At 36.8% G+C, this 255,652-nt stretch overlaps 13 protein-coding genes across 19 annotated transcripts; 12 read left to right on the top strand and 1 right to left on the bottom strand.

The window, feature by feature from the left end:
* Positions 1 to 27,028: 27,028 nt before the first annotated feature.
* fxn (frataxin) lies at positions 27,029 to 33,703 on the bottom strand. The gene is made up of 6 exons (XM_081348479.1): positions 33,525 to 33,703; positions 33,127 to 33,210; positions 32,930 to 33,006; positions 31,948 to 32,068; positions 28,190 to 28,287; positions 27,029 to 27,942 (listed from the first exon to the last, which is right to left on the bottom strand). Exons 1-6 carry the CDS (start codon positions 33,633 to 33,635, stop codon positions 27,804 to 27,806), a joined length of 630 nt encoding a protein of 209 aa, XP_081204605.1. The 5' UTR covers positions 33,636 to 33,703; the 3' UTR covers positions 27,029 to 27,803.
* Positions 33,704 to 34,499: 796 nt separating this feature from the next.
* On the top strand, positions 34,500 to 77,283 carry pip5k1bb (phosphatidylinositol-4-phosphate 5-kinase, type I, beta b). Of its 2 annotated transcripts, XM_081348420.1 has the most exons (15): positions 34,510 to 34,639; positions 48,469 to 48,578; positions 48,801 to 48,869; positions 50,428 to 50,558; positions 52,976 to 53,093; positions 58,363 to 58,515; positions 59,931 to 60,227; positions 67,642 to 67,835; positions 69,325 to 69,408; positions 69,552 to 69,600; positions 69,710 to 69,794; positions 70,686 to 70,841; positions 71,962 to 72,097; positions 74,289 to 74,397; positions 75,722 to 77,283. In XM_081348420.1, the coding sequence occupies exons 3-15, from the start codon at positions 48,801 to 48,803 to the stop codon at positions 75,722 to 75,724; spliced, it is 1,584 nt and encodes a 527-aa protein (XP_081204546.1). In that variant the 5' UTR covers positions 34,510 to 34,639; positions 48,469 to 48,578; the 3' UTR covers positions 75,725 to 77,283. The 2 variants fall into 2 exon arrangements, 1 of the variants encoding a protein (XP_081204546.1); XR_014028907.1 differs by lacking the exon at positions 71,962 to 72,097 and having other exon boundaries at positions 34,500 to 34,639; positions 75,722 to 77,150.
* Positions 77,284 to 78,136: 853 nt separating this feature from the next.
* On the top strand, positions 78,137 to 90,237 carry unc45b (unc-45 myosin chaperone B). The gene is made up of 20 exons (XM_081348251.1): positions 78,137 to 78,495; positions 79,275 to 79,445; positions 81,231 to 81,267; positions 81,423 to 81,598; positions 81,683 to 81,772; positions 81,900 to 82,067; positions 83,288 to 83,453; positions 83,575 to 83,745; positions 84,731 to 84,902; positions 85,002 to 85,302; positions 85,412 to 85,506; positions 86,345 to 86,486; positions 86,558 to 86,698; positions 86,856 to 86,983; positions 87,122 to 87,188; positions 87,272 to 87,385; positions 87,568 to 87,683; positions 89,212 to 89,329; positions 89,423 to 89,578; positions 89,713 to 90,237. The coding sequence occupies exons 1-20, from the start codon at positions 78,490 to 78,492 to the stop codon at positions 89,974 to 89,976; spliced, it is 2,799 nt and encodes a 932-aa protein (XP_081204377.1). The 5' UTR covers positions 78,137 to 78,489; the 3' UTR covers positions 89,977 to 90,237.
* Positions 90,238 to 93,777: 3,540 nt separating this feature from the next.
* Positions 93,778 to 120,014, top strand: tasor2 (transcription activation suppressor family member 2; the record flags this gene model as incomplete). The annotated part of the gene is made up of 23 exons (XM_081348580.1): positions 93,778 to 93,808; positions 95,526 to 95,674; positions 95,763 to 95,858; positions 95,961 to 96,033; positions 99,029 to 99,120; positions 99,229 to 99,366; positions 99,449 to 99,576; positions 99,716 to 99,729; positions 99,943 to 100,042; positions 100,203 to 100,297; positions 100,410 to 100,510; positions 100,604 to 100,676; positions 101,157 to 101,228; positions 101,348 to 102,253; positions 102,356 to 103,597; positions 105,177 to 105,954; positions 109,954 to 110,389; positions 110,697 to 114,830; positions 114,915 to 115,037; positions 116,127 to 116,280; positions 116,384 to 116,489; positions 116,906 to 117,087; positions 119,624 to 120,014. 23 exons carry the CDS (start codon positions 93,778 to 93,780, stop codon positions 119,719 to 119,721), a joined length of 9,321 nt encoding a protein of 3,106 aa, XP_081204706.1. The 3' UTR covers positions 119,722 to 120,014.
* Positions 120,015 to 124,616: 4,602 nt separating this feature from the next.
* plekha2 (pleckstrin homology domain containing A2) lies at positions 124,617 to 138,849 on the top strand. Of its 2 annotated transcripts, none has more exons than XM_081348701.1 (12): positions 124,617 to 124,810; positions 125,469 to 125,618; positions 125,779 to 125,835; positions 125,929 to 125,977; positions 126,059 to 126,156; positions 126,620 to 126,751; positions 126,825 to 126,950; positions 127,150 to 127,218; positions 127,308 to 127,378; positions 129,018 to 129,081; positions 130,938 to 131,015; positions 136,621 to 138,849. In XM_081348701.1, the coding sequence occupies exons 2-12, from the start codon at positions 125,478 to 125,480 to the stop codon at positions 136,906 to 136,908; spliced, it is 1,173 nt and encodes a 390-aa protein (XP_081204827.1). In that variant the 5' UTR covers positions 124,617 to 124,810; positions 125,469 to 125,477; the 3' UTR covers positions 136,909 to 138,849. The 2 variants fall into 2 exon arrangements, with proteins under 2 accessions (XP_081204827.1, XP_081204828.1); XM_081348702.1 differs by having other exon boundaries at positions 124,676 to 124,810; positions 126,834 to 126,950.
* Positions 138,850 to 138,887: 38 nt separating this feature from the next.
* asb13b (ankyrin repeat and SOCS box containing 13b) lies at positions 138,888 to 145,535 on the top strand. The gene is made up of 6 exons (XM_081348703.1): positions 138,888 to 139,609; positions 140,932 to 141,131; positions 141,209 to 141,359; positions 143,141 to 143,275; positions 144,041 to 144,232; positions 144,536 to 145,535. Exons 1-6 carry the CDS (start codon positions 139,558 to 139,560, stop codon positions 144,718 to 144,720), a joined length of 915 nt encoding a protein of 304 aa, XP_081204829.1. The 5' UTR covers positions 138,888 to 139,557; the 3' UTR covers positions 144,721 to 145,535.
* Positions 145,536 to 146,287: 752 nt separating this feature from the next.
* On the top strand, positions 146,288 to 155,074 carry nras (NRAS proto-oncogene, GTPase). The gene is made up of 5 exons (XM_081349932.1): positions 146,288 to 146,561; positions 150,853 to 150,984; positions 151,640 to 151,818; positions 152,005 to 152,161; positions 152,315 to 155,074. Exons 2-5 carry the CDS (start codon positions 150,874 to 150,876, stop codon positions 152,432 to 152,434), a joined length of 567 nt encoding a protein of 188 aa, XP_081206058.1. The 5' UTR covers positions 146,288 to 146,561; positions 150,853 to 150,873; the 3' UTR covers positions 152,435 to 155,074.
* A 1,466-nt stretch (positions 155,075 to 156,540) lies between these two features.
* ampd1 (adenosine monophosphate deaminase 1 (isoform M)) lies at positions 156,541 to 170,885 on the top strand (the record flags this gene model as incomplete). Its single annotated transcript, XM_081348579.1, has 15 exons — positions 156,541 to 156,562; positions 160,825 to 160,990; positions 162,539 to 162,644; positions 163,117 to 163,282; positions 164,118 to 164,337; positions 165,002 to 165,131; positions 165,208 to 165,402; positions 165,724 to 165,855; positions 165,940 to 166,103; positions 166,186 to 166,312; positions 167,070 to 167,233; positions 168,466 to 168,586; positions 168,709 to 168,882; positions 168,989 to 169,099; positions 170,129 to 170,885. 15 exons carry the CDS (start codon positions 156,541 to 156,543, stop codon positions 170,282 to 170,284), a joined length of 2,154 nt encoding a protein of 717 aa, XP_081204705.1. The 3' UTR covers positions 170,285 to 170,885.
* A 1,881-nt stretch (positions 170,886 to 172,766) lies between these two features.
* dennd2c (DENN/MADD domain containing 2C) lies at positions 172,767 to 195,988 on the top strand. 2 transcript variants are annotated; one of them, XM_081349931.1, is made up of 19 exons: positions 172,767 to 173,147; positions 175,170 to 176,219; positions 181,325 to 181,449; positions 182,533 to 182,645; positions 183,100 to 183,267; positions 187,205 to 187,277; positions 187,362 to 187,406; positions 187,525 to 187,712; positions 188,119 to 188,228; positions 188,312 to 188,381; positions 189,419 to 189,496; positions 189,600 to 189,740; positions 190,332 to 190,480; positions 190,568 to 190,745; positions 192,080 to 192,121; positions 193,384 to 193,492; positions 194,765 to 195,007; positions 195,101 to 195,187; positions 195,275 to 195,988. In XM_081349931.1, the coding sequence occupies exons 2-19, from the start codon at positions 175,345 to 175,347 to the stop codon at positions 195,304 to 195,306; spliced, it is 2,826 nt and encodes a 941-aa protein (XP_081206057.1). In that variant the 5' UTR covers positions 172,767 to 173,147; positions 175,170 to 175,344; the 3' UTR covers positions 195,307 to 195,988. The 2 variants fall into 2 exon arrangements, with proteins under 2 accessions (XP_081206057.1, XP_081206056.1); XM_081349930.1 differs by having other exon boundaries at positions 172,771 to 173,143.
* Positions 195,989 to 197,401: 1,413 nt separating this feature from the next.
* Positions 197,402 to 203,292, top strand: bcas2 (BCAS2 pre-mRNA processing factor). The gene is made up of 7 exons (XM_081349929.1): positions 197,402 to 197,672; positions 197,907 to 197,999; positions 198,086 to 198,156; positions 200,459 to 200,620; positions 201,096 to 201,146; positions 201,935 to 202,015; positions 202,116 to 203,292. The coding sequence occupies exons 1-7, from the start codon at positions 197,580 to 197,582 to the stop codon at positions 202,240 to 202,242; spliced, it is 678 nt and encodes a 225-aa protein (XP_081206055.1). The 5' UTR covers positions 197,402 to 197,579; the 3' UTR covers positions 202,243 to 203,292.
* A 987-nt stretch (positions 203,293 to 204,279) lies between these two features.
* Positions 204,280 to 228,297, top strand: trim33 (tripartite motif containing 33). Of its 3 annotated transcripts, XM_081349081.1 has the most exons (21): positions 204,280 to 204,939; positions 209,406 to 209,524; positions 209,836 to 209,983; positions 210,372 to 210,504; positions 210,690 to 210,806; positions 210,998 to 211,112; positions 215,998 to 216,144; positions 216,388 to 216,505; positions 216,959 to 217,251; positions 217,561 to 217,734; positions 218,668 to 218,877; positions 219,304 to 219,430; positions 220,471 to 220,534; positions 220,725 to 220,875; positions 221,409 to 221,499; positions 221,590 to 221,776; positions 223,106 to 223,229; positions 223,561 to 223,635; positions 225,471 to 225,623; positions 227,260 to 227,310; positions 227,495 to 228,285. In XM_081349081.1, exons 1-21 carry the CDS (start codon positions 204,363 to 204,365, stop codon positions 227,711 to 227,713), a joined length of 3,393 nt encoding a protein of 1,130 aa, XP_081205207.1. In that variant the 5' UTR covers positions 204,280 to 204,362; the 3' UTR covers positions 227,714 to 228,285. The 3 variants fall into 3 exon arrangements, with proteins under 3 accessions (XP_081205207.1, XP_081205205.1, XP_081205206.1); XM_081349079.1 differs by having other exon boundaries at positions 221,409 to 221,776; positions 227,495 to 228,297; XM_081349080.1 differs by lacking the exon at positions 227,260 to 227,310 and having other exon boundaries at positions 204,334 to 204,939; positions 221,409 to 221,776; positions 227,495 to 228,212.
* A 697-nt stretch (positions 228,298 to 228,994) lies between these two features.
* slc66a1 (solute carrier family 66 member 1) lies at positions 228,995 to 235,681 on the top strand. Of its 2 annotated transcripts, XM_081348490.1 has the most exons (9): positions 228,995 to 229,149; positions 230,382 to 230,448; positions 230,660 to 230,831; positions 231,454 to 231,583; positions 231,728 to 231,815; positions 232,124 to 232,284; positions 232,387 to 232,479; positions 233,906 to 234,091; positions 235,109 to 235,663. In XM_081348490.1, exons 3-9 carry the CDS (start codon positions 230,662 to 230,664, stop codon positions 235,193 to 235,195), a joined length of 915 nt encoding a protein of 304 aa, XP_081204616.1. In that variant the 5' UTR covers positions 228,995 to 229,149; positions 230,382 to 230,448; positions 230,660 to 230,661; the 3' UTR covers positions 235,196 to 235,663. The 2 variants fall into 2 exon arrangements, with proteins under 2 accessions (XP_081204616.1, XP_081204615.1); XM_081348489.1 differs by lacking the exon at positions 228,995 to 229,149 and having other exon boundaries at positions 229,379 to 230,448; positions 235,109 to 235,681.
* A 2,724-nt stretch (positions 235,682 to 238,405) lies between these two features.
* Positions 238,406 to 253,421, top strand: nr1h5 (nuclear receptor subfamily 1, group H, member 5). Its single transcript, XM_081349761.1, is given in 12 exon segments — positions 238,406 to 239,006; positions 244,635 to 244,773; positions 248,029 to 248,382; positions 249,444 to 249,590; positions 249,593 to 249,595; positions 249,732 to 249,874; positions 249,993 to 250,088; positions 250,178 to 250,262; positions 250,340 to 250,456; positions 251,514 to 251,609; positions 251,765 to 251,878; positions 252,297 to 253,421. Coding segments are annotated over 11 exon segments (1,464 nt in total). The 5' UTR covers positions 238,406 to 239,006; positions 244,635 to 244,676; the 3' UTR covers positions 252,509 to 253,421.
* Positions 253,422 to 255,652: the final 2,231 nt, after the last annotated feature.

Raw genomic sequence — 255,652 nt, 5'->3', positions numbered from 1 at the left:
GAAATGCGTACCGGCCCACTTCTAGCACTAGGTATACCTGAACAGATCTCATTGGGCCACAAATTAACATTTATAGGGCACAAAGATGAGGTGAGAGGTGAGTACATACTCAAACACAGAGATCGTGCAATCATAAATCATCAGATAATCTCAGCGCTGAGCAGATACACAGATACACTCGTACATTTTCATAAGAGGATTTACCAAGGACAAAACTTAACCCTTATTTGACCTCTTGTCAGATATGGAAGACAGTAAAAGACAGTTATAGTGTGGGTGTGTGTGTGTGTGTGACATAAATAGAAACACAGACGGTGGCAGATCCTTCAACCTCAGTGTGTACAAAAATCCATCCCAGAACTCTTGAATTCAGAGTGATGTGTGTATTTTTGTATTCCCGGATGCCAGTAGAGCTGTGTGTGAGAGGGGATTTTGAGTTGGCAATGTCACGGCCAGACATCAATCTCGAACTGACAGCGGAGATCAGACTCTGATGTGACACCCCCCTATTCAACTGACCCGCAGGGCTCACCCGAGCCTCATCTGCTCTGACTCATGAAAACAGCCGCAAACACACACACACACACACACACACACACACAATCACACACACAAGCAAGACTACATTCTCAAACAGACGGTGGGGCAGACAGCCATAGTATGATAGAAAAACACCTCCAAGGTCCTGATTCAATAATCCTAGCACTGAAGCGCAGTGCTGATGATAGTGTTGTGGCACTGTGCCACTATGATAAAAAACATAATGTCAGTGATGCTTCAAGCTTCATATAACATAACATGACTAAATGCTAATATTCTGTTGAGCGATACACAGGTTTACAAGTGCACATGATAACAGCAAAACCACAGTTTCTACCAACAAGAACTGCTATCGGCAATTTAATACATGACAGGCAGCTTTTTTATTTCTCATAACTGCAACTTAAAATCACAAATGTGACTTTTTTTTTCTTATTTTGAACTTATGTTGATGTTTTATTTGTTACTGAAGCAGAAACAGGCTTTCATGGATTATATAGTTGATTTGATGTATTACACAAAATGGCAAAATAGTCTCAAAAAAGTTTGCAAGGTATATTTAAATAATAGAAAGACACTACACACATTCCTGCTGATTAAGTAAGTATTTTCTTTACAGAAGTCACAGTAATATTGTGAAATATTATTACTATTCAAAATAACTGTTTTATGTTTTAATATATTTTAAAATATAATTTAATCCTGTGATCAAAGCTCGAAACATTACTCATTTGATTGATAATTATGTATAAAGGGTAGGCTTAATAAGCAGAGGCTTCAGCCTACACCTTTCTTCGGTTATTATGTATAACTTTATTTTTTATGAGATTTTTATTACAGGTATTTTATGATTGTCTGTGAGGACCGGGAAAAATTAAATAAATAAATAATTAAATAAAATAAAGCTGAATTTTCAGCATCATTACTCAGTCTTCAGTGTCACATGATCCTTAATAAATCATTCTCATACATATGCTAATCTGGTAATCAAGAAACATATTATTATCAGTGTTGTACTGCTTAATATTTTTGTGGAAACAATTTTTTCAGGATTCTTTCTACTAAAGGTTCAAAAGAACAGCATTTATTTGACATAGAATTTTTTTTTACATAATAAAAGTCTTTACTGTCACTGATCAATTTAATGCATCCTTGCTGAATAAAAGTATGAATGCAATTTTAAAAAAATCATACTGACCCCAAACATTGAATGGCAGTGTATGCTTTCAAAAGACACACAGACTTCTCCTAAACTCTCTATAGACATGAAGATGCTTCAGATAATACACAGTGGGGTGCAGAAATCAATGTAAGAGGACAGATGTCAGCATAACTTTGCTGTCTATTTGAATTTTAAACCCTGTTTGTTAACGCATGAGCAGACCCACAGACTAAAGGGATTTAAATGCCAGGCCTGTCAAAATAATACAAGCTTCCCACTTTTTTCCCCTTGAAGCCCAGCGCAGTAATTGACAAGAAAGCCTCCGCATGCTTTTCAGGGATGGTTAGAGTCGTACTGTCATGCAGATCTTTGCACGAATGTTAAGTTTGGGGTAAGTAAGATAAAAAATAAATAAATAAATAAATAGAAATTCATATTTTATTCAACAGGGATGCATTAAATGTTAGAGTAAAAACATTTATAATGTTATAAAATATTTCAATTTCAAATTAATGTTCTTTTAAAATGTCTATTCATCAAAGAATCCTCAAAAAGCATCACATTTTCCACAAAAATATTAAGCAAATATTATCAACATTGATACTAATAATTAATAATGGAGCACCAATAATAACTGATGATAAATGAACACTAAATCAGCATATTAGAATGACTGGAGTAATGATGCTGAAAACTCAGCTTTGATAAATTAAAAACAGGAATTCAATTGAAAACAATTATTTTAAAATGTAATGATATTTCACAATATTAATGTTTTAACTATATTTTTTAAACAAATAAATTCAGCTTTGTTGAGCAGAAGAGACTTCTTTCAAAAACTTTTGAGCGCCAGTGTACGTGTGACGTTAAGAAAGTGCCAGCCCTTGCAAAACAAGAGGGAAAACGAATTTCTCAGGTGATACCATAAGGGCACGTATTTGTCCTTGAAATATACATCCAATGTGCAAAGTACAGTGACCTGCTGAGAAAGCCAATCGTCTTCCGCCGGCACCGCAGTGCACCTGGGCATTGGTTCACAGCCAAATGCCAGTCATGAATATCGGTGCCAACTCCAGCCAGACTCTCCTGTGTCATTTCTCAATGCAACTTGCCAACATTTCCAGCAATGTTTGCACAGAGAGAGCCATTTGATTGACAGGGGGGAGGACTCAAGTACTGCAAATAGTCTGCACAAATCACTCATTTCATTTGCGAGACAGTGAAAGTGATATATCATTCCTCGTTCGTGCCTTCTGACGTGAGAAAGTGTTGTGTCATCTCCACGTGTTTCCGCCAAGGTCTGACCCATACAGTTATTATGTAATGACGGCCTGCAGTGTTCTCAGTACAGCGGTTCAGAAAAGAGTAATTATGGGCATTGTGTCCATGCTGCCTGCTTGTCCCGTTCCCTCCACCATCTGTCTGTGGTTAATTACCTCTCCTTTTCTCTGTGATCAGGACGAGAGCAGTGGGGGTGTTGAGAGAGCTGGAAAACAAGAGGAAAGATGCCAAGGGAGAATCCGATTTACTAAACTGATGTTGTGCCGGATAAACAAACTATTGAGTATCAGTTGTGGTGCGAATCCAGCTTGTAGCTTGCAGCATCTCTTTACTTACAATGTAGTATAAAGTGTCTAATAAATGCCTGATTCATTAACAAAATGATCTTTTGAGTCAATTTTTTTAATTGTAATTTTTCAATTTGTGAATTTCATGAATTTGCCGAATCATTGAATCAAGAATGTCTGTCTCACTGTGATTTGGGTTAACCGCACATCATCTCATTCAACCGACTCTTTCAGAGTCTGTGGGGCGAGCTGATGGGAAGAGCAGTTGAAGTAAAGTGACTGATGGGGCAAAAAAGAAAAGAAATAATAATAATAATTTATAGGTAGAATTTTCACAAATTTAAGTGATAAAACGTACTGAAAATATGATTGATAATTGATTGCTGTTCTTTTTCACATGTGTTTTATGGTTTGTGGACCATATTTTAATATTGATTATTATTTAATAATAATCACATATTGATACACTGGATTAATCATATTCAGCATGGTAATTTTCATATATATATATATATTTACATATAAATATAAAAAAGAATCATATATATTACATTAAATATTAAGTATTAAATATTAAGTATTAAATTGAAAATTTATTGTGAATTATTATTTAATTTATATATATACAGGTAGAGAGAGAGAGAGAGAGAGAGAGAGAGAGAGAGAGAGAGAGAGAGAGAGAGAGAGAGAGAGAGAGAGAGAGAGAGAGAGAGAGAATGCCGATTATGATTAATATAAAAATAAGTATATCAATGTGGAAAACCCCAAGATTAGAGAACACAAATGTTTTTATTAGATTTATATGTATTTTCTATTTATTTTATTTTATTATTAAAACATGCAAAAATGCTGGATTAATAAAATACTTTGAAAAAAGATGAGTTGACTTAAGAATAAACACAAAGTCCAGACTAACTGATTATCATGTCTACATCAGCAAACCCGTAGACCATTTGATTTTAAAATTACACAAGGATTCCTTCTCCTGACAGACATCTGACTGAATCACAGTTATAACTAAGATCTCCAAAAGGACGGAGGAAATACAGAAGGCTCGGGAAGGATTAAAGGAAAGAAGTTGAAGGAGCAGAGGGAGCAGAGGAGGTCATGGGAAAAGAGATAAAGATCCTCTCATGTTAACCCTTATCTGTGTTTCACGGGTCACATGTTGGCCCTTTTTTACCAGCTAGTCTTTAAAAACAGTAGAACAGTAAAACAGTCGAGGGATTTGCTATATCTCTGAGGACAGGGTTTAGCTGGTTAGCTTCAGCCATTAGCCCCTGCTGGTAGATTTCATTATTACACTCTCAAGAGCATCTTTCTCCTAGAGTAGTGCATTCTGACAAAACACATACAGTAAAATAATAATCATTTTCATAATAATACATTGCAAATTAGTAATTAAAAAATATTTTATTAGATTATTGACTATGTTGTCCTGACAAAATGCCAATCAAAAAGGATTAGATTATAGAAATATTTTCCCTAGTATGCAGGTTACATACTTCCAGACCTGCATATGCTAGCCGAGCAACCACCTTTAAAATGAATGTGAATGATAACAGATCGATTTCTCGGGTTGTTATTATAACAGCTGGAAGGATGAGCCTGCAGTCAGCAGGGTTCATGGGTCAGACGCTGTTCGCTGCTCGGCGGGAAGACACTGACGCACTTAAATCTCTTTAATCTTTCCATTAAATACAGCAGAATGTCACATCCCCACATGAATCTATTAAACATGACCACCCTGCACAAGTAATGTGACATAATTCTGGAAACGGCAAATTACTTCCCAGCAATAAGATTAATCGAATATATCAATATGAAAACCACGTTATTAAATAATAGTCAGCAGAGCACAGGAGAACACATTAATGTGACTCATCATGTGACTCAGTATGTGTTCATTCTTATAAAAGTGTGCAACCTTTACATGTGCCCTTTATATACAAAGGTTAAAGGGCATTGTGTGAATGTCATAGTACAGGCTGTTAACGAGAAAAAACCCTAATTAAATATGTGAGTAGGCCTATATCTAGGTTATAAACACTAAGTTCATTTACAATGATTTTTACATGACAGTAATGAGAATTTTTATTTATTTTTTTGCAATCAGCAATTTATTTCAAGGTGAAAATGGCAAATGATTTCCAAAATCTTGCTTGAAACGAACCGCGACCTCATTGTGCACTTCACTCTATTTAACATTCATTATAATGACATCCATTATTTACGAGTTCATCAAAATTTAAGTAACGAAAACATGCTTAAGCTTGTCTGTTCCAAATGGGTTCGCTTTACTGAACACTGACTGCTCGCGGAACCACAGTGACCTGACACATATTGACGCCTGCGGACAAGCTCTGCATCCTAAAAACGGGACACATGATTGCCGTCCTGCGGGCTTCAAACATTTCAGCCTAGAGAAAAACGTCAGCGAATATCAGCCATCCCGCTCAACACGGACATGCTATTGCTAATTATTGTAAGTTCTTATAGAGATTTAAAGCAGATTAACTAATGTAAAAAAAAAAAAAATCAACATTAATGTCATTTCACAGGGTCATTCGGGATCGATGCAAAGTCTTTTTGGCTCTCGGTTCATTTGCATTTTGCAGACGTTGCAATCTTTTCCAAAGAACAGTCTATTTTGGTGAACCAATACACCTGTGGGACTCTAAATGTCCTTGAACAAACATTTTCAATAAGCTTTAAGGCATTTTGACACATGGAAAATACATCTCAAACAGGACAACATCCCAAAATTGCGCAGTTCTTGTCATCTGATTTTACCCACATTTGACAACAATAAGAAAACAGCAAGAACAGTCTACCACCATTTCATTTGATCACTATATGGCATTTCATAAAGGTCACTTACAAAAACAAAACAAGAATTTTCTTTCAGAATATGCCACTTTCAATCATATATCCTTGAAAATGTTGGGCAGAGATGGGTAGGATTGGGCTTGGTGCTCCATTATGCAGAATAGCAGCTTTCTCAAGACAGAACAATCTATTGGACCTCTGGGAATAAACAGTGTTGGATGAGTTAAGCTGGCCTGCTGCATCACGGTCATAGATCTACACATCCAAATTGGTCAATCAATATGGAAGCATTAATCTGGTGAAGTGATGTCGTAAAACACGTCCAGGACAGACTGATTAGAAAAAGACATACGTCCTCCCACTCACCTTAAGCTGGGAGATTCACAGCGTTTGGGATGGGAGGGAAAATGCCTCCATTTAAACCCACACACAAACATGTATTAGACATAATAGAAGCAAAATTGTTTAAACAGAATTACTGGTGACACAGTTATGCTGTGCTATTAAATTATTGACTCTAATTACAGCCTTTTAAAGCAGAGTGAAAGTGGCAGGAAAGTAGGCTAGCAGTGTGATGTGAAAACATCAATTTTGCTCTGTATTTAATTTTGAATGACAGTTTTGCAGATCTAGGATCTTGTACGTAGGACTCCAAAGCAAATAAAAGTACATGAATGTCTGACACTTGGTGGTCAGCGTGGATTTATCGCTTGTCAACACTTGCTGTTTTCTCCTTCAAGGTCACAAAGACACATTGACTTGTGAAAGAGGCACCAAACATATTATTCCCATGATCCTCAGCACTTCTGAGCCGACACCACACATTAGATATAGCAGCTGTCAATTATGAAGAGACATGCAATGTCCCCAAGGCCATTGAAAATTTAAAAGAACAGAAATGAAAACATTAAAATATACATACATTCAGGTTTGGCGTCAATGATGAAACTTGCAGGATCAATTGATGTATCTAATTTCAAACCTATATTGATGCAAGAAATTTAAATGTGAATATGAATGAGATTTGAACCACATTTTGCCATTCGTTGCTACAAAAAATGTTTTTAGAAGAGAAATATGGTAAATGATAAATGTGCACATCTAAGTTAGTTTTGCCAACTTTCTAGAGTACACTAGCATATAGAAAACCTCAAAGCTAATAGACTTGAACTAAAAGCCATGCAACTGATTTTTATGGGGTCTTTAAATGTCGTGAAAATTCACAATGAAAAAAAAACTTAATGGTCCTAAAAATGGCAAGAAATATCAGAATAACATGTAACATTTTATATTACAAAATATGTATTTTATATTTCTCAAAAAAAATATGAAATGATCTGGTTATCTAGTGTCAGCTATTTATTTCTAGGGCAAAGCACCAAATGATTTGACAAAACTAGACAAACCTATATCCAGAAGACTTGAACTACAGCATTAAGTCACATGGACTTCTTTTATCATACTTGTTTTTACACTTTTTCAGATCTCGGCAGCCCCAGTCCCAATTCGTTTTCGTTATATGGACATGAGCAGCGTCAGCATTTAGCTAAACTTCTCATACAGGTTTGAAACAACGTGAGGATGAGTATATGATGACAGAATTGTCATATTGTGGGCGAACTATGCCTTTATGCACCTTGGTGAGCATAACACAACACATCCTACTGAATAAACTCCATCTAAAGCTGTCAGTCTGGTTTCTGACATGACAGAAGTGTCATCAAGACGTCCGCCTCAGAGTTATTTGTCACAAGTCTAGAGGTTTCTCTCTCTGTCTCTTTATCTTCCCACTCTCGGTGGCCACATGTTGTGACAGCGAGCTGCCGCCGCTCAACACATCAAAACACCCCTGCTTGCCAAGAAAACACTCATACAAAAATGATTCCAAAACAACCAGGTTCCTTCGAGTCAACAGAAAACTAAAGCAGCGCATTACAAAGAGAAAGACAAAGTGTTAAAGAAGTTAAGTTCCTCTCCTGCTCTCCTGTGGAGAGCAGAGGGATCCTTCTACCTTTCCCTCCGTCCAACAGAAGCAGATGTTGCTGGAGGTGCTGAGGATATCCGTAATGAAGCCTGAAATTCCCACGCGCATGGTGACGGCTCAAGAGGGACAGATAGATGGACAGAATTAAAGAGTTAAAGCTGAGAGAAGAAGGGAGTAGAGGTTTGGGTCCCTGGATGTTGTCAGTGCGAAGAGTGAGGCAAGAGTGGGAGAGATGAGGAGAAAGAGAAAGAGAGAGAAAGAGAGAGAGATAGTGTTTCCTCCACTCTCTAGCGCAGGACTTGTGCGCTCCGTACACTCACACACACACACTCACAACAGGTGCAGCCCCGAACCGGCCAGCCAATGGCAATTGTCCTCCTCGTACACACGCACACACACACAAGCAGGGTCCTGAGCCTTGATTCTAGCTGACATGCCCCTCTCACACACATAAACATGCATCCAATAACACAGTCAGTCCTCTGCGCGCTGTAGGGAGTCTCTGTGTAAATCTTCCTCAGCATGTGGATGTGACATAGAGGATTTAAAACACACGCAACATTTCTTTTTACAAACACACTCTTACAAACAAAGTTGTAAAAATTATGCAAGGCAACCGAGTGCCGATAATTCAACAGTTATTTATTTATATGTTTTTTACATTTAAAAAATGTAATAGAAAATAAAGTCAATGGGGTCGTTCAAATGATCTTATTTTATATTCTAAATTAAGAAAGAAAGTCATTCAGGTTTGGAACAACATAACGGTGGATAAATGATTTTCATTTTTACGGTGAACTATTCATTAATAAGTCTCTTATGCTCACCAAGACTCATTTATTTTAGATCAAAGATATATATAAGATAATATATTTTAAAATGTAATTTATTCCAAAGTTGAATTTTCAGCATCATTACTCTACTCTTCAGTGTCACATGATCCTTCAGAAATCATTCTAGTATGCTGATTTGCTGCTCAAGAAACATTTCTTATTATTATTATCAATCAGGAAAAAGATTCCAAAAGATTTCTGTCACTTTTGATTAATTTAATAAATCTTTGCTGACTAAAAGTATCTAAAATCTTACTGACCCCAAACTTTGAATAGTGATCTGCAGTGACAAAGAAACTAAAAGTCATTAATTTCTCATGAGAGGTAGCAAAATCAGTAAACACAAGCGTTAGTGATGAAAATAAAAAAAAGAGTTTAACTTTAAGCAATTGCTGAGTGATGTGATGCGATGACCAATAGAAATGAAGACAGCGGAGGTCACATGATCCATATCCTGTCAATTGATTCCTTGTCAAAATAGAATGATATCTTGTTTTTAGGTTCTCACCCTTTTAAGTTTTACCTTGATTTTAGCATTTTATTTTAAATTAGAGAAATTATTTTAATACATTAATAATAATATATTCATTTAAATACGTTCAAATCATCCTGTCGTCCACTTGAAAGTTTGCTATGGCCCTCAGTGGGCCCCGACCCCTGGTTGAGAACCACTGGTTTCGACTTCAGGAGTGACCGAGTCATATCTAGACTAGATTATTATAGAGACTTGGTGGACTATTGTGACTATTGAGGCAATAAACAACCGCACAGAAGGATACTACAAAAAAATTGCCTTAACAACCACATTGCAACACACTGGCTCCAACTCACAATATTTTAATGTTAATCACTCAGATTTTCTGAACCGCTCTGAGAACGCTTTCCATTTTCACTCCAGCGTGGGTAAACTTTTCAAACATCAAAGCTTTGAAGCAAGAAATTAATATTAATAAAAATAAAATCAGCCCATACACTTTTAAAACTAAAGGTTCTTTATTGGCGCCGATAGTTCAATGAAGAACCTTTGACGCCCACTGAACCTTTCCATTACACAAAATATTCTTTATAGTGGAAAAGGGATTTTAGATCATTAAAATGCCCTTCACACAAAAGACACAAATGGTTTTCTAAGGCATGTACATGGTCTTATACTTCATTACTACATTGTTCATACCAAATGAAATACAGCAGCCCATTAGGTCACAGAATTCCATCTCATATTAAACCAACAGCGCTCTGGTGGGCAAACAGAATTTGTCTTTCTTCCCCATGGAGACTGGTTCATTATCATGATCAATGCTATAAATAGAAACCAAAAATAACAACATCAGCACTTCTGTGAGGCGTGTCTCTCGGCTTCAAGCCATCTTTTATTTTCCTTAGTGCTCACCTGCCCACTAAACACACAAACAGACTAACACAAACATACACACTTACTCGCAAGATTTCCAGAGTCTTCGAGGGGGAGGAAGGAATTCTCGTTTGTTGAGCGGCACGATGCCAACAGCCGCCTGCATGACTGTGAAAAACTTCTTGTACTTCATCTCGGAGATGTGGCTCAGTCACCAATGCCAAAAACACTCAACCTGGATGGATGTTCGTGTGGTCACGGGAAAAAAACCCCCACCATGACACGCTCCTCTACATTTGTGGCTCTGCACCGACCTTGTCCATACATGTCTTTTGTCTTTAAAAAAGGAAAAAGACATTAATTTGGAGATTTGTGTGGCTGTTATCCTTACATAATTCAGAGAAGACCTTTATAACATTAGACAAATGAAAACGGACTAGAGGGATAATTGTGTTACTAAGCCCGGGGAGATAATACAGATTCTCCATTCTCTTTAATCCGTAACTGCGGCTCAAAAAGCCCTTACGTGAGTTTAACAATGACCCCGCAAGACAACACACCGCCTCTCCCAGTTCCCTCTCTTCTCCCATTCAAACGAACAGCTATGGACAGGGCGAATAGGGATGGACATGGTTACAAGCGTGGTTATGAGCTCAACCAGGCCTAGTTAAACCCAAATGAGTGTACGCGCATGTACGCACAGCCTCGGCCACGTGTAACACAAAGTAAAAAAACGTAGGATGAGTAATCACTTGTCAGGGTTGTAGGCACTGAGCCAGCGTGAGCTTTGGAAATGAAATCACTCGATGGCAGTCTGTGTGGACGGATTATGTACGCGTTGGTTACAAGCACAAAGTGGGATTTCGCTGTCAAAGAGCTCGAGGTGAGACGGGGGGAAAATTCCATGAATTAATTCTATGAACAGGTCTGTTTTTGGCCGCACAGATGTATCACAATGAGCCGCTGGCAATGAAAGGATTTGAAAGCATTTTCTCACGCACATAAAAATCCATAAAAGCTTATAAAGTTACGGAAGTAATAGGCTATGATTTAATAACCATAATCCTTAATGCATGGATGACTGCATTAGGTGCTGGAGAATATGCGTGCAGCTCTGACCAGACAACGCATTTGTTCAGAATTATAAGTGATACATGCTAAGGCCACGCATTATTCATGCTTAGGATTAGTAGGTTTTCAAAAACTCTAAACCTAAGAATGAATAATAGAATTATAGGTGCACAACTTGTTCTGGACTTATTTAAAGGGACAGTTAATCCAAAATAAATTCTGTCATATTTACTCACCCTTATGTCATTCCAAACGACTTACTTTTTTAAATGCTATATATAAATGCAGTCCATTTTTTTTTTGCAGTCCATTTTTTTCCCGTGAATAAAAGTAGATATTTTGAGAATTTGATTTCTTTTTTTGTCCATACACTGGAAGCCAACGTTCCAACGTTCTTCAAAATATCTTTTTGTGTTCCACAAAAGAAAGAAACTCACAGAGGTTTGGAACGACATGAGGATGAGTAAGTGATGACAGAAATTTCATTTTTGTGTCCCTTTAAGAACAGATGTGGTATTTTTTTTTAAAGAAATGAATACTTTTATTGAGCAAGGATGCACTAAATTGATCAAGCAGCAAAAACATTAAAATTGTGAACTTTCTTCACATCAAAGAATCATGAAAAACATGTTTCACAGTTTACACAAAAATATGATAATAATAGCAAAATGCTTCTTGAGCAGCAAACCAGCATTTTAGAATTATTTCTGAAGGATCACGTGACACTGAAGACCGGAGTAATAGAAGCTGAAAATTTCAGCGTTTTTGGGTGAACTATGGCTTTAATTTGACAGTTGATTTATGAGCAACAGTAATAGCAAGCACCGCTACTGACACAAAAATGCAATAATACCAATGATTCTACTAAAAAGATGATCGGATGCATCCAATAGCCTGAAAAGTGTTTCCAGCTTCATTCAGATCAATAACATGCATAGCATTGCATGGATATTTACAAGGTCAATCTTATATACAACACAAACAACATTAAGGAGAGAAAGACAAAGATGGAAAAGGGTTAGGAAGGGACAGAAAGAGAGGGACAGAAAGAGAGAGAGAGAGAGAGAGAGAGAGAGAGAGAGAGAGAGAGAGAGAGAGAGAGAGAGAGAGAGAGAGAGAGAGAGAGAGAGAGAGAGAGTGAGTGTGTGTGTATGTGTGGTTGTGTGTGTGTGTGTGTGTGTGTGTGTGTGTGTTGGCGCGGGGATCATCCTCATTTGATTACAAGTCATGATCCTCTTGCTAGGAGTCAGCTGGTCTGGTGTCAGCAGTATTATGAGAGCATGGCTGTGCATTTGGCTCAGGTCTGCTCGCACATGTGCAACTCTGATTTTGCTAAATCAATCAATGCTGAGACACTTGGAAATATTAAGAACTTACATTGGCATGCAAATATGAAGCTTAAGCATTGACCAACGAGCTCCCGCTGTGACATTGCAGACGTCCCGCTGAGGAACATTGGAGACCTTCATGCATCAGAGTCATTTCTCCACATGCACTAACTTTGATTTAAGTAAACTGAAATATACAGCATGGACTCACATTAAGATTGAGAATTTGCAGTGACAGTAGGCAATTGAAGTGTTTCATCAGGGTAATAAAATCTGCCCTTTAAACACCCAACACACAGGCGTTGACATACATTATGCATAACATTTCATCACTAGCTGTAAAAAAAAGCCTTTTTTTCATTCCGGTCAAAAATTGTATACGGCACTACTCTGATTAAGGTTTATACGTAGCTATTAACAAAGTGGTTTGGTGCACTGTTATTATGAGTTAGTGCTGTTTAATGGCAACCAAAATTTGTATTAAATGTTGAAAAAAAAAAAAAATAATTATATAGCCTGATTGTATAGAAGATTGATTCCAAACCACGTCAATCTTAATAACTACTATTCTTAATAACTTACTTAATAAATATACTTAATAACAACTATATTTTGTATATAAACAGTTATAAGTAATATATCATTGTTAACGAGGGCTGGAAGTGAAAAACGCCCATGCCCATGCGAAGATGCAATGTTATAGAAATGTAATAATTGAAACGAAACATTTTTGGGTGAACTAAGAATACAGCTCAATCAAAGAGCAATTAAAGCAATACAGAAACACTGTACAAGTAGATGATGACAGAGCTACTGTGTGTATCATGAAAGCAGTCACAGGACTGAACTCTATCTGTGTTGGTTCAATGCCACTAACAGAGGTGACCCTGTCACAACACTCTGCCTCTTTAATTAGTGTGAGCACCCTGAGGATGTGCTGATTACTCCTTTCATTACAACCGCTAAAAGCTGAAAAGCAAATGGGTGACAATTATCTGCTTGTGTTGATGTCAGGCTGTGAACTAATCACTGCTAAAATCAATTGATACAGCACCGATAGGACAAAAATAAGCAAAATATGCAAATATCTGAGTCTGACTGCAAAATGCATAAAGTGATTCATTCAAGTAGGATGTGTTCTGAATCAACATCCCAGCTGGTCCTGTAATTACATCATTATTTATCAGCTAATCAGATTTTAAGGCTAGGTTTAATGTAAGTATTAAGTCCAGGGGGTCAGTTTTGGCTGGTTAACATGGACTAGTTAGTCTACTGGTAAATGTTGGAAGGTTAACATATCAATGTGTGGCTAAAACAAGCATCTTTCTCCATTTACTGACCCCAATCTTTTGAACAGAGGTGCCAACTGCAAATATTTCATGATATTATATTATAGCAGATGTTTTGCTAGTGACTGATGTTTGAAAGCTCTTGTATCATTGGAGCTTTTGCATTATGAAAACTTGCATCAAACCCAACAAACAACAACAGCCTATACTGCAAAAGATGATATTCCAGGTACATTGGCTACATAGCTAAATCATGCAGTGCGCTTACCGATAATGGAGTTATTGTGCAAACTCTAAACTACAGGAATGAGGCACAAGTGTTCAGGTGGTGTATGTGGCACTAAACAAAAGGCACAACCTTCAGATATGTTCTCCTATAAAGAGCGAATGAGACTAACACATCAGCTGGCTACTCAGCGAGGGGGAGGAGTGTCAAGGACAAAATAAAAATCCATCGCTGCAACCTTGAGCTGCTGTTTTTGGCCAATTAAAGCAGCCCTTTGGCTCTAATCCGACATGGCTTACTGTACACTGCTGCTGTGAGACTGAGGGTGCAAAAAGTGTTACGCCATCATTCTTATGATGAAATATGGAATTCTGGGATTGAAGGGAACAAATGAACTCTTATAAGTGTTCAACTGGCCAAATGAACACCACCTCACTAGGATGGGTACCGATGAGATCAGCGTAATACAAGCTGTTTCACATGCACTTTCAGCAGAACACGTATGTAAGCACTGTCATGACTTTATACAAGGGGTATTTGCTTTCTACCTAGCTATAGGGAAAACCGGGGCTAGTTGTCACAAGGGCAAAAGTCCTTTTGACAATTCATTTCTTCTAGCAGTGGTTTTGTATTTTAGATTCAGACACATCATGAGTTAAAAAACACTTTTAAACCAACACATTTAAATGTATTAGAGCAAGTTGTAAAAAAAATTACTGGAAAGGTATTAACAGCATATTGATGAAGATATTATGTGAAAGTTTATTTTATTTTTACTTGAGACAATATTTTATAGTTATTCTTCCCAAATCAGTGTTTCTATTGTGACAACATGCCCCACAATCATTGGACTTGAAACATGAGTAGAATGAATCCCTGAGTGCATTGTTTGCAAAACTGTTCTTACATAAATTGTCACTTTCAATTACATGCAACAATTTATGCAAGAATGGTTTAATGAATTATTTACACAAATTTGTTCTGCATGTGTTTTATGAATGAGGTCCAATGTGTGTTAAATGAAAAGTAGCTTTTTTTTCCTCATCAAGAATGGTGAAATATTCCATACCAAGACTGTTGTATGTGTGTTTATACTAAAACTGACTTTCACAGTATACTGACTTTTTACAGTATAATATAAAGTCAATACACATTGCACATACATTTTTTTTATATATGAAATGCACAGTAAATCTGTGTTTAAAGTGTCTGAGTAAAACAAATACTTTTACACCTTCACCTTCAACAATTTACTCTACAATTTGTGATAACTCCATGATTAAATCAAGGAAGGCAGAGGTTGAGCTTCATGATAGATGACTTCAACTAGTCAATACTCACCACCACAGAGGATCTTTATCAGCTGTGCTACCAAATTACTTCTCATGTCTAAACATAATTTAATATCCCTATGTCAGAGTCACAAACACGTGATATCCAAATATGTGCATAGTGTGTGTCTCCTCACACTTTCATATTAGCACAATGTTACATTCATCTTGAGCGGAGAGCCAATTCCGCTGGGTAACTTCTAAATGATGTATTAAACCACAGAGCTGCTATAGTCTCATGCGTCTCCATTAAATATCAAAGTGCGCATGGCACCTGTCATACCACCAACAGCGCTCCAAATGACGTAAATGATGCCTACGCCGAGGACTTCCGAATGGAGAACAATCATGGCGGCCACAAGCGCTCGAAAATAACTACTTCAAAAGGGCCTTGGGTAATGAACGTTTTCATAGGGTTCATTTGATGGACACCTCAGTTGGGACTAATCACCATAAATCTGCTCAAGGTTTGCCAGATTTCAAATCATATATTTCCAGGGGGCCCAGAACCAGCTGAGCAGCTGTCGTTAAGATGAATGGGAATGCTATTGCTAACGGATCGTCTTCTCCAGGTATTCTAGACCTCCCCAATCAAGACCTTCACTAGCGACTATATCCTGATTCCAAAGGCAACAGACAGAGGAAAAATATAAATCCATTTCGTGTTTTTAAGAGCCCTAAAAAATATGTACAGTATCTGACAAAAAATAATATAAATAGGAACAAACTAATATTAAAATTGTGGCCAACACAGAAAATTAATGATTTCAATGTCATTAACATTTTCATCAAATTACTGGTTTTATAATTCTACACAATTTTGTCTAAATAAATTTAAAATAAGACTACAAAATAAAATCGATCATTTTAAATGCTACAAGTGAATTTCGGCATTGCAACATTATAATGTACAATAAGAAAAATGGATATTAATTTTGAGACTTGCTAAAGATTAAATGAATATATATTAGAGATGCACTAATATTAAGACAATTATTATTTAATTGATTATTAAGTTAAGTTAATTATTTGTGGCTGATTTTAATGTTAACAACATTTTCAACAAATTGCCGAATTCTAAACCATAATGTCTAAATAAATATAAAACACACAAAAACATTTTAAACGCTACAAGTGAATATATGCATATGCAATATATGCAAGTTTTTTAATGTAGGTATGTAAACTGGATATTCATTTTGATATTTAGCCTACTAAACACTTAATTTTTAATGTTAATAAAATAGTAGCATTTTAAAAGATCACGCTATTTCGTCTTTAAAACAAGACCAATCTTACATCTATATTCCAAAGCAGTCTTGAATTACAACCATTTAAGATCGGAATGTGCATTTTCATTTCTATTCAATAAAAAGGGGGTGACACTTAAGGGATTAAGATGATGGCTAAGGTACCGGTAATCTAAATGTAAAAATTGGGTAAATGAGCATGGACAATTAGCCTACATTTCCCATATTGATTCTTATAAACTGATAGGGTATCAATATTGTGCATCTCTAAATATAATGAAGCTCACATGTTGTTCAAAAGCACGATCACTTCATAAAGGAAAGCACCCTATGGTGTCTTGTCCAGCATATGTATTAAGAAAACTCATCTCTTGTAGTGTTTTGGTCTTGTAAGATGTGACATCTCATTCTCACCTGACTTCAGTGGGGTTTTTGTTCCTTTACTCAACATTGTCTCGCTTCTGACCTGGTGTTGATAATGTCCCTCTTTGACTCGCTCCACACTCATATCTCAGAGAAACACTAAATGGAAGGTCATCTAAGCACACGATAATATAGCCTACTCAAAAGTTTGGAGAACCTAAAAATACAAGGTACAACATGATAAGTAAGGGACAGAGGTGGGTAACGAAGTACATTTACTTCGTTACATTTACTTGAGTACTTTTTTAGAAAAATTGTACTTTTAAGAGTAGATTTGAATGTGGGTACTTATTACTTTTACTCGAGTACATTTCTAATGAAAAAACTGTACTTTTACTTCGTTACATTGGGCCACGTTCCTCTCGTTACTTTATTTTAATGCAATATGTGTTGTTAAATGCGTAGTTTATTCCAAGCGCGCTGTATCTTTTTTCTGGACTTGAGCGATGCTCAATTCACAAATGAATGACTCTTTTGAGTCGATTCTGTTCAAAGACTTCATCAAACAAGTTGGCAGATCTGTCTAAATCGGTTCGCGAATCAGTTTGAATGAACTGTTCAGTTCCTGCACGCACTGAATCGTCTGAAGCCCTTTCAATTCACACTCGACTCGGAGTCGTAACAGGAAGATTTAAGCACATCAAGAGCGTTAGATGAAGTGGCAGAGGACCGACAGTAGCTACAGTCAAGTGAGAGCAAATCTTCAAATGCATCATATTTTTGCCAGCGATGAAGATCTTTATTAGTTGAACATCTTCGTAAGCAGTCTGTGAATGAATGATTCCACAGGAGTCAGGACGATATATTCGATTTCATTTTACTCAGGTAATACATTTTACAACCAAACAGATTATTACGCCACGATACTAGAAAGTATGACATTACCCGTTTTTTGGACATATAAATTAATTTACATTAAATAAAGCTACCACTGTTCACAGTTTATGAACACCCGCCATCCCGCGGTAGTGTGTGTGTATTGTTGCGCAGTGGGTGCGAACTCGACTTGAAAACGAATGCCTTTGCCTGCCGTAGACAGTTAACCAGTTTAAACATGCTTGCAGAAATATACATTTGACATCGATGTACTTTTATTTGTTTTGTTTTTTGTGTGTGTTCAGATGTTCAGTAGCAGTCATGAGCGCGAGCACATGTGAAGAGTTTTTAACTCTTCTCTGTAAATAGCCTACCTTTGAATGCAACACTCAGATTCACTTTATTTCGACATTGTCTAATAATCCAAATGTAGTTGTATAAGTTACTATTTTACAAACCAGAGGACAGGCAATGATTTTCGAGCTATACAGATGGCAGAAATAATGCTTACGTCTCTCTTCTGTTTTTGTTGCAAAGATAGCTGATAATAATAGTCATTTAAATAAACAAAATCTAAATAATATCATTTTATATATATGACGACTTCAGAGGCAAAAGCCTGTAAGTACCATCTGAAATTTTCTTCTAAAAGAGCATTTTTATCAAGGTTGTATGTTTATGTTCACACTTAAATGTCAATGAAAAGTAGCCTACCTATTAATTGTCATTAAAGTGAAATTACTGACCTTAAATATACGAGCTTGATACAAATGATTGTTTTAGAAGAAAATTTCAGATGGCACTCAAGAGGCTTTTGCATCATGAAGTCTTCCTATATATATATTAGGGTGCATCAAATTTGAATGGGAAATTTTAATTTCAAAATATCAATTTGGCTGGCATTGCATTTTGTTCCAATTAACATAAAAATGACTTTTGCAAAGTTTTGAGGAATTTCATTGAGATTTAGGGGTGCCACCTAACACATGAACTTTGGCGAAATTACGAAAAATGTGCAATTTTTTGTCTAATTCCCAAAAGGTTGACCTGGAAATATTGAGTACAGTGACCTTTTATACAGTAACATGTTCTATAGGGTTATCAAAGTAAAAGTTGTTTGTTTGCGCTTTGGGCAACTTGGGCATTTCTCAGAATTCAACTTTCAAGATTGTCCATTCATTTGTCCTATATAGACAAAATGAATGGAGGTCAATGGGACATGTTCACGTGGCCTTACCCTGTTAATTTACTGTAACAACTACAATGCTACTCTCAATACACATGAGACATCTACAGTGGGGAGAACAAGTATTTGATACACTGCAGATTTTTAAGGTTTTCCCTCTTACAAAGCATGTAGAGGCAAAAAGCAAAAATCCAGAAAATCACATTGTATGATTTTTAAGTAATTAATTTGCATTTTATTGCATGACATAAGTATTTGATACATCAGAAAAGCAGAACTTAATTTTTGGTCCAGAAACCTTTGTTTGCAGTTACAGAGATCATACGTTTCCTGCAGTTCTTGACCAGGTTTGCACACACTGCAGTAGGGGTTCTGGCCCACTCCTCCATAAGGACCTTCTCCAGATCCTTCAGGTTTCGGGGTTGTCGCTGGGCAATACGGACTTTCAGCTCCCTCCAAAGATTTTGTATTGGGTTCAGGTCTGGAGACTGGCTAGGCCACTCCAGGACCTTGAGATGCTTCTTATGGAGCCACTCCTTAGTTGCCCTGGCTGTGTCTTTCGGGTCGTTGTCATGCTGGAAGACCTAGCCACGACCCATCTTCAATGCTCTTACTGAGGGAAGGAGGTTGTTGGCCAAGATCTCGCGATACATGGCCCCATCCATCCTCCCCTCAGTACGGTGCAGTCGTCCTGTCCCCTTTGCAGAAAAGCATCCCCAAAGCATGATGCTACCACCCCCATGGTTCACGGTTGGGATGGTGTTCTTGGGGTGGTACTCATCCTTCTTCTTCCTCCAAACATGGCGAGTGGAGTTTAGACCAAAAAGCTCTATTTCTGTCTCATCAGACCACATGACCTTCTCCCATTCCTCCTCTGGATCATCCAGATGGTCATTGGCAAACTTCAGACGGGCCTGGACATGCGCTGGCTTGAGCAGGGGGACCTTGTGTGCGCTGCAGGATTTTAATCCATGACGGCGTAGTGTTTTACTAATGGTTTTATTTGAGACTGTGGTTCCAGCTCTCTTCAGGTCATTGACCAGGTCCTGCCGTGTAGTTCAGGGCTGATCCCTCACCTTCCTCATGATCACTGATGCCCCACAAGGTGAGGTCTTGCATGGTGCCCCAGACCGAGGGAGATTGACCGTCATCTTGAACTTCTTCCATTTTCTAATAATTGCGCCTACAGTTGTTGCCTTCCCACCAAGCTGCTTGCCTATTGTCCTGTAGCCCATCTCAGCCTTGTGCAGGTCTACAGTTTTATCCCCGATGTCCTTACACAGCTCTCTGGTCTTAGCCATTCTGGAGAGGTTGGAGTCTGTTTGATTGAGTGTGTGGACAGGTGTCTTTTATACAGGTAACGAGTTCAAACAGGTGCAGTTAATACAGGTAATGAGTGGAGAACAGGAGGGCTTCTTAAAGAAAAACTAACAGGTCTGTGAGAGCCGGAATTCTTACTGGTTGGTAGGTGATCAAATACTTATGTCATGTAATAAAATGCTAATTAATTTTTTTTAAAATCATACGTGATTTTCTGGATTTTTTGTTTTAGATTCCATCTCTCACAGTTGAAGAGTACCTATGATAAAAAATTACAGACCTCTTAAGTAGGAAAATCTGCAACATCGGCAGTGTATCAAATACTTGTTCTCCCCACTGTATACTCTGAATATGACATTGTCCACTCTAGAATACTGTTGATGTTAAGCTTAATAGCTTAGCTAACATAGATAGCAAACGGTTGCTAGCTAACGTTAGCTAGATGTAATGAGCACCAAATACCTATAAATATGACTTAAATGACTTATGAGTATACAAAGTATACAAAGACACAACTACAGATATGATAGTAATATGTAATAATACATACCCAACACAGAAAGATCACCTCAAACAGAAAGATCACCTCAGTTTTCTTGAGCTGTAGTATTGTTTACCTCAGATCTCCATGATCTCCATTGAGCACTGTTAACCACTTTATCCAACAAAAACAGATGTGCGGTGGCACCCCTAAATCATCATGTACTGGAAAAATATTTTGCATGTGTTGTTTCTACATATATTGGAACACTTTTAGCACCCAGCCATATCAAAATTCAAGAATTGTGTTTTTTGATGCACCCTAATATATATATATATATATATATATATATATATATATATATATATATATATATATATATATATATATAGGCCTATATGATCCGAAGTAACAAGTTACTCACTACTTGAGTAGTTTTTTCATTGGATACTTTTTTACTCTTACTCAAGTAACTATTAAGATTATTACTTTTACTTTTACTTTGAGTAAATATTTCTATAAGTACTTGTACTTTTACTTGAGTACAGTTTTTGGGTACTCTACCCACCTCTGGTAAGGGATAATCCACGGCTAGATGTGTTGTGCGATTTTAATGTTGCCTCCCGCCCGCGGAGTGCATTCAAATCGTTTAAAGCACAGCTAGCCGTGGATTATCCCGCTTATAGCACGGTCATCATCATTTGCCAGCACTGACAAGCTGTTATTGATATTTAAAGGCTGCGCAATATTTGACCGGAAGTGTAAAAATTACGTTTTTTTTCGTCAGTTAGGGCTTGTTAGAGCTAGATTATGACCGCTTTGAATCAGACACAGCGATAAAATAGTGTGTAAGATGATATTTATTTCAATGAACGAATTAAAGCAGGGGAGACCGGGGACAGTTGCAACAGGGGATGGTTGCAACATGTCATTTTTCTCCAATCAGAAACAAGCTAGAGTGATGCACTCATACTGAACATGCACAGTTAGACCCTCCCCCCACCAAAAAGACAGTAGACATTTTCAACATCTGCTGCTGCATTTATTGAACAAAACTTGTTTTGGAGGTATGAAAGTAATTTTTTTCATGAGATGTATTTTTGTCATACTGTCCAGACATTTTGTATGAATTAATCAAAACTTACTTAGTTTGAATTATTGTTTTGTTAACTTGTAAGTGACATGGTCTTAGCATGTGTCAAAGTCAGTGTGTCTAGCAGGAATATGATGTTCTGTCATGGCTGATAGGGTTGGGGACGGTTGCAACAAGTTATAAATTGCATGTTTAATAAAGGTTTGTTGCATTGCAAATTGTTCAATTCTTCATGTCTGACACTGAAATATGGAGAGATTGAATATCATCTGTAATTCCTGCACACTGAATCTATGTAGGCCTATGTTCTACGCATGAACAAACAAAACTCAATAACTGTTATTTGATAAATATGACTAAATAAATAAATTATAGGCTACAATAATATAATTGAAATACATAATACTATAATATTATAGTAGGCCTAAAACAGTTAATATTTTCAGAATTATATGCTCATTGAGACAAAAAGCTAAAATTAATTAGAGAAATTTAAGGTATTTTTAACGTGTTGCAACCGTCCCTGGGTCGGGGTCAGTTGCAACATCTGACTTCTTCCATTCAAATAAATACTGTGAACGATATGTCATATATAATCATCTTTAAATGGTATGGCTAATTAGCAGACAGATGCAAGTTTAATATATACAAATTTGGTTGGTCTACTCCAAATAGTCTCTGAGTAACTGAGAGAAATGCAAAAAGTGTTGCAACTGTCCCCGGTCTCCCCCACTTATTTGAATTCATTATCAATCGAGAGATAGACCGAGAGAGCGAGATTGGAGAAATGTGAATTACCTGTCTGTTGGTCTCTCAGTCTCAACGAAGCTGAGTTTAATAACTTTAAAACCAGCGATGGTATACCCTCGTTGCTGAGAAATATAATGTAGCAATTCAGTAGCGAAACTAATTTATAAACAAAAGTCGTGGGGCAGCGATCCATTTCTGTATGCGCACTGCGTGCCATCAATGGTGGCGTCAATAAAAACAGCGCGAATTACGTTGCGTTTGTGTGCGTCATTGAAAACAGCGCATTGATATACAGTAGAATGGTGATTAAACTGACTGTTGATATGAGAATCAACAAAGTCTAGGAAATCATGCCAGACCACCACATCCTCTTGGTCATGTCTCATGTGTCATATTAACAGCTTCAGGACAGGGGAGCTCATCCTTATTCCACGGTTCCATATTGACTTGCGGCCTTGAGAATAGTGTGAAGCTAATAGAGTGTTTATTGAGAGCTGCTCCTTTAGCTTTTAAAAACCAAGGTTACTGCAATGTCACCTTTGCTAATTTATGTCTAGGGAAAGAGAGGAAGAATCTAGAGAGGCAGTTAACATGACTTGAGCAATCTCTGGGGATCCTTGAAAATTATGCTTATCAGGACCCCAACAGGGAATCAAACGATTTTTAGACATGCAAGTTAAAAAGAGGAAATGTTTTACCTGTAGGCTATATATAACTACTTCCATGCTCACACTTACATGCTGTCTGATCAGGTCCAAAATTAACAATAGCCAAAGGCCAAATGTGAATAATGCTAGTGTTTTGATGAGTAAATAAAAATAGCTATAGTGACAACAAGTGTAAAAGTAGCTCATGCCACAGAACCATTGAAATTAACTAGTGAAATTCAGAAGTTAATTAAAATGGTGAAGAACAGGAAATCATGATCAGTTACAGAACATCATAAACCTTCTTTTCCCAGTGATATTCCTCGCCTTTTCTATTTGTAATGTCTCTCAGCCATCTCTCTTTCTACAGTCATTCTTGCTCTCATGAGTGGACACGCCCCCTACTGCTGATTGGCTACAAGTGTGTTGTGGTGCTCACTTTCAACAGCATTTCTCAGAAATCGCTTACTGCAGCTTTGAAGTCTGTCTGTAAGACTATATATATATATATTATCCTCCAGGTTAAAATTGCAGTTTTAGAAAAAAGTCATAACATAACTGCCCTCGACAAGTCAGACGGTGTTGAGCAATAGTAATAGTGTTGCAGTAATTATGACATAATAGATTGTTAAGCTGAATGCTATAGAAAGCAAAAGTCAAAAACACTTAGTAAGACACTGTGTCAGTGTCTCATGTCAGGGTCTCATTGCACCTTGTTTTCTTATAATATATTGAATGCGCTCTAGAGTAGACAGACAGATAAAGTAGCGAGAGCCGCTTTATATAGAAAGATAAGGTCCTTCTCAGATTATCCTTCAGATGCTATCTCAAGGAGGATTCACAACAGAAGCAAAAACTGTTCGGCCTGCTTTGTAGATACGAGTGCTCCAGAGTCTGTCAAAGATGAGAAATTAATCTCTCCAATTTCCGGTGAATGCAGCAATTTGTCTCAATTTTCTTCAGGTCTGTGACAGCACTAGACTCTGCTGTCTCACACAAGATTCGATTCCTCATGAAACAGTTACCATTTGTCATTTGGGAGACTTTATAAACTAAAAACAGACATTAAACATAAATGTAGGTGTAATGTGACCAAATGAGTTAAGATGATCAATAATCCAATTGTGAAAGTTTAATTTAAAAAAAGCTTTTAAATTGATTTTTTTTAATCAATGGTGGCTGACTAATTAAAATGGACATTTTTACAGATTTTAGGATAATGTACAAACGTCTATATGTATGCTATTTTTTGTTCTTCTTTGTCATTTGTTCGAAATTCATTTTAACGATAACTTATAAACCTTAAAAAAAGACAGCATGCTGTGAACGACTATATTGTTAATCGATGGTAAGCCGCCAGACCAAATTATTTCAACTAAAATTGTTTTACAGCGGAATTGGTGGAGAAAATTCCACCAATTAGAGTCGAAAAAGCAAAACACACCAAAAGAGCTCTTTAGTCCGATTTTCAAATACTTTTTTGGTTCAAATCAAAGTTTGTAGTGTTGTAACTCATCTCGTAGACTCTTAGCTGATTGGCTTGGTTCATGGCTTATACCAGTAACTCTGACTATCTTAAAATGTGATATATCATGATATGAAGTCACAATTGTGAGAAATAACATTTGCAATTGTGATATATATAACAATGCAATAACAAGAATAAAGTTATTATTATTATTTTTTTACTTTGAGAACAGGCTTTTACAAAGCAGACTAAAATTTCCATCTGAATATTATAGAAATCCCTTTGATAATGCAAAACCATGGATTGCAACAACAAAGGAATGACATGTACAGATTCTGTGCTTATTAACATCCAACAAATTCTAATTAACCAGTTTCTTTTGATGTGGAATTAATTCCAAGCATCCCACATGATCTCTACGCAGTGCAGTTGAGTCATCTGAAGTGCATCAGGCCTTTTGTCTGATTCATGGCATTGATGTTGACTGAGTAAAATGGCAAAAAAAGAAAAGAAAAGACTCACCTGAATTGAAGAATAGTTCCTTTTTCTTCTTCTTTAGAAAAACGAATCCTCAATTAGCAAATGCACACACACACACAAAAAAAAAAATTCCATAATTGCATCATCAGATGAGTGTTTAAGGGCATGCATCTAAATGTTGCTTGACATAGGTTAATTTTTCCAGGTCACATTGTATTTTTAGCCCCATGCTTTCATGTTAGTCCAGAATGTTTACATTAGATGATGTCCTTCTGAGAAACGCTCTACCGAGGGCGACGTTTGATGTCCAGCAACGAGGCTGAAATGACAGTAAAACGAGCGCGAGCTCTGGGAATCTTTCAGACTTCCTTCGCTTGTTTGGAGCAAAACCACTCAATTGACATCAGAGTTCAGTGATAAATCCATGTTCCCATGGAAACTTCATGCTATTTTTGGGCCTGTGATTCGAGCTCTATAATAGACATTTGCATATTCATATCTGGACAAAGAGAGAAAAGATGCTCAAAGTGTTTATCATCAGCCGTGAGCTCTGATTCAATGGCTGCTCGTATCATAATTAGGTGCCATTAATACCGGGAATAATCTGGCATCTTAAAGGACACTTTAGCTCAAAGACAGAGAAGTGTTACAGCTTTCACAAAGATTTAAAAGCAGCTGGTGCAATTTACATGAGAGGCTTATCTCAAAGTAATTGGTCTCGAATCTTCATATCAAAGTGTAGCTAACACTGAAATCTGTTGCAGATATCAAGGCAGACTCAGATTCTCAAACACCTGCCCAAATTAAACTTATGACTGAAAACCGGTCTAAAACATTGTCTTGCACAAATAAATATAATAATAATAATAATAATAATAAATAAAAACACCCAATTATTATTATTTTAACATGTATTAATAAATCATAATCACTTAAAATAATAATTACTTCTAATAATAATAATAATAATAATATTTTAATGATATACAGAAATTAAACTTATGACTGAAAACCGGTCTAAAGATATTGATCAAAAACATTGTCTTGCACAAATAAATAATAAAATAAAAAAACACCCAAGTATTATTTTAACATGTATTAATAAATCATAATCACTCAAAATAATACATTATTATTTCTAATAATAATAATAATATTTTAATGATATAATGATGAAATAATATTTTAATAAATAATAATAATAATTATAATAATACAATGTTAAAAATGAAATAACTGAAAACCGAATATATTGGTCTATAATAATAATAATACTTCTAATAATATTATGATAAACTAAAGATATTGGTCTAAAACATTTTCTTGCAAATAAAAATAAATAAATAAAAACCACTAAGAATTATCATTTTAGCATGTATTAATAATAACCATATAATCATTAGAATAGTAATAATAATAAAACAATACTGAAAACCATCTAAAGATAATGGCCTAGATTCCCTAGAACATTGTCTTTGAACATTTCATCAATAATAAAAAGCAACCAAATATTATTATTTTAACATGTATTAATAATAATCATTCAAAATTATGAATAATAATTATAATTAATAATAATAAAAATAAAACTATAACATGTATACAATGAAAATAAAACAAACATTATAATTTATTTAACATTATATTTACATATGCATCAATGGACAGAGACATCAACACTGTGGGAGATGTGCTACTGTTTCATCACATACAACCTGATTAAATACATCTCACATTTCAACATTTGCATGGACAGCGTATCAAGTTAATGTTGCGATATATGGGCTATTATGTTAAGAGGCGTCTGGAGTAATGATCGATGTTGTATCACCAGAGTTAATGACACCGCTTTAACTGACGGGTGGGTTGATGCTAAATTGGACTGGTATTTTTAAATCATCCGAGGGCGGTGGTAAAGCTCTGAGGAATATGATCGGAGAGCGATGCCGTTATTCACAGATAACTCTTAAATAAAGGCTATGTCCGGGGGCTTTTAGAGCAAGAACTTCTCCATCTGTCAGTCGTAATCCTCTTCTTTTCCTGCATCTACCCAGCAGCCTCTAGTTCAACCAGGGCCAGGCGTGCAAAATGCTACAGATAAATACAGCCTCCGAAAAACAATCTGCGACCATTTGTCTTATTCAGAGCCATTAAACGTGATCTCTTTAATCCAACCAGGTAATAAATCCCCCCTGCAGTTTATACTTTTTGAGCTTTTTTGGCCAATTTGTAGGTCTGTGAACAATGGGTATATATAAACCATAAAAAATATCAAGCCAGCCTAATAGGTTTTTTGAGCATTGGCTACAGTAGTAACTTGTTAAGATCACGGCGAGGAAAAGATCAATAACGGTGTCTGCTTTTCAAATTGTTCTCATCATGAATGGATGAGATGCGACAGGTCTATATTTGATTTGAAGATGACAGACAACTCTTTGGAGAGCAGACTGTGCAATGTCACGCCATCGTGAGCGTACACCCATCGCTCCCCCGTCCAATCGTAGCGCTTTGGCCCGCTGAGAAAGGAAACATTCAGAAATGTCTGATGATGCTGAAAACTGAACATATTTGCTCTCATTATATCACACTGTTAATATGTAATTCAATAACAAGCATTTCTAATGCCACAAAATACTGACACTAAGTAATACAAAGTAAAACATGTTATCAAGAAATTTGCTGATTTAATTCTCATTCTTTTACATAAAACAGATTAAACAGAGTTAAGCATTACATACGAATATCAACAAATGACTGTCTAACCTTGTGGGCGACGAAAGCCAAATCTGTCGGTTGGGTGTCTGTTTGTTGATAACGTATGTGCCGTGGTCAGAGCCAACTTTCACCGTCAGCACGCCACCCTGTTAAGACATTTAACACACATGTAAATGTGTGAGAGCTTCAGTCTGTGGCTTTAACATTGAAACAGCAGCATTGACAGGGAGAACAACCTGAAAGAGATTCTTTTTACAAATATTTAACAATTAAACCTATCATAATTGCAAAATATATAAAAATAAAACGTAGGGGTCAACTTCTTTGTTTCTCATTTCTGTAGACATTTTCATAAAAATAAAATGTTTTTAATTAATTATAATCACTTTCACCCATCAGTGCAGTCCAAATTAAGTTTGAGTATCAATATGCCAACATTCAAAATAGATAAATAAAATAGAGATGAATAAATCAATAAATGCAAGGGGTGTACTAATTTTTTCACAGATAATTATCCTAAAAAAAAACTAAAAAATTAAACCACAAACTATTTGTACCATTAAACTGATGCCTAAAACACCACTGGTTCAGAATTCTTAAAGAACAAAATGATGTATATACAATGTATATGAAACAACCTCAAAAAAGATGATCTAAACATGTGTGAATGTATAGTCATATCCGAGGCCAAGCATTGGGAACATGGCTCAATTTGTCAACCAAACCTTGACTTGCAGCTGTCCGAATGTTTAATGTAAAGGGTTGTGGTATCATTATATCATATCAACTGTAACAACAGAGACTGCGTATACCACAGTTGAAAACACCAGCACAGTGTTTGCCGGCTGCATGTGAGGCTATAGTGAGGTGTAAAAACAAGCTGCTTAGAACAAGTAGCTGACAGGAAGCTCACCGCCTGACATTTATCCAGCCAGAGGAGAGCGAGGAGCGTGAATGACCAATCAATCTGTCAGCAGGGTCTGCTGGCCACCCGCCAGATGCTTAAATGGAACGAGTGCAAGGACTTAATCATTCACTGGGTTTGAGACAGATATATATATATACATATTTATGTGTGTGTGTGTTTGTGCATGTGTGTGGAATGATTGGAAGTTACATTAGTCTTACAATAACATACTAAAAGCTCAGTGTTTGTAGCCTTCATAAATCCTGCAGGACATATGCATTTTCTCTACAAGGTGCTCCAACAAAGGCTGCTGCACAAAAAGCAGTTTTTGGCTGTGAACTCTTAACAGGAGTTGTGCGGGAGCACTCAACAACAATAACACTCAAGCAAACCTCTTTTCTATAAAAGAAGAAAAGATACCATCATAAAAGTTTTAGGACCCCTTTTCACTTTACAGAGAAACAACCTAATTGCAATGTTCTACAAAAAGGCTGGGGATATAAAGGTTAGACAAATGGGTTACATGACAGGTAAAGTGTGTTTAAGTAAAGACTGGAAACACCAACTCAATTCATTTTAATTAAATTAATAGTTCTTGAGTTCTTTTTTATCTTGCTAATTTGCCTTTTACAAAAGAAAAAGAAAATGGTCTATATTGTGTCTGTACATGTTTTTTAGTTGCTAATGGTTAATTTAAAATCAATTCATTTTTCTACCCTGTTATTTTCTCAGATACAATTCAATCAAGAATCAAATGCCATCCGTTGCAAACAGCATTTCTTATTTCAAATCATTTTAGTTTTTAGACCAACATTGACCCCTACTGGACATCTAGGCAAAACAGACTTTCATATAGTTGAGATGTAAAAGCACTGCAGGCATTTAGTTTTTCTCAGTCGCTTTGCTGCATTTCTCAGATCAGAAATGAAATTCTCAAAACTACTTGTTTAACCTCCACATCATCTAGTCTCTTGTGCACATCATAAAAGCAGTTTCTCATTCTTTTGAACAAGTTGCAATTGCTTTGGTACATTCATCAAATTGATTATGTAAAATTGTCTGCGGTTTCCTACATTATCAGTTGCTAATGCCATGTTGCTCAAAATGTATTAAATAGTTCTCTGTGAAATAGTCTTACCCCTCAAAACATCTAGTCATTAGTTCATCGTATAAGTCATTAAATGCAAAATGGTTGATCTAGTTGTCATAAACTGTCAAGCATATTTTCTACACATTTCTATTAGACTTTATGTAAATATGCCATGAATTGATGAATAGTGCAGGTGAATCTTGACTTTCACTAATGAAGAGAATGTAGATCAACCAATGAGAAACCAGTTCTCTGAAATAGCTCAAAGTTGCATCTCACGAACCTTCAACTGGCAAGCAGAGACCCTCTAGACTAGAGGACTCTCATCCCTGATGATGAGAGGGGTCCATTTCGAGATGATTTACCAAAGTATGTGGTAATTTGGGATAATGTGAGATTCCATCACTCAAACGCCATCAGGCAATGATTTGTGACCCACTAGAGAATGCTGATGGAATTCCTCCCACCTTATTCTCCATTCCTTAACCAAATTGAGGAGTTCTTCTCAGCATGGAGGTGGAAGGTCTATGATCGCCAGGCACATACTCAGATGACGCTTCTGGCTGTCATGGATGTAGCCTGTGAGGACATCACAATAGACGCCTGCAGAGGTTGGATAAGACATTCCAAAAGATATTTTCCACATTGCATTGCAAGGGAAGATATTCGTTGTGATGTAGATGAGAATCTGTGGCCCGACAGACTGGCACGTCAAGAGGTGTAGACAGACTGCATTGCAATTCCTCATACAGTGCTGTATGCGAAAGCAAAGTTTTGCCTAAGGGGTCTTTCCTGTGTTTGCCTTTCTAATGTTGTATTTTAGCCTTTGTGCTCCTATTTCTTTTTCTTTTCTATATCACAATAATACTGTAATGTTTTTTTGTTAGACCACTAGTAAAAGTGTAACTGTGAATCCTATCCAGTCTCTTTGCATCAATAACTCACGTACAGTAGTGTGTAAATTTGTACTTTTGGAATGGATATATGGCGTACAGAAGAAGCGCAGCTTTATACATTTCAATACAATAACTGTCATCCAAACTGTTGCCATAGTTTACATCAGATAATACCAAGCGGCAACCTCCCTGTCTCTCTCTTGAAACCAACACAGAAGTGAATTAAACGGCAATTCATCAACTGGCCGCTTGAGGCTGGCTGCAAAAGTGAGTCAAATCTGCATCTCCCCCATGCTGAAATGCCCAACTTTACAGCAGAAAAAAACATATTTACAGCCTGGAGCAAAAAGTGGCTTTGGTCTATACAGCTAATTTTGCCCTTCATGACAACTGTGAGGGGGTGAATTTTTTTATAACTCATCTGTTTAAATTATATTAAGCCTTAAATTTCTGCATAGTTAAGGGTGTGTCCACTTTTGAGTGACAGGTGGATTCCCGCTGCTGTGGTCATTAGTCATCATTAGCTGTTTGTCTGCTGTCTGTTAGCCGTCACATTACCTCAGCTCATTGTCTGACTGTAAAAATAAATACATTTGGGAGTGACGCGCTGCCAAGATGGCGACGGTCGGCCACGCCCACTTTAGGCTACAAAAACGGTCTTCAGAAACCTTACGGACACTATGTCCATATGTTTTTACCATAAACCAGAAACCATACGGACACTATGTCCATATTTTTTTACAGTCTATGGGTAATACTAACAGAGTGCAGTGTTTTATTGACAACATGACTAATTGTTTTGAGAATGCACATACTTCTTAGCAAATATTAAGGATGATTTGAGAAATGCACCAAAGCGACTGAGAAAAACTGTATCATGTAAGGATGTGAGAATAAGGGCATGTGTACTTACAGAGAAGACAACATCATAGTCCATTCCAGTGAAGTTCTCATCTGTGAGGTCTTCAAAATATTCTGATAATGCGTCCATTGTCTCATCTGCTATTCTCCCATACTCTGTCTCTGTTAGTTCACTATACAAAACAATTACTTTGTAGAATAAAAAAATAGTAGTACCCCATCATTGCAAAATATTGGCGCATGTGATGCTAATGTAAATAAATTGTGACAACATTTTCATTTTTGGGTGAACTATCCCTTTAATGCATACCTAATATAAACAATGAGCAATACATTAGATATAACTTTTGATTTTAATAATGTAAATGTTGAAATTAACTTTAACCAAGATTAATAAAGACTAGTATTTTTTCACTATTAGTTCATATTAACTAATGTAATCATTTAATGTTAACAAATGAAACCTTATTGTAAAGTGTTAACAATGAAAAACTTTTTTTAATAGTTGCTCATAGTAAAAATAGTTTGTATGGTATAATGTTTTCTGTGTCATAAATACTTTTAGCTATATATTACAGACTGTAAATGATAAGAACTTTGCTGCTTATTTAAAATATTTGGACTCTGTGCATGCTCTTTGAGACAGTGACCATAGACCTGCATTATACGACTGACAGACAAGAACGGTTTGACCAAAAAATATCAAAATTGAAACTACTGCGGAAAAAAAGACACCTACATCTTGGATGCCCTTGAGGTAAGCTAAAACATACCAAAATTTAATTTCAAAGTGAACTATCCCTTTAATGATTTTAAAGCAATTTAATATAAAATAATTTTTGAATAAAAATTAAATTAATATTAACATTTTTAATGGACAACAATCGTACAATAAACACATTTTCAACACAGTGATAAATCATAACCAGCAGTATCTTAATGCATAATCAAAGTACAAGGATTATTGCAAATATTGTGCTCTATGAGTCAGTGATTATTACAATATTACACTTTTCACTCAGAACAATATTTACCTCAACTGAGGAGCATTTTCTTCTCCAAGAACTCCACTTGAATGAAGTTCTCTTCTCTTCAGACTGCCATCAAACCACTTAAAAATATTGAAATATCAGACAATATGGATGGATATGATAGCATGTAATTTAAACCTTTATACATTTTTATACTTGATTTAATGCAAAAATGGTACAAAAGGGTCTGAGTCATTTACCTGTGTATGTCCTTCCCATACACTGGTCCTTGTGACTGTCTTTGCTGAAGAAATACTCCTAAATTTGCCACCACCACATATTGACTAAAATCAAACGGGTCATAAACAAAACAGAGATTTAAAGATAAAACATTTTCTGACAACTAAAACACAAACAGTTACACTTATTTAATTAATTCAAAATTGGACAAAATTTCAGCATGAATGACTAGCATGAAACGTGCTAGTCAGTTACGTCACGTCACGTCCTTACGCAAAAGATTTGTCTCTCTATAATAATAAACAAATAAGAGACATTTATGACAAATAAGGCAATATAATAATATGAGACACCACGGCACATACTGGCAATTCAGTCATGCTAACATGCCGGAAATGTTTGTTTTAAACTCACTCACTTCAACTCCACTGATCATTGTTGATAGTCTGGGGGTTTGTTGGTGGCATTTCCATCTGGAGCTCAAATTTAGAAGATACAGAGAACGACACGTAATACTTAACCTTGACATAGCTTCAAAAAGGATGCAAGTATCTGGCCAGTCACAGTCAGTATGCCCGCTTTGACAGTCCTAGTTACATTTCAAAATACATGTCCCAACAAAATAAAAGTCTGTTTTATTCAGGAAGAGTTTCGTTTTTATTAAATCTCTTTTTAAATTTTTCTTATAAAAGTGGAAATAATTAGAAAGTATTAATAATAATAATATTTTTTAATGCTGCCTTTACGTTCTATCGGAATCATCGTAAATAGCCTAGCCTACTAGTTTCCTAGTTAAAAAATTGGACATGAACTCCCTCTCAAGTCAAAATTTGAATGCGATGAGCTCGTAATTACGACTTCAGAAGCGGGAAGTAGGACATTTCCGATAGCAAATGAAGGCAACATAATTTATATAGCGCCTTTCCATAGCTCAAGGGCGCTTTATAATTGACATACAATAAACAATTAAATAATTCAAACTATAGAATAGAACAACAAGAATAATACACAGACAAAATAAAGGCATTGCATAAACAGGGTAGCAATTTTCAACATAATACAAGAACGGAAAAAAACAGCAGAACAGCACGTATATCGCTCAGTTAATATTTAAACTCCGAAATATGATAGATAGATAGATAGATAGATAGATAGATAGATAGATAGATAGATAGATAGATAGATAGATAGATAGATAGATAGATAGATAGATAGATAGATAGATAGATAGATAGATAGATAGATAGATAGATAGATAGATAGATTCCTCAAGCCAGTAGGTGGCATCAACTGCACACATTGAGAGGGTGGTGGTATTATGGGAATGAGAGATGTTTCTCTGAAGTGCAGGAGGAGGCGGAGACTCGCTGCCGACTCGCTGCCCTTCAATAACGATTCCACAAAGTACAGGGACACTGACTGCACTTACATCTAGTGAGAGAAACATTACAGGCTCTGGGAATATCAGTGTGCACTCAACCTCTCTCTCTCTCCGAAATCAAGATAGTCCCCCACCTTAGAAGACATATAAAGGTAAGATATTTTTAAAATAATGTTTATTGCGACGTAACCTGTCTGAACCTGTCAGATGGACATACACCTGTACCTGCTACCAGTTCACCGGTGTGTTCTTCCGCTCTCGTGTAGGCAAGACGTCATATTTGACATATTAATTATATGAAATATTTTAGCTATGCATGGTAGGAAAAAACTTTAAACAACGTATTAGCCCAATTAAAAGAATTTATGACACATTATAAACTCAACTTTTATCTTGTTATATTTGTTCATTGCAAAATCATGACAGACTATTTTTACATTTCAAGATTTTACCTTTAACTCTCTGAGAGTGTAAAAAAATTACGTAATATTATCGCAGGGAAGAGGTTACTTAGAAATATTACGAGATTTTGACTGGCGTAGATGTCGAGTGCATCTCGAAACCTATGTGCTTTCTGTCAACTATATGGTGAAGGTTATTTCACCAAAAAATAATAATAATAATTGTTCCTGGAACAACATTCTAATCACCCAATCAGATTTGAGGGTCAAGTTTAGGCTTACAACCAGGGTTATGTGCTTCTACATCAATGTTATTCATCAAAATTTTAAGGATAAGTTATGAGTAGGGTTAGGTTTAGGGGTAGGGATATAGGACTACATTTTCAGACTGGAATGTTGTTCCAGGATCAACTAAATATGTTGTCAGCAAAATCACGGTGACCTGCTGTCCATATAGACGACAATTTTGGAAATCATTCAATGCTGTGTTTTAAAACATGTTTGCATGTTTTTATAATCTTTCACGCATAAACACATTCAAGTAGGGGAGACCTGGGCTAGTGGTCACATATTGGCACAAAAGGTTAATCTGTATTCAGTGAACTGTATAATTTATCTCTGAGCAATAACAGTGAATATTGTAAACAGCTTTTTTTGTCAAGTCACCTTTATTTATATAGCGCTTTATATAATACAAAGCAGCTTTTCAGTGCTTACAGGAAAATGATGCATTTCGGCTGTTGTTCAGCTGAAGTCAGTTCAGACATTTTGTAGTCAAGTCTTTAAGGTATATGCATATACAGAAATGTATAGGTCTCATCATATTGATTGATCTTTTATAATGTCAGTGGGATAGAACGCAATTACAACATTTCTGAATATCCAGATTGAATATAATATGGTCCTATAACTGAAACGTACTGTGTGTCATGAGAAAAGTCATAAAGAACATATTGAATTGCTATTGCCTGTAATTTACGGGATCAAATGAGGTTATGAGAAAAGTCTTATAACTTTTAGCCATGTTGAAAATAACCCTGCTGGGCAGTTGTTTGGACAAGCTTTGTACCTGGAGGCACAAAATCACATGACAGCCAAGAACAATGAGAGGAAGAAGAACTATTCCTCTAGTGTTTGTGGTTGCGAAGCTCAGTGTCTCTTGTGCAGATCCTTTTCCAGGTGTTTTTTTGCAAAAGCATTCTACAGTAGTACTGAATTGCATAAATCTGTATCAGCTGTTTGCACTTTTGTGCAAAATAGCCTAGTAGCAACTTTTTCTTCATTAATAACACAGATATGAGATATGTTCAGAATGGAATATTAACGTGACAGTCTCACTATTTCTGCAGTCTATATGTATACTGTCCATAGAATGCATAAGGTTTAGTATTCATAATAATTCATTATAGTTCAGCAGAGCATAACATCTCTTTTTATGACTCACATTTGTCTGACTTAAGTTTTATTTTTTACACAAAATTGAACAAAAAAATGGCCTATTTGATTAGTGCATGCCACTCATGTGCAACATGATGAGGTTGTACTTCATGTTCTTTTTAATGCACAAGTTTTATCTGTGTCCCAGTCCTCTTTCAGATCAATAAGCCACGTCATTTCATTTCATTTTAATCTTTCTGGGGCCTTTCAAAGCGGCAGCTGAATGATGAACAGCAGTCGTGACCGGCGGTCTCACTCCCATGCACATTTTTTTATTGCTCCCACAGTGGCATGCTACATTCCTCCCGAGTGTTCAGACTGCAGACAGCCAATATACTACTGACCCTGACCAGTTTGACCACCTCTTATATAAGAAATAAGATCTGTTTTATTTAACTAAGCTGCTCTTAGATCAGTACAGAAGAGCTGAGATGGTATGTGACATGCTCTTTTGACCTTGATGTGTAAAATACTCCCTGGCTGGATTATGTCACCATCATCATTATTATACCTGTAGTGGGGGATTTGACGGTGAATTTTTGACTAAAAGAAGTTTTGGTCACATAATATCAAGATTAGTATACGTTACTTGGATGGGTTGAATGTAGAGGACAAATTTTGAGTATGGGTTACCATAGTTGGCCTTCATGTCACGTCACTTTTTCTCCTTTTCCATCTCAATACTTAGTCTACTCACAAATCATATTGATGATAATAAATAATATAATAATATTGGGCTTGTTTTTGAAGCTGCGGTTGCTTATTTGTCTTGCGAGAGTTGGCAACACTGCTTGTGAATAATGTTCTATATTTGGTGTTATATTGCTAGTACACGTACAGTAGGACTGCAGTGTTTGAATGTGCTTTACTGAGCAGTAAAAAGAGCACGAATTGCTCTGTTAAGGTGCAGTAAGGGATTTCTGAGAAACACTGTTAATATTTGAAATCAACCCAAACAAACACACCCTCCCTTGATTGCTCCGCCCCCAAAATGCTCTTTATCACATGTCTCTTTAATATAGCTGAAGTGAAGCAAAATAATGCAATAATAAAGAAGATGATTGGCTACAAGTGTGTTGTGGTGCTCGACCCGATCCACTTTCAACAGCATTTCTCAGAAATTGCTTACTGCAGCCTATACTGTGATCAGGCTCTGTGTCGATTCAAAATTCTGTCTAAAAATGCAAAGCAGAATAAAAATCATACTAAGATATGCATCTCTGAGCCACTTCAGCCCCCCTAATTTAATAATTTAATGATTTTTTATACTCATAATTTTATATTTAAAAATACTTTTAAATATTTTTTAAAATTTGTAATATACATTCATTTCAAATAATTTCTGCCATTATAATTTTAAAAGCTAAACATTTCTTTTAAAATGTATTTATTTTAAAATTATTTTTCATTTATAATAGACATTAATTTAATATAATTTCTGTCATTAAAATTTTTAATGAATGCCTCTGTGCAGCATTAAACAGTGTAAATGCAACTTTTTTTGTATGCAACTCCAGATGCAGCATTAGTTGATCAATTTGCAGCAAAGCAAGCAGTGTTACTTTATTCATTAGTGTAGTTTATATTATTAAACCTGAGAAAACTATAAGACCGCGATTTGCATAGGATTTCTTATCCTTTCACGTAGCTCTCACTGCTGAAGTTTACTGAGCCAGTGCTTTTGAATGGGAAATCAGCAGATGCAAATGAGTCTCAGCAAAAAAACACATTCACAGCATCATGGTCATCTTTCCCTCTAAACCTGTGTGTAAGTCTCCCTTGAAGAATTGCATAACAAAATCTGTGATGACACATAGCTGAGCCAAAGGTTGACGAGACGAGAACCTCTTTAGTCTGAACAACCACAATGTCACACTGTTCTTGAATATAAACTTATGACTCAGTTAATTCAATTGTGACTCCAGTACTTGCTGTAAAGGACATTTCTCTCGTTGACCCAATGAAAAAAAAACGTGAGGTTTTCATCTGACTAGTTATATAACCACGTTCCCTGAGGTTGTTACAGCCTGTAGGCTATTTAGCAGGCGGTCATGATCACTTGAGTCTTGTGACATTTGCAAAAGCATAATGAAATGCATTCTTGAACGTTACTGACCTTGAATATGTCTTCTTTTATTTTGTATGTGACAATAATAGCTTGTTTGAAAATTACTTTATGTTTTAATCCATCTGTTAAAACTAAGTGTAGATACTTTACTCACTGGTAAATAGGAGTGCCAAATAGTTCCTGATCCACTATAAGTCTTTCCATAATAAGCCATGTAAAAGATGGTTACAAAGGTGTTCTGAGTAGTTTGGTCACATGACATGCTAATGCTGTTTGGCATCAAATCTTGCATGACTTATCAATAGCAATATTTTTTTTAATTGAACACAGCCATGGATGAAATTCGAGAGCTATGATGGAAAAGAAAAATTGAATCACATTTAAATTTAACAGTGAATTATGTAATTGTTTTCTCTGTTTACATTTTTTACCTATTATATTTTTGCAGTTCTGTTTAGTGACGCTAATTGTGCAGAAATTATACACTCCAGCCTTAATCTATCATTTGTGTGTGTGTGTTTCAGAAAATAATTTTCCAAAAATGAAAATGAGAATGAACAAATAATGACAATTTTTTGTTGTTTTTCTGAAATATTCCATTAAAGTCACCATGAAACAGAAGTTCTGATAGTCTTTCTTCCCTACTGTGATGTATATTAGAGTGAAACTCTATCCATGGACTTGATTTTGTCCATGAGGAATTGATTGGATGGTTGTGGTTTTCTATTGGTCGATCTCAGGTGACTCACAGGTTGTCCCACCAGTAAACACATCATCAGAGAAGAGAAGAGATGTCGCTGCAAGAGGGAGGGGAAGTTATTTTAATGAAAGATTTTGAGGCCACATGAATTAAAATAAAATAAGGATGTGCACGGATAAATCATTTATAATGAATACATACTGCAACATTCAATAAAACAAATAAGAATTTTGATTTCATGGTGACTTGAATTTTTTATAGATGTGAGAATCCCTAATTGCCTTTGCAAGCACCACTATGACTTAGTTAAAAGTGCATAGTGATTACTCAGACTACAGTGGGAGGGCAATCCCACCCTGTCATGGAAAGCCTGTCAATGAGCTTGTTGTATAGTGATTGGCTACTTTATGTGTAGGACTGAACCAACATTCTCACATTTAGTGTTAAATGTCAGACAGCAGTGCATGTTAACTGTTTGGAGGCATTGTGGGGGAGAGACGAACAGAACTGCAGGCGATGTTGTTGATCTCACAGGTTTCATAACAACAATGGAATCTAGACATGTATATCCTGTTCTTTTGATTTTCAAAAAAAGCATCAATTGCCTCCAATGGCAACGTGTCCCCCACCAGGCAACAACAGGCTCCTGGAAAGGCTCTTATTGTCAAATAGTACAGTCTGAGGGAGTTATTAGTCCCCTGCATGGTAGGGGTTGGTCATGGGACCTTTTGTTTTAGTTACCATGTTATGTCTTATGATCAAGTTCAAATATCTCATATACCATACGCCTCTCTATAAGCAAATGCCCCCTAACAACCTGAGAGAACTTAATGTAATATGCAGAGGAAATTAGATTTTCCACACCTAAAGTGTTTGGTCTTAACCTACTTTGGCATCTGGACTCATATGACCAACATTATTTATTTGAAATACCTCCTGCGATTTTACATCATGTTAGACATTCTTGACATTTTTTATCACAAATAAAAACAACAATAAATTGAATCATTTTTATTTATTATTATTTTATTAAGATAAAATTTTCTATTTTAATTGCTAAATGTATTCAATTATATATAAAAAAATAAAGTCATTATTTCTATCACAATCTATCACAGATGCACCTGATTGGGAAACAAAAATTGATTTTAATGTTTTTGAAAGAAGTCTGTTTTGCGCACCAAGGCTGCATTCATTTTGATTAAAATGACAGTAAAATCAGTAATATTGTGCAATATTATTACAATTTAAAATTAATGTTTTTCTATTCAAATATATTTGAAACTGTAATTTATTTCCACTATGGCAAAGCTGAATTTCCACATCATTACTCCAGTCTTCAGTGTCACATGATACTTCAGAAACCATCCTGATATGCTGATTTGATGCTCAAGAAACATTTATCATTATTATCAATGTTGAAAACAGTTGTGCTGCTTAATATCTTTGTGGAAAATATGATACATTTTTTAGGACTCTTTGATAAATAATGTTCAAAAGAACATCATTGAAATAGAAATCTTTTGTAACATTATAAATGTCTACACGGTCACTTCTAATCAATGTGTCCTTGCTGAATGAAATTATTAATTTCTTTCTAAAATATAATCTTTCTGACCCCAAGCTTTTGAATGGTAGTGTATAGACTGTCACTGCAGAAGTCTCATGTAATGGTTATGGCCATATGTGCTGATTCAACTTAACTTAAATGATCACAGAGGTCATTTAATTCCATGACTTCTTCACAACTTCCTGTCTGCAACATGCAATGACTTAACAGGCACAGTAAAGGGAAAGGCATAATGGTTTTCTTATCACAGGTCTGGACCTCAGCCAGAGTGAGGGTGGAACAGCGGGTCCAACTCCATCCTGGGTACACCATTATCAGATAGCAGTGATAAAAGTGTATAAAGAGCCTTATTATGTGCCTGTGCTAGACCTCTACCTTCCATATCTTTCAGTTATGCCTCATTGACTTTCAAAACAGTTTTATCCCTGGAGAGTTAAGTGAATAATTATTCTTTCTTTTTTTCTTTTTTTTATCACTCTTATGTTTGTGTTTCAGGGCAGACTACACATGATGCCCTGTATGTGTCTGATTTTTCTAAAAAGAACTGGCTCATACGAGTCATTAGTTCATTATTCAGACTACTGGTTTCGCTGCATGGTTTTGATTCACTTAAAACGACTGATTCATAAGAGTGATTCATTCTGGAATCGGCATACACAGGATGCACTGTGTGCGTTTGATTCACTAAAAAGAACTGGTTCATATTTTAGACATACACCAGTTTTAGACATACACTTGCAAACTTCCTTAAGCATTTCCCCTTGGGGAGGACCTCCGTTGCAACATAGTTGAGTAGATATTGCAGAAAACTCTATGCTCATCGTATGCGGAAAGTGTTATCACAAATGTACACAAATGCGATTCTTTGTTCCCAAATTTAATTAGGACACAGGGTGAATTCCAAACACGTTTTTGCACCCAAAACGTAGTGGACGCCATTTGTAGGGGCGTTCCATACGAAAGTGAACAACTGAATTCTTTCACGAAGGGCCCTTCACAAGTCCGTAAGCAAAGGGAATATGCAACGGTCACTTCAAGGAAGTAATTTAATCTTTTATGGTCATGTGACCCAGGGTGACAAGTCTTCGCGATTCATTTTAATCTAGATATGGCACGAGAGTTGGAGTTAACGTATAAACAGAATAATTCAAGTTGTTTTGTTTAGCTGTGATATATTACACACATTTTCGTCATGCATTTTATACTAAAATTCTAAAAAGTTTAATTGATAAGAAATGTTGCTTTACATGTTTAATGCTTAACTTATAAAGTTATACACACACACACACACACACACACACACACACACACACACACACACACACACACACACACACATAAAGCATGTTTTAAAAACTTAATTATAAATGGACATTTATTTGCATCATATTAGCACCAATAATAAGATACTCCCATTGTCACTGCCTAGCTTTGTCGCGGTAAAATTCCATGTGAAGCTTATGAAGAAATTTAATAAAGTCCTTCATTGCTCCCATCGCCAAATGCTTTCCAAACGACTTCATTAAGACACACAAGTACCCTTCTCCCTCCAAAGTCCCCACTTCCAAGGCTCTGCCCTTCGGAGTGAGTAGGGTTTAGGGATGCTCACTTCCGATTTGAGTTTGCCCACAGTGTACCACTTCAGGTTGGATGGCACAGACATTAACTTTAGCTTATTTGCCCTCTTGAGTACTGCAACCCTTGTGTAAATGCTTGGGTAAAGTATGTTGATGGCCTCTCTCAAGCTGTTTATTTTCTCTCGTTTGACTTTCATAGCAAATCAAATGTCCTTGCTGCGAGTCGAGTCTTTCAGCAGTTAGTTTGCTTGATCACCTGGCTCAAGCTGAGTTGAACTCGTTCAGAATAGTAAATAGAAATGTCATCCCTTTCGTTTACTCTTTGCTCCTTCTCTTTATCTTGCACTTCCTCCTCCCGACACTCCCCTGCTGCTCCTCAGAGGTCTTAAGATAAGCTCCACAACACAGCTGAATGAAAAAGCTTTTTCTTTTTGCTGAGAGGAGAGAGAGAGGACTGGAAATGAGGGGGAGGTTATCGCCTAATGTCACGAGTTGGATTCAAACCAGTGTTATTTTAGTTACATTGAGATACATTATAGTTTTTTTAAATTCATATTTTAAATTAGTGTTTATTTTTTCGTTTTCCTTTTTTCCTTTTAATTTTTAGCAATTCTTTTGTCATTTGTATTAGTTCTGTCGTGACAACTCTTGGAGAGATTGGTATGGTAATAGAGATTGGCAAATCTGGTAAATAACCCCCGTAGCAGATCTATACAGGTGGAGCTGGGGAAGGTGGAGGGTTTCTGACAACACTACTGGTATTTGTTTGAATGTTGAGCCGCAGCTCATTGGCCGTTGATGCAACAACAACCAATCAACTGTGCGATCTATAGAGATAATGATGTGATCAGCCTGCAACCTTCTAGAGTTTCATGCCAGAACAAGGTATTTTATTGTTTTTTAAAGGTCTACATTGTTTAAATTAATTTTTATCTAAGTTTTAGTTATTTTCGTACATAAAGCTCAAAGAAAATTAGATATGTTTTGTATTTGTTTTTATTCCAAATGTTTTAGTTAACTATAATAACCCTGATTAAAACATCACGTGAAGACCACCAATTTTTGACACATTTAGATTTAGTCTGATTCTTTATGCATCTGTTATCATCTTGTTCATGAACTGCTTGTCAAGTCACATTTATTTCTATAGTGTTTTATACAATAAAAATTGCTTCAAAGCAGCTTCACAGTAATAAACAAGAAAACAACTGTTAATATTTGGCAAAATTCATCAGTTTTGAAATAACTTCAATTTCAGCTTGTATTCACAGCAGCCTTTTTTAGTCTTCTCTCATTCATTTGCCTGGGGAAAAAAAGTCAGCTTTGGATTTTATCTGGATTTTTTGTATCGTTTTTGTTGCTTTTTTAAATGAAAAGGAAAAGGAAAGAAAAATACTTTTTGTAAAATTAGCCAAATCTCTTTTGGATATTTCTCTTTGGTTTAGCATATGCCTCCCTACTGACTTTATCTGTACAGCAATAATTAGTAATTATAGCTTCACTGTACAAAGCTGTGCATATTGTCCTACAAATTCTTCTAAAATGCCTTTAATAGCATCATATCCAATTACAGCTTTTAGCGGTAAACTTCACACAGTACACTAAGCCAGTTATGTAATCACTGTCACTGTATCCAATTAGCAAACTGAAGAAAGAACCTCCAGTCAGAACAAAGAGTGCATACGTGAGGCCTGTTGGATACGGCCCTAATCCTGTTCTCTAAGCCCTCAATTAAAATGATCGGAAATGGAATTTTGACCCCCAATAATTCTTTGGAACTGTTAAAAAGTTTCCACTTCAAAATGCTTCATGGATGCTTTATGGCATTCTCTCTGTCAATTCGCTGATTGCATGGAAACGATTTGGTGTTTCAAAAAGCTTTTGATAGTGTTTAATCAGTATGGTCTGAAAAGTATTTTACCCAAATTTGGGGTCGATCGGGTGAGAGCTGTACGAAGAAAGTTTCCACTATCAGCATAGTTAATCGTTATCATCATAGTTCAACGAGTCAGTGTTTCCCCATAGTTCCTCATTGTTCCAACGAACATTAGCAAACAGCATTGCAAAGTTGTGTGGTTGGAGCGGAAGCTTTCCACCTGTGGTTAAAAGCATAATTTCTTGTTTGCATGAGATGTGGACCTAATAAATCCTTATCTTCTTGAGCAAAACAAACAAGTTGACATTCAGTTCACTCAAAATGAGGTTTTATTTAACAAAGTTCGGGAGGAGCAGGTTCAGATAATTAACCAAATTATGCACAGCTGGAGATTAATCAGTAATCAACTCAATGACCGAGTATAAATTCACAGCAGACCTATCTCTGTTCATTGAAAGTTTGTCAGCATCCCTCCTCCACCCCATCTCCTCACTTACAGTTCCATCTACACTTCCAGTTCCATCTACACTTACCAACTGGGGGGAGTACTTTGGGTTCGGGCCTAACTCCGAGCTCGGAGCCCTCCCCCCGGATAGCACGCCAAATACGCATAAACTTATTGTATTAATTATATGTAGATGTGAACTCGTGAAAAGAAGAATGTGCATGTGCGTGCTCTAGTATGAAGGAGCCTATGATTAAATATGAAAATAAAGCAAAATAACTGAGAAAAATTAGAATTAGTCCTCAGATAATTTATAGCATAAATTCTGGAAAAGTAAGATCTCAAAACGGATTATAGTAATAAGAAGTTATTACTGTATTCCCTCACCTGGTGACATCATTAACCAACTTACTTTCTTGTGAAATAGTCGTGACTAGCAAGTTGAATTCTTCAACGATGCATCGTACTATGGTAGTTAAGCAGCGAGTTACGTCGTTGTATGGGAAACGCACCCAAGAGCGTTACTGATAGACTGGGAAAAGAGGTGCTGCAGCAATGTAAAAATATGTGAAAAAAATGTGTTTTTTGAACATTCAAGCATGAAACCTATTCCGAAAACAAAAACAAGACTCTATAAAAGAGCATAATATTGGCTCTTAATTGAATCTGAGGTAAAAAGAATTTGTATTATGTTCTTTAAAACTCATGTTTGCCATTCAGTTAAAAATCTAAAAGCTAAAATGTACTTTAATGGTTGATGGCTCTAGAGGTTTTGAGAGAATGACCCCATAATGTTGAGAATCTCTTCAATCCGTTTCCTAAATTGATTGTGTTTATTACCAGACAAATCAGTCTGAATATTCAGGGTGTCGTGTGCCCCTCGGTGCCTGCGGGTGGATACAGTACAGCCACTGTTTACAAGCACAGACCCTGGACTCATAGCAACCACAAAGAGAAGAACGACGAGAAGAAGAGATAGATAAAGGGAGAGAGCGAAAGTGAGGATAGGTTTTTAAAGTGTTGTGGTGATAGAAACTTAAGTGTTTTCTGTTCTCTGTCCTCTTAATATCTGGCACATGGTCACATAGCTTAATACCTTTAAAGGGCACTTGCCTCTTCTGAAAGCCCTTCATAATCCGTGTCTTTTCCACTGTCAGTGCCACATAATTTGTTTGTGCTTCTTACAATGAGACTATTGTTCTTAACTAAATAATAGAATAATGTCATATGCTGTATGTTAAACATTAAGTTTTATGTTTCAAGGGAGTATGACGATCGTGGGGCTTGCAGTTCGGACAGACTCTGCCCTGGGCTTGTTAACGGGTTAAAGGTGGAATGTAATAAACCAGATGTTGAGATTGACCATAACTTGCATTAGATGCTTTGCTAAATACAAATTATATTTGTTTAGCCATTTCTCAGACAGTTAAATATTGACTCGTGTACCAATAATCATCTTATATTGACACTGCTTATATAATAATTTGGCTTTATTATAAAAGCAGTTATTCAAGTATATTGAGACGATTTTTTTTAAATAGTAATTTTATTTAGCAAGGATTCATGAAATTGATCAATGAAAAAAAGACAGGTAAGACATTTATAATGTTACAAAACATTTATGTTTCAAGTAAATGAGCACCAAATCAGCGTATCAGAATGATTTCTGAAGGATCATATGACACTGAAGACTGGCGTAATGATGCTGAAAATTAAGCTTTGCCGTCACAGGAAGAAATTCTATTGTTATATTTTAATTTGTAGTCGAATACATTTTTTAGCGAAAAAATGCAGCCTAGGAGAGAATAAAATGTACTGACCCTAAACTTTTTAACAATGGGTAAAATGAGTTGACATAAAATGTTTTAAAAATGTATTCTTTTATTTATACTAATCCACAAGAGGCAACAACACACCCCTTAACTATGGTTAAATCGCTCTACGGCATGACCCCTTGTGTCTTAGTGCTTTATTTGATCTTAATGTTCCATGATGCATCTGACTAGCAATCAGTCGTATATTTAAACACTGCATCATGAGTAAGCTTTGTGATGTATGATGTGCCCTTTTCTAAGTGTAACATTTTTTATAGCCTCTATTTTGATTGTTGGTCAGTGCTTACGCATTATTGACAATAAGGTTAATGACACAAGGAGGAGGTTGTGTTTTTGCATGAACTCAACTGGGATGGATTGTTTCACTCGAAGTGGATTGTGTAATAGATCTGGATTGCAGTCTTAGGTCGAACTGACATGCAGGTGTTAGACGCTTCTCAGACAGCAGCTGGTTATCAGGAGCAAACATCCACACTTTCGCTGGGTTTTACCCGTTTTCCCTCTCTGCAGACCCACTGATATAAACGTGCTGGCACAGAGCGAATGGCACTTTAGACTCACATGCTGCTCTTGACTCTGAATAAGGGCTCGGTCTCACAGTTTGTTTATGCAGACGCTCTGAAAGACCATTATTCCTCATTTACACAGACTGTGAGGCCCTGCACTCTGTCTGCTGACTTTACGACGCACCGTTTATTCAGTGCTGTGGCTGCAAACACACACTTAGGTGGTCACAAGATCAACTTAAAAACATTCTGCATTGTCTCGATGAGAATGCCTGAAATCAATCTTTCACTGAGGGTGAAGTGTGTAGTTTCTGCACCTCTAGCTTTACAAACAGAATTGCAAAGATTAACCAAAGTTAAAGTCAGTTCAACCTAGATGATCAATAATGCACAATTTCCGTTTTAAAATATTTTTGATATTTTCAGAACAAATATTGTGTAAAAACGATGTTTCATGCATTCAAACGTTTGGGGTCGGTAAGATTTTTTTAAGTTTTTGAAAGAAGTCTTTAATTTCACCTAAAAATGAAAATTCTTTCATCATTTACTCACCCTCATGTCGTTCCAAATCCGTAAGACTTTACGTTCATTTACAAAACACAAATGAAGATATTTTTGATGAAATCTGAGCTTTCTGTCCCTCCATTGACAGCTCAACTGACACTTTGACGCTTCAAAAAGTTCATAAAGAGATCGTAAAACTAATCCATATGAATTGAGCAGCTTAGTCAAAATTTTTTGAAGAGACTCGATCTCTTTATATGATGAACAGATTTAATTTAGACTTTAATTCACATAAAAACATTCATCATCTCACACATCAGTTGTGGTAAACAGAAGCTCAAGCATGTTCACTTGTCTGAGAACCAATGAGGTTCATTCTCGCGTTACGTAGCACGTTTGAGCTTCAACAAGAACCAATGAGTTTTGTTCTCGCATGTCAAGCAGGTTCGGTTGAGCTTCTATATGTTCTCTGATCAATGTTTATATTAAATGTTTAGGTATTATCAACTGGCCAGAATTTTGAGATCGCAGTAGACGTGAAGGACTATAATGCATTAAGAGCTCGCTCAAGTACTCCGGAGCTAAACCATTTAGTGCTTTGTAAAAATGTATACGTTGTTTAATAGGGAGCCAATGCAGTGTTGATACAGTGGGGCTAATACGGTCATACTTTCTGGTTCTAGTGAGAACTCGAGCTGCTGCGTTTTGGACCAGCTGTAGTTTGTTTATTAAGCGTGCAGGGCAACCACCCATAATAGCATTACTATAATCTAGCCTTGGGGTCATGAACGCATGAACTAACTGTTCTGCATTTTTCATTGAAAGCATATGTCATAATTTAGATATATTTGATGGGTATAAGATGGAAGAATGTGGTTTTACAGATGCTAGAAACATGGCTTTCAAATGAGAGATTGGTATCAAAGAGCACACTCAGGTTCCTAACCGACGACGAAGACTTGACAGAGCAGCCATCAATTGTTAGACATTATTCTTGTTTAATACGTGCACTGTCATACTAACTAGAAAATTCTCCTTCCCTTCCCATCCTCTGGTTGACAGGACGAACATCAATTCTGAGCCAGACCTCTGCTTTCCACACGGTCCACATGACTGAGCTATGCAGCAGCGCTGAACAGCAGACCAACACCTGTGTTCTTGGTTAAAACAAGGTAAACCCTAATTGCGTCATACTTTATTAGCAGAGCCACACATGTACTGCATTTACAAGCCACTCAATTACTCTGGCAGGATATCCTGTGGTCTGTGTCAGGCTCCTTTGCAAATCTGATGGTTTACGGCTGGACACGGCCTGAGGACATTATTTACATAAACTCAGCTAATGGCTGTAAACTAGTCTTGTGTAACTTTTAACTCTTTATTGCTTCATGTAGATGTCATCAGCCAATGAGAATGGAGTCAGCGGGTCTAGCAATAACAGTAGAGAGAAAACATACAAAAAGGTAAATTGTTTTTCATTATTGTTTTCTTTATATCTACAATATTTTGTTTTCATGGAGAACCCATTATTATAAAATATTACTTTTTTTGGATTTAAAAAGCACAGTTTTTTAATTGTCTGTTATTTTTCATTTGTATAGGATGTATGCATTTTTTACATTTGATTGATTTATAAGTATTAACCACAATAGCTCCTTGTCAATGATGTTGTTTACACCTAATATATAGATCAGTAGATCTACAGTAGACTAAAGCCTTCGCAAAAGTAAAAGTAAATTAAAATGAGCAAGAAATTAGAAAATAAAAAAATGTAAGAATGTGACAAGAGACAAGGCTGTTTTTTTATGGATATCAATGGAGGAGAGCTGAATAAACCGCTTTTGTTAGGAAATAGCTAATCATTTAATGAATCGACAGCCCTTCGGCTAATCTTCAACATGTTTGCTCTTAAACATTAATTTAGGATTGATCTATTTTTAGAGTTTTAAGGCTGTATGTGATTGGTTATCAAGGCATATGTGATCCAAGTTAGCTGTTACGTTTTATAGAGCCACGGACCCTCATATCTCCCAAAAATAAGACCATCTCTGCTCAGAGTCATGCAGTCAGTGTGAAATGTGTTTTGACTGGAAATGATATCTCCGACGACATACAGCCAATGAGAGATACAGGGCTAGGTAAAGTTCAGGGGGATGAGTCATGGACCTGCAACAGAATATCAGCAAGCATGGCTTCTGCAAGCAACCATTCTCTCCTTCATATTCTTCTTTTTTTCTTTTTCACTGCAAATCAACGCACAGACACCTTGGATCACAAGCTTTTGCGTGCATCATATTAACAAGAAGAAATTCAGTCGCGAGAACTCCTGTCTCACACTTGATCTTGCATTATTTACTTTATCAGTTCTCGCGCGTTCGGTTGTGAAAAGTAGTTCTCGTGATTCTTCCTATTGAAACGTGTAATGTGCACAAAGCAGCAACTAAATGGTACCCTAGACAGTCAAGTAGTGTGAGAAGAACAGCGATCCGACGACATTGTACCCGGCATAACCCATTTGTATATGAAACAAAAACTAAAACTCACTTGTGATTGAATTTTCCAAGGCAGGGCCTCTGAATTCATGACTACTGTATGTACATCTGTGTTTCGCTGCATGTTGATAAAACAGAAAAAGATCAACAAATTGTCCGCCAACACCTCTGTTCAGTGAAGAATGAGCTACTTTTTTCCATTCACGTTATTGTCAGTTTGTCCAATGACGAATTTACCATGTTGATAATGTCCACCCTTCTAAATGTTGGTATCAACAGAGGCCTATCAATGAACTTTCCAAAATTCCAAGATTTGATGGTTTTGTTAGACCTTTTCATGTTATGGCTGATCTAATACTTCCAGTGAACCTTGCTCAAGAGTTCTGACCTGCACAAATGTCATTTGTTTAACCGAAGGAGATTTATTTAGTCTGCATCTAAAAATGACCCCAATAAAGCCACATAAGAGCAGGTTTCACAATTACTCTATACTAATTTGTTTTGCTTTTTATTACCGATATTGTCTCAGACTACTTCATCTGCCCTGAAAGGAGCCATCCAGCTTGGCATTGGTTACACCGTGGGGAATCTGACCTCAAAACCTGACCGAGATGTGCTCATGCAGGACTTCTATGTGGTGGAGAGTGTGTTTTTACCCAGGTATGGACAAGAGGATGCATACATGTGCAGGACGCTGCCTGTGCATATTGCTATTTTGTCTATGTTGATGTCAAAGTGGTCTGGTCTTCTCAAATTCTCAAATATTGTATTTCATTTGGGTCATCTGCTCTCCGTTTTTTTCCCTAAATAGGGAAATCTTAACATCAGTACATCTTGCAGTGATGAATCACACACTAAAGAGAGTGTATCATGAGAACTAGGAACTTGAGCTCATGCTAAATCCTGCACAGTTGATTCTTGCACAAATGATTCCCAAAAGACCAATTTTAGTGAGCAGAGTATATACAAGATTCAAAGGGATGCCACTGATCCACTAGCCTGACTTCCTTATTTATAGAGTCTGATTCTCTCACTGGGGATTGCACTCCAGTTGCATGCGCTTGCCCTCAGTTTGAACCAATTCGACAGTCTGTGGTTGTGTACTACTTACAATATTTTGCATGTACTTTGTGATGAAGCAAAATTCTTTATGCAACGTTTGAATTCAAGTTTGCATACTGTGAATAATATACTGTATGTATAGAAGGGGTGTGCAGCAAATATTATTATCTGTATCTACAATATTTGTATTCAGTTAAAAGCAGACATGTTGGTTAAAACTAAAAGAATTTAAACTTTAAAGCACGTTTATTATTCATACACTACCATTACCCAAACGTTTACAGTCAGTAAGATTTTTGTAAAAAGTATCTTATACTCACCAAGGCTGCATTTATTTGATCAAAAATACAGTAAAACAGTAATATTTTGAAATATTATTACAATTTAAAATAACTATTTTTTATTTTAATATATTTTAAAATGTAATTTATTCCTGTGACGGCAAGTTACTCCAGTCTTCAGTGTCACATGATCCTTCAGAAATCATTCTAACATGCTGATTTGCTGCTCATTTATTTCAGGATTCCTTGATGAATTGAAAATTAAAAAGAAATTAATGCATGCTGAATAAACGTATTCATTTATTTAAAAAAAAATCGTACTGACCCCAAACCTTTAAACGGTAATGTATATTTAGTATAGTAAAAGGTAGTAAAGATTATGCATAACAAATGTACGCTAGTACTGTATGTATACTCACATGCTTTAGATGCATTTGGAATGACAATTGAATCAAATTAAAGGACAAGCTCATGATTCACATTACAGCAGTAATATTCTAAAAACACATAACTATTTCATTTGATTATGGCTCTATTAGGCTTATCTATATAAGAAAAAAAACAAATATTACATCACAGGCATTTTTCATAGAAGGTAGATTATTATTAAACAGGGAATGCTCGGACTTTTGGTATTATTGTTGTTCTTATAGGCATATCATTAAATGTTATGTGTTGATTGAAATATTTGATGATATAATCAGTAATTAAAAAAAATGATATTACTCAGAAGTATTTGTTATTCATTCGATTCATTTTATTAATTCTAAAGTCATTATTCATACTTTTCAGGATAAGGTAATCAGGCACATTCAATACTACAAAAATAATAGTAAGACATTAGTATGCTATTCTGAACACAGACAGGCAGAGAGAAATGACTCATATGTCTATGAGACAGATTTGCACATGCTGAAGCCCCATTTTTCAGAGTTGAGACCGTCGTCTGCCCCTCATCTGCCCGCTATTGTTTTAGTTCTTAGAGACGAGCTCTAATGCAGAGGTCAGTTGGACATTTTGTATTGGGTTACACAATGGGCACGGATTGGGATTTATCCTTTAATAGTGGGACATCGTCTGCAACAGCTAATGCTCAGAACTTATTCAGTTGCCCTGAAAAAACAACAACTCTCTAATCCACTTGTTATGTGGGATCACAGGCACCTTTTGTTTAGCGGTATTTTGAGTGATTATGACATCATCTGTCCATTTTAAATCACACGTTTATGAATTATTCAAATGGGGTTAATCCAAATACTAATGAAAAAAAAGGTGAAAAGTGGGTTACAGGATTTTTTTTCCCCCAGGGCTTGCTTTCATTTCATAATGTGTAACTGATGTGGCTGACCCTGGTCTTTAGTTTGTGTAATCGTTAGTAGAGTAAGACTAGGACCTCCTTGTCCTCAGGCATTGGTTACTGTTGTGTGTCTCTGGAAAAGAGTACCTCTGGTGTTTACTGCTGGTGGGTCACATTGCAACAAGGACATGCTCAATGGGGCTCAGAAAGATCAAATGTGTCTCTGTTCCTTGGGCATAAAGAAGCATTTAGGTTGGGTAACAGTTTCTCACAATTTCTGGTCCTCTTACAGGATTATGTTTACAGAGAGAAACCAGATTCTGCCCAGAAGCCTCTTGTGTTAGGGAATGTGATGATCATTAATGATCGTAAACAGTTGATTCACATATATGCTTTGTTTATTGTGATACTTTAAGGAAATGTTTTCACTTTTGCAGTGAGGGAAGCAACCTGACTCCAGCGCATCATTATCCAGACTTCCGTTTCAAGACGTACGCACCACTGGCTTTCCGCTACTTCCGCGAGCTGTTCGGGATCAAGCCAGATGATTACTTGGTAAAACACGATCTTCAATTTTTCTTTATTGATTTTGGCTACCTTTTTATTCTATTAAAGGGTTAGTTCACCCAAAAATGAAAATTCTGTCAGTAATTACTCACCCTCATGTTGTTCCAACCGCGTAAGACCTTCATTCATCTTCGGAACATAAATTAAGATATTTTTGATTAAATCTGAGAGTTGTCTCACTCCTCCATAGGCTTTCAGAGGGACCGAAACTTGCTGGCCCAGAAAAGTTATTAAAGAGATCGTTAATATAGTCCAAGTGACTACAGTGGCTTAATCCTAAGTTTATCAAGCGACGAGAATACTTTTTGTGCGCAAAAACAAACAAAAATAACGACTTTATTCCACTATTCATTTCCTTCTCTCTGGGCTTTCTAGTTGGTTCACGTAGTGTTTTTGCGTAGCGCGTCTGTGTTACACGTCACCGCGTAGGCTCACAATTGGCCGAAGCGGGTCATGTGTGTGATGCGTGATGACGTGCAACACAGACGCGTAGCGCAAAAACACTACGAGGCCCAGAGAGAAGAAAATGAATAGTGGAATCATAGATATCATATAAAGGCTAGATGTCTCGTCCGCGCTGCTGGCCAATGGAGCTCGACATCCGCACACGGCGGCCATCTTACGACAGGGTGCTCGCTCACTCATAACATGGTGCATGTACTTTTAAATAACCATAACTTGCTCAATTTTCTACCGATTTTCAAACGGTTTGGTTTGTTATAAACGTCAGAGATGTAGCTATTATACTGCATACATATGAATAATTATGTTCAAAATGTTTAAGCATTTAGAATTATAGCCACGTTAATAACGTTTGTAAGAAACCAAACCGTTTGTAAATCCGTCCAGATTTCAGCGAGATAAGAGGATTTGTGTGCGTGCTGCTCACTCACCTTAATTCACAGAGCCCTGTCCTAAGATGGCCGCCGGTGATGCCGGAAGTGACTCCGCCTTAAGACATCTAGCCTTTATATATATCTATGAGTGGAATAAAGTCGTTATTTTTGTTTGTTTTTGCGCACAAAAAGTATTCTCATCCTTGATAAACTTAGGATTAAGCCACTGTAGTCACTTGGACTATATTAACGATCTCTTTAATAACTTTTCTGGGCCAGCAAGTTTCGGTCCCTCTGAAAGCCTATGGAGGAGTGAGACAACTCTCAGATTTAATCAAAAATATCTTAATTTGTGTTCCGAAGATGAACGAAGGTCTTACGCGGTTGGAACAACATGAGGGTGAGTAATTACTGACAGAATTTTCATTTTTGGGTGAACTAACCCTTTAAAGTTAACATGAAATACACCTGAATGAAATACACAACCGTTCAAAAGTTTGTAATATACACTGTACAAAAAAAGTTGCTGCCTTAAATTTTTAAGTACAATCAACTTAAGTCATTTCAGCTTAAATTACATTAAACAGACTTAAAAAAAACTTTGTTGTCATAACTTATTGATCATATAATTTTTTACAGTGTGTTTCGATATATTTATAATAATATTTCACAATATTTCTGTTTTTACTGTGTTTTTGATTAAATAAATGCAGCCCTGGTGAACATTTCAAAATAGAAACTTAAATCTTATTTTGAACTATTCATCTTTGCAAAGCATGAATGAACTGCTATGACTGTAATTAAATGCAATTTTCACCTCCATATTAATGCCAAGATTATTACGTGTCCCATTCCCTAAAAGTTCCCTCTGTCTGAGCCATAACAAAGCATCTTTGTGTGAATTAAAGTTCAGTGCCTGCTTACATCAGGCGCCAGTAAGAGTGACCAAGAGCACTGCTGACCACTGATGAACTTTACCGCTGAATCTTGCCAACTGTGACTGGCAGGAACTCAGAATCTACGTCCTCATTTCTAAATTCCCAGCAGGGATTAGCGGTTCGGTTTGATGTGTTCTCGCTATGTAAGATGCGTCCTGGCACATTGCGATGAGGTGTTGGAGGTGTACGTTTCCCTGCACTGCAACACATCTCGCAGCCACTGCAGTGTCTCTGCAGCATCTCTGCAGCTCTCATGCAGTTTAATCTGCGTGTTTGGGTATGTGAGTCAGGGTGGATGATGCTGATTAGGCATATGATCTCAGTCAAGCTGTTAATTGCCTCCTCTGCACTTTGACATCTAATGGGCGGGTAATTAGCCCAGCAGAGCGGTATCAATCCCAGGTGCCTGATAGTCTGGTCTTCCCATGTAATTTATGGACCTGCATTATATCATCCTCTGTTATGAATCTATTGTGTGCCTCCTTGAGCTTGCATTGCACAAAAATGTTAATTATATAGTGTGTGCTATGCGGAAGCTGGGTTTTATGATGTCTCTAATGATAAGGGAATACCTTTTTACATAATACTATTCAAAACGACCTTTTTTACATTCTTTAATTTGCATAGGCGAATGGGAGTTCCTTATTTGCATTTACTATGGACACACTTAAGCATTCCATAAAATCTGCATGAATTGATCTAAGATGGAGTGAAATCTATTTAAGTTTAGAAGTTCTTGTAGCTCAACAGGTGAAGCATTGTGCTTGCAAAGACAAAGTTTTGGTTTCTATTCCCAGAAACACATACCCATAATAACATAACACGTTAAAAAGTTTGGGGTCAGTAAGAATTTTTGTTATTTTAAAAGAAGTCTCTTATGCTCACAAATAGGCCCTGTTTACACCTGGTATTAAGATACGTTTTGGTTGATCGGATCTTAAGTGGACGACGCTTAATACAGGTGTAAACGGGGTCTAAAATTTTTGAGCTTAATTGTCTACTTTCGATCACTTCCAGAGGTATCTTCACGTGCTTTGGTAATTATGGTAAACACCAAAAGCCGACGTGGAAAATGCACATGAACACCCCCTCATGTGGTATTTTCCACTGGGCAGCTCGTAGAATATTTTGATGCATGAGTTGCCGAGATGAGATAACCTTTGACCTTTTCAAAATGGCGGAGAGCAACGCAAGAGTCGTGAACATAGACATCGTCTATGGTCGTGAATACTGTTAGCGGATAGTTTTTGTAGCCTATACAATGTTGTGTCATTAACGATTGTAATATAATGCGTTAACACTCAATTTTCAACTTCGCCGCAATTTCCTTGGTTCATATTTAATGATTTTATGTCATGTTTTTATTTTTTTATTTTATTAATTATGTTTTAATCATCAGAAAGCACCACATTTAGTTGTTTACGCCTACTGACTTGCGTAAACATTATACGGGAAGCGCGCTAGCCAGACGGGATTTAAACTTTGTCGGCTGAAGACCCGAGTTTGGTTTGAAGACGAAAAATGTACCAAGCAAGCACAATGTTCTCATTGTGGGATACAGTATTCCATGCAGTATGCTCTGTTGTATTTTGGCAAATGAAGTAGGTCAACCAGGTATATCATGGGCTATATTTGAAATAGCATATTAACACTACTTTTACTGTTTCTGCAGTATGTAAGTACAGTAACGTTATATACCAAGTTTAGTCATGAAACTCTTTCATGCCGCTGATTCTCTGTCTCGTCGCTGGTTGTTCAGCCAATCGATCGCTTCTTCCTATATATGCTCGCCTTTATTTTTTCCGATCCGACTAGATTAAGCTCAATCTGCGCAGTCACTATTTATTTAGTAGTAGGCAATATACAGCACAGTGTATACTCTATACTATATTAACAGTAATCTATTCCATCCAAACACAGACATGCATACAGAAAATCTGCATACTTGTGCATACATAATGCAAAAATTATGTGTTGTTTTATGTTATGCTATTCTAAATATACCCATAGTCTTTATACACTAGCAGTGGCCACAATATATTGTGTTTTCTAAGTCCTTTAGTACAAGTGTAAACTTCAAAATGTAGATGGTTTGCACTATAACTGGGTATGTACAGCACTAGGTATAAGGAATGAGGAAAGAAAATGCAACTAAAATAAAGTAGGGAATGGTTAGGCTAAAGATGAAAGAATGTGATTGAAGTTTACTCCTCTGAGTATGTTGTGTAAATTTTTTGTAATTATGCTGATAGGCCAGAGGAAGTGCAAGCTAATTAAGAAGCCACACACACGCGGGATGACACGCAGTCCAAATGCTAATGTCCATGTGTTTGGGCTGGAAGTACAACGTGACTGTTGACTTTCATTAGGCAGGCCTTGAATATGAGTGTCTGGCCTCAGTTCAACACTGTCCTCATGCTGCTGCTGCGTCCCGGCCTCCTCAGGGAACACCGCCAGAAAGGGCAGTAGAAATGTTTGCTTTAAGACCTCATAATGTTTGGGATTTTTATGCAACCCTAATTAAACCACAGGACTTCCTGGCAGTAATAATCTGGTCTTTCAGTGTGTAAGGCAAACTGTTTTTTGGACAGTAAAACACAGTACGGCAGGCAGTCAATTTGGTGATGTTTTTATAATTCATGTTTTATGAGTAACTCGTTTCTTTTGAGTTTCTTAAGAGTATTGTTGCCAGTTTAGCACAAATATGAATTGGTTATTAGGTTTTTCATATATTTAAAAAACAGCTAAAAATAGATGCTCTTTCATAAAAGTCCCAGAGTACCTCATTATAAGTTGCACACACTGTAGTCTTGTACGTTTCAGACACCTTCTGCTCTTGATGATTGTATAGCGTGCAACAAGACCGCCAACTTTTTCAGCGGCCTTAGTTTCCATTCATTTTCTTCATAGGGATTTTAAAAAAATCTTCAGTAAGCAATGAACCAAATTACAATCCATTACAATGTGATTTAAAGCCAAAATATTTGAAAAACAGGCACTTGTGTACTTGAAATCTATTGATGAAATGTTCTGCTCATCCCATGAAGCATTGCCATTGACAATTACATTAAATATTGATGGTACAATATCTCTCTCTCTCTCTCTCTCTCTCTCTCTCTCTCTCTCTCTCTCTCTCTCTCTCTCTCTCTCTCTCTCTCTCTCTATATATATATATATATATTATATTTTATTTAGTAATATATTATATACGCCTCTTTCAGACTATGTAAGAAATAAGTAAGTTTATCTGCTGCAAGAACAGCGCCTTTTGAAATAACTTTTGAAATAACTGCAATCATTTGGCGAAGTGATATGGAACTGTAATGCAGTCAAGACCTGCCTGGAACTACTTTAGCCGTGCGTTTTCCTGAAAATAATTGCACACCTTAGATTAGAATGTTCGTCAACCAATCAGATTCAAGCATTCAACCGCCCCCTGGTATAAATATTTATAATGGATTGTTTTTTCTTGTAATCCTGCAGTATGCCATTTGTAAAGAGCCCCTGATTGAGTTGTCTAATCCGGGCGCCAGCGGCTCACTCTTCTACCTGACCAGCGATGATGAGTTCATCATCAAAACCGTCCAGCACAAGGAGGCCGAGTTCCTGCAAAAACTGCTTCCAGGATACTACATGGTAGGTCTCGGTAGAGTAAAGAGTCATTCATCTCTTTAGAAAAGAAACCTGAATAAAACGCTGTGATTCAGTAGTACAGACTGTTTTGTTCTCACTCATCTGTCTGTTTTAGAGAATTACTACTGATGTCTTTAAAAGACCATTTTTATATATAATTATGTATATTGAATTTTAATTATAACTAGTGCTGGGAAAAAATTAATCGCGATTAATCGCATCTAAAATAAAAGTTTGTGTTTGCATAATATATATCTGTGTACTGTGTATAATTATTTTGTATATATAAATACACACATATGCATGTATATATTTAAGATTTTTATTTATATATAATATAAATTATGTATAAATGTATATACAGTATATACATGCAAATATGTCTTAAATAAATACATGCATATGTGTGTATTTATATATACAAAATAATTATACACAGTACACATACATATATTATGCAAACACTAACTTTTATTTTGGATGCGATTAATCGTGATACATTTTTTCCCAGCACTAATTATAACACAAATATAGGAATACCCCCCCCCCCCCCCCAAAAAAAAGAAAACACTCAAAAAAAGGTACACACATAGCTCAAATTTGTATAAAAGACAGGAAAACTTAATAATTCTGATACTGTAATAAAAAACAACAAATTACACAAGGACACATATTATTCAAAGTCCTGAGTATTATATAATTACAATATTCCTAATATAATAGGATAAAGAGGAGGGTCGAAATAGTCCTACGGGGTTCAGACCTTATACAACTGGCCTTGTTTTCTGATGTAATACATAAGTAAGACGCTCTAGTGGATTCAACTCAGAAATAACCTTATGCCAACCTTTAAGTGCTTTGTGACTTTTGATTTCATGTTACCCTTTCTCATTTGTGCAGAAGTATTTAAAGCAGCCAAATAGTTTACTTTTTGTGGCTGAAATAAGCCATAAATATTTCTAACCAGACACAAACGTGTATTTAACATAATTTTTTAAGATAATATTTCAAATAAATAAAAAAAAAAAAATAAATATGTGTGTGTGTGTGTGTGTGTGTGTGTGTGTATTTTTGTAGCAAACAGGCCATTGGGTCACCCAGTGCATTATATATTAACTAGTTTTGATGTGAAACGCTGCCTCAGAAATATTTATACACTTGTTTTGGTTGCTAAATACGAGTAATATGTACATTTTTAGGTATCTTACTGTTATCATATACAGTACGTATGTCCTCTGTGTTTCTTTTTCCAGCCTTTCCAGTTCAGTATTTAGTGTACACATTACACCAGAAAAGTTTGTTTACGTACATACTCAACAGTTGTCTTGCTGTTATAGTTAAAAATTAAAAATTTGGTTTGTGATAGTCAGAGCCCTAGAAAAATGACAAAAAATTAAAAAGCCGTTTCACTTTCTCAGAACCTCAACCAGAACCCAAGGACTCTCCTACCCAAATTCTACGGCCTGTACTGTGTTCAGTCTGGAGGAATCAACATTCGTCTCGTGGTTATGAACAACGTTCTGCCACGGTCTTTAAAGATGCACTACAAATATGACCTGAAGGGCTCCACGTACAAGAGACGGGCTTCTCGAAAAGAGCGGGAAAAGGCCTGTCCCACATATAAGGACCTAGACTTTGTGGACATGCACGATGGCTTGTACTTTGACACAGAGACATATAACGCCCTGATGAAGACGCTACAGCGAGACTGCCGGGTGAGTACTACCCCATTTTGACATTTTTCAAAGAAAATGTGAATTGCGTCTGCTTATGGGTGGTTTTCAGGGAACTGCTGTGGTTGCTGACGTGATTGGAGTTTGCTAAGCGTGTTGTTTTCACATTTGAGTAGCACAGATTTTGTAATGGCCTACCTTGAATTAATCAAACCTGATAATCTGAGTGTCACTGCAGTGTTTTAAAGTTTGTTACAAATCATTACAGGGTACATGTGACAAATCATGCACTTAAGTGTATCATATGGCTTATGTTTCACATTAATAAATGAAGTTCACAAAAACAGTGGAGGGCCATCAAAATATCTTTATCGCACACTTATATTTAGCTTTTTACATTGCTACTCTGTTTAAAAAAATGCTGTTCTTTTAAACATTCTGTTCATCCAAGTTTCTGGGAAAAATGTGTCACATTTTGATGTTGAAATGTTTCTTAAGAAGCAAATCAGCATATTAGAATGATTTCTGAAGGATCATGTGACACTGAAGACTGGAGTAATGATGCTGAACGTTCAGCTTTGCGTCACAGGAATAAATTCAAAACAGTTATTTAAGTTAATTGTTACTCCAACCTTTTGAATAGTAATGTACATGGAGAGCTAATTGCTTGTGGTCTTACACTGTTGACAAGATCTCAAAAACCCTTATTACATGAACACTTATGAGACAAAAACATGCATTAAAAACCTTAAAACACACACTTCAAAAAGGGTAACAATCAGGTAACTAATCTTTTTACATCTCAAGACAATATGTTTCTAAACGCGACAAGAAAATTAACAGCATCAATGTAAATAGATCTAGAGAAGGTCAAGTGATAGAATTATATTAAGTATGATTGTCCCAGTGCAGAATGGGACAGAACCACAAAACTACCAGCTATGCTTGTTGTTTCAACTTAAAATAAAAAATAGTATTCTTGTCATATTTTGTGAGTTTTAAAAAGTAAAAGCAGTTTTCTAAAAATGGCATTTAGATTTGCCAAGATTTAATATAAATCTGCACTTTCATTGTTTTCTTTTTTGGACTGCTGAGAGTCTTCTGCCCCTCTAATCAACTGTAAAGATGTTTAGTCTCATCCTCGTGGACAAGCGCTCATGCAAGACGCCACAGTATCATGGGAAACAAGTTCATGATAGTCTTCAGCTCCACAGTAGCTTATTAACAGATTCAAGATGTGCTGAGTGGCAAACCTCTCCGTTCAGCTGGGAAACAAACCGCATAAATCCAGTCTGGCATTCCTTTCTATTTTAGAAGATTGGGCTGTTGACATGGTCTGGTAAATATTGTTGTTTTTCTGCCAGATTTTTTTTTTCCCAATAAATGATTTATTAAAAATCAGAAGGTATTTTCCCTCCTAGACATTTTCCATTCCTGCTTAACTTACTTGACCAAAATTGTCTGTTCTGACAGTATTTAACGACTATACTGTAGTAGATAGATAAGCAACATTCTTTTGTTCCCCAAGGAAACCTCTAAAAAGTGGTTTTTAGAGCATTGCTTGGTGGCCACCTAAGGAAACACTATTAGAATGATTTCTGAAGGATCATGTGACACTGAAGACTGGAGTAATGATGCTGAAAATTCTGTTTTGCATCACAGGAATAAATTACATTTTAAAATCTATTAAAACAGAAAACAGTTATTTTAAATGGTTATACTTTTTCACAATATTACAGTAGCATAAGAAACTTCTTTCAAAAACATTAACAAATCTTACCAACTGCAAACTGTTGAATTTAGTCTTAGAATATCATTATTTATTTTTACAAGTGTTTGAGTTCATACAAAGATAATCGTCTGATCGGCAATTCTAAGCAATAAGTTTGGTAAAAATACTATACTAAAATTGCTAGTTGTCATTTTACTTTTCTTTCTGTGGAAAACAAAATATATTTTGAAAAATGTCTCAAAGTGTTTTGTTTGGGATTGGAACCCCACTGACTTTCAATGCATGGACAAAATCGGTTGAAACATTCTTCATAATAACTCCTTTTGTGTTCCACTGAAGAAAGAAACTCATTCAGGTTTAGAACGATTTTCGTGAAGTCTTCATTTGCTTCCATTAAAATAAGCTCATTTGTCATTTTTGTTTCCTATTTGTGCACCTCAGTGTCTTTCAAGGACAAATGCAAACTCTGACATGTTTTCTTTTACTTTCTAAGTTCCCCCAAAACCGAGTTGCAAGCAAACAGTCCGGTAACTAAATTACCCAAATGATTGTGGCATGATGTTGAAGTGTCCCAATGTTGCATTAGGTAACCATCTGTGGTCGCCTTGTGCTTCTCGAATTCTTCAGCAGACCTGGTGTCCGACCAAGCTAAGTTTCTTACTGTTCATTTGTTTACCAACAAACAAGCCTCACAACAGTGCCATGGCGATGGCATTCCAGACATGACCTGTTGTTGAAAAATCTTAGAGACAGAATGTTCCCTATATAACCGTTTTTGGCACATTAAGAATGTACTGACTGGCCGGCCCCAGTGAGCGCTGAGCTAAAAGGATCAGCCGTAATGCGAGTCACAAGAGGGCCGAGGGAAAAATGAGAACTCGAGTTTCACACAGTAATGATGACCATAGTTGGGGACATTCATAGTTGGTAGCCCACCTGTGATCTAACTTCAGCCTTTGAGAAAAATGTAGTCTTTTATGAATTGAAATTCTTCAAACTGATGTCATCCTTTTAACACTATGCTATGTAAGAAGAAATGTTCTTTATGCAAGGAAACACAAAGTGCAGTTCAAACACATTCCCATGAGTACTGTAAGATTTTATTGTTAGCTTTTCCTTACGTCCTGTGCAGAAACTAAAATGAACACTAAGCAGAAAGTTTCTCCTGAGTAAGCAACACACCCTGGGCCTCGACTGCAGAGCACAATAGAGCCAAATCTATAAGAATCAAGAGCAAGCCTTTAAATCAGGGGTCGGCAAGTAACTTTGGCCGCGGGCCAATATTTTTTTTAGCCAGTAGATGGCGGGCCAGCTACACAGAGTAGGCCTATGGATACAAATTAAATACTCTTATATAGGCCTATAATTGCGGAATATGATGGGTCCGTCACCGTCCGTGGATCATTCATTCAATCGTTTTTTTTTTTTTTTCAAATTAAAACCAAAAATAAAAAGATGAAAAACGACTTGTTTTTCCATTATTTATTTCCTAAACTGAAATGAAAAAAAAAAAATAAGGACGGGTTTTCTGATTTTCTGATTGTGCTCAGATCAAAAATAGAAAAAATGAATTACTGGATTAGACAAATTTAAATTTTGATTTTTAAGTTTTAATTTAACACCTTATGCATATATCAAGGAAACCATTTTAAACAGATCAAGTAGGCTACTATTGTGGTAACATATTACAGCCATTTTAATAAAGGTGTGAATAGCAATCATGCCTCATTCCGTACAGTCCGACTTTTGAACTTTATTCCTTTTTTATTATTATTATTTATTCGGGGACACACACATACACACCTAAGGTTTAAGGAGGTCTGCGTGGGACTGTTTTTTTTTCGTCCCGCTCCCACAAGGTTCTATTCAGCAACCGCTTAAAATACACTCGGTGTTCACCCGCTTTATTTCCCGACCTGACGGGTCCACAAAATTTAGATCTCGTTTCCATAATCTCACATTCAAATGTCTCTAATGGAAAGAAGGAGATTGGAGTAGCCTATAATAATTATAAATGCTATACAAAAATTGTGTTCGTGTCAGTATAAATATTAGGCTATTTTAACATTGTACTGTCAGCAGAGAAAAAAAATGTCACAGAAAAAAAATATGAAATATAAATAACATGAATTAAATAGGACAAAGCCTATCACTCAAGTTTCTAAGCAACATAAACGAAAAACATATTGCCCTACTGACGAAATGAAGTAGGCTATTTTCTGTCGAACTATTTCAAACATCCTTGCAAAAAAAGAATGTTGTTGACTGACAATGGTTTCAGTACCAAACAGCTCCTCAGAGATAGGTGTACAGGCGGTCAGAATTAAGTGCGGATACGCTGTCAAAAGATGTCGGGAGTTGGCTATTGTCAGTCAGACCGCACGCTCCGTCCAAAGTACACCAGAGTTCTGACCGCTACCGTCTTTTGACGCGCGAATGGACACAAAGTGGTCAAGCGTATAACTAGACGCGGCAGGCGCGAATTTGACGCGCTATTCGCGTCCGTTGTGAACGCACAGTTATACTTTAAAATGTAATCCTGCACCGCATGATTCCCTATGGGCGTTTCACACAGTATGCGGCGGTGAAATCGCCGCGCGACTACGGCTTTTCTCAAGTAGTGGAAGAGTTTTGTACAGCATTTAGGACTGCCAAAATAATCCGGCGGGCCAGAAAATATTGCTGACGGGCCAGTTTTGGCCCGCGGGCCGCCAGTTGCCGTTCCCTGATATAGCCTAAATGGTTTCTGCAACTCGTCATCGAACAGACAGCGCAGCCCTTGTGGGATTTCAATAGTAGCCTGTAAAGAACTACACTGATATTTAGGTTTGATTTTAATCTTGCATGAACAAATGCTCTGTTAATATTAATCACCCCTCAAGCAAAGATTCAGTTTATGAACTATGAAAAGAAAAAAAAAGAAACAAGGGGAAAAAAAGGTTACTGTGTGGCTTTATAAAACTCATGGCACTAGAGATTCGAGGGAACAATCTTTAATAACTCTGAAGAACATACAGGAGAAAAAACAAAGCTACTACAATTAGACATTGAACAATGAACTGAAAGAACTGAGGGCTTAAATACAGGGAGAGTAATCAACATGAAACAGAACAGGTACTAATTATCAACCAGGGAAACTAACGATAACTGGGAACATGTTGTGTGTGTGTGTGTGTGTGTGTGTGTGTTACATAGAACCTTTGTGAAAAGTTTGGTTTATGAATGTTTAGTGGAAGATTTCTGTGCCTAATTCTTGAAAAATGTTAGTTTAAATGAAACGGCTTTTAAATAATGTATCATTAAAAAGCGGCAAAAATCCTTTAACATTTAATTATATTGGTGTTGCATGGGAAATTTTATAGACAAAGACTAGCATGAAATTTGAAAATGGATAACTTTTTTCATACAATAAAATATAAACACATTTTTATTTTTCAAATGTCACGTTTCTTATGTTTAAACACTCATTATGTAAGTTCAAACTTAATGAGAAAAAAAGTCTTTTAGTTGGGTCACATGTGGTCACATACCTCATGTTTACATACAATATGAACACAAGTGACACATTTTTCGTTGAACTGATGTTAATGAATGACCAATGACTGTAAAGAGAATCTACATTCTCATTTCATCTGACTCGAACGATGGCAGCACACCAAGCAAAACAGGCGGTCTTGATAGTGGTATAACAGACGTCATTGTGGACTGCCGAAGCCCAGGTTTTTTTTTTTATTGTTGTTTTTTTGTAGAAAATACACTTTACATAACAAGTATCTCAAAACAGGAAGAGCTTTCACGTAACACCAACCGTTCACATCTGTTCCCTTTTGTATTCGCGTATTGAACTGGTCATGTTTATTCTATATTTGTACTTTTTATATTTTGTTAAGGAGTCAGATCATGGAATCAAAAGAGCTTGATGTTCAATGAAAACGTACTGTTATTTTCAGAGCTTCCTCACCAGTTCAAAAAGGCAAAAACTGTTCATTTTGAACTTCTGCAATCTTTTCACTTCAGACAAATGAATACATTTGAGTACGTGATCATTTACAGTTAAACATCAACAACATGTATTCAATCTTAAGCCTCACGAAAATGTGTTTTTGACTAAAAGTGGATCCTTAGGGAAAAATACTAATACGAATGATATGACCCCTAAAAAATTCTCATTTATTTTCATGTTCAATAATCTTTAAGGCCTGAAAAATGTTTAAGAAAGTAAGCTTCATCTTAAAGAGTGCTCACTATGGAAATATGTAGTAAAACCAGTTTTAAAAATGATACTGCCTTTTGCCACCCATGTTATTTGTGCTGCTCACACTTACTTGGGATTTCATAAAAAGGAGTATTTATTCAAACTCCTCCTCTGAGCAAATTGTTAAACTGTTACCCCACCCAAAAAATAATATAAATGTAAATTCCTTTCACTGCAAGGAAACCTTTGACCCAATGACTCCATGTGCCAAACAAGTGGTTGGCCTTTTTTGGGTATTACTGTGACCTAGATGAGGGCCCATTTGGAGGCTTTTAGACGTTCTTGACGGGATGCAAAACAACGATGTTGTGTGTCCCTATTCAAATAATCCATTTGATTATGGGGGATGCGAGAGGAACAAGCGTGTCATGCAAAAGTGAAATCATGTTAACCATTTATTGGTTCACTGCTGCAGATTTGACCTGCTTGTTTGAGTTTGTTTCATTTAAAGCCAGAAGTAAACGACCTGAAGTATTTAATGTAGACATACACTAACAGCCTTAAGTGCACATGGGTCTCTGCGGTTTGTTTCCATTCATATAGGCTGAGATCTTTTGTTTGGCGGCCTATCGATGACTAATGCTGAAATTGTCAGTCTGTTTAGTTACAGTAGTATCTTACCACTGATAAACAAATCACTTTTCCTCTGACTAGTTCCTGAAGATACTGTACAGACTTTCCCCAGAGTCTAATCTTAATGTTAGTTCATTCAGGTTTTCATTTTGAAGTGACTCTCCGAACTTTTTGATCATTTTTATTTTTCATTTAATTGCACTCTAATGCTTGCTATCAGATTTGATACATCTGGATAAAACCTGCTAAATTAGATATCTGTGAAAACTGACAGGTGCCGGCATTTTCACTCTATCATTGCTGTTTTTTCTGTTGTTACTAGGATAATGTGCAATGCCGCAATAAAAAAATATATAAATGTGCAATTTACATTTATTATTTCAGCTAGTTGGCCAATAACTAAAACTTAAATAAAAAAAATGAAAAAACTATATTTGTATCTCAGTTACACTAAATGAACTCTGGTTCACACTGGGAATGTTTTTGTGTTCACAAACAGCTAGACGGAGCGCAGTGGAATTGAACAGAATATAGAGGTCTTGATAAGTGCCATTTTTAACTTGACATGCCACCTCAAAAAGCTCATCGTACAAGACTTTGATTCTAGCAGCCCTTGTTCTGCAAAAAGCCTGACATGCAACATCCAAACACATCTTTATTCTGTTTACTTGGTGTCCTGTAGCAACCCTACAACCCCCCCAAACATTAACTTGGCAAACACAGATCTCACAAGACTTTTGCAGAATGAGGGTTACCATTTTGACAAAAGGAAAAACAGCAACAGCACAGTGGCCAACAAGGCAAGGTACATTAACCAGGAGGATTTTAGCGATGGCGCTCGTCATATTGTGCGTGAGATTCACAGTGCGCTAAACGCTGTGTTGTATTTCCTGCAGGTGCTAGAGAGTTTTAAGATCATGGACTACAGTCTGCTGCTGGGGGTGCACGTTCTGGACCAGAGTCACAGAGAAGGAGACGTCAACAATGTGGACGGGAAGAGGATCGTGGGACAGAAAGTTCTTTACTCCACCGCCATGGAGTCCATTCAGGGAGACGGCAAGGCAGCTGAGGCTTTGACCACCGATGACACGTGAGTCCCTGACACACAGTGTTTAATATATTCAAAATGTATGTGTTGTTATGTGAATAGACAGAGAATAATGCACATAGGTTGCAAATACTTTTTTTTAGTTTTAGTAAAAATGTTTTGTGTGTAGCCAGTGAATGTCACAAAAGAACTGTCGTATTTAACCCCGAAATCAAAAGAAAATAATTTGAAATTATATTTTGTTGAAGAAAATGTAATTATTCATCTATAATTATTAATTTTTTATATATTGTAAAGTATTTATAATGAATTGTAACTTGACTATATAAAATAAGCATTGTAAATATATAAATTGTAGTATTTTTTAACTGCCTTTCATTTATTATTTAATTTATTAATAGTTAAATAAAAAATTACCTTAAATTGAATTTACATTGTATTCAAATATTTTTAAAAGTAATGACAAGTACAAAAAAAAAACAAAAAAAAAACATGTTAGTTACATTAAAGGAGAACTCCGGTCAATTTTAACATTGAGCTCATTTTTTTGTAAATTTGGAGTGCTGTCAGTACAGAGAACAACGACAAAAATCAGTGTTGCCTACACCGTGTTATCCTCTTTTTAAAATTTGCACCCTGTTGACTTCAATGGGGCAAGTACTAAACCTGCTTTTAGCCTCTTAACATCCTTGATGTGTCATTACAAGTGCACAGCCAATGTGAGTGATTCCTTCAGAGTGAACACGGTGAATCTGACTGCAGTAGATGAGAAAGATATGAATAAAAATGATGTTATTTCAGCCAGCGCACATACCTGTATTTATTTCCTGTTTTCGGTTGAAGTCCAAAGTAATCGATTGTCGAGTTCACGCGCGTGATCATAGGTAACTAAACCTATGCGTGTGAACTCGATAATCGATTACTATGGACTTCGACCGAAAACAGGAAATAAATACAGGTATGTGCGCTGGCTGAAATAACATCATTTTTATTCATATCTTTCTCATCTACTGCAGTCAGATTCACCGTGTTCACTCTGAAGGAATCACTCACATTGGCTGTGCACTTGTAATGACACATCAAGGATGTTAAGAGGCTAAAAGCAGGTTTAAAACTTGCCCCATTGAAGTCAACAGGGTGCAAATTTTAAAAAAGAGGATAACATGGTGTAGGCAACACCGATTTTTGTCATTGTTCTCTGTATTGACAGCACTCCAAATTTACAAAAAAATGAGCTCAATGTTAAAATTGACCGGAGTTCTCCTTTAAGGCAATGAAGATAGAAATTGTCACAATGATAAAAAAAAATCTTAGGTTAATGTTCTTTATGATTATTTTATTTATATTTTGGACGGAAATGGCTTGTCTTGATCTTGCAGTGTTTTTATGAGATTCCTCAGCCACTAATAAACATAATTTACATAACATTATAATATAATTTAACTGTTAAATACAGTTATAAAATAAAATATTATATTATATGATTTATATATAATATATTTTATACAATAACACAATGTTTTTTATACAGAATGGGAGGCATTCCTGCAAAAACACACAGGGATGAGAAACTACTTATTTTTCTAGGCATTATCGACATCTTGCAGTCTTACAGGTAAGTCTGGTGTCAGTTTACAACAAACCCAAAAGCCCAAATGTCATGTTACACACCAGCTTACAGCATATTAGCTCACTGCAGCTTCTTTAATTGAACTCCCTTATCCCTGACGAGATCTCTCGCTCTCATTTCCCTCCAAGATTCATGAAGAAGCTGGAGCACTCCTGGAAGGCACTCGTCTATGATGGTGTAAGTCTATATGTCTCTCTGCTCTCTTCGTTTATGAATAGACTATTCATACCTCTGGGGAATTAAGGATGCTTCCTGGGTTGATTGTCATGTATTCTCTTTCTCCTAGGATACAGTGTCTGTGCACAGACCGGGTTTCTATGCAAACAGATTTCTCAAGTTCATGAGCACCAGAGTATTCAGAAAGATTCATCGTAAGTCAACAATACGAGCAAATTAATCGCAAATATTACATGTTAAACATCATATTTTTTTCAAAATGTATATATTTTTAAGAAAGTTTGGTAACACTTTACAAAAAGGCCTCATTCGTTAACATTAATGCATTGGTTAACATGAATTAACTATGAGTATTTATTTTTTTACAGCATTTGTTAACCTTTGTTAATTTTAGTTTTAAAAAAAAATGTTTTTGCAAAAACAAAAATGCTGAAGAGATGTTAACTACTGTAGTCAAATAATGGTAATAAATGAAACTTTATTGTAAAGTGTTACCAAAAATGTTATATATAGCATACCTAAAACTAAATTGATCTCAAAAACAAATTTTAGGTCTGACTCTGTACAATTAATTGAGATTTATATCAAACTAGAAGAAAATATGAGTGTTGTTTGCATGTGAGAGTCGCTGTACAAGGATGCTACAGCTCAAAGAAGTGCATTGAAAAAGATGATAATCAATCATTTTTAAAACTTCCTCAATGACAAAACTCAAGAACGGAAGGTAGATGTAGTAACCAATACTCTTGCTCAACCTTTTTTTTCATTAGTCAGAATATTTTGAAACATTACATCAGTGCGCACAGTAGCAGAACTTTTCCTTCCTCTTTCCGAGATGTTCTTCGGCTGCTCGAGAAGTCTGAAACTGTAACTCACTCCCCTTAATATGGTTTTTATAACCAATATTAATATTGCACAATGTAGATTTATATTTCCCCTTTCTAATAAATTTAGACAGTGAGCCAAGATTTCGTTTCACGGTCTAATTGTCGGCTGCCAGGTAACAGTTAGGGGAGAGTTATATCATCATATTTTCAGTTCATTTAGGACAGTGTTCATAATTAGTCTCTTTGTCACACATCCAGCAAATCGCTTCTCCCCGGGCAAGAGGGCGCGGAACTCCATATCAGCGCTGAAGTGTTCTTCTCAAGAGGTGCTGTCCCCACAGAAGGAGGAGAAGACCGAGGAGAGTGTGGACAGACTTGGAGGAGCTCGTAGTCTTGCCAGTCTGGATGGACAAGGTGGGCGGCACTGACTATATGAAAAAGGTTGGGTTGAGGGCTAAAGGGCTTTTTACACTTGAAATTATTTTCATTTTCACTCTGGATTAACATAATCCAGGGGTATTATGTTTTATATTTCACACTTTTCATATTTTACACTGGATTAGCTGATTATTGTACATCTTTAAAACCTTGGTTAGCATTCTTATTGGCATTTTTATGAGGACAGAAACATTAGCCAGGGTTAAAAATGCCTTTACACTGGGGTTAAATGATACCCTGGGTTAAATGCAGTGTAAAAAGCCCTTAATTTGCACACCATCCCAATACCAAACACAAATGGTGACATACTTGCAGACATCAGTTCTATTAATGTTCACAGATATAAACAGGAAGTGTCTGATTTTGGAAAAACCCTGAAAAACAAGCTGCCGTCCGAGACAATCGTTTTTTTCCAGACAGCCATTTGTTCCTCATTCATTTCACATTTACTATCTGAACACAAACCTTATTGCATTGACTTTTTGTGCTGATGTATGTCACTGGTTTAGAGCTGCTGCAGTGCTGGGTATGAATTATAATAAAAATGTAATACCTTGCCGTTCAAAAGTTTGGGGTCAGTACGTTTTTTTTTTTTTTTTTTTTTCAGCAAGGATGCATTAAATAGATTAAAAGTGACGGTAAAAACATGTATAATGTTACAATAGATTTTTATTTCAAATAAATGCTGTTCTTTGAACTTTCTGTTCATCAAAGAATCCTGAATTAGCAGCACAGCTGTTTTCAACATTGATAATAAGAAATGTTTCTTGAACAGCAAATCAGCATATTAGAATGATTTCTAATAGATCATGTGACACTGAAGACTACAGTAATGATAAGAAAATTCAGCTTTGCATCACAGGAATAAATTACATTTAAAAATATATCAAACTAAAAAGTAATTTTAAATTGTAATAATATTTCACACTGTTTTTATTACATTTTAAAGCATTGGTAAGCATAAGAAACTTCTTTCAAAAACATTAACAAACCTTACCGACTCCAAACTTTTGCACAGCAATGTAGTAACTTTCATATACTGTACATTTATTCAGGAAATCACCTCATGTGATGTTTCTGTCGTCTCATACCACAGTGTTCTGGTCCTATAACCGTCCTGACCTGGTCCCTCAGACTCCTTACCCACATGAAGCCTCTTCCTTGAGAAACACCCTCTCCCCGCCCTCTATATTCGCCACAGATCGGTACCTGAAGGCCAGATCTAATGAAAGGTGACACCTTTCACACACATCTCACAAACCTTCAGACCCATAAACCTGACACACACCTGTTAGCTCCTCACATCTCCTTCTACTTCTGTTCCCTCCACAGAGAGACATAAAGGAATAGTTCACCGAAAATATATGAATTTGCTAACACATTTTCATGGGATACAACTGGAGACATTTTAGTCACTCTTTTTCATGCAGTTATAATAAATAGGCTTTCAGGCTTCAAAAAGGAGACAAATAAGCACTAAAAAAGTATCATAAAGGTTATCGTGTGACTTGGGCGTCATATGATTGTGAACTTTATGTGATAAACGGACCAAATTTAAGTGGTTATGCTTTCACCAGTAGTATCTAAACCGCAGTGAGAACCAGATAAATTCAATTCATCTAATCATTCAGAGTGGTTTTGTGAATTGAATCAGTTGATTCATTGATAAGATCCGACTCAAAAGAATGATTCCTACTCAAATACAACTTTTCTACTTCTCTCATGAACACACTTTTCAGTATGAAAGCTTGTTTAAGCCACGGAATAAAAAAGGTAATCGCGAGTTTTTATCTCACAATTCAGACTTTATAACGTATATATATCACAATTTTGACTTTATATCTAAACATAAATAAATAAAGTTAGAGTTGTGAGTTGTGAGTTAGAAAGTCAGAATTGTAAGGGCAAAGGTCAGAATTGTGAGATATTAACTCCCAATGGACTCTTTTCACATTTCTGGGGTTTTAAGAAGCGGAAGTCGTCATAGTTGGGTAAACTTCTATAGCGGTGAACGGGAGACGACAGCAAATATAATTTTTATATTTCCATTTTGCTCCAATAGCAAAAGAAAAAATCTGTGATAGAGTTTCAATGAATTATATAGAGAGATTGATGTTTGGTCAGAAGAGAGAAAGATTTTTTGTCATTTACAGACAAGGTAATATAGCATGATATATAGCATTATAAATGCATAATAAATATTTAAAAAATTATGCGACGATAGCTTTGGCAACACATCATCACAGTCTATGAATAGGGGCCATTGCTAGAAAGAAAAAAAATCAGTAGATGAGATGTGAGATATGAACCCATTTATTTTGTGGCAGAAACAATGTCTGTAACAATCTTCCGTAAATGAGCTTGATATTATGATTTTTTGTCATTTGATTTATTTCAAGTTGTATATAGACTACTTTTATGGTGCTTTTGAGTCCCTTTTGAAGCCTAAAAACCTTATTATTATTGTAATTGCATGGAAAAGAGCAACAAATACTTAAAAAATCACTTTCAAGAATGATAAGTAAATGATGACAAAAGTAAAAATTTTGAGTGAACTATCCCTTTAATTAAGTCTCTCTGAATATAGTCAAACAATGCCACAATGTAACTCTTTAAGATGGATTTCTTTGATCCGCTACAGCTGGCGTGAGCGGCTGACCAGGTGTTGTCATGCTACACTTGTTCTTCTGCTCAATTCTTTGTGTTTGGTTTTCACTGATCTCCTCACCTTTGACACACACCTGTTTTAAGTGGAATTCCTGTGAAAAGGCCTAATAAATATTTCACCTGCTTGCTAAGGACGAATATAATAGAGGTATTGTTTTATGACACAGAATACCACAGAAGGGGGCATTCGGTGCTTGAACAATGATTACTGAGTTGGAAGAGCTTCGTCAGATGTTATCTTGTTGACTTCATCAATATAATAGATTAATTAGCGGTCCTTGCATGCTGAATAAGAGTATTCGATTCTTTCCCAAAAAGTCTTTCTGACCTTAGACTTGGGAACCGTTTGATGAAGTCCAGGGTGAGTCTGTGTTAATGAACACCCTGAGATGTGTCACATGCGCAGAGTGCTTTACGAGGTGAACAAGGGTCTGGTTGCCATGGCATCAATTACTCAAGAGATTATTGCAGGCGACAAAAACATAAGCACATTCCGAAGTGGATGTAGATGGCCAGCGCTCATATGAAATGTGTCATGGTAATGATGAGAAATATTACTGCTGAAATGCTTTCTATTTTCGTCTCCCGTTCTCTGTCTTAACACACGGCCACACACATTCCCTCAGATCAGAGTTTTGGCATTTATGAGACCACCGGCTTTGCTCAATATTCATCCGTCATGTTTTAAGGACTCTTAATTTGTCCTTGAGCTTCTTCGCACTGTTCTTCTGATTCATTGCTGTTGTTTCCTTTCAGATGTGCCTGCTCGACTTTTACATTGGAGGACAGCGCCATCTGTCTGACGTCTGAGCAAAGCACCATGGACATGGATAGAGATGACGACTCAGTGCTGGATGTCTACTTTGTGAGTTTCTGCATTACAGTTAGTTGATTGGATCTTGAGGGATCTATGGACCTTTATCAGGGTCATATTGAAAATAAAGTTGTGAGGAACAAACGTATAGTACGTTCAGTAGGTTGCACAGTCATATGTTTTTTGCAAAGACATATTTTCAGTGTTTTATCAACTTAATTATCAATACTCAGTAGAATCCACTGTACTTTTATCCCTCGCAGCCTTGTTTTCACTCACGCCAAGTAAAATATGTCGTCTACTCTGTATAAGTTCCCTTAGATCTGCAATGATATTTTCAAAAAATATATTAAAATATCTATTATTGCATAATACTGTATAAATAGTAGTTTAAATGGTTGATTCTGATTTGTAATACTGAACCACTTACCTTTTCCTTATACTTTATAAAAATACATATATATTTATACTTTATCGCAACTTTATAAAAAATAGTTGTATAAATATTTTATTTATAAATATCAGATTCAATTCTGAAAGTTATTATAAGGTAAGGGATAAGGTTAGTCAGTCAATATTATAAATTGTAATAACAAATTTAAACAAAGAATAACTTTATAATATAAATGATAACTTTTAGAACTTAATCTGATATTTATAAATGTTTTAAATTATTAGAATATATTAAATGAAATTTATGTATGTATGTATATATAATACCGGTAAAATATTTTTAAAATATTTTATGAAATGTATAACTTGTAACTGCTATAGACTTATGATCATGTTAATTCTCTTACTGGTGAGTTTGTTAATAGTAATAATAACTAAACAAATATGCATATATCTTAATTATATATACCGGTAATAAATATTATTATATACATTTATATAATAATAATTGTATATTGTATTATATTTAATATTTTAATTATTATGTAATACATATTATTTTATTATTGAATTATTTCTTTATATTATTTATTTTTAATAATTATACATTTATAAATATCAAATAAATTGTTATAATTATGTTGTATTAAATATGTTATTTTTATTATTATTATTAAACAACTTTTTAAAATATATTATGAAATTTATAACTTGTAACTTACAACTGCTATAATCTTTTATCTTGTTGTGGATATATATATATATATATATATATATATATATATATATATATATATATATATATATATATATATATATAATTTATAAATATCAGATTAATTACAATTATTTATATTATATTACAACATTATCTTTTTATTATTATTTTAAAAACATTTTTTCATATATTTTGAGAGTTATACTGCCATTAATAACTTGTAACTGTTATAAACTTTGATCATGTTGTTGATCATCTTTCCAGTGAGGAGCAAATTGAGATGTTTCTTCATCTCTCCCCTGGATCCTCATGTGCCAAGAGCGCCCCCTGCTGCCAAACAAATAAAAGAAGTCAGAAGAAGAAAGTGCTGACTTTGGCCAATACAGCAACTACAAAAAGACATCTGTATCTAATCCCAATGCTAAACATTTCCTTGGACTGTGGCTATAAGATGGACATCCAACCAAAAGCAGATCGTGCTTTTGTAGCCCTGAGCTTCTCAGCAGCGAAAGAACTCGACAGATTAAAGGTAGCTCTGGGGTCAGAGACTGAAGACAGACGTGACGTCATTCGTTGTTTCGTAGACATGCAATAAATACACTCCTCTGATATGCAAAGATGGTTTCTAACAGCTATCCTCTTTACCTCTTAAAGGATCTAGTCTTTAGTGATCTAGATGCAATGCTTGTGATTCAAACTCTAGCTAACAGAGCTGTTCAGATATTTTTAAATGTGCAATTTTTCATACATTATACAAGTGTGTGTTATGGTAGTTCTCCTCACTGGAGTAATAATCCTGATGTTTTATTTCCAAGGAAACACACAGTTTCTAGGAAACAATGGAAGTGTGACTTTAGTTCTCAGACATCTCTTATGAGCACAGATGTGTGACGTACTGTAAATGTAGGAGTGTAACTTCAGTCATTCTCAGATTTATGCTGGCACATAAGCTCCTGATAATCAAGAGTGGGACTCGATCAGCAGCGTATCATTTACATCTTATCCAGATGCCAGAATGTTTTTATGTGCTAAAATGCAGATGAGAAGTCAGTCTTTCATGTGGGGATTGGGTGAGTTTCATACACGCATATACATTCTCTCAGGAGATCCTTTTCCTAGAGGCGTCCAAATGATTGCTTGATGTTATGCTAGTGCGCTTCTGATTTTAAATGCCATGTCAGAACTGTCTTTTGAATATTATTATTGCACCTTTGTTTGTTTTGAGGCCATAATTTATTAAATCATTATTATAAATTAACATGTGTTGGTCTGAATTTCATGTTGACCAATATTTGGCCATTTTGAGATTATCGGGACGTGCCGATAACCAGTTTCACTTGGTCAGTTTACAGTGTTGGATGTTGGATACATTCGAACTTTTCATGGGAGTCAATAATTGAAAGATTATGTGTTTCAAATATTTATAGCCTGATGTATTTTGTATATATCGTAAAACTCATCCATTGGTTAGGTTATTCCCAGGGTGTTTGTGGGAAAGTTCTTCCTGTGAGGCTGTATGCTGCGTTTCCCTCAGGATGTCCCTGTGATCTCCTTTGTATGCAAATTAGCTGTAGGTATAAAGTTTTGTTCCACAGTCAGAACTTTGGGTTAAGATTTTTTGAAGGCCGACACGCTGATATCGCTGCCGAAGACCTGTGCTACACCACTACCTTCAATAAATTCTTCTCCCCACAAGAGCTCTGATCAAGCTTATGCATTAGAGAAATCTATTGGCTAAATCTAATCTATTCCATTTTGGTAAATATGTATACATTTCACTTCCATTAAAGTGTGTTGTAAAATGTGCTGTAAAATGTACAACGTACAGAAGTTTGAAGTCGTAAGACTTTTTAATGTTTTTGAAGGAAGTCTCATGCTTTACTAAGGCTGCATTTATTTGATAAAAAAATACAGTAATATTGTTAAATATTATTACAGTTTAAAAGAACTGTTTTTGTATTTTAATATATTCTATTTATTATATCATTACTCTAGTCTTCAGTGTCACATGATGCTTCAGAAATCATTCTAATATGCTGATTTGCTGCTCAAGAAACAGTTTACTGTATATTATCAATGTTGAAAACAGTTGTGCTGCTTAACATGGAATCTGTGATTTTGTTTCTGATCAAATTAACGTGTCCTTTCTGAAGAAAAGAATACATTTATTTCTTTATAAAAAAATGTTACTCAAACAGTAGTGTATAAATTATTAACATTATATTGCCACTCTGTTCACTTAGATGTCAAAATCAGCATTGACACTTAAAGTATCTCATCTTGAATTACTTTTTATGTGCAGTATACATGGTGACAACAGGGCATCATGTATAGTGATTTAATGTCTTTATCAATAACCGTGAATATATTGGTGATGTATTCAAAGATGTTAAAAGATAAATCCAAATCCAACAGTTAAATCTAAGGTTAAAGTAGCAAAATAAACAAATTCTATATATATATATATTGGGTTGCAGGATGTTTTGTTATGAGCGTAACACCTTCCCCCAGTTCTTTCTGTTGGAGAGTCCTTCCATTCTAGAAAGTACCAGTGAGACCTCCAGCACACCAGCTGTTCTGAGACACCCCCTCCCATCAGGTGGCTCTGGACATTTGCTACTGATTTCTCAGCTGTCATACCCTCTCCCTAAATAGACCATATCAAAGACAGGCCATTTCACTGATATAAGGGGTGACCACATTATCTGCAAATTAAAATGAATCTACCATAACAGGAATAAATGAACAGCACGATGTGGAATAGGGAAAAAACATGAAAGATGTAATCTCAGGTTGTGATTGATAAGATGCATAATGCGTAAGTATCACCAGGTGGGGTGGATGAAGACCGTGCCACCCCTCACAATGAAATGGATCCATCCGTTATCCTGGTTTGTGCCCCCCATGTGCAACGTGTAGATATAAGAGACCCTTGGGGGGGGGGGCGTTACAACTGATAAACTCAAAAGACAAGAAACTACACTTTGACACAGAACAGATTTTCCTCTCACGACGAAGCAGAATTCACTTCAATGACGGTAAGTAACTATAATCACATGCATAATCTGCAGTCATAGGAGACAGAATGGGGAATATGTCTAATTTATAGAAAACAAAAGTTGCCATTCACTGCGTTCAGTATTGTTGAGGTAGGATCTCGTATGAGGCCACACTGTTGCCCAAATAAGGCTTGAGGGTCAGACAGTTAAAGTCAGAGATAACATGTGCTTGACCACTTGCTTGAGAAAATTGGCACCTAAATGGTAAGTTTGAACATGTTTTGATGTACGAAATTTAAATATTACAAGGAATGTGTTTGTAATTAAGGCAAGACACTAAAGGCAAAAACAAAGTTTTGAGATTTTGGGCTATTTGCCTTTTCATAATGTGTGTTTTCAGACTAGTGGAAAGATACACTTTTAAGTGTTTCTTTTGCACTTTATCTATTTACATGTGTGTCTGTAGATTTGAATTACAATACATATCTTTAACATTTGTTTTCTCAAAATGTGTTGTCTCATGCACTGAGGCAAAAATCTCCTCTAAACAAAGAAATCTCCTACACAACATAATTAATGTATGTTACATCATATTTTTTGCTTATTTGAAAATATATAGTATATATATGATAATAATATTAATAATTGCATATGTTTTACGACGAATGCTGCTATTTTTAATGTTGTGTGCAAGTATATTGTCTGAAAGTTTTATTAAATTAATTTTAAATCGAACACTTACGTGAATTTGACTATATACAGAAAAGGGTTGCATTTGAACAATATGCAACGTTCTAAATTGTAACATTCTCTGATAGATGGGAGAAATTGGAGATCCAGTCCAGTTAAAGGATGAGGGTAACAAGTACTTCCAGGCTGGAGAAATCGACAAAGCCATTGAGAGCTACACTAAAGCCATAAAGGCCTGCAAAGACAAGAAAGTGCTAGCGGTCATCTACAGGAACAGATCAGCCTGTTTCCTGAAAAAGGTAAGGGTTTACATCCTGTACACATTATGAGCCTAGTAGTGCATTTAATTCCTCCTGGGAAGTTCGTATTTCTGAGTTCTGTCATTAATTATTCACCGTTATTTTCGTTCATCTTCGGAACATAAATATAGATCTTTTTGATGAAATCTGAGAGCTTTTTGTCCCTCCGTAGACAGCTACTCAACTGACACTTTGACACTTCAAAAAGTTCAAAAAGAGATCGTAAAACTAATGCATATGAATTGAGTGATTTATTCCAAATTTTCTGAAGAGACTCGATCGATTTATATGATGAACAGATTGAATTTAGGCTTTTATTCACATATAAACATTCATCAACTCACACATCAAGTCTGGTAAACGGAAGCTCAAGCATGTTCACTTGATGTGCGTGAACCAATGAGGTTCATTCTCGTGTTACGCAGCACGTTTGAGCTTCTGCAAGAACCAATGAGGTTCATTCTCATGTTACGCAGCATGTTTGAGCTTCCGCAAGAGGTTTGTTCTTGTGCATCTAGCATGTTCGGTTGAGCTTCTGTTTATGTTCGCTGATCAATGTTTATATGTGAATAAAAAACTAATTTAAATCTGTTCATCATATAAATTGATTGAGTCTCTTCAGAAAATTTGGACTAAACCTCTCAATTCATATGGATTAGTTTCACAATCTCTTTACAAACTTTTTGAAGCGTCAAAGTGTCAGTTGTGTAGCTGTCAATGGAGGGACAGAAAGCTCTCTGATTTCATCAAAAAGATCTTCATTTGTGTTCCGTAGATTTACATTTACATTTACATTTATTCATTTAGCTGACGCTTTTATCCAAAGCGACTTACAACTGCTATACATATCAGAGGTCGCACGCCTCTGGAGCAACTAGGGGTTAAGTGTCTTGCTCAGGGACACATTGGTGTCTCACAGTGGATTCGAACCCGGGTCTCTCACACCAAAGGCACGTGTCTTATCCATTGCGCCATCACCACCCACCGCGCCATCACCACCCATAGATGAATGAAAGTGAATGAAATGATGACAGAATTTTAATTTTTGGGTGAACTCTCCCTTTAATTAACTTCACAAAAATATAGCACTTTTTTAAAACCCAACTCATAAAGAGCAGGGTTCAAATAAAATCCCGACTCTTTGATGGGATTCAACTCATAAATACGATCTTCCCGACATGACTTGAATGTGCATTAAACATTTCTGCATGATTTTCATTTGATGTCTAGCCTGGGAAAACCCAGACTACTTCCGGCGAATTTTAATTCTCTCTTCATGATAGTCTGGAGAAGAGCCCATTCAAACTCATTACTGTGCCGCTGAAATCGCGGCACCAATCAGAAACGTTTGGGGAGGGATTTACATGCAACGCATTCTCATCCTAGGGCGTCATAATACTGACGCTTTTGAAATTTCTTTAATATCCGACGCAAAGGGCACCCTTTAGCGTCAACATGTGACGCCGGTTGCCGCCGTGAAACATCACTCGTTTGAATCATAGACAGTATATAAACGAATCAATTATCGCGTCTGTTTTGAGCGATTTAAACTTACCGTTTTCGTTAAAACCGGAGCAAAGAACAACACTCGAAGCATACGTCATCCCCTTCATCGATCTGATTGGTTTTAAAACTATACAACTGCGCCCAGATGAATTTGAGCTACGTCAGTTGGTGACGCCCCTTTGGAAATGATTTGTATACATAGCTTCCCCAGACCCTATACTCAGTTTCAACTGAAAAGGGTCTGGTTTTAACCAGGCTATTTGATGTCTTGTTTTCCAGGAAAATTATAACAATGCAGCATCAGACGCCACTAAAGGTATGATTTGGAAATTTATTCTTCCTCCTTTTTTTTTTTTTAACATTTTCAGCTCTGATTTTTCAAGTATACCATCAAACATCTAAAACATATTTCTCTTGGTCCATTAAAAAAATTCTGATGAATGCTGATCTGTTTCTTTTATACAATTGCAGCGATCGATGTGGATGCTGCGGACATCAAGGCTCTGTACAGAAGATGCCAAGCACTCGAGAAACTTGGCAAACTGGACATGGCCTTTAAGGACGTACAGAGATGTGCAACCATTGAGCCTAAAAACAAGACCTTCCTTGAGACCCTCAGAAGACTCGGAGCTGAGATCCAACAGAAGGTGAGGATCGCTTCTGTCAAATACTTTTGAGTTCACGTAACGAACATCTGAGTTTCTAAGGAGCATATCTGATTTTCCCCACAGCTGAAAACAACCTTCTCAACTGACTCCAGAGTGCAGAACATGTTTGACATCCTATTTTCAGATGAATCAGATAAGGAAAAGAGAGAAAAGGTTTGAACCGTTTCCTAGAACTCTGTTCCCTTTTAGCTTAAAAACAGTAAAGCAAAACTAAATGAATGTAATTTGCAGTAACATATCTCTCAGATTAACTGAACAACATGTTTGTTTGGTCCACTAGGCTGCCAACAACCTGATTGTCCTGGCCAGAGAGGACGCGGGAGCAGAGAGAATATTCCAGGAGAACGGTGTGCCTTTACTTATGCAGCTGATTGACACAGGAAACTCTGAGATGATTCTGGCTGCCATCCGGACCCTGTCAGGAATGTGCACAGGCCACAGAGCAAGGGTGAGGAACAGACAAACCAGTCAAATTTTTTTTTTTACATCCTCTTACCCGAGAAGAAAAATTACACAAATTAAAATGATACATAAAATGCATATATACTGAGATATTAAGACTTTTTAAAAGATATTTTATACTGAATTAATTTGTATTATTTTTTTTATATTTTATATTAAGATAAGATTTTTTCTTATTATTATATTTAGGCATAAATATAACATTTATGTGAGTGGAAAAACTATTTGTCAAAATGAATTTGCTTATTTATAGGTGTAAGAAAATATCTTTCAACTAACATATTTTCTGAATGCATTAATGTGTTATAATAAATTCACATTAAGTATTATATAAAATATTATTATGTTTTTTCTGAAGTTTTTCTGAAAAAACAAGAAAAATACTGACTAAAATGTTTTTGCAAATGAATGCAATAAAGAATACAATATAAGAATATAGATTAATAATAAGGAATACAATAAAGATCCATCTAAATATTAAAGCGCAAGAAGACGCGAAAGAGAACTCAGTTCGGTACTCACGCACTGTGTGAGAAGTTTTGAGTAAGCACACATCCGAAGACTGTAAGTGCGTCTTGCACTTGAATGGAAGAAGAAAATCACACATTATGCCAATAATAGCCGTCTTTTGCTCATAATTTGATTATTTGTTCTTATTTTATTACTGAATGCTTACTTGTCTTTAGTCTTGCTAGTAGTTTTTGCTGTGGTATCAAAATTGGAATCTAGAATTGTTATCTGAGGACTATTTTAATTTATTCATATATTACTTTTTTGTTATGGGGCCAGTGAAAATGTTGGCAGGGAAAGTAAAAATTTGAACCACTGCTCTGACTGGGCCAGTTGAAAAAATCCTTAGCGTTGAGCCCTGACATATTAAGAAACTGTATTATTTATATATATATATATATATATATATATATATATATATATATATATATATATATATATATATATATATATATATATACTGTATTTTATTTTTTCTTGATTTTATTTTTACTGGAAAACATACTGACTAAAAGTTCGTGCAATAAATTATACAACAAAATAATATATAAATAATAAGGAATACAATAAAGATCACTAAACACCCATTTTATTTCATGGGGTCTTAAAGGCAATGTCAGTCCTCTTGGTACAATTTTCTGTGTTTGTGGCCATTTATTTATAAATGTTTATTAATAATGTGTTTGGGTTTAAAAGGCAACTGCCATCATCCACATGGTGGGAATTAGCAAACTGTGCAGCATCATGGCTGTGGACAATGAGGAGATTGCCCTGGCAACTGCAAACCTGTTCCAGTGTGTCAATGACTCCCTTGCTGGAGGAGACAAGAGAAATTACGGCAAAGAAGAGGCACTTGTACTCGGTAAGAGAGGACAGCTGAGAAAATGAGCATTCAGAGGAGCATTGCTGAAGATTGTGATCATTTGAACCAATTTGCAATAGACTATTGAGTGTTAAAACTGCCTTTGTCCGATGACTGGCAGACTCCAGTAGGGACTTGAAGGATATCCTGCTTGCCTTGTTGGAGATGATCGCAAGCAAGAAGGTGTCCGGACCTGGCCGAGACCAGGCTTTGAACCTCCTGACCAGGAATGTGCCAAGAAAAGACAAAAAAGACACTGATAACTCCAAGTGTCTTTTCACCATTGACCACGGTACGTTTCATCTATTATAGTACAATGGTTCTCAACCTACAACCTTCACAAACAAGGTTTAAGCCTAATGCATGTTTGAGCTGTTTTAACTGAAACTTGCACTGGCATATCTTAAAATATATCACTGCCATTGTCCCAAGATGCTCAGCAGTAATGTTTTTTCGAAGACATGTTTACAAAACCTAATTAAATGTCCTAATTGAACTAAGGCCTAATCCTGGCTTAATCTAAGCCCTGTCTGTGAAACCAGTTTTTTTATTTTACTTTACCCCCTCAACACCTGTTTTTCTTTTTCTTTCACATTTTAGTTTAGGGTCCAATTCTCACTATTAACTAACTATTAAGTACAACTTTTGCCTCAATAAATTCCAAATTACTGCTTATGAATAATAAGGTAGTTGTTAAATTTAGGCATTGGGTAGGATTAAGAGATGTAGAATGAGGTCATGCAGAATAAGGCATTAATATGTGCTTTAATAAGTACTAATAAACAGCCAATATCCTAGTAATATGCATGCTAATAAGCAACTAGTTAATAGTGAGAATTGGACCCTAAATTAAAGTGTTAGCTTTTTTATTTTAAAAACCAGGATTCCAACTGTCTTGAAAAACCTGGATGTAAGAAGAAGCCTAGTGATTTCTTGACCTGGGAAAGTCATATAAATTTATAAAATCTTATAACTCCATTTCCATTCAATGAATATAATTCTTTCTAGGCTCAAAAAGTATTGGGTAGAAGCTGTAAGTAAAAAAATATATTTCTTCTAAGTCTTTATTCTTAATGCTAATCCAGTAAATCACCCCAAAAAAGTAATCTGCCCTTCAAAATATTGTTACGTTTGAGAAGCACTGGTGTAGAATGAAGAAAGCGATTACACATTGTATTCGCTGTCCAAAGCAATAATTAGTCTTTCAACTCCTTGGAAGGACTGAAATTACACGTTTTAATGTTGTTGTTTTTTTAATGGAATTGTCTCGAAAACAGGCCTGAAGAAGATTCTGAAGGTCTGCGGTCAGGTTCCAGAACTTCCTGATCAGTTGCCGCTGACAGAAAACACACAGCTGATTGCCAGTGTTCTCCTCAACAAGCTCTATGATGACTTGCGCTGTGACCCTGAGCGAGATAACTTTAGAGATGTCTGTAATGAGTACATCAAGTAAGTTCCACTTTTGCCACAAAACGTATAGAATTCATAGATTGTGGCACATATAATTAAACATATACTATACTTAATGTCACTGGTTTTCATCAACAGGGGCAAGTTTGACCCCAATGACATGGACAAAAACATCCATGCCATCAATGCTTTGTCAGGCATTCTACAGGGGCCGTTTGACGTGGGAAACGCCCTTGCGGGTCATCAGGGCATTATGGAGATGATGGTGGCGCTTTGTGGATCCGAGCGTGAAGTGGACCAGTTGGTAGCAGTGGAGGCCCTCATTCACGCGTCTACCAAAACCAGCAAAGCCTCCTTCTTTATCAGCAATGGAGTATCTCTGCTGAAGGAAATGTACAAGAAAACTAAGAATGATAAGATCAAGATCAGAGCACTTGTGGTACGCAAATTGCATGCTGTAATGCTATTCAAACTGTGTTTGTTGCAGTGTTCATTAATGATTGAATGAGAGCAGTTGATATATTTTGTAACATAAATGTCTTTCTCAGGGTCTGTGTAAACTGGGATCAGCTGGAGGAGATGATTACAGCATGAGACAATTTGCAGAGGGTTCCACTGAGAAACTGGCCAAGCAGTGCAGAAAGTGAGAACGCTAGCTATCTTTCATTTGAAGGACTTATGTTATGAGACATTACATTTTCCTTTATCTTTTAATATAGTAGTTTAATATACTATGAAAACATACACTACCATTCAAAATTTTAGGGGCAGTAAGATGTTTTTGAAAGAAATTAATACATTTATTCAGCAATGATGCATTCAATTAATCAAAAGTGACAGTAAAGAAATGTATAATGTTCCAAAGGATTTCTATTTCAAATGAATGCTGTTCATTTGAACTTTCTATTCATCAAAGAATTCTGAAGAAAAAAAAACTGCATCATGGTTTCCACAAATAATTAAGCAGCAACATTTATAATAATAAGAAATGTTTCTTGAGCACCAAATCAGCATATTTGAATCCTTTCTGAAGGATCAGGTGACTAAAGACTGGAGTTATTGAAATTTCAGCTTTACCATCACAGAAATAAATGACATTTTAAAAATATATTCAAAAGAAAACATTTATTTTAAATTATTATTTCACAATACTAGTGTTTTTACTGTTCTTTGATCAAATAAATGCAGCTTTGGTGAGCAGTAGAGACTTCTATCAAAAACATAAAAAAAACCTACCGGAATTACCGACCCCAAACTTTTGAACAGTAGTGAACTTTCAGAACTTAAAACTTCCTCCCCAGTCCAAAAAGAGTGAAACTAAGATGGAAAACACTTCATTTCTGATGCCAGAAACTCATTAAATACATTAACATACGACCATTGTCAACAATGCCTATTCAGCGTTTGTTTTGTTTGTAATTGCTCCATGCAGATGTTATGGGGTCAAACTGCATTTCAACCATAGATTTGGTTTATTCCAGGTGGCTCTGCAACCCTACACTTGATGTGCGCACCAGGAAATGGGCCATTGAAGGCTTGGCCTATCTTACCAATGATGCTGATGTAAAAGATGATTTTGTTGAGGACGAAGCAGCTATGAGGGCCATGTTTGAACTCGCCAAGGTATATGAAAAACCTAATAGGGAAGATTCACATGTATGTACAAATGTACAATATATATTTTTCTCTCATAGTCAAAAGATAAGACCATCCTATATGCTGTCGCCTGCACCCTGGTCAACTGCACCAACAGCTATGACAAGAAAGATATCCTCCCGGAGCTGGTGCAGCTGGCCAAGTTCTCCAAACAACATGTCCCTGAGCAGCACCCGAAGGTAATATAGGCAGAATCCTGTGATGTGGCAAATGAATCTTTTAAAGTACAAATATTACATTTATTTTCTTAATAAATACTTATAAATACGCATGTTTAAAAATGTAAGTACATGGTGTCACACTGCTGTCACTGCTTGCATTTTGCTTGTGCTTTAGGATAAGAAGGACTTTATTGAAAGGCGAGTGAAAAGGCTTTTGAAAGCGGGAGTCACATCAGCTATCGCTGTCATGGTCAAAGCAGATAATTCCATCCTGACTGATCAAACCAAAGAGATGCTTTCAAGGTTTTATTTTGTTATGTTTTGGTACTATATCGCATGTTTTTGATTTTGGACCCTGATGCAAAAAATATAATATGGTCTGGTTATGTATTGTTTATTATGCTGCCGAAGTTAATACACTTACTTTTTTTGTCCACCCAGAGTGTTTCTTGCCTTGGCAAATGATATTAAAGATCGTGGCACAATTGTAGCTCAGGGTGGAGGAAAGGTAAAAGACCACAGAGCAAATACAAACCCATAGTGAATCTCATATTTTGCGAAATAAAAACTATTCACTACTATGTGCGACAGGCTTTGATCCCATTAGCCCTGGAAGGAACCGCAAACGGAAAAGTAAAGGCCAGCCATGCTCTGGCTAAGATTGCTGCCGTCTCCAATCCTGAAATCGCCTTTCCTGGTGAGAGGGTAAGATAACCTTTAACATCTGTAGCAATATTAAAGCCAGACGAATGGGTAAAATACAGGAAAGCTTAAAGGGGAAGGATACTTTACACATTACTTTAAATATTAAGGGTATTCTGAGCATGAAAAAATCTAAAATAAAATGTAATATCTAATTTTCCATGTTTCTACTCTTTCCATTACAGATATATGAAGTTGTGCGACCACTGGTTTCCTTGCTAAATACAGAACGAGATGGTATGGAAAACTTTGAAGCTCTGCTGGGTCTTACAAATCTTGCTGCCTTAAACGACAAGCTTCGGTGAGTGTCAAACATTCTGGTTAGAGATTTGTTCAAAACCCCCAACATTAAGTTTTAAATGCAAAAATAAAGGAAAGGCAGAATTCTTAACCAACTAAACAAAAACAAAATGCAGCATCACAAAGACCAAAATAACAAGACATCAGAACAAAAGGTGCAAAAGAATTGTAGCTAAACCCTAACAAGACTTCACAAATTCATAAAATACAACCTGGACAGGAAGTGGTTTCCTAGAAATTCAGTGAGGGTTCCTTCTGGTGGGCTGGTGGAGGAACTGCAGGCTCTAATGAAAAGCTGCAAATATGGTGTCACATTATGCTGCATCCTAATATGTATACTTCCCAACTATATAGTAGGTTAAAAACAGTGTGTGAAAAGGGAACTATTAACAGTATTCATAAAAGAGAAGGCAATAAGTACCTGGATGACTAGTACTACAGTAGTGGATCAAAACCTTTCATCAAAGTTATACATGAATTTTGTACAATATCCATTCTTGTCTTAGGACAACTTTAACTTTTTTATCCACTTCAAATGTTGTCTACTGTACAATAAGTACTACTACTTCGGGCGAGATTCGGAAGTGAGCTTCCAATGGACACTTCACTATTCCATAAGGCCATGGGAGGGGATTTGTGAATTAATGTGTTGAATTATATGAAATATTTTAGCTATGCAAAAAACTTTAAACAACGTATTAGCCCAATTAAAAGAATTTATGACACATTATAAACTCAAATTTTCTCTTGTTATATTTGTTCATTGCAAAATCATGACAGACTATTTTTACATTTCAAGATTTTACCTTTAACTCTCTGAAATAGTCAAAAAATTACGTAATATTATCGTAGGGAAAGAGGTTTCTTAGAAATATTACGAGATTTTGACGTGCGTAGATGTCGAGTGCATCTCAAAACCTAGTGTGCTTTCTGTCAACTATATGGTGAAGGTGATTTCACCACAAAATAATAATAATAATTGTTCCTGGAACAACATTCTAATCACCCATTTGACCCTCAAATCATCAGATTTGAGGGTCAAGTTTAGGCTTACAACCAGGGTTATGTGCTTCTACATCAATGTTATTCATCAAAATTTTAAGGATAAGTTATAGTTCACTGTACAGTAAAGTGACACAATTGACACTGGTAGGTATTAATGATAATGACAACATGATGAATTTTATTTTTTGACCAGAAGCTTTTTATTCATTAAACAATTGCACAAATTCATATATATATATATATATATATATATATATATATATATATAGAACATGCATTTTAATGGTTGTGAAGTAATTACTTACTCAAAAGAAGTACCTACTCAGAGTGACTACTCAGATAGATAGATAGATAGATAGATAGATAGATAGATAGATAGATAGATAGATCTATAAAAAACAGAAATCAAGAGCCATGCTCACACCATAGGGAAAAATTGTATTTACACCCTTCCAAATCCATAAACCTAAAATTTGGAACTATTCTGGAAATGCAAATCTAATTATTTATCTCTCTTTCCACAGAGTGAAAATCCTAAAAGAAAAAGCACTTCCAGAGATCGAAAACTATATGTTTGAGGAACATGATCAAATCAGACAAGCCGCCACAGAGTGCATGTGCAATCTGGTTTGCTGCAAGGATGTATGAAATTACTATTGAGAATACATTATGCTTATCAAATGTAGCCTTTGTAAGTTTGGATGTAAATATTGACCAGATTCATTATTTTGACAGGTTCAAGACAGATATCTACAAGATGGCAATGATAAACTCAAGCTTCTAATCCTGCTCTGTAGTGAAGATGATGAGCAGCTTCAGAGGGCGGCTGCTGGCGCACTGGCTATGCTCACAGCCGCACAGAAGAAACTCGCTGTTAAGATGACTAAAGTGGTATGTATCATTAAACAGCCTTCACGTCCCACTGCAATCTACCATTATTGTGGCGGTACAATGGTACAGTGTTGGTATCAGATGCTCATACCAAAGATGATAGACTGTAATATGATTTATTTTATTATCTACAGACTGCGCAGTGGCTTGAGATCTTGCAGAGATTGTGTCTCCATGATAACCCTGAAATTCAGCACAGAGGTCTTGTGACAGTGTTTAACATGCTGGATGCTGATGATGAACTAGCCAAGAAGCTCATTGAAAGTGAATTGCTGGAAATCCTGACATATGTGGCAAAACTGGAGGACAACCCCAAGAAGCAGGATGCTATTAACGCAGCTCGGGCCTGCCTGTCTAGAGCCATGGATCATGGACTTGTAAAGCCGTTTTCACAATAAACAGAAAAAATGAATTTTGACGTGTCATTAGACGAATAGAGAATGGTCTGCTTTCTGGGAAAGTGGAAAGACTGCAAACCATTGGCAATGTTTTCTTTTTAAAATTTCTAATGATTAAGCATAGTTCTTTTTAAGACTATATGTTTGTGTGGCTGTTTGTTTGATCAGTGGTCTTGCATTTGGTATTTATTTCATATTTCATGTATTTTCACATGTGAAGTTTTGATTCACAGATTAAAAAAATCTTTTTTTGAGAAAAGATGACTGGAATCTATTTCTTCATATTGACATTATCAGAATTATTCTTTCACGTATACAAGTATATATTTTACAACCACACACATTTACCTTGCTCTATTTCAATCAAAAGGTTTGGCAGGTTAACCTGGTGTAGTCCTTAGTTTCTGAAATTACACTATGGGGGGGGGGGGGGTATTAGCTGATAATTCTGATTATGTTCAAGATGGACAGCCCTCCTCTGAGAAAACCTAGCGATACGTTTTTTTGATTCTCATCTGAAATGATCAGTGTTGGGGGGTAACGCGTTACAAGTAACATGCATAATGCATTCCGATTATTTCCGAATTTTTTTGTTACAATTAGTAAAGTAATGCGTTACGTAATCAGTTTTGTTTTAATGTTACGAGTGATGTATTGTAACATGCATTCCCTAATCAGATTAATTTTTGATGTAACGAGTAAAGAAACGCATTACAAGTAACATGCATTATGTAATCAGATTACTTTTTGATGTTGAGTAAAGAAACGCATAACAAATAACATGCATTACGTAATCAGATTACTTTTTGATGTTACGAGTAAAGAAATGCATTACAAGTAACATGCATTATGTAATCAGATTACTTTTTGATGTTATGAGTAAAAAAACGCATTACAATAACGTGCATTATGAAATCAGATTACTTTTTGATCTAACAAGTAATGCATTACAAGTTTCATACATTATGTAATCACATGACTTTTTTTCAATGTCAATGAAAATTACATTATACAGTTTTTCTCAGTCGCTTTGGTGCATTTCTCATAACACTATTTACATTTGCACAACAGTTAATGCAGTTCTCAAAACAATTAGTACAAACTGCAAAACCTAGTTGATAACCTGCAAAAGCGTGTCACTTGCTCAAAATGGATAGCCCATTCCTCAAAAGCAAGTATTTATGTCAATGAAAGTGTCAGTGTCATCAAAATAAAAAGTCCTGACACCATCATTTATGAACAAGATAGTCAAATGGCTTAGTCGTGTTTTCATTATGACAGTTTACTCTGTAAATGTTTTCCAATGATAAAAGTCAGATCTTGGTGACACTGAAAATGCTCAATACAGCACTAAATACTATTTGCACAGCCATTTGAAAAAATACAGAAAAGTTACACATTACTGTATTTATGAGGTAACTGAGTACAAGACACTGAATATATGTATGTTTCACATTTTTACTGCATATGCTCTTTGCAATTCTAATTTGTTCACAGCATTGTGCAAAAGAAAAAATACACCATTATTTACAACAAACATACACTCCCTTTGGGTAGAGCTGTGCACAACTGTACACAATATTGCAGTAGGCCTATATACTGTATTGGAACTGAACATACAACATACATAGGACTGTAATCATTCATGCACATCCAGAGGTTCCTCTCTGTCTGGTCACATAATTTAATCTACATCACAGCGAATATCATCTCTTGCAGATTTTGACAACTAGTTGCAGATTTTTGTTGAACTAGTTGTCAAAATGACAGATTTTGACAACTAGTTCAACATTTTTGTATGTAATGACTCAAGCAATGAAATGAGGACTATTAGTTTTATATGGAATGACTATTCAGCATTCACAAGTATAGTTAATTTTGACTGACATGACATAAGCAAATGATAATGTTATAAAACAGCAGAGAGTTGAATGAAAGCAATTGATGCATGTCCAAAATCATTTGCAATTTGTTGGAAGGAATGAGAAACTGCTACTATGATGTGCACAAATGACTAAATGTTGTGGAGGTTGAACTAACTGTTGTGCAAATGTAAATAGTGATGTGAGAAATGCACCAAAGCGACTGAGAAAAGCTGTAATAATACAAATACATTTATTTACAGAAAAAAAAGTCACTGAAGATTAAGTTTTAAAGTTTTAAGTTTCAAAAACAATATTCACATTATAATTATGAATTGTAGCTGAAATATAGCCATTGATGCATGACGTCCACTACAGTGGACATGTGATTAATCAGTTTTCTCTCAATCTAAAATCAAAACTTGGAAAATGTAACTGTGATATGACTCATTAGATATTGCTTGATGCTGCAATATTTTTTTTTTACCTACAAGAATCTTCTAGGATAGAAGGAATGGGTGGATATTCCGGAGCAACTTGGCATTTCTGACTGACCATTGGCCATCTTGGTTTGGAGGGGGAAAAAATCGAAACACAACATCTTGCCAGTTGTTTGCAATGTATAGGATGATGCACCAGGGTCCAATGAAGAGGTTGATGTGCAACTTTGCCATAAAAACCCGTGCAAATTCAAGAAAATGCTTTTTTAATAGCTGGCCTCTGTAGTGACCAATATGCGTGAAAGGTTAATACAGTATCTCTTCAGTTTAAACCATAAACGCATGCTGTCCACTCAAGTGGACATCTGAAATCTCTTTGAAAAATGTGCAAAAAAAAAAATTATAATTCAAATCTTGTTTGTCATGCCCTAAGAGCAATACAAACACATAGGAAAAAAATCCTGACTGAGGTTATCATCATAATTCATGTATGAAAGGGTTAATTATATGTATACAGTTTTCATGACCTCAAATTAATATGATTCTGCTTTAAAAGATTCATAGTTCAACATTTTAAACGTTTGCTGCGGTTTTGTGTAGGCTAAGCATTCCTCTAAAACTAGGCTTACATATTTTCTATATGCATTACACCGAAAATGGCTTTGCCCGCCCAAATTTAGGCAGACAAATACAGTTCTGTTTTGTAATGCACTCAGTGAACACTTTGTCCTGAACTGAATGTTCTTTCAGCAGCAAGCCGCAAGGCTGGAGTTCAGGAATGCAGAAAACTGAATAGCTCCACCTAGAGGCCGGAAGAGTACATTTGGATTTTTCAAATCAAGGAATGTTGTTTGTTTACTTCAAGCTACCGACGTCTACTCATTTTATATATAACCTTATACTCCTTTCTTTTAATTATTACATCGATATTCAGTGATAAATCCGAGTATAAGTAGCGTTGAACGACGTCGTTCCAATTTGCCTGTGCTGCGACTACTAGCGACGCCAAACGGAACTGCACGCGTCTCGCAAAATGGACGCAAACTTTTGACTTTCTGTTTCTATTTCGTTTTGCTTTTACTCGCGCGAGCTACGCTCTTCTATGTATCGCCGCGTCCCTCGAGTTGAGAGCGCGCACTTTCGAATGATTTAGCATTTCAGTCAGAAAAAATTCGGTTAAAAGCAGGCCTTCAGACCATTTCGCTGGCAGCCGTTTTCACAGCCCAACCTTTACTGTCTTTATGTGGATTCGCTTCCTGGTTGCAACACAGTCACACAGTACAATTCAAGTCCTTCAAAACGCATTTCAACCTGAGAGACTAGTCGTCGAAACTAATAATTATCCTTCGAGCTTTTGATAAACATTTCATGACTATTTCACGGAAAAGGCAGTATCTTTGTATTCGTTTAAGTGGAATGCCGTGAGCCACCGAGCATTAGAAATATCTAATATATCGAGTTAGTGCAGAGCGAAAACCTGGGATCCATGCTTCGTCTTCATGGAGAATGAGACTACACGATCAACACAAGGTAACTGGGGTTAGTGGACTCGTTGACACGTTTAGTTTCTGTTTTGACGTCAATAGTGTTTGTATAATTTATGCAATAAACATCTATTTATATATTTATATATCCATTCAAAACCCACTCTTTTATGCTGTTTTTGTTGACAGCCAACAGAACTGTATTTTTCTTTTTTCTTTCTGAGTTTCAGTTCTAAGTATTTATATATAGTTACACCATTTCAGCACTCGTGTAAAATTCGAAACGACTAACGTTAGACTATTCTTGTTGAAAGAAGACACGGGTACTGGTTTGTTTGGTTTCCATTAACTCTAAACCAGTTCTGCAGTCGAGTCAGCGTGGGCCTGGTAAATCTACACGTGATAGTCTTACCTTTGCTCCAATAAGCTTTTTGATTAATGTGAATAAGGGGTTTACATTGATGTTTTAGTTCACTACTGTGCAATGTCCTCTCTTAGACATGGCCTAGGCCCATATTTATTTATTATATGTGCCCATTATTATTAATGTTTTCTAGATATTTGTGCATGATCTATATGAAAGGTCTGTAACACTTTACAATAAGGTCTCATTTGTTAACATTAGTTAATGCATGAGCAATACATTTTTTACAGTATTTATTCATCTTTGTTAATAAAAAATACAGTCATTCATGGTTAGTTCACAGTGCATTAACTAATGTTAACTAATACAACTTTTGATTTTACCAAATGCTGAAATTAACATAAACTGATGTTAATGAATGCTGTAGAAGTATTGTTCCTTTTTAGTTCATGTTAACTAAAGTAGTTCACTAATGAAACCATATTGTAAAGTGTTACCGAAAGATCTTCTCATTCTGGTAACCCTTGTTCTCAGTGTTTTGGGATTGTAAAATTTGACTAAAATTAAAGACCAAAAAAGGCTTAAATGGGTTTAGTACAAATGTCTAGATGTTAAGAATTGTCAGCAGTGTTGATTTATTTACAGCATTGGTTATGAATCTCGTTCCTTCATGTAGAGTTTGAAATATCCATTAAATATTAGGTGGTCTAAGATGTTCATTAGCTGGTTCGCTTGGTTGAGTCATGTTTCAAAAACCAGCTTGACCACCTTAAACTGGTGTGACTAGTGGATAACTAGCTTGTTGCTGGTCCAAGATGATCTACTGTTTCCATAAACCAGCTACAAATCTTAAACCGTATTTTCCAATTAGAAAAACTGGAAATCCATCTTGTTAAGATGACAATTAGACTGCATTTCATATTACTGTATAATTTGATGAGTTCATTATGAGTTAATAAGTCAATATTTGACATTATGGTTATATGGTACATTTGGAAGATTAGTGTGGATCACTTCCACAGAGGTATTGCACAATAGTCCTTCACATAATGAACAACGTGTACACCAGACGAATTGTGTAAGGGGCTTTCTGTAATGCAGAATATGTTTTTTGAGTTGTTTAGCCAGTTTTTGAAACTGTTTTTTTTTTTTTTTTTTTTTTTTTTTTACCTAGCCATTTGTTCTCAAAATGGGTTCTCTACTGGAGTTATTGTTTTTACTGAATGTTTATCTCAAACTATATTCAATGACCTTCAAATGGCCTTGACAACATGCTCTCTAGTTTCCATTCCAAAGTGACATACAAAACCTTCAATTTTATTTGTTGTTGAAAAGATGGAATGTTTTGAAAAATTGTGAGGCAGTTAGTATAACTCAGACATGTGTCCTGTCTTACCAGGTCTTCTGGAGCCTGTGCATCCAGGCTCAGTAACCTTTAATGAGAGTATTCTAGCGCCACTTCGTAACAACTATTTGTATGAGGAATCAAAAGAATGTTTCACGTACAACTCTGCCCATTTGATCAACAATGACGCTTTACAAAAACAGGTAATTTCTATTCTTAATACTGTACAATATAAAATGATTTAGTGAGATTTGTCATGTTAAAGCCGAATGAATGTTTTTTCCCCAACAGTATGCTGCCTTTCGTTCCGAGAAACGGGAAAAAGGATATTCTGAACAGGAACTTGAAGAGTCTTTTGGCTTCCTGTTGCTTGATGATGCAAGCAGGGTAAGAAATATAATGTTCAATGAACTTATTGAATCAGCCTGATTTCAAAACTGTACTTTCTGAATCATCAAACCCATTAATGCAACATTTGTTTTCTCACAGGCAAGGAAAGTTGGTGAAACAGGCTTGTTGGTTGGACAAGCAAAATGCACTACTCTTGGAGACTCGTTGAAAGGTAAAGAAATTAGCCATTGCATTATTTGGTGATAATTTCAGCATAACAATCTGATGTGTTTACTTTAATGCACAAAGAAATTTTTCACATGTGACTGCAACAAGATCAGCCATGAGGAGGTTCTGAAGCCTTCATGCTAGTCTGACAAGTCTTGATATGAATGTGCTATTGTCAATTTGGGCTGGGAGAAAAAAATTATTCACTTAGGTATCGCGTTTCTTTTAAAAGCGATTTTTTTATTACAGAATCGATATTAATTCAAATTAAATTGCTTTATTTTTGTCCTTGCTTTAAGATGAGGTTGACTGAAGTTAGTCACTTTCGTTTCAACAGAGGATAAAATGTGTCGTTATCTTTGAGTGTTGTTGAGTGACGTAATATCCCTTTCAAGTGGACGTGTGAAAGCGACGTGAGACTGAATGCACTGAAAAGCCCTCACACAGCGCTACTCATATGCTGAGAGATCGATAAGACAACAGAGCTGCACGATTCATCTTTAAAAGACTGCGATCTCGATTCAAACACCCACGCGATCTTCTTCCATTTCCTCTGTCTATTAAATCTTTCTAAAAAATCATATCGCAACATTCAAATCTGTGTTGGCGCTGCCGCTGACCCAGAGAGAGTAGTCATGAAACAGCAGTCTTTTCCTCATAGTATCATTATTTCTGTGATACAATAGTTCAAATTATCAAAGAAATACTGGGATTAAAGTTTAAATTTCAAATATAAACACTGATGTCTACGATAGCGATCAAAATAGAGTAAATCAGCTTTTGATAGAACTTGGCGCTTAAAATAACGCATTAATTTATCGATTACATTGTTTCGTCACTCTGTTAAAAAATGTAGGCTATTTGTTATTGAATCATTTATTAAAGAGAATGTAGTACTGTATGATGCTTCTGAAAAAAAGAATTGTTTTTGTAAATATGACTCATCTTATACATCATGTACAGTCTGTATAAGTGAATGATTTAACTTTTCCCCATGGTGTAGTGTTAAAAAAATAAAATAAAAATCGCAATTTTTTATCGCAATTGAATCGCAATACTTGTAGAATCGCAATTCTTAAAAAAATCGCAATACATATCGTATCGGCACCCAAGTATTGTGATAGTATCGAATCGGGACATAGGTGTATCGTCCCAGCCCTTTTGCCAATGAAAGTGCATGATTTTCATTGGATTGATTCAGTGAATGTTTTATAATGCAGATGCAAAGTGGTCAAAAGTGATGTCCAAAATGCATAGAAAACAAAAACTCACTGGAAAAAGCATGCATTGACTTCAACATAATTGGTTTTTAATATTTTGTTGGTTCCCTCCGGTTTTCGCATGTATTCATAATTTCTTTGTATGACAACCTGGCCCGAAATTATCTCCGCAAAATTTGGCGTGTTTCATTGCGTTATCACGAATAAAACAGTTGACTCCAAGCACAACTATGCAATATGCTTATTGCATAGGAGAACTGTATATTTTCATGTCCATAGTCTATTCTCCTACATATGAAAAGTGAAAGTATGAATTGTACTGCTACTTAAGAGATGTAATGAATCTATTGAAAGAGAAAGTGAAGGTTAGCCCTTACCCAGGTCTTCCCACTTGTGTATGATATCAAATAGCCTAGATACTGAAGTATTTACTGCAGTCTAAATTAAACATTTGACTCCTTTTTTATATTTGCTTGAGACTACAGGGCTATTATTAACTACTGGTGGAAGACTTGAAACTCATTTCTAGCTAAGGATCTCATATCATCAGTCACATGGTTGGTGTATCATGGCTTGAGGGCGGGAAAGAAATTAAGGAGTTTGGAAGGAATTTTGTAAAAGTACATTTCCACTGAAGATCTGGGTGTTTGGTGGACAACAAAATCATGCAGAACTACTATATTTACTAATAATAGACATAATCTTGAATTATTATTGACTTAAAGCAGGTTTGTGAAGACAAGTTAAATTCAGCAAATATTCTTAGACAAGTGAAATTAGGCCGTCGGATGTTTAAGGGTTTTCATATTTAATTTTATTACTAATTTTATGTATGATGTAGCTGGGAAGTGAGTTTATGTGGTCATGTGTATCACTTCTATTTTCTGAGAGGGGAAGTCTTGAATGACACACACACACACAGCTTTGTGAGTGTCTCTCTTTACAGTTAAGCAACCAAATAAGAGTAAAGTTAATGTGATATTGACTAAGTTAATGTTTCGTATCCTTTCCCATTAATGCAAAAATATTTTAGGGCCCAGCAAATGTTGGTGTGTTCTCATGGATATCACTGACACAGTCTGTTCTATTTAAAGCCCACCAAAATATCTTATCCAACTTATCTGATTTGCTGGCTTTTACACAACTTTTTGTAAACACGTTTTTGTCAACCAGCCTGAAAAAGAAGTCATGCTTACAGGGTCATGCTTACGTGGTTAATACAATTTGTTAAAGATATCTTTACTGGATTTGCCATAGTTTTTCAATGAATCTTTGAAAATACCTTTTTAGGCATTTGATGCAGTGTCAAAAGCCTGGCTATTGTGAGACTAGGACTTGTTGGCTTAATAATTTGCAGTACTAAAGACTAAACTTGTTTACTGTAGTTTAACATGTTGAGGCAATCAGATCTTTCTAAGTACTTGTACACCTTTTTCTCAGCCACAAAAATTCAGAAGATCTAGTTTTTCCAGTTTTTGACAGTCCGTTAATTACATGTGTTGAGTATTACCTCAGGATTTGAGTTACATCTTCAACAGGCATTTTGTTGTCTGCCTCTTTAATGGCTTATTTTTCACAGTTTTTATCCAATTAGTTTGTTGAACACCATTTAAATAAAAATTCATTGGACTTCATCCGCCATTTACAAGCTTTGCCTAAAAAAAGCAAATGTCTTAAGAAATGTGTGTTGAATACAATTGATTGTTGTGGAATTGTTTTCTGTTATTGGTTGAGGCGATTATTGTCACATTATATTTCTGTTATTTACACTTAAATTAGGTGTCTATATCTCAAAATACTCAGACTGCCTCGACCTGAAGCGCTGGTACGATGGCAAGACTGGCTACATTGTCCTTTTGAAGCTGACCAAGGTACACATTTAACAAATTTGTGGGAAATTGTTATTCTTCCACCAAATTCTGTTGCTTTTTGTTGATTTATCCTAATGCACCACATGTAAACATATTTTCTTAAATCAGGGGAGAGTGAAAGAAGTTACAGACAACTATACCCAGAATTTCACTCCTCCGACAGCTGGCTTCGACTGCCACATATCAGAGCAGCTTGGTGCTGTGTCTTCAACTACTAGTTCTTTCTTGGCCTATGAGCGAACACAGGTGATACAGCTCTCAAAAGAAATGGTTTCCTTCCTTCCTTAGCATCAAATTGTATATCTAACAAGGTTGCTTTGTCTTGCAGTACTATATGTATGAACTCTGTGATGGAAGCAGTGAAACAGAATCATGTCCGAGACATGCTTGTCCATTTGCCATCGTGGCATTTTCATATGGGAAGATAAACACCACATCAGAGTTGGAGCAAAAGAGGTTTATCACTTTGCTCTTTGAGATTTTATATTAAAAAAATGTTTACGGCTATACACCTTTTGCTGAATCTTATGAAATGAAACATTAAGTGTTACATATGACAACTAACAATCTGTTTTCTTCACTTTTTCTTTTCAAGCCAAGACAAAACAGGTAAGAATTATGGATTGGTTTGCATGTTCTTTACTCTTTTTGTGGTGAAATTGCAAATAGCGAGGATTGTTTCATTCAAAATCTTGTACATTATCTTTCTTGAATTTATTGTGTAGTGTTTTAAACTAGACTGTTCCATGTTTTGAATTAAAAGAACATTTAAATACATTGAATATTAGAGTGATTACCAATAAGTGGTATCTTGTATTGTAGTGTTTCATTACCAACCATGGATTGGCCAATTCAGGATTGAATCCACTGTCTATGATGTTGGTCTTCAGTCTTCGAGCGGAGCCTGGTTTCCAGCTAAACTGTATGTTTTATGCAAAAATCTTTTGTCCCTCTGATACAATAAACCATATTTCATTTGATAATGCACCAACAAAGCTGCCCAAACATTAAGGGTAGATTATTCAGATATACTATAAATCTACTTATAAGCTATAGGACTGAAATGCAAACTATATTTTCAGCCCAAAGACAGTTCAAATTGACCGTGCAATTGGTGTGTCTGAACTGAAGAGGACCTTGCCGCGGGAAATCTTTGAAACTTGTATTGTGGGTGAAGGTGTGTTTAAAATTGTATTTTGGTTATTGACAGTATCGCCCATTTTGGTGCTAAAACTGTAAATGAGCACTTGGCAACATCTTTTAATTTGTTTTCCTACATCTTCCCACAGTTTGCATAGATGGCAGATGTTTCAACTTGTATGATGTTGTCTCCTCTAAGGCGAAAAATGATCTTGCTCAGATAACCCAAGAGCTAAAGGAAAATGACATGGTAAATGTGGGGAAGAGAGAAATATCTGTCATCAAAGAAACACTGAAAAAATCTCTAAACAAATCTTGTCTTATGACCTTTTCCATTCACCAGGCTCTTGTTATACCACTGGAAGATTCTGGTTTCCTTATACTGTTACATTCTTCACATCTCTTCTCTTATGAAGGTAAGACGTTGCCCAGTGGAGTGCAACTCCAATCCCAATCATTTTCTCTATAGAGTACTTCATTTTTAACACCAACATGTAAACCATTAAAGACAAACCTCATGAGCTCAGAGGTTGTTAATCAGTGATGTATGCTTCCTTTAATGTTGATGGTCTGTGTCATTTAAATGTATTTCACAGCGCATTTGCTGGCGAAGATCTACATTACCCAAAATCTTCAATGTGATTTGGTTATATCTGATTATTTAGCAATTAACTTCAAACTATTTTCTGTTCTTACAATAACGTCTTTAAATGAATATTGTTATATTTTACATTTTAATTTGATTGTCATTCACAATGCTTCATGGGATTGAGTTCATTTTCTCATTAAAAACATTAATTACACAGTGAAAATACATCTGGAGCCAAGATCACTTAAAAATGGACAGAAAATCTTGATGTTCATCTTGTGAAAACATAAATTTCCTTCATTTCTAGATGCAAAGTCTGGTAAGGCAGCTGCACTTCAAGGCATGTTTATTTTTCCGGACTCAAGAACTGTGCCAAGAGGTAACAAGGAGAAGAATTTGATGTATTCTTTTTTTTTTTTTTTTTTACATCAGTCTACTTAATTTATCTTTTAATTTGCAAGTCTTACATGTCTTATAAGCATGTGTTTTTATGTTTAGGTGCCAAGTCTGATCTGACAAATACTAAAGTGTCATCAGAAATAATGCAAGTCATTCCAGCACTCAACTATGCAGAAATGGAGATGGAAAAATGTCCTCCAAACCAACAGGGGTTTCCCCAAATTTCTTTAGAGAAGCATTTGCAAGACTATGGCACTCTTTTTCACCCAGGGCTGTTGGACGTTCCCACCAGGGAAGCAAGTTTGTTTCCAGACCAATATGATGTGCCAGGTGGTTTTACTCTGATATCGCCTAAATGGTCACAGGACACTTGCACTCAATTAAAATCCTATTTTGATGAGCCTTGTGGCTTTACAATTTCAGTAGTGAGGGCACTGGAGTTACTCACTACTGGTCGACAGCAGCGTGGTGAAGATCATGACGATGATGTCTATTACTGTATATCATCACCTGATGAGGTCCCGCAGACTGATGCTCCCATTGAAATGGAGGTGACTAAGCACACAGAGGCCATCAGTGATGCCTCTCACAGGACTGTTGAAAAAGATGAGCACAAGGATTTGACAACAGAGCAGCCTCAACCTGCTTTGCCAGAGGGCATTGGAAAACTGGGAACAGCTGTAGTTGCAGTAGCTGACAGTGTGTCAGAGTATCCAACTTCCACAGTTTCACCTAAATTGGGTGACTTCCCTTCAGAAAATTGTGTAAGTATTGACAGTGATGTTGAGAAAACATCTCAAGGCAATACTAAAGGAGATGCTGATGGAGTCTGTGTAGATTTATCCACAAAAGAGACTCCCATCCAAACAAGCAGTACACCATTAATCACATCAACAGAAGAAGGTGGTGGTACTGCTGAGGGGATGGAGGATAGTATACATCCTGAGAAAACAATGGCTGATCCTGATAAGAAAATGAATCTGAGGTCCTTTTCGAAACGTAAAGGTAGGAAGCGCAAAATTCATTGGAGAACCAGGCAGAGAAAAAAAAAAGCTGTTAAAAAAAAGCTTGCTTTACCAACTTCAAGTTTGCCTCTCGTTTTGCCAGTGAATTCCACAGATGGCCCTACAAAAGACCAGATTCGGACTGAGACCATGCATGCTGATGACATTAAACAGAGGCCGCATTTAACTAGCAGAGGCAAGGGACGCAGGCAAAGGGGCGTGAATCGAAATCTGAGTGAAGCCAGAAAAGCACAAGAACCTTTAAGTGTGTCAACAGAAACTTTACTTGATCAAAGTATAAAAAATGAGACAAGTCCTTCCAAAAGAGACTGGCGGTCTCTTCCAAGGCGTAAAAGATTGTGGAATACCAATGCCAATCTGAAGCGTTCTTTGAGATCAGGTGCTGTAAAGATTGATGAGGACACTATAGTGAACGCACTGGCTGATGCCACAAAGCAAAGTTTGTCTAGCACACCCAAGAGGAAGATGGAAGGATTTAGCTTGAGGGAACGATATGGTCTAAAGACCATAATCACAACCTGTGGCAGAGTTTTTGTCCCTCATGGTTCAGATGTTAATGTACAATCTGCAAACAAGAGGCAAAGTGAGAAAATGCATGTTGAGATGAGCATTGACACAAATGCAGAAACGATATCTCCTGTGGAAAACAAATCCACAGAAATAGTGGAAAGTAAGGGAGAATCTCCCTCGATGGTGAAAGAAGAAAACCCCCGTAAAGTTCCAGTGGTCAGTGACTGTGAAGACTCGTCGCACAGCCCTTCAGATGAAATGCCAAGTGCTCTCTTGTCAGCATTAAAGATTTTGAGAAACCTTCACAAAAACAACCCATTAGAAATGGACAAAAATCAGGATTTATGTTCAGAGAAGTCCATTAATGCTACATTAAATGAGAACGTAGGCTTCCAACAAACTAACAAGGTAACAGATGCAACTTCTAGTCCTCCCAGAGTATCTGACCAATCCATGCACTCTGACCCTAAAGTACCCTCCCCTGACAAAAACAAAAAGAAATCAAAATGTGATGTGTACAGTGCAATATCTATAAGCAAATTAAAGACGGTACTCAGAAGGGGAAAGAGGGCGAAATCTCCTTCCCCTGGTGACAGTGCAAAATCTGAGCCAGATAACGCAGACCCAGAATCAAAAAAAAGAAAATTGGGCACTATTATGAACCTGGAATGTGATATTATCAAGAATCCATTGAAAGACAAAGCATCACAGCCCATGAATGATAAAGCACAGTATACGCCAACGAAACCTGTGGAGATAACCAAACAACCTGTGTCTTGGAGAGGTCTTATTCCCAAGGACTCAAAAGAAAATGGTAAGAAAAATCTTTGTTTACATATTCTGTTATTAAACAAATGTTCACATGTCAAGAGTGGGAAATAGGGGTGTATCAGTTCAAATTACTCACAGTTCGTTTTTTATCACAGTTTTACTGTCACAATTTCAGTACGGTTCGGTATTTGCTATCTTCAGGGAAAAAAGGACTACTGTCAAATAAAAATGAAGAAAATAAGACATAATTTGCTTGTTGACAAATAATTACAATAGAGCAAAGAGACAAATAAAATGAACCGTGCTTTTCAGGTTATTTAGGTATCTAACAGTAGTTTTCAGGTACAGAAATTGAATAAAGTAATCAAATGTAAAACAATATTGCATAACATCTTCACTGTATAAATGAAATATAGATGAATCATTATTGAAGTTACAAAAGCTATTCAGTCATATTCATACCATATATTCATACTATATATATATATATATATATATATATATATATATATATATATATACACACACACACACAGGGTGGGCCATTTATATGGATACACCGTAATAACATGGGAATGGTTGGTGATATTAAAGTCCTGTTTGTGGCACATTAGTATATGTGAGGGGGCAAACTCCTCAAGATGGGTGGTGACCATGGTGGCCATTTAGAAGTCGGCCATCTTGGATACAACTTTTGTTTTTTTCAATAGGAAGAGGGCCATGTGACACATCAAACTTATTGGTAATGTCACAAGAAAAACAATGGTTGGTTTCAACGTAACTTTATTCGTTCATGAGTTATTTACAAGTTTCTGACCACTTATAAAATGTGTTCAATGTGCTGCCCATTGTGTTGGATTGTCAATGCAACCCTGTTCTCCCACTCTTCACACACTGAATGGCCCCCAAGGTCTCCCGATCTGACCCCCTTAGACTTTTATCTTTGGGGTCATCTGAAGGCAATTGTCTATGGTGTGAAGATCCGAGATGTGCAGCACCTGAAACTACGGATACTGGATGCCTGTGCTGGCATTTCTCCTGCGGTGTTGCTATCAGTGTGTGAAGAGTGGGAGAACAGGGTTGCATTGACAATCCAACATTGTCACCACCCATCTTGAGGAGTTTGCCCCCTCACATATACTAATGTGCCACAAACAGGACTTTATTATCACCAACCATTCCCATGTTATTACAGTGTATCCATATAAATGGCCCACCCTGTATATATATATATATATATATATATATATATATATATATATTTATTTATTTATTAATTACACATATACCGAGAACCGTTACACCCCTACTGGAAAAGTGTCCAGAAAGTGTTGTGTGTATATTTGTGTGTATACCAGTGTACACTGTTTGTATACCAGTTTTAAAACCTCAATCCTTTGTGAATGTTTCATTTTCAACAGTAGTCATTAAATTAGAATGACTTGAGACATGATTTTGCTGGTGTTTTAAAATTGGCCCCATGTGTTCCCTCCATCTTTTTGTCTTCCGTGTGCATGTTATTGTGCTTCTGCTTCCTCCTATTCTTTTGCATGTCTGCATGACTATGTGCCTTTGCTGCTGCTATTTTATGCTTTGTCTTTGTTTTTGTCTATTTCTTACAGGGTCCCTCAATTTTGACACATCAGCACCTTTTGAAATAGCTAAACGCAATGACCAGCAGCTCATATCGTCGCTTGGGGATAGGGTGGGAAGGACAAGAATTAGCGTTGATGGCAAAGCCAGCGCAGAGAGTGAGAGCATGAGTGCATCTCTGCCCTCAGATGCTTTGAGTTTACTGGCTGACTTGGCCCTCGGTGCAAGTAATGATAAAATGTTATCGAACTTAGAAGCCAGTCCTGGCCAGGAGGCCCTTGATGGAATGAAGGGTAGCGGCTCCCCGGAGTCAGTCCTTCATGCTCTTCTTCGTTGTCCATCTGGCAGATTTAAATTACCCCCCAGGTCTCCTTTTCCAGAAGGTCTTTTAGTGACTGGGGAACTGATTTTGGAAATATCTAAAGAGCATTCTTACTCACAGCCAACCTCTCTGTCAGGTTTGTCAGGTACATCCCCCCAGGTTTCTTATCCATCTGGATGTGTAGATTCAGCTCTTTCTTTGAAGACTGGGCTCCATCTGAACCTGCCTAAAGATGCCACACCCTCGTGTCATCAGGAGGAAGGAGGCAGAACAGAATGGAAGCACTTGATTTCTTCAGATAGGACAATGTCGTTGATTCCCAAGACGAAAGCACGGAAGTCAAGATTTTTACGGAATAGAGCCATCATTGAAAAGGAGGAAAAGATCCAAGTGACAAGGATTTGGGAAGAAGATTATGATTTTAAATTTGACAGCAAGTTCACCAATGACAATAAAGACAAAACTGTAACACGAGCACTTCATGGGTAAGTACCACTTGTTGCCCCTACATTTCGGTTAAGGCTTGATGATTGTTGTAATGAAAATTATTATTGTTTTTATGTTGATTTGTGGCGATTCACACAAGACAAAAATCTGAACATTATTGCATTTAGTTTAATATTGTTACGAATCAGAAAAACTAAAGGAATATTTCACCCAACATTATAAATGAAAAACATTTTTTTTATTGCAATAAGCTAGAAATAATACAGCTTTAATGGAAAATGATAAACTCAGCAAAAAAAGAAACGTCCCTTTTTCAGCACTGTGTATTTCAACAATAATGTTGTAAAAATCCAAATAACTTTACAGATCTTCATTGTAAAGGGTTTAAACAATGTTTTCCATGCATGTTCAGACCTTAAGACCTTAACAGCTTACATAGAGTAGGCATTTAAGGTCACAGTTCTAAAAACGCAGGACACTAAAGAGACTTGTCTACCGACTGTGAAAAACACCCAAAGAAAGATGCCCAGGGTAGAGTCCTGCACGGGTTCGGGTACCCGACGGGTGACCCACAAATTTTGCTCAAACGGGTGAGAAATATCCAACTGTGTCGGATACGGGTGCGGGTCGGGTCGGACACGGGGGAAACACGGGTCTAAACACGGGTTTAAAACAATCACATGCAAACGTAAAAATATATGCATATTTTTAGGAACACATCTACAAAAATATGCCTGTATTTCAAGTTGATAAAATCATTTAAAATCCACATCAGCTTATTTGTGCCCGCACGCGCCACGTCCTCCCAGGAATCTATAACGTATAGGTTACTTTCACTTTTTAAAATTCCTCATAACGGCGCGTGCGCGATCTGCTTGCAGTCGTCGAGATGGATGCTGAGGAGTTGAAGAAAAGAATAGCTAGTGGAGATTGTAAAGTTGTCGACAATACGTCATCAAAAATAAAGTCCAGTGTGTGGGAGAAATTTGGAGTTATCTGAAGAAAATATTTTGAAAGGCTTTGCTGCATGTTCGTGTTGGATAGCTGCAAATGTGGAACTTCATCACTGAGGAAGCACGCAGATAACTGTGGTAACAAACAAAGCAGTTCTATCGAACAGTATTTTTCAAATTTAACACTGTTAAGTATGTGTGGTGTGCAGGGCGTGTTTGAACCCAAAATTGTCAGATGTAGCCTAGGCTAGACGAATTGCGTGGCAGATATAGTGTTGTAGCCGCATCTGTTCGATTGGTAAAATGTTATAAAGCTACTCAGTTTTGTTGTAATGTTAGCCATGTTCTTCATGTGCGGCCTTTTGACAGCTTCGGCTGAAGTTGTCCTTGTGTTAATTGTCCTGTAATAACTTCTGTATGACCTGGCAATAAACATTTTTGTAATTGTGTCTATAATGTGATAGTCTAAACTGATTTTATTTCGGGTGCGGGTCGGGTAGCGGTTCTATTTTAAGCGGGTCGGGTGCGGATTTTAATTAGTGCTGCTGTCGGAAAACGGGTCGGATGCGGTTTTAAGCACTGCGGTACGGGCGGGTGCGGGTTTACAAAATCGGACCCGTGCAGGATTCTGGCCCAGGGTCCCTGCTCATCTGCGTGAACGTGCATTAGGCATGCTGCAGGGAGACATGAGGACTGCTGATGTGGCTAGGGCAATAAATTGCCATGTCCGCACTGTGAGACGCCTAAGACAGCGCTACAGGGAGACCGGAAGGACAGCTGATCATCCTCGCAGTGGAAGACCACGTGTAACAACACCTGTACAGGATTGGTACATCCGAATATCACACCTGCGTGACAGGTACAGGATGGCCACAACAACTGCCCGAGTCACACCAGGAACACACAATCCCTCCATCAGTGCTCAGACTGTCCGCAATAGGCTGAGAGAGGCTGGACTGAGGGCTTGTAGGCCTGTTGTAAGGCAGGTCCTTACCAGACATCACCAGCAACAACGCCGCCTATGGGCACAAACCCACCTTCGCTGGACCAGACAGGAGTTGCAAAAAGTGCTCTTCATTGATGAGTCACGGTTTTGTCTCACCAGGGGTGATGGACGGATTCGTGTTTATCGTCGAAGGAATGAGCTTTACACCGAGGCCTGTACCCTGGAGCGGGATCGATTTGGAGGTGGGGGGGTCCGTCATGGGTTAGTCACATGTCTGTGAAACATTTTTAGTTTATGTCTTATGGTGTTGACTCTTTTAGTGTTCATACAAATATTTACACACATTAAGTTTACTGAAAGTAAAAACAGTTGAAAGTCAGAGGACGTTTCTTTTTTTGCTGAGTTTATATTCATATACACACTTTTGCTAAAAAGACAAACAAAAAAATGCTCTTACTGATTCTATCAAGACCATTACAAGTAGGTAGGGATGTCCTGATCAAGTTTTTTGTGCCCTCGATCTGATCAGAGTCATTGAATATTGAGTATCTGCCGACATAGCTCTACTGTCTTATCTCTCTCTCAGCATATGAGTAGAGCTGTGTGAGGGCTTTTCAGTGCTTTCAGTTTCACGTCTCCTCCACGCGTCCACTTGGGATATTACGTCACTCAACACTCAGAGATAACGACACATTTCATCCTCTGTTGGAATGAAAGTGGCTAACTTCTGTCAACCTCATCTACAAGCAAGGACAAAAATAAAGCAATTGAATTTGAATTAATATCGATTCTGGAATAAAAAAAAATTATTTTAGTATAAAAAAAAAAAAAAAAGCGATAGCTAGGTGAATTGATTTTTTTCTCCCAGCCCTACTATTCAATACTTGTATTTTGCTTTATATATATATATATATATATATATATATATATATATATATATATATATATATATATATATATATATATATATATAAGGCTTGGGAGGGTTACTTTAAAAATGTATTCCGTTACAGTTACAAATTACTTCATAAAAAAAGTATTCGGTAACGTAATCTAAGCACTATAATATGAAAGTAATGTAACTGATTACTTTTGGATTACTTCAAGGTCTTTATAAGACCTTGATATTATTATTGAAGACCTATTATAACTTTATAATAAAGTCAAGCAAGAAGAAATATTCAAAAAAAAAACAAAAAAAAAACTTTTATTTATTAAGAATTTGGTCCAGTGTACAATATTTGCAAAATATACACACAGGCCTGAATATATATATATTTATGTAAAGGTCTATACAGACATCTAGTGGCTAATGTATGGTATTACGGATTATTTTGTTTTAATTTTAACTAATTTTTAACTAAAAAATAAAAACACAACATTTAAAATGTTTACACAATTTACATATAAGTTTATTTTAAAATATGCCCATATGTTGACTAAAGCCGTGATCTTTCTTAATTTGCCTGACTGAACTTGGGGCGTTGGCAGTGGGAGTTCCCCTATGTTACCTAGACAGCGAACATTCCGTTATGTGAGAAAAGATTAAGGAAGGACATTTTGGGTCCATTTTTTTACTAAAAAAGCTACTCTCCTAATTTCTACAAAATAGCAGCAGAATTTCCATGAATTAAAAGCGATTTTACCCGCAGGCAGCATCGTTTCTACTAGCAGCAGTGATTCAATCTGCGTCTGAGGAGTTTGTAGACAGCTGTTATTTGAACATGCACCAGCGCGTGGCACACCTGAGTCATTACTGGCAACAGAACCAGGAACCATTATAATCCTGAAAGTATTCCCCCTTTTTTAAAAATGTAACTATAATCTGATTACTACGTTTTTTGACGTAACTGTAACGGATTACAGTTACTGGATTTTTGTATCCTGATTACATAACGCCATTACATGTATTCCGTTACTCCCCAACCCTATATATATATATATATATATATATATATATATATATATATTGGCCCCGATACTAATCATTGAGAAAATCAAATGTCTGAGTTTGACCACAAAATGCCACACTTTAAATAATATGCTGAAGAAGTTTTTGTGGTAATCATTTGAGCATCATAACCCATAGACATTCCAAAAAGGCTCTGTTAATCATTTCTTCCCTCTAATATTGACAGGAAATGGAACTTCAACATTGAAGACACCTTTGAGGATGTCCATATCATTTTTCACATGTGGATTGGACTTTTTTATAGTAAACACACCTCCAGGTTATTTCACCTTGAAAATAGTACCACACTCCCAAAGGGGAAGGATGTTAAAAAGGTTCATCTGGACATTAACGCTATTCAGAATGCTGTGTCATTGCTCAATGTTGAGTTGACCTCAAAAGAGGACTCATTCAGGCCTGCGCATCTTTCATCAGAGGTTTTGGATCTTTCTGTGAAAAATGACGAGCCTGTGAATTTCTGTTCGATCTCAAATCAGAGCAGAAAAAAAGACACTGCATCACATCCTGGTGGAATGTCACCAACTTTTAAGCATGAAACGACACCAAGCCATTCACCTTCTGGGACAAGTCTCTCCCCCAATCCAAAAGTTACAGCATTGATGGTAATGATTAACATGATTCAAATTGCACTGTATTTAGCTCTTAGCTTTTAGTTGCATAGCTGTTAATCTTTAAAATGTATTGAATTTTTTATTAACTTTTTTATATATATATATATATATATATTCATTTTTTTTTTTTTTTTTTAAGACAATATATTATTGTTAGCTTTTAGCCTTTAGTTATGTTTATGAGTTGTGTCTAATTCTTTTGGACATTCTCTGTGATATTCTTATATTTTATACCTCTTGTACAGTGTGATTGTGCAATTTAATATTGATTTATTTGATTTTCATTTTTCTGTTACAGAATTATAGATCTCCTGTGGACATTCCGGTGGACAAGTCAGTGCCTGACAGTCACATTGATAATAATGATGATGAAAATGACATCACCACTGACTGCTCATATTCTCAGATCTTGGAAGGAAATAGTTCATACAACCAGTTGTGTGAGCAAGCATCAAATATGAGAATAGGTATTCGGATACTACTACCAAAGGTCAGAAATGTTACAAAGAATGAAGCATCTACGAGAGTGACCACTTTTGATCTGAAAAAAATTGGTGTGTTCCATCAAGTACTTAGTCCCATAAAACCGTCAGCATTCTCAAAACCACATCGTCTGATTTTGGGTCGAAAAAGTTTTGATCTGGGTTTAAAGAAGGAAACTGGGCATAAAGCACATACAGTACTGCAAAAGGAGAAGGTTTCTGACAGTGCAGAGTCTAAAGAAATTCCTGAAACAAATGAAAACAAAAATCGGTGCCCAGCAGCTGTGGTTGATGGAAATGTTGACGATACTACAGAATTTAAAACTGGAAACGGACAGGAAAAGAGTGTTTCTGTACAGGACATTTCCGTACAGGAAAAGAGTGTTTCTTTAAGTCAAGAGAGTAAAGAAGTCTCAGATGAAGATAGCCAAGATGGATGTCTTACAATTATGGAAGATGGAAATGTTGACGAAAACATGACTTCTGAATTGCCTAGCCAAGATCAGATTAGCGTTGTTGAGCATAATTGCTCTGCTCATGCAAATGAAGATCTTAAACCTTTTCAAGATCTCAAAGGTCATGCAAACAAGTTAGATGTTCTGAGGGATGTTTCACCACATGATACTAGTGTTGAAGAGCATAATGAGACTTCTAATGAGAAAAAAGATCTTAAACCTTTAGTAGATGACACAAATCTACTTGACCATGTTGAGGAGCTAAGTGATATTTCAGCAGATGAGACAAGAGTTGAAGAGTATAATGAGACTTCTCGTGCAAAGGAAGATCTTCAGCCTTTGCATGACCTGAAAGATCACGCAAAAATGGTTGATGAGCTGAGAGATGCTACATCAGATGAGACTAGTGTTGAAGAGCACAAAGAGACTTCTAATGCAAAAAAAGAACTGAAACCTTTATTAGATGATACAAATCTTGTTGACCATTTTGATAAGCTGAGTGATATTTCATCAAATGAGACGAGAGTTGAAGAGTTTGAGACTTCTAATGCAAAGGAAGATCTTCAGCCTTTGCATGACCTGAAAGATCACACAAAAATGGTTGATGAGCTGAGAGATGCTACATCAGATGAGACTAGTGTTGAAGAGCACAAAGAGACTTCTAATGCAAAAAAAGAACTGAAACCTTTATTAGATGATACAAATCTTGTTGACCATTTTGATAAGCTGAGTGATATTTCATCAGATGAGGTGAGAGTTGTAGAGTATAATGAGACTTCAAATGCAAAAGAAGATCTTAACCCTGTGCATGACCTGAAAGATACACATATGGTTGGTGAGCTGAGAGATGCTACATCAGATGAGACTAAAGTTGAAAAGTATAATGAGATTCCTAGTGCAAAAGAACAGCTTGATCTGAAAGATCGGTTAAACTTGATTGATGCATCATCCCATGGAATTGAAGGGAATTACACTAAAAAGACTGTGGAAGAAAAAGATGAAGGTTATACAGGTGAGGAAATTATGCAAGAAGGTGAGAGTAAGTCAAAGGAAAGGGATAACTTGGATGGCAGTGATACTGAACGTGAGACGTCCACAGCAATGGTGGAACATCTAGATGAGTATTTTTTGGGTCTAAAGGATGATATAAACAGTGTTGAAATGGAATTCAGTGATGAGGATGCTTTCATCGATGATGATGATGATGATGACGTGAAGACACAAAAGAGTGAAACACAACCTCACACACCAGAGGAGACAGACCTTGAAGACTATACCCTTGAATTAAGCATTGATTCATGCTCAGATGATGATCAGCCCATGTCTGTTCAAGAGAAACACACCCCAGCTTCTAATATTGATACTTCTAATATAATGGAAGATGAGGTTGAAACCAAGACCCTTCAGCAAAGTTTAGTGTTCCAACAAGAAGCTCTTGAAGTATGTCAGAATGACTTAAAAACAGCGAGCACTGTTGAACCCACCAAATTAGATATTAGTCATTTAGAAAAAGATGATGAAAGAGATTTAGGCCAACAGGATATATCTAAAGTCAGTGGTGAGGATGATGCACTTGTTGACGAGAAGGAGACACAAAGTCAAGGCTCTTGTAAAGATAAAGTCATCAAAACATACCAAGAATGCCTGTCCGCAAAAATTTGTGCTTTGCCCCATAGCCGGACTGAAACTCGTAATGAAACGGTTGCTCCTCAAGCTTTGACAATTTACAAACTTTCAGAAGTGGAGGTAAACAGCATGTGCTCTACTCCTACGCAAGATGAAATGGCATGTTTACCAGAAGTGAATGAAGAATTCAGGGAAGAGGATTTGAATAGGGACCTTTACTTTCCTTACAACACTGATCATGTTGACATGCTGCCACCTAAAATTCCTGTATGTTCTCAAACGCATGTTTCTACCACAAAGCCACTCTCTGACTTTATAGGGCATTACGAAGAAACCTATGATGACGAACTAAGGTGTAAGAGGATCAAATACCCTGGGACAATGGATTTCAAAGATAAATCTGCTTTAACTACTAAGCGTTCGCCCAGTGAGGACTCTCTCCAGTTAGGGCACAAACTCAGTCCCACCTCCCAACAAAAAGATGACAAGAACTGTAACTTCATAGAGGGTGCACCTCAAAATGATTCTGGATTATTTTACAGAGACGACAATGTAGACGATTTGCATGAATATTACCAGGGCTCCGATGAAGGTTTACCGTGGCCTGATTACCAAACAGAGGAACCAGTTGATCACCAATTGTATCCATGTGAAAATGAATTTAGTTGTGACAATGATCAACCCATTTGTTCTAAGTACATTACATCTAAACGTGAGTATTCCTACTGGCACAAAAAGCATGCAAAGAAAGAGATGGATAACTATTGTTGGGCAGAAAAGAATTATAAATCAGACCCTCTATCAGTTACTTATACTGCTGAATATACCAGTGACCAAAGTCCAAAAAAGAAGTCTAGAAAAAGCAAATTCACAACCTTCTGCCAAAGTGAGTGGGATGATGAAGACTCTTCCAATGTTATTGTAGACTACAGTATCCAAAAAACATCATTCTTTGAAACTTGTCAAGCCAAGCCAACTAAGACAGTCACGGTTAGTTCCCTTCCACATGTTAAGACAAGCACGCAGCAATTTGACTGGCGCAGGTATTTCAGAAGGGAGGCGGCTTCCAGTCAGCTATTAGATGTAAGTGAGAGGGATAACAAATTCGACATTCCACCCTCCTCTATTGTCACCGTTTTGGACAGGAAAGGAAACCGGGTAACATTCAGTAACTCTTCCACTGTGAAACCATCTTTCATTGGACTTGAGGAAAACTCTTTTCATCGCTGGCAAGAACAACAAAGTAAGACTGATGTGACCCGGTCTGCAGTTGATCTTGAGTACCTTATTTTCTCTAAAAACATGAGTCAGGTTCTCAAAGAAAATAAGAGCAAATCCAGTACCACATCACACTGTTGGGAAAATCCTGACCAGTCTACATGTCCCATGACTGTTCGGTTTTCAAATCTCAGTGAAGTGGAGAACTCCGCTGACCTTAGTAAAGCACAGCAATCACTTACTGATTTTAAGATAAAAGTGGACATGTCTGACAGGAGAGGGATGAGGGAGCCTGTAAGAAACCACAAACCACATCTTCAAAGACTTTTCTGTGAAAAGGGCAATGAAGTTGAGTTCGCGGGGATCTCAGAAATAACAAAGCAATGTGCTGTAGCATACAAGTCTATGATGAACGATGTCTGCAGCAGGAAGACTCTCTCTCGTCCAATTGAGACAAGTGGAAAGGGCATCAAGAGAAAGTACAATCGAGAGAGCGTTGGCCAACATCCTGGATTCTGTGGTCGTATGAAGAAGGACACTTTCGACAATCCTCGTGACAATCTGAAGTCCTCTGTGTGGCAAGCATCCAAGACTAAGTACAGGTTCTTTATCCTTGTCACATCAACAGATACCTTCTTTAAAGAAACCAAGGTACGAAAGTTATGCATAAAAATAATCTTATAAAGTGTTCTAAATTGGTAAAGAAAGATTTTCATGGGAATTTCTGATTTGTAGCACATGTTGGAGATTGAGGGCCACATACAGGTTGAGCCAGAAGAGTTTGACCTCAGTAACGATGGTCTGTCCCCTCTTCTCATTATACTGAGGAATGAGGACATTGCAGAGCACATATGTGAGGTAAGTGAATGAGTGAAGCTCAGAATTTTAGGCAGAAAATTCGTGGAAATCATCCTTTAAGTGGACAGTTTGAGCCAGATATATCATTATATCATATCATTCAGTAAAAAAAAATGCTGTGATTTAAAAAATAACTTGGCACATTAAAATTTACATAAAAATAGACAAATTATGCTAAGGAAATATCAGTATATCACTATTTTTGCCAATATTAGATTTTTTGTTTAATTTTATTTTTTTTAATTTATTTGTCAGTTGGTCGGTATTGCATATATGATATTGGATATTTAATCGTGCATGTTCATTTCCCCTTTTTTACTTTTATTACCTTTATTGTCATCTGACAGTGAGCATTCTAAATATAAAAATGGGTGAAACGCAAAAAAACATTTTAAAAATAATTCTTTAATGTAATCTTTAGCAAATCTCAACGTTAATATCCATTTTTTTTACATTGTACATTGTTGTGATGCCTTAATTCACTTGTAGCTTTTATTTGTTTATTTATTTATTTTACAGTATAATTACAATATTGGCCATTTATCAGAATTCAGACCAGCCTTAAAGTAAAAATTATTTTTGGCTTATCGTTGTCGGACAGAATTTTAATATCAATATGCATTGCTATAATGAAGAGAATCTAAGAGAGTCTGTTCATAAATGGAGTTTCAGATCTGTTGAGCAGTTCAATCTCTTTTGGGTTGAGTTAAGGGATAAAATGCCTTTTAATTTTTTGTTTCAATGTGTGGCAAGAGCCGTGGAAACGGAGCGATGCTGGTGGCACGAGTGTCACTGTGGGCCACAGCGGTCTCTAGTCTTACGGAGGAGCTCAGGAAGGATAAAAGGAGGAGTGACGACAGTGGAAGGCGAAAGACTCATTAACACTTGCGCCACCGGCCTCGCTCCATTTCCTCGGCTCTCTCCCCGGAACTGTTTGCCAAACCATGTTTTTTTTGGTTTTAATTCAGCCAAACTGATATAATTAACAGAAGTTGGGAGGAAAAAAAGTTGAGCGATTGTTACAGAAACTCAATCAAACTTGTTTGATTGAGGTTGCCTTCAAAAGAGCTGTCTATCCAATTCAACCAGGTGCCTTATTTGCTGGAATTGAAGAAGTCCCCCAACGTCCTGTTCGCTGGCATCGACCGACCCGATGACGTGGTGAACCTCGCTCACCAAGATCTTTTTGCAAAAGGAGGCTTTATAGTGTGTGATGAATTGGCTCTCGACACACTTACTCTAGGTACTGATAAAAGTTGCTACAGAAATTATCCATGTTGTTTTACTGGAGATGGACTGATACATTATGAAATTTTCATTGGACTTATATTTGTCAAATTTATAAGATGACATGAAGAAAGTCGTGGGGATTCTGGAGGAGTTAGACAAGCAAGGGAAATGGAAATGGTTTCTGCATTATAGAGACAGCCGCAGGCTTCGGGAAAGTGCAAGGTAAGATCACAGCTGTGTTTAAGTTTTGTGATTAAGTTTGGTTTAAAAACTAACTTTAGCTGAACAATAACTTTATTCCAGAGCTGCTGTAAAGCCAAAACAATCTCTGTTGCTTTAATTTCCTATTTTCACTGTAAAGCTGCTTTGAAACAATCTATATTGTTAAAAGTGCTAAATAAATGAAGGTGATTTGACTTGACTTGACTTATTTGAAACAATACCAGCTTCTAGTTTCGCCTTGATGCCTTTCTACCTCTGAACACTGCCTGATAAAGCAGCATTTTAAGCTTTTTTGCTTAAACAATAGCTACTTTTGTTAGTACTTGCTTACCCAGTTATGGGAACAGACTAATTCTCACTCTCCTCTAACATATGAAAGGTAAGACTTATAATCTTACATATAATCTCCTCGACAGGTCCAGTCCTGAGGGAAGTAAGAAGCAGCAGTTTATCGATTGCTGTCAGAAAGCTGGCATAGTCGAGGTCTTGCCCTATCATGAATGTGATGTCATATCACGGGACCGACCGGATTACCTCTTCTGTTTGACTCGCCTCCAGATCCAAAACGCCTCTGTACGGTTTCCTGTGTTTATTACAGGTGAGAGTTTTAATTTTTGTGAAAAGTCCACATGTCTTATAGGTTAGGGCCAGTGCCCGGTTGCATAAAGCACCTTAAGTTTTTTCCTTAAAGAGATGAATGTGTATTTAAAATAGGTCATTTATGTAGAAGAAATGTGAAGAAAGTTTTGAATTCGGAGCTTTCTAGCCTGAGAAAAGCCAGAAAATGTATTTTTGGCTTATGTGGATGAAAGACAACAACTCCCAGAATGCACTTGCTTCGCTGCCCTAGGAGGCCACGCCTACTGGTTAGAGGGCGCAGTTGAAAACAACAAGAAGGTTAGGCTACTAACTCTGAGTGAGTCTCTGTGACGAGTTTGCCGTGATTTCGAGATAGCCCAAAATGTCCGGGATTCGGCTTTTGCGTTCTACAGTCGCCATTCATTATGTTTACTGGGGCGAGCAGGACGAGGCTGACGGCCGCGGGAGAACGGCGCGAGGCCGGTGGCGTCATTACTGAGACGAGCCGGGTCTCGCATCTCTCACGGAGGGCTGTAGTCTTTAGCCTCTGGCCATAAAATCCTCCGATGACGCAAAATGACGTTTTTTGCGTCATCTGAGGATTTTTTCCAGACAAAAAATACATAAATCTCTCCTCTCAGGGGGATATGAGGGTGGAAAGCACAGTAATTCGAAAATACTACAGGTTTTCTACTAATACAAAGCTTAATGCTAAATCCTGAAGTATCCCTTTAAGTATGATACTTAAGGGCCGATTTCCCCTTACCTAAGGGAATAACTTAAGGGTGTTGCATATAATCTCTTAAACGGTTCTCTTAGGTAAGGGAAACATTTAAGTGTTTCACGACAGCGATCCTGGATTCACGTTATAAAAGTCTGTTGTTGCCATAGATACGCATAACACTAACACTTTCTCAGTTTCATCAAATAAAGTAGGCTAGGATATCGGAATGGAAAAAAAAAAAAAAAAAAAAAGCCTAATTTGACAGAGGAGGAGAAATGCATTCTTCTTTACGAGTATGGTAAAAGAAAAAAAATTTTTGACCGTTGCGTTTAAATGATGGGAAAGCCCCCGCAACCCGGTGAACCTCTCTGCTGACAGACGATTTATGCACGTGGAAAACATCTCCTGCTAATATTGCACGTCGATCAAATCGGTATTCCTGCAACAATTTTTTATCGCTAAGATGGTCCAAAGGGTTCTCCCTATCCCTAAAAATTCTTCTTGGCACATAATGATCTTCAGCTGGTCTTATAAATTCAGCCATGTCATCTTATTTTTGTCTGCGTTACTCTTAAGGTTATGATTTCCAAACCTTAAGTTATACTTAGGGAAATGACCGTTAAGGGATTTTATGCAACACTTGACATTTTTTAAGGGATTACTTAAGTGAAAAAACAGCGTTTAAGGGAAATTCTAAGTGTTTATGACGTTTCAACACTTAATGGTTTTTTCTGTAACACCCTTAGGTTTAAGGGAAACATAAGGGAGAACTTAAGGGAAAATTACACTTGAGCTGCTTTATGCAACCGGGCACAGATCACCAGCCCATTGAACTGAATAACTAAATAATTAAATCACCATGACCTCATATAAATGTTTTGTGAAACTTTCAATTATTTTAATTTATAAAATATATTCATATTGCCTCTGCACATTTAAAACTTTGTATGTTGAATATTGATCTGGTATCTTTGTGCTTCATACAGTTTTTCAAGGAATTGGTTTTTTTTTTTCCCATAATCATCTTCACAGCCATCTATACCAGATGAGCTAGCTTTGATTTTAATTGCGCTGCAATTTTATCAACTCATACAGTTAACCTGTATTCTCCTTTCCTCTGTGTCCTGTGGTGTTCACACCTTATGGCTGGAAAGAACTAGTGAAAACTTCCTGTTATTTCAATTCTCTTTCTTGGTTCCTGGTTAGCCTAATCAAACAGACTGATCTGTGGCTATTTTTCTGGTCTGAAAGTTTCAAAAGTGACATTTTAAAAGGGGAGAGTAGACATCCCTGAAATTATCCTTTATTATACTCATTGCTTGAATCACTGCTTTAGTGATTAAAGCAATGAGTCTCTTTTTAATCAAAAAGTTGATCAATTCAGTCTGGTAATATTGGGAAAATGTCATTAGCGTATCACAAGTTTAATTTCCTATACATATTAAATGTGACTGTTGACTTATCCTGCACCTGATGTCCGGGGTTATTTCATATAGGGAAAAAAAGGCAATAATATGTGAAGTTCATTACGTTAAGTATTGTCCTTCACTTTAGTCAGCGGCAGACCCGGTCATGCCCACCGAAATCTACCCTTGTGCTCTTCAAGTTACAAAAACACTTTTTCCTTTGTTAAAATAAGCATTTAAAAAAATATTTACTTTTTTAAATGATTATATAATGAAAAACAAAATGAATTCTTTAAATTGAAATAAAGAAATGAATTTTTTCATTTCTGCATATTGTACTACTTTAGATTTTTCTGTGAACAATGCATAATTTGACCAGATTTAGGGAATATGAGAATTTTTACCTTTTGTTTTTTGCGTTGCAGACACACCTACTGAATCTTTTGGAACAAATGGGATTTTAACCATGAACATTTACACATTCTCACGGATTCTTTCAAATGATACTTGTTCTGTGTCATAAGTGTGTGTGTGTGTTTTTTTTTTGTTTTGTTTTTTTATCAATTTAATTTCTTACTATTGGTAAGTACACCTTTGTTCATAATTAATTTATTGTTTATCGTAAATGTTAAAGCATATATCTTTGCTACTCATATGTAATAGCATACAATTTATAAGCTTTCCAGTTAAAGCTTTACCATTTATAATACAGTTTCAATGTACAAATTTAGTTATTAAAATGTTTTAGTATGTTTTAACCTGACTTTATTTTTTATCTATGAAATTGACTGAAACTCTAATAAATGAGCTGTTTTAGTATTGTTGTTCATTATTCAGCTTTGTGTATTTAATACATGTTATATTATAATTTATATATTCAGGATAATCTGTTGTGGTTATGAAGATGTAGGCCTATCTGTAAGACTGTGAGCTTAGAAAATTTCAAGTTATGTTTATTTGTGTAGCGTTTTTTATAATACATTGATACAATACATTAAAAATGAGGAACCAACTTTAAATATAATATTTGTTTAGCTACTAATATATTCTTCTGTATGTTTACTAGACTTCTATCTCTGCTCCCCATTTGTTGTTTTTATCAATGATTATAGGTTGTGGTCATCAATTTTGTTCATCTGTTGGTCTGGTACTGTTGCTCTCCTTTTTAAAAGTCTAAAGTGATTCCAAACTTTTCATTTTTTTTAAGCTAAGGAATCACCTGAGGGGAAAGGGGTGAACGAACGTAAGCTACTTCCAGATAGATTCTGGTTTGTATTTGTACTAGACCTGTCTCCATCAAAGGTTTTATTTTTTCAGATTCAATGCATTAATATTAATTTGTAGAGGGAGACCGGGGAGTGTTGTGACACCGTCAGAAGTCAGAAAAGAGCTATGGTAATTTCATCAATTTCATACACTCCCATCACCATTTTGAGCTCACAGGAAAAGTGGCATGTGCCTGAGCTAAATTGTTCATTTTATTCAAAATTGATTATTCTTTGTTCTTCATTAAAGTTCTTGCATAAAATGTGGATCTTATCACAGCAAATCCCCTCTCATTGTTACATCTATCCCAGCTAGTGTTGCAACTCACCCCAGTACTGGATACTCTTTGTATTTGACATTAACTCGCGTAATCTGTGATTGGCCTACACGTCCAAGTGAGTTTTATTTGTAGTAAACAAATGTGGCTACTGTGTATCAAAGTTTGAAAGATCTAGCACAAACGACCACTGTGTTACTGATGCGCAAACAAAAAGTGTTCCTACCAGTAGCGTAGCCAGGAATCACAATGTGGGTGGGCCCAGAGAAAATCAGGTGGGCACAGCCTAAAATGCATCTGTTATCAAAATAGGCCAACACAACTACACCTGCTTGAATACACCACAGTTTAATCAGAGCACAAGCATGTAAGTCATCATAAGCAGTGTTAATAAAGAACAGAACGATAAGAACAGCATTTCCACTGCGCGCGGCCAGGCCACACCACACACACACGCGCATCTGACAGATGCGAAACAACATCATCAAATCAGCAGGACAGTAGTGGACAGTGTGTAAAAACCAAAAACAATGCTTGGTCATAGTCTGGCTCAGCGGCCACATAAACCACGTTATATAAACAACATTGACTAGGCAACTACATAAACGTAGATTGGCTTACTTTTGATGACTAGCTTATAACAGGAGACGACGGGGCTGGGGGTCGCACACAGTTTTAAATTCGAACACATTATTCTCTGAGTGTAGTGTACACTACACACACCGGCGGCGTCTGTCCGCGGCGCCCAGCAACGGCTCAGGACCTTGTTCAAAATCCTGCCGCGCCACAGAGCGCTATTTACATAGTTTTATATTAAATTTACATTTATTTGTCTCAAATCGTAGTTAATGAATCTGACTTCACCCTGGGCTGCAATATACGTTTAGTTTTATATTCATGTACAGAAATCAGCTGCTTGAATTAAATTTGCTGACATTATCGGATTTTCAGGTGAGAGTTGTCCTAGACGCGGCGCTGCGCGTCCAGTGTGCGACCCCCTTAAGAGTTGAACACTGCAATGATTTCGTTATAGTCCAACGATTCAGTCAATTCTCCTGAACATCTGCATTATCTTCCTCCTGTGGTGGCTGGTGGCCGTGGTCTTTTTGACACAAACTTGTTGCTCTGTTTCATTTTAGTTTAACATAACGTTCCTTAGCTAAACTTCAGTGTCCCTCTGTGAAATGTGCTCGTCGTTGTGAAGGGGGGATGGGCTGTTCGCAATCATCCGAGTCTGCGCGCTACGCGGGCATTTCGTCATCACCATGACAACCAAACAAGAATCAAGAAACATTAAGATTTATTTTTATAGGTCAAAATTGTTATAATCGCAACATAATTTCCTAGGCTACCTTGTGAGGCCACTGAGTGACTAGATGGGCCTGACTGACAGGTGGGTGGGCCCAGGCCCACCCAGGCCCACCCGTAGCTACGCGAGTGGTTCCTACCATCCCGGTCTCCTCTAAACAAAATGTTTGTGATTTGAAGAAAAGTAACCCTGACTTATTTAAATCATTGTGTTGGCCTGGCACACTTTCAATTCCCTTTAAGACCTAGTACAGGTATCAGGTAATGGTAGCTGTGCCAAATGCGAAGCATTAACAAAACAAGTACAAACCTGCTTAATTTAACCACTAAAAAAATTATATGTTGGCTTTAGTTAACTTTGTCAACAGGTTCCACATTAGGTAACTGGGTTACGTTGGATTTATGCAACATTATTTATTTCAATAAACTGAAGTTAATTACATAAGGTTAATCCAATGCCGTTCAGTTGAATAAGGTTAACAGTCTTAATTTTCCCTAGTTAAATTATCCTAAAAAAAAATTTTTTTAATTCAACCAAAACAAATAATCCAGTTTCATTATGAGTTTATTCAATGAATACATTCACTTTTTCTTTTTTACAATTTTGTTGTCATTTTTACAAATATTTCCGACATGAACATGTACAAAATATTTACTTTGTAAAGACTGCCTTCACTTTTCATGAAAAATAATGAATTAAATAATAAAAAATAAAAGCATGTTGCCTTTAAGTGAAAGGATTTATCAAATACTTATAAATGTGTTCTGCAAAAAAAGCAGCAAACAATCAGTTGTTAAAAACACGACTATTATTCAAAGTAATGTAACATGGTTGATATTGAAACAAAAGTACTGTAAAAGTCAACAGTGCAACCTTATAGAAAGAGCAGAAATGGTCCTGACCTCAGATTACAGGAGTTTATTTTTCAGGCGTAAATAAGACCAAGCATCGAAGAAAACACATCTGCACATTGGTCAGGTTTTCCTGTATTTAGATGCCATAAATCTTGATGCCAATATCTTTGTAAGGATCTGTAGCCTCTGCTCCTCCATGTCTGTCCACATAGATTCCTAGGGTGGTCTTGCGTATCGAGGTCAGGGCTCAACATCCTAAAAGAAACAATATCGGGTGAAAGGGGGAGTTGGGTTTACAGAAACGTACAATAATTTTTAAAAATGTAAATAATTTACCATGCACTCCTTCACAAGGTTTGAAGGGCCCTCATCCAGGTAAACGGCAAGTCCGTGGGACTGTTTCTGGGGATTCACTTTTTATTTTACCTACCTTTTGTCTTCTGCATTCTCCTTACCATTGTCTCCTGTTCTTCCCTTAGACTCATCCCCCAGAAACAGTCCCACGGACCCAGCCCCAAACTCAATCTCTTAAAAATGAATAAAGGCTGGTTTCTAAAGTACTTCTTCCTGCCTCTATGTATTAATGCTCATGGGTAGCCTAAATGGGATCCATTCAGACCTTAACATTAAGTCTTTAACTGTTATGTGTCAACAAGATTCATTCAACAAGACATTTTCACCTGGCTTTACCCAATGTTTAGATCTGCTGTGGTATTTATGCAAATTAGCACATACATAATTAGATTATGCACCGTTTGTCCATGTTAACAAACAATTTCAAAAAACTTGTAATACATTTTTTGTTTGTCTTGATGTAAGTAATCAACTCAGTAATTTTCATGGTGATATCTAAAGGTTAAAATTTTTACCCTATTCACGTAAGAAAAAGAATGAATAGGCCTATGAATAGGCTATATTTGGGTCTTTTTCTAAACTTTCCCCTAATGGGATTCTTCTGGGCTTTTTTTTTTCATATCGAGGATACAAAATCAGTTGAGTTTGCTTCTGTTGCAATTTGTTCAAGGTTGACCCCCATTTTGGCTTAAAATGACTGGACTATTATGAAAGAAGGTACAAGATTTCTGTTTTTCCGATAGTGTATTTTGATTATTGATTATTTTATTTTAAACATACGATCAGAATCATGTTTATTTACATGCACAAATGCTTTCATGAAATATATTATAAATAAAACATTTGACAAAAGAGTTTTAAACAGTTGTTTAAAAAAAGAAGGCTATTTTATTTGGGGTTAGGCTATGCTTCGTTATAATATTAAAGTTGTGCATATAACGTTTCACAATACAAAATATGTGATTGGTAGTAACAAAAACTTTTTTTGAAAGGGGGGTAATCGGCTGTTTTAAAGGAATTTATTTTTGTTGCAATGAATTTTAACCCAAATGTAAATGTTATTTTAGGTGCGTTATTTTATTTTTATATATAGGCTACATACATACATAATTCATATACATAATTCATATACATATATATATGAATGTATGTATGTATATAGCTATGTATATACACAGACACACACACTTACATTTTAAGTACATTTAAGTTTTTAGAGTTTTATAACAATGTCTTGTTTTGCACGCTGTGTTATTTGCCCATTGCGTCGTTTCTAACACGGCATCTACTGGGTTCCGCTTTCCGTACGAGAAAAAAAAAATAAAGATCCACTACCGGATGCGTTTAGTTTTGGTTTTAACTCAACTTGCTGTCAACCCGGAAAGAGGCTGCGCGAGTGGCACAAGGCTCGGCTTTCTGCGCGGAGCTTTCATCAGTTTTCGCGGATAAATGAGCGCGCATTGTGCGTGAATTATGTTCTGAGAGCGCGCTGAACAAAACACACACAGCGGAACGCGGATGAGTCACGAGCCTTGGGGATTCTGGAAGTGAAGTAAGTTGATTAGGTGTGGCAGTTATACGCAACACCGACTTCCTCTCCAAAAGCTTGATCTCATTCTCGTAATGCAGTTTTCCATTGGGATATGATGAAATCCTGGTCCAGGTGAACCACACCTGAATCCACCTGTCAAGAACACTCTGAAAACTTGTTTTTGTTCTACCTATGTTGGATTTATAGGATTCCCACGTTCATGGAAAGTCATGGAAACTTTTATAGTCCTTCATTTTCATATTTCTAGCTATGCTCATCTCTACAGTTGTTATTTGCTAAAAATTACTCTAAGTGCAGTCTCTGTAAAAAGAGACTACTAGATTTATTTTCTAGTAATCACGAGCCACTGGGGAATTTTTTTTAAAAAAGGTGTGGGAATCTCGAATCTAGTATTGAGAGAGTAAAGACAAAAATATCCATATGATCTTTTTTTACTAGTAGGCCATTTTTTGTAAATATTGTGTGAATATGCATATATAGGGATCATCTCATGTGCAGTCATTAAACTGTGTGTGTGCATGCACGTGCGTGCAATTATATGGTTATATATTATTTGTATTCTCAGAAACTAAAAGGAAAGGTTTATTTATTTAAAGATGGCAGAGACCCAGAGTTATATGTGAGATTCAATGTTATATGTTTTTGTTTTTCTTTGTAGATCTGGGACATGCCTTACCTGGACAGACAAAACCGGACCTGTGGATTCCTGGATATTGAGGAAAATGAGAACAGTGATAGGTTTTACCGGCGTTATTTTATCTTGGATACTCATGAGAATTTCCTTCTATGGTATATGGACAATCCACAGGTATTGCTCTTTATGTTCAAGTGTAGCTTTAAACAGAACAGACGTTATGGGATTATAGAGGATCTTCCTATTTACCTACACTCTAAAACTCAAATTTGCATCCTAAAAAATTGTAGTCCTATTTTGCATAACTATTTTTCCCTGTTTTCTTAAAAAACAGAACCTACCTGTGGGAACAGAGTCTGTTGGGAGTTTGCGACTCAGTTACATTTCAAAGGTATCATATTCTACCATAATATAAAAAGAAATATAAGGCTCTTTTATTATTACAAATTTTTGCTTATTCAAATTTGATTTAACTTGATTGTAGGTTAATGAAGCATCAGCAAAACAGAAACCAAAGGCAGAGTTCTGTTTTGGTAAGTACGTTATGTGGATATGTGTGGGTTTTTTTTCATAGTATCAATAACTAACCATTGTTTTGTTTTGTTTTCTTCCAGTAATAAATGCATTGTCTAGACGGTACTTTCTGCAGGCTAATGATGCTGTGGACTTGAAGGAATGGGTCATTGCTCTGAATAATGCCACCAAAATCACAGTATGTCAAGCTTTTTGCATACTCACTGCTGTCATTTTTTGGCATTTCATCATATCTCATATGTATTCCAAGAAATGTGACAAACCTGGATGTTATCCATAAATAAGCATGCTTAGAGCTTCTCGGAAATTAGTTAGATATGAAAGATTATTCATGACTTATGAAGCTCCTCCTTCCGAAAAGCTCAATGCGCTCTAATTGGTTGACTGGACCAGTGTGTTGTGATTGGTCAACCGCTATGACTATATTTCTGAAATGTGTATCTGTTCCTTGAGAAAACTCAAGACTACAATTGAGGCGTTTCAAAGAGTTCAGAAACAGTACTGATATAGAGAATAACTCTCTTTGGAGTGACTTTGTGCTTTGAAACTTTGCAGGCCTTTTTCTTGCTCAAACAGCAACAATACACACTTGAAGAAAAAAGCATAATAGGTCCTCTTTAATCAGTAAATATCTTTTTAAGGTTCCAAAAGCTTCACCAGTGGCCCAAAGCTCTGATGTCACAAATGTTTCAAACCCAAGTCATTCGACATCTGGACAGGCGTATAAAACAGAAATTGTCGGAGGAGTGGTTGTGCACACGCCAGTCCAACAGGTAATGTATTTGTGTGTTCTTTAGTCATGTTTTTCATGTAGTTGACAGGAAAACATAAACATAAATCTGTTAGGTTCCTCAGAGCGATTCTGAGGATGTCTTCACGAGTGATCCAGGGTCACACGTCACTTTAAGAAGATGCCAGAGTGTGCGTCCAAATGCCGTGAGGTCTGGCTTCTGTGTCAAGCAAGGCAATGTGGTAAGACCAGTGTCCTGTGATTTTTGGGAATAACCAGTATGTCCTTAGTTTGTCAAGTTTATAATTTAGCATATTGATGGGCTTATTGAAGATCATGGTTTATGTAAAATAATGGACCCTGCAAAACTAGAAACACTGCTATAAAACTTTTGTTAAATTCATTTTGACATCACCATCACTGAACCAAATGTTCTTTCAGAGGAAAAGCTGGAAGAGGAGGTTTTTTGTTTTAGATGACCAAACTGTGAGCTACTATAAATCTGAAGTGGTGAGACGCCGGAATGGAAAACTCTTTAACAGAAAGCAAGTGATTTATATGTATATCATGAACAGTTATGTAAACCTTTTTCTTTTTAGGATAAGGAACCGTTGCGCAGTATTCGACTGCGGGATGTGCTGAGAGTCAACGAGTGCCTTGTAAAATCAGGGTGAGAACTTTCTTTTGTGGTTTTTCTTGTTGGTTTTGGTCACAAACCAACAAGTAGTTCACATTTCTGGCATTTCTGTAGCTTTCAAGCTTTAAAATGTATAAATATATACAGTATCTCACAAAAGTGAGTACACCCCTCACATTTTAGCAAACATTTTAGTATATCTTCTCAAGGGATAATACTATAGAAATGAAACTTGGATATATTTTAGAGTAGTCAATGTGTTGCTTGTATAGCAGTATATATTGACTGTCCTCTGAAAATAACTCAACATACAGCCATTATTGTCAAAATAACTGGCAACCTAAGTGATAATAGCTGTACATCGTTTAACCATGCAAAGCCACATGTCCTATTCATCATGTTCATGTTTTTGTCTGCTTGACAGGACCAAACAGATTGTTGTATCTTGTATTAGAGCAGTTAAAATTTGTGCTTCAAGTACAGTTCTCTCATGCTGACCACTGGATGTTCAACATGGCACCTCATGGCAAAGAACTCTCTAAGGATTTGAGAATTAGAATAGTTGCTCTCCACAAAGTGGACCTAGGCTATAAGAAGATTGGTAACACCCTGAAACTGAGTTACAGTACAGGCCAGGGTCATAAAGAGGTTTTCCAAGACGGGTTCCACTCGGAACAGGCCTCGCGAGGGTCAATCAAAGAAGTTGAGTCCTCGTGCTGTGCGTCAGGTGCAGAAGCTGGCTGAAAAAACAGACGCATGAGTCCTGCCAGCATTGCTTTAGAGGTCACAGAAGCGGAAGGTCAGCTTGTCAGTGCTCAGACCATAAACCGCACACTGCAACAAGTCGGTTTGCATGGCCGTCGTCCCAGAAGGAAGCCTCTTCCGAAGCTGGCTCACAAGAAAGCTCAAATGGTACAAGGAGGCCCAAAGTGTGCCAAGAAAATATCCCACACACCATTACACCACCAGCAGCCTGAATCGTTGACACAAGGCAGGATGGATCCATGCTTTCCATGTTGTTTATGCCAAATCCTTAATCCTGCCATCTGAATCTTGCAGCAGAAATCGAGACTCATCAGACCAGGCAATGTTTTTTCCAATCTTGGACAATAATGTTGGTGAGCCGGTGCAAATTGTAGCGTCAGTTAGTTTCCTGGTCTTAGCTGACAGGAGTGTCACCGGTGTGTCTTCTGCTGCTGTAGCTCATCTGCTTCAAGGTTGGACCTGTTGTGCGTTTAGTATTGCTCTTCTGCAGACCTCGGTTGTAACAAGTGTGATGTGAGGTTGTTGCCTTTCTGTTAGCTCAAACTAGTCTCCTCTGACCTCTGGCAATGGCAAGACAGAACTTACTGGATATTTTCTCTTTTTCGGACATTCTCTGTAAGCCTTAGAGATGGTGTTGCGTTTAAAGTAATTTAAATCACCATTTTTCCCCATTCTGATGCTCAGTTTGAACTTCAGCAGGTGTTTTGACCATGTCTACATGCTTAAATCCATGCTGTCATGTGATTGTCTGATTAGATATTTGCGTTAACAAGCAGTTGAACTGGTGTACCTAATAAAGTGACTGGTGATACTGGTTTACTGGTATACATACACACATACACTATCATTCTAATGTTCAAATGTCAAAAAAAGATGTTGTAATTATTAATTGTGTTGTTTGTTGTAGGGATCTGCTGTCTCGTGATAACCTTTTTGAAATCATCACAAGTACCAGAACCTTCTACATCCAGGTAACTCTGGGCTAAATGGATTTGATAATAATGATCCAGGTGTCAGTGATAAAAGTAAAAAAAAAAAATTCATATTTAGGTAGGTGAACCACATAATGCGCACATGGTTCATCTCAATGACTGGCATCCAAATCTGCAGCTGTGTGTGAATGTATTTTAAGATTAACTGTTTTTTTAATCGTGCTTGCATAAATGCTCTATCACTCAAGCGAAACGTAAAAAACTCATTATAAATGCTTTTCAAGTATGACAGGTGTTTATGTGGCTATTGTAGTGCTGAGGCATGTTGTGAATGCAAATAGACTTATGAAGATCTTTAATCCTTTAATTAAAGGACTAAAGATGGAACATTCAACTAAAATGGAATCTATTAAAAACTATAATAAAAATAAATTTTAGATGAAAAATTTTAACTTAAAATATGTGAATTAGAAATGTTGCCTTGGCAATAAAGTGAAAAAAAAAATTCGATGCACTAAAATTACTAAAAGTGAAATAAAAATAAATTGAAGGTAGATAAAAAAAATTTTACAAAAGCACTTGAAATGACTAAAAGTCATTAATTAAAATCACAAATATAAAAATAAAAGCTCATTCAAAATATTAAATGCTAATATTAAATATTAAATGCTAAAATAGTATATGAAAAATACTAAAATAACACTGCCCTCATGTTGTACCAAAATCCTTTCTTTTTTTTTTTCAATGGAAAAGCATATGGGTTTGAAACAAAATGAGTAGTAAATATGTGTACAATGTAAATTATGAAATCGTTAATTATACAATACAATACAATTTTATTTGTATAGCACGTTTAAAAACTGGTGTTGACCAAAGTGCTTCACAAAAGCCAAGGAAACAAACAATAAGATACATAAAAACTAAGAAAACATAAAACATTAAAGCAAGTAAATGAACTAAGGTAAAAAAAAAAAAAATATATATATATATATATAACGTATATATATAAACTTTTTTTTTTTATTATTATTATTATTCCTTTAATGTTACTTGGTACTTGTGTTGTTACTTGTGGACTATACATCAGGTCAATTAGTCAAATCATAATTTTTAAATACATAATGTTTATTAATATTTTATTGATATGTAGTTACATCAGATGGATCTCCATGTCAGAAATATCAGATATATTAGATGCGACCCCAGACGCAGAATCCCTGCCAGTAGATATCAGTCTTCCAGTCTCAGCCTGAGAGTTTGACTGAGAAAGCCAGGGAAGAGCAGAAGCATGAGATGAAGTGATGAGAATAAAAAGAGCAGAGTTTATCAAATAATCTTATTTCCGTATGTTTCAATGCTCATACTGAATGTTGATTGAACAAGTGTTATTACACCACAGCAAAAACAATGGAATATTACTACTTCACAACGTCGTCCTGTGATTTACGTCGTCAGACATTTTCAGATCGCTTACACATGAAAACAAAAATCCCTTCAAACCACACAATCGTAAGATTAAACAACAATAGCAAGCATTGCAAGAGCAAGGAAATAGGTAAAATAATAAGTAATATAAAATATGAAAACATAAAATTACATAAATGAATAATAATAATAAAATTATAAATTATGTAAATCAAATAATATGAATAAATACATTTTGTTGAAAGGAAGGAAAGGTAAATCTAACAATAATATGAATAAATGATTAACATGTTAATCAAATGATAACTACATAAATCACTAATAATTATAAATAATTCTAAGGTTGCTCTTTCAAAGTAACACAGACAGGTTGCTATTGAGAATCCTTAGATCCTTATATACTGTATATCATAATAGCTCAACTAAAACATCTTGTCAACTTAACCTGTTCATGTTCTGTTTACATGCAGACAGACACTCCAGAAGACATGAAGGGCTGGATCAAGGATATTTCCTCAAAAATTGAAGACTTTAGAGGGCCACCTAAGGTAAAAATGTCCTTAAAGTGATTTCAAAATCTAATATCAGATGATATGGATTAGATCACAGTCATCAATGACATCACTGATTTTGATATTTCAGGTAGCTGTCAAAAAAAAAAAATTGTTTTAGCATTTCACAGTTTTTTTTTTGTTTTTTTTTGAGAACCAAGCATTGTACAAATAAGAGTACATGTCAGGGTAAGAAAAGAAAAACTTTCAAGTTTGTACTTTCAGACATTGTTTCCATCTGGCTTTGTGAATATGCACTCTTAGAAGAAAAGGGTAAAAACCGTAAAGGGTTCTGTCAGGTCTTTTAGGGTTCCCATCATGGGATCATTTTATGGATTTATTATTAATTAATTAATCTTGTTTTGATAATTTTTTTATTTTGAATACATTTTATGAATTAAATCACTCGTAAACACTTTATCACTAGAAAACAAATTGAAAACCTGTTAAACATGAAAGTATTATGCAGTCATTTAAGACATTTCTCCTTATATAGAACCTTTTTTGGCAAAAAGTGTTCTTTAAAATTGAGTCAAGAACCCTAGCCATCTTTAGCCATCCTAGCCGGAAAACCGAACACAACAGAGGCGGAGCTACATAAGGTCTATATAGAACCCCACTAGAAATGTGAAATAACTAGTAATTGTAATAACTAGAAATTGTAATTATTATATCAAATATAAATACTATATAATTTAGCACCATCCAATGTAAAACGCCTTAAAGGGGTCATACAATGCCATTTTGTACAAGTTATTATGATTCTTTAGGGTCTAAATGGAAAGTTTGTAATACACTTTAATTAAAAATTCTCATACGTATTGTAAGAAAACACTTGGTAAAAAACAGCTGTTTTCAGCACGCCATTTAAGTGCATGTGTCTTTAAATGATAATGAGCTTTGCTCACCCCGCCCCTCTGTTCTGTGATTACACCGTTTGTAATAATAACACAACCATAACGCGTTGTTCATTATAAACGTGGGATTATGAATTATATTGAGAACGTTGTACATAGAAAACATGCCGTAATGTACCCTGAGTGTAAACAGCCGCATTAATCGTGAAGCGTGCAAGCGATTTGCAAAGATTAATATAACGATTAAATAAAGGTCAATAAAACGTTACACTCACTTCAGTTCTTCTGGAGGTGCAGCAGGAACACGAATAGTTGGTACCGATCCTTTTTTCAGGAGCAGCTTCTTAGCAAAACCAGCTTTATACTGACCATAGTATCTTATAGCAGCTTATACTTTATAAAGCAGTCTGGTAAGAAATGATTCACGCAAACATGAAAGCATTGACGTTGATCGTGGGGAATATTCCCTTCGAAAAACAAAACTCAGCCACTGCGTCTTCAGCGGTTCGGACTTAGGAACATCAAAATGATGCTGTGTTCGTTATTGCACCAGAACACAACAATCGCTTAGACGCCATTCTGCTCCAGCGTATCAACAATGTCCGCGCGGACTATGATGACAGCTCGCTCAGGGCGGGTCTGTGTTGAAACGCTGCTGTCAATTAACAATCGTGGGAGGGGCGTCCGACCGTGTGACGTCAGACGGCTCGATTTGAGACGGGAAAACATATAAGGAGATTAAAAAAAGACCACTGGATGGATTTTTATCATTTTATGATGGTTGTGTACAGACACTGCCAACACACATTTCAGTACAATCACCTTGTAAAAGTTGATCGATAACGAGCGCGTCGGAACTTTGGTATTGCACGCGGGAGTGAACGACATCAGGCTGCGCCAGACGGAAGTTCTGAAGAAAGACTTCAGGAATCTGATCGATACGGTACGCAGCACATCGCCTGATATAACGATCATTGTGTCAGGACCGCTTCCCACGTACCGTCTAGGACATGACAAGTTTAGTAGATTATTCGCGCTAAATGAATGGTTAACGTCATGGTGCAATGAGCAGAAACTGCTCTTTGTAAATAATTGGAATCTGTTTTGGGAGCGTCCTAGGCTATACCGTGCTGATGGCTTACACCCAAACAGATTCGGATCGGATCTTCTGTCAGATAACATCTCCAAAATGTTAAATACCTTTTGACTAGTAACCAAAAGTCCAAATCATAGTCTCTGCTGCACCAAATTAACTGATATAAATACTAGTGTAGAACATTGCATAGAAACTGTGTCTATTCCTCGTTTAGTGCGATCAAATAATAAATCTACTGCAGGATCTAGGAAAAATCTAATTGTTATTAAAACAGAAAATGTTGCTATTAGTAAACAAAAACAATTTCTAAAGCTAGGTCTTTTAAACATTAGATCACTCACACATAAGGCAGTTATTGTAAATGAAATAGTCACAGATAATAGCATAGATGTACTTTGCCTTACTGAAACCTGGCTTAAACCAAATGATTATTTCGGTCTAAATGAGTCTACTCCATCAGGATACTCCTATAAGCACGAGCCCCGTCTGATTGGTCGTGGCGGCGGTATTGCAACTATCTATAGAGATATTCTCAATGTTACTCAGAAAACGGGTTATAAGTTTATTTCATTTGAAGTACTTGTACTAAATGTTACGCTCTTAGATGATAGAAAAACATCCCTATTATCTTTAGCCTTGGCTACCGTATATAGACCACCAGGGCCTTACGCTGATTTCCTAAAAGAATTTGCAAATTTTCTCTCAGATCTATTGGTCAATGTCGATAAAATATTAATTGTTGGAGATTTTAACATACACGTAGATAATCAAAATGATACGTTAGGGGCTGCGTTTATAGACTTATTAAACTCCTTTGGGGTTAAGCAAAACGTTACCGGACCAACTCATCGTTTTAATCATACACTCGATTTAATTATATCACATGGAACCGATCCAACCGATATAGATATCATTCCGCAAAGTGATGATGTAACTGACCATTACATGGTAAATTGCATATTACGTACCCCGGTAATATATCATGCTGCGCCGCGTTATCGATTAGGCAGAACAATCCTTCCATCCACCATAGATAATTTTTCAAATTGCTTATCGGATCTGTCTCAGCTGCTGCCTGAACCTAAACAAACAGATGAACTAGACGAACTAACCAGCACTATGAGCACCGTTCTCTCTGGAAAATGGGATATTGTTGCACCTATGAGACTAAAAAAGGTCAGAGAGAAAATTAAAGCACCATGGTACAACAATACTACTCGTGTTCTAAAGAGAGAAACCCGTAATTTAGAGCGTAAATGGAAACAAACTAATTTAGAGGTTTTTAGAATCGCTTGGAAAGACAGTACGTCACGCTATAAAAAGGCCCTAAAAGCGGCCAGGGCTGAGCATCTCCGCAAACTAATAGAAAATAACCAAAACAATCCTAGGTTCTTATTTAACACCGTGGCTAGACTAACAAATAAACAAGCGTCACCTGAACAAAATATTCCGTTACAGTTTAGTAGTAATGATTTCATGAATTTTTTCACTGAGAAAATAGAAAACATCAGATCCACAATTGTAAACGTTCAATCTTCAATCGCGCCTTATAATTCAGCCTCGATTATCACCCCGCAAGAACAATTACAGTGCTTTACAACTATAGAACAAAAAGAGTTAAATAAATTTATCATTTCCTATAAAACAACAACATGTTTATTAGATCCCATACCAACTAAACTATTGAAAGAAGTGTTACCTATAGTGGAAGAGCCTCTCCTCAATATTATTAACTCGTCTTTATCTTTAGGTCATGTTCCAAGAACATTTAAATTGGCAGTTATAAAACCACTCATTAAGAAACCACAATTAGACCCAAATAACCTAGCAAATTATAGACCCATTTCAAATCTTCCTTTTATGTCCAAAATATTAGAAAAAGTTGTGTCTGCCCAACTGGGCTCTTTCTTGCAAGAAAATGACACCTATGAAAAGTTTCAGTCTGGGTTCAGGCCGCATCATAGCACTGAAACTGCGCTCGTTAAAATCACAAATGATTTACTCTTAGCTTCTGACCAAGGCTGTATCTCAATACTAGTTTTACTTGATCTTAGTGCTGCGTTCGATACTATAGATCACACAATACTCTTAGATCGGCTACAAAACTATACCGGTGTTCAAGGACAAGCATTAAGCTGGTTCAGATCATACCTATCTGACCGCTACCATTTTGTCTATTTAAACGGAGAAAAATCGATCATAACTCCAGTAAACTATGGAGTGCCGCAAGGATCTGTGTTAGGCCCTCTATTATTCTCAATATATATGCTGCCACTTGGAAATATTATAAGGAAACATGGAATTAGTTTCCATTGTTATGCTGATGACACACAACTATATATTTCATCACGGCCGGATGAAAACGCTAAATTATCCAAATTGACAGAGTGTGTTAAAGATATAAAAGATTGGATGACGCACAATTTTCTTTTATTAAATCCAGATAAGACAGAGGTAATACTTATCGGTTCAAAAAACCGCCCACAAAACCTCTCACAATACAACTTTAACATAGTAGGGTGTCCTGTTACTTTATCCTCTACAGTAAAAGACCTGGGTGTTATATTAGATTGTAACTTGTCTTTTGAAAATCATATTTCATATGTTACAAAAACAGCATTTTTTCACCTTAGAAATATTGCTAAATTACGTAACATGCTATCTGTCTCTGATGCAGAAAAGCTAGTTCATGCATTCATGACCTCGAGACTAGATTACTGTAATGCTTTATTAGCTGGTTGTCCTGCATCCTCAATAAACAAGCTACAGTTAGTCCAAAATGCCGCCGCTAGAGTTCTTACTAGATCAAGAAAGTTTGACCATATAACACCAATTTTATCATCACTACATTGGTTACCTATAAAGTTCCGTATTAATTACAAGGTATTGCTACTGACTTATAAAGCCCTAAACGGTTTAGCTCCAGTTTATTTAACGGATCTTCTATCGCCCTATAATCCATCGCGCTCTTTAAGATCACTAAATTCGAGGCTTCTGGTCATACCTAGGATATCCAGATCCACCAAAGGAGGGAGAGCATTTTCACATTTAGCACCGAAACTCTGGAATAGCCTTCCTGATACTGTTCGTTGCTCAGATTCGCTCTCCCAGTTTAAAACTAGATTAAAGACGCATCTCTTCAGCCAGGCATTCATATAATATTTTAATCTTACAGTTAAAACCGGTCTCTACTTCATAAACGCCAGAGGAGAACTGGCCCCCGACTGAGCCTGGGTTCTCCCAAGGTTTTTTTTTCTCCATTAGGTCACCTAATGGAGTTTTTCGGTTCCTTGCCACTGTTGCCTTTGGCTTGCTCAGTTGGGGATACTTAATTTGATTAATCGATTCAACAGTGCTATTGATCTGCATTACCAAACGTGGATGTTTTACACCAGAAACAAACACTGATGTACTATTTTATTTAATACTGTGAAGCTGCTTTGATACAATCTGTATTGTGAAAAGCGCTATATAAATAAAGTTGACTTGACTTGACTTAAAAGTGCATGTACCATTATATGACCCCTTTAACATCACATCAGCTTCTACAAAATTAACAACAATTGTAGCTTTTTTGCACCTTTGCAAAAATTTGCACCTTAAAAAAATGCATGAGCATGTCTCATAGTCGTCTTCTCTTGATTGACAGTTCCGCTCTTCCGGCAAAGTCTTTTCTGCGCAGAGGAAGCCTCAGCTGACGAAGAGCTGCTCCACTGTAGATTCGTGGCAACCGTGGACCCCGGTGCCCAATCAGGAGAAGCATTTGAAGGAGGAGGGTCAAAAAGAAGGGCCGTACAGCTCTCTCCCCTCACTCTCACACACAAGCCACGTCTCTCAGTCAAAAGATCGACAGCGGCACCATTCCCAGCCTCAACTCGCTCCCAGCGACACAGACTTTTCTCACAGTCTTGACCATCTCCGCTCCACTGATGTTTAGTTGCTTTAATGGATACTTCTGGCCAGCACAATGATAAAGTTGTGATTTTAGTGTTGTAGAGCTGCACGATTCTTTTTTTGTTTAAAATAGAAATCACGATTCTCCTATGATTCTGACAACTAAACAAAATAACGTAATTAACTAGAGGTTCTGACAAAATGTTAATTGCTGCAGTCTATTTAAAAATATTTAATTAATTATTTTAAAAAATTGGTTTTGAGTGAATGATTCAATGACTCGCTCATAAAGACTTCACTTGGTTCATTACTTGATGAATCAGCATTTTTTAACAAATCTCCAATGATTCAATGACGAATGAATGTAACATTCACTTGTCGCCACCTACTGGTGAAATGATGTACTTGATACATTCTTTATTTGAACTCTGCATTGAGTTATAAAAGTTGATTTAGTCTATTTTGATTGCTACTGTAGACATAAGCGTTTATATCTGAACTATAAACTTGTATCCCAGTACTTCCGTGATAACTTGAATTACTGTAACACAGAATTAATGATACTGTGTGGTTGAAAAGACTGTTTGTGAAGCTGTTTCATAGCTTCATAGCACAAACACAGATTTGAATGTTCGCTGTGATCATACTTGTCAAAGGATTAGTAGCAGACGGCAATCCTCCCAAAATGGTGGCACCGCCCCAGCATGCAATGCAGTGTGAACCAGTTTCACATTATCTATAGACATAACCAAATCGATGTCATTTTAGGAAAAAGATCGCCTGGGTATTTGAATCACAATCTTTTAATAATTAATCGTGCAGCTGTACTTTGTTGCTTTTGTTGTTCAGTGGTTCACAGAAGTGCTTCGGTCATTGTAATGCTGCTCACCCACTCTAAACGAATAGCTCACCCAAAAATTACAATTCTCACCCTCCTGTCAAGTTCCAACAAGCAGTGTATGGCAATAACTTTTTAAGATTTCTTCTAGCAATTGTAATTTTGTGTTTTACAGAGAAAAAAAAATAACACTCTTTAGGAACCACATGATGAAGAAGAGTGAATGATGACAGATTTTTGGGTGAACTATTCCTTTAAAAGAATGTTTCTTTTTTATGTATGTAGGAATGTAAAATCAGGAAGGATCAGCTGGTGAAAATGTCTTTATTTTAACCCAAGACATACAATGGGGTCTGAACATCTGAGACAACTTGTATTTTTTTTTTTTCTCTGATGAACATGCTATCAGCATGATTTAGAAATGTTCCAAAGAACATATTGTGCACTGCTATGGGCACAGTTGCTTCTTTGATTAGCATCATGATTTATTTCTTCTTTGTTTTACATCATAACTTTGTGTTAAATATGAAATGCCTATTTACATTTCTGGATCTAATGTGGTCGCAAACTTCTTGACCCACTTGTATTGTTGGTACGTCTGGTATTCTTCACCTGGGACTGGTTGCATAAACCACTTAGACTTGTCTTAATTAGACATCTTTTTTCTTTTTTTTTCTTTAAGCCTTCTCATTGCTTTTTTAAATCAGTTAGCCTACATAAAAATGTAAGTGGCCTAATTTGATACCGAAAAGTAAGACTGAGTGCCCCTGACTAACTGCTAGTGGATCATACTAGAACAAGACACTGTCTTAACATAATGGCTGTTTATGCAACCAGCCCCTGAACTTAAGACATTTCAGTTTCATCATCACTAATGAAGGCGCTTGAAGGATTAAGGAAACTTTTTGAGACATTTTATGATAAACTGAAAACTGTGACTGAAAACATACATTTCATACTGATTACTTTGAAAAGGCTGAAAATGTTCATACAATGCTTTTGTCGTTGTTGTCGATGTGAATGGTACTATTAAATGTTTAGGTAATGTATCTGTTGCTCAAAATGAAAGTCAATGTAGGCTATGTACTTTTTATATGCTTGATATGCATCGTTGCTTTGCACATGAAATAAACTAGCTGGTGAGGGAAAATGTGCCAAAGGCATTGTTTAGTCTTTGCTTCCCCAGTCCAAAGAGCGTCGTCGCGTTTTGGCACTGATCATTAGAAATTCAGACCTGCAAATGATACACCAGAGAGAAATCTCTAAATGGGCGGAGCTTGGCGGTCAGATACGACGGGGTTTCAATCAGCTTGGTCTTTATAAAAAAGAACTGCTATTTCAACAATTTTCTTTCTCTTTCCCAATTCAGTTTCTAGTACATTTTATGAACGACATTATTCAGATGGAAATGATCCTTTAGACCTCAGCCGAAGTAGATGTGCGTTGTCACGTGGCAATTATTACTTTTCTCAGCGCTGGTGAGGATAGACCAATCACAGACGTTTGTACTTATTCGATAATTATTTTTATTTTCTCATTTTATACAGATTTCTCGCGCGGCTGCGCATTTAAATGTCAGATACCAATCCTTGAAATTAACTTTTTTCTAGCACAAGTTTAATGTACAAACAAATCCAATAAGACGAAAAAACTCCTTGAGATTTCAATGCGGTTTAACGTTAATTCGTCTTTTTGAGCCAAATTGCGCCCCCTGCACGACAATATTATGTCTCCAAGGAAGAACCGACATCATTTGCCAGTCGATTGAAAAAAGGTCTAGTGTTTGTAAACTATGGCTGACGATACCCTCATGTGTGACGCATATATTCTTTATTCTCTTATGATCTGGAATAAATGATGGAATTTGAAATAACGCGCACAAGACCTTCGCTGTTTGGGGAAATTGGTAAGTTTACATGCAGATTGCAAGATGTCTGTCTCTTATATGAGACTTGTTACACTGCATTTAACCAGCAGTCTGGTAATCATTTGACTGACAGAGTTAACTGTAACTATATGACACGTTTTAATCGTGTAGACCAAGGCTAGATGCCAAATTTTGCTGCCAGAACTGTTGTGTGATGATCACATGCTGTTTGGCCTTGAATCAGTCACCAATGACAATTAGCAGGTTACCAAAGCCCTGGATCAGTGTGACCTGAGTCAACACGAAGATGAGTCAGTTTCACTGTCCTGTGCATGACCTTTTTATCTCTCCCTTTTCTGTTCACTGGAATATATGGTTTTGACACCAGGCTGTTACATGATAATGTCCAAAACGTCCTTTCCTAAAATGCTGTAGTTTACCTCTACATCTTCAAATGGAGTACAACAGCACGACTTAAATATAACTACAAAATGACTATACTGTATTAGCCTACTAAATATTGATATTTTTGCAATTCCCTTTTGTGTATCAATTGCACTTTTTTCCTATTTACTTTTTACAGTTAAAGGGATTGTTCACCCAAAAATGAAAACTCTGTAATTAATTACTCACCTTCATGTTGTTCCAAACCTGTAAGACTTTCGTTCATCTTCGGAACACAAATGAAGATGTTTTTAATGAAATCTGAGAGCTTTCTGTCCCTCCATTGACAGCTACGCAACTACCAATTTGACGCGAGACTTGACCGCTTTATTTAATAAACAGATTGAATTTAGGCTTTTTATTCACATTTAAACATTGATCAGCAACACAAACAGAAGCTCAACCGAATCTGCTTGACGCACGAGAACTGCGTAACACGAGAATGAACCTCATTGGTTCACACACGTCAAGCGAACATGTGTGAGCTTCCGTTTACCACAACTGATGTGTGAGTAGATGAATGTCTATATGTGAATAGTCTAAGTCTAAATTCCATATTTTCGTCATATAAAGCAATCGAGTCTCTTCAGAAAATTTGGACTAAACCACTCAATTCATATGGATTAGTTTTATGAACTTTTTGAAGCGTCAAAATGTCAATTGCGTAGCTGTCAATGGAGGGACAGAAAGCTTCAAACGAAGATCAAAAAGATCTTCGTTTGTGTTCCGAAGATGAACGAAAGTCTGACTGGTTTGGAACGTGACATGAGGGTGAATAATTAAAGACAGAATTTTCACTTTTGGGTGAACTAACCCTTTAATATTACTGATGGATCATTTGGAAATCACTCATATCAACCATAAACGCCTATCTAAAGCTATGTTTTGGAATTCTGTCTATCTCATTCTTCACACAGCACATGGTCTGGGGTTCTGGACTGATCGTTCAGCAGTGCATGAGGCTGCGGCTCAGGGCAGAGCTGTGCAGCTCCAAAAACTGATTGAGAACGGAGCATCTGTCAACATTGTGGCTGTGGACTCTATCACACCCCTCCATGAGGCCTGTATACAGGGCCAAACACAGTGTGTGAAGCTGCTCCTGGATGCTGGAGCTCATGTAAGGAGCTCCTCCATACTGTAGGTCTCATGAATCTGTCACATCAGTTGTTTATTTGCTGGTGTCATTGTCCACAGGTTGATGCTCGTAACATTGACGGCAGCACTCCGTTGTGTGACGCCTGTGCTGCTGGTAGTCTGGAGTGTGTGAAGTTGCTGTTAGAACATGGAGCCAAGGTGAACCCTCCCCTCTTCACCTTCTCACCCCTGCATGAAGCCTGCATGGGCGGTAAGGTGACCTGATGCTTGATTTACCCTAGGGTCGTTTATGTATGTTTATTAAAGCTACACTGTGTAGGTTTTTCTCCCATCTAGCGGTGAAATTGTTTATGACTACCAACTGAATATTACTTTCTAGCCCCTCCCATTCCGAGGGCGTTTTAACTCCTACGGTGGCCGTATTATTTCAAATCTGCCGGCAGTCGCGAGTAATCTCCCCCTCGCATTCGTCACGGCGCCACTGAGTGTAAAAACGCGAAAGGCGAAGCTTGAATTTCCAGGTATGTCCCTCTTTGGCTAATGTATTTTCAAGATGGAGGCGCAACATGGCTGCCGCCATTCGAGCGACTCGCTCGTATGTATTCTAAATGGCAGATTCTACGCTTACGAGAATACTTGATTAGTTGGTAGAAGTAATTACACATTAATGAGTACATATCATTTTGAAAGAACAAAGTGTTTTTTGCTAAGAATCAACTTACACAGTGTAGCTTTAAGCCTGTCAATATACAGCATATATACAGTGCCTGCATATATACAGCATACTTAAAGCAATACTATATATACTAGCAAATACAGCTCTTTATATAAAGCTGAATATACACTCACTGGCCACTTTATCAGGTTGGACCCACTTTTGCTTTTAGAACTGCCTTAATTCTTCATGGCATAGATTCAGCAAGGTGCTGGAAACATTCCTCAGAGATTTTGGTCCATATTGTCATGATAGCATCACACAGTTGCTGCAGATTTGTCGGCTGCACATCAATGATGCGAATCTCCCGTTCCTCCACATCCCAAAGCTGCTCTATTGGATTGAGATCTGGTGATTGTGGAGGCCATTTGAGTTTAATGAACTCACTGTCATGATCAAGAAACCAGTTTGAGATGAGCTTAGCTTTGTGACATGGTGTGTTATCCTGCTGGAAGTAGCTTTGGAAGATGAGTGTCACCGGTGTGTCTTCTGCTGCTGTAGCTCTTCTGCTTCAAGGTTTGATGTGTTGTGCGTTCAGAGATGCTCTTCTGCAGACCTCGGTTGTAACAAGTGTGATGTGAGCTACTGTTGCCTTTCTATCAGCTCGAACCAGTCTAGCCATTCTCCTCTGACCTCTGGCATCAACAAGGCATTTTCACCCACAGAACTGCCCCTCACTAGATATGTTCTCTTGTTCGTACCATTGATGGTGAATATCCCAGTAGATCAGCAGCTTCAGAAATACACAGACCATTCGTCTGGCACCTTTCTTCCCCGTTCTGATGCTCAGTTTGAGCTTCAGTAGTTCGTCTTGATAGTGGCTGCATCCGAAATTGCATACTACCAGAGTCAGTTACGTCGCTTCACTGCCATTCATAAATCTTCTCCCGTTGTCTCATGGGATAGTAAAGTGTCCACTGTATGCACACTTCAGAATCTCGCTGGAAGAAGTAGGTTATCCAGGTACTTTTTGCCTTCTTTTTTATGAGTACTGTGAATTTGGACATTTTTCTATTCACATAGTGTTTTTCGCCTACTATATAGTAGGGAAGTATGCGATTTCAGATGCATCTTAGGTCTACATTCCTAAATGCATTGAGTTGCTGTCATGTGATTGGCTGATTAGATATTTGCATTAACGAGCACAGCTTGAACACAGCTGTAACTTAATTATTTTTACTTAATGAAGATATTATAAACAATGTGTATTGTGAAAGTGGTCTAAAATTTGATATTTGATGAGGGAAAAACAATGAATATTAGAATGATTAGACATCTTTCAGAATGATTTCAAATTACTTTTTTTTGTCTGCCAGGTAACTCTAAATGTGTTCAGCTCATGATTGATGAAGGTGCGTTTATGGAAGCCCATGACTGTCACTTTGGCACCCCTCTGCATGTGGCGTGTGCAAGGCAGCATCTCGACTGCGTCAAGGTTCTGCTGAACGCAGGTGAGTTTCTGCATTTCCAGTTGTTTGTGTTTATTTTTTATTTGGAACAGGTCTCATCTGTTAAAGTCGGCATGAAACAGAAGTTGTGATAGTCTTTTCTTCCATATTGTGATATATCTGAGTTAAAAAATGGCTTCTTGAACAAGACAAAAATTTAGGGAGAGACTTGATTTTGTTCAATGTGAATTGATTGGATGGTTTGCTATTGGTCGACCTCATGTGAATGACATGTTGCCCCGCCCTCAAGCCAGTAAACACATCATCCGAGAAGAGATGTCGCTGAGGTGAAGTTATTTTGATTAAAGATTACAAATAATTTATAATAAATACTGAAATATTCCATAAAAGATCGGAACTGTCAAATTTGATTTCATGGTGACTTTAACATTGGTTAATATATAAACTAACAATGAGAAATATTTTTCTTACAGCATAATTAATCTGTTATATAAAATACAATTGCTCATTGTTTCATTCATGTTAGTTCACAGCGCATTAACTAATGTTAACAGATACAACATTTGATTCTAAAAATGTATTGGTAAATACTGAAATGAACTAAGATGAATAAATGCTGTAGAGGTATTGTTCATTGTTATTTCAATATAGTTAAAACAAATGAAACCTTATTGTAAAGTGATTTACTGCGATGTCCACTAACTAAAACGGAACGTGAATCAAATCTTTTGTTGTAGCACATAGTAAAAAATACACTTTTGTGCACGTTATTCCTATGATGTCTTTGTATTTCTTTAATGTTTTTAGGTGCAAATGTAAATGCTGCTAAACTTCATGAGACCGCACTACATCATGCTGCTAAAGTGAAAAATCTGGAACTAATTGAGCTTTTGGTAGAATTTGGGGGAAATGTTTTAGCCAGAGACAACCTCGGCAAAAAGCCCATTCAGTACACCAGAGCCGGCTCAGCATCTGCCCTCTGCCTGGAGCTTTATGAATGTAAGTATAAGTACTCAGTTTATGTGTGTTTGAACTGTTATGGTGATGGAAGATGTTGTTCTTAAAGGGGTCATATTATGCGACACAAAATTTTCTCTGCTCTTTTGAGGTTTCATTGTACTATGAAACTTGGTCTAACATTCAGAACTCCATTTAACTATCAAAACTTTCAAGTCCAACCAGACCATTTCTTGAAACTAAACTTTAAAGTCATAGTAAATTGTAAGAATTAAAAAATGTTTTTTGCTAAAGCAGAAAATTGATTTCACTGTCCTAATGACAACTTGATTTGCTGTCTTTCAGCCACACCCCTCAGTCTTCAGAAGTTATGCAGAATTGCTCTCAGAAATACCCTCGGGAAAAGGGCGCTGGGGGTGTTAACTCAACTGGGCCTCCCAAATCGAATCATCTGTTTCCTGTCTTATTTACCAGCCCCTCCCCTGGAGCTTGACGGTTTACCACGCTGCTTCTGTCCAGGTCATCAATAACGAACACAGCACTGACTGCGATTAAGAATAAGAGACTTAGATCATTGGTTTCCAGGAGGAAAGAGATTTCTCGTTGTGAAGCGCAGCTACTGTAACAGCTGTACTCAGTATTTGTCATGTATTTGTTGATGTTTTTCCCCCTGCAGGGAACCAATAGAAGTCACTGTCACTTGGTATGGATGCAGTGTACTGCCAAAATTCCTAGAGTAATTTGACTGGGAAAGAAGCACCTTTCGCAAGAAATAATGGTATTTTCTGTTTTGCATCACGTTTGACTGCAGACACATTTTGGAGTGTGGCACAATAGACAGAGATTGTTTTCATGCAGTTTTTCCAACCATACTATTAGTTGTATAATTAACTTTAATGATTTCATTTGTTATAGATTTGTAAATGCAATGTGTATAAAATACAGTCTTATTTAAATTCAGGTTTTATACGAATTAAGCAAATTGTTTATTTTAGCTAGTTCTTATTTATGTGAAATATACATTGTGCAAATGCTTTATAAATGTTTTCCCCCTGTTGTACATAGTTTATTTTAAAATGTTGTTTTGGTTTGACTTTGTGCATAATAGAGAAAAATTGTAACAAAAATTGTGATTGCACAATTCACAATTACACACTGTTCCATTTATGTTTTACTTGACTGGTGGTGAGAATTGACCAGACTTACTACTTGCAAAGACAAAATGGCTTTGATTTTCAGCCACTGCTCTTAAGTCTTCATTTAATTTTGCTGAAGTTTGTGTATTCTGAACAAACTCTGTTAAAGTGTATATAATATATAAAATATAATTTGCTTTCTCTCTACACATCATTTTGCTGAATTAACTTGTATTACAGTACCTTCCTTTCACACTAATGTTGTCTTTAAACTTTTCAACTCGGATGCAAGAACAAGTAAGATGTAAGTATCATGTTAAGTAGAAAATATGTTAAATAAAAGTGCGTAAAATACAACATTTTCATATACGAACAGAAACCCTACTGTTGCACTTTTAGTATGTTCATTTTATTGTTTACATAATACATGGCAGTCACCATAGATGGATTATACATAGATTACTCATTTCTCCAAGTGTTTCTATGGGCTGCTAGTCTTAAGGCGTCCGCCATATTGGAACGGTCGAAGACTGTCCGTGAACATTCGAGAGCAAGTTTACTGAGTGTCTGCAACTGTAGTTAGACGCATGTAAGAAAAACCAAGACAACTGCTTCAGCTAACATGACATAAAAAAGTTACCATAGTAAAAGTAAAAACATTATTAAGTACTATAGTAAAAAAACAGAATTAATACATAAAAACACAAACCAACACATTCTCACAGGTCTGTTAAATGTTACTCAATTTCTTCAGGAATACAAATTTAGTCGTTTTCCCAGCCAGAATCTGCACAATGTTGTGGCATTATTAATTCTTACTGTGAGTGACGACGACAACTTGACCGTTCCAAGATGGCGGGCGCCCCGACGTGTCTGGAGCGGTCGAATGTGCCTCTACGTGTAAACATCTATAGCAGCCACAGAGGCTGGACTTTTATTTTGATATGATTTGTGGAATTCTGAAGCCGGAAGTCGCTCTGAATCGTGAAGTTCTGGGGGAAGCTGCTTAGTCAACTCTTATTCAAAACTTTAGACAGACTTCTTTAACTGCTGTTTTTACAAGCTGAATCTATAGCCTCTTAACTAATCCTGTTTGCAGGGGTTACGTGGCTTCCAGACGAGTGTGAAGCGACTTTTAAAGCGCTCCCCATGGCATTATTTTGGGCGAGAGAGCAGTAATTAGCGGAGCCCTGTTGATCAGATCAGCCAGAGGTCGCAGAACTGCAGAGTAAGCGGTGAGTTTCCTTCTCCACGCCTTATATACCCTCTGCTTCATATTTATTACCGTCCTCGGGTGTTTACATGCATTTTCATGTACATTGATACCTGTAAACACTAGGTATAGGTGCTTCTGTGTGCGACATAAAGGCTGTGTCTCAAATCCCAGTGAACTGTCTACATAGACAGCATTTTGGCACATGAAGAATACATGTAGTCTAGGGCTCTTTAATGGCATGTTGTCTGTTTAATAACTTGTCAAATGTATATTTAAATGATCTTTGAAGTTTCCTTTGCCAGGTATTTTGCTATTGAGCAACATTCATTCTCTTTTGAGGGTTTTACCTAATTTGATGGTTTATTCCACCACAAACATCCCAATACTGTTAGTTTTAAATTAGTTTTATATCTCAAACCACCCAGGGAACATTCTCTCTGGTTATGAGACCATAAAAGCCACAGGCAAGGTAATGGGATGGTGTGAAACATTCATACCAGTTGAAAGTGCATATTTACATAGCACATCAATATTCGAGTTTAAAATTGCCAGTGCAATGCAATGAAAGTGAATGGTAACTGCCATTCTCCCTAAATGACATAATAAGGTGAACTATTTCTTTAAGGAAAAAAAAAAAGATTGATATTTGCCCTCAATTAGCATCCTGTCATTTAAAGTCTCAAAACGAATCAATTTAGATCAGTCTTGAAATCAAAATGCACAATTCTTATTTTTCATGGAATATTGCAGCATAAATTATTTATCTGTGTACATTTTTTAAATTTACATGCCCCGCTGCTCACAACCCATTTTACTTCTATAATGTGTATTTTACTTTTATATTCAACAAGAAATAATTAGATGGTGGGAAGTTTATATATATATATATATATATATATATATATATATATATATATATATATATATATTAGGGCTGTCAAAAGATTAATCGCGATTAATCGCATCCAAAATAAAAGTTTTTGTTTAAATAATATGTGTGTGTACTGTGTGTGTATAATTAAATTTGAATATATAAATACACACACATGCTTGTATATATTTAAGAAAAATTTGTAATTTATTTATAAAAAATTATATTTATATATAATATAAATTATATATAAATGTACAGTATATGTATGCAAATATTTCTTAAATATATACATGCATGTGTGTGTATTTATATATATATAAAATAATTATGCACAGTACACACACATATATTATGTAAACAAACTTTTATTTTGGATGCGATTAATCGCGATTAATCTTTTGACAGCCCTATATATATATACACACACACACAAATGGATGTTGGTGGTTCTTAAAAGAATGCATCCAGACTGTATATGGGAAAGGAAAGTTGCTGAAGAGGAAGAACATGTTATTTAATTTTGATAAATGATTACAAAAACAAACAAAAAAATTTTTCCTTGGAACATGCGCAGATGAATCACTCGTTGGATGTAAAATAGATGCTTTGACCTGAAGTCTGTGTCTCAGGTTTAAGTTGAACTAGTAAAAACAGTTCAGGGGTCAGTGACCTCTGCTCTTCTCTTAGGTTAATTTTTTTTCCTGGCTGTACTCTGAGAATGACTTTGACATTTAGCCATTCTATTAATAGATTGCAGAGCTACTGGTTGCAGATGGTAGTGATTTCTAAAAGAAACAGAATAGCTTCCAATATAAGTCATAAAAATATGAGAAAGTACATAATTATATTATTCACTGTTCAATATGCTGTCTGTAAACTCAGTGCAAGTCACCCAGACGACTGTCGAAGACATGCATGGGTGGCTGTCAGGTGGTGCGTTTTACTTTTATCAGCGATTTTAAAGATAAATCAGCTGGGCCAATCACAGTTATTTGATTATACAGTACTGTTCAATAGTTTGGGGACAGTAAGATTTTTAAATAAATTCTTTTTATTCAGCAAGGATGCAGCAATTGATCAAAAGTGACAGTAAAGAAATTATTAGTGTTACAAAAGAGATTTCTGAAGGATCATGTGACACTGAAGACTTGAGTACTGATGCTGAAAATTTAGCTTTGCATCACAGAAATAAATTACATTTTAAAATATATTAAAATAGAAAACAGATTTTTTAAATAGTATTTTATTGTATTGTATTAAACTGTCATTTTAATAAAATAAATGCAGACTTTGGGAGCATAAGAGACTTTAAAAATATTGTAAATCTGACAAACACCAAACATTTACGGTAGTGTATCTTATTTCTGATTTTCTCTTTTCTCTCTCTCAAAAACGGAATTAACCAATACATACACACATACATTTAAAATGTTTTTAATGATATAGTTACACAAATGTGACCCTGGATCACAAAACAAGATCACAAGTCGCACGGGTATATTTGTGGCAAAAGCCAACAATACATTATGGGTCAAAATTATCGATTTTTCTTTTATATCAAAAATCATTAGGATATTAAATAAAGATCATGTTCCATGAAGATATTTTGTTAATTTCCAACCGTACATATATAAAACATTTAGTTTTGAGAGTGAATGCAGCACACTTGTGAACATTAATGGACAACTTTAAAGGAGATTTTCTCAATGTTGCGATTTTTTTTTTTTTTTTTTTTTTACACCTTCAGATTCCAGATTTTCAAATAGTTGTATCTCAGCCAAATATTGACCTATCCTAATCAATTGAAAGCTTATTTATTCAGTAGGGATGCACAATATTGCATTTTGGTCGATATTCGATATGCCGATATTTTCAAACTAATTTTGTCCGATGCCGATACCGATACTGATGTATATACACATTTTCCCCCTGATATATTTACACTTTAATTTTACTGAAGAGAAATCCAAGTCTCTCTCCTGTACTACCTTTACCGTATTACACTCATGTGTTGTAGATAAGGCAATACACAAGACAAACAAAACAACATTTGATTCTACCATAAATGTATAATTTTACAAATGTAGACATACATTCACCCCTGAAAAATAGGTAAATTATTTCACTTGGAGAATAAATGATATGCCAGTGCCACATTTTATTTTTAAGTTCAGACTTCAAACTTCAGTCCTTAGGAGTAAAATAAATAAAAATGAATTTTCAACTAAAAAATGTACATCATCTTCTACTTGAACAGGCCTACCAAATGCTCCCCTGTTTTCGGTGCTGATGCTGTGGTGAGCCGTTCATATAACATGTAAAGGGTGGCGCTGCCAATAAAGCAACTAAAAGCTGTCACAAAGAACCGCAAAAGTAATGATTATGAATATGTCAAATATAGCAAGGAGACATTTTAATTGTTTACTAATAAACAAGTGTTTTCTGTGTCGGCTGCAAAGATGAAGTTGACGATGCTGACTTGCGATCTTCGCAGTAGGCCTAGTGAACGCGCCGGAGAGAAATGCACATTTCGGATTACATAGTTTTCTTTCGTTGTGAATTGTTCTGTTTAAAAATATGATTTCAAGCGTTCTGTAGATAATATATTTCTCAGGTCTGTGAGGCAAGTAGGCTATGCTGAGTTTCGTTTCATTTATGAGCGCCGGCGCCTCCGTGTCGGGATATCTATTATCTGCTTTACTTATTATTTATTAAATCCATGCAATTGGTTAATGAAACATTGATTAAAATTAAGATACAATTAATACAAAATGAAATTCACTTAGAAAGGCTTTGTGCTTTCTGTTTGAGGTCTCTGTGAAAGTTTTAAAGCAGTCTTTTAGTGCCGTTTTAAGAGCGCTCACGTCCGTAACTGAGAACTGTCACTGTTTATCTTCATAAATGTGAACACGAAAAATAAAATAAAATGAATATTTTATGCTCTGTGGAGAGCATAGTAGCTTGGAGAGCTTACATTAGTAAGCTACAGGACATCCTCTTTCAAAACATGACCTGCACGAAAGAGAAAATAAATTACTGCGTCATTGTACCCAGCACTTCTGAAAATGCACTTGCGAATGCGTATCTGTCCCCAGCACATTTCAAACCAAACTGACGCCCATGCTCAAATGCCTCCACAGGTTGTAAGTTTAAGTTGCTGGTGCTCATGCTACGTTCACAGCCGTCACGTGCACATAGGAAACACGCCACCCTATCAGCAAGGCTGATGATAGTCATTTAAAGCTTTTATCGGCCGATACCGATGTTGTGCCGATATCATCGTGCATCCCTATTATTCAGCTTATTTAAAATTGACCCATGTGATTTTTGTGGTCCAGGGTCACAAATGTTATTAAGTATTGATTTGTTTTTCAAACTTTTTGTGAATATTGTGTTATTAATATATGCATGTGCACTCTCTCTGTCTTGATCACAGGTGGTCTCTGAGGACTGTAAGATGACCGAGTATAAGTTGGTTGTTGTGGGAGCAGGTGGTGTTGGGAAGAGCGCATTAACCATCCAGCTTATTCAGAATCACTTTGTGGATGAATATGACCCCACTATTGAGGTACTCAATAAAATGACCATCTGACCTCATCTTTACATACATTACAGTCCAAAGTTTGGGGTCAGTAAGATTCTTTAAATGTTTTTGAAAGAAGTCTCTTATGCTCAAAAGGCTGCATTTATTTGATCAAACATACAGTAATATTGTGAAATATTATTACAATTTGAAATATCTGTTTTATATTTTAATGTTTTTTTTTTAATGTAATTTATTCCTGTGATGCCAAGCTGAATTTTCAGCATCATTAATCCAGTATTCAGTGTCACATGATCCTTCAGAAATCATTCTAATTTGATGCTCAAGAAACAATTCTTATTTGACAGTGGAAACCATTTTCTCTGGATTCTTTGATGAATCCAAAGTTCAAAAGAACAGCATTTTTTGTTGCATTTTAATGCATCCTTGCTGAATAAAAGTATTAATATCTTTCAATAAAAATCTTCCTGACCCCAAACCTTAGAACAGTAGTGTACTTGACATTTAACGCATTTAACGCATTTGACATTTTCATTTGTCCTCATAACCTGCGCTGAATGCTTTTTTTAGAATAGGATATATACATCCATTACACAGTATTGTCCAGGTTGGTTCATGTAATTGTGAGACTATCAGGCTCAATGCATATATATAGTGCTGATCATGTCTGTCCCTGCAGGACTCTTACAGGAAGCAGGTGGTGATTGACGGTGAGACGTGTCTGCTGGACATCCTGGACACTGCAGGTCAGGAAGAGTACAGCGCAATGAGGGACCAGTACATGAGGACAGGAGAGGGTTTCCTCTGTGTCTTCGCCATAAACAACAGCAAATCCTTTGCCGATGTGCATCTGTACAGGTCCGATGAATACGGCTTCAGTTATATTTTATGACGAATCCTCTGGATTTTAAGTAGTGGTAATCTGAGTAGATGAACCACTTGCGAAGCTTTTAAGTTTAAGACATGTCAATATAATATTATATGAAGGAGCATTTGTAATATGTGGTGTACAATGTCTATAATGGAACATTTGATACATTTTAGAGAGCAGATCAAGCGCGTGAAGGATTCAGATGATGTTCCCATGGTCCTCGTTGGGAACAAATGTGATTTGGCCAGAACGGTGGACACCAAGCAAGCTCAGGAACTTGCCAGAAGCTACGGCATAGAGTTTGTAGAAACTTCAGCCAAGACCAGACAGGTGGGCAAAGACTGATTATCAGTTCTTGCTTTTCATATTAAAAACGTTTTATGTGTTAGCACAGTTTGCTTATGTTCGATTGCTTTTACTGCTTCACACATAGCATACGTGTTAATGAAATATCCTTTGTCTGTTTTCCTTAATGTTTTTCAGGGAGTTGAGGATGCTTTTTACACCCTCGTCCGTGAGATCCGGCATTATCGCATGAAAAAGCTCAACAGCAGAGAAGATAGGAAGCAGGGCTGCCTGGGTGTGTCCTGTGAAGTCATGTGACTGCACTGTCTCCCCCTTTGTTTTTTTGTGTTTTTTTAGCAGTTTCTTGACCAGGCAGCTGGAAGCCTCATGACCATGTGTGTGTGCGTGTGCGCAGAGTTCGCCCTCTGCTGGCTGAAAGGGATTAATGCACAACTGGTCATCTTTCCTGTTGGCCTGCTGTAATAGAAAAATGAGGCCATTGGACATTAGCCCACTTGTCTCATTTAGTACTTGAGTTGTCCCTCTTCCTTTGGAAGAAAAACTTATACGGGCATTGAGATTGGGCATTGAGTTCTTCTTTTTTCACTTCTGAACCCTTATGAACACAACAGCACATTGGTGTTGATTAAAGAAATTCTAAATTGCAGAAGGGTGCATCTCTTAAAAACCTGCTCAGGTCACATTTCACCAGACAATCTAAAGAATAAATCATTAAGGAAATATATATAATATTTTTCATGAACGTTTATCACATCCCCAACACATTCTCATTATCATAATGCATCTGAATTTTTTTCATGTTTCCCTTTATTCTCATTTGTGATTCCCATTGTTGTAATGCAATACATTTTTACTGTAATATAATATTTTCGTCAGTAGGCATAATGGTAGTCCAACACCTACTACTAAGATGCATAATTACTTAACAGTTCACAATTTTTTTTTTTCATTACCATACTGAGAAAAGATTGTCTACAAATACGACAAATTTTTGTCACATTGCAAAAAAAAAATCTAAATAGTCCTAAAATACTATTCATTTTTATTAATCCAAAATATAATTTCAGAATGATTCTATTGATTTTTGACCTGTTTTTGGCAGGGTTTTTTGAGTCACCCTAGAATTTTTTAATTACAAGAAATGCATATTTCATGGAAGAGAAGAAACTGCATTTTTAAATGGTATTTAAATTGGAATTAATGTAGATTATTAGCATATACCTTAATATAGAAGCTGTTATTTTGAAGGTTTTAGAAACCTGATGCTGTAAAGGCTTCAGAAGAGACAAAGTGAAATGCCCTTTAATCTTAATCCGCAGGTTCAATGCTCAGGAATACTGTGAACGCAGAAGTTCTTCAGAATTGTGTGGGATTATTTCTTTCCCTTTTGCCATTCTTCTTTTTTTTTTTTTTTTTTTTTTTCATTTGTTGTAGCCAAAGAGTTTATTTAGCATTTAATTTTACCATTTTCTGTCATATAGTGCCATTTACTCTAGAATTTCACCTTGTTCTTTTATTCTCTTTGATCTCAGATGTTAATTGTATATTTTGACATATAATACAGAATGATTAGAATGATTTAGCCTAGATACAGAGAAGTCAATCAGATTTTAAGCATGAGGTGTGATGGATTTTACTTAAAGGGCCTTTTGAATCATGGTGCTGCTGGTGTACACGCCAAATCTATGTGCCGCCTTCTGTGTCCTATATAGCATGACATCTTTTAGCCCATGTTAAATAATGTCTTAAACCTTCCAGTGAAAGCTGTAAAAATGTTTTTTTTTTTTTTTTTTTTTTTTTGGGGGGGGGGGGGGATCAGAGATCAGAGTAAGGTTTGTTGCTATGTTTATTTTTCATGCCTGAAGTCTCTTCTTGAGAGCCAATGAAGGTTTATCAAGAAGTTAAAACGATTCTTCGTGTTGACTATCATGTTATTTATATGGCATTTGTCTGAATCTGTGCCTGATTTCATCATTGGTGAAATCTGCAGTAATGTTATTCGTACTGCCATTGCGTTTGGCCTTCTGTCCTCACTTACAGAGGCAAAATACAAACTAAGTTTGCCTTTACATTAACAATCCTTTCTTTTCCAACTATATCAAGACTTGATTGATGATGTATTTTGCAGTTTTAGCACAATTTATTAGTATCACAGACTTTCCTTAATCAGAAAATCATGTGAAAATGAACATTTCATGTCTTTTTTGGGGGGCAGGGGGGAATATTCATGTGTAACAGATGTTTAACCTGTTAAGCTGCAACGCCACTTTTGAAAAATCCCCAGAAATGGCATACCCAAACTGAAACAGATACAGTTCTTGAACCCTTTGAACTAAAAGCACAAGTATGATCTCATTTGAAAGCTGACACCTGGCAGTTTATTGTAAATGTAGAATTAATTATTGTCATAATGAAAAAAATAGTTATAAATAGCTTCAAAGTTTTGTAAAGTTATTAGAAATGAATTTTTATAAAACATCTTCATGAAAATAAAATTGAAGTTGGCATTGTATCAATCTAGAAATGCACTGCAGCTAAAGCCACATGTCTGACCATGTTATATTTAAAATCTGATGATAAGTCTAAAACTGTATTTAGTTCAATGTTTTTCAAGACCATGTCATATGACTTTATTTTGATTAGACTCTAAAATGCAACTGATGTTTGTCATCATCTTCTAAGCGTATATTCAGTCTTTTGTCTCTATTGTTTTGTGGTGCAAACGAGCCCCATTCAGTGTCAGTCTCTCCTGCACACTTTCACACCTCTCCAGCCTGGTTATGGCTCTAAATATGCATTTCTTTTGTCTGCATTATAATTACTAACGACTGGCTATTCACACTGTTTCAGTCCCTCATTTCTTTTATCAAAGTTCTCACTTCACATTTGAAACTGTATCAAATGCCCTTCTTGAATAAAGAAACATTTCAGTAAGCATTCCTATTTAGAAAAAAATCATAAAAAAATAACTGCTAGGTGGCAGGTGCACCTAGAGCTAGCTAGCATGTTAGCTTAGCGCATCATTAATACACGACAATTTATGAAATTAAAACCATGTTTGTGCTCCAAACCTATAGCGCAAGTCAAGTGTTTTATAATCTTCTGTGGTCTGATTTGGCTTCAGATAAAAAAATCAGACAGAAAATATATTATTTTATAGTATTCTGCACGATGATAAAGTCTATATCGATTAGTATCCAGCGCTCATAATTGTTACATCGACGTATTTGGGTATAAATTCAATAAATATTATTCCTGTCTGTAGAAATATGATGTAAACCTATGAGAATATATATTTCTCCAAATCTGCACATTTTGAGCTAAAAGCCCTGATGGACGTTGTTTTGTCAAGCGCTGTCATGACGACCGCACAGGAGTTTTTTTTTCTGAATGGGAGCGGCTGACAGTCATAATTCATAAAGGTAACGACTCATTTTTTCATTTCATAACTCCTGACACAACTGTCATTATAAGTTTCTCAGAATACAATAGTTGTCAAATACTGAAACTTGAGTCATATCTTTTTAATGATGTATAGTTTGTCAAGGTAATTAACATTAAATCTGATAGTAACTTTGAACTACCGGTAACTTATTTAAAAAAAAACGCTTCAGTGCGCTGTTTATTTTTCATGCCTGAAGTCTCTTCTTGAGAGCCAATGAAGGTTTATCAAGAAGTTAAAACTATTCTTCGTGTTGACTATCATTTTATTTATATGGCATTTGTCTGAATCTGTGCCTGATTTCATCATCGGTGAAATCTGCAGTAACGTTATTCGTAACGTTACTGCCGTTGCGTTTGGCCTTCTGTCCTCACGTTTGCAGAGGCAAAATACAAACTAAGTTTGCCTTTACATTAACAATCCTTTCTTTTCCAACTATATCAAGACTTGATTGATGATGTATTTTGCAGTTTTAGCACAATTTATTAGTATCACAGACTTTCCTTAATCAGAAAATCATGTGAAAATGAACATTTCATGTCTTTTTGGGGGGGCAGGAGGGAATATTCATGTGTAACAGATGTTTAATGTGCCTACCATATTACAACACGTTTTACCAGTAAATGAATTGAAAACTGAGCATATTGTGTGTAATTCTCCTACATGTGCATGGATGTTCGTGTGTGTGTGTACTTACATAACATCCTATTTTTCATGTGTGAGCTTGTCACTTGAATCTGTCTGTCTGTTAAAACTTAAAATAGAGTTGAACACACAGAACCTGGAGCGTCAAATCCCTCATATCCAGTGCGGGTACACGGCTCTGGTTACACTGGGCAACCACTGCTTTATATTACACTGTTGCTGTGTCCAACTGCACACTTCCCCGCTACCGAGGAGCAGTGTCGGACCGACAAGCTTTCTGCAGGAAGAGTGATAGTGTCAGAAACCAAAAGCCAACATGCCCAAAGTCGCTGTGCCCGGTGAGTGTCCATTCACCACCTGAATCCAACACACAAAGAGAAGATTTGGTTTTAACATTGCATTAATCTATTAAAATTGTTTTACTCCACAGAAAACATTCAAATGAGCATACAATTGCTTAATAGATGTGTATGCAAAGTTAATTGAAGAATATTAAAATGTTGCAAAAGTTTGGACACCACTGTGGTCTCTTGCGGAAACTGTAATCCAGGAATGGGAGTGTCTGAATAGTTATTTTTGCCGATCAAGTCTTAGAAGTTTGTACAACAAATACAGTAGGCAAGAACAACCGCATTTGTTTTTGATCAGGCAGTGGTGGTACATTAGAGTATTTTAGGAACTTTAATTCAAAGACAGCAACTGTCCGAGGCATTGCATTCTTCAACTGTGTCAACACCCCTGACATTTTAATAAATGGAAGCAGAATTAAAATAGAGGTGTTAGTGTTTGATACTGCCTCATTAACAACTGTGATGGATTGATCCACACGTTTAGATATAGACTGAAGTGCAATCTATATGCACTCTTGGAAATGATGTCAGATATGTATGCATGCAGGAGTTCACACTGATTTATTTTTATTTTTTTGCAGCTGTGGAAGACTCCATTCACGAGGTTGCAAACGCTTATGAGTTATGATTTAGTTACAACACATGGAGGCTTGCTTGAAAATGCAGGATAACCTTTTGCTAGTCAGCGGATTCTAGTGGCTCAAATGTCATACTGGTGCTTGACTCGCCATCACTCACCTGAAATGTATTTTTACATCATAAATGTTTGTCCACTGGGTCTTAGCGAGTTCAGTCGTGCTCATATGTTTTCATACACCTGGCAGAATCTGCAAAATGTTAATAATTTTAGCTAAAGAGGTACTGTAAAAACAGCATGTTTTTACTCATATAGTACTCTTAGTACTCAATAGTACTCTTATTTTGTTACAATTATTATCTTAAAAACAGATTCTGCAAGATGTATATAAACTTACAACCATAAGTGTATGTGCACTGATTATGTGGGATAGTCCTGATTCTTATCAGTAAGATATTGGGTTGATTGAAGAATTACATTTCTAGACATGCTGCTTTCCATGTGTAGGAATAATCTGAATTTGAATTTGCAGACTGTTATAGGATATCAGTCACTGATATCACCAAGTTTAAAAATAGAAACACTATCATTTCATGGCTGCAGGGAAGGCCACAAACTGGCTGAGCTTCAAAGAGAGAGTATTCGAGCAGGCTGTTATAACACTCGGTTGATGAGTTCACACCCAAGTAAAAGACCATTGAATCTAATACTCTGTTGAAGATTGTTTCTGATATTAAAATACTTATGTCTCTGCATATTAAGCTGGACAGAAGAAAGTAATTTGTAGTTGCTGGTGTGAGTTTTGGCGAGACTATTTGTTTGCCCGACCAATGGCAGATAGGGGGTGTTTCTGAAACCTTTCGCTATTAAGTTCAGTGACGTATTCAAATAATTCAGAGTAAAATTCTCTTCCTGTCTTCATGACCTACTGTTTCTATTGTGGTCAATGTGTGTTATTGTCCTTGTGAGTGACCGTAACTCTTGTTTGCCCCCTCACATGAATCCTGTCCCATATCTGATGGGTACATGTTACTAACCCAGTGGAGGAGAAGCGTAAGTATTGGAAGGAATCATAGGCGGATGATTGTTTTTGTGTTTGGAAAGAGGGGTGAGCATGACCTGGTAGATATGCGAATCTCAAAACCAAGGGATTTGCCATGAAACTCCAGGTGGATACAAGGCGTGTGATTTTTTTTGTGTGTTTTAGAGTGTAGGAATGTGAATTAGGGGATGTTGAATATTATTTAGTATAAATAAGTTGTTTATTTGTTTAGTGTTCACGATCCATGACATTGACATTGGCTGCATCCGAAATCACATACTTCTATAGTAGGGGAAAAACATATGTGACAAAAATTCTCAGTTCTCATAAAAGAGTAGGCTAAAAGTACCAAGATGACCTACTACTTCCGGCGAGATTCTGAAGTGAGCATACGATGGACACTTTCCCATAAGGGCATGGAAGAGGATTTGTGAAGTGAAGCGCAACTGACAAGTCTCGCAACTACCACTGGTAGGCCACGTGATAATGACAACACGGTGATCCAGATTATATTCATACTATAACATACCTTTCAATGGTCACAAAGTAATTATTTATTCAAAATAAGTGGCAACTAGTCGGCGCCGATAGCCTCGTGGGCAAGTGTGCCGACATGTAGCGCCGTTGTGCTTCGGGCAACCCGAGTTCAAATCCTGGCTCGTGGGCCTTTCCTGAGCCCGTCCCCCCCCCCCCCCCCTCACCTCACCTCACCCTAATTTTTTTTGCAAAAAAAAAAAAAAATGAAGTACCAACTTAAGAGAGTATATGATTTCGGACGCAACCCTTGTGGATTGTGGTCTGGGCCAATGGTGTGGGTGCTTGGGGCCTCTAACTGAGCTTTAGTTATTAAATATATAATGAAACAGGTATTGAAATTGTAATTTGAATTAAACTAGTTTTAAATTAAAAAAAAGTATGATCATGGAAAGTGAACAATAACAAATAAAAGTTTGCCTCTATGTGAGGAGAACAGATAGTGATACACTATTTGTGAAATGTCAAGCCTTGTTTGAGTTCTTTTGAAGGTGTCTGCAATCTTGGGATTGTGAAACAAGTCATAGTGATATGACAATGAGCATGACTTGATGGTTTTTTTTTGTAAACATAATTTTGCACTTTTCACTCTACCCCATCAGTCACTGCGATTTATATATACAAAGGTTCATGTTGACACTGTTAGTTTATTGTAAAATTTGGTTGCCTGCAATACAGAGAGATTGTATTTAATACTACCGAATTGTTTGTTATTCAGGTGGCATGTGTGATCCCTCAAATGTGAATAAAATGACAGTTCCAATGTGTTGCTTACTAACTCAGTCTAACCTCTAACCTCCTTTTTCTTTCCAATGTTTTGGATCTTCCTCACCCACTCTGGGGAAATGAATAATCAGCAGTGAGTAAGTATAAAGGAACCCGTCCGAGATCGACATGTTAAAACTGCTTCAGTGCAACAAAATAATGGCAAAACGTCCATCTGTATATTTTATTCACTTGTTTGTTTACGTGAAAATATACATTGGGGTCCAAAAGTCTGAGACTGTATTGAAAATCTGGCATTGATAATGTAATTTAAACCTATTTTGGGTAACACTTTATTTTATAGAGTCCTTGTTACACGTTACATGTAGTTATAGTAATTACTATAAATTGTGCATAATTACATGCAACTAACCCGAACTCTATATTAACTACATGTAATGAATAATTGTTAGTCATTACTCATTATAATACTAAATGTATTATTGCACTGTAACATGGACACCTGAAAATAAAGTGCAACCCTGTTTTGTTTTAGTAACATTTAAAACATTATGCTATAATGTAAAACAAATAAGAAATATTTAAATTTGCATCACTGATGTTAACTTTTGAGCAGAAGGACAGATTTTCTTGCTGGAGTCTCAGAGCAAAAAGGTATTTATAATATAATTTGTAATTAAAATGTGTATTCAGCTGAAAAAAAATGTGCACCCCATTGTAGTTCATAAGCAAACAAATGACTAAATTGTGTAGCCTACTTCTGGCTTAGACTGATGATTTCTGCGCATGTTTAATGTGATTCTTAAAAGCTTTTAGGATGAAGGCCTCATGTTTTCTTGTCTGTTTTCAATTAGACATTTCTAAGTTATGATTTGGGTTCTGCTGAATTGTGTGTTGGCTCAATGAATTTGTCATACTAGTTTTATCTCTGCATGGGAGATTTTGCTCATTCACTGCTAGCGATCACAGTGACTCAGTTGTTGAATCATTCTGAAAAAATTTTTCCTTGTGCCAAAAGCATGCTCTGGTTTAAAAGTTCAACAAAAGTTGATATTCTTATAGTTAAAAATATATAAAGGATAACCAGTCAGATGCTTTATATAAGTACTACAAGTTGGTTGTTCACTTATTGTGCCTTTATGGTGTTTACCATAGGCTAATAATTATTTTTATACTTAAGTTATGTCAAGACCATGACACCATCTCACTTGATGCATCTTAACTGCTTTGGGGCTTTTTACTCTCGCTCCCTCCCTCTCTCTCTCTCTCTCTCTCTCTCTCTCTTTTTTTTTTAAATGTTAGACCGCCATCTCCTTAAATAATTATTTTACATTAAAAACCAATGTGGTGCTGCTGCTTTTTTTCTACCAGAAACGGACGATCGTGTGCGTGCGATCGCAGAGCGTGTATTTGCATCAGAAACCAAAGATGAAGACGTCCGTGAGGAGATCTCCCTGTTTGATGTGGCTGACGATTGCCCTATCCTCAACCAGGAGCTGGCCTATCATGTAACCGAGGATGATGACCTAGAGAAGCGGTCAGTGCAGTTACACAATTATACAACTCCTTTTTTAAAAGAAGTAGCCTACATTGAAGTCGCAATGAAATGAATGTAGTGACAGATTTTTTTGAAGTGCAACTGAGTGTAACAGCTTACTGAAAAAGAGGAAAATATAGTCTGGTGACTTGGCTCTGTGCATTGGTTGTTGATATTGAGATGTGGGCTTTGCAGTCAAAATGAACACGAGCTTGCAGTGGCGAGGTTGAAGCAGATTGATTGGAGAAGTCCTGCATACATCACCAAGGAGAAAAGTCAACTGTTTTCAAGATCAGACACTTTGATTAAAAATGACAAGGGGAAAAACATTTCTATCAAATTATTTTGGCAGTTAATGTTTTGGGTGGGTTTTTCCTGTAGTGGGCGGGTTTCAGAAAATAATCAAATCAAAAAATAACAGAAAATAATCTTAATCTGGAATGAAACATAGACATGCATTTAGAAAATGATACATCTCATTGAACATGTCTATCTCTTAAGTCTAATTTTCATTTGCAAAAAAAAGAAAGAAAAAAAAGTATGCCGTCTACTATGCCGTTTATAATATTTACATGTGGTCTCAACATGGCCGCCACCACCATGAAGGAGCGGAAGGGGGCTTTTCAGTAGACTGAACTTATTCATTGTTATTATACATCATGTAAACATATTTGTCAGAAGCACTATTTATTTATTTGATTGTAAGCCATTTCTTCATTTTTATTTTAAAGGTTATTTATAAAGCAGCAGCAGTGATGGTGGCAAATAGCTACTTTTGTTGCAGCTTGAGTTGTTTAATATCGAAGAACAGATAATGTGTAGTCCAAGCGGAAATGGGTATGAGGAAATGCAACTCTATTTTTTTTTTTACCTGAGGAGGAGGGGTTCTAGCAGACCAATCACAGCACAGCGCTTGCGGTCTGCGTAGTATTGACATGTCGTTACATTCTACGGCGTAGTCACGATATAGGCTGTGTGTAGCACGTGTAGCCTTTGAAAACTGCCTACTAGTGGTCTGCATGTGTAATTGCACGTCGACGCAGAAGTATAAATGAAAACCGAAATGTAGCCTACGGCGTAGGTTCAACGCAGACGTATAAATCAGCCTTAAGCTGTCGACTGTTTAAATTACGTTTTAAACAAAACATGTTGACAAACAAATACACAATTTGATTTTGTGATATGGAATGATAATACACAGACAAATAATGACAGAACTTACGTTTTGTCGACTTGAGACATAACCATAATACTTGCTTTTCGAGTGCTGTCGGATCAGTATCGGACGGTACATCACATGAAAACTTAATTTTGCGAGTGTCTTTTATTAATGCTTTGACAGAAGGTTTTGAGGTTACTGAAATCTTATGAAATCTTATAAACTTATAATTTTAGTATATATTATATATTTAACAAGTTTTTTTTTCTTGTAGTATATCCTGCAAAAAAGCTGGGTTCAGTCCTTAACTATTTGCACCCGGAAGTCGTGATTTAGTACAAAGTTTACTCAAAACTAACCAACCTCATCTTTAACCAATCTCCACACAGCAAGAAGCTTCTCAGCCGCACTCACCATGAGCTAGAGGATCAACCAACCTACTTGGAAGTGCCTCATTTTCAGAGAGTGTCCATCACTGGTGACTATGCTGCTGGGGTATGTTCCAATTTATAACTTCCTGTTACATCCAGAAACTGACTTGGATATTCCCATGTTATGTAAGTTTTGATTTATATATTGCCCTTTACCAAGACCAGCAGAAATAGATCAGCCAAGGGGTCTCTCTATCTAAGCAGATGGAGCCCAGCCCTGGATTTGGTTTCTGAAATCTATATCTGACATTTAGAAGGGGGTTTTAAGAGAGTTAAGGAATTCATTTTCACCTGCAGTCATCAGTTCTTGCCTACTCTTTTCTAAGGATCAAACTTAACTGCCCTGGCATTACATCAGGGACATGATCGCTTTTAAATATAGTTTCACTTAGTCACTGTAATGCTTTCTATGACTGTTCATGATACATTTGCTTGTATGTTAACTTATCGCTTTTTCATATTAAAAATATAGGCATTTCAAACATAACAATCAGGGCAAGCACTTGGCATTTCACACAATCCAAACTGTACTGCAGGTCACCATGGATGACTTTGAGGTGTCCTGTAAAGGTCTGTACCGTGCCCTGACCATCAGAGAGAAGTACATGAAGCTAGCTTTCCAGAGATTCCCGACCACTCCATCTCAGTTCTTACGCAAAATTGAAGGAGAGCAGTGGAAACTAGACGATCAGATGCTTCCAGGTAATAACTGTATACTAGAATACTATGATAAAAAATAAGTTACAATAAGGTTCCATTTGTTAAAGTCGGCATGAAACAGAAGTTGCGATAGTCTTTTCTTTCCTATAGTGACAAGCGTATATCCGAGCAAAACGGCTTCTCCAACAAGAAAAAATGTTGGGTGGGACTTGATTTTGTCCATTGGGAATTGATTGGATTGATGTGATTTGCTATTGCTGTAATCTCATGTGAGTGACAGGTTATCCCGTCCTCACGCTGAGAAATTAATTAATGAATTAAATATTAGTTCTGACATGACAACTCTCTGAGGGTTTGGCATAGTAATGAATATGACAATGTTAATGTGTTTGGTCTTGCGGGAATAAATCTGCTACGCTGCTGCTGCTGTTGAGCAAGTACGGAACTTGCCACTGCCAATACACACGACACACTGCTGTGAGCAAGCAAGACATACTGCTGCTGTACAATCACCCCGTAGCAGATCTATACAGGTTGAGCTGGGGAAGGTGAGGGGTTTCTGAACAGTGTTGCCAGATTGTGTCGACGATTTCCAGCCCAAACGCTCAGCGAAACCCACCCACTCCAGGAAAAACCCACCCAAAACATTAACTGCCAAAATAATTTGATAGAAATTTTATAGCCATGTCAATCAAGGTTGATAAGGGTCATTTTTTTTATCTACTAAAGATACAAATAAATCGATTTCCTAGGAAAACGAATCAACATTTAACACGTTAAAACGGCAGTGAATCAAGGAATTAACAGATAACTTTAATCCTCGGAAACGAACATAATATAATGATAGATAATGATAACAGTCTCTGTTGTGTTGCAGTCTTTACCTCTCCTCCTAAGGCTGGTGAGGATCCTTTCTGCACTAAGGACTTCCCACCTAACCTCGGCTACGTTGCTCGCATGAAGGATGGTGTTATCTTTGTCTACAAAGATGCAGCATCTGCTGATAAACACCAGCCTCTGAACCACCCTGGTCCAGAACTTGCCACTTTCATCGATGACATGAACTTCCTCATCGCCTTGATTTCTCAGGGCCCAACGTACGTGTGCACGAAAGCCCTGCATGATGCTTAATATATTATATTCTCTCATTTTCCATTTCATGATTGGGCAAAAAACACAAATAATTTAATGTGATGAAATGTCAATTGAAATCAGTGTTACATATTTCACTATTTGTTTATGATATACACTACTGTTCAAAACTTTGGGATCAGAAAGATTTTTTAAATGTTTTTGAAAAAAGTCTCATGCTCACCAAGGCTGGATTTATTCGATCAAAATGACAGTAATAAGTTATTATTTAAAATAACTATTTTAATTTATTGTAAATGCAATGTATTCCTGTGATCAAAGCTGAATTTTCAGTGTCACATGATCCTTCAGAAATCCTTCCAATATGCTGATTTGCTGCTCAAGAAACATTTTATTATGAATTAAATTTATTTATTTGATATAAAATTAAATTGTAATTTTTTATAATTTCAAGAAATTATAACTTTTACAACTGAAAACAGTTGTGCTGCTTAATAATTTTGTGGAAACCGGTTTACAACAATGTAAAAGTCTTTATTGTCACTTTTGATCAATTTAATGCATGATAGCTGATTAAAAATATAAATTTCCTTAAAACAAATTAAAGTCAATAGAGAATAAGAATGATTTGTTTATTTTCTAAATGGATGCTTGTGTTTTGTCCCTCAGAAAGACATACACTCATCGTCGTCTGAAGTTCCTCATGTCAAAATTCAATGTACATGAGATGTTAAATGAGATGGAGGAAATGAAAGAGCTGAAGAAAAATCCCCACAGAGACTTTTACAACTGTAGAAAGGTATGACTCAAAACAGCCAAATGTAATTTATACTTTAAAAAAAACTATGTTATATGTTCACTTCTCGCTGGTGTAGGTTGATACTCACATCCACGCTGCCGCCTGCATGAACCAGAAGCATCTCCTCCGCTTCATCAAGAGGTCCTACCGTGTGGATGCAGATCGGGTGGTTGCTGTTTTGAAGGGCAAGGAAGTGACCATGAAGGAGCTTTTTGCACATCTTAACCTGCATCCCTATGACCTGACTGTAGATTCCCTGGATGTGCATGCTGTAGGTATCACACAACACATCATGCAAATCCTTCCATGCCTGCTTACCCAAACTTGGGAAGAATATGTATAGAGAATCACCACAGAGGTTCAGGACTAAAAAAACAACACATCAAAGTATCCTTACAGTACTATGCACTGCTCATTATGCAGTTGTCATGTGCTGTGTTTACTTTTAGATGATTACATGGGTTACAAAATCTACCCGGTGTATCCTCAGCTGTTATGACAGTATTTTTAGCACTCCTAACTGCTCACGAAAACTGTTGTTTGTGATGACTGCAAAGTTATTTACAGTTATTCCTTGCTCGACTTCATGCAGGGCAGACAAACCTTCCAGCGTTTTGATAAATTCAATGCCAAGTACAACCCTGTGGGTGCCAGTGAGCTGCGTGATCTTTATATGAAGACTGAGAACCACATATCTGGAGAGTATTTTGCCACCATTATCAAGGTAAGACTTGGGTGAACCATGGCATTACTCATTTACACTTACGGGAAACCAATCAAATCAGCCATAATCTCTGGAATCTCACAGGAAGTTGCCAGTGACCTGGAGGATGCCAGATACCAGTACGCAGAGCCCCGTCTGTCCATCTATGGTTGTAACCCTAATGAGTGGATTAAGCTTTCCAGCTGGTTCAACAAGCACAGGGTCTTTTCTCCTCACCTCAAGTGGATGATTCAAGTGCCCAGAATCTAGTACGTAAATCTGTTTCACTTCTCGCACTTAGTCACTTTGTGAAAACTGTACTAACAGTATAACTTTTATTTCTCCCTGTAGTGACATTTTCAGAGCCAAGAACTTTGTGCCACACTTTGGAAAGATGCTGGAAAACATCTTCCTACCTGTTTTCCAGGCCACCATTGACCCTAACTCTAACCCAGAGCTTAGTGTCTTCTTGAAGCATGTGAGTGAATCTGGCAAATATAATATTAGTGAATACATATGCAAAGAGACAAGTTCTATCACAAGTACAGTATCCTAGTAATGTTCAAAAGTTTGGGGTCATTAATACTTAATTCAGCAAGGATGCATTGAATTGATCAAAAGGGAAAAAATACATACAAAATACATTTATAATTTTACGAAAGATTTCTATTTTAAATAAATGCTGTTCTTTTGAACTATTCATAGTTTTATTAAAAAAATGTAATTGTATCATGGTTTCCACATTAAGCAACACAACTGTTTTCAACATTGATAATAATAAGAAAAGTTTCTTTAGCAGCAAATTGTAATACATGCTTTATTGACTCCAGCATCATCCAGCTTGTTCTGAATCAGATCCGAAGTAACTATAACTCACTATTTGAGTAGTCTTTTCATTGCATACTTGATTACACTTACTATTTTAATAATAACATTATTAATTTTACTTCTACTTGAGTAATTATTTCTATAATATTTTGGTTACTCTACCTACTTCTGCAAATCATCATATTATAGTAGTATGGCTTTCCTGTAGCTCAAACAGTAGAGCGTTGGTGCTTGCAACGCCAAGGTCATGGGTTTGAGTCCCAGGGAAAGCAAGAACAGATAAGAAAGTAAATGTGTACTTGAAAATGCGATGCAAGTCGCTTTGGATAAAAGTGTCTGCCAAATGTATAAATGTAAATGTTAAATGTCTGATAACCCCTCCTTCCCTGTGTTTTGTCCCTCTGCAGGTGACAGGCTTTGACAGTGTGGATGATGAATCCAAACACAGCGGTCACATGTTCTCCACAAAGAGCCCCAAGCCTGAGGAGTGGGACATTGTGAAGAGCCCCTCATACACTTACTGGATTTACTACATGTATGCAAACATCGCCCGACTCAACCAGCTGCGCAAGTGAGTATCTCAATAACACAAAAAGAAAAAACTAGCAATAGGACATTTATAGACTGGATAATTGTTGTACTTGATACTATGATGATTGCTTATAATTGAAGTTAGGGGTTTGTTTCAATCCCTGACCCTAAATAATTCAACTTTGGTGTATAGACCTTATTCACAGCTGCGCCATCTTTGATTTTTAACAGGAATGAAAGCGAGGCTGTAAAGCCCAATTTATACTTCTGCACCAAACTCATGCTGTAGATACGTTGTAGGCTGTGTCTAGATATTTCAGTAGACAAAAAAAAACTCCAGACAATATGAGCTGTGGAAAATTATAATTGGCCTAGGAGCTTTATACAGCTTTTTTACAGCAGATGCCATTGAAAACACAGCAAGTCTATCCCTCACAGCCTCACTTTCATACCTGTCATGGCGCTGCTTTGAATAAGGTCTATAATACATCCTACACTGTTTGTCCCATAGACATGAATAACTTTTTACTTGGGGGATTTGACTGCACTGACACTATTGGATGAGAACTGAACTGAGCTGGATGATGACATCACTGTTTCCTGCAGTGATGCTTTATAGCTGAATTGAACTCATTCATAAATTATGAACTTTACCCAGTTATTGAACTGAATCAACACTGAACTGACTTCAACTGAATAATGACAGTATTGACTTTTTAGAGCTGCTTTTTTGTTTGTTTGCTTTCTGCTTGCATCATTGATCATTATTTGAAGCTGTTAAGCTGTTGAAATATAAAGGCCAAAAAGATTAAAATAATTGAGCTAAAAATAATTATTTTGGACAATAAAAAAAATCATAATTTACTTTTTTTTTATGTTTTTGAAAGAAGTATCTTATGCCCACCAAGGCTGCATTTATTGGTTAAATATACAATACATATATTAATACAAATATATTAATTACAATAAATATTAATATTAATACAATTTTAACTGTTTTTTATGTTAATATATATTTTTTATGTAATTTATTCCTGTGATGCAAAATTGAATTTTCAGCATCATTACTCCAGTCTTCATGATCCTTCAGAAATCATTCTAATATTCTGATTTGCTGCTCAAGAATCATTTCTTATAATGTTGAAAACAGTTAAGCTGCTTAAATTTTTGTGGAAACAAAAAGGACTCTTTGATGAATGAAAGTTAAAAAAGAACAGCATTTACTTGAAATACAATTTGTGTAACTGTATCTTGTGTTTTTGTGACATCCAGGGAAAGAGGAATGAACACATTCCAGTTCAGACCTCACTGTGGGGAGGCTGGAGCTGTCACTCACTTGCTGGCCTGCTTTATGACTGCAGACAACATCTCTCACGGCCTCAACCTCAAGAAGGTTAATACACCATTTACCCTGACCATTAGGGGGCGTCCTTCACCTTACCACTTCATCTTACCCTCATGCTCTCTCTTGGTCTTTGAAAGAATCACAAGTCACTGTCTCCTCATGTTCCACAGAGCCCTGTCCTGCAGTACCTGTATTACCTGGCCCAGATTCCCATTGCTATGTCTCCTCTCAGCAACAACAGTCTGTTCCTAGAGTACAACAAGAACCCTCTGCTGGAGTTCCACAAGAAGGGACTGATTGTCTCCCTGTCCACCGACGACCCCATGCAGTTCCACTACACCAAGGTGTGAGGCTTCGCCCCTTTCCATATGTGCAAACTGCAAATCTTCTCTCTCTATTTCCTTTGATTTGATCATGTTTTTGAGTTAATCTGAATTCCTGCATCAATAGGAGCCCCTGATGGAGGAGTATGCCATTGCAGCCCAGGTGTTCAAGCTCAGCACCTGTGACATGTGCGAGATTTCCAAGAACAGTGTCCTCCAGAGCGGCCTGTCTAATGAGGTGAGGTCACTTGATTAACACATCTCGTTTGGACAACAAAGCGATTTTTCCGGATCTTATGAAGTCACAATGTTCCTCATTTAAATAATCCCCGCCCACGGAATACGCATAAAAAGGGACGTGGCCTGGTTGAGCTGCATTAGAGAAGGCAGTGGTGTCGCTAAGTCATAGAGACACTGTTTCCAGAACTTATTTGTTTGACCTTCCTAAGGCTGACGACCTTACAGTGGTTAAAACTTATTTTAAACACTGATCCTGAACATTATAACCCCAATTTTTATCTGTGCACTGCACATTTTACGGAGAACAGCTTGTTTTCTGATGCTTTTGTAGACTCTCGGTTCTGTAAGGCAGTTCACCGCTCCTTAGAAAAATTAACCATGTTTAGTGATCGATTACTGTTTGTATTACCTCAGTTTTTAGACAAATATCACGATTAAATGGTGGATAACATCGTATCTCTAATGTATAAGAAAATTACAAAAACACCACTCAGAAACGTCCTGTGAAATTCGTGCTTGCAAAGTCCATGCATGAAATCCGTTCTACACGATCCTCTTGTTTGTTAACATTGTCAGGGTCTGAATCGGGCTCAAATTGGTTTGAAATTGATGCTATCCTCAATATTTACACTAGAGAAGAACTCACTTATAAAGGAGCGTGACATTCCCCAAACACAGGGCTAAGTCTGCCAATCACAACACACTGGGCCAGTGAAAACATAAACATAAACATAAATCAAGCATGAAAACATAAACGTAAAAGGGAATAATAGGACCCCCTTAACAGTAACAACACTGATTTTTTTAAACTTCAAAACAATTACTCTATATCTAATAATATGGAATTAATAATTCAAAATATTCACTCATATATTACATATATATATTATATGTTATATATATTACTCATCTGTAGTGGTCACAACCATGGTTAAGCAATGTTTTTGTTGAAATTTGATGCCTAATAATTTATACCTTTCAGTTTTAATAATCACTCTGCAACATAAATTTTTTCTCACACTAACAGGAAAAGGTTCACTTCCTTGGTGCCAACTACTTGAAGGACGGTCCAGAGGGCAACGACATCCGCAAAACCAACGTGGCTCAGATTCGCATGGCCTACCGCTACGAGACCCATTGCTATGAGCTGAACCTTATTAAAGAGGGCGTGATGGCTGACTAAAAAAACATGCACAGTGTGAAATTGAAAATTTGAATTGAAAAACATGAAAGTGTAAATTATGTCACTGACAACAACATTTCGGCTAATATTATTGTGAAGCCCATGAGATAATGCCCATGAGACAGAGCTTATCTTAAAGAGAAATAACACTCTAAAACCAAGTCTTCTTGTACACAGGTGTTTGTTGGCTTATGAAGTTTGTCTTATGTCTTATCTTTAGGTCTTACTGCTGTTTACAGTTTGCAGTTTACTAAGTTTACATCCCCTTTGTGCCTAATTGTATCTTTATCCTTATTGTTTATTCAGAGCCGATCCTGACTTCCCTGGGGCCCTAAGCAAAATTCTGTTAAGGGGCCCTCCTACCTGACCCATGAGCCATGTTAACCATTTGCCATTGCCACACAGTCACACCTGACACCCCAGTCCTCCCACTCCTTTAACTAGTACTAATGAAAATGTAATTCCTGATATCAGAAATAGACATTGTTACTAGAACAAGTACATTCTTAATATCAAGAATTCACATTTTAAATAGTACAAATTTAATTATTGATATCAAAAATGCATCCCGTGAATGAATAAAAGCTAAAATGGCTTGTCATAGCATGCCACTGTGTTTTAAATGAAGCAATACTTGATGGTTAATATTTACTGAGGGATGTGCATCCATATTGACCAATATGTCCAGCCAATCAACATTTTAAATTGCAATATAGCCTATAAATCAATAGTCAATGTCAATACATTGCTTTCCATCTTGCTTTATTGCAGAGTTGTAACTAAACTGACTTGGAGACAAGATAATCATTGTCTTGTTTTAAAAGTACGTGCGCCTATAATGAGGAGTGCCATCACGCCCATATTGCACTGGTCCCCACAGATGTTTCGCTGGAAAGAGCGCGTTTCATTTCGTGCACGCGCATATGAACGTATGTTAACGCGCGAAGCGGTTATCTTTTCCGAGCTGCAGTTTATAAACAAACACCGTTGCCCTTTGTCGTTTATCAAACGTAATAAGTAGTTATATTTCACTCTCGCTTTTTTTTTGTCAGGCACAAAGTCACAGAACACAGGCACAGCCCTGGAAGTGGTCGGCATTAGCAAGCAAGACACAGAAAGACCAAAAGATGCATTGCACTGCCCAGCTAACGTTAGGTTAGCAAGACAGACAGACTAGAGAGAAATGCACACCAACTTAACTTCACTGTTCTTTGCTGACATCAAACTTGGAGAGGAGAGAACACAAGTCTGCCTGATTGCTGTTCCCGCAATTCACTCTCATGGTGTTTTTTTTTTCTCTCTTTTCGTGACCAGAAGGATAGTTCTGCTTAATTTTCTCATCGATGTTGTAAACTTTGATTGACGCGTTTTGACCTGGCATTGACACGAGGGGGAGGCGGGGCCTTGAGTAATTTACGGGGCCCTACGCAACTTGCGTAGTGTGCGTATATAGGGCTGAACGGCTCTGTTTATTGTATCCTTGTTATGTTTTTTAGTGGTAATGCTTTGGAAAAAGCCTGTTACAGTTGACTCAGTAAACAAAATCTATATTTAAAATATATACTGTTTCGATTTTTGTTTTTATAGTTAACACAAAAGTGACAAATCTGCCATTATTTACTTAACTTTATGTTTTTTCCAAACCTGGTTAACTTTTTTAGGCGGAACACACACAAAAAAAATAAAATAAAAATACAGATGGTCATGCTGCCCATCTTCCATACATTGAGACCAAAGGCTGTCAAGTCTAAAAGGACATCACAACCACCAACTTCTGTAAAAGCAATACCCACTCACTGTATTCCAAGTCTTCTCATGCCATACAAAAGCAACAATTCACCTTCTCCTCCCCCTTTGAACCTCTCAAATGTCATTTGGACATCTGCATATTAAAACTTTTAGGAACCTGACATGGGTACATACATAATAGCAAGTGCCATTTGTTGTCATTAGTGCCAAACCAGGCACAAAAACAGGTCATGCATCTTGATGTATGAAGTTTGGGGTACAGTTTTGAGAGCTTCTCATATGCAAAGATTGTCGAATATCATTTAAATTTAAAATTTTGTTGTTTCTCAAACCTATTGTATGACTAGGCTGTGTATTATGAAATTGAATAAGCTATTTTAAACATGAATATTTTATTATTATATAAAATCACACGATGGATTACAATACAATGTCATATTTTCTCTTCTTATGCATAATTCCCATAATTCATAAAAATCAATTGTTCAGTTGTTCAATGCTTTGTGGGCAAAACTGTTCCCGTAAAAATGTTGCCAATGCGTTTTAACATACACTAAAGCACTTGTGCTAACATATGTCCCTCAAGTTACTAAGCAGTTAAAACAATAGAATCAAAGTAGCATTTCCGTTTCAAGTAAGTCTTGCCTGAACGAGTCGGTTGTAATAACCAGGAAGACACATTGGTCATTTTATGAAGACACTTTTATTGCAGCAGCGGTTCGTGAGCTGATTCATCCACTCAGAGGAACCGAAGCTCAGAGGGGGAACTGACAGCACAGGAGGAGCAGGATTACACGAACACATCCATATACACTCTTTAAGGAACACCGATAACAGTTTCTTTCGGGAATATAAACAACACCAGGCATTACATTGTTGCCAGGAATTATCTATTACTTTGTGACCCGTTGTTTACTCGCTGTGAAAGTGAATGGATACAAAGTTTCTCTCGAGGAAGTTTTTAGCCGACTGGCTAACCAGCCGTGAAATATGAAGACTTATGCTCTACAACAGAGTTACAGACTCAGTATTTACTCGAAATGAGCTCTCATGAGAACATTTATTTCGGTTTATTTCAGTCGAACATATGTGTTGTGCGGACGAGTTTGCGTAAGTAAGTTAATGTTTCTTCATAACAAAAGATCTGAACTGGCTGACAAGAAAGAGCTCTGGGTCGCTGCTTTTATTTAGGCTATTTGTTTTATTACATTAAATTTAATACAATTTTAAAAAGTATTTATTGTTTTTATTGTAATTTATTTAATTTGAAACTTTATTTTCATTAATATAGTTTATTTTACTCTGTTATTTTCTTGTATTTTTATATTTTATTTTACGTACCTGATTTTACAGCGTTTAATAATAAATTCAGTTTTTTTTCTTCCTTTATTTAATTGATTATTTAAATGTCCTTATAGACACCTTTTATTTACATTTATGCCGAATTCTACCTTTCACGTAAATATGCTAATCAAAAATGTATTTATTAATGTTGGACAAAGGCGAAATCTTCTGCTTTTCTCTTTTCGCTTGGGTGAAAATATCTATAGTATTGACACCATAGTTGAGTTATTAACTTCTATAACTCAATGAGTTGGGCAGTATTTGACAGAATGTTTTGTCTTATAGACATGATTATGTTTAGTTTTGACAGTGAACTTGCTCACTTTCTCACCCTCTTAATCAACCCCACCCAGAAGCATGTCCCCTCATGCACAAGCACCTGGGGTGGTTGGATCACCTGTCAAAAGTAATATTATAGTTTATATATGTCTTGATTGTCTACCATTTGAGGGCTGGGGTAATACTAGTGTCTGTTTGATGTTGGCATTGTAGGGGTGTTTTGTGTATGTCTGCGGTTGTTGATGACTCTTTTGATCACCAAACCCCAAATGCGGAGCTTCGTTGGCGTGCGGTGGCATATATGGAAGCAGGTGGCTTGGAAAAAAAAGAGACTTTGTTGTTGTGGGTTTGGTGCTGGGAATGTCATGAGAAGTTCCTCCTAACATGCAGTCGGGAAGTTTTAAGTCAGGATGATTGGAGTTAGACGGCTTTCCACAGACTCAGACGCAAGTTGTAATTAACCATTAATGTACCCCGTCCAAACCTACACAGACCATCTGCGCCATTTCAGACTATGCAACTTTGCCAGGTTATGTTTCATACCAGACCTCTTGAGTCACAAAAAAACTAGCATGGAAATACTACACCAGATTAAATGAGTAAAATCATCGTTATGGACATTCTGCTGATCCGATCTTCCTGTGAATCAGGAAACACGGGCCTTCCTGCACACACTTGCAGACACAAGTGGGTCAGTAGATGTGATGATCCTGTAAGGGGGATGGGATCTGGCTCGAATCATGGAGAGATTCCAGTTCGTACGTTAGATGTAGGTCATCCAGAACAAAGGCATAATTTTTGGGCCCGGCTGATCAAATGTGGTCAATATACCAAATTATTATGTCGTTCAATCCCAGTGCCAAGGAATTTCAGCATGTCCTCACTCTCAGCGTAATGTGCAACGTGTCCAAAACACTTTGGCCGCAGATGAGGGCTTGTGTTAAAGCTGCCAGATCCATACCGGCTACAGTAGACGCAGGAAAGAGGAATTTCAAGTGGCCTCTTTTTATTGTCAACTTGGTGCATAGACACCAGCGTTTATTAACGTGCATGAAATTGTGCATATTTTCCTCATTGATGTGTTGACCACTTGTTCTTGTACCACAAAGAAGGCCCTTCTATTATGTGCACATGGATGTGGAAATACTTGGAATGCCTGTCCTTTTCGTGCCGTGGCTGAAAGAAGCTTTTGGAGAGGAGTGAAATTGAATTGCATTATGCTCAAGTGTGTTAATGCATGGCAGTGCTTTGGACGGGCCCAGCTGGAGAGGGTGGGAGTGGGGGTGGTGGGTGTTCCTGGGGATAGAGGCCTCTACAATGCTTTGTCTTCTCCCATGTTCCTGTCGTTGTCAGTCTCCTCTTTGTTAGGGTTTTTATTTTTGGTTTCAGTGCTGACCTTGACAGTGACTATCTTTGGTTTCCTGCATTTATGCAGCATGCAGAGACCATCACCTTTTGTGTTTGCAAAATGTGCTTGTCAGTTGAACCCACTTGTGTTTTTCCCCCTTTGCAGTCTCTTAAATGAAGGAAGAATGGCAGAGGAACTGAAGACATAGCTGTGCTACAGGAAAGAGGTTCTTCTGTGAACTTTATTAACTTATTTGCACCGCAAAGGAAGGGGTTCTTCCTTGATAGGCTTGCTGTTGCAATGCCAGACAGCCCTGCATTGTGACGGCATCTTCGTCGTCATGCTGGCTCCTAGAGTGGACCTTAGAAAAAGAGGGGGGAATGTCACCACAGGAGGACCAGGAGGGAAGACGCCGACAACAGCAGCATGGCCACTCTCGCGAGAGCCTGGTGTCAACATCAAGCAGAAAATCTCCCAATGGGAGGGACTCAGCCAGCAGGAGGATGTCCCGAGTGGAAAAGTTCAGACCCAGCGGACTCTTGCTTCTCGTAGGCTTTCAGGGGACCTTCTTGGAAATGGACTTGACTGCAATGAAGGAGGTCGTAACAAAGTGACTGTATCAAAAAGCCTGGGTTTGGATTTCAGAGAAAACCATATGACTTTAAGACCGGTTACAGGTGAAATCCAGTCAGATTTCCCAAGAAATCACACGCATTCGGATAAATTTGTAACATCAACTCCTGCAACTAAGTCTTTAAGCACTGTAACCCCAGTTCAAGTGACTAAACTGAATGTTAAAAGCAATAATTTTAAGTCAAACCATTTCCCAGATGTCGAAATTTCATCTCTACCTCAGTGTGCAGATGATCCAGAGGCGTTGCTGCCTCCAGGGAACTTTTACACCTCCAGGGGTTTCTGGAAACGACTGGAGGCAGATGAATCTTTCTGGGAGAGAGAGAAAGATTCCTCAATGGTGACTAAGTGTCTTGGTGAAATTGGACCTTCTTCCCCTCCACCTAAACCACAGCGTACATTCCAATACAAGGGTGCTAGCAGTCCGCCCGGCCAATGGATTCAATTGGAGAACCAGACTCCAACAGTCGGCAAATCGGATCAAGTCCGGAAACATGACATCATATTAAAGCCACCCAGCTGTCCACCACCTCCTTGTCCAGTCAACACTTTCAACGGGTTTTCCAGAAACAGAAAGAACAGGTGAATATTTTTCCCGCAGTGCGGATCACATTACACAGTTAATCCCGAACATAAAAAAGGAAATGGAGTTTTTTATGTGCAGCACCCAACAATTGAAAGTACTTTAAACTCAATTTCTTATTCATGAATATATCTTGTCAGATGTTGCATTTAATATATTTAGGTAATCACTTAGAAAAACATTACAATATTTAGAATATGTTCTAACTTCTAACAGTTCTTTTCGTTGTTGCTTTTATTGGTGTTTTTTTGGAAGGTTACTTGCAGGCATGTACCGGTATACAATAAAGTAATCATAGAGGTTACAAGTTCCCTTGCATATTACGTAAAGTATAAAGAAGAGGGAGGGAAGGTGACAAAAATGAAATACAAAAAAAGTGTAAGGTCAAAATCATTGTTATGTGCATCCAGAACTCATCCCAAAGTCTCTAACACCATTTATTCTAACTGAGCATAGATTCATATGATGCAGTTTACACTATTGCAGTGGCACACTCTTTCAATTCTTATTCCAAACAAAGTCTAACTGAATAATCATTTTTGAGTTTTGGTTTTGGTTTAGAATTTTCAGTTTTGGACAAGTATTTTAATTTTCGCTGTCATACCATCCAATGATTTGTTAAATAATTGGGTTAATAAAAAGTCAAATGCCAGAAACTAGATGATTGAACAACCCCCTTATGTAATTATATTGTACAAAACAGGTCGATAACCCTTTATAAATAGCGTTTGGCTGGTTATCAAAACCTGTTAAACCTGGTCGCAAATGATATATCCTAACGAACAATAGGTGTTGGCCCAAACGTTCTCATACTGACATGCCTCAGTTTGATTGATAGCTCAAATCATGTGGAATGTTGAGAGAGGTGTGCTGTTTCTTTTCCATGTAATCAGATTAAAAAAAATCCCATAGATTTATATTGAAGGTCCCAAGCCAAAACGAAGCAACCACATAGCAACATGCTAAAAACCACCAAAGTCCCTTTCAAGAAAATATTTGCAATGCCTCTTGGCAGCTATTTCGGTCATCTATTTGAATGGGCAAATCCCAAAATCTCAAAAACCGCTTGCAATAGTCACATTTAAATAACTGACTTTAAAATCTGACATGAACTGTCACATAAATGTTGTTTCTTACGCTCAAATAGCATTAAACAATCTATTTCTGGCTGGACCAGCCAATGCGCATGTGTAGTCCTAAGTGTGAGTCTCAGAACACTGGCTGTTTCTATTGCAACTTGAACGTCTGAAGGCAGCTGCAGTGAATTTACCCATTGGCTCTTGGACTTACTCTACCTTATTGCCCATTGTGCTTTCTCCCATTCATAGTAATATGAGTGCACCATCTTGGTATATATAAAGTCTTTTGCTGCATCCCAATTCGCCTACTTATACTATGCCTTAAAAATATGTACTGTTTTTGTGAAGAAAAAGTTCATACTTTTAAGTCTAGGCAAGCTTTGGGACAAACTACTGCGTCATCATGGCGTCTTTAATGGACAGCACTGTTGCTTAGTTACATCCATCCTGTCACCATTTAAACTGTCCTGTCAATCATCTCGTCACAGTTAAAATCCTCCACATTCAATTTAATTTAATTTCCTACCTTTGCGAAGTGAAATATAGTAGCACGTTGATCTGCTAGTCGCGGGTCTTTCATGCAGAGACTCTACCTCATGTGTTTACAATTTGCATAATGATGCATTTGAAAGTTAATGACGAAATGTATCATTACAAAAGTTCACAATGCTGTTGCAGATTAAATATAATGTGGATAATATTGAATAAATATATTTTCGTCCAATTAGATACTGATTATTAATCACTCAAAACCTCTTTATCTAATCCTCTTTACGTAACCGTTTGACTCGCACATCCACCATGTTTGTAGTTTTTTAATACTTTTTTTATTCGTGTTTGTAGTTCTAATCGAATCTAACCGGAAAAAGTAGACCACTGGGTATCTTTGCATTTCATTTTCAACATATTATGATTTGGAACACACTTATTTTAATTAGTGGTGCTTTTTTGAAAGCATCACTATTGTTATTGCTCATACTTATTCTGGACAAAAGTTTGGCGCGTAACTCGCCCCACACCGTTTGTCTCAGACCCCTGAGTGAGGTGTCAAATCGACCGGCTCATTTAGGAGAGGTGTGCTATATATTTTCTAAGCGATCGGGTGTACGATGTTCACACAGCGGACGAAAAAGTGGCCGAAAAAGTCCCATTGACTTAACATTGGGCATTCCAAAAAATTCAAATCCAAACCGACGTTTTCACACACACAGACTCCAAAGGGCCTGACAGCCCTGCGTCTCTCCTTCTCTCTCTCCCTCAGAGGATTTATATTATCAAGCAACCAATAAGTAATGGCCTAAAATCTTCATAGCCACACCCTAGCAACCAGTTTCAGCACCCTAGCAACCACTAAGAGCTCCCTAGCAACCACCCTAAACCAAAAAAAAAAATATTTTTTATTTTTTTTGTATTTTTTAACGCAATATTACACTCGTGGCCTTGCGATATTGCTCCATGCTTGTGCCTATTCGGCCAGAGCCAGAGACAAGGGGGTGGGCTCATTTTACTCAGACGACCAATCAGTCTCTCAGGATCATTGTGAAGCTATCAAGCAACGCCCTAGCAACCATTTAGAGCACCTTAGCAACAAGTCCCATAGACTTCCATTGAAAGAGTTCAATGGGATATCTCTGGACTGAATTGTCATAGAAACTTGAGGGTGGTCTCGTTTGACTTGGGGCAGCAAACAGCCAATCATGAATCACCTCAACTCTTCCTAGCCCCTCCCTAGCAACCATTGTCGAGCACCTTAGCAACCAAAATCCTAGAGGGATATCTTCCATTCTGAATGTCACAGAGGCATGGGAGTTGGTTTATATGATTCATAGTGACAAGAAGCCTTTGCAGTTTCATCATTGGCAGCTGTCAAGTAACTCCATAGCAACCAAACAGAGTACCCTAGCAACCAAATTCCAAAGAGGGATATCTTCTATTCTGAATGTCACAGAGGCATGGGAGCTGGTTTATACCATACATACTGACAAGCAGACTTTGGAGTTTCATCATTGGCAGCTGCCAAACCACTCCATAGCAACCAAACAGAGTACCCTAGCAACTATTTAGCAATACCTCTATCTCTGTATAAGAACATTGTATAGAGATGGGGGTTGGTTTATATCATTCATAGTGACAAGAAGCCTTTGGGGTTTCATGATTGGCAGCTGCCAAGCCACTCTCTAGTAACCAAACAGAGTTCCCTAGCAACTGTTTTGCAAGACCTATATCTCTGCATCAGAACATCGTATAGAGATGGGGGTTGGTTTATATCATTAATACTGACAAGAAGCCTTTGCAGTTTCATCATTAGCAGCTGCCAATCAACTCCATAGCAACCAAACAGAGAACCCTAGCAACCAAAATCCAAAGAGGGATATCTTCCGTTCTGAATGTCACAGAGGCATGTGAGTTGGATTATGTCATTCATAGTGACAAGAAGCCTTTGCAGTTTCATCATTGGCAGCTGCCAAGCCACTCCCTAGCAACCATTGTCGAGCACCTTAGCAACCAAAACCATAGAGGGATATATTCCATTCTGAATGTCACAGAGGCATGGGAGTTGGTTTATATCATTCATACTGACAAGCAGACTTAGCAGTTTCATCATTGGCAGCTGTCAAGCAAATCCATAGCAACCAAACAGAGAACCCTAGCAACCAAAATACAAAGAGGGATATCTTCCATTCTGAAAGTCACAGAGGCATGGGAGTTGGTTTATATCATTCATAGTGACAAGAAGCCTTTGCAGTTTCATCATTGGCAGCTGTCAAGCAAATCCATAGCAACCAAACAGAGAACCCTAGCAACCAAAATCCAAAGAGGGATATCTTCCATTCTGAATGTCACAGAGGCATGGGAGTTGGTTTATATCATTCATAGTGACAAGAAGCCTTTGCAGTTTCATCATTGGCAGCTGCCAAGCAACTCCATGGCAACCAAACAGAGTACCCTAGCAACCAAAATCCAAAGAGGGATATCTTCCATTCTGAATGCCACAGAGGCATGGGATTTGGTTTAAATCATTCATACTGACAAGCAGCCTTTGGAGTTTCATGATTGGCAGCTGCCAAGCCACTCCTTAGCAACCAAACAGAGGACCCTAACAACCGTTTATCAAGACCCATGTCTCTGCATCAGAACATCGTATAGAGATTGGGGTTTGCTCTTTTGTTTTGGTTGGGAAACAGTCTGTAACTATCACCATGGTAACTGAATTCACACCCTAGCAACCGTTAAGAGCCACCTAGCAACCATATTGCAACATATAGAAGCCATATTTCAGCTCCACAACATCGTACAGACATGGTTGTTGGCTCGAATGCAATCATGTACAACACCCTAGCAACCAAGTGGAGAGTTTTGCCACTGCAAGCACCACTTCACATTTTCTTCAGGAAATGTACATTCTAGTTTTGAATACTATTTAGAACAGATAGAATGCGACTCGGGACACAGCATTTGAAACCATTTAGAACAAATTAGCAATTGCATAGCAATGACATGGTAACCACTTACAACACTCTAGAAACATTCATGTGTAATCACTGCACAATTTCTAAAGAAAATGTCAAATTCTACTTCTTGTAATTGCTTATTTCATACTTTGAGTTGGACAGCTTTGTGTCAGAGGACAGTGAGGAGAGTTTAACTGTGAGTGGGTGATAGTTTAGCTGTCTGGCCTCGTCCCCAGCTGTGATGTCAGCTGTACTTTGGCAGAATCGCAGCCCATTGTCCACATTTGGCCTACTTCTGTTTCTGCAAAGATTACAGTGGTCACGCAAGGGCTTTCTGAACACTCCTATGGTCACACTGTTGAGTTGACTCCTTCCTCTAATTGTTTTTTCTTCTTGATCATTTGGAAAAATTCAAGCCATAATATATCACATCTATATCATGTCTATTTTAACTGTGATGTGCATTCTGGTGCATTCCTCTTTTGATTAATGGTTACCCTTTATGAAAGACCCAAATCCTGTTGTTAGATTACAGTACAGGGACTGTTCCTATCTTGATGCTCTTCTCCACAGGAAGTCGTTTGAGTTTGAGGATGTGGTACGGCTGTCAGCCCAACAGGCCTCTAGAGTGAAGGAGGGCCGCCGTTCGGGTCTTTTCCACGCCCTGTCTGAAGACAGCATCTATGAGGACATCATCTGTGAGTGATTCTGAGAATCCCAAAACACATGTCATTGATCAGATAGTACTGTGAAGTACGATTGAAAAATATGTCTGCATGAAATGAAAATCTCATCTTGATATAGCCTAATGACTTTTTTCTCATACACTATTATTGGAAAGTTTGGGGTCTTTGGGGATTTTTTCTTTTGAAAGAAATTACCTTGTATTCAGCTTTGCATCACAGGATTTTTTTTTAAAAGGTATAGAAAACAATTTTATTCAGTTGTAATAATTTTTCAATATATTACTGTTGTTACTGTATTTTTGATCAAATAAATGCAGCATTGTTGAGCATAAAAGACTTCTTTCAGTTAAAAAAAAAAAATCTTACTGACCCTAAACTATAAAATGGTAGTGATATTGGTATTGTTCTATTTTTAGTGGTGAAACCCTTCTCAAAACTGTTGCAGCTTAAATTAATTTCCTTGAAAGCATCGCCACTACAGCCATACACAGTCAGTGGTCTTTTGCATCCCAGACAGCTGCATTAGATCATTCAGTTGTCTTTGAAAGCAAGAAGGCATCTTATGTATCATAAACACCCCCTAAGAAACAAGCCTAATTATAGAGGGCTTCCTTAAGACAGACAACCCACAACTAGTTGATTTTAAAAACATGTTTGGCACATTCCTAATTGTATTGGAGCCAGAGTAGAGAACACAAAATGTTTTTTGCATTTTTTTAAATTATAATAGTAGTGTCTTTGGTTACACTTTATTTTGATGGTCCTCTTTAGACACTGTCCTGACTATAAGCAACTTTGCAACTACATGTCAACTAACTCTCATTAATGTATTAGTAGACTGTAGTAGACTGTTAGGTTAGGGTTGGGGTTACTAGAGTAAGTTGACACGTTGTTGTAAAGTTACTTAAAGTCAGTAGAATGTCTGTTGGGGGAGCATCAACATAAAGTGTCAGCAGATATTAAGCAGACAGTCTACTAATACTCTAATGACTGCTAGTTGACATGTAGTTACAAAGTTACTTATAGTTAGTAGAATGTCTAAAGTAGACCATTGAAATAAAGTGTTACTGTGTCGTTTCAACCAATCATTTACAGCGGATATGCCGAAAGAGAACCCATATGAAGACATCAAACTTTCTCCCATGTGTTTACCAATAAGACGGCCTCGAAACTACACAATTGGACAGAGAGAGAGCCCACACCTCAAGGTGACTGTCATTTTGAATGCAGAAATTGTTTTATCAGTTTCCACAAAATTTTTTTTAGCTGCAAATCTGCTTATTAGAATGATTTCTGAAGGATCACGTGACACTGAAGACTGGAGTAGTGATGCTGAAAATTCAGCTTTGCATCACAGTAATAAATTAATTTTAAAACATATTCAAATAGACAAACAATATTTCACTGTATTCCTTTTTAAATGTATTTTTCATCAAATAAATACAGCCTTGGTGGGCATAAAATACTTCTTTCTCTAAGCTAATAGACATAGACTGGAAGCTGGCTATACATTTAAATAGAAAATTCCCTATTTTCAACCTTGCTGACATTTATTCTCACTATTTATTTCAATAAGAATAAGAAATTTTACATAAAGGCCACTGGTTAATTGTGTTACTAAACTGTCTGTTTTCTAATCCACTGTCTGTTACCTTTATGCAGCTCTCACCGAAGCCCTTCACACTATTACCTAATGGCGACATGCTGCATAAAATGGGACGGGAACGCAAAGAATCCGTAACATCACCTACACGTACCTCCACTACGAACACTCCTAAATCATCAGCAGCCAAACCTGCTACTGCATACAAGACAAACCAACAACCCCCGGTAAACCCACACGCACAAACACGTGCCTCAGACGTCCTTAAACATTGCGCAACATGTGCCTGCCGTCACCTGTTTCTCTGATTGTATGCATGTGAACTTTAACCACACTTTTACATGACATAATCAATTCTTTAGTGTTTTATAAACAGAAGAAGCAGGAGCTGCACCCAAACGCTGATAATTATTTGATAGATAAACCACATTTCTCGTCCCAAATATAAATAAAAAATAGCTGTGAATATAAGAAGAAAGAACCTGACATGAAACGTATGAAAAACAGTCTAGATAGAAATGTCAGCTTTGGTGCTTGAAGAAAGAAGAGGGAAAGAGAGGGAGGAAGTGGTAAGGAGATGGATGGATGGTGGCAGGAAATGCTTCCTTTTGGAGCACGAGAGGTTGAAGATTATCATGAAGTGCCTGTGCATCATACTGGACGCTGCTGAGTAATCAGCTATATTCAGCTTTGTGCTAGTATGATCCATATTGTTATTTTGGAAAGGCCAAATTCAGCAGGCCAAGGCAGCGTAGATGATGCTCACGCAGGAATGTTGTTTTAATAATGAGAGCGAGCAGAATGAGGAGGAAAGAACCCTCCTTTCTTCATTAAAATTCACTCATTTTAATATCAAACAGCATGTGAGAAACGTCAGGTGTCCAGTGCTTCTGTAGGTTGTGTTGAGTGGTTTACACAGTTGTTATCTCACGCGTTCCAAATGAAACATCTAAAGATACTACCAAAAGTTTTTAATATTATTTATATACTATTAAAGTATTTATTAATATTTTGAATATATAATATTTTTTTATCATTTTTAATATTTCTATTTAACTTTTAATTTAATTTTTTTGTACTTTCACTGCTTCAACTCAAGTTGATTTTATTTCAGGTAGTTGTCAATGCAACATTTCTGTACATGAAGGGGGGTGTGGGGAGTGGAAGAGAGAGAAGCATGAAGAGGGAAGTTAGCTAGAGGAGAGATGTCCTAGACAACGACTAACGTTAGAATTATATTCTCTTGAATCTCTTGAACAACCAAAAAGACAACGTTCCGATGAACAAATAGCAAAGAGTGGAAAAAAGGAGAAGGAAAAGGAGAAGGAATGCGCGAAGTCCCGAATTTACATCGGAAAAGCCTTCGACTTGTTCATGACTGTTTCAGGAAGCACGGAAGGGAGGGGGAGGGGACGGGATGAGGAGGAGGGAGGGTTGAGCCAGCCTCCGTTTTGTTTGACAATACTTTGAATGTCAACAAGAAGTGACGTCACCCAACATCGCTTAGAGCACCTTTAACATGCTATATAAAAATATCTGTGGGGTATTTTGAGCTAAAACTTCACATACACACTCTGGGGACATCAAAGACTTATTTTACATCTTGTGAAAAAGGCATTATACCACCCCTTTAATTTCAGCTGTATTTAAATTCTTTTTAATAGTTTTTGTTAACAATATTAACACTGGTTTGGACAAATCAATAACAGCAACCCTCTTTACTTTGCTTTTTCCATCCCATTAAATGTCTATTTAAACTAATATAAAATTAAATATAAAATAACAGACTCTGTATTTCTTAACTGCTTCATTCTAAAAGGAAGTTACTTCCTGACTGAATCTGTTTGTTTTTTTTACCCACAGTGTTAATTGTATTTAGTTTAAAGTGATGGCTTTTTAAATAAAATGTGTATTGATAATTATATACAATACTATTTTTTTTTATATATTTTTGCTGAGGAGCTGTGGGGTAAATGTTTTACAAAAAGATGTTAATTGAGGCATATTTTTCATTCATTTAAAAATTCTTTACTGATTTATTTACTTTTAATACTTTCTCACCCTTTGTTGACATTTGATGTTTGTTTGGTATACTTTTCTTCTAACTTATAATTGTACACATTTGTGTGTCACATGCGTATCTCACAAAAAAGAAAAAGAAAAAAAAACCTTAAATAAATAAAAAAAGCCCTACTTTGCCTGGTTGTTGTTAACAACCTTGAAATTAGACTGTATCCTGTGATCATGGTGATTCATGTCTTTGAACTGAAACAGTAAAGCTTCATGAACCCTCATGAACCCTCTCTTTTTTTCTTTCTGTGATGAATCAAAGTTATAACTTTTTCAGTTCTGTGCTCAAATACATGATCATATTGTTCACTGTTTTATCTTGCATTCTGCTACCTAGCAACCTAAAATCATCCTTCCGTGACTCAATTTGAAACTCATGTGGACGTCAAAGCAGCACATGATGCTTGCTTTAAAGTGGTGCTTAAAGGGATAGTTCGCCCAAAAATGAAAACTGTCATTCATTACTCTCCCTCATGTCATTCCAAACCTGTACGACTTTCTTTCATCTTCAGAACACAAATGAATATTTTTTTTGATGAAATATGAGAGATTTCTATCCCTCCATTGACAGCTACACAAATTTTGACGCTTCAAAAAGTTCATAAAGAGATAAAACTAATCCATATGAATTGAGTGGTTTAGTCCAAATTTTCTGAAGAGACCCGATCACTTTATATGATGAACAGATTGAATTTAGACTTTATTCAAATTTAAACATTGATCAGCGAACACATCAGTTGTGGTAAACAGAAGCTCAAGCATGTTCGCTTGACATGCGAGAACCAATGAGGTTCATTCTCGTGTTACGCAGCACGTTTGAGCTTCTGCAAAGAGGTTTAGTTAAGCCTCTGTTTATAATCAATGTTTATATGTGAATAAAAGCCTAAATCAAATCTGGTCATCATATAAAGCTTTCGAGTCTCTTCAGAAAATTTGGACTAAACCGCTCAATTCATTTGGATGAGTTTTGCGATCTCTTTATGAACTTTTTGAAGGTAGTTGCGTAGGCTGTCTATGGAGGGACAGAAAGTCCTTACGGGTTTGGAACGACATGAGGGTGAGCAATTAATGACAGAATTTTCTATTCTATCTAATTTTCTAGAACTATCCCTCTAAAAAGGCCTTTACCATCTCCACACATGGAGAGCATTATGTTTTTATCTGGGGGGAAGCACCACCACACTGTTTCCGCTCATCATGGGCAAACGCCACCACCATGTGCTGTCTCACTGTGTGATGTGGGCAGACCGCTGTGGTCTCCATGACTATGAATCATAATTAGCATGTCATGTTCTGCTGACCAAAAGAGTTTATGAGTTTGTGACACATAAAGTCACATGATAATGTTTAAGCATCTTAGGTATACTTTTGTATATTGTTTGCATGCTTTTCGTATTTTAAAGTCCGCGTGAACCGGAAGTTGCAAACGACTTTTCTCCAGTGTTGTGACGTATTTCCCAGTGAAACGGAATATTGAACAGAGGGCAGGGTTTTACTCTAGCGCTCCTCCTCTCCATCTCTCACTCATAGCAGACTAACGGTTTGAGGGGAGTGGTTAAGCGTTTCCCAACCCAAGCCGTCAAACCTACATCATCAGCCATTCCAGACCGGAAGTAACTTTTCAGACTTTGATTAAAGATTGCGACGGCAAACAATTTTTTTCTGTGTATTAACTTGCACGGATTAATTTTTCACCACAACACTAGTAATATGCGCTAACAAAGTAAATAGGGTCAATTTTGATTTCAGTTGGACTTTAAACATTAATTTGCAGGGATTCCATTGTAATATGTAAATGTTTTTTATGCACACTACTGTTCAAAAGTTTTGAAATTTTATTTATAATTTTGGGATATTATAAGATTTCAATTCGATTCAAACAGTTATTTAAATTGTAACTATTTCACAATATTTCTGTTTTACTGTATTTTTGATCAAATAAATGCAGTCTTGGTGTGCATAAGAGACTTTCTTTCAAAATTTGACCCCAAAACCTTTGAACTGTCGTGTACAAACTTTTAATTAAGTTGTATTTAACCTGCAATAGTGTGAACAAAATCCTGAGGGCTTATTATTTGTGTGTTTCTCATGTAGCTCGTAAACAGGATCCAGGAGATTTTTGAAGCCAAAAGAGGAAGGAAACGAGTATGGGTGACGGCAACCAGAGGTGAGGAAGGATGCATATTTCATATTTACCTGGTCTACCAAGAGAAAAAGTGTAATCAACCTGTAAATGTATGTTTTATGGCAGATGAATTGAGTGGAACAGAGAGTGATCCTGAGGAGAGCTCTAAAGGTCAGTGTCTCCCACAGGGAACTCTTGTTTGTTCAACTTTAACTTGTATATCAAACCAGCTGAGCAGTTTTTATAAACCCATCAATGCTGTTTACATTTATTTTTTATTTTTTTGTAGATCGCTCCCAGCGCACAGTTTATGTTCAATCAACCTTAAAACGGCGTCCGGGTTACCGCACTTTAGAGAGGGACTTGATCCAGCTTCAACAGCAGCAACTTTTTCAGCAATTTGTTGTGGTGTCGCTTAGAAAAGGTTCCCCTGGAAACACATATATCCCTGAGATTACACAACAGTTCCCTACAAAGGTAAAGAGACCTAATGACAAAATGATGAAACATTTCACTTTTACAATAGGATGTTTTTGTGGAATGTGTGTTTCACCATTTTCTTTTTAAATAATTTATTAGTATTATTATAAGTATATGCCTTTTTATATTTATATATTACAATTAACATGTATTTTAAATAAAATAATAAAATATATTAGAATAAAATTATTTACATTATAATTTTAAATAAATGTTAATTATAATTATATATATTTATATATTGTAATTAAGATGTATTTATTTATTCAATTTATAAAAAAAATATTTAAAGTAACATTTTTAAATAAATATCAATTGTAATTATAAAACAAATTGAATGTATAAAAATGCAATTATTAAATATTTGATTTATATAAAACATAAGTCTTTATTTTGCATTTAGTTTGAGAAGTCTTCTCGTCTGTCTCGTGAGGCCGAAGATAGATTAAGGGCTATTCCCAAGTTTTGTTTTCCTGACTGTCATGACTGGTGTCCCTCTTCGGACCACACCAGGTAACATGCTGATATTAAACAGTTTTATGTTTGTTGGCTAACTAATTCACTCTTCTAAAATGATCTTTGATTATCGCCCACAGTGAAACATTTTCTTTTGTCCTGACGGGGGAGGACGGGAGTCGTTTATTCGGATACTGCCGCAAAATCCTGGTAAGTTTGTAAATGTGGTCATATTAATTCAACAGAAAAACATAAGCTCACCTGGTCACCTTAATTCTTTTTCCAAACATGCGCATTCATCATGTCATTCCAAACCTCACATAAGGGGCTTTGAAAATCCAGCATTTAATCCTGATAAGCATTCATTGTCACAGTTGTAAACACAATGGCGTTGTTCTTCCATGAAGGGGTTTGGCGTCATGGCATCTTTATTTCCAGGCAGACCGTTAAAGTATGCAACACACACGTCTCCTGGAAATCATGTAGAATTCAACCAATCAGATGGTGACTTCGAAACTCCTGAAGTGTTTTGTGTGCCATATGCATCAGACGTTCAGCCAACGGTCTGTAGGTGTGACGTCTGAGGCTGAGAGTAGTCTCAGCACAATACCAGTCACTTAAGTGTACGTTGATTGGTCGAACACATGCCTTACGAAACACCATTTTTAAAAAGCTGTGCATACGCACACAGTTTTTTCCACAATGGACATAAACAAGACATAAACATACAGAAAGTTTATGTTGACAGCATTTACCTGTTGCCTTTGTCTGTAGCGTTGTTTTTTTTCAGCCTGGATGAGATGTAGCACCGCAAGTTGTCGTAGGAGATTTAGTCTCTTATCCTCCTTTTTTGCTTTTTCCATCGCATTACCTATAAGTCGACATTCCATCTCCGTCGACACACAACAAAAACACAGCTCTGATCACGGCGTCCTTTATTCTCCAGTTGTTGGCGTTGTCGCTTAACGTCGCGGTCGGCCAGCTCACGTCACTTGAGAGTTCCTACTGGTGTTGCGAATGCAACTGGGAAAATGGCCTTAGGGGAACATTTAGTTCTCCGGGAACCACCCTAGTGGCTAGAGCCTATAACTAAGTTCCTATAACTACCCGGTGCGAAAGCCCCTATAAATCATCATGGAGGTTTGGAACAACATGAAGGTGAATAAATAATATTCAGAGAGAGTGTATTGTGTATTCTCAGTGGTAAATATGCTCTAACCTTGACAATTGTCCTGTGTGTTCTGCAGCCCGGTGGGAAGGGGAAGAGACTGCCTGAAGTTCACTGCATCATCAGCAGACTGGGCTGCTTCAATCTGTTCTCAAAGGTCAGGGGCATTTCTGAGACCAGATATGAATTTCCTGTTTGATCAGCACTAAATCCTTTTAGATTGATGCTGAAATATAACTGCCTGATATGTTTGGGAGTAGATCTTGGAGGAGGTGGAGAGGAGGAGAGAGATTTCTCCTGCTTTGGTTCATCCTTTCATGCACAGTGTCATGGAAGCTCCCTTCCCCGCTCCTGGACGCACCATCACTGTCAAGAGCTTCCTGCCAGGCTCTGGCAATGAGGTAAGGTATTGTTTAACTCTGCAAAGAATTTTAAATCTCATAGAATTTTATACATTTAGTTTGATTTTTCATTCTCAGAAAATCTAGATTTTTAAAAAGTTGCAAAATGTTGAACTTTTGAATTTAGTTTGGTTATTTTTATTCCATAAAAGATGATTGTGTTGTTCTTGACATTAGTACTAGTTATACAGGACAACTTTTTGTAATTAATTTATTTTACAAATTAAGAAATTGGTGTAACACCAGTTAAGAATTATAAAAAAATGGTATCAGTAACATTTGTTATATTTTGTACTGATGCTTAAAATATTAAATAATTATTTTAATAAAATGTAAACAATACTGATAAATAATTATATTAATTAATTAATTTTTAATTAATACGTTTTTTATTTATAGTTAAAAATATTACAAAAATATTTCTACAAATTCCAACAAGGGTTTTTAGGCACTTGACACATTCAAATGTTTTTTATAGATAAAATACATAGAATTTCTTGCCTATTTGAAACCTTTTTAATCACTCAAATGTCAAGGAACAGGTTTGTCACAATATTTGTAGAATCACGTGTGTGTCTGTCGTATACGTAGGTTCTGACTCTGTGCAGGCCGGTGGACTCTCGTTTGGAGCACGTGGACTTTGAGAGTTTGCTGCAGTGTCTCAGTGTGACCAGACTCCTGCAGGTCTTCGCTTCTCTGCTGCTGGAGAGGAGGGTGATCTTCATCGCAGACAAACTCAGGTACAGACCCATGCTGAGACCCAAATATACCATTCTGAATACCAACTAGAATTCAATTCGATCCTAACTCTCTTTGTCTTTGGCCAGTGTCTTATCCCGATGTGCTCACTCTGCCTTGGCACTACTGTATCCCTTCACATGGCAGCACACGTTTGTACCAGTGCTCCCTGTCAGCATGCTAGACATATGCTGCTCTCCCACTCCTTTTGTAATGGGGGCGCTGTCTCCATCCCTGCCTCAGGTGCTGGATATGCCCATCGAGGAGGTCAGTTGCCATATTTAAAGGGATAGTTCACCCAAACATTAATATTCTGTCATCATTTACTCAGCCTCAAGTCATTCCAAACCTGTATGAATTTCTTTCTTCTGCTGAACACAGAAGAAGATATTTTGAAGAATGTCGGTAACCAAATAGTTGAAGGGCCCCATTGACTTGTAGTATGGAAAAAAGATACTATGGAAGTCAATGGGGACCATCAACTGTTTGGTTACCGACATTCTAATATCTTACATTTACATTTACATTTAGTCATTTAGCAGACGCTTTTATCCAAAGCAACTTACAAATTAGGACTAAATTAAGTGAGTCATTATTTATCAAGCGAGTCATCTTCTTTTGTGTTCAGCAGAAGAAAGAAATTCATACAGGTTTGGAATGACTTGAGGGTGAGGTTGAGACTTGAGTTTTTTTGGCACCAAAAATTTGACATTTTTAGTGAGAATCTCAACCCTCTTTCTGAGCTATATAGTAAGGATCTTTATTTAAATGATCTGTTATATTTGGCTACACTTTTGAACACTGAATAAGTGTTGATGTGCAAATATTGTTGATCATGTGTTCAGGGTTGACATCACAACCATTGATTTCTAGCCATTTTCTCATATTAGTTTCAGTAATTTGACTGGGTTATGAACTTTAGAGTGTTTTACTTCAGAAGAATAAAAACATTCACGTTTTACATGAACTTTCTTATTGGACTCATCTGGCTTTTGGTACACAGACTGCCAGAAGGGGATTTTTTAGGACGCTGTCATGGATCCCATATACGATGCTTCTAAACAAAAGTGGAGAGCTCTGAGATTTGATTATGACCACGGCCGGAGTTTAATTTAATAACTGTCATGCCTTGAATTGTTTCCATTGTTTAACAGCTTGAAATTCCCCATGCCGGCAATAAAGTACTATTTGGCAGAGGTATAAAGTATTAAATCATATCTATAAGATGCTCCAAGTATAGTATACTCTTTGACTTGGTGACAAAGTAGTACTTGTTTAGCATTTAAGGTGCTAAAATATGTGTTCTAAATAAAAATCTTCATAACTCCAAACCTTTTTAGTGAACACAAGATTGCATTTGTCTTGTTTTAAGAACCTGATGAACTTTAGAAAATGATACAAGCTTGCCATCTGAGGTTCCTGTCTGGTCCATATAGTGACTTTTATGTGATTGAATGCATATTTTTTGTTTTTTTTTAATGCTTTCTGTTTTGAAAGAACATGAAAGACACATACGTTTAACTTTGAACTAATGGGTTCTTGCATTCTGTTATCATTATGACCTTCCATCCTTCTTTTTTCATTTTGTCTCATTCTTTCAGGTGCTTATTGTGGATTTGGGTGCTGACAAGTTTGTCGTTCAGGTGTGTATGCAGGTTTTAGTTTTCTAAAACTACAAGGGTGTGTCCTTTTGAAAGTGTGTTTGTGAGGGTTTGGTCTGAAACTCAAGTCAGGGCCTGAGTAGCTGAACTTAATTGTCAGTCAAAGACATAAATGTGGTGGTTTTAAGTGATCTTTTTGGCCACATTTACACTGTTAACAAAATCAAGTTTTTTCCCCTCATACACTACCATTCAAGAGTTTGGGGTTGAAGAAGTCTCTTTTGATCACCAAGGTTGCATTTATTTGATCAAAAATACGGTAATACCGTAATATTGTGAAATATCATTACATTTTAAAATAACTGTTTTCTATTTCAATATATTTTAAAATAGCAAAGCTGAATTTTAAGAAGCCATTACTTCAGTCTTCAGAGAGTATGTTTACACGCACATTCTTAACCCAATTAAGCTTAATAAGCCGACAATACATGTAGTCATGTAAACACATTAACCTGCTTTCTGTGTACTTATTCACTTTTTAAAAAAAAATTCTGAAAAAATTACTTGTAAATTTCACAAATAATTACAAAGAAATGGCCAGTAACACATTGAAATGAAATTTTGAAGTAGAAAGACTACAATACTATTTTCTTGTAAAATGTATTTCAATAATCCTTTATTCAAAACTTAATGAAATGAAATATCTTTATTTTCATCCTGTGGATTGTGGATTTAAGCCCATCCAGACAGAGCGAGCATTTCACAGCAAGGGAAGAAAATATATAGCAAACTCTGACTCAAGACATTATTAAAATCTGTCTCAAGAAATTAACAAAATATTTCTTATTATTATCAAGGTTGAAATCTGTTGTGCTGCTAAATATTTTTGTGGAAACTAATGATTATTATTTCAGTACTCTTTAATGAATAGGAAGTTTAAAAGTACAGCATTTATTTGAAATATAAATCTTTTTTAACATTATAAATGTCTTTACTGCCACTTTTAATCAATTTAATGATTCCTTGCTGAATAAATGTATTAATTTCTTTCAAAAAAATATTACCGACCCCAAAATTTGAATGGCAGTGTACATCATACACAGATCATATCTTTATTGTTGCATGCAGTAATACTTGATTCATTATTTTTGGCTTTTAATTTCCACTTTCAGTTTCTAATTACTGACAAAATGTTTTGTGAAATGCAATCATGTGCGACTCATCCATCTGGTCTCTATATCAATATTTGTTTCTTTCCAAAATTTGCTCTTACGTTCATCTTTTCTTCCCTTCTGTTGTCCTAGCTTGGAGATGAGGACTGTATCTTACCTAGAAAGCTGCAGGCAGCGCTTCAGGAGATACTGGAGAACAGGGAGGAGATACTAGAACAAAACACAAGGGACAGAAAAGGAGGTTAGACTCACCACACGTGCCGTTTATTCCCTTCACAGCCAAACCCAAAGTTCAGTTTTAAACTGGTTTCACTGTGTGAATAAAGGTTTGGTCTGTTGTCTTGTTGTGTCAAATTAGTTGTTCATCTTTTGAAATCTATTGTCTGTATATTCATGATGTGATGAGTAACCAACCGTTAAACTAGGCCAGTGAGGTCAGGAACATGCCGACAAGTATCAATTCACATGTATGTTTTGTTAAGCTGGCCCAATGGTAAACGGTCACTCGCTGGTTATACTGAATATTAAAGGACCAATGCAATGGCTTGATGAGCACAGTTTTCTTTCCTGTGTTGACATATTTACTCTTAAAACAGGAAGGTTTAGGTCTCTCTGTTAAATAGGCAATCATTTTTGACATTCTCATTCTAGAGAGCATTTGATTGAAGAACATTTGAATATGAACCAAAAACCAATATTGCATATAGGGGCATATAAACGACCTTAAAGTTAATAGAGATGGGCTAAATGCCTCAAAAAACAGATTTTAAGTGTCTGTTTAAAGGCATTAAATTTGTAAATTTGTAATTAAAGGCATAAAACTTCTTTAGTGTGTAATGTTGCTGTTTTAGCATGAAAATCGTCTGCAAAGTTACAAAACACAAGTCAGTCCAAAGGGAGTAATTATCTGTGACGGTAAAAGGACTTTTTCTGAACTCCCTTAAACGCCTCGATTGTAGTCATGAGTTTTCTTCTGGAAACGTACATGTCACAATATTCCTCATAAAAATAATTCCCATCCAAGGCATAAGCAAAAAAGGCAGAGGCCTGGTTGAGTTGCGTCAGTGGCATGTTGAAACTCACAGTTATGGTAAGGGGTGTGACATTTCTGAAACGCACTGGAAGAGGTTGACCAATCACAACACGCTGGTCCAGCCGACCAATCAGAGCACATTGCACTTTACGGAAAGAAGGGCTTCATAGAGTCAAACTAAACAGGGCTACGTTTACCGTTGTAGAACCATTGCTACTAATGGACTCTGATAAACTTAGCTCACGATGCTTTTTTAAAAATGCAGTTCAGAGCATTACTGACAGACTGGGAAGAGAGGTGCTGCAACATTGTAAAATATGTGAAAATGAATGTGTTTTTTAAATATTCAAGCATGAAAACTTATTCCAGTAGAGCCCAAAAACAAAGACTTTGAAAAAGGGCATAATAGATCCCCTTTAATGTTTTTTTTTTTACGCTGTGCATTATCAGTGTCACATTGCGGTTTTATTTTCCTAACAGAGAAGTCAGACCTGAGCACTTTGGTGTCAGAGGCGTTCGTGTGGTTCTTTGTCGAGCTGGTTGGACATTATTCTCTCTATATGAGCGACGTAGGACCCGGTGGGACCCGAGAGCTGCAGAGAGACGCTTTCAGGAAATCTCATCCTTCCCGAGGAGTGCGGCAGTTTCTTCAGCTCTTCATGGACACGCAGATGTTTGCTGGTTTCATTCATGACCGAGAGCTCAGAAAGGGAGGTGTTAAAGGTGAGAGAAGGAATATTCCTGGTTAAAGTTGTCATTTTTAGGATGAACTGTTCCTTTAAGTAATGAGAGGGAAATGTTGTTGTTGTTTAACAGGGTTGTTTGAAGTGAGAGTTGCAGATTATTTGGATTCATATCCTGAACCTGAACCCAGTGGAGTCAATAAATTTCTCAAGGGGCTTGGTAAATCTTTTTCTACTTTTCCATTTGTCTTGAATAAAAATACTTATTTTTGTTGTTTTTTTTACTCACAAAAATGTTTGTTTGCAGGGAATAAAATGAAATTTCTGCAGAAGAAATAGAGAACGGTGTCAGACGCCAAGTATGTGCGGCCAGATTTTTTTTTTTTTCTTCAAAAGCATGTGATGACTCAACCAGCATGTCAGTTCCTCTCCCGTAGCGAACACTCGAGGGTGGAGATGAGGTCAAGACTGCAATCAGCTTGTTCTGCCCTGAAAATTCTCCGGATTGGATTTGCCGCCCTGACACAAAAGAGGAAAAGACTGGAAATGAGTTTATAAGCACAAGGAACAAAGACAACCGAATTAGAACAAAGAGGAAAGGGAGGAGTCTGTCATGTTATTGTCATTTTGGGAAAAAACTGACTATGAATGCATAATAACAAGGTTTGGGTTAATGTCCATTTCAGATGTCTTACATGATTTTGTCTTTAATGTATTTTTTATTAAGCCAGACAATAAGGTAAGCTTAAGTTTTAACCTTAAACCTTTTCCAACTGGAAACTTAGTTTAAAAGAAAATATGATGAAGGATATTCCCCTATAATTATTAATTTATGATTCTTCATATGTACAGACATGTCAAACATTTATTTTTTTGCTACATTTGTTTTTTTGCGAAATATCAATGCAGATGTTTCATTTTATCAGAGGCTTTTACATTTTGTACAGGTTTTTTTTCTTTTCTTTTGTAGACATACTAGATTTTTTGTAACATTTGAAAATAAAAACATCTTTTAGATGCAGAGGTGGGCAGGCAGCGTGAATCAAACAATGTGATCTTGTTGTGGAAATTAGAAATGCGAATGAATGTCCAGCGAATGAGAATATCCAGAATGCATTGGTTTAAAATATATAGTATATATAAACGTATTATTAAAAGTGCAGTGTATTATTTAAACTAGCAGTTATGTGAATTTGGGGGCTACAAACTAATAGTTTCAGCCATTTGTATTTGACATTACATGACTGCATTTGTTATTTAATAGTTTTGATTACTTTTCTATTATTTTATCCCTTTCATGCATAGAGGTGACTACAGTGGACAGCTATTCAAAAAGCACATCAACCCAAGTGTCAACCAAGACAGTAAACACTAGTGTATCATCTTATACACTGCCATCATGTGGCAAGCATTTGTATGTGGATTTTTTTTCTCCAAACCAAGATGGCGCCATACCAGAATATCCATCCATTCCTTCTAGGAGACTCTTGCAGGGAAAAAAAATGTTACAACAAAAAGTAACAGCTCTAAAGAGTCATATTATTGTTACATTTTTCAAGTAGGCTATTCATTTTAATATTGGATGAAATTCTGATTAATCATGTCTCCACTAAATTGGACATCATTACTAGCTATAATTCAGCTACAATTCATACGGTTGTTCTTGGAAATACTTCATCTGCAGTAACATTTTTGGTTGTAAATAAATGTATTGGTGCAATTAGAAGGTATTAAGCAGTTACATTAAAAAAGTGATTGATTACGCAATGCATGCTACTTGTAATGCGTTACATTACTCGTTACATCAAAAAAGTAATCTGATTACGTAATGCGGCGTTACCCTCAACACATTTCAGATGAGGTTGAAAACACCTGATCGCTAGTTTTTCCCAGGCTGAAAACAAATAGTTCAATGTAGATTTCAGTATGAGCTTTTCTCAGAGAGGAAAGCTATGGTAGAAATCTGGCCATTTTTATCAATAAGATAATTATCAACCAATGCTAGAGCGGAGGGAGCATTTTCTACTTAGCGACTGAGTTGGGTTTCCAGAGTTGTACCTCCATCGGATCTTCAACTGAATTACATCCTAATGTTCTGATATCAAAGACATGCAATGTTCAACTTGAATGAAGTTCTTCTCCGTCCGCTGGTCGAACAGGAACATTGAAGCTGTATTATTTTTTTATTTTATAGTTTTCACATGATTTTATATAATTTTATACATTGGTTTGTTAAATACACACAGTATTACTGTGTTACTATCTCTTCAGTTAAAACCAATGTTACCTGTGTTACATCTCTTCAGTTAAAACCAAAAACGCATAGGCCTACTATCAAGTGGACATCTGAAAATCTCTGTAAAATATGTGTAAAAAAGTTCGGGTCTTGTTTTTCATGCCGCAATAAAAAGACTTAAAAAGTAAAATCCTGACTAAGGTTGTCATAATTAATGCATGAATGGGTTAAACATAAAATAATAAAAACACATTGCAGTCGCGTCAAACTTCCGAAGTATATCCTCCGGTACACAACAGGGCGCTGATGTTCATAAGTCATTCAATCCCTATCATAATAGAAGCAGAGCGCGAAGCGTGTGTTTGTAAAGGAAAGGATGGCTGGACCGGCTTCAGTCGCTGGTGATGTTTTTGTTGATGCTCTGCCGTATTTCGACCAGGGTTATGATGCTCCAGGGGTCAGAGAAGCCGTAAGTATACTGAATATTCACTTTTGTTCGTTCTGTCTATTCAAAACGACGATAAATAAGTATTTGACCTGCTGGCACAAGGCAGATAGCTAACGACTGCGTCTAACTAGCGTTACTTCTGGTATTTAAATAAGACAGTTTGGCTGTTTAAACTTCTTTTTCTGGATTACGTATGCTATAGAATTACATTTATCTTTATTATGGGGGATATTAATCGGTTTTGATCAATTTCAGGCAGCTGCTTTGGTGGAAGAAGAGACAAGACGATACAGACCAACCAAGAACTATTTGAGTTACCTGCCCACACCAGATTTCTCTGCCTTTGAGGTACAAGAAAAAGACCCTTTCTGCTTCTATTTTGCCATAATCTACATGTTAACACCATAATTTTAGTGCTGTGTTGTTCTCATTAGACGGAGATCATAAGGAATGAGTTTGAAAGACTGGCTGCTCGTCAACCCATGGAGCTGCTCAGTATGAAGAGGTAAGTTTGTTTCCTGAGTAAAACTTCTGTTTCAGGTCGTGAACTGTTGTCTTTTTGTGACCTTCTTAAAGGGTTAGTTCACCTAAAAATGAAAATTCTGTCAGTAATTACTCACCCTCATGTTGTTCCAACCCCGTAAGACTTTTGTTTATCTTCGGAACACAAATTAAGATATTTTTGATGAAATCTGAGAGCTGGATCACTCCTCCACAGGCTTATGGACACTATAACTTGCTGGCCCAGAAAATGTATTAAAGACATTGTTAATATAGTCCAAGTGACTCCAGTGGCTCAATCTTAAGTTTATAAAGCAACGAGAATACTTTTTGTGCACAAAAATAACGACTTTATTCCACTTTTCATTGCCTTCTCTCTGGACCTCGAGTTTTTTTTACGTAGTGTAATAGCGTAGCATGTCTGTGTTGCACGTCACCACGTATCACACATGACCAGAGTCGGCCAATAGTGAGCCTACGTAGTGACGTGAAACACAGACGCGCTACGCTTAAACACTACGTAAAAAGACTCGAGGTCCAGAGAGAAGGAAATGAAAAGTGGAATAAAGTCGTTATTTTTGTTTGTTTTTGCGCACAAAAAGTATTCTCGTCGCTTTATAAACTTAAGATTGAGCCACTGGAGTCACTTGGACTATATTAACAATGTCTTTAATACATTTTCTGGGCCAGCTAGTTATAGTGTCCATAAGCCTGCAGGAGGACTGATCCAGCTCTCAGATTTCATCAAAAATATCTTAATTTGTGTTCCGAAGATAAACGAAAGTCTTACGGGGTTGGAACAACATGAGGGTGAGTAATTACTGACAGAATTTTCATTTTTGTGTGAACTAACCCTTTAAAGGAACACTCCACCGTTTTTTCATATTAAACTATGTTATTCCCTTAACTAATGCCGCGTTCCAGGCAACCTGTAACCCTTATTTTTCCAACCTTATACCCGTGAAAGTGCACTGGAACGACAGTAAAACCCGTAACTTCCCACCCGTGAACTCGTACTAGATCGATGTACTCCCAGTTACGAGTTGGAAAAACACGGGTTACAGGTTGCCTGGAACGCGGCATAAGACGAGTTGATACTCTCTCGTCTCAGTGCGTGCACTCAATCGGTCTGGCGCGCGGCGACATTAGCACTTAGCTTAGCCCAGTTCATTCATTAGGGACCAAACAGAGATGAAGTTAGAAGCGACCAAACACCTCCACGTTTTCCTTATTTAAATACAGTTACACGAGTAGTTACACGACCAAGTATGGCGACACAAAATAAAACGCGGCGCTTTTCTAAGCGGGTAAAAAGAATAACTGTAATGTATGACGGAATAGCACTTGGGAGCACTTCGACTCAGCGGCGCAGTAAAAAGTCACGCCTGAAAAATCCTCTCTCCCTCTCACTTCTGTCATTAGAACCAACGTGACTTTTTACTGCGCCGAGTCGAAGTGCTCCCAAGTGCTATTCCGCCATAAATGAAAATCTTTTTGATGAAATCTGGGAGATTTTTGTCCCTTCGTCGACAGCTTCGCAACTACCAATTTGACATTCCAAAAAGTTCATAGCGATCCATACGAATTGAGCAGTTTAGTCCAAAATTTTATGAAGATACATGATTGCTTTATATGATGAACAAATTGAATTTAGGCTTTTATTCACATAAACAATAATCAACAGACACATCAGATCTGGTAAACGGAAGCTCACGCATATTCATTTGACGTACGAGAACCAATGAGATTCATTCTCGTGTTACGCAGCACGTTTGAGCTTCTGCAAGAACCAATGAGGTTCATTCTCATGTTATGCAGCACGTTTGAGCTTCTGCAAGAGGTTTGTTCTTGCGCATCTAGCATGTTCAGTTGAGCTCCTGTTTATGTTTGCTAATCAATGTATGTGGATAAAAGGCTAAATTAAATCTGTTCATCATTTAAAGCGATCGAGTCTCTTCAGAATATTTGGATGAAACCACTAAATTCATATGAATTAGTTTTATAACTTTATAACTTTTTGGGAGGAGAAACTGCAGTGAAAGATTGTTACAGATCTGGAAGTAACTATTTTTTTACCCCAACAGTTTCATTATAAAAGGCTATTGTTTATAGTTACACTATACATTACCCTGCTATTGTGATCTATTGCACACATGTAAATAATGGAACTAGCTTCATTGTTGACAGCATACAAGTGCAGTGCAGATAGTTTCGAGTTCCCATACAGTAAAGAGTTCATCTAAATATTTTTTAAAAAGCGTGGCGTTTGCTGTTAGATCTTACATGCTTGTGCTTGTCTTTCCTAGATATGAGCTTCCTGCTCCATCGTCTGGGCAGAAGAATGACATCACAGCATGGCAGGAGAGTGTCAACAACTCCATGGCCCAGCTGGAGCACCAGGCAGTGCGCATTGAGAACCTGGAGCTCATGGCCCAGTATGGAACTAATGCATGGAAGGTGTCTAATGAGTAAGTAGAGAGCACTGAGTCAGTCTATTCAAGATGTGAGTCTTTATCAGAAATCTGTGAGGGAATATGATAAATTCTTTGTTTGACGACCTGTCAAAAAAATGTCTACAGTCTGCACAGTTTGACATGTTTCATTGAGTTATCACAAATAACACAATTGACTCCAAATATAACTTCGCAATATGCTTACAAAATCTTTAACAAATTTTTAATAATATTTGAATAAAGGGGGAAGATGTCAATTTTCCAAGGTTGGACATCATTTTTTGCCACTACTATACATCTGTGTTATATTGTTTAAGGGGTCAAAGTCAGTTTTGAATGCTATTTGCTGGCTCTAGACTTTAATTTAAAAAGCTATTCAATTATTTTATGGTGCAATTTATTATTAGAAACTTAAAACAATTGTGAGGTTTATTTGTGCATTTGCTGGATTTAATGTCGATCATAAATGTTTGTTCTCTCTGTGAAACAGTAACTTGGCCTTAATGATTGAAAATGCACAAAAGGAACTGCAGAAAGTTAGGTAAGTTGTAGGTCAAGACAATTTACTTTACACATGGATGTTGTGTATTGTGGTTGTGCACAAACTATTTAATTATCTTTTAAAATTAATCTTAGGCCCTATTTACTCCTGGTATTAAGATGTGTTTTGGTCAATCAGATCACTAAGTGTTCAACGCTAAGTACAAGTGTAAACATTTTTTGCTTGTCCACTTTTGACCACTTCCAGAGGTAGTCGAAAACTCATCTGACTGGATTGCTTTCATATAACGCTCATGTGGTCGAACAGCCACAAAAGGCCGCCTACTGACCAAATGCATAAACGTTATTGAAAGTGCGCTGGCCAGACGGGATTTGAACTGTTGCCTGAAGGCCCAAGTTTGGTTTGAAGATGAAAAACGTACCAAGTACAATGTTCTCTCACCATTCCTGATTTCTAACATGCTCTCGCCGGAGTCGCCGCATTCGGATTGATCTTACGGCTATCAGAGCATGTTTTTCCAGTCACGTTCATATGTAAATTGCACAAGCTTATTTAGTCAATTAGATTGAAAGATCTGGAAAAGCCAATACATTTACCTGCCCATAGACCCTCCCCTTGAAGAAATCAGGACTGAAGTGGTTGTAAGTGGACAACAGAGACGGATTAAAATACTAGGTGTGAATGGGAATGTGTGTCCATCTACTAGTGATCCGATCGACCAAAACGCATCTTAATACCAGGTGTAAACAGGGCCTTAATATGAAGCTGTTGCCCATTAACAGGTTTATAGTAATTTCCCCCCCAATCTGCTTCTGTTCTCATTCCAGAAAGCAGATACAGGATCTGAACTGGCAGCGCAAAAATGACCAGCTGGCTGGAGGAGCAAAACTGCGGGAACTTGAGTCAAAGTCAGTACTTCATTTATGTTCTTATGTGAAAACCATTTGTAAAATATTTTATGAGCAAATCTAAATGCATTTAGTTGACGTTTCTGCTTGTATTCTGCAGCTGGGTGTCCCTCGTTAGTAAGAACTATGAGATTGAGCGAGCCATCGTTCAGCTGGAGAATGAAGTGGCACAGATGAAACAGCAACAGGGCGACGAGAACAAAGAGAATATTCGACAGGACTTTTAGAAGATGAAAACAGTTTAACAGCATCTTGAAACTGTGCCGACTCTGCAAAAGCAAATGATCACCAAAGTGTGACACTGTGTTTTTTAATGATCACTTTGTTCCGTTTTCTTGATGAACAGGGGAAATAGTCTTTATAAAACACAATTGAGCAATAGTGTTGTGGTGCAAACAGGCTCGGCTGGTGTGTAGTTCATGATTTTGCACCAAAAGTAAAAAAGAAGTCAGTTTCAACTCTGGAGATCGGTAACTCACATTTGTGTTCACTATATACATAAAAATAGTTTTGCAATGCTCATGTGGCTGTATTGTCATTTATAATCTTTTTGTTGTTGTCTTATGTATGACTACCTGACGGACATTTAGTTCATCTTAATTGTCATGTTCTACACTATTTGTAATATCTTTTTTTAAATACTCAATAAAATGCTGAAATAAGGCCTTGGATTGTTAATTTTCTCAGTCAACAAAACTCCTCAGGCTAAACGGCACACATTTGGTCTTGATTTTTGTCTTAACAAACTGTAGAAGTAGTTGTAGGGACCTGTATTGAACTGAATGTAGTATAGTTATATTATTTAATTTGGTGAAGTTTGACTTAACTTTTGCTTTACCTTGAACATTTAACTTTTGTTTTGAGTTATTTCGATTTGTTCAAAGTAACTTTGTTGTAAACTTTTTACATTTAACTGTGGTTGTGTACTTGCAATTAGTGGTCTGTTTGTGGGTCTTGAGGTATTTGTAATGTCTTGCTTAATTGTTTTTTTTTTTTCTTTGTTCTTTTCCCAAAATGCTGCACACTGCTTACTGGCTTGACATGAAAAAATAATTTACTCTAAACTTTAGTGTCTAAAGTGATTAGAATGCAACTTGTTTGGTTACTAACTCCACCATCACGCTTGGGACAATAATATTTTAATATTCCAATGTTTCTTCAGAATCTACAAAACTTTAACTTGACTAGCTCATGAGCAAGGCTGGGGGCTGCTAAATAAAGTTACATCAAATTAAACTTTAAATTCTAATGTAGCCTATTAAAGTGATATTTCACCCAAAAATGAAATTCTGTCATTTACTCACCCTTGTTTTAAACCTGTATGAAATACTTCTGCTGAACACAAAAGAAGATATTTTGAAGAATATGGGTAATCATAGAATGGGGGGAAAATACTATGGAAGTCAGTGTGCCCATCAACTGTTTGATCACCGACATTATCGGGGGTGAGTAAATGACAGAATTTTCATTTTATGGGTGAACTGTCCCTTTAAGAAGACAAAGTATTGATTCTACTGTAGGCTATGCGTTTGTCTGTGACTAGTGATTTATTATTTAGCATGAAAATGTATGCATTTAATGGGCTTTAAATAAAAAAATAGTCAGCAGATAGTTTTTAATTTTCCGTACACTTTTTTTTTATCTGCAAAATACGTGATCACGTGATCTCAAAATGACCCGCACCATGTAAATAGAAGAGCGTTTATTCGGTTACAGATGCAACTTCTCATCTGAATGATCGGGTAAATAAAATAAATATACATTTCTCAAAAGTACTATTTCATTATTTATGTGTAACACTTTTTAACGACAGAGTGCAGCTTTAAAACGCACAAAAATAGTGAAAGACGCAATTAATCGCCCACAAACAGCTCACTTTCGAAAGAGAGCAGAGAAAGAAAAAATTAAAATATTAGAATATTTTAAGTAGGCTAACCATGACCCCCCCCAAAAAACAAACAAACAAACAAAACACTAAATAGAGGAATCAATATCGTTGATATTGTTTTTATTGATTTTCAGAATAAAGCAACTGCACAGCATACGTTTTACTTAACTTGTACTAAAAAGTGACAATTAATACAGAATAAAAATACAGGTACAGAATATGGATTTATAACGGCATTTTTAAAAACATTTGTATTCTATTTTAAAAATAAAAAATATTTTATTGTATTTACAATGTAAATGTATGTATATAAAATGAATTTATAATATTCTTTCATTAATGGATACTTTAAGTCTAATTGCTTATTCTCTGTGACGAACATGAGAGCGACGGCATGACGTCAAACACATCGGATTTTCTGAGCGCGTTGAACGTCAGGCGGTTCAAAGAGGAGCAAAGATGGCGGACAACAAAGGCCAAGATAGTACGGAGAGCTCCGCAAATATGGAGGTAGAGGCTTCGGGAACAGAAGATAACGGAGATGGCGGAGCAAAGGACCCCGACGGTGTAATTTTAATCGACGCAGAACAGAAAGAAGGAACAGACGAGCTCAAGTCTCAAGAGAACGTTCCCGAAGCGCTGACGACATCCAGCGACGGCGGAGCTAACGTTACAGACGGGACACCAAATGCCGAGAGCACTGAACCGCCACCTCCGCCTCCGCCGTCGTCGTCGTCGTCGTCCTCCTCCGCGGACAGCACCGCTGCTGGTCCATCACCCGCTCTCATTAACGAGATGTCGCCTCCTCCAGCAGCAGCAGCAGCAGCAGCAGCATCCTCCTCCTCCTCTTCAACCCCTGCCGCCCCGATAAACCTACTGGATACGTGTGCTGTGTGTAAACAGAGTCTCCAGAACCGTGACTGTGAACCCAAACTCCTTCCCTGCCTGCACTCCTTCTGCCTCAAGTGCATCCCGCAGCCCGAACGGAAGATCACCGTCCCGGTGCAAGGGCCCCATGGACAGGACACTCGTATTGGTAAGTTAGGAAAAGGGAAGTGAGCTTTTTCAGTTCTCCCCAGCAATCCAGAAACCATCCATTGCTTAACTGTTTACACATGATGACATGTGCGATCATCAGCTGGTGTTTGGTGTTTAACTCATGCAGTTACGGTTATACCGACTGATTGTAATATTTTAATACACGAGTAACTGTCATAACTTACGAGCCAGTTAGTCATGTGCAGTTAGTTAAATATCAGCTGCGTTTTCTCTATGTGCCTATAGTTAGATTATTTTTTGGATTGCCAGATACCCCCAAATATGTGCAAGAGACTCCTGTCCTAAAATTTAAAAGGCATTTATATACTTTTATGCCCAAAAAACAAATATACGGTGTAAAAATTAACATGATACATAATATTTATTTTCTAATACATTATTTTGTTTTGTTTTTCTGCTCTCTACAGTACTATACTGTTAGATGTTTGTGTGTTTGTTTGTTTATTTATCAATCTATTAATTAATTCTTTATTATTTACTTAATCTTCATTTTTATTACAATATATACTACATATCAAATCACAATTGCATCATTGTTTATTTTGTTTCTCTCTTTCTCTCTCTCTCTCTCTCTATATATATACATAGCCTACATACACAAGTACATACATATACAAGTATATCCAACTCTATTCACGTACATACAGTATACTCATGTAAAGCACTATATAATATATTGTTTGTTTATATCATCTAAAAATATTATTGTCCAGCTCAAATTTGCTAAATGCAACTGTAAGGCATGAAGATATTACTAACATCAACATCATAATTTTCTGTAAAGCTGCTTTAAAACAACATATTGTGAAACACTGATCAAATTGACTTGAGTTTGTGACTCATTTTAAAAAACCCTGCACTAACCAGTCTTTACAATCTAATGACGGATTTTCTAATGACCTAACCTTTTAAAACAGTCAGCCTCGCCTAATTTTGTATTTTGATTCAAGTTATATTGAATGTATAGATGTTGCAGCTTCATGCACACTCAGTCAAATCATGTAACGGGTGTCAGTCAGAGTGATGGGCTCTTTTTTATGCTCCGTGGACAAACTCAATTATTTGCTGATCCAGTTTATCTGACTATAGTCCTGATATTTTGACACATCATTGTCTATGTATTGATGATCAGATTCAGTGCCGTCACTGTATTCGTGCCGTAGGAGCCACCAGTGAACTAATGTGGTGGTCAAACACAAGGTAACTAGGATTAACCATCCAGAGTTATTGATAATGCAGGGGTCATGGCTTGTGACCCCCAGATTCATGCACAATGGTTTTCTTTGACAATGCACACTATGCCATCCCCAAATGCTGCGTTTTCTGCTGATAAACCAGACTAGAAGCGCTGCTGTGGGTATTGGTTTGTTGTAATTATGCATGCTTAGTTTTAGCATTGTTTTTTGGAGCATTATCACTGTCTCTTGAATGTCATTATTGGCGCAGTGGAGAATATTTTGGTCAATGCACTTGCTTTGCCATTGAGTCAGTGCATCGAGTGCAGTGTATTATCATTTCATTGTGCTTATGTTTCTTGTAATAAGTTAGCATCATTCATTGTAGTTAATAATATATGAACTAGATTCAGCATTAGCTGCAGCCTGTAAAGCTATTTTAATTGTTTTTTGTGGTTCTGGTTATTCACCCATATCAGCGATCACTGATGCATATTTATAAGCCCAAAGGCTGTCGTTTCTCTTTAAATCTCTTCACTTTTCTCAGAATGCCACCAGATCAATAATCTCATATTAGATCAGCGCACATCATACTGCAGAATATTATGCCAGGCTATCAGATTGAATAGTTCATTACACTGACCACAAGTATAAAAATTGAAGCCAGGTTTCAGTGTAGTGATATAATTATGTACAAAATAAATTTTTGCATTGTTTGGTTTGTTGAATAGGGTACACTTTGCTGTCACATTCCTTTTTTTGATGCATTTACAGGCATGACTCTTATGTTTTTCATAGTTAGAAGAAGTTGAACCGAGAACGATTAGACATGGTAAACTAAACTATTATCTAACTTAAGAATCCCAATTCAGAAGTCTTTACTTTCTCGAATGTATGCAAAAATCGAAATCCTACATTGTCAGAATTTGGAATAGATATGTAATTAATTGTTTTTATTTATTTACCAAACCAAGCAAAATGTGTATTTATTAACTAAGCGAAAATAAGACAAGTAAATAATCTATGTTTTTGCTCAGTCATTCAGCCATGTTCAAGTTATTGTATGAATAATTAATTCTGTAATTAATTTTGTGCATTTTTCTGTAAACTACTGAGTGTTAGTAATTTCCAATTATTCTGCAACAATCATGTTATTTGCAACCCTTTTTCCATTGCTTTAAAAAAAAAAATATTTAAAGAAATCACAGAAGTCATATTTTCAAGCTGTGCATTTCCCAAATGTTTATAGAGAGGCCAGAGTTGCAGTCCTCCTCGTATAAGAAAAGTTAAATAGATCAACTAATTGTTTAAAGTTGCTGATCAGCATTTTCTGAAGGTTAAGCAACTAATTTCACTGACATTTGCTGTTTTGTGAGAATTTTTAACTCTTATTTGGTGGTTTACTCCTCCTCTTTTTGCGATCTGTAATTGAAGGGTTTGTTCACTTGCCAGGTTTGTTTTGGGCTTGCCGTAGACGTTTAATTAAAGTTCAGGGGGAGGTAACTCAGCGTTTACCAGCGTGACTCATCAGAGTAACATGACTGAGAAAACTATCTGTGACACACTCTGTGCTGCTAGTTGAATCTCAAGAAGCACTTTGTTGTATTCAAGCCTGTTGTCTAACTAGAGTTGTTAAACTGTTATTCTCAGCTTGACTGTAGCCGTGTGGTCCATTTTGCTTTGTTTTCAGACACTTTTCTTGGCATCAGCAACCCGTTTTTGTAGACACACCATTTTTATTAACTTTAACAGCTCTTAGTTAGCTAATATTTCGATAATGTGAACAAGTTTATGAGAATATTGTGAATTTTGCCAGACTGAATCTTAAAATGTAACAATCTTGGGTTTTGTAAGACTTCAAACATAATTTAATAATTGCATCATAATTATTAAAGAAAGTGGTTTATAACCCTCTGTTTGAATAATACAGGAATTTTAATTGCATTACAGGGCTCTGCATGTGACGTGTTGTAGAATAGATGTGCCTCAGGCAATGCATCACTGGCTCCAGTTAATATCAGTACAGAGTAACTCAACAGTGAGTTGCACTGTGTTTCAGTGCAGTGTTTCTCCAGCTGCTCTCAGCAGCCAATCATTAGCAGGGGTTTGCAGCTGGGTGCTTAAGGGAAACCGGCTGAAAGCAGTGTGAGCCAGTGCAAACTGGCTCCAACCGGTTTGGACTAGTTCTAGCTGTAGCTTTGTGGGGGATTGATGGCCTGTCAGGGAAAAGAGGTGGGGGGGTGTTGCATGTGATGGGTGGGGGAGGGGCATGTCCAATTTCTCAATATGTTTTCAAATTAAATTAAGATGAAATTAAATTAGTTTTATGAATAGATCATTATTTGTGGTGAAATGCTGCTGCATGATGCACACAAAGAGCAGACTATTTGTTATTGCAGGAGATGGCAATTATAGTTAATAAAACCTTATGAATTATTAATGAATCAAAACCCTTTTTTGGATTTTAAATGCATAAGAAGCCGTTATTACTTTGTTTATTATGTATGCACCCTCAGTAAGAAATTCAACGTTCCCTATAGGAAGGTTTTTTTCCATCCCATAATGCAATTTAAATGAAGACATTCTCCAGTTTTATGATATCCAGTTCTAAGACTGCACGTAGTTGTTCTAGGCTGCATAATTTGTGTGTGTGTGTGTGTGTGTGTGTGTGTGTATATATATATATATATATATATGTATGTATATGTGTGTATATATATATATATTCCATGAATGTGTACCTTTGATCTTAGGCTGCATGATTTATTATTGGTAAAAACAATGATTTGGCAGAGAGAAATCACCCATTCACATTTTTAAATTTGGTCAGGTCATCTGCCGATTGCCATTGCTGATCTTTAAAAAAAAACGTGAATTTGAGTTCTGTAAATACCAGTGCTTCTCAGTTGTAATTAGGGATGTGTCATTGAAGTCAACTAATATACTAGTCCAAGTAGTTCCATTCTATATATAGTTTATAAAAAAAAAAAATCTACATGTATTACATGGGGAATAGAATCTTGGTCTCCTCGTACAGCAAACAAAAACTGTAATGCTGGACCAACAGTTTTCATTTATATTATGAACCAAGTTGTTATTCAGTGTTTTTGTCTTTTGTTAAATTTATTTTTTATTGTCCTGTCATGTAAGTTATTGTCCAGGGCTTCAAGTGAGTACTAATCATAAATGGATGCATGAATAACATGTATCTCTCCTTTGTTTGTTCCCAGGCTTTGTTAACTTTTTTATTTTTTATGTTTTTGTGCAGTGAATGTCATGCGTTGCACGGTGTGCCATCAGGAGTACAAACAAATTGACATGGTGGACAATTACTTTGTCAAGGACACTTCAGAGGCCACAAGCACATCAGTGGAAAACTCCACACAGGTCAGTATCAGCTCGGTGATTTTGACTTAACTAGAGTATAACAATCTTTCCATCAGTACTAATGATTTTGCATTAGTGAATAATTGATTTAAAATGCCTAATTAACACTGTTATTAACACTAGAAAGTTACTGAATCGCATTGCTCTTCGTTTTGTCAAATGAAATTGAGCAAACATTTATTTAGAAACAGATTCATTGGTATTCACACCCCTAGATTAAACCTTGCTTTATTAGCTTGCATGCTATCATATATCAACTTTTCTCTAGACATTATTTTAAAAGATGTCATTCTTTATTTGCTCTGTAACAGGTTTGTACCAGCTGTGAAGATAATGCCAGCGCCATTGGATTCTGTATGGAATGTGGGGAGTGGCTCTGTAAAACCTGCATTGAAGCGCATCAAAGGGTCAAATTTACTAAGGACCATAAAATACGCAAAAAAGAGGAAGTATCTTCTGGTACGTGCTGTAGACTCATTTATTTCCATTTTTAACTGCTTATATTTGCAAGGCAGTTGCGATATTGTTTTCATTAGGCTGGAAGATGCTTTGGTCTTGTGGTCTTGTAGTTTGGATGTTTCAGCAACGGTGTGGAGCATCTGTTTTGCACGTTTAGCAGGCTGAGTCGTAGTACAGTTGCTATGGCAACAGGCAGAGTTTTGAGTGAGTCGCTTGCTCTGCCTGTACTGTTTTCATTAGAGCTAACCCATTTAGTTTCCCTCTTTTCGATTGAGTTTGGCAAGGCGCATATGAGAACATATGGCAGTCATAGACTGAGAGAATAGAGGGTCAGGGGAGGAAATAAGCAGCAAAAGATGAATTTGACTGTGGTCGTTCTGTTTTGTAGAATCGGTTGGTACGTCAGGCCAGAGACCCGTCTTCTGTCCGGTGCACAAACAAGAGGCCCTCAAGCTCTTCTGCGAGACATGTGACACTTTAACCTGCAGAGACTGCCAGCTGCTTGAACACAAAGAACACAGGTCAGCCAGACCACACTGTTTACAGTAACCATGCACCATCTTCATCTGAACTGTATTAAATCAGCTGGCAATATATGAAAGAATTTTAAACAAGACAATCAAATGAAGAGAGCTGATTACCTGCACCAAAAACATGGCATTAAAGGAATAGATCAGAATAGAACATATGTTTTTTTTTTTTGCAGGTACCAGTTTCTAGAAGAAGCCTTTCAAAACCAGAAAGGCATCATTGAGACATTCATGACTAAGTTGCTAGAGAAGAGGAACTTTGTGGAGTTCTCTGCATCTCAGGTGCAAAACAGGTAGGACTTCTGTTGCATCGGTTTTATAGATGATGACGTTCTAATTTGATTGCCAATTCTTCCTGATCTTGTTTTTTCATTAAAGAAAAGTATCTGGACATGATTGAATCTTTGGCAGAATTGTATTGAATTATTGTTTTTATGAACTACTGGGTCTTTTTAACGTCTTTTATTCCCTTTTTTCCTTTTAGAATCAAAGAAGTTGCAGAGACGCATAAGAAGGTGGAACATGAGATAAAGATAGCAGTCTTTACTCTCATCAATGAAATCAACAAGAAGGGCAAATCTCTACTGCAGCAGCTGGAGGTAAGCGTACAGGCATCAATAAAGCAAAAACTATTTGATTTCCTAAAGGCGGGCGTACACGGTGCGAGTTGCACTCGGGAGGTCGTGAGATATTGCACACGTTGCGAGTCAGTTTAACTGATAATCGCGTCAATGCAGCTGGTACACGGCACGACTGTCCTGCACGAATTTATTCCCGAGCCGGCAGCAATCACGTGAGCTTTCGCGCTAAACACAGAGACCGTCAATATTGCATGCAGGCAAAGCTTCAAAAATGACAGAAATGTGTGTGCAAATGATTTGTTGTAAAGCAGAGAACAGTAGCCATTCAACATAAAAACTAGAGAGAGAGAATTATTATTTTTATTTTATTATTTTTATTTAATATTATTATTATTATTTTCTGTAGTACAATGTTCAAAATAATTTTCTATGCTGTTTTGATGCTTTGGCAATACAATTGTATTTTTGTCATGCCAATAAAGCTTTATTGAATTGAACAGAATTGAATTGAGAGAAGTGTGTGTGTGTGTGTGTGTGTGTGTGTGTGTGTGTGTGTGTGTGTGTGTGTGTGTGTGTGTGTGTGTGTGTGTGTGTGTGTGTGTGTGTGTGTGTGTGTGTGTGTGTGTGTGTGTGTGTGTGTGTGTGTGTGTGTGTGTGTGTGTGTGTGTGTGTGTGTGTGTGTGTGTGTGTGTGTGTGTGTGTGTGTGTGTGTGTGTGTGTGTGTGTGTGTGTGTGTGAGTGTGTGTGTGTGTGTGTGAGTGTGAGTGTGAGAGAGGGAGAGAGACAGTGTATGCGCACGCTGTATGGTTGCTGCCACTGAGGTATAGCCCCACGTGGTTGTGTATAATTTGGAAATAGGGGACAGCTGGTGAAAATCGGGCCGACTCCCCAAATTTTTTAAACATGTTTAAAGATGATCGGGAGGTCGGGGAGGTGCTTATAACGTGCTCGGCTCGGCTCGTAATTCCTCTCACACGCTGCGAGCCTAGACCATGCGAGCATCACCGATTCCACTCGATTTCTCCCGAGTGAAAAAAATCATCTGCGAGCTCGTAAAAACAGCAAAAATCGCACCGTGTACGCCCGCCTTAAGGAAACAAGTCTGAAATACCAATTAAAAGATGTTGGTATGGACAGCATGTATGATCTTAAATAATTGAGTGGCCAATTCTATGACAGCTTATTTCTGCAGACATAATCCCTCAAGCATCATTGACAGAAGGAATAATGTGCATGTTTGTTATAAGCAGTGTAAATGGTGCTATCTCATCATAATGTGCTTGTGAACTGGATCAAATTACAAAGACAGACTTGTCCAACAACCTTTACAATAAAACTCCAGGCTTGTTATGGCTTTGAAAAAAAAAAAAGATAAGCCCTTGATATCAACATGCAGGATTCTTCCCTTTAGGTGATTCTTATGGGGAGAGGGGCATTTTTTAGACACTTTTTTTTATAAATGACATTTATCTCATCTAAATGTTTGCTTGCTCATTGTAGTTGTGTTTTTACAATGGGGAAATTTTGTTGCTCAAGAGTTTACACAACACAAGGAAGCTTGATTTCAATCTTGATTTCAGAATTAATTAGCACAAATAAATACAATAGAATAAAGATACAAATTAATTAAAGAGAACCACCTGTGTTTATGAGGATACTCTTCAATACCTGAATTTTGACATAATTTTGTGTTTTTGACTGTTAAAACGCTATAATCCGCAAAAAAGAACTGTTTTGTTACTCGTGAGCTGTTTGTGATGCATCTTTATGTATGTGTGCGAGTACTGAATGGTTTAAAATTGCTTGAATGTTTAAATCGGTAAGACTTGAAAAGACGTGCATATGATAAACTTGAGTGACTATGCAAAACTGTCATGACTCCCGAAACGCGAGAGTCTATCGCCGCCTGCAGTGCGCTTGATGCTTGACTTGTGCAGATGCAATGTGGTGATGTTAAGCACATTTTGAAAGAGAGAAGCCGTGCTGAAACTCACACACTATTTGTGAAATTACGTCTAGGAGAAAGTTTTAAAATGAGTGATTTGATCTTATAATCTGTGTGGATTCATTTACTCATACAACCTACATGCTAAAGTGAATAAATGTTTGCAGGAATTTCTCGCATTATAACCTGCAGGAATTATTTAAATTAAATGCAATACCCGCCTAGCCCTGATATTTAACATGCAGTAAGTGATTCATGTATTGAGATGCAAAATCTGCTCACATATGCTCGCGGCAATGCTTTGGAGCTGCATGTTAATTCTAGATGTAAACAGTGATATGTCTCAGCTGACCATTTGTGATCGGATCACCTGAGACGCTTGTTAATACCTAGTGCAAACAAGGTCATTGTTATTTTCTAGCCTCCACATTGTGTGAACCTCATCACATGCCATAAACCTTGCGAATCGCTGTGGGGGAAGCTTTACTGATTGTATGAATTGGAGCAAAACTGCTAGTGAAAGAAAGGAAGGACACCGGTTTACAAGTGATTGATTGCAAGCCAGAAGTACAGACCCCTCCAGGCAAAATTCAACAATGTATCAACATCTGAAGGACGAGGATCACGTTTAAGGACAATTTTGAAAACTGAAGACTGATGGTTTGAGAGAGGCCAAATGTGAAAGTGCAGAATGTCCGAAAGGGACAGTGCTGTTTTTTCAGACACCTACAACTCTGTGCTTCAGGGCTCAGCTCAAATTAGCCCCAATTGACACCTTTGACTGTGATTCACACCAGTCAGTGATGAATCGAGCCCTGCAGATGTCACAGTGTTTAATGGTGTTACATCTTCAGGGAGTCATCAGTCATGAGATTCTAAAGGCTGATTTTTACTTCTGCATCTGACCTACGCTGTAGGCTATGCGTCAGTTTTCATTTATACTTGCAATTACACATGCAGAGGGCGCATGTAAAACCAGAGTTAACGGTTCTAGCGGACCAGTCACCGGTCCACGTAGAATTGATGCGTTGTTACAGTTTTGGAGAGGTGCACGTCAGGGTACGCGTGAGTTCAACGCAGAAGTAAATTGGGCTTAGCGCTGAAGCCACTCAAGTGTAGTGAAACTTTATACAACAGAGGCCATGTTTACACCTGATGTTAATGTCCAACTCTGGTGAAGTGGTAAGCAGGGACAGATTGTAATTTTTACTACACACATCAGATATTGCAAATGGCCCACATTTCAACTGACTCGAGAGCCAAACAATGACACAACTGGCTACTTGACTACTTTAGGGGCTTTCGCACCAGGTATTTCAAGGACATGCCACCAGGGTGGTTTCCTGAGAACCAATGGTTCCCTTAAGAAAATTTTCCTGGTTGCATTTGCACCGCCAGTAGAAACTCTGAAGTGACATAAGCTGCATTTGTTGTTGTGACTTTTATTTTGACGGCGCTGGGAACACCAGAGTCTGAGCACACAGTGCTCTCATTCTCCGTGTTCATTAGTTTACGATCTGTCTAACAGTCCTGTCTTATACGTTATTAGATAGAAGTGTAATACATAGAAAGTAGACAGTATTTGAAAAGGTATTAGCGTATGCCGTATGGTTGATGTCCAGTGTTGCTAGCTGAGCAGAAATGCATACATAATCATGTTTTGCTTGGTCCCCTCAAAGTTGCATTGTATTTCCTCCTTAACGTAAAGGTTAAGAGGCCCATCTATCACTGTTTGTTTGTAGAGTTAGTTTCTGGAGTAAATGTATAGACTATAATCTGTGTGTTTACACAGCTTTTTAAAAAATGGCGGGTACTGGTGTTTCACGTGCTTTTGGCCAATCAGCATACACTTAGTCACAGATATTTCCTATAGTGCTGGCTTAGACCCTACTCTTAAGTAGGAGCTAAATTAGTTCCTCCAAAAAGAGTTCCTAGAACTAAAATCGTTCTTAGTTCTTGTTGTGCGAACACGGCAAAATTTGGGTACTTCCACAAATAGTTATTGGAATTATGAAAAGGTTCCTCCAGTACGAAAGCCCCTTTTGATGAGGTGGCTGTCACTTTTTAGGTTTTGTTTTAGATGGATGGGGAAAATGTAGCTGAAGGCACTGTGCAATGTGACGCATAGAAACAGGATGTCCATTTAAATGCACGTCATAGTACCACTTGTGTAGTCTGTATAAACCAGTGTGGTTACTAAAACTATTAAAAATATTCAAGATAATTAAATTGTTAACCTTATTTATTTAGTAGATAACCTTAAACTTGGGGGGGGGGAAAACACATTAGAAAGATTGCATTGGCAACTAACTGAAATGTGGTAAAATTACTAAAACAAATTGAAATAAAAACAAACAAAAGCTGATTATAAATTATTTAAGATAAAAAAAATCTAATAAAAATGACAAAAGTGCAAAACAAAATTATTAAAACTTAAGCTAATTAAAAAAAAAATACTTTTTTAATACTAAAAATAATTCAAAAATAATATTGTGTAAACTGATATTATTTTAAAATTGACTATATCTGGTTGCGTGTTATCTAGTTTTGCAATAAGGCCTGTTCACACCACACTGACAAACACCAACAAACATGTTTGTTGGGTTCTGTCGAATCAGTGTGTTACCCCTGTTGACATTTGTTGCCGTTGATTGTGCAACTGAACATGTTCAATCAGTGTCTGTTGGGCCAGTGTGAACATGAGTTATTTTTCATAAAATTCTAAATCCAACAGCCAACTTTTGTTAGTGTTGGTTGCCATTTGTCTGTGTGGTGTGAATTCGCTTTTAGTATAAAAGGTCAAGTTTTTGTTCTGGAAACTTTACATGTTAGCACATTATCCTGCCCCTCAGCCTCTCACGTTTATGGTTTGACACTAGCAAGTCCAGAATATGTTTCATTTCAGTCATTCTTAATATTCTTCTCTTCCCTCTTCATTCCCTCTATTACCAAATAAAGAGTGTGACCAAAGAGAGGAGTATAAAGCTGCTCAGCCAACAGAGGGACATCAGCATCCTGGCCCAGCAGATCATCCATGTGCTCAACTTCACCAACTGGGCCATCAGCAATGGCAGCAGTACAGCCCTGCTATACAGCAAGAGACTGGTCAGCCAAAATGCTTAATTATCTCACAAAACACCTGTTTCCTTTTCTTTTAGGGTCCATTTTTGCAAATGTGTAATCTTTACTGGCATTACACCTTCCAACAATAACAGTTCTGCCACTTCTTTCATTTTAAAGGATGTCTATACCATATCAACATCAACTTAAATGACAAAAAGCATTGCTATTGTAGACTCTTCTCTCCTTTGTGTCTTTCCTCATTCGCTTTTTTTCCTAACTCTGTAGATCACATACCAGCTGCGTTTCATTATGAAGGCCCGTGTGGACCCAGTACCTCAAAATAATGGAGCAGTCCGCTTCTTCTGCGACCCCACCTTCTGGGCCAAGAATGTGGTTAACCTCGGTATTGACTCAACTTTAACTTAACTTGCGGCTGAAACCTGTTTTTGTTTCACACAGAGAAACCATGTCCAAATTTCAGTGACAAACATGCACAACCAGATTTTAAAATTAAACTCTCTGAAATATCATACTATCGTTATTTTATTTTAAATACACATTGTGTCTAAAATATATCACTGTGGGCATTTTTTTATTATTTAATTGTATATTATTTAGATTTATATTATTGTATCATTTGTGAAATTAAACATTTTGTCTGAAATCATAATGTGGTCAGTTATTGAATTTTTTTTATTTAATTTAATTTAATATGATAAAAACATATAACACTTTGTCCAAAATATCATACTACAGTATTTTAACTTTTCAGAGAGTGACACAAATTCAGACTTGGTGTGAACAGGCATTTACATGCTTCAAGATGCATTGACCCCTGCTCTCCTTTTTCATTCAGGCAATCTTGTTATTGAAAAAGTGTCACATACTGCTCCTCCACCCAGCATGATGGTCAATCAGCAGATCTCTCCCAGTCACAACCACCCAGGTAAGCACTCAGGACAGATCAACCTGGCCCAGCTGAGGTTGCAGCACATGCAGCAGGCTGCGATCGCTCAGAAGCACCAGCACCAACAGCAGCAGCAACAGCAGCAGCAACAACAACAACAAATTCAGCAGCAAATGCGCATCGCTTCACAGATGTCCCAGCATCCCAGACAAGGAGGTCCACCACAGATGATACAGCAACCGGTAAATTAGAGATTAGATCTTTCCTGCTTTCCATGCATGTCTGGTTTATTCTGGTCTAGCTGTGGTGGACCAGCATTGTCTATGGTAATGAAGTTCATCTCTTCTTTAATTTTTCCTTTCTCAAGAAAGGAAATTTTGTTTTTGAATTAACCTTATGATTGGTTCAGAGTATATGTCAGCAGAATTATATTTGGTTTATTCTTATAAATATTTGTTGATTTTGAAATTATTGGCATTTATAATTCCTGATTGTATGTTTTGTTCATGTAAGGACCAGGACTTAATTTCTTCCACTTTCTCACTTTTCAGCCTCCGAGGCTCATTAGTATGCAGGCCCTCCAGAGGGGCGGAGTTAATGGATCCTCCCACATGTATCCACCTAATCATATGCGCATGGTATCAGCGCAGAACCGCATGCCCTCGGCGCAACCCCGACTAAATGGCCAGCCGTATCCCATGATGCAGCCTCAACTTCAGAGACAGGTCAGTGCAGAGACTCCAGCAGGTCACATGACAAAAACCCAAATGCTAAAACGTCACTTTCTTCTACTTCACTGTTGTTGATTTCTATTTGAACAGAAGAAGTGAAAGCAAAATTTAAGCTGCTTAATCTAGCCTGCTTTTTTAGATCCGTTCTGATCGAGTGTCAGCAATAATTATAATCAAGGAAAATGAGCATTTCTGTTATTGACACCAACAAAGCTTGTGAAAGTCACATGACATAACACAATCACTGGAGACAGCCAGGAAATAAAATTGCAGGTTTTTAATATTATCCTGTCCTGAGATGGGAAACTTTGCCTGTGACCAATGTTTAGTTATATAAAAATTATATTGCTACATATTAAATAGTGATTTATCTGTGGGTAGAAACAATAGCAATTAAATAACCATTATATGGGACAGTGGGACTGATATTAAACTGATAAATTAAGTATGTTTTTATATTATATTTTTGTATTAAATTAATTATTCTTATATTTGAATATATTTTATATTAATAATACAATATTAATATACAATATACATTTTCTTATAATAAACGTCAAATTATTTAATAATCTTTTTTTTTAATTATAGTGTCATTATTGAGTAAGTAGTGAGTAATATAAAATATATTTCTCATTAGTATGTAATTATTTCTTGGAGCTGCTATCACATTTTTATTCATATTGTAATCATGTAGTGTGTTTAAAATGGAGACTGCAGTGTAAAATTCTTTTCAGTTGTCAGACTAGGTATCATATTTTTTTCCTACCTTTTTGCATGAGAAAACAAAATCAGTAAATTGTGTTGCATTTCACCTAGGACTCATATACACACCATGTTCCACAATCAGAAATAAGTAAATATACCTGCTGTATGAAAGTGTTTTTGCCATTTTCCAACACATTTCCCTTTTCCCCCCCCTCATAGCACTCTAATCCTGGGCATGCTGGCCCCTTCCCTGTGGCGTCGCTACACAACATTAGTGCTGCCAACCCCACCAGTCCCACCAGTGCCAGTATGGCCAATGCCCATATTCACCGTGGCCCCACCAGTCCAATTGTCGGCCCCATAGAGCTCATACCGTCAGTCACCAACCCTGAAAACCTGCCCTGCCTGCCTGAAATCCCTCCTATTCAGGTAACTTTACTATTGCATTTTCTTAGACTGATTGTCAGATGATTAGGTGCTGTGGTGAGATTTAGTGGTTATAGATCTGGCCTGGTAACCAAAAGGTTGTAAGTTCAAACCCCAGAATGCGTGATCATGAGGGCACAAATCTAATAATTGTGTGGAAATGTAATAAAGGACCTAAATATAATAACTTTTGAGCCTGAATGTAATAAAGCATTTAAATGTAATAACTTTTGGGCCCAAATGCAATAAAGGTTCTAAACATAATTACGTTTACGGCACCTAAGGCAATGAGACAAAGACAATCCCTATACTTGGATCTGCTATTATTGTTCTTCATATAACAGATGCTTCATAACCAAAGCGAAGACAAAGCTGAATTGTTTTAGAGTTCTTGTGTTGCAAAAAACTGACTGTTTTTATAATCACCAGCTTGAAGATGCCGGTTCGAGCACACTGGATAACCTTCTCAGTCGATATATTTCTGCTAGTTCATATCCTATTGTTGGCCCCACCAATCCCTCACCGGGACCTTCAACACATTCCCCAGGATCATCAGGTACTCCCACATGTGGACATTTTTGCAATAGACCTTTGACATGAATTTTTGACACGCATTGTTTTGGGATTCAAATGTCAGTGTAGATTAGCAAACATTTAAATAATGTCATGAAATATGAATGCAGATTAGTATTTTATATGTGTAATATTTATATATGCCATACTCTTCGTGCCTTCAGTACCGTAGAGCTGAAACTCCCATCTGACCATACGCGCCAACCCGAGGGGCTAAGACTTTGCTGGCTCTGCTGGCACCATTAATGCATGCTCAGTGCCTCTGGTTCCGTATGGCATAATCTCCAGTGCAACCATAAGCACCAGCCCTGGGGCTAAGGCTGCATTAGCCCCCCCCCCCCCGCCATCGTTAATGTGCACCAAATGGTGTACTACCTCACCACCACACAACCAATCCCACCAACAACTCCTAGCTAGCATATATATATATATATATATATATATATATATATATATATATATATGCTTTTCACCATTATTACATCATGGTTATTTGATTACCACTATTGTTGTTGTTATTTCAAAAAAGGAAATATTAAGCGTGTATAGAAAGGCAATAAAATGTGCAGTGCAGCAGTTTTCTTACTGCTCCGAATGAGCTCATGTTTTAAACATTGCAAATATTTTAAATATTATTCATATCATTCTACTTTTTTTTAACAAAGCCTGAAATGAAATCATACATTTGTAAATTATTTGTATGATTCAAAGTGAATAAATGGCTAAAGGTCATTAAATGCAATTTTTTATGACACTTAATTGGCATCCAAAGTTTCATTGTCGTGTCAGCAATAATCATCATCATATATTAAGTTGATTTTTTTTTTTATTGCAATTTTACAAAATTCTGATTCATTTTGCATTTTGTGGCTATTTGAGATTTTAAGGCATATTATGCATTATTAAAACTTAAATAAAATTCAGACTGGTGTTTGCCCTCAGATAGAAAAATATCTGCTACCTTTTTAATTTTCTAAAGATTTTCAATTTTAACATGCTCTTTTTGTGTCTCTCATTCACAAGGTTTATCTAATTCTCACACTCCAGCTCGTCCGTCCAGCACGTCAAGCACGGGCAGTCGGGGCAGGTCAGCATTCAATTTTTCAGTTTTTTTACCTCAGTCCTTTCATCTTTCATGTTTAAAAATATTTTATTTTTTTACCAGCTGTTAATTATAGCTTAGAACTGAACAAAGAGAATTATGTATTTGATTTCCGAATATTGTTGAGACATTGCATGCAAAATTGTTATGGTGTGTCTTTTGTTTGTGTGTTTAGTTGTGGGTCAGCCAGTAGACCTGGAACGGGGAATACGACAGTGGACCAGGTGAAAGTCAAACAGGAGCCGGGAGTTGAGGAAGAGTGTAGCTTTTCTGGAGCAAACATCAAAACAGAACGCTGTAAAGATGGCAGACGGAGTGCTTGCATGGTATTTACCTTGAGATTGCAGTTTACACTCGTTACCAAATGTTTCCATTTGTTTCTTTTATATAACCTCCTTGGACGCAAAAAAGTTTGTTTTTGTGAAGAGACCCCACATAGCACAGTTTATTTTAAGGTGTTCTTTTTTACAGTGTATTTACACAGATAAGTACTGAGTAATATTAATTAACAGAACGTACTTATAGGATTAGGGTAAGGGTTTATTTTAGGGTCAGTTGCTTTTTGTACATGTAACAAGGACAAGGAGAAAGTTTAAGATCAAAATGAGCTGAAACATTAAAAATTGTGAATGAAAAGCATAATTTTCACCTTCTACCTTCACGTTTAGTACAATAATAATAAAAAAAAATTCATATGTGATTTGTTTTATATGAAAACTATAATGATGTGGTAAAAAAAAAAATATCGAAAAAGTTCTTTCCCCCTTTTGGTTCCCAAAATGCTAAACCTGTTCTTTCTGGCTTTGATACAGTTTGTTTCATTTTGCACAATGTCTTGTTCTTATTTCTCCTCAACCAGATGAGCAGCCCAGAAGGAAGCGTTACTCCCCCTCTTCCCATCCTCGGCTCTGTGTCCACCGGTTCAGTCCAGGACATTCTAAGAACACTAGGTGAAAATGTTAAATCTGAACCACAGAGTGATCATCTTTCATCTTGTACGAACCCAAACTTCAGTGCACCTCTAACCAATGGGACCACAGGGTCAAATGGAAGTCAGCGGGGAAGCACTGCTAACGCAAACAGCCAGACCACTGTAGGAAAGGAAGACGACCCGAATGAGGACTGGTGTGCGGTGTGTCAGAACGGTGGAGAACTGCTGTGCTGTGATCGCTGTCCTAAAGTCTTCCACATGACCTGCCATATCCCAACACTCAAATCTTCTCCCAGGTAAAGAATGTGGCTTTATTTTCACAGACAATGCAACACATTTGGCCTTAATGGGGTATATTACCCATTAGCATTAAGCTTTGTATCAGTAGAAACCCGGTAGTATTTTCGAATGACCGTGCTTCCCTCCCTCATGTCCCCCTGAGACGAGAGATTTCTGTATTGTGTGTCTGGAAAAAAACCTCTGATGATGCAAAAATCGTAATTTTGCGTCATTGGAGGCTTTTTTGGCCAGAGGCGAGAGACTACAGTCTGTAGTAGGAGCTCGTTCCACATGTTTTAAACCCGCCCATAGGGGATCTCACGATAAAATGACATCATCTCAGTTTCGAGTCAGCTAGTAGCCTAGTTGTATCATTTCTTCCGATAATGCCCTCTGTAACCGGTAGGTGTGGCTTGGGAGTGGCCTCGTAGGGCAGCAGAGCAAGTGCATTCTGGGAGTTGTTGTCTTTCTTCCACATGAGCCAAAAATAAATTTTCTGGCTTTTCTCAGTCTAGAAGGCACCAACTTCTAAAATAATTCCACTATAATTTCTACTACATAAATGACCCAATTTAAATACACGTTCATCTTTCCTTCCAGCTGTAAAAAATCCCTTTAATGGTGTTACAATTTGTCATATAATTTAAGATTGCATCAAATCATAATGCATTTGGATTTCAATTCATAAATGACTAATTTGATTTTATTTTTAGCATTTCTAATCATGAATGAAGTTTGTTTTATTTTATTATAATTTTAGTTTTAACATGCCATATTATTATATCCATAAATTACTTTTATTTTATTTAAAATTAAGATGCCATCAATAGCATATTATTGTATGACATGACATATTGTTGTCATAAATTAGTTTATTTTATGAAGTAAGGGTTGTACCACCAGCGACAAGTTAAATAATTTTCTAAGGGCCTGTTTACACCAGGTCACTTCATGCATTTCATGGTCGGATGGCTTTTGTCACACTATTACGTCATAATGTGACAAGATACAAAAAAAAAAAAATCAATAAAGTTTCAATAAAAGCTGTTTTTTTTATTTCTCAATTCCAGTTTAACTGCCGGTGAGGCTAGCCTTAACCTTCGGGTTGGCATGTACAGGGGTTTTAGTAGTGAAAACTTTTTTTAATTGTGTTGTTAATTATTTTGTTTGGCCTTACACTAACACTTAACCTGGGAAAAAAAGATGAGTACAGAAATAAATGACTGTAAATGTCATAGAAGTAGTATAACAGATGAAAGACTTTGTGAATCTGTTCCCTTTAGATTTTAAGGCTTTAATTCCTGATTTTTGTGTTAATCATGTGTTTGCACCCTCTTCTGCTGCAGTGGAGATTGGATGTGCACGTTCTGCAGAAGTCTCACAAATCCAGAGATGGTATACAACTCTGATGACGATTCACCCAGTAAGAAGGACAAAAGTGAGACGGCAATGAGTCCAGGGGACCAAAGAGTGAGTCACAGAGAAACAAACACAACAATAGTCACAAAACAGGGATCTTTTTTTACTTTACCCCGGATTGGTAGATTGGCCAAGTAAGATTCCTTTTACGAGGAATCTCTTCATTAATTTACCCCAATACTTCACATGACACACTGTATTATGTATTATAAAATACATACAGTATATTGTGAGATTGTTTGGCTCTAAAATATTTACTTTGCTAAAACATGAATCTGAGTGACCCAGTATGGTTTTTAGATATAATCTATCAACCTTTTCCAACAAAGTTAATGTTTTTGCAGAATTGCAGATTCTTTAAGTTTGTTCTTGTGTTTTGTAGCGATGTGAGCGCGTGCTGCTGCATGTGTTCTGTCATGAGCTCAGTACGGAGTTTCAAGAGCCCGTTCCTGCATCGGTGAGTTTCCATCAAGACCACAATATCCTCATTTCCCATAAAGGCAGATATTTCTCATGAAGTGTTCTTAAAGGCCAAAGCTCAGATGTGTAATTGGACCATTGTTCAATATGATCTGTAGCATTTAATTTCTGCCTCTCTGCTAGGTCATTAACCCTATTGCAATAAACAGCAGCATCGCTCACATGTATTTCTGTAGTGACTCCATTCATCTGTTTTCAAACATGTATTGAGCCTCTGGGCCATTTCCTGCTGTTATTTGTCATAGCGGGAATATGATTCTTGCGTAATTACGTTATTGAGTGAATGCAATAATGCATCCGGTTGACTGGTAATAATGTTGTCTTATATACCACTTCACTTTGTTCTTACATGACTACTGTACTTTCTGTAGTCCATAGTTCTGTTCTAAAACAGTGAGCTGTTGTCTACATAGGGATCTGCCTTCTAAGGCAACACAATTTATGATGTAATTGTTGTCAGATTTTATTCCTGATATAAAATATAATTTAAAGGTTGCAATGACTACATTTACATGTGCACCAATAATGTGATTATTTCCAATAATCAGAGTAAGGGCTTGTTTACATGACACGAGCAAACCTCTTTGCTTCTGTTTACTTGCAATTTTTATTGTTCTGATTATTTTCTAAGATTTGTGGTTATTTATACCGCCATTATTTGCATACCTCAATGCACAGTACAAATGATAAACTCACATAGGGTGTGTGTTGCTGGCCAAGCTCCTCCAGCGGACACGGATTTGTTTGGCGATTCTTTGGTATTGGGCCTCAGTCAGTTTTCCTGTGATGCATCTGAAATGTTTCAACCATCAATATACTGCATTATATTCATGTCATGCAGTGTTGTCAACACAGCAGTTTCTTCAGCATGCCAAAAATGCACATGCGCACTTTGGTCAGAGTAGAATAGATGTGATTAAAATGTTTATATGCCTGTTTATTGCGATTTAAAATCAGCATACGCCCCGTTTTACTAGGATTATCGTTGCTAGGATTACGAGCGTTGTGAAAGTGACATGTGAAGGCCAAGTATGGTAACCCATACTCAGAATTTGTCATCTGCATTTAACCCATTCAAGTTAGTGCACACACAACATTAGGAGTGAATAGTGAACACACTGCAAACTGTGGACAGACACACTCGAAATTGCTGTGGCGCCTGAGGAGAGATTGGGGGTTAGGTGTCTTTCTCAAGGTGACCTCAGTCATTTCCTGCCGGTATGGAGACTCAATCCCGACTGACTCTCTAACCATTAGAACAGGACTTTTAAACTTTACATGAGGATATATTTACATCGCAATATTACCTAAATCTCATTATAATCACATTATGAAGGTGCATGTAAATGTAGTCATTGACAAACAACTCGGTCTTTCCCCATTTATAATATATATGAGTTGTACTTGCATGACTGGAGGGTGCTACTAAGATGCCAGCTGAGTAAATTGACTTACAAGGGGTACTGTTGAAATTCTAGATATTAGGTGAAGATCCAAGCAGCAAAAACTGAACATTTTAATTAGATGGAACCTTTTTCTGTCTATATTCTTGCAATGTTTGTTTTTTAATAACTATTTCCCTTTTTTCCCATTATTTATCTATTATTATAGTATCTATTGATTAATATTTTGAAAGGTCTTTTATTTTTATATTTTCATTTTAATTTTAGCTTTATTAATAGTGCTTTTTCATTGGGATGCACATGTCATACCTAAAAGTGTCGAGTCGATGGGTAGATTATTTGGTGTTGGAAGAGAGCCGCATGTCTGCAACGTTATTGTTTTAATGCTGAAGCCTTGATTTCTCTCCAGGTACCCAATTACTATAAAATAATAAAGCATCCAATGGACTTGACCCTGGTAAAGCGGAAACTACAGCGAAAACATCCTCTGCATTACAAGAGCACTACAGAGTTTGTGTCCGACGTGCGCCTGGTCTTTAGCAATTGTGCCAAATTTAATGAGGTGAGTACGGGGAATGTCCTTAACCTGTGTGGGGGGGTGTGATGGGATGTTGCATGTTAGAAACGAGTATTTGGAGAGTATGAAACACACTAAAGCAACACAGCATGAACATGTGATGGGTTGCATGCTTTTACTTCCTCATATGTTCACCAGTCCAGTACTAACAATTAAAGGAATGGTTCCAGTCGAGCTGAGCTTTAATCAGCGGCGCTGTTTTTCTTTTTCTTTTTGGATGTTGCACTAGTGTGTCAAAGGGCTAACACACCTTTTCACTCCGTTAAAGAGATGTTTATTACATTTGATTATTGTTCAGCACTTTTCTTTTGAACAATAAAAATGGCAATCAAATGCATGATGTAAATGTCAGTTTTGCAGTCGTTCATGCCTTCTGACATTCAGTCAAGACCCCATGAAGCAAACTTGACGAGTGTAAGTTTATGGGTTTCATATTAATACCGGAAGTTCGGGTGGGTCTTGACTTTTTGCCAATATGCTTTAATGGGGAGTTTTGCTAGTCGTAACGAGGAACTTACTCATTCTAGAGAGCGAGTGAATTCTGTCCGCTTTTTGGAGTAGACTAGTGTAATATTAATAACTTTAAAGCAAACATACATGGACTAAAAGCCACAACTCTCATTTCTATTTCATGGGGTCTTTAAAGTGTGTATGTAGAGTGTTTAGTGACTGTAAAATAAAAATAAACGGCACTGATGCTTTTAAAATCACATTATGTATACAACTGATTTGATTTAGTTTTATATCCCTTAGAAAGTCGTGATTGTAGATTACAGATGTAATTTTTAGCATTTAGTTGATGTTGTGAGTTTTGAATGTTGCCACTTGATGAGGTTTGTGTTATTGAAAGTAAAACTCAGTCACACTGTTAATTTTAAATTCGGTGGCAATACGTTAATAAAATGAAAGATGTGATTATTACGCACAAACGTTTTATAGGGATTGTTTGGCTTCTGTTTCACCAAAGGATGTGTGCATTCCTTCATGTCCACTTTAGGTGATTTCAGTGGATGGATTTGATCTGTTTGGGTTCATCACAGTGGCCACTGAATGCTTGAAGTGCATAAATAGGGTGTTTGTTGTGGGGAAAAATAACTTTTATCTATAGTCAAATCCTCCAAGACACCCATGTTAAATACTGTAGCACTTCACACTGTCATTGTGATACTTCAGTGAGGTTTCTGAAATGTTTATTTCTGTCTAAAAATAAACTGCAAAATGAGGGAGACATTTTACTGTCTTCACAAGACTTGATGACTGGCATTCATGTCAAAGAAGCACGTTATTATTAACTATTTTTGAATTTTATGTCATTTTTCCCTCCAATTTATCGTTTGCATTTAGTTTGGGTCTGTCAGCATAACTGCCACTTGTTGTTTTTGTTTTTTTGGAGTATTTTAAGGCAAATCCCCTTCTAGTTGTCATGTGTTTATATAGAGAGGCTGTTTGTTTATGCCTTATAACTGAAAGGCATTTATTATGAGCAAACCAAAAATTGTGCTCCTTGGACATTTTTAAATACAGTTGAGGTTGTGACCTCACTGTGTTTATGGTATAAAATCTTTCTTCCCCCCTTTCTTTTGTATTTTTTTTTTTTGTGTGCTGTCGTTGCCCTTTTTAGATGTCTCGAATAATCCAGGTTTATGATGAGGAGAAACAGAGTAATGTTCAGGTAAGATGTTTTGTACACCACACCGATGGGTTCAGCAGTGCTGGCACCCAAAGCAGCCGAAACTGGAGTTTTAACCCTTTCTGTGATTCTCTTCTCCTCCTCTTCCTCACCCGTTCATTCCACCCACTTTCTCTTCCCCTTTCCTCACATTTCCACACTCTTTCCCTTCTCCTCCCTCTCCTAGGCTGACTCGGAAGTGGCAGAGGCGGGCAAAGCTGTGAGTCAGCGTTTCGAGGAAAAACTGCTGGAGATTTTTCCCGACCAGACGTTCCCAGTAGTCGCGGAGAAGGAGACACGACCCGAGGCCGATAAAGAGGATTCGGAGGACTCCGACGACGATGTGGTACAACCAAAACGCAAACGTTTAAAAGTGGATGCTGAGAAGCTGATGCACATCAAGTGAAGAAACAGGAAACGTCTGCAAGAAATAAACTGTCTTCCTCTCAAGTCTTATCCTGCTCTCTGAAGGGTGGGATAATGCTGGAACTGATGCGATTCAGATGCTTCATTTGTTTCATGTTCTCCCCCCACCCCGACGATCCATTGTACATACTGCGTGAGAACTTTCAAACTTGCATTGTCTTCGGAGGACGAAGAATGAATCGTTGAGTGTCGATGAAGACACTTGTACAGATTTAAATAGTCTTGTTTTGGTCTGATTTAGTATATAACTTTTTTTTTTTTTTTTTTTCTTAAACTATGACTTATTATTATTATATTTGTAAATCTATTGTGAATGATACTTTATAAATGATACACTCATCTCTCCCTCCCATTGTATGATAAAGTTTATCATATGGTCCACCTGCTTCCTTTGCATGTGTATTTTCTTATTCCTTAAGTTTAAATCCCTTCAATAGGAGAACATTTGATCTTTATTTTCAATAAAATGGTGACCTCTGTATTGTTTTAAAGTTTAATCATAGACCCTTCAAAAGCTATAAAACATAGTAAATGTGTGTCTGTGGCACATACAAAAGTACTTTCAACAAGCATTGCTTTTTATTCCAATAATACATAAACAACAGTAATGCCAGTGTTACATTTATAAGGGTTGCAGTCTTAAATGTTGAGGGAAGAATTTTAAAATATTAAATTAGTTTTTTTATTAGAATAAATGAACGCAGTTTAAATGTTTTATCTTTTTAAAATGATAACAAAAACTTTTAAATTAGAATATATTTTGTGAAATGTATTCTTCAAACTAGAATTACTTTTCGCCAAGTGATTGCAACAAAATCACATTGACATACATTCAGACTCTACTATATAATGAAGGTAGATTTGAACTAAAAGGTTAAACTGTTTCATGCCAAAAGTATTTTTTTTTAGGTGTCAGATTGGGGCAAGCTGTAAATACTACATTTATTTGTAACATTTCAGAATGGTTTGATATTTATGCAATGATATTTGATATTTATGGAAACTTAATTCATTTAGACATGTTTCCACAAATGCAAAAACCTGTGTTCAGTCAGTGTATTGTATCTAGTTTCCTGGGCAATAACAGTGAACAGCTTAATGTAGTCAAGACTTTTAAGTTATTTCTATACAGATGATGGCTTAAAAAAACAAACCTACCATGAGAAATACTTGATGGAGCAAAAATAACTAGACAACTAAACAACTAGAAATCTTCACCTCCTCATTTCATACATTCGGCGCCCTATACACTCGTGTAAACAGACATGACTCCATTACTGTAGGTTTTATAGTCGTAAGAAATCGTTTTTTGCGTCACGTTTTGCTGAATGGGCAATTGTGAAGTCAGGCGTGATGATCAGCTGATATGAGCGGATCTGTTAGAGTCTGGAGGTGACGGAGCGTTACTTTGACAAGGTAAAGAAAACGTTTAAACTGTTTTTTTTTTTATTAGGAACACCTATACTTTTTCTTTAAACACACGTAACTTATTTTAGTTAGAAATGTTAATTTACACGTGGCTCGAAGCTCTGGACGCAACAGTTAATCAACAGTGTACTGCTACAAAAAACAATTAATTTCACACCGTTTTGTGAAAATGTGAGACATGTTGATCACCATGTAGTGCCTCTTTGTTTGACACGCCCCGACCAAAGCAAATTCAGAGGGAAAATGACCTGTACATATTTATTGTTACAAAAGTTAAGCATCAGTAATATATATTGTTTATTAGATGAGAGGTTTTTAGCATCAAAGTACTATACATTGTTTATTAGATAATATTTTTTTTTTGCATCAAATCATAGTGAGACTTTAGTTTCTTTCCTTAATCGGTGATTGCGAAAATGACAAGCTACGACTTGCTCAATGAAGGGTTTAAACTGCTGAACATTTTGAACGGATTAGTCAAATGAACCGGTTCACAAAACTTATCTGAATGATTCATTCGCGAATCTGAATCATTCGAGCGGTTCTATTTTCTAATTACGGACTATTTTCTGTGGCGGAAGCAATACATTCGTTTTTAAATAAATAAACTCCTTTTTAAATCAATAATTCGTGTCAAATAATTTATTTATTTTGTATGTAGCCATGTAATAAGCGGTATAATGTATAGAGAGGCGGTCGTTATAGCGAATAACAACCCCTTCAGGCAGATTCAAGACCCCTCCGCTTTCGCGTCGGGGTCCTGTTCAGCCTGTCGGGGTTGTTATTCGCTATAACGACCACCTCTCTATACATTATCCCTTACATATATTATAAAACGCTAAAAAATAAATAAATGTATTGTTTAATTTAATTCCAGAGTAAAAGGACATAATAGGCCTTATCACAGTCGAACGCGGAAGTGTGATAAAGGCCTAACAGCTTTAACGGAACGTTTGTGTTTCATGAAACACGTGATGCATTTACGTCACGACGCAAAATAAAGCTGAATCGTTCTTTTAACCGAACTGTCAAACGAACTATTCAAAAGAAACTATTCGCAAAAACGAGTCGGACTTCCCATCACTAGAGCGAGGCGTTTGATCTTGTCTAAACCACTCTGGCGCTGCTTTACTGTTTGATGACGTCGCGCTTCAACCATCCAATCACAGCGCTAAGCGATGTCCTCATTGTTTTGACGACTTGTTTGTTTTCTTCTCTAGGTGACTGCGGCATAAGATCCACATACTTCTACAGTTCTACCTCAGCAGCTGAAGATCTACACCACAGGTAATGCGCTAATGTATTTGTATTTATTTGTAATGTCTTCTGCTTCGGCTATAAGTGTTTTAACAGCACTGTGACGTTTGCCGTGTCAACAACACATCTGTTTTCATAGAATGATGCAAACAGCCCAGGCGGCATTCTTATGAAAAAGGAAGAACATGCAAATGAGGTGTATTTTTATTTCTGTTATGTTTCATTACTGCTGTTTTTCAAGTGATGTCGGACGGGCTTGTGCTCGGTGGTGATGGAAACTTCAGCTCTCTCTGCCCACATGGGATCGAGTGGATCTGGTATGGACTTGGGGAATGTGCCCAGGGCTCCAGGGATGTTGCCAGTGTAGTTCTGGGACTGCTGTCAATAGTTTGCTTCATGGTGTCCTCACTACCGTAAGTATGCCAACTCTTATAAGAGGATGATGTTGCGCTGTGTATGCCTCAGTTTTGCCATATTAGAAATAAAATGTTCATTTCAGGCACAGCGATAATTTTGAACACTCATACACTGCTATTCAAAAGGTTGGTGTCAGCAAGATTTTAATGAAATACTTTTATTCAGCAAGGATGTTTTGAATTAATCAAAAGTGACAGTAAAGACAATTTCTATTTAGTATAAATGCTGTTCTTTTGAACTTTCTATTCATCAAAGGGTTTCCACTGAAATATTAAGCAGCACAACTGTTTACAACATTCATAATAATAAGAAATCTTTCTTGAGCAGCAAATTTGATTGATTTCTGAAGGATCATGTGACACTGAAGACTTGTCATCACAGGAATAAATTACATTTTAATTCAAACAGAAAACAGTTTTTAAATGTGTAATAATATTTCACAAAATTCTTTTTTTATTGTATATTTGTACCAAATAAATGTAGCCTTGGTGAGCATAAGAGACTAATTTCAAAAACATGAAAATGAATTCTTACAGACCCCAAACTTTTGAACGGTAGTGTAAAGTGACATTTTGTACATGATAAGATATAATGAGATCACACTGTCTGTTACTGTAGGCAATACTACAACTCCTGCAAGACAGGGAATATGGACAGCGCTCTGTCTATTTGGTTTCTGTTATTGTGGCTGGCAGGTGACTCGTGTAATCTCATTGGATCGTTCTTAGCCGATCAACTTCCACTACAGGTTTGTCACATTTTTCATTTGTTGCTTTGGATAAAATCTCTGCTAAATTAATTAAATCACCCTAATCTTAATTCAGCTGTAGTTTAAAGTAAAGCCTGGTTATATTATTATTTTATATTCCTCAACCCCTTGTTTCTCCTTTAGAAATACACTGCAGTGTACTACGTCCTGGCAGACATGCTAATGCTGTTTATGTACATGTATTATAAACTAAAGAATAAAGCATCTAGGGGTGAGTTGGAAATCATGCCTTACTTGAGACTTGTAATGTTGGTTCATTACAAGTCTCGTGTTGAATGTGTTGTGAGTAGGCTATATGTAATTGCTTTCATTCATTTTTAATGTAACATTTACATTTTATTTTATTTCAGCTTCATTTAAATTCCCAGAACTGATTTTTAATAGCTTTAGTTAACAATGACACTGCTCGAGAACGTCTCTACTGTATATTCCTCCCCGGCCCTCGGCCTTCACAGTCTGTTATAAGATTGTGCTGATGCCTGAAACACTGATTCATGGAACTGTCTTTCTCCTCTGTAGAGAGTAACAGAGCATTGCTGAATGCAGTCAGTATGCTGTGTCTTCTGGGAATTACATCTTCCCTCCTTAGCCTCCCTCACTCTGCCCTAGAGGATCAGATTCCCGCGGGGTTCAAGGGTCGGGCACTGCTGGCCGTGGAGGGGGACAACGGTTCGGTGCAGGTAACTAGAGTTGCTTTTATCATTGAGTTGAGTTGCGTTGCACTTAATTCATTTACGTGGTTTCAGCATTGGTTTGGGACTTAATGTTTTCATGTTTTTCAGCCCTTCTCAACAAAGGAGATTATAGGCTTTTTCATCGGCTCTTTATCTTCAGTTCTCTATTTATGCTCCAGATTGCCACAGATGTACACTAATGTAAGTTTTACATTGATGTTGATTCTCACATAATCTATTAAGAACATGTCCAGGTCATATTTTACCCCACACTTAAAAGAAAGACATTTTGATTGATTTATAGTTTTCTTCTGTTTTAGCAAAATATATATATAGTCTATTTGTTTAGGACTATTAAATCAGGGTGCACACTGTATGATTTTGGCCACGATTTGGCTGAGACAAGTTTTGCGCATCCTAAGATTCCTCTGATCCTTGGCCAAAATCGGAAGACTTTGATCACTAGTTTGACATGTTTACCGACAGCCGATTAATGACCATTGTGATTTAAAATTAACCTCTGATGAAATTCTGGCAGTGTCCTGTAGTGCGACTTCTCCTACGACAACTGTCAAATCTAAAACCAATAGGAGCGCAGAACATGACGCAATTAGAACGACAACTACAAACCACCACTTGCTTCACACACATCGTCTTCGTTTTTTCTTTGCAAGATAAGCCATGGTCAAAATTAAATATAGAATAACTTATTATTTATGTATTCATTCAACAGAATATTCTGCGGGCCATGAAAGTTTTGTGAATATGATACAACATGGCTCATGCTGGCTGGCAACTTAAAAAAACACTGGCATCAAAAGTGTAATTTGATGTATGCTTTTAATACAGCTACAATTATTATTTCATACATATCTGAATGCATATGTAGCATGAATCTTTAAATTAAATATATACATATGTTGCTTCTGAGGCTACATTCACACTGCGAGCCTTAGTGCTCAAATCAGATTTATTGTTTGGATCAGATTTTTTTTTTGTATAGCTGTTCACTTTGTGGTTTTAAATGTCCTGAACTGCCAGGTCCTGAACTGACCAGCATGCGCAAAAGAACGATAAAAAGACTTCAAACAGCAAGCTGACATACGGAAGTAAACACGAAGAACATAAAGTAAACGATTACGTGCTTATAGTGTGATCTGCCGCAGAAGTCAGCGAATTTATGCACAGCCAAGATAAAAAACAAAGAGAATAGAATAACATTTATGATACAAGCCCACGTTTTGCTTGTATATTTGTCACTGTAATTCTTTCAACTGACACCTTTCACAACAGTCTTGATAACTTTGGGTATGTGTGATAGCCAAAGTGACTCCTGTGAACAGAATTGTGACGTATGTTGTGATGTAAAAGTCTCTTGAATTCCGATACGGCTGTTCAGATTGAGGTCGCATTGCAAATCATCTGATCTGTATTGGAACCACATTATGGAAGTGGCCCAAATCTGAATTGAAATCAGATTCCATGTGGTTTGTGCTGTTCACACTGTCATGAGAAAAACAGATCTGAGTCACATATGAGCAAAAAAAACCCATCAGATTTAGGCCACATTTACCTGCAGTCTGAACATAGCTTTAGTGTAATGTTAATATATCTTGCTGTCTTGCAGTATCGAAGGAAGTCAACAGAGGGCGTATCTTTTTTCCTGTTTGCTCTGGTAATTCTGGGAAACACAACATATGGCATCAGTGTGATAATGAAGAACCCAGATCCAGGGCAGGGAGAGACCAGCTACCTCGTGCACCACCTCCCCTGGCTCATCGGCAGCCTGGGAACGCTCTCACTGGACCTTATCGTATCCTTTTAAGCCACCGAGCTGGGAGAGGATCATTGAACACAGTCCTCATGGACCACAGCCACAAAAAGATGTGAAATGGAATATAGAATATGAATATTTTTCATACAAAAAGTCAAAATGCATAATTTATTTTAGTATCTTTTTATATATTTGAATATATAAATGTTTTATTTTAATAATTGAATAATGGATTCATGTTTTACACAATGCATCAGGTTTAACTGTGTTGGGAAAAATGCATAAATTGATTAATTGACTAAGGTTTGTTTTGAGAACATGCAGTCAAAGGTCACGTGACTGATATTATAGACAACATTGCATAAATGTCTGAGTTATCGTGTGTTTGGCATTCTGGATCACTTGAGGTCACGTATATTGACACAACTCTGATCGTTGCCAAAGCATCCAACTACATTTCTGAAGTCATGTGACTTCCTTTCATGTGAAGCACATTTGTCATAATCCCCTGAGCACTGAGCTTTGTTGTTTAAAGGGGTCATCGGATGCAAAATTCATTTATATGGTGTTTGCATATAAATGTGTCTTTGCAGTGTGTGGACACAACCACCATTCAATGAAAAAAATCCATTCACTATCCTCAAAAAGCCTAAACACTCTTTGTTTTCTGAGAAACATGATGACGTATTGCTCATGCTTCGCCCACGACCACTGACGGACTGTCCCGTATTTGCATATTTCCGCCCTCAGCCATTTGTATACTGTCCACCAAGACAGGTTGCCATGGCAGCACTTGTGTCACATGCTCCATGGAAGAGAGGAGTGGGCTGAGCAGTTGCTCATTATCATTTAAAGAGACAAGAGTTTTTGAGGAGGTAAAAAGGGAGTTGTTTTACACAACCACTGAGGAATTTTAACCAAAGTATGTTACAAACTTTACACGAAGACCCTAAAGAATCGTAGCACTTTGTGAAAAATGGGCCTCCGATGACCCCTTTAAATTCATTCAGGATAGTTTGAAAATTTCAGCTTTTTTGCCTTAACGCTTTTCTTCAGATATCCGTGCAGTTCATGATGTACAGCAAATCTCCTCGGGTTTCTGCAGATGGAGATGAAGAGACTGCTGCACTCCTCCAAGACTGAACTATTCCCATTCCTGCTGTGATTGGATGAAATGCTGGAGATGTTTTTTGAGCATCACATTTCCACAGCCACAGCTGACAGACGTTTTTTTTTTTAATAGTAAAAAAAAAAAAAAAAAAATGTAACCAATGCATGAAATCATGTACATTTTCTTTTGTACAGTAGAATAAACGTTGCATTTGGCAGCTCGATCAGTCCTGATTGAGAAAGAAAATGAGCTGCCGTCAATCTGTGTACTGTAATGATAGGCTGTTTACATGTAATATATTATAGAAATGTTTTACTATTGTAAAGATGTTTTTAATCTTTATACTGTTGCCTTTGATTTGATTTTGCACTGCACCTTTCAGTCACTTGGTAACTTCTTTTATTGAAGTTCTTATTTTTAAATCTTATTTTACTTTTTGTTTTTGTTGTTCTCTCTATCACAGCACAACCTTCACTAAAGATTTATGTTTTTCTGAGGCCAAACTTGCTTGAACTGTTTCTTTGTGTGTTGGTGTGTGTGTGTGGTGTTTAGGTAAGCCCTATGTTATGGCGACAAAATGTCCCCACAAAAATGGCAATATCCAAAATCCTTATGTTGAAGGTCCCTATGTTGAAAATAGCTTATAAATCATACTAAATGTTTTTTGAAAATGTGAAAAAGCAGAAAGATTTTGAGGTGGATAGGTTTAGGATTAGGGGGATAGAATATAGAGGTTGCACAGTATAATAAAGCAATAACGAAATGCAGGCAGAGCTGAATGTGAGTTGACAGTGGATTGCTGCATCACTAGTACCCACTGTTGAAGAAGCATTTCGACTTGGAGGCCGAAGGTCAAGTTCATCCCCTAGGGAATCTTGATTAATCTCAATGGTAATGCTTATTTCCAAATAAATTATCTATTGTAGGATAGATTTAAAGTTATTAAAACGTGCGATTTTTACGTTCTCAGTACAGGTGTTTTAATGGTGTTTGTTATAAATAAAGGATCTGTTCAGAAACCTAGTAGGTTGCCCTACTGCCTTCTAAGGCAGTAAATGAAATGTAAACTTAAACAATCTCCACGTCACGGTGGGTTGCAGGAAGGCAGACGGAGACGAGGACATATTTTCAATTCGAAGGTTTAGTTTAATTAAACACAGGACAGCAGAACAGGTAGCAACACAAACTAAATATAACGGAGATGATCGGACGACTGAGTGAACAGACAGAACTTAAATACAAACAGATGACACTGATTAACAGAACACAGGTGATACAGATGACGATGATTGATACAGCTGAACTGAAAATGACAGTAACCATAGAAACGAAGGAGTGGCGGGAAAAGAACAAAGGAAAACAGGAACCAATCACAGCACAAACTGAAAGTCCAAACAAGCACTGACACGTGACACTCCATCAATGTTATTTTAGCATTATTCATATTCTACTATAGTACTTTGAATTTGCTTTTATTTCTACATTTTCAGATTTCATTGTAATTTTACTATTTTAATTTTTGATTCAGTGTCAGTCATTTTAGTACTTGAACGAACTTATTTTATTTCAGTTAGTTGCTAAAGCACGTTCTTTTTTTAATCTAATATTTTTCATTTTATTTCAGCTTTATTTAAATTTAATGAAAATGATTATTAATAGTTTTGGTTAATAATAACAACACTGATCTCCTGGCGCATGTCTCCTCACACAAAGTATGTATACTGTATAGAAAATTACACAGCAGCAAAAAAGTTTTTAAAAAACTTTTACACTCTTGCCGCTGGTTTATTTTTTCCCCTGCAGGTTAAAGGTTTGACATATTGAATAAATTTGACTGAAATGCTTGAAATGTATTGAAATATTTTATATTCTACCAAAGATAAAACTGTGCTAGACGTTAAGTTTTGTGAAGAAGGGCCACTGGGATCCTCAATTTGAGCTGTGTTTATGATCATTACTTTACAGTGGTTTTCAGTTTGCATATCAGTGACTGTAAAATATGTATTTTAGGTATGGGAGTGGCATATTTGCATAGACAGTAAAAGAAATGAACACCGCGACCCCATTGGATTCAACAGAGAAAAGTGAAGTCAATTAGAAGCACTCACTTCCTGATGGCTGACCGTACTGCGCAGACTCAAACTGAGCTTGACGACGTAGATGTGACGTGAGCAACCCGTCTGTCTTCTAGTAGCTGTGCCAAGAGAAATCTGAATCATTCCCTTCCGAAACTTGCAGAGACGGAGAGTGTGAGTAGGAGCTCTCCATGAGCTCGGAGCAGGAGAAACTTTTGCTAAGTATTCTGATTAATTATTTTGTCATTTTGCCTCCACGTCCTCCCGATTACCTGTGAGCTTCTCCTCCTGTCCATACGGTAATCTCTCTACTGTGCGACAGAGAGTTATGACACAATCGTTAGCCTATTTTTACAAAAACTGCTTCTACGGGGCCATAACATAAGATACAAGGTAATGGAGCGTTTAATACATTTTCGTGTTTCTTTGGAAATAAATAATGGACAAATGGAGTCTTTAAACGCCTCAGATGTAAAGTTATTCACTGTCAAAATGACACCAAAATGAATGGAAGTCAATGGAATGCTAACAGCAGGTGATGGTCTGCTAATCAATGGCGGCGCCCGGGAAAGCTTCAGTTTCGGCTGAAAGATTACCCCCTTGCACATTTGGAGTTTTGATATTTCATATATGGTCGTTGGGCTATTTTTAAGTGGCAATTAGGCTAGTTTTGTGACGATATGTGCATATGTGAGATGCTGCCTTTGAATTTGGCTAAAAGAAGGTCTTTTCTGTGTTATTGTGCTGCCTACCTTTCGGAACAACCTTTGCGTGGCTTTTGTGCTAATGCTTCCTTAAAATACTGCCTATGTACTCAACTCAATAGTTTTCCAAAACTTGAATCTCTGACACATTTTTTTCCTTTCAGGAAGAACCTTGGCTCCTCATTCTACCCCATGGTTCATATCAGCAGCCCTGTTGTTCCTGGAAAAACACATCTATGTTGTTTTTCCTCATTACAACAGTCGCTGTCATTAGTATCCTCTGAGTTAAGAGCATTAGGGATGGATCTGCAACCCGCAGAATGTCCCCTCTGCCCCCAGTTAAGGACATAAAGGGCCCACCCATGAAGCAGAAGAGAGTTTGGGGTCTCTCTCTCTCTCTGTGTGTGTGTGTGTGTGTGAGAGAGAGAGAGACAGATAAGGGGATCTTGAGTTGCGTGCGTCCAGCTGAATTGTGTAGTGACACGTGGGAGTTAGTCGGGGTGGTTGTGAAACCCGGGCTGAGCAAGTACGTTCTCTGAGCGGCAGGAAGAACGGAGAGATAGTGAGCGCTCATCCATCAGTTAGATGAACTAGGGCTGTTTATAAACACTGGGCTGCTGGGAATGTTCTAATGAGCCCACTGTTTCACGTAGTGCATGTCCAGAAATCACTCATTATTTCACTTAAACAGCTCCTCGCTCCCACCACGGCCCTCTCAGATTTTGTTCAACAGGTTCAAACTTTTAGATATCCATTCCTAACTTTTACGCTGACAGTAAGGGTGATCTTCAAAGCTCTCGTTTCCCTCATCACGGTGGCAGAACAGTGTTAAACTGTCCTTTTTTGTGTATTATCGACTTTGTGTGCCCCCGTCTTTAAACTCACACACATATTGGTGTGTTTGAATTCATGGTTTGCGTTGGAGGGACGCGCTGTTTGTTTTGCGCATGTGTGTTCCAGTGTGTGCTTGGCAAGTGCTGGACGTCAGGGGCTGAACTGCTGTCAACATCACAAATGCAAGAGGCACATCAAGCTGAGATCCAGCACACGCAACATCAGCACTGGTGAGTACACAAAATCTGTTTTCTCTAGAAACTGTACCAGTCGAAAGGATCGTTAAATGCTTAAAATATCAATACCTGCATAGGAATTTCTAGTTCCACTTTATTTTAAGGTGACGTAGTTATATTGTACTTACTCAAATAAGAGAGCAATATTAATTAACAACACGTACTTACTATAGAGTTATTGTTAGGGTTTGGTTAAGTTAAGTTTAGTAATTATGCATAATTTACCGTTATTACTATAGTAAGTACATGTAGTAATGTGTAACTATGTCACCTTAAAATAAAGTGTTACCGGATTTCTTCACAATAATTAAAAAACAAAAACAAACTATATTTATAAAGGATTATTTGGACCGCATCGTAAAGGAAAAGCAGCCAGTAAGTGTCCAGCATACATGAAGTCTGCTTTGTTTAAAAAGCATCCTAGGATGCACCTCATGAAGTTGGTTCAAAATTTATGAGGTTTTATTTGTTAGGTGTGACATTTCTCATACTACCATTTGTGTTCAATTCAGTGTTGATGACTTTCTGTGAATGTGTGCATGTATCAGGCCTATAATGAGAGGAATCATTTTGATTAGTTAATATATTGATATTTATAATTTTTTATGTAGTCTACTGTTCAAATGTTTTGAGTACATACGATTTTTTTAAATGATAATCTCTTATGCTCACTGAGGTTACATTTATTTGATCAAAAATACAGTGAAAACAGTAATATTGTAAAATATAATTACAGTTTAAAAGAACTCTTTTCTATTTTTATATATTTTAAAAAGTCATTTATTCCCGTGATGCAAAGTTGAATTTTCAGCATCATTACTCCAGTCTTAAGTGTCACATGATCCTTCAGAAATCATGATTTGCTGCTCAAGAAACATTTCTGATTATTATCAATGTTAAAAACCATTGTGCTGCTTAATATTTTTGTGGAAACTGTGACCAATATTTCCCATGATTCTTTGATTAATAAAAAAGTTCAAAAGAACGGTGTTTATTTGAAATAGAAACCTTATGTAACAATGTAAAAGTCTTTACTGTAATTTTTGGCCACTTAAATGTCTTTGCTAAAAAAATAGATATTACTGACCCTAAACTTTTTAACAGTAGTGTATTTAGACTAAACATTCAACAATAACACAATACATAAAATATCTCTTTAAGTGAGAAAAATATTTTTTTGAGTTGAACAAAGGTCCATGAATGCCTTGAAGTTTTGTAAATCACTTTATACCTTTTTTTTTTTGGTCTAGTTCACTCTCACACAACAAACATCATTATCTTTAGTTCTTGGGTTTGTTGGGTCAATGTGAACATGACAGTTCTGTTTCCCAACATTATAAATCCAACAGACAACTTAAGAATGTTTGAAATGTTGGCATTTGTTGAGCAGTCATTTAGACATTCTGTCTGTGAGCTCCTACACAGAAGTCAACACCACTGACAGAAGTCAAAGAGAAGTTGCCATTTGATCAATATACACTGTTTTTAATAGAATAGACTGCTTCAATTGTGTTATCTATGCAGATACCATTGAGATAGTTGAGTTGACCAGCCTTACGTCAGTCTGTCGTGATCACCTACATTCAAAACATTACAAGCACTTCTGGACTTTAGTCCAAAACCCCCCAAACTGTCCCTGCACAAGGCCGTCTAATCCAAGAGTCCTGTTTCCTGCTTAAATCTGTAAACACAGCCTGGCTACAAGCAGATAGCTAACATCAAATAACATAACAGATGGATAAACGAAGATATGCTGGCAAAAATAGTGGATGCAGTGCTTTGTGGATGTTTCTAGATGTATAACATGATGGTTCACCATCTTCTAATGGAAACTTCTCCCATGAGGGCTTCTCAGGCAAAACCTTCATTCAACACTCTTAAAAATAAAGGTTCTTTATAGGCATCAAAGGTTCCATGAAGAACCTTTAACATCCATGGGACCTTTCCATTCCACAAAAGGTGCTTTAAAGTGGAAAAAGGTTCTTCACACTAAGACAAAAAAGGGTTCTTTTGAGAACTGTTCACTAAAAGGTTATTTTAGGAACCAAAAATGGTTCTTCTATTAAAGGGGTTTTCAAACTGGGGTCCGGGGATGCCCAGGGGACCGCAAGAGAGTGCTGGGGGTCCGTGAAAAATGTAGAGAAAAACATTATGAAAATTATTTAGCTAATGCTTTTGATTTCAAATAAATAAAAAATTTGATTTAAATAATACACAATTTGATACAGAGCCCCTAAAGAGACAAAAACATGAGATGGGAGGAATTCTATGTCAATTCTTTTGCACTCTCTCGCAAAATGTTTGTGTTTCCCAGAGAAAACAATGTTTTGCGAGCAAACACATTCTGCATTTTCTCAGGAGAACGCAAACGTTTTGCGAGCGAACGCAAAGTTTTTCAAGGGAACGCAAAGTTTGTCAGAGGAACACAAACGTTTTGTGAGCGAATGCAAAGTGTCTCAGGGGAACAGAAACGTTTTGCGAGCGAATACAAAGTTTCTCAGGGGAAGACAAACGTTTTGTGAGCGAACGCAAAGTTTGTCAGGGGAACACAAACGTTTTGTGAGCGAACGCAAAGTTTCTCAGGGGAACAAACGTTTTGTGAGCGAACGCAAAGTTTCTCAGGGGAACAAACGTTTTGCGAGCGAACGCAAAGTTTGTCAGGGGAACGCAAAGTTTTGTGAGCGAACGCAAAGTTTCTCAGGGGAACAAACGTTTTGTGAGCGAACGCAAAGTTTGTCAAGGGAATAGAAACGTTTTGTGAGCGAACGCAAAGTTTCTCGGGGGAACGCAAAGTTTTGTGAGCGAACGCAAAGTTTCTCAGGGGAACGCAAAGTTTTGTGAGCGAACGCATAGTTTGTCAGGGGAAGACAAACGTTTTGCGAGCGAACGCAAAGTTTCTCAGGGGAACAAACGTTTTGCGAGCGAATGCAAAGTTTCTCAGGGGAACAAACGTTTTGCGAGCGAATGCAAAGTTTCTCAGGGGAACAAACGTTTTGCGAGCGAATGCAAAGTTTGTCAAGGGAACAGAAACGTTTTGTGAGCGAACGCAGTTTCTCAGGAGAACAGAAACGCTTTGTGAGTGAACGCAGTTTCTCAGGAGAACAGAAACGTTTTGCGAGCGAACGCATAGTTTGTCAGGGGAAGACAAACGTTTTGTGAGTGAACGCAAAGTTTGTCAAGGGAACACAAACATTTTATGAGCGAACGCAAAGTTTGTCAGGGAAATGCAAAAGTTTTTAAATATATTTTTATTCCACCACCATATCCCTTTCTTTAGGGGCTCTGTAATTTGATAAATAAAAACGTTGATTTAAATAAATAAATAGATACAAATAAATAAGTACAATAATAATCTAAGTACAGTGTTTTAGTAAGTAGAAAAAAAGTAAATGTCGTTGACAGATTTTCCAAATAAGTTTAGACGTTCATAGTATACATTTATATATGAAAATATATTCCTCACATGAGGATGGTCATATCTGGGGGTCTGTGGTCTAAAAGATTGGAAACCCCTGTTCTATAGCAAAAAACTTTTTGAAACCCTTATTTTTCTGAGTCAACAATTGTTATGATACACTAAAGGCATGTTTATTTATGTAGTTGCTATTTATGCTCTTGGGAAAACTGTGAAAAATGAATGAGTGTTCAAACTCATTGGAGTTTTGCTCCCTCTAACCTCATCTGGGATGAAACCATCCATGGGGTTTAAAGAAGGTCGTTTTGTTAATCGTGCACATTTTTTTGAAGTAAAAACCCAGTCATTGTGATGGATGGCATGGGAGTGATAGCAAAAATTTCCCTCCCTTGGGTCTCAGAGGCACTAATGATATCTAAATTTCGACACTGCGAAACCGAGGTCAGCCTCTTTGAGATGCTACCACAATAACGCCATAGAGGATGTTCTATGTCAGCTGGCAGGATACGAGAGGGTACGTGTGAGCATCCATGTCATAATTTAAGGGTTTTTCAGGAAAGCCCGCCCCTTTCAAGGGGTCTAAAGTATATCGGGTGGGAAGGTTAGAGTCCTGCAGTCCTCAATCTTTTCAATGTCAAAGATTAACTGCATGACAAACAGAGCCGTGGCAAACACTGCATGTATAAACACTCCCTAAAGCTCTGGAGATGAGCTGGATGTCACTCTGTCATTCCTCTTGGGAAACAGAGAGCAACCAACATTGCCACAAAGAACACAAAGTCAAAGTGAATGAGAACAGAAGCAATAATAGTTCAGAGAACATAGGTGAATATTTGAAAGATATTGAATAGTGCATGATCAGTCATGTATTTATTTATTTATTTTTGTCCTCAGCCTTAAAAAGAAGGGTTCTGGAAATTAAAATATTGAGCATTATAGAGTTTCTGAGAACTCATGTGATGTTTGAATAAATCAGTTATTTTATATTGGAGTATTATTTCACAATATTACTGTTTTTATTCAAATAAATACTGCCTTGGTGAGCAAAAGAGACATCTTTTAAAACATTTTAAAAAATCTTACCAACAGCAAAAACTTTTGAAAAGTATATACATAATACATCTTGTCACTCATATATTTGCAGTATTTCACAAAACCTGAGCTTAATATTACCGTATCTGCTATTTATTGTTGCAGACAAAAATCTGCATTGTTGTGAACATTATGTTCTAGCAATGGTGTAAAACAAAGTATTTTCGTTCACTTCTCCACCATCCACGTGAACATAAGTCTTGTAACATAAATGAAACTGAAAATGTGTCACTTGATTTTTTTTAACTAGTCTGTTCACACAGCAACCCATACTGGATACTTGTCCATGAACATGCAATTCCTGAAGAATTCAGAATAAATCTCTAAATGATGACTGTGATTTTGTGTTCCTGATGTGTTCACAAATGCTACTTGTTGAAAGCTTTTAGAAGGCTTATGTATCCTGCTAATACTAAAATGAGTAACTTGCATTTAACTATATAGCCTTTTTTTTGGCGAAAAACAAATGCATTTAACACTTCTGCTGTAGCCTTTGTGCTATGGTCCTTACTGATATTCAGAATTGTAGCACTTGTTTTATCCTTTGGATTAATCGCTTCTACTTCCATTAATTGCTTCTAAGTGTCTTCTGAATTAATAATTCAACGTAATCCTGCACCAGTTTCTGGGTAAGAAAATTGCTTCCAGTGGATGTCAAGTAAAAAGCCAAAACAGTTCATTTAAAAACATTTTATACTAGTTTTGGATCCAATATGGCTCTTTAAAGTGTGTTGCAGGTCTTCTTTTGAGTTACTGGTCAAAGGTGCGAGTTAAGGTCAGCTACAGGCCAAACCTGTTGAGAGCGATTGGGACAGACTACTCTTTGTGAGGCCTTTTCTGTGAAACTCGTGCCAGAGCAGCTGTTCGGACACATGGGCCTCATCTCACGTTTTATTCTCACAGTCAATGCTCTTCAGATCCTCTCAAAACCCCAGAGGAGCACAGACTGAGATCTCTACAGCCTTCACTGTGTTCTGTCATAACCTTTTCGTGACAGTGATGCCTAAAATAGCTCATATTTCTCTGGGGTTGGAGCGCTTGCTGAAGAAATGTTTGAAGGCAATGGATTACGATCCTCAAGTAGGGTGAATGAAAGTTTTTGTGCTCTTTTATAGATCCAGATATTCTCTGTGAAGAGCAAGAATCCAACAGATCAGATGAGAGAGGGCACAGATCCTGAGATAAGCATGTCAGTCGGAGGCTACCTCTCTGCATCAGACACGTTTGACATCACAGAGCCGCCGCAGTACTATGGTAAGATTTCACTTTATTATAGAAATCAATATATTAATACACTGCCCGGACAAAAGAAAGTTGCTGTTTTGATTTAAATAGGCACATTAGTCCTTCAGTCTGTGATTGGATTATTCTGATTGCATCCTTCTGTCTCGAAAGACAATGGAATCTGCGCCTTGGGGTCTCTAGACATTTGAGTTACATCGCCTGCTGCGACTAGAGCCTGATTCTTTAAAGGCATGTTCTGTTGCAATTACTGCAAGTGGAGATCCTGCCTGTCTCTGTGAATGTTGGGTCTGTTCTCTGTCGTCTACGCTCTCTCCTCTCTACCCACTGGTGCTCTTTCGCTAATTTCAATGCCTAGTTATATGGCGAAACTCCATCCATCGCATTCTATGGCTGCTTCTTCCAAGTCATCTGGATTGACGTTGCTCGTCTTTAGGTCTTGTTTACACACATCTTAATAGCGAAGTACTTCTGGCCTGGAGCCAGTGGCAGGTTCGCTGTACAGCAGGTCTTTAGGCATTCGGCCGTTGTTCATGCGGCTGACATGACCGAGCCAACTCAGACGTCTCTGGGTGAGTAAAGCAAACATACTAGGTAACGCCGCCTGTCCGAGAACATTTTTGTTTGGAACGTGGTCCTGCCAGGAGATGCCCAAAATCCTTCTTAAATGATGTAGATGGAAGACATTGAGTCTGCGTTCGTGGTAGGAATATAGAGTCCAAGTTTTGCTGCTGTAGAGCAGTGTGTTAAGTACGCAGGCTTGATAAACCTTCATCTTGGTGTTGATTGTTAACATGGAGTTATCTCAGACCCTCTTTGCCAGGTGAGCCATTGATGTTACTGCCTTTCCAATCTGTATGTTCAGCTCAGCTTCCAGAGAAAGATTGCTGGAAATAGTAGAGCCGAGGTACATGTAATTCTCCACCACCTCAATGGTGAAGTCACCAATAGAGATTCTGGAACATTATTGCAGTGATTATGTTTCTAGCATGTCATATGTTTGGCAACCGTTCTTCTAACCCTAATTGGTTGAGTGTGTAGCTTGTCAATACAAGATCTAGATGGAAATAACATCACATGTTACTTCCATCAAGAGGTGCATCATTTTTTGGTCAATATCCTGTATTGACAATGCAAGAGTCCAGCACTCTGTAAAGTCTCCTGTAAAGTGAAAATGATTCTTCATGCTCCCTCCCAACCATTCTTTCACAATTTGAGCCTGATGAATCTGGGCATTGTCATCCTGGAACATGGCCATGATGTGTCTTCCTACATGGTTGTTTAAGAAAAGCTACACACTCCATCAATTAGAGTTAGAAGAACTGTTGCCAAACATATAACATGTTAGTAACATAAAAATCACTGCAATAATTATCCAATCATAGACTCTAAACTTTTGCCTATTTAAATCCAAACAGCAACTTTTTTATCTTGGCTGGCAGTGTATAATATAATTTGTATAATTTATATAATTTGTTTAGTTAACTGAAATAACTCTTAAATGAAAGCTAAAAGCTGAACTAAAATAAAATAAATAAGATGATAAAGATGAAAAACTTAAAATATTACCAACATTGCCTAGTAAACTGAAGTTGAAGTACTTAAATGACTAAAACTGAAGTATAGCTAAATAGAAATATTTAAAGAAAACAAAAATGACAAAAGCACATAAGAAAATTACTTATTAAAATTGAAGATACAAAAAGAAAAGGTAATTCAAAATATTAATAAATACTATAATAGTATAAAAATAATAGCCTACTATTTTTTATGGCATTATAACTGCAATTTAAAAAATAATACATGTAAAATATGTATCAAGATTTCCAGGACACGTGGAGCCTTCATTTATGTTGCGTAGAAACATCCTACATTTGATCTTACGATCATTTCTCAAATGTGTAAGTGCGATTCAGAAAACAAACATACGCACAAAAAACCAAGCCTTGTATTTAATGTCATCAACATATAAAATACCACAAGTCAACATCCAAATCCTTTACTTGAGAATGGCGAGCGGCAAGAATTGCTTAGATTATACCTGCAGTACTCCCGACTTTCTGCCACTTTCTGAAACTTTCCACTTCAAAGACCATTTTTATATGAACGTTGATGTGGATTTTAGCATAAGCACAAAGTTCAAATCTGTGTGTGTGTGCGCACGTTTTTTAGTAGCATTTTTAGTGCTGTCCAAATAAAAAATCTAAGTTTTCCTTTTCTTCTTGACAAACACCAGGGTATTCTGGTTAGTTTGAACACTGATAAAAAGGATTTGTAAATTGCATGAAGCACAAATGTTTTAGCCAACAATTTACAATAAACTACATGAATAATTACTTAAAACTGGATGCCATCACTGATGTTGTGTTGTTCATGTGACTGATCACGTATTCACAGTGGCTTGTCTCCTTCATTCCCATTCATTAAATGTCATCCGAAAGTCCAAAAGGATTATTTCACAGACATCGCCTTGAGAAACAATTACTGTCCGAATAGTGCTCTGTTAAATTTTCAGTTTCGTTTTGTCATTTAATTCACTGTGGTGTCTCCAAAGCCAGTCAATGCTAGTATTTTAGCAAAGCTTCTCACCAACATGAATGTTTATGAAGAACTCCAGTGGTTTACAAACAGATACTAGCTCCGGAAAGTTATGCTGAAACGGGACATAAAACATCTGTGAGAAAAACAGAATTGAAGGCCAGTAAAGAGACCACCACACAGCAGAAGGATATTTATGAATGACATGGAAAAACACATATGAATTCACTGGAATTGGTTTGATAAAATGTGTTTTACTCAAATATAAAAAGAATTCTCATGTGAAATATTTTTTCTTGCTTTTTGTCACAATTATTTCTGAAGTGTCCGTTAAAAATGGGAGAAAAATGTCTTGTGCAGATGTGCTTCAGAAATGCTGCCAACTGTGACGTGATTCCTCTATGGGGGAACTCAAATCTAAAATCCATCTTCATAACCTTCCCTCTGACAGAAAAAACATCAGGAAGGCTCAATTCTGTACGGTTATAAAACCTCCATAAGCTACAAAGCAAATAACAACCATAAACAAAACTGTAACTTCAGCTGCATCCTGTTTCCAGAGACAGAAAAGATTCAAAAGGTCTTGCTCTGTTTTTTTTTTTTTTATTACGTCCCAATGGCCTCATAAAAGTCATTAGGTAATTCAAGAATCATGTGAAAAAGAAACATTTCTTGTGAAACGTTTTCAATCATTTCATTCATCAAGATGTTCTCCTATCCTTGCTGCAGATGTTCTTGTGGATCCACTGAGCTGCTCTTACCAAGAACCGGATCTACAGAGTCCTCTCTATGGGCAGCAGCCGTTCAGCCCCGTTAATGTGCAGTTCTCCATGTACGGAGCGCCAAACGTTCAAGCATGCAACCCGCCGTACCCCTACAGCCATCAGTGCTCTGAGTACATCTGTGAGCCCGAGATAGAGGTCCAAAGCCCAACAAGAGGCAGCGTTATTGGTCTTCCAGTGCTGAAAAGGCCCAGGATGGGCCATGGAGCTCGGGTAAAAGGCCAGGATGAGCTGTGTGTGGTGTGTGGAGATAAAGCCTCGGGATATCACTACAATGCCCTCACCTGTGAGGGATGCAAAGGTTGGCTGCTCAAAAGCTGCAGGACAACATTAAAGAGATAGTTCACCCCCCAAAATTTTTTTTTTCATCTAGTCTACATCAATTATTTAGTTAAAAAAGTTACATATGTTAGAATTTAAACTGTAGTTTCGCTTTAGAAGAAATTGATTAATCCACTGGGTTTGTATGGATTACCGTCATGATCGCTGCGTCAACCAAGCGGCACCCATTCACTTGCATCAGATCCTGCATTCAATCCTGCATTTCAGGATTATTTTCCTGAAAATCTTAGTTTGTGTTTATCTTAAGAAAGAAAGTCATAAACATCGGGGATGGAATGAGGGTGAGTAAATGATGAGAGAATTTTAATTATTGGGTGAATTATCCCTTTAATCCTTGATACAGTTCTTGAATTTATCTATTAGTGTCCAAAATCCGTATTTGAAAGATTTTGTGAAATGGCTTGACAAGCAGTTTTCTTTTGATGTTGACATATTTCCTTTTAAAACAGGAAATCAAGTGGGGTAATATCAAAGAGCTTGTCCCTTAAAAAGCCAATAACAATGAAACAAGATTTACTTGCTATTGATAGTTGCTTGGATTTATCCCCAAGTCACAAAAAAAAATTCTCTTTTTCCCTGGACAAGAATTTTTAAGTATATAAATTACCATTCAAAGGTTTGAGGTTAGCAATTTATTTATTTGGGAAAGAAATTAATACTTTTGTTTAGCAAGGAGGCATTAAATTGATCAAAATACTGAAAAACTTTTTCCACAAAAATATTAAGCAGCACAACTGTTGTTAACATTATTATCAATAATACATGTTTCTCTAGCAGCAAATCAGCATATTAGAATGATTTCTGAAGGATCATGTGACACTGAAGACTGGAGTAATGATGCTGAAAATTCAGCTTTGCTTCACAGGAATAAATTAAATTTTAAAATATATTAAAATAGAAAACGTCTTTACTTGTATTTTTGATCAAATAAATGCAGATAAGAGACTTCTTTCAAAACCACTGCAAACATTTTACTGACCCCAAACATTTGAACAGTAGTGTATATCTCTCTTGGTTTAGGTTTCTTCAGACGCAGCGTGACTAAAAAGGCAGTGTACCGCTGCAAAAGTGGTGGAAGCTGCGAGATGGACATGTACATGCGGAGAAAGTGTCAGGACTGCAGACTACGCAAATGCAGAGCCGTCGGGATGCTGGCAGAGTGTGAGATTGACGTAAAACCTTCTAGACTGATTTAAATCTTTACGTGTTGCTTTGAGTCAGTCATTTCTGGGAATCTGAGACAGATGCTGCTTTGCAGAAGACAATCTAATTGGATGTTGATTTGGTGTTACTGGTCTTTTTTGTCAGGTCTGCTTACAGAAGTGCAATGCCAGTCGAAGAGACTGAGGAAGGGCTACAAGAACAGAGGACACAACGGGTCAACAGGAAGAGCTGAAGATGACTACTCTGAAAACAGAAGCGTCTCGTCCACCAGCAGATTCACCACACGGGTAAAATCCTCTCGCGTTATTTAGCTTTTCCAAGCATTAAATTGGAGATTTAGCAAGATTTGAAGCCTGTGTTAGAAATTCAGAACAAGTTTCTTATCTTCAAAAATACTGTTAGCAGGTATCATCTAGTTTCTCCAGAGAGCAGAGATGCATTCTCAATAGAATTGTTGAGGCTTATCGTAGGTACATAATTCAAGACAACACGCACTGCCCGGTATGTCAAAGAAGTTTGTTTCTTTTTTATTAAAAATGCAATAGAAATACTGCCCGTAATATAAGCTATCATTCTATTTCTTTCCCCAGGTGCCTCTGTGGTCAAGTTTAACAAATACAGATATGACTCCTCCTCAGATGGAGAAGCTTTTGCAATTTTTGAGGAGTGTACCTGGTCAGTTTCCTCCAACTTCTCTCAGATCACACCCAATACGTCTAAATAAAACTAATTTGTGGTCATCTGTTGTTTAGGGTTTGAGCTTTTGGATAGTTCTGACCAGAACACACTTCTGTCCAGCTCTTCAGTTGAAGTCATGTTCCTACTCTTAGCTCAGCAGTTCTCAGAGAACCCCACTAGTGTTAGCACTGGTAATGACATATATTATCACACAACCTGCTTGTTAAGTCTGATGTCACGAGTCTCAGCTTTTGGGTCCAAATGCTCTATCCGATCCCAAAAGCAAACAACAAACTGTTAATAAATATGTTGCAAAAAAGGTTACAAAAGGGGGTTTTCACAACAATGTCGTAGAAAAACCATTTTGGGTTCCCCAAAATAACCTTTCAGTCAACAGGGCCAGTTGCATAAACGTAGTCCTGGTTTCACAGACAGAGCTTAGATTAGTACAGAATTAGGCCTTAGTTCAATTAGGACATTTAAGTAGGTTTTATAAACATGCCTTAGACTTTTTTTTTCGTTACATACGTGCATCGAGAGACAAAACAATGGCACTAGTCTGTGACTAGGCTTAAGCCTGGTCTGTGAAACCAGGGGTTAGTGTCTGAAGAACTAGTCTGACCATCTAGCAGTTAGACAAGGGGTAAGTAGTCTTATTTTTCAATATCAAATTAGACAAATCTATCTTTTTTTTTTTTTTTTTATTGAACCATCTTAAAGATTTTTTTTTTTTTTAAGAATAACTTGACTGGTCTAAGCAGTTTATCCAACTGGCCCCAGTTCTTAAAATATTTTTTTTCTCTGAATATTTTTCTATATATATTCCACTATAAAAAAAAACTTTCTTTGTACTTTGTATGTAAAATGTTCTTCATGGAATCATCAATGCCAGGAAAAAAAAGAACCTTTATTTTTAAGAGTGTATTCACTCATGATGTGCTGTAATACTACTGAAAAATTCTTACCACTATCTCCTTAGCAACTTTTCAATTGGCCAGACACTGATTCATCTTTTACAAATCATTAAAATATTGGTGTCCGGGACAACGTGAGTGTTTAAAAGCTTAGTTTTAAAGTGTGCAATGCACAATGAACGTCTGTTGAGTTAATATTATCAATTGAAACAGGGTAGAGGTTTGGACCCGGAAACAGTCTCAATTTAACAAGTGGATTAGATGCATTATTTTGTTCTCAACAACTCAAAACATTATGGATCATTTATGACTCACTGATGTTTTCTATCACCAGCTTTATACCCAGCAAATTCAAATAACTCAAATCCAGATTGGGCAAAAATTTTAGAGTCCAAGACTGGGAACAGCCACAGGATACTGACACACTCAGGTGATCTATGATGCAAAGCGATAATCATAGTAGGAACATATCACATTACATGCAGTGACAAATCCAATGTGACAACTTTTTTAGACAATATAATGATGATACATCAAATTTATTGTCTATGCTAGGCTAATGTTGTGATTTTTATCTCTGATCAGGGTTGAATGATGAGCTCTTGAGATCTGTGGTAAATTTCCTCCACAGTATGGTGACTATTGCGGTAACCGAGGCTGAATATGCACTTCTAACGGCGACGGCAGTGTTGTGCTCAGGTTTGTGCATTATGATTACCGTAACACAATTGTGACTCATTTCCATGTGAACTTCCACATGATGTAACTGTATTCAGAACATTCATTTATAGGTCAAAAAGCAAATGACATAATTTTCATGCAACAACGGGCCCGGCTATTTGTAATTTGAATTTATTGTGTCATTATTTTACCTGTACAAAAACAGTCAGTTATGCTGTTTTATACTGCAAACTGGTATTTGTTATCACATTATTTTAATTTATTATCGTAGTCAAAAACACACTGTTTGTTTGTAGAGAAAATAGTTTTAGCTTTTACTGCACTTTATTTACCCATAGCGGCTAATGAATCCGAAGTCTCGCACATTTAAAGAAAATATCTTACGTCCACTGTGGATGTTTCAAATGACTACCTTTTGTTTCCTGTTGCCAAGCAGACAGGCCATCTCTTCGTGCGGTGAGCTGTGTTGAGAACTTACAGGAGTTTGTTTTGGAGCTCCTGTCCCGGGCTTGCTGCTGCTATAGTCAAGGGACAGCACAGGACCCGCGACGCTTCGCCAGGCTCCTGGGACGACTGACGGAGCTGAGAACACTACGACACAACCACCTCACCCTTCTCCCACAGCAACCCTGGGACATGCAGTCCTGAGACAACCTTCAGAAAGAGAGATTTATGACATCTGATCTCTGTTGCAATACACTTTTAATTTTTGCCCAAAACAATATCCCAGGTCAATGTACTGTAGGTTACCCATGAACAAACATAGTTTAGTTTAATAAAAAAAAAAAAAAAAGTAAGCCTCATGATGTGATGTTTTCTTATATGCATTAAATAAAAAAATTATTTTGCGGGGTTTTTTTTTTGCATTTCATTCATGGTATACATATCAACTTAATGTGGATCTGAAAATTACTAAATGACCAGAATATGTAATAATTTGCTCATGCCCGTTTAGATTTTGATTTACCTTTGCTAATTGTGTTATATGATTTACTACGTTTTGAAGCCAAAATGTAATTTTCATTATTCGCGCAGGACCAAAGCAGTGCGTGGTTGGGGTTTATTTGTCAACAAATACCACAGAATAGTGTTATCCTTTATAGATATATTAATTATATATCTATTCAAATAGAAGCCTTAAATGAAATGACTTTTGCTCAGTCTATCACGTGAGTAAAGCAGCTCGGGTAATCTGCTTTGGTTTATGATTCAAAAGTAGTACACTGTAGTAAGTTAAGTTTAAGAATACATAATCTCTTGCAATTTTGCTTGGTTTATTGTAATATTCAGGACTTGAACCCAGGTCCTTTTGCTGTCACTGGTGCCCAAATAGGTGCATGACAAATAATCTTCTCACTTTATATTTAAGGCTGGAAATTAACCTTGGCTAATGTTTCAATATGTAACATTCTCGCAAAACCATTTAGAAGATACCGTTCCACAAACAGGAAAAGTCAACTATTCATTTGTAAGCGTTTTTAATCTTTAAAGTCTGTCTGGCATCCTACCCTCAAGTTTTATCAGGCATTCAAATAAAGCCGGTGTTGGCAATCTGTCATACGAAAGCCATAGTAAGACCTGCCACTAATTTCCCTATGACCACAAATACAAAAGACATAGCATTTGAATGTTTGAATGACTGTTTAACTTTTCAAATTTTAAACTGAAATCGTTTGAACATTACCGTTTGAACATGTAGCCTAGCTTGCCAACAAACCGTTTGAACATGTAGCTTGCCAAGTTACAAAGATACATGGCAACGTTTTTTCTTTTGCGTGGATCAGATCATCTTCCAGCCATTTAAAGGACCAGCAAGAATTTTGAGAATATACTCACCTTATTATGGAAGACAAATCATACTGAACATGTTCTTCAATCACCTATACTGACTCTCTGCTGCCCCCTACAAGTACACACACACAAACACACACACAGAGAGAGAGAGAGAGAGAGAGAGAGAGAGAGAGAGAGAGAGAGAGAGAGAGAGAGAGAGAGAGAGAGAGAGAGAGAGAGAGAGAGAGAGAGAGAGAGAGAGATCACAAAATTTCAGCAAATCTTGAGGCACCAACAAAACTTTGCAATAAAATACAGCCTAATTTCGATTAATGGTCAACGTTTCTAATGTTCCTTAATTAAACATCTACCTCGTGACCTCACACAAGATGCAAGTTTGACCAGCTTAAATCATTTTCAAATAATTACACATTTATCACCTTACATCATCTTGAAAAAATAAAATGTGTCAATATTGCTGTTGAAAATAAAGACACAAATTTTAGAGCTGCACGTATGATTTTGGACCTTTTGCTGCCTTCACGTGTCATCGCAATTATCGTAAATACGAGTTTCCTAGTCGGAAACAGGACCACTCATGTAAACTAAGTAGTAAACTCGGAGATCATTTTGATACCCGAGTTTCCGAGTTGAACAAGTAACGTTAGTGCATATTTAAATTAATAGGCATTTGGAGCATATGAATGTATTTGACCAAAATTTCAGAATCCTCAGCAAGCTGACTAACGTTATCTAAATTGCACAGTGATGTTTATGGTTTAACGGACGAATGGGGCGCTACATTTAATTCAAATTTACATATATCCAATACATTTTGTCTTTCATAAGATTTCAACAAGAAATATGCAAGAATAACCTGGTGTCCTCCACGATTCCTATTCTTTCCGACAAAGCACTTGAACTCGACGAGCGACGAGGAAATTTCAAAATAGCGTGTGTACTTGACTGTGAGCTGTTCAAAAATATCAGCCAACCCGATCCCGACAAATCTGCGCGCACACAAGATGGTTGACAGAGAGTGAGAGCGTTTCTGATTGGCTATTTTGGCTTTTCTACGCTTTGATACATGGAAGGTAGTGGAGACATTTTATGTGGTTTTCCGCCATTTTGCCCTTCTGCTTCACCTTGCTGATACCAAACAAGGAAAATATACATAAAAGTACATCGATACACGTCTGTATAAAGCTGCTTGTTGTACTTGTTAAATAAATACGAGTTTCCTAGTTGGAAATTGGACATCAACGCCTGCTAAAGTCGTATTTTCTACTGGGAAACTCTAAGATAATTTTGTGACCCGAGTTTCCGAGTTGGGCGTGTCATTAACATTAAGTTCAGCCAGAGACGGGCTCTGGTTCAGCGGATGGGAGAAGGAATATTGCTGTGACTGCTGTTTTTCTCCTCCAAAACAGCTACATCGCCATGTCGTACGTTACCCTTGTGCATCAATTTAAAAAGGTTGCTCTGATGTCAAAAAACTGTAATAGAAATTTGAAGCTTTGGAGCACAGACTTAAGTTTGGTCTAATTTAAAAAAAAAAAAAACTTTTGCCGATTTTTGTTGAAGTAAAAAACAAATGTTAAAAAAGTGAAGCAAAAAGGTTATAGAGGTTTAAGTTTATGAAAATGACTTTTGAACATCATTTTATATAAAATATATTTAATAAAACATGTTGAACTCAAAAACTGCTAGAAAGTCAAAGCCATAAATCTAAACAAGTTGTGTTCCAAATCTGAGGTTGATATCTCAAAAAAATTAGCTTTCAGTAAGATGCGTTTGGGCGCAGTACCAAATTTTCCCCATTAAATGCCAGCAAGTCTCCACTGGTAAACACAGTGTTTGGATTTGTGATTTTCAGTAGTTTTTCTCTCTCAAATATCACACACACACACTTTTTTTTTTACACACATACAAACCAAACTCTGACATCCATACCAACACACACACACACACACACACACACACACACACACAATTACAGCTGCATAGCCTGTTCCAATA

Source organism: Scardinius erythrophthalmus, assembly GCF_964197995.2.
Source record: "Scardinius erythrophthalmus genome assembly, chromosome: 20".
NCBI lineage: Eukaryota > Metazoa > Chordata > Actinopteri > Cypriniformes > Leuciscidae > Scardinius > Scardinius erythrophthalmus.
Note: the sequence above shows the minus strand (reverse complement) of the source record. Positions and strands in the feature narration are given on the sequence as shown.

What these genes read in the sequence shown, in the direction of transcription:
- unc45b (XM_081348251.1), top strand. An exon ending in GTCTGTAATGAGTACATCAA is followed by an intron (nt 84,903 to 85,001) that starts GTAAGTTCCACT and finishes TTTCATCAACAG; the next exon opens with GGGCAAGTTTGACCCCAATG. An exon ending in TCGCCTTTCCTGGTGAGAGG is followed by an intron (nt 87,386 to 87,567) that starts GTAAGATAACCT and finishes TTTCCATTACAG; the next exon opens with ATATATGAAGTTGTGCGACC.
- asb13b (XM_081348703.1), top strand. Translation starts at nt 139,558, where the DNA reads ATGATGGAATTTGAAATAACGCGCACAAGACCTTCGCTGTTTGGGGAA. An exon ending in TTCGCTGTTTGGGGAAATTG is followed by an intron (nt 139,610 to 140,931) that starts GTAAGTTTACAT and finishes TTCTTCACACAG; the next exon opens with CACATGGTCTGGGGTTCTGG. An exon ending in CAAGGTTCTGCTGAACGCAG is followed by an intron (nt 143,276 to 144,040) that starts GTGAGTTTCTGC and finishes TAATGTTTTTAG; the next exon opens with GTGCAAATGTAAATGCTGCT.
- plekha2 (XM_081348701.1), top strand. Translation starts at nt 125,478, where the DNA reads ATGCCTTACCTGGACAGACAAAACCGGACCTGTGGATTCCTGGATATT. An exon ending in GGTATATGGACAATCCACAG is followed by an intron (nt 125,619 to 125,778) that starts GTATTGCTCTTT and finishes CTTAAAAAACAG; the next exon opens with AACCTACCTGTGGGAACAGA. An exon ending in GTGTCAAGCAAGGCAATGTG is followed by an intron (nt 126,951 to 127,149) that starts GTAAGACCAGTG and finishes ATGTTCTTTCAG; the next exon opens with AGGAAAAGCTGGAAGAGGAG.
- trim33 (XM_081349079.1), top strand. Translation starts at nt 204,363, where the DNA reads ATGGCGGACAACAAAGGCCAAGATAGTACGGAGAGCTCCGCAAATATG. An exon ending in CAGTGGAAAACTCCACACAG is followed by an intron (nt 209,525 to 209,835) that starts GTCAGTATCAGC and finishes GCTCTGTAACAG; the next exon opens with GTTTGTACCAGCTGTGAAGA. An exon ending in ACACTCAAATCTTCTCCCAG is followed by an intron (nt 221,777 to 223,105) that starts GTAAAGAATGTG and finishes CTTCTGCTGCAG; the next exon opens with TGGAGATTGGATGTGCACGT.
- fxn (XM_081348479.1), bottom strand. Translation starts at nt 33,635, where the DNA reads ATGTCAAGGTTAAGTATTACGTGTCGTTCTCTGTATCTTCTAAATTTG. An exon ending in TATGGGAAGGACATACACAG is followed by an intron (nt 33,007 to 33,126) that starts GTAAATGACTCA and finishes AATATTTTTAAG; the next exon opens with TGGTTTGATGGCAGTCTGAA. An exon ending in ACTATGATGTTGTCTTCTCT is followed by an intron (nt 28,288 to 31,947) that starts GTAAGTACACAT and finishes ATGTCTTAACAG; the next exon opens with GGTGGCGTGCTGACGGTGAA.
- dennd2c (XM_081349931.1), top strand. Translation starts at nt 175,345, where the DNA reads ATGCTGGCTCCTAGAGTGGACCTTAGAAAAAGAGGGGGGAATGTCACC. An exon ending in TCCTGAGGAGAGCTCTAAAG is followed by an intron (nt 187,407 to 187,524) that starts GTCAGTGTCTCC and finishes ATTTTTTTGTAG; the next exon opens with ATCGCTCCCAGCGCACAGTT. An exon ending in CCCTCTTCGGACCACACCAG is followed by an intron (nt 188,229 to 188,311) that starts GTAACATGCTGA and finishes TATCGCCCACAG; the next exon opens with TGAAACATTTTCTTTTGTCC.
- pip5k1bb (XM_081348420.1), top strand. Translation starts at nt 48,801, where the DNA reads ATGTCATCAGCCAATGAGAATGGAGTCAGCGGGTCTAGCAATAACAGT. An exon ending in GAGAGAAAACATACAAAAAG is followed by an intron (nt 48,870 to 50,427) that starts GTAAATTGTTTT and finishes ATATTGTCTCAG; the next exon opens with ACTACTTCATCTGCCCTGAA. An exon ending in GACATCTTGCAGTCTTACAG is followed by an intron (nt 69,409 to 69,551) that starts GTAAGTCTGGTG and finishes TTTCCCTCCAAG; the next exon opens with ATTCATGAAGAAGCTGGAGC.
- bcas2 (XM_081349929.1), top strand. Translation starts at nt 197,580, where the DNA reads ATGGCTGGACCGGCTTCAGTCGCTGGTGATGTTTTTGTTGATGCTCTG. An exon ending in CTCCAGGGGTCAGAGAAGCC is followed by an intron (nt 197,673 to 197,906) that starts GTAAGTATACTG and finishes GATCAATTTCAG; the next exon opens with GCAGCTGCTTTGGTGGAAGA. An exon ending in CAGATTTCTCTGCCTTTGAG is followed by an intron (nt 198,000 to 198,085) that starts GTACAAGAAAAA and finishes TGTTCTCATTAG; the next exon opens with ACGGAGATCATAAGGAATGA.
- slc66a1 (XM_081348489.1), top strand. Translation starts at nt 230,662, where the DNA reads ATGTCGGACGGGCTTGTGCTCGGTGGTGATGGAAACTTCAGCTCTCTC. An exon ending in TTCATGGTGTCCTCACTACC is followed by an intron (nt 230,832 to 231,453) that starts GTAAGTATGCCA and finishes CTGTTACTGTAG; the next exon opens with GCAATACTACAACTCCTGCA. An exon ending in CCGATCAACTTCCACTACAG is followed by an intron (nt 231,584 to 231,727) that starts GTTTGTCACATT and finishes TTTCTCCTTTAG; the next exon opens with AAATACACTGCAGTGTACTA.
- nras (XM_081349932.1), top strand. Translation starts at nt 150,874, where the DNA reads ATGACCGAGTATAAGTTGGTTGTTGTGGGAGCAGGTGGTGTTGGGAAG. An exon ending in GCCGATGTGCATCTGTACAG is followed by an intron (nt 151,819 to 152,004) that starts GTCCGATGAATA and finishes GATACATTTTAG; the next exon opens with AGAGCAGATCAAGCGCGTGA. An exon ending in CTTCAGCCAAGACCAGACAG is followed by an intron (nt 152,162 to 152,314) that starts GTGGGCAAAGAC and finishes AATGTTTTTCAG; the next exon opens with GGAGTTGAGGATGCTTTTTA.